General features: G+C 40.9%; 18 protein-coding genes, 10 non-coding genes and 1 pseudogene across 43 annotated transcripts in view; 24 read left to right on the plus strand and 5 right to left on the minus strand.

Moving 5' to 3' along the window:
* Nucleotides 1-1,021: 1,021 nt before the first annotated feature.
* Nucleotides 1,022-12,661, plus strand: LOC113009306 (differentially expressed in FDCP 6 homolog). Its single transcript, XM_026147526.1, has 12 exons — nt 1,022-1,580; nt 2,228-2,368; nt 4,682-4,864; nt 5,495-5,725; nt 5,816-5,962; nt 6,038-6,146; nt 7,926-8,155; nt 8,818-8,925; nt 9,145-9,311; nt 9,434-9,632; nt 9,732-9,822; nt 11,588-12,661. The coding sequence occupies exons 1-12, from the start codon at nt 1,485-1,487 to the stop codon at nt 11,788-11,790; spliced, it is 1,905 nt and encodes a 634-aa protein (XP_026003311.1). The 5' UTR covers nt 1,022-1,484; the 3' UTR covers nt 11,791-12,661.
* Nucleotides 12,662-13,465: 804 nt separating this feature from the next.
* Nucleotides 13,466-16,607, minus strand: LOC113008998 (serine/threonine-protein kinase pim-2-like). The gene is made up of 9 exons (XM_026147006.1): nt 16,137-16,607; nt 15,508-15,744; nt 15,257-15,382; nt 15,039-15,133; nt 14,853-14,900; nt 14,550-14,768; nt 14,280-14,460; nt 14,023-14,193; nt 13,466-13,933 (listed from the first exon to the last, which is right to left on the minus strand). The coding sequence occupies exons 1-9, from the start codon at nt 16,195-16,197 to the stop codon at nt 13,842-13,844; spliced, it is 1,230 nt and encodes a 409-aa protein (XP_026002791.1). The 5' UTR covers nt 16,198-16,607; the 3' UTR covers nt 13,466-13,841.
* A 2,022-nt stretch (nt 16,608-18,629) lies between these two features.
* LOC113008686 (malonyl-CoA-acyl carrier protein transacylase, mitochondrial-like) lies at nt 18,630-20,416 on the plus strand (annotated as a pseudogene).
* A 1,019-nt stretch (nt 20,417-21,435) lies between these two features.
* On the plus strand, nt 21,436-23,073 carry LOC113008999 (differentially expressed in FDCP 6 homolog). Its single transcript, XM_026147007.1, has 4 exons — nt 21,436-21,549; nt 21,684-21,821; nt 22,500-22,586; nt 22,813-23,073. Exons 2-4 carry the CDS (start codon nt 21,726-21,728, stop codon nt 22,981-22,983), a joined length of 354 nt encoding a protein of 117 aa, XP_026002792.1. The 5' UTR covers nt 21,436-21,549; nt 21,684-21,725; the 3' UTR covers nt 22,984-23,073.
* Nucleotides 23,074-27,070: 3,997 nt separating this feature from the next.
* LOC113008997 (serine/threonine-protein kinase pim-2-like) lies at nt 27,071-37,790 on the minus strand. The gene is made up of 13 exons (XM_026147005.1): nt 37,437-37,790; nt 36,942-37,100; nt 36,522-36,617; nt 30,829-30,905; nt 30,200-30,436; nt 29,949-30,074; nt 29,731-29,825; nt 29,545-29,592; nt 29,242-29,460; nt 28,972-29,152; nt 28,715-28,885; nt 27,361-28,625; nt 27,071-27,279 (listed from the first exon to the last, which is right to left on the minus strand). The coding sequence occupies exons 4-12, from the start codon at nt 30,887-30,889 to the stop codon at nt 28,534-28,536; spliced, it is 1,230 nt and encodes a 409-aa protein (XP_026002790.1). The 5' UTR covers nt 30,890-30,905; nt 36,522-36,617; nt 36,942-37,100; nt 37,437-37,790; the 3' UTR covers nt 27,071-27,279; nt 27,361-28,533.
* LOC113009000 (malonyl-CoA-acyl carrier protein transacylase, mitochondrial-like) lies at nt 33,305-36,461 on the plus strand. The gene is made up of 4 exons (XM_026147009.1): nt 33,305-34,242; nt 34,779-34,866; nt 34,968-35,085; nt 36,104-36,461. The coding sequence occupies exons 1-4, from the start codon at nt 33,688-33,690 to the stop codon at nt 36,168-36,170; spliced, it is 828 nt and encodes a 275-aa protein (XP_026002794.1). The 5' UTR covers nt 33,305-33,687; the 3' UTR covers nt 36,171-36,461.
* A 6,391-nt stretch (nt 37,791-44,181) lies between the features above and the next one.
* Nucleotides 44,182-48,404, minus strand: LOC113009678 (serine/threonine-protein kinase pim-2-like). The gene is made up of 10 exons (XM_026148140.1): nt 47,940-48,404; nt 47,311-47,547; nt 47,060-47,185; nt 46,842-46,936; nt 46,656-46,703; nt 46,353-46,571; nt 46,083-46,263; nt 45,826-45,996; nt 44,472-45,736; nt 44,182-44,390 (listed from the first exon to the last, which is right to left on the minus strand). The coding sequence occupies exons 1-9, from the start codon at nt 47,998-48,000 to the stop codon at nt 45,645-45,647; spliced, it is 1,230 nt and encodes a 409-aa protein (XP_026003925.1). The 5' UTR covers nt 48,001-48,404; the 3' UTR covers nt 44,182-44,390; nt 44,472-45,644.
* A 2,323-nt stretch (nt 48,405-50,727) lies between these two features.
* Nucleotides 50,728-52,169, plus strand: LOC113008687 (malonyl-CoA-acyl carrier protein transacylase, mitochondrial-like). Its single transcript, XM_026146305.1, has 3 exons — nt 50,728-51,321; nt 51,859-51,946; nt 52,048-52,169. Exons 1-3 carry the CDS (start codon nt 50,767-50,769, stop codon nt 52,167-52,169), a joined length of 765 nt encoding a protein of 254 aa, XP_026002090.1. The 5' UTR covers nt 50,728-50,766.
* Nucleotides 52,170-56,130: 3,961 nt separating this feature from the next.
* On the plus strand, nt 56,131-57,685 carry LOC113008688 (differentially expressed in FDCP 6 homolog). Its single transcript, XM_026146306.1, has 4 exons — nt 56,131-56,147; nt 56,197-56,482; nt 57,145-57,252; nt 57,475-57,685. Exons 1-4 carry the CDS (start codon nt 56,131-56,133, stop codon nt 57,643-57,645), a joined length of 582 nt encoding a protein of 193 aa, XP_026002091.1. The 3' UTR covers nt 57,646-57,685.
* Nucleotides 57,686-63,398: 5,713 nt separating this feature from the next.
* LOC113009246 (serine/threonine-protein kinase pim-2-like) lies at nt 63,399-67,932 on the minus strand. The gene is made up of 10 exons (XM_026147446.1): nt 67,157-67,932; nt 66,528-66,764; nt 66,277-66,402; nt 66,059-66,153; nt 65,873-65,920; nt 65,570-65,788; nt 65,300-65,480; nt 65,043-65,213; nt 63,689-64,953; nt 63,399-63,607 (listed from the first exon to the last, which is right to left on the minus strand). Exons 1-9 carry the CDS (start codon nt 67,215-67,217, stop codon nt 64,862-64,864), a joined length of 1,230 nt encoding a protein of 409 aa, XP_026003231.1. The 5' UTR covers nt 67,218-67,932; the 3' UTR covers nt 63,399-63,607; nt 63,689-64,861.
* A 1,854-nt stretch (nt 67,933-69,786) lies between these two features.
* On the plus strand, nt 69,787-72,389 carry LOC113009247 (malonyl CoA:ACP acyltransferase (mitochondrial)). The gene is made up of 5 exons (XM_026147447.1): nt 69,787-70,417; nt 70,948-71,035; nt 71,138-71,355; nt 71,492-71,629; nt 72,041-72,389. The coding sequence occupies exons 1-5, from the start codon at nt 69,863-69,865 to the stop codon at nt 72,311-72,313; spliced, it is 1,272 nt and encodes a 423-aa protein (XP_026003232.1). The 5' UTR covers nt 69,787-69,862; the 3' UTR covers nt 72,314-72,389.
* A 4,449-nt stretch (nt 72,390-76,838) lies between these two features.
* Nucleotides 76,839-103,528, plus strand: ttll1 (tubulin tyrosine ligase-like family, member 1). 5 transcript variants are annotated; one of them, XR_003270133.1, is made up of 11 exons: nt 76,839-77,735; nt 77,876-77,999; nt 79,074-79,282; nt 79,369-79,549; nt 79,814-79,951; nt 80,114-80,222; nt 81,878-82,021; nt 83,340-83,426; nt 84,249-84,412; nt 85,068-86,050; nt 86,221-86,753. XR_003270133.1 is itself a non-coding variant. In XM_026147392.1 (10 exons), the coding sequence occupies exons 2-10, from the start codon at nt 77,887-77,889 to the stop codon at nt 101,749-101,751; spliced, it is 1,275 nt and encodes a 424-aa protein (XP_026003177.1). In that variant the 5' UTR covers nt 76,839-77,735; nt 77,876-77,886; the 3' UTR covers nt 101,752-103,528. The 5 variants fall into 5 exon arrangements, 4 of the variants coding, with proteins under 4 accessions (XP_026003177.1, XP_026003179.1, XP_026003180.1 ...); XM_026147392.1 differs by lacking the exons at nt 85,068-86,050; nt 86,221-86,753 and adding an exon at nt 101,622-103,528; XM_026147394.1 differs by lacking the exon at nt 85,068-86,050 and having other exon boundaries at nt 86,704-92,795.
* Nucleotides 84,654-84,783, plus strand: trnay-aua (transfer RNA tyrosine (anticodon AUA)). Its single transcript has 2 exons — nt 84,654-84,690; nt 84,749-84,783. It is a non-coding gene; the product is annotated as a tRNA-Tyr (tRNA).
* trnay-aua (transfer RNA tyrosine (anticodon AUA)) lies at nt 85,138-85,267 on the plus strand. Its single transcript has 2 exons — nt 85,138-85,174; nt 85,233-85,267. It is a non-coding gene; the product is annotated as a tRNA-Tyr (tRNA).
* Nucleotides 87,484-87,613, plus strand: trnay-aua (transfer RNA tyrosine (anticodon AUA)). Its single transcript has 2 exons — nt 87,484-87,520; nt 87,579-87,613. It is a non-coding gene; the product is annotated as a tRNA-Tyr (tRNA).
* trnay-aua (transfer RNA tyrosine (anticodon AUA)) lies at nt 87,980-88,109 on the plus strand. The gene is made up of 2 exons: nt 87,980-88,016; nt 88,075-88,109. It is a non-coding gene; the product is annotated as a tRNA-Tyr (tRNA).
* trnay-aua (transfer RNA tyrosine (anticodon AUA)) lies at nt 93,634-93,763 on the plus strand. The gene is made up of 2 exons: nt 93,634-93,670; nt 93,729-93,763. It is a non-coding gene; the product is annotated as a tRNA-Tyr (tRNA).
* trnay-aua (transfer RNA tyrosine (anticodon AUA)) lies at nt 94,411-94,540 on the plus strand. Its single transcript has 2 exons — nt 94,411-94,447; nt 94,506-94,540. It is a non-coding gene; the product is annotated as a tRNA-Tyr (tRNA).
* On the plus strand, nt 95,994-96,123 carry trnay-aua (transfer RNA tyrosine (anticodon AUA)). The gene is made up of 2 exons: nt 95,994-96,030; nt 96,089-96,123. It is a non-coding gene; the product is annotated as a tRNA-Tyr (tRNA).
* trnay-aua (transfer RNA tyrosine (anticodon AUA)) lies at nt 97,766-97,895 on the plus strand. Its single transcript has 2 exons — nt 97,766-97,802; nt 97,861-97,895. It is a non-coding gene; the product is annotated as a tRNA-Tyr (tRNA).
* Nucleotides 98,249-98,378, plus strand: trnay-aua (transfer RNA tyrosine (anticodon AUA)). The gene is made up of 2 exons: nt 98,249-98,285; nt 98,344-98,378. It is a non-coding gene; the product is annotated as a tRNA-Tyr (tRNA).
* Nucleotides 99,025-99,154, plus strand: trnay-aua (transfer RNA tyrosine (anticodon AUA)). The gene is made up of 2 exons: nt 99,025-99,061; nt 99,120-99,154. It is a non-coding gene; the product is annotated as a tRNA-Tyr (tRNA).
* A 1,697-nt stretch (nt 103,529-105,225) lies between the features above and the next one.
* On the plus strand, nt 105,226-130,286 carry pacsin2 (protein kinase C and casein kinase substrate in neurons 2). Of its 3 annotated transcripts, none has more exons than XM_026146761.1 (11): nt 105,226-105,388; nt 118,542-118,633; nt 118,894-119,050; nt 119,322-119,557; nt 121,410-121,565; nt 121,720-121,895; nt 122,001-122,121; nt 123,771-123,901; nt 126,683-126,814; nt 127,917-128,098; nt 128,563-130,286. In XM_026146761.1, the coding sequence occupies exons 2-11, from the start codon at nt 118,577-118,579 to the stop codon at nt 128,673-128,675; spliced, it is 1,461 nt and encodes a 486-aa protein (XP_026002546.1). In that variant the 5' UTR covers nt 105,226-105,388; nt 118,542-118,576; the 3' UTR covers nt 128,676-130,286. The 3 variants fall into 3 exon arrangements, with proteins under 3 accessions (XP_026002546.1, XP_026002548.1, XP_026002547.1); XM_026146762.1 differs by lacking the exon at nt 105,226-105,388 and adding an exon at nt 114,087-114,107; XM_026146763.1 differs by lacking the exon at nt 126,683-126,814.
* Nucleotides 130,287-131,684: 1,398 nt separating this feature from the next.
* Nucleotides 131,685-143,803, plus strand: arfgap3 (ADP-ribosylation factor GTPase activating protein 3). Its single transcript, XM_026147263.1, has 16 exons — nt 131,685-131,893; nt 133,633-133,751; nt 135,423-135,495; nt 135,607-135,738; nt 135,933-136,013; nt 136,128-136,221; nt 136,318-136,377; nt 136,474-136,520; nt 137,132-137,280; nt 137,512-137,643; nt 137,768-137,893; nt 139,071-139,223; nt 139,740-139,866; nt 140,092-140,179; nt 141,870-141,994; nt 142,080-143,803. Exons 1-16 carry the CDS (start codon nt 131,825-131,827, stop codon nt 142,095-142,097), a joined length of 1,593 nt encoding a protein of 530 aa, XP_026003048.1. The 5' UTR covers nt 131,685-131,824; the 3' UTR covers nt 142,098-143,803.
* Nucleotides 143,804-144,542: 739 nt separating this feature from the next.
* ikbip (IKBKB interacting protein) lies at nt 144,543-150,474 on the plus strand. Of its 3 annotated transcripts, XM_026148104.1 has the most exons (4): nt 144,543-145,385; nt 145,462-145,579; nt 148,913-149,134; nt 149,777-150,474. In XM_026148104.1, the coding sequence occupies exons 1-4, from the start codon at nt 145,180-145,182 to the stop codon at nt 150,341-150,343; spliced, it is 1,113 nt and encodes a 370-aa protein (XP_026003889.1). In that variant the 5' UTR covers nt 144,543-145,179; the 3' UTR covers nt 150,344-150,474. The 3 variants fall into 3 exon arrangements, with proteins under 3 accessions (XP_026003889.1, XP_026003887.1, XP_026003888.1); XM_026148102.1 differs by lacking the exons at nt 148,913-149,134; nt 149,777-150,474 and adding an exon at nt 147,191-148,802 and having other exon boundaries at nt 144,559-145,385; XM_026148103.1 differs by lacking the exons at nt 148,913-149,134; nt 149,777-150,474 and adding an exon at nt 147,239-148,802 and having other exon boundaries at nt 144,562-145,385.
* Nucleotides 150,475-152,445: 1,971 nt separating this feature from the next.
* ckap4 (cytoskeleton associated protein 4) lies at nt 152,446-155,454 on the minus strand. Its single transcript, XM_026147167.1, has 2 exons — nt 154,933-155,454; nt 152,446-154,040 (listed from the first exon to the last, which is right to left on the minus strand). The coding sequence occupies exons 1-2, from the start codon at nt 155,242-155,244 to the stop codon at nt 152,823-152,825; spliced, it is 1,530 nt and encodes a 509-aa protein (XP_026002952.1). The 5' UTR covers nt 155,245-155,454; the 3' UTR covers nt 152,446-152,822.
* A 2,113-nt stretch (nt 155,455-157,567) lies between these two features.
* Nucleotides 157,568-189,016, plus strand: bltp3b (bridge-like lipid transfer protein family member 3B). 4 transcript variants are annotated; one of them, XM_026146437.1, is made up of 25 exons: nt 157,568-158,012; nt 168,129-168,291; nt 169,840-169,878; nt 170,940-171,031; nt 171,659-171,848; nt 171,932-172,072; nt 172,510-172,677; nt 173,257-173,437; nt 173,541-173,624; nt 173,724-173,885; nt 173,974-174,123; nt 174,297-174,412; nt 174,496-174,637; nt 175,122-175,315; nt 175,421-176,167; nt 176,462-177,147; nt 179,390-179,473; nt 180,163-180,311; nt 181,709-181,866; nt 181,953-182,103; nt 182,931-182,972; nt 186,010-186,269; nt 186,665-186,770; nt 186,940-187,097; nt 188,717-189,016. In XM_026146437.1, exons 1-25 carry the CDS (start codon nt 157,969-157,971, stop codon nt 188,843-188,845), a joined length of 4,536 nt encoding a protein of 1,511 aa, XP_026002222.1. In that variant the 5' UTR covers nt 157,568-157,968; the 3' UTR covers nt 188,846-189,016. The 4 variants fall into 4 exon arrangements, with proteins under 4 accessions (XP_026002222.1, XP_026002219.1, XP_026002220.1 ...); XM_026146434.1 differs by lacking the exon at nt 173,974-174,123; XM_026146435.1 differs by lacking the exons at nt 173,974-174,123; nt 182,931-182,972.
* A 5,843-nt stretch (nt 189,017-194,859) lies between these two features.
* Nucleotides 194,860-282,252, plus strand: part of anks1b (ankyrin repeat and sterile alpha motif domain containing 1B) — a 282,958-nt gene continuing 195,565 nt past the window's right edge. For 3 of the 5 annotated variants that reach the window (XM_026146084.1, XM_026146081.1, XM_026146083.1), the window contains exon 1: nt 194,860-195,506. In XM_026146084.1, coding sequence (XP_026001869.1) covers nt 195,376-195,506 — 131 coding nt within the window. In that variant the 5' untranslated portion in view covers nt 194,860-195,375. The remainder of the gene's footprint in view (nt 195,507-282,252) is intronic. The other 2 variants (XM_026146086.1, XM_026146087.1) reach the window with 1 other exon arrangement.
* On the plus strand, nt 224,545-228,078 carry LOC113008603 (uncharacterized). Its single transcript, XM_026146090.1, has 5 exons — nt 224,545-224,608; nt 225,076-226,077; nt 226,699-226,857; nt 227,181-227,276; nt 227,686-228,078. Exons 1-5 carry the CDS (start codon nt 224,606-224,608, stop codon nt 227,992-227,994), a joined length of 1,569 nt encoding a protein of 522 aa, XP_026001875.1. The 5' UTR covers nt 224,545-224,605; the 3' UTR covers nt 227,995-228,078.

A 282,252-nucleotide genomic window follows, 5' to 3' on the forward strand; every position in this document is an offset into this window, starting at 1 on the left:
GGTTCTAATGTGTTTTTCTTTCTCTTTAATGTTGATTTATAGCCTTCATCTTTAATGTGGGAACCTTTTGCATGCATTTTAAAGAGCTATAGAAGCAGCTCTATGTCTTTATTTCGTTGGGAAGGTCATGCTGGAGGTGTGCCAGAGCAGGAAATTCTCATTGCATTGAGAAGTAGATCATGGCTGGGACCTCTGGCCACGTAAATCTGAATTATTGCTAACTGAGTGACATCTCATTTCTGCTGTGCACCTGAGACGATGGTGATTAGATCTGCCCTTGAAGGGAGATAACAGAGTGCAGCATATGCAGCATATGCACAGCTGAGGGTGATGAAACAGAGCACCCTGAGCCAGCATTGATTGGTCAATGGAGCACAAAATAATAAATTATGGAAATAGAAATTGTGATCAAGTCTTTCATACTTTACCCCCACATTTACCTTAAAACCAACATCTATGACTGTTAGATGTAGAGAGACTTTAGGCTATGACCTCTGAACAATGACAACCATTTTCATGACCTAATTATGCTATTGATTAGCCTACATTGTGCTCTAATAAGGTTTCTGTCTGATTAGGCTGTGCTTGTTGTATCCTATTTTGCCCGAGGTTAGGCCATGCCTCCACCTCCAGTTTAATCAAACCAAAGAGGAGCTCTGAGAGAGATTTAGACACCTGAATTCAGACAAACGCCAAACTTTTTATGCTCTATTTCTAGTCCATTTGAATTGAATCAAAGGTCTGAACCCAGCATACACGATTTTTTAACGCCATTGCATGAAATCAAAGGCTCATCAGGTACAAAAATAAATGTCTGCAAGTTATGCACATAAACACAACATGAAAAGTGGAAAAATAATCCGTAGTCACTGAGCTAAATAATAAAACATTTACTGCTACTACTAATATTAAGCTCAAGTGCTTCAGCCTTGCCACAGGCTACATATTGTGGCACCCCCAAACCTTTAAGATTTTTAACCTACTCAAACAAATGTGGCCTTGGGCTCTTTACCAAGGTGGGTGTGTCCTTTAGCAAGTCTCCTGAATCTGATAACAGGATTCCTCCTCTTTGGTTTTGGTTTTTGGCAGTGCGTTGAGGAATTCTGGAGCCCACCCTATCAGGAGAAATACCTTAGATACAGTTCTGTGAATACATGTAGTGTGAAATCATCACGTAAATATTTTCACACTGTCGAGATCTATCCATGTCTGCTTTTTTCCCCACTATTTTAAATCGTTTTGTTGAATTATGAGAAGGGAGGAGGACCGTGTGGTGCTCCAGGTTTTGTTTCGGCTCTCCGCCTCTTTAAGTCTGCACCACATCTGATACTTTGGGCCTTTGTCGTTTGCACCGCAGTGAGTGCTCTGCTCCACATTTTGCTTGGCTGTTCTCACCACACAGGCGCTCACCCGTGGCTGCGTAAAAAGCCGCTGCGCACCGCTTCGGAAATGTAGTTTTGCGCGTCCCCGGCGGTCTCCAAAAAATGGACCTAAAATCCGAACTCCTGAAGTCCATCTGGTACGCTTTCACGTCGCTGGACGTGGAGAAGTGCGGGAAAGTTTCCAAGTCGCAGTTAAAGGTAAGGAGAATTTTAGTGCGAGACGTTTTTAAGATCAGGAAACTGAGACCGAGGGGCGTCCGCTGGAGAGAGCACAGAGACAAACACAAACGCTTTATATTCTTGCAGTTTTACTTTGGTCATCACTTCGACTCTGTCTAAAGTCAGAACTCAAACGTAGTGGTGTGTACGTGTGGTGGCATACTGTGCGTGAATTCGTGTTGTAATCAGAGGAACATGAGACACGCAGACAGATTAAAAGCTCGCACTCAAATCCAGATCTTTTCAGACATTAACAGACGTTTAGCCTGTTCAGAGTGGAGGTGAAAGTCCAACCTTATCATGGCCTTGATACCACACAAAATTGTCAGGGTTTCTAAATAAAAGACGAATATTATGTTTTGCCTTCTTTTCCCCTCGGTAGGTTTTATTTTGCCTGTTAACTTGCTTTCCCTCCACTCCCTACATGCCTAACTGACCCCCCCCTCTTGGTTAGAAGAATCCAGGGAAATAGCAGAAAGCTGCCCTGACATGCTTACTCACTGGTGACTAGCTGCCTGTGCTTGTGAGCGTTTGTTTGCTGATATGTGAAGAAACAAGGGAGTGTGCGGGAGTTGTGCTTAGTTTTATCCATCCACTTATGCTGTATGTCTGTTTGAATTCTCCAGGTGCTGTCCCACAACTTGTACACAGTGTTGAACATCCCACATGATCCCGTTGCTCTGGAGCAGCATTTCCAGGATGATGATGATGGACCAGTGTCTAATCATGGCTACATGCCCTACCTCAGCAAATACATACTGGATAAGGTAATGTAAAAAATACAATCTATGCAAAGGGTTTTCCTTCAGCTGCAGTTATACTTGTATTTATGTTGTTCAAAACTCTTACGAACACATCACTGAGCAGTACCTTTACCCTCGATCTCATGCTCCTTCATTACCACGATCATTAACTTAAGTTTATGTTTACATTGCGTGCCAGCTGGTCGTGCAGTACTGTGTGCCGATCTGCAGTTGAATGACATTCCCATTTCATGCAGTATTTACTCAGTTTCGAGTAACACTTGCAAAAACCTACAGTACCCGGCTAACTTAAAAAGAAATTCAGAACCGACTAGTTGTTGGTTTTGGACTTATTGAGATGAGGAAAATATAGCCCTTATATCTATTTTACATTTTCCCTTTAATTTAACCTAGCTGTGCCTGAATACTTCCAGCTAGTACTTTATTAACAGTTCAGTCAAACCCCCTGGGTTTTGTTTTGTCAGGTTTTTCTTTGTTTGTAACTATTGTTACATTGCTTACAACCAGAAATGAAGATTACAAAGCGAGATTAGTTAGCAGGCTATCGTGATCTTAAAGTCAGACATTCCAGCGACACAAAGGTCGACTCTCTTTTGACATTATGCTGAGACCGTAACGTGGTCGGGCAGTTTATGTTCAGAGTTTCAGTTTTGAAAGCCCAACATTCTCTGCTGAAGAAATACGTGTTAGCTAGCCTAATAGTCACACTGTGCTTCAGAGCTGCCTTAAACCTTCGGCACAGATTCAACAAGATGCTGGAAACATTCCCCAGAGATTATGGTGACATGATAGCATCACACAGTTGGTGCACATCTCCCATTCCACTACATCACAAAGGTACTTTATTGGATGGAAATCTGGTGGCTGTGGAGGCCATTTAATTCAAGTGAACTCTTTATCATGTTACAGAAACCAGTTTGAGATTATTTGAGCTTCGTGACATGGAGCATGGAAGCATCCATCAGAGGAAGTGTACACTGTGGTCATAAAGGGGTGGATATGGTCAGCAAAAACAAACAAACAAACAAAAAAAACTGTAATTTTTTTTAAGCACACGTTGAATTTGACTATTTACACTTTATGAAAACCTCTCTCAAAAAACAGAAAATGTACTGGCAGAAAATCACTGGGACTTTTTCAATTTTTATAGCGCAGCTGGGTTCTTTTTACAGTGACTCTCAGGTAGGCTGCAATCTTTCAGTGATTCTTAGTTGGTACTCAGGGGTAAAAGTGTGTCAAAAAAGTATTCCCACCACTATTACATCAACAAAAAATACTTGTCACAGCAGAGATCAAAACTCCTCAGACCAGAAAACATTTTCCCAATTATATTTTGTCCTGTTTCGGTGAGCCTGTGTGAATTACAGCCTCAGTTTCCTGTTTTAGCTGATAGAAGTGTGGCCTTCTGCTGCTGTAGCCCATCTATTTCAATGTTTGACTGTTTTGTACATCAGAGATGCTCTTCTCCATACCTTTGTTGTAATGAGTAGTTATTTCAATCACTGTTGAAGCAGTCAAGGGATTTTTTACCACTCAATGTTTTCTCTTTTTCTGACCATTCTCTGTAAACCCCAGAGAATGCTGTGTGGGGAAATCCCAGCAGATCAGCAGTTTTTTGACATAGACTATCTGGCACCAACAATCATGCCATTTAAAGTCACTAAAATCATCTTTCTTCCCCATTCTGATGCTCAGTTTGCACTTCAGTAGGTCGTCTTTACTTAATAATATCTACACGCCTAAATGCATTGATCTGCTGCCATGTGACTGGCTAATTAAATATTTGTGTTAATGAGAAGCCAAACAGGTGTATCTAACAAAATGAGTGCACCTCACTAGCAACATAGCAGTGGAAATGTGTGTCACATTGTCACAGGATTTTCCATGTACTCAGCTGGTGATATTTTTATGCTTGATGCCAATGCTGCTGAAGTCCTTTTTTTTACACTGTTAAGAGTTGTAGCTGAGTTATTGTAACTTAATGATCTTCTGAAGCAGTCAGTCTTATTTGCAGCAGCAGTGTTGTGTTTTACTCTTATATTTATATAAACTTTAGAGATCTTTGTAACCCGTTTCTTCTGACTGCAGCACGCAGTGCTCAGTCGAGTCCCATTTTATATAAGTGTGCACAGAGATTGAAGCAGAAAGCGTGAGTTAATCGAGAAAGATGATAACCAGTCTCATGATAAGAAAGCCAGGCAGTGTTGAACTTCCTTCATAACACACCCCTCAGGAAACAAATAATCTTATGTAAAACTGTTTTAAAAAGTGCAATTTTAGTTTCAGTTCAGAGCATTTCCAGTTTTGCATTTCCAGGTCAAAAAGGGGATGTTTGATAAGGAGAAATTTGATGACCTGTGCTGGACAATGACCATGAAGAAGAACTTCAGAAGGGTGCCACAGGGGACACTGCTATCGGAAAGGGACTGCTTCAAGCTCTTCTGTTTATTCAACCTTCTGTCAGAGGACCGATACCCACTGGTGATGATACCAGAGGAGGTAATAGTTATGAAGAATAAGGAGAGTGAAATGTGTTCACTGAGAATTTGTAGAAACACTTAAAGTTGGAGAGGATTTTATTTTAGGCAACTGCTTGAGGCCTGATTCATTAGGGCTTTCTTGAAAAGGCTCAAATCCACAGTGATTATATTTTAAGTCATTTGTATGCTATAAATGGAAAAATGGACACACATTGTACAAAAAGTTAAACAATTCACTTTTGATTTAAAAGAAACAATTTAAGAGAGTTAGAGGAACAAACACCAGCAACGCTTGTAGTTTTTAGACACTGCTATACCCAAATACCCAAAAAGAAATATAATTTGTGTGTGATGACAGAGTTAGGACAGTTTAAAGATTTTCTCAGTAGGAAAATACAAGTGCAAGTAAGTTAGTTAATGAGGCTCTTCCTTCCTGCACTTCCTCCATAATGCTTTTGGTTTCCTGTCGACAGAGATAAAAATAAACGGCTTCTGTAGAAGTCACTCAGTGAGCTCCTCATGAAGAGTGATATCCCAAAACCACAGAATACAATCTGTGTTGAGTCAGTATTTGCATTGTCGGTGCCGTTAATATTTGGTTTTAGCGATGTGCAAAAAGTTTCGTATACAAATATTTGAATGCTTCTAGGTGGAGTATCTCCTCAAGAAAATCTCCACTGCGATGAGCGAGGAGTGGGATGGGAAGCCCATGGAGGACTTACTATCGCAGGATGCTACAGTGTGGGAAGAGGGAATGTCCGTGTGGACCTTCCTGGAGGATATGAGTGCAGGCCGGCTGCTGAGCGTCACCAGCGCTGAGGCCTTCAGCCTGGCTTTAGATGAGGTGTTCCTGGAGATCTATCACAGCGTTCTCAAGAGAGTGAGTTGTGCTGTGTCACTGGAGCCTATTTGACTGCTCCCTTGACATTTTTGTCTTTCTTTGTTCTTCAATTGATCCCTTGTTTTGTAGGGTTACATGTGGAAAAAGGGGCATGTGCGTAGGAATTGGACTGAGCGCTGGTTTGTGCTGAAGCCCTCCTCCATGGCCTACTATGTCAGCGAGGACTTAAAAGACAAGAGAGGGGAGATCCAGCTGGATCAGAACTGTGTCATAGAGGTTAGTGAGGAAAACTCAGCATGTTTAACTCTTCACCAACCAACGCTGTGACTTACAAACATTTTTTTGTTTCAGTCTATTCCAGACAGGGAGGGGAAGCGCTGTCTGTTCTGTGTGAAAACCCATAGTAAAACCTACGAGATGAGCGCGCCTGACCAGAAACAGAAAGTGGAGTGGACTCAAGGTGTGTAACTTACAATGTGTGTGCTCATTGGTTTAGTGTGGTTGAAATGTACTGAAGCTTATCATAGTGTATATAAATAATTCCAGGATCTTTCAGATATATTGAGGCCACTTGTCAAACAATCTGTGTTTCATTGGTTGCTAATTATTTGTGTTTCTTTTGCCAATGATTAAGAAAACTTTCAGAAGTCAGCTGAAGCTTATAAAATGTTGACTAAGTCACAGTTACAGCCAGACTCGATAATGCTAAAATAGTTTTCCCTCGATGTTTTGGGTCAGTATCTCCACAATTCATCGTGCCACTTCTATAAGCAGTCACACCTTCAATAAACACTAGTGACTCAGTTCTTTGTCTCCACCATGTTTGACGGAGGACGTTGTCTACATTTCCAAGTTAAACTCAATTTCATCTTTACAATATTTTTCATAACTGTGCAGGCTCTTTTTTATTCTTAGTAATGTTTAACCTGACCTTCCAGTTCTTGAGCGTAACCAGTGCTTTGGACCTTGTTGTAAGCTCTCTGTATTTCCATTCATGAAGGCACCTCTTGATTACAGACTTTAACAGTGATATCTCTACCTATACTCTGATAGGTGTATTTTAGGTTTTCAGCCTAATGATGGCCTCCTTCATTTGCACTGATATCTCTTTGGGTCTCCTCTTTAAAATTACAGATATTATGTCTGCTTTATTTGTCATAAAATAACAAGGGGACTCACTGAAACTGCTTTTTAGCCAATTGGTGTTTTTGAGCATTTGAAAATGGAGGACTGTGTATAACAATGGCTGTAATTCCTAAAGAGTTAATGCATTATTTTTTCAAAAACCTTTGAATTAAAGGTGAAAGTCTGCACTTCAGTCACGTCTTGATTGTTTAATTTAAAATTTACTGTGGTGTTGGACAGAGATAAAGCACAAAAATGGTCTCTGGTAACTATATAAAAACTGCTTTCAACCATGACTCAGTGCCATTAACTTCCACAAGAAGCATTATAGAATGCAGCTGTCTACGAATGGAGAAAATCAAGGACTTTCTCCTTTTATCAGAAGGAGTTTTAAGAGTTGAGAAAAAAGAAGCAATGACCAAAAACACTGCACAACACTATTAAGCATGGTGCAGGTAGCATCATGATTTTAGGTTATGCAAGTCTCTTAAACAGCTGCAAGAAAAGGTGTGATGGAGGTTGTTGATACTAAATGAGATTTAACTAGTTAGTTACTGCTTCCTGTAATAACAAATTGTGTTTGCCTACGATTGTGACTGAGATAAGGAGCCACATTTCATGAATAATAGGTTCAGACAGCTTGGTAATTTGAAAAGAGGTCACTGACAGAGGGGCACAAAACACCTCTTCTACAAAAAAAGACAAAGAAGTACAAAGTTTGGGTTAAAGTGGACATAACTATTTTTTTTACAGCTCTGCCTTGTAACACTGAGACGCATCTTTTTTTTTTTTCATGAAAGAATGCTGCCATGGCTTTCTCATGTAAAAACAAAGTGTACATGTAGTTCATATCTTTGCTTTGTTCGTAGGCTGTTCATTCTATTTATAGCAGCAAATGTGGTGTCTGCAAAGATTAATGATAGTGTGGCAGCTGATCCAGGTGATAATGAAGGTGATGATGAGGGTTTGCTAAGATGCAACTCATAGCAAGAAGTCTTTTCTGAGGGAAGCTATAAAAGGAATATATTGTTTTTTTAATTGTTTTAATATATTATTTTCTATAGCAAGGCAACAAAATTGCATTACTATTTTTATGTATTCTTTCACTATTCAGCCATTCAAACTGCCCTCCGTCTTCAGAGTGAGGGAAAGTCTTCCCTTCACCATGAACTCAAACTGAAGAGACGGATCCAGCGGGAAAACAGTCAGCGGGAACGCAGCCGGAGCGCCCGCAGCAGCTGCAGCAGCAGGGGCAGCCAATCTGATGACTCGACTATCCATGAGACAGAGAAGACAGAAAAAGAGAAAGACAAACAGGACTTAGAGATTGAAAACATTATCAAGGTAAGTGAGGGCTATAAGAATCTTTTTTTGTAATATTTATTTAATTACATCATGCACCAAACTATCCATGGTAGTGATTATTTAACTAATTCATAGTGGCACTGGGCAGCTGCCAGTGCAGTTCATTTTGTCCATTTAAAAAGTACCATGTACACTCACTGGCCACATTTTTGTTAGATACACCAGTTGAGCTGCTCATTAGGTCAAATACCTAATCAGCCTATCACATGGCAGCAGCTCAGTGCATTTAGGCATGTATACATTAATAAGATGACCTGCTGAAGGTCAAATGGGATTTAAATGACTTTGAACATGCATTGTTGTTTGTGTCGGACAGGCTTGTCTGAGTATTTCAGAAACTGTACAACCATCTAACCGGTTTATAGAAAATGGTCTGAAATAGAGGAAATCTCCTGTGAGCAGCACTTCTCTGGGAAAAAAATCACTTGTTGGTGCCAAAGATCAAAAGCGGAATGAGCAGATTACTTACAGCTGTAAGGAAAGCAACATGAACTCAAATACCCACTTACTTCAACCAAGTTATCAAGAAGAGCACCGCTGAAAGCACAATACGTTGAACCTCGAAGCTGATGGCCTAGTGTCACCTGCTGGATAGAGGTGAAAACACAAACCAAACAATGGCTCTTTCATCTGTTTCACAGCATGCTCGGGAACTGGAAACTCGCCGAAGGGAGGCAGAGGAGAGAGAGCGGAGGAAGCAGAGGGAGGTGCAGATGGAACTGGAAAGACAGCTGAAAGAGGCTGAGATGGTAAAAAAAAAGTTTTCCACTTGACACCAATTATGTACAGAGTCTTTTCTCCTTGACTTTGATCTTTGAGAACTGCAGCAAAATGTTGACTGTCATTATAAAATTCACAATGATTTGGAAAAATGGTTATGACAGTCCAGGAAAAGGTGATTCAGGAATAGGTCAGTTTATACCGCTCTGTTGGTGCATCTGTTTATGTAGCTGTGTGTGTGTGCATAGATAAAAGACAGCATGCAGGCTGAGATGCAGGTGAAGGAAAAGGAGGCTGAACAACAGAAGAAGAGGATCAGGGAGCTGGAGCTGACACAGCAGCAGCTGGAAGTTGCCCTTAATATGGAGATCCAGGCTCGGCTGGAGGAGGAGAGGGCCAGACTGGAGCTTGAGCGGTAACAATGGATTTCTAACTCTTATTATGGCCCTTTATTATTTTATTTGTGATGGAGATCTGAGATATCCATGAGAAGTATTAACATTTTCAGTTGCTTCTTCCCTTTTTCCCCTCCTTCAGGTTGCTGCGGGCTGAAGATGAAAAGAGGAAACATTTCCAGCTCCTCCAGGAGCAGCAACGTACAATGCAAAACCTCAGCCCCATACAGGAGCTGTCAGATGGCAGTCCCGATGAGGACACCCCCTCAGCCCTCAACTCTGCCTCTCAGGAGCTCCAGGATCTGCAGGCATCTCGCCAAAGAAGTCACCAGCGTCTGGAGGTGAGCAAGTTTGTTTTGACTGGCTTTGTGAGCAGCATCTTATTTAGTGCTCTTCTAAAACAACACTGATGAGGATGCCTGCATGATTTTTGTTTCCAGGAGGTCCAGGAGAGGCTGAGGAATGCCAGTCAACATGTACGGCACTGGAACATCCAGCTGAACCGACTGATGACCCCCATTACTCCTGCAGGTGCGGTATTCACTTTGCCTCTTTGCGGTACAGACTTCAGGAACAGAGTGTTAGTATAGTTAATAACAGTGTAGACCATATAATCTGTCAGATAATTGCATTAAAATGCTACAAAAGGCACCTACCCCCAAACATGTCAAGAGATTAATTCAGTGACTTGAATGAAAGAATCTGACTCACCTCAAGTTAATTAAAACTAGTAAACAAGTAAAATTAAAACTAATTAAGGCTGCTTCACACCCTGGAGGACGGGGCTGTGGCCCCCCCACACTCCCTAGCAGATCGTTACATGGAGAAACCTTTGGAATACAAGCGCGCTGATCCACACAGGTATGCACACGGGTGTTCACTGCTCGTAGACCCAAATTACACCTTTCTTGGCTGCTACTTCGAAGCACATCTGTCCTGCGTGCTGCACAACAACATTGAATATTTAGTATTTACTGCTGTTTACACTTAGCTAGATTAATGCGATGGTGTTGTGTTTAGTATGTTGCTTTGTTTTTTTTTTTGTCTTTTTTTGCTTGTTTTCTATTCTTCTCTCAACAGGTGATCCAGGAGATTTTTATTTTTTTTCTCCCCCCCTTTCTCACTGTCCCTCTCCCTTTCTGTTTTTCCTTTCCTTCCTCTTTCTTTCTCCCTTTCCTATCTCTCACTCATGTCTGTCCCGTCTGTAACATCTGAAAATAAAATATAATAAATAATAAAAACAAAGATCGACCAAATGGACCAATACGGCAATGCCACGATGATCCATTTGGCAAAGTAAATCCATTGGGTATCCTTGTTGGTCTTCAGACAACAATTCTGATGGCTAAAGAACCAAATGGGACAGGCGAGAAGAAAAAAAAAAAAAAATTAAAACTAAATCTTATTATGATTTAAACACGGAAATCTTAAAACGAAAAATAACCGCATGCACAGTACAAACAGTGCAGGGGATAGTGCTATATACAAAGCGGTGACAGGGAAAAGGCTCCGGGGAAATCCAGGTAGGGAAAAGACACTTGCTCCTCTTCTGACTCTCTCTCCAAACACTCACACAAAAAGGGAATCCGCTCGGGGAATGCAGAGTCGGGTCCAGGGGATCTATGTACAGAAGGAAACACACGTTAGAGGTTTTGCACAGGGAAGCAAATGAGAACTTGCTCAGAGCCGGGCTGCACTGACGCGAGTCACACACAACGATCCAGCGATGAGTAGAAGCCACTCCCTGGCTTAAATGTTGGCTGCACTGATGAGGCCCAGGTGTTTCCTCTTAAGAGGGGCGTGGGCCGAGGGCGTGAACCCACCATGAGTTCCGCCCTGGCGAGAGAGCAAGAGAGAGAACACTACTAGTCAGCGGCCTGCTGATCCCCTGGCCGTGACAGTGGGGTTCAAATCCCTTATTCAGATTAAGATTTTATGTGACATTACATTGGCAAAAATTACATTTACTTGAATAATGTGAGTATTGGAGTAAGTACTTGAGTAATTTTTGAATAACTTTAATTTTGTAATGTGCATATTTTATGAATAATGATGTTTCAACACTTTAATCTACTGAATAAGTAAGAATTAGACTTAATAATCTTTTTACTTTAAAAAGGGAAATTGTGTACAATCTTTTATTCTCCAAAATAATAAAAATGTTTTGGGGAATGTATATGCTTTTTAAAAACCAATTGCTTCTTACCTGATGCATGCTATAACTTTCAGCAAAACTGAACTAAAATTTGTTAACAAGCTTACCAAATAAGAAATGTTTTGTGAATTTTCTTTGCAGAGCGACTGGAAAGCCGGCTGTTATCAAAGCCCACATGCCCTAAAAAGGAGGACGCGCTGGCCAGTAATGAGTTCATCACTAAGTTTAAGATAAGAGTTGATCAGAATAGAGGCGATGATGAAAGTCTGGAGCATCAGTTGGAGGCTGCCAACCTGTCTGATGAATCGTTCGAGGCCCAGACAGAAGTCAACGGACAAATATGATCACAGACATTTTAAAAACGCGAGTTGAGAGTTAAGGGGGAAAAATATTGTAATAAGTATATATTTGAATTGCACACTAAGATATAAAGTGATGGCAGCGTGGCAGCGAGCACAGTGTTGCAGGATTTAATTAAAAACACATCTGACTAAGACCAACTGAAATTTAGAGTTGTGTATAATAAAGTTTATTCATGATTAATAAAACAAATCTGTAATATTTTTCTTTCTCTTTTGTCCATTTGAATCTCGCTACAGCTTAAATAAAAGAAAAGAATGTGTTTTGAATAAATTAAACTCTATTCTCTCTTTTTTTCTTTCTTTTTTTCTTGGTGGGTTTTCTTTTGCAATCAAACGCAACATTATACAATTATATAGTATAGTAAGAAATATCCTTTAACTTAATTTAGTGTTTGTTTTTTAATTTTTGTTTTTATTGCTTCCCCTTCAGTTTTGTGCTTATAACATGTTCTAATCTGACATATTATGCAGTAAATTATTTTTGCAATAACTTAACAGGCCATTGTGGGAGCCAACATTCACTTATCAAAGACATATTTGTATATTCTGTGGGCTGCTTTATGGTTGTGTCATTTAGAAACATAAGCCACAACAGACTTCCACTGGAGAGTACTTAAAAATGTATTTTTATGTAAAGATATTTTAATAACTACTATATTAAGAGAGAACCTATTGTTACATGGATTAATTGTACAAACTGTAGAGAAATAAGTTTAAGCGTGCAACTTTTTATTCATTTTTAACTGTATTAATGTTTTTATGTTGATACAGCTGCCTCATATCTGTTTCCTCAGTGTTTTTTAAACCATGTACTCCATCCATGAGTAAGAACATGAATAAATTCCTTTCCAAATTTGTAGTTCTTTTTTCCAACTGTTTTTAGTATATATGTAACATTTCTTTACACACAAATGCAGGTATTCTTTTGCACCAAGACGTTAAAGAAATGCTAAGAAAAAATGAAAATACTACGTTGCAACCTGTGTGTGTGTGTATATATATCTGTATCTATATAGATATATATGTGTATTCGTACCCTTTTTTCATCATCTAGTTTCCTGTGCCAGATCTTCTACTGATCCACTGAGGCAGACATGTAAAAAAACAGGAACTAAAGCATATTTCTGTATATAAACACGACTTTAAATCTTTATCAACAGCTACTTTAGAGGAAATTCTTTAATAAACTGCAACCAAAGGCTCAACTCAGAGGACAAAACCCAACCTGTTATAAATAATGTGACAGCAAACTTTCTCTTGTGTAAAGTTACAAATAGGAGTAATTATCCACAGGAGCTTTTATACATAATGAAGTTATAATTCGTCCTGTAGAAATTGTACATTTAAGCTATATAGTTCCCTCTGTGATAACTCTGCCTCTTATTAACTTTTATGCTTTTACAACCCACTATGAGCAAACACTCAGTAACAGTGGGAAGGAAAAACTCCCTTCTTGAAGGAAAAAACCTCTGGTAGAACCAGGAAATCTGTCTAAACTAGTTGGGGGTTAGAGCAACACATGCAAGTCTTCAGATCATTTGCAGTGTGACTGTCTTTGTGCACACTTTAACCTGATTCAGTTTTCTTATTTGTCAAAATGCACCATGGGTAAAAAAAACAAAACAAAATAGTAATGAAGGAGAATCTTCAGCAAAGATGAATTAAACAAGTTTTATTTTGATCAAATTTTACTTTAAGTAAAACACATCTTTATTTGATGACATTGAAGTCATCAAATAAAGACAGTTTTGATGGAGCTCCTGACCCAGCCCAAGCTCTCTATGAAGACGAGGAAAAACTCCCCAGGGGGCCAGATCGATGGGAAGAAACCTCGGGAAAGCCCATTCAAAGAGAGATCCCCTTTCCTGGGATGGCTGGGGGGGTTACAGGAACTCCAAAAAAGCTAAATTTTTATTTATTTATTTTTTAAGATTGACCCACTCTATCTATTCCTGTCCAACAGAAAAAAGAAAGGAAGTTACTACAATGTATCACACTTACATGATAAGGTGTGAATTGTGTGTTTGTGTCTGTTATCTTAGCCAGGGGTGAAGCTGGAGCTCCTCCAGTGTTGGGCGCTTCTCCGGGACTATAGCTAAACATGCGTCCAAGAAATTCCGGCATTCTTGAAAGAAAGAAAAGATCAAAAAGATGAAGATGATAGTTCTAGTGATCCAAGGCATCAGTGAATCTGGAAGTGTGAAGTTTTCTTACCTGTGGACAGACGCTTTTTGATGCTCAGTTGCTTTGTGAGGAACCTCGCGGTACTAAAGTATCGTGCATGAAGCGCTTCATACAACACCACTCCCATTTGCCACACCGTGGTGGGTCCACACCTGTAGCAGCTCCTAATGTACCACTCGGGAGGGATGTGAAGAGGAGTGCCTAACAAACAGACACAATTGCAATTTCTTCTAAAACAAAAGACACAAATTGTTACATCTGTGAAAAGCAGGAGCAGAATATGTTACCATAGAAGATGCGATACAGAGATCGCTGTTTAACAAAGCAGCTCAGTCCAAAGTCAATGATGCGAACTCGAGGCACATCTGAGCCGGTCTCAATCAGAATGTTTTGTCCCTTGATGTCCCGATGAAAGATGTGTTTCTCCTCAAGTTCCTTTACAGCATCAACTAGTTGCTTCAGAATGACCTGGAAAAGATGAAAAACACAATAATGAGTTAATGCTTTTCTGCCTTGATTGAATGCTGTACAGTCTAAGGCTCTCCCAGTCAACCTACCTTGGCCTTGTCCTCTGGTAAAGCTCTTCCATTTTCTGCTTTGTATTTTTGCAGGTCCACAGCAGGGACAGGTCTCTCCAGCACCAGGATCAGCTCTTTGCCAAAGTCGAACCACTCCAGCAAGGACACAGGTGCTGATATTCCCACTGACCCTTCTGCTTCACCTGCAAGTTTAAGCATAATGGCCACTTCCACCGAGAGCATCTTCCCATTTTCATCCTGAAATATTACAACAAAGTGGATGATGAGGAACGCCGCATTCAATCCAGTAATGTGAAACTAATTCAAGTGTTGGATGCTTACCGCCACTTTGCAGTAGACTTTATTTTTGGGAATGTGTTTGATGGCAACCTAGAAGACACAGAGCATTGGTGAGCATTTCCTCAGTATGACATAATGAAAGGTGGAAACACAGCAGACGTCTCAGTTTACGATATTATCCATTATCTGCGTTACTGCCTGTCTTACTACCATCATCTGAACACTTACTGGAAAACGATCTTCTATCCGGTAGCCAGAAAACACTGCTCCGCAGCCTCCTTCTCCGAGCTGGTGCTCCTCCACATATCTGGCTTGGAATTCACCTGAACAGACAAAACAGCAAATCTTGTTTTATTACAGCTGTGACACAAATTACTCTCCTCTGTAGCCTAAATGTTCCTTCTGCCCTTCCCCTGAATATAAAACCCAAGCTGCTTGCTACTTACATTTTTGGTCTGCTACTGATTTTTTGTCCTGGTCCACATTCCTTTTTTTTTTCTTGGGTGACTCTCTGTTGTCTCCCGTGGCCTTTCTTTTGCCATTTTTTGTGCACTCCTGTTTGTTGTTCAAGTCTGGAGATGTGGAAAACACCAAAAGCACATCAGCTCACTGGATGATAGACACAAACACTAAACACCAATATCTTAAACCTAGCAACCACACTTAATCTACCCCCTTATTCAACTAATTAGCCTACCTTTACCAGAGTCCAACGAGGAGGATGCTTGCTCCTTGTCACCGCTCGTATGGTCAAGAAGTTTAGCCCTCTTTGCTCTCTTTGTTGTGTCCTCTTCATCTTGCACAACCTTGCGCTTCACTCCTTTGACCACATCTGAGCTGGTGGAAGGACCAGCCTGCTCAGCGACCCTCCTCCTTTTTATTGGGGTCTTCTTTTCAGGACTGGCCTTTCTTTTAGCAGTCCTGCTCTTACAATCTATAAACGACGACAACAACACAGTGGTGAAAAAGAGTCCCCGACATCAGGACTGGAAGCAGTTTGATGGCAAAGAATTTGAAATTGCTTTTGCTTAAATGATCACAAGTTTATTCTTGGGATTAAAAAAACTGACCAGTGCGAATTGATACTAGGTTTACTAAGTCTTAGATCTTGATGACACTTGTTGGTCTGTTTTTACTGTTGAGTCCAAGAATAAACTTATTACATTATTTTACCAAAAGACCGGTAACCTTCCTTTGATTAGACATCTTGTATTAAAGCTATTTTCAATCAAACATATGATTCAATTGCTTCAAAAATGATTCACACAGTGTCAACATTTCTAGGATTTGGATTTTACCAGGTTCTTATTTTATTATTTTACTTACCTTGATCTCCTGAATCTTTCTTATCGGCCGGAGTGGTAATTTTTCTTGTTTCCTTTTTCATTGTAATTTCGGAGACCCTTTAAAATCGAAAATGTAAACCGTAATGAGTTAATATTGAGTTAATACTTCTTCAAATGTGCACCTTTCAAATGCTTGACTTTTCTAACTGAATTCTGTAAGTGAGCTTTATAAGTAAACTCTGGAAACTACGGCAACACAACATAGAATCTTGCCTTTCAGTGACTTCACTGACTGCCAGTAGTTCAAAGTAGTTTACAGAAAAACACTCTGGCAGACAAAGCCATAATATTTCATATAATTCAATCATTTCATATCAATTAAACAGTTTCTTTCATTATCTTTCATCATTTGTATAAAGACCTCATCTATGGATGACAGTATGAAGATTTGTGGTTGACCACACACTAATAAACACAGTGTCAGCTACATTGTCATCTGATTTAAAGTATTTATTATGTACATTTAACTGTCATGGTACTGAGTCTGTGACCCAGTGTTTTGCGTTTGTTCATTTATATTCATTGATTATTCTTATGTATGTTTTTGGTTCTCTTTATTGTTTTCTTCTTGTGTTATATTCTTAGGCTTTAGGTTTCTGTTACTTTGCCTTGCCCCTGTGTCCCACGTGGCCCATTGTTTTCCTCTGTTTGCTGTTGGGTTGTCTGTGTATCATCCATGACAATTAAATTAAATAGAAAATGCAACTACAATTTCAATGAGATTCATTCCTGGCATTCTACTGCGGTGGCTGAAAGTAGACACCAAGCATTATCACTGTAACTGATGTAAATATTGGACTTGGAGGGGATTCATCTGATAGACTGATGCAAACATTACTGTAGCGACTTCCACAGTCGCTAGAGGCCAGGGATGGAGCCTGCCTATTTGCCTGACACGCTGTCAACTTTACGCAATAATGCAAGAGGTGGAATTGTTTGCTTGCTTGTTTATTAAAGTGCTTTGAGAGTTTACAGAGTAATGTCATCAGCTCCTGATTCAGACTCTTAAAACATCACAGGCTCTAATGTAACAAAGCGAAACATGTTGTGCAGCGCAGCGGTCAACAAAAACTACGGCTACCCAGCCCTCCTCTCTGTCAAAAATACGGAGTGGAAACTACAGATATTTGTTTAAAAATGTAGGGAGTAAAAATTAAGTACAGCAAGGAAGGTTTTTTTTAAACTTTTTTACTTCCTACCTGTGGAGCCAATTAAGCTAAATTTAAGAAGCGCATGTCTGTGTATACTTAAAAGCTCTTATGGTTATTTTCACTTTGTAGACAAATTAAAGCACAGAAAAGAAAAACACGATACATTAGAGCATGACATAATTTGACCTGAGGTGGCGCTGCACCGTGAGAGAGCCTGAACGTCAACCGGAAGAAGACGAGAATAAACTCCGTATAAACAACATGGCGTCTCCCTGTGAGGTTTTTTGTTTTGTTTTGTTTTTTAAATGAACTTTATTTAGAACAATAACAATGACAATCTCAAAGAGACAAGCGACATATTAAATCAATCAGAACAGAATCACATCTCCTGTACACCACAATGAAATCGACAATAACTGAAAGTAAACATACATACACACACACACACACACACACACACACACACACACATATATACACATACACATACATATATATACATATATATACATATATATACATATATATGCATATACACATGCATACATACACATCCATATTCACACATCTACATAATAATAATATAAAAAGATGAATAACCAATACAAAAATAAATAACAATAAAAAAAAAAGAATGAAAAACAAGGAACAGAAATAAAGAAGACAAGGGGGATCATAAAATCTCTAAAAGTGAGGTTCCATAAACAAGACACATAACTTAAATAAGGGGCTAAGAAAAATCAAACTCTTCTAAAAATCTATGCAATTTGATTGCTTGGGGCTTATTTATTAGCTTAAGAGATTTATGGAACAGGGAGAATTTTGTCCTACCTGGATATAAGGTGTTAACCAAATACCTCCTCAAAAATGGATTATTGCATTTTCCATTAACCAAGTCAAGACCATCTAGTTTAACTTTATGTAAATTTGTAGTCTGTATATTTGAAAAATTGTTCTTTATTGTATTTACAAGGACTGTTGGGATATTCTGTGAAACCTTTTTATAGAGCTCGAACGAGCAACTCATGTCATATTTCTCATTAAGCCTGTTTAATTCAAGTATATCTCCATTTTCATCCATTATATGTGTCACAGACCAAATTTGTTTTGTCATCCATTCGTCCACAAACATAGATTTCCCCCGATTCAATATCACCCTATTATTCCACAATGGAACATTGTGGGGACTAAAGTTATGTTTAAACATTAATTTACAATTTAACAAAACTTGTTGATGAAATTTGGAAAGTTTTATGGGTAGTTTAGAAATGTCAAAATCACATACTAAAAGGATCCCCCCAACTTTGTTGAAAATAAGAGATGGCATCAAGAACCACATCTCATTATCATTTTTCAAGAAAGATCGTAGCCAATTAATCTTTAAAATGCCATTCATTATTTCAAAATCGATTGCTTTTAAACCCCCCTCTTCATAATCTTTTATCAAGTCCCTGTTACTAATATAATGATGTTTATTTTTCCATATGAAATTAAAATTCGCCTTATTTATGTCTTTTATAATTCTTGGTGGGATGGCTAGGGAATAAGCTGGATAGATTAAACTGGACAAAGATTCAACCTTGGTCAACATTATCCTGCCGAACAACGTTAAATCTCTCTGTAGTCAATGGTTTAGAGGGTTTTTTTGCATTTGTCAATTGTATTCTGAATATTCTTTTCGTCTCCCTGTGAGGTGTCATGCCGAGCAGATGTCAGAGTTGAGTTCAAGCAAAGTTGACTCTTTCGGTGATTACAGTTTGTCCGGGCGGGCTGTGCGTCTTATTTCATCCGCAGACACGTCGTTGGATGAGGAACAGCTCATGTTGGCATCAGTGGCAGTCAGGATGGCAGCATCTTCCAGAGGGAAGGTCAGGTCGCTGGTCTCTCTGAGCAGGACGCTGTCCACCAACAAGCCCGGTTCCACGGCTGGAGATTACCTTCTCCGGCTGAAGTTCCCGCTTCTCCCCCGAACAGCGAGCCAGCCGCGGCGCCTCAGCGGAGACCCAAAAAAGACCCCAGCGGCTGCTCCGTGCTCCTCTTCCCCAGTCAGGGCAGCCAGTTTGTGGGCATGGGCAGAGGACTTTTAAAATACCCCAACGTTAAAGAAATGTTCACCGTAGCCCAGAAGATCCTGGGTTACGACCTGCTGTCTCTGTGTCTGGAGGGCCCCGAGGACGAGCTGCAGAAAACGGTTCACTGTCAGCCGGCGGTGTTTGTCACCTCCCTGGCTGCTGTGGAGAGACTCAACCAAGAAAACCCCAAAGTAAGTGCCAGATAAATGTCTGGAAAAAGGACAATAACTGCAGGTCCTGCCTTCTTAAATGTGGCCATTTTATCTTTTTTTTTTTTTTTAAATACTGCTACAGTAATATTAATTTATATTTAAAATGTGCGCACATTATGTATGAAGGTGTGGATGAATGATGCTTGTTGTAAGAAAGCATTTTGAGTGCCCAGTAGAAGAGCATCTTTCAAATGCAAAGTTTCTCATTTCAACTTTAATTACTGCACCTGATTAAGGCGGTAGAGTAAATAAGGCTTCCAACAGTGGTTATTTCTTATTATCACATCTTGTTTTTATTGTTTTTATCAGTAGATTGTTGTTTCACTCCCACCAAAAACATCACCGTAAATAATCTTCTGATTCTGAATGACCATTTAAAAAAATAAACAAATTGTTCTGAGTTAATTTCAGTTACGGATGTATCAGTGACATAAATGATATATCGGTCATAATCGGGAGGCTGTTACATTTTTATTTTTTTATTTTTTTTTGACTTGTTTCCTGCTGTACACAGGCCATTGAGATGTGTGTCGCTGCTGCAGGTTTCAGTGTCGGAGAATTTGCTGCTCTTGTCTTTTCTGGGGCGATGAACTTTGCAGAAGATAGAAAGATTTCTTTTTTGGGTTTTTTTGTGCACTTGTAAAAGGTGTTTTAATCACAACTTTGGTTAATATTCTGTATTTACTCCTTATGCATCTTCTAGCTTTGTATGCAGTGAAGGTGCGAGCGGAGACTATGCAGAAGGCCTCAGAACTGGTTCCCAGTGGGATGCTGTCAGTCACTGGTAGACCTCAGGCTCAGTATAATTATGCCTGTCTGCAGTAGGGCTGCCACGATTAGTCGACTAGTCACGATTACGTCGACTATCAAAATCGTCGACGACTGATTTAATAGTCGAGGCGGCGTTTGAAGCTTTGTAAGATCACAAAAGACGCAGGAATAAGTAGTAGGATTTAAGAGTGTAATAACGGACTGAAACAGAAGATGGCAGCACTGCATATACAAGGATGCCAGCTGCCGTTAAACCCCGAAGAAGAAGAAGAAGAAGAAGAAGAAGCGGTGTCCCAGAATTCATAGCGCGGCCTAGCTCAGTTTCCAACAATGGCGGCAGCTAGTTAGTTTTAATATTACTCTTATTATTCTTTCTGGGTCACAAAATAAACGTTTAACATATTTTCAGGCGAGAATGTAGCTGTGTAAACCTCAAATATCTGCTCAGTTTATCAAGACACCACATATTTTCAAAAGCGCTCCGATGTTTTCGGAGACGTCTGTTACCCACTAGCTCGATAGCTAGCCGGGGCAAGGCTCACTAGAGCTGTGAGAACACCGGACTCCCGGCAGATCGTTTTCAAACACACCGCTGTCTTTCGCTGCTCAGGTTAAACATGATATATAAGTCACTTAGATAACTTAAAAATGTTATTGTTTGGCTTATTTTAGTATTTTATTTGTTCCTGAGTAAATCTGTTTTGCTGAGATTAAAGTTATAGTTTTTACACAGCTGAATAAACGTCAAGCAGACAGCTGATTATCAGAAGTGTGAGATGCTCGAGAATATTCTCCGGTGTCCTGTTATATTTTAGATAGCAAGGAGTTTATTAAACTTCACCGAAACAATCTGCAAATTTCATTAAAATTTAATAAACTATCATCTTGTCTTTATTTTTAGTTAGCACATACCTTAAACACTTAAAGCTGTAAGCTAATGATAGTTATATAAGAGCAGATGCTGCTGGTGCAATAAGCTGAACGTTTTACATCCAATGGATGATGATCTGATTAGTCGACTAATCGCAAAAATAATCGGTGACTAGTCGACTATCAAAATAATCGTTTGTGGCAGCCCTAGTCTGCAGGCAAAAGAGCACTGCAAGAGTCTGGGGATGGAGAATCCTGTGTGCTCTGTGGCCAACTAGCTTTTTCCAGATGGCAGGGTTATTGCAGGGCACCAGCAGGTAATGCATTCATATATTCTTGCTGCTTTAATATACCGTGAATCTATTGTGTTCTCTTTTCTGTCTTCTCTCAACCATCAAAAAAGTTGTTAGAGCTGCTCTTGTCATTTCTGCTGTCTTCTTTGACTTCTCAGGCTCTGGATTTCCTCCAGGAAAACTCTCGGAGCCTAAAGTTCATGCGGACCAAAACTCTCCCAGTCAGTGGTGCGTTCCATACTGAGCTGATGGCATCGGCTACTGAACCTCTCAGAGAGGTGCTCCGGCAGGTGGAGGTCAGTCAGCCACTTTATCCAAAAGGGATTAACATATTTTCCGAAACATGTATTCAATTACTCTGTAAAGCTACACCAGTCCTCATTTTTAAAAGATAACCCATCCTATTCAGTCTGACTCGGAAAGTTAAATGGAAAGTATACCCAAGATTTTACATCTGGTATTCAGCCATTCAAACTGCCCTCCGTCTTCAGAGTGAGGGAAAGTCTTCCCTTCACCATGAACTCAAACTGAAGAGACGGATCCAGCGGGAAAACAGTCAGCGGGAACGCAGCCGGAGCGCCCGCAGCAGCTGCAGCAGCAGGGGCAGCCAATCTGATGACTCGACTATCCATGAGACAGAGAAGACAGAAAAAGAGAAAGACAAACAGAAACTGTACAACCATCTAACCGGTTTATAGAAAATGGTCTGAAATAGAGGAAATCTCCTGTGAGCAGCACTTCTCTGGGAAAAAAATCACTTGTTGGTGCCAAAGATCAAAAGCGGAATGAGCAGATTACTTACAGCTGTAAGGAAAGCAACATGAACTCAAATACCCACTTACTTCAACCAAGTTATCAAGAAGAGCACCGCTGAAAGCACAATACGTTGAACCTCGAAGCTGATGGCCTAGTGTCACCTGCTGGATAGAGGTGAAAACACAAACCAAACAATGGCTCTTTCATCTGTTTCACAGCATGCTCGGGAACTGGAAACTCGCCGAAGGGAGGCAGAGGAGAGAGAGCAGATGGAACTGGAAAGACAGCTGAAAGAGGCTGAGATGGTAAAAAAAAAAGTTTTCCACTTGACACCAATTATGTACAGAGTCTTTTCTCCTTGACTTTGATCTTTGAGAACTGCAGCAAAATGTTGACTGTCATTATAAAATTCACATCTTTAATGATTTGGAAAAATGGTTATGACAGTCCAGGAAAAGGTGATTCAGGAATAGGTCAGTTTATACCGCTCTGTTGGTGCATCTGTTTATGTAGCTGTGTGTGTGTGCATAGATAAAAGACAGCATGCAGGCTGAGATGCAGGTGAAGGAAAAGGAGGCTGAACAACAGAAGAAGAGGATCAGGGAGCTGGAGCTGACACAGCAGCAGCTGGAAGTTGCCCTTAATATGGAGATCCAGGCTCGGCTGGAGGAGGAGAGGGCCAGACTGGAGCTTGAGCGGTAACAATGGATTTCTAACTCTTATTATGGCCCTTTATTATTTTATTTGTGATGGAGATCTGAGATATCCATGAGAAGTATTAACTGTCATGCGGCGGCTGTGTGAAGGCAAGAGAGGACCCAATTGCACGGCTCTAGACACACGGGAATGAACTCAAAGGCAGGTCTTTATTAACAGGAACATAAGAAGTCATACAAAACTATACTGGGAGAAACTAAAGCTGAGGCGCTGGGAAGACACGGGAAATGCACACAACCTAGAAGGATGACGCAACACAGAACAAAGGGACACTCTGACATAAATACACAGAAGGTAATGAGGGAAGTGGGAACACACGGGGAACACAGCTGAAGACAATTACTCATGACCGAGCAGGGAGGACACGAAACTGAAAATACTGACACCAAGATGTGGACCTTAAACACAACACAGTACACAGAGATGAGCACAGAGAGAGAGGCAGAGAACAAGGATGAATACGAGGGGATGAGGAGAACACAGAACACAACGGACGGGAACACGGTACCAGAACAAACACCACAATAAAAGCATGGACACAGGGGGAATCCAACTACCAAACCAAACAATCCAATGGACATAAGGAACAAAATACAAAACCACAGGAAAACTGAGAACACTGGGTCAAAATGACCCAGGACCATGACAATACCCCCCCTCAAGGGCTGACTCCAGACAGCCCTTGCGGACGGCAACGGCGGCAGAACAGATCCGGAGGCCGGCCGTGTGGAAGGCGGCGGCTACAGAGCGGGACCGGAGGCCGGGCCCCTCGAACCCTCCAGCGGAGACGAGGGTTCGAGGGAGCTGGCTGGGCTCTCCAGAACCCCCAGCGGACAAGGCAGGTGGCAGCGTGGAAGCCGCAGAGTGCTGGATGGGCTCATCCGAGCTTCCAGCCGGAGCTGATGTAGCGCCAGAGGGTATCGGGACCCCTGGCTGAATGTTAAGCTGACCAGAAGACCAAACTGCTACAGGGGACCAAACTGATGGCTGTAGTAATGGTTGTGGTGACAGTGGAGTGGGCGGTGGAGTGGATGACTGAGTTAACGGTGACTGTGCTAATGGTTCAGCTAAGGAGTGCATTAATGACAGGACTACAGGTTGAATGACTGACTGAGCAGCAGCCTGAATGGCTGAGTGTCGTGATGGTTGTGGTGGAAGAGAAGCGGGTGATGGTGTGGATGATGGAGCTACGGGCGACTGAGTGGCAGACTGAACTGATGACTGAAGTGATGGTAGAGGTGAAAATTGAGCTTGTGGTGGGGTAGCTGACTGAGGTGCGGGGGACACAGGAGACAGAGCCAGCGGGGACACAGGAGGCAGAGCTACAGATTGAACTGAGGGAGACTGGGTAGCAAACTGAACTAGTGGTAGTAATGGCGGTTGGGGAGAAGGCTGGACTGTACACTGAGGAGAAGGCTGACTGACTGACTGAAGAGCATCCTGTGCAGCTGAGTGTAATGATGGTTGTGGGAGCGAATGTTGGACAGGTGGTGGTGTCGGGTCCCCTGAGCCTACAATGCGGATGAAAGGTGCAGGCACCTGCTGGACACCAGTCGCTCCCACCTGAGGAGCAGGTACAGGTGCAGAGATCGGCTGGGTCCTGGCGGGCCTCACCTCAGTGGTTGGCACAGATTTCGGCAGGGACTGGGCGGCTGCTGTCCCCACCCGAGGAGCTGATACGGGTGCAGGGACCAGCAGAGCCTCAGTCGACCCGGAAACCGGAACAGGGACCAGCTGGGCGCCAGCCCCCCTCACCTGGGGAACTGAGATAGGTGCAGGGGAGTGCTGGGCCGCAGCTATCCCTAGAACGCAAGGGGCCTGGGAGGCGGGCCTAGAAAGAACAGTCTGCAAGAGATCAATTCCCTGCCCTGAGTGAGCGGATGAGGAACAGCGCTCTGACTTCATAGCGTTAAGTGTGCTAAAGCTGTAGCTTACAGGCACTAATGCACCACCTTCAGTGTTTACAGACTCTAGAGAAATGTGATCAGCTGATGCACCAACAGTCTTAGAGCTTCTTTCTTCGGAGCTAACCATGCTTATACTGACAGAGGAGGGGTTAATAGCCGATGTAAACATAGGTCTGTGCACCGGAGAGGCAGATGAAACAAAGTCTTTTACCTCCGGCTCGCTGGAAGCAGTAAACCTAGGGAAAACAGTGGTGGGTGTAGAGCCCCCTGACTCAAGAACATTCGAATCAGTAAATACGTCAGAATGGACTTTCCCCTGGGGTGATGGCTCAGAAGTAACGAGCTGGGGTCGAGCTATCACAGGAACATTTACAGTCTTGGATTTTACTGCTTTAACACCTAAGGAGGCAGGTTTTAAAGCCCCAGTGGTGAGCTTAACTGCAAAACAATCATTCTCAGCAGACACACAGGTAAAGGGCACAGAAGCAGGTGTCTCTAACTCAGGAAATGCTGACTTCAAGTTTTCAGACCTAGGAAACACTAGCGAAGGATAATCTTTCTCAAATATGAGTCCAAACGTAGGAGAAACGGTCTCTGAGTTGACCCTCCGGGCAGTACAACGGTTCATAAGAAGTTCGGGTTCGGATTCAACATTTACAGATCGTGAGCCTTTAGAGCCTACGGCAAGAGTCACAGAGTTTGCATTCCTGCATTCAGAGTAGTGAGAACTAGCCTCAGAGTGAACAGAAAGAGTGTCTTTGTCACTCACCCCAGCCGGCTGCTCAGTAGTCCCGGAATCCGGCTGAGGAGAGGACCGGCGACGGCGTCTTCTCCTTGATGAGGGAACGGAGGTGACGGGGGAAACCGGTGATGATGCGGGGGTGACGGTCTCCTCTTCATCATCCGACCTCATCGCTGCTAGGAAAGCAGTGGGAGAGCGACGGTCAGAGCTGAGAGGGGATGGAGAAGGGCTCCGCGGCAGCAGCGCCAAAAAACCCTCTCGTTTTAGCAGCCGCTGTTGCGATACTGAGAGCCCCGTCTGCTGCTGCGATGCCGTCACGGCGAGCTTAGTTCGCTGCTGCTGCGGTGGCTGACTGGCGGAGATCTCCGTCTGCAGTCGGTGTGGTGTGGAATCCCGGGAACAGACACTGTCTGCCAGCTCACGAGCTTGTAATGCCTCCTTGGCTCGGCTCAGTTCGTCAATAAAGCCCTCATAGCAGGTGAGCTGTAGTCCCATGAAGACTCAAGATGAGTGTTTTCACGACTGCCATCTTGGTGTTTTGAAATCAGGCATGATGAATGAAGGGAAGAACTGTCTGTTAAGGTTCTCAGTCGTTCAGGTCATCGTAGTCTAAGGAGCTTGGAAAGAAAAGCATCTGGACTTCTTTAAGCTTCTTGAAGAGCGTTTCACCTCTCATTCAAGAAGCTTCTTCAGTTCTCTGAAGAAATTCTGAACTGAAGAAGCTTCTCAGATGAGAGGTGAAACATCTTCAAGAAACTTAAAGAAGTCCAGATGCTTTTCTTTCCACGCTCCTTAGACTGTAGTTAAACTTCACACACTGGACTTGTCAGTCACACATCCTTCGCCAGTAGGCATTCCCAGAATGATCTTTCCCCTTCTGACGCTTAGAATGACCAAATATGTGCAAAATGGACAATTCAACATGCCACCATGTCAGTCTTTTATTAAATATGACATGAAACAAATGACTGAGCCATTAAATTTGTCACAAAGGTGTTCACCTAATTCCAGGCAAATGGAATAGACTTCTATGGGACCATAAGTCTTTTTGCACTTTGACATTTGTTTTACTTTTCAGATCTGTAACCTATAACTTTTATACTGTATGTGTTTTGATCATAGGAGTCTACAGGGACTTACTTACTTTTAGCACGTTTAGCAGTTGATGTTGGCTTCTTTTTTCAGTACTGGAGCTTCCTGCTCATTGAAGACTTTTCTAAAAGGAAATGCTTAATCCAAAATGGCGTTTTAAGGGCTTGGATTAATGTCAATTTCAGCAAATATTCTTTCTTATGTTAAAAGAACATGGATCTCTGTCAGTGATAACTTCTGACTTTATAACTCAAATTTTAAGAGAGAGCTTCACTGCTAAGCTCTCATCTGTGTGGGTGTCACGGTTCGCTTGAGGACTCACATGCAGGACTCAGAGGCACAGTCAGTATTTATTACAGTTCCACCAGGTGTATATACAAACAGTGCAGGGGATAGTGCTATATACAAAACGGTGACAGGGAAAAGGCTCCGGGGAAATCCAGGTAGGGAAAAGACACTTGCTCCTCTTCTGACTCTCTCTCCAAACACTCACACAAAAAGGGAATCCGCTCGGGGAATGCAGAGTCGGGTCCAGGGGATCTATGTACAGAAGGAAACACACGTTAGAGGTTTTGCACAGGGAAGCAAATGAGAACTTGCTGAGAGCCGGGCTGCACTGACGCGAGTCACACACAACGATCCAGCGATGAGTAGAAGCCACTCCCTGGCTTAAATGCTGGCTGCACTGATGAGGCCCAGGTGTTTCCTCCTCAGAGGGGCGTGGGCCGAGGGCGTGAACCCACCATGAGTATATCTGTATCTATATAGATATATATGTGTATTCGTAACCTTTTTTCATCATCTAGTTTCCTGTGCCAGATCTTCTACTGATCCACTGAGGCAGACATGTAAAAAAACATGAACTAAAGCATATTTCTGTATATAAACAGGACCTTAAATCTTTATCAACAGCTACTTTAGAGGAAATTCTTCAATAAACTGCAACCAAAGGCTCAACTCAGAGGACAAAACCCAACCTGTTATAAATAGTGTGACAGCAAACTTTCTCTTGTGTAAAGTTACAAATAGGAGTAATTATCCACAGGAGCTTTTATACATAATGAAGTTATAATTCGTCCTGTAGAAATTGTACATTTAAGCTATATAGTTCCCTCTGTGATAACTCTGCTATGAATGCCTCTTATTAACTTTTATGCTTTTACAACCCACTATGAGCAAACACTCAGCAACAGTGGGAAGGAAAAACTCCCTTCTTGAAGGAAAAAACCTCTGGTAGAACCAGGAAATCTGTCTAAACTAGTTGGGGGTTAGAGCAACAGATGCAAGTCTTCAGATCATTTGCAGTGTGACTGTCTTTGTGCACACTTTAACCTGATTCAGTTTTCTTATTTGTCAAAATGCACCATGGGTAAAAAAAACAAAACAAAATAGTAATGAAGGAGAATCTTCAGCAAAGATGAATTAAACAAGTTTTATTTTGATCAAATTTTACTTTAAGTAAAACACATCTTTATTTGATGACTTTAATGTCATCAAATAAAGACAGTTTTGATGGAGCTCCTGACCCAGCCCAAGCTCTCTATGAAGACGAGGAAAAACTCCCCAGGGGGCCAGATCGATGGGAAGAAACCTCGGGAAAGCCCATTCAAAGAGAGATCCCCTTTCCTGGGATGGCTGGGGGGGTTACAGGAACTCCAAAAAAGCTAAATTTTTATTTATTTATTTTTTAAGATTGACCCACTCTATCTATTCCTGTCCAACAGAAAAAAGAAAGGAAGTTACTACAATGTATCACACTTACATGATAAGGTGTGAATTGTGTGTTTGTGTGTGTTATCTTAGCCAGGGGTGAAGCTGGAGCTCCTCCAGTGTTGGGCGCTTCTCCGGGACTATAGCTAAACATGCGTCCAAGAAATTCCGGCATTCTTGAAAGAAAGAAAAGATCAAAAAGATGAAGATGATAGTTCTAGTGATCCAAGGCATCAGTGAATCTGGAAGTGTGAAGTTTTCTTACCTGTGGACAGACGCTTTTTGATGCTCAGTTGCTTTGTGAGGAACCTCGCGGTACTAAAGTATCGTGCATGAAGCGCTTCATACAACACCACTCCCATTTGCCACACCGTGGTGGGTCCACACCTGTAGCAGCTCCTAATGTACCACTCGGGAGGGATGTGAAGAGGAGTGCCTAACAAACAGACACAATTGCAATTTCTTCTAAAACAAAAGACACAAATTGTTACATCTGTGAAAAGCAGGAGCAGAATATGTTACCATAGAAGATGCGATACAGAGATCGCTGTTTAACAAAGCAGCTCAGTCCAAAGTCAATGATGCGAACTCGAGGCACATCTGAGCCGGTCTCAATCAGAATGTTTTGTCCCTTGATGTCCCGATGAAAGATGTGTTTCTCCTCAAGTTCCTTTACAGCATCAACTAGTTGCTTCAGAATGACCTGGAAAAGATGAAAAACACAATAATGAGTTAATGCTTTTCTGCCTTGATTGAATGCTGTACAGTCTAAGGCTCTCCCAGTCAACCTACCTTGGCCTTGTCCTCTGGTAAAGCTCTTCCATTTTCTGCTTTGTATTTTTGCAGGTCCACAGCAGGGACAGGTCTCTCCAGCACCAGGATCAGCTCTTTGCCAAAGTCGAACCACTCCAGCAAGGACACAGGTGCTGATATTCCCACTGACCCTTCTGCTTCACCTGCAAGTTTAAGCATAATGGCCACTTCCACCGAGAGCATCTTCCCATTTTCATCCTGAAATATTACAACAAAGTGGATGATGAGGAACGCCGCATTCAATCCAGTAATGTAAAACTAATTCAAGTGTTGGACGCTTACCGCCACTTTGCAGTAGACTTTATTTTTGGGAATGTGTTTGATGGCAACCTAGAAGACACAGAGCATTGGTGAGCATTTCCTCAGTATGACATAATGAAAGGTGGAAACACAGCAGACGTCTCAGTTTACGATATTATCCATTATCTGCGTTACTGCCTGTCTTACTACCATCATCTGAACACTTACTGGAAAACGATCTTCTATCCGGTAGCCAGAAAACACTGCTCCGCAGCCTCCTTCTCCGAGCTGGTGCTCCTCCACATATCTGGCTTGGAATTCACCTGAACAGACAAAACAGCAAATCTTGTTTTATTACAGCTGTGACACAAATTACTCTCCTCTGTAGCCTAAATGTTCCTTCTGCCCTTCCCCTGAATATAAAACCCAAGCTGCTTGCTACTTACATTTTTGGTCTGCTACTGATTTTTTGTCCTGGTCCACATTCCTTTTTTTTTTCTTGGGTGACTCTCTGTTGTCTCCCGTGGCCTTTCTTTTGCCATTTTTTGTGCACTCCTGTTTGTTGTTCAAGTCTGGAGATGTGGAAAACACCAAAAGCACATCAGCTCACTGGATGATAGACACAAACACTAAACACCAATATCTTAAACCTAGCAACCACACTTAATCTACCCCCTTATTCAACTAATTAGCCTACCTTTACCAGAGTCCAACGAGGAGGATGCTTGCTCCTTGTCACCGCTCGTATGGTCGAGAAGTTTAGCCTTCTTTGCTTTCTTTGTTGTGCCCTCTTCATCTTGCACAACCTTGCGCTTCACTCCTTTGACCACATCTGAGCTGGTGGAAGGACCAGCCTGCTCAGCGACCCTCCTCCTTTTTATTGGGGTCTTCTTTTCAGGACTGGCCTTTCTTTTAGCAGTCCTGCTCTTACAATCTATAAACGACGACAACAACACAGTGGTGAAAAAGAGTCCCCGACATCAGGACTGGAAGCAGTTTGATGGCAAAGAATTTGAAATTGCTTTTGCTTAAATGATCACAAGTTTATTCTTGGGATTAAAAAAACTGACCAGTGCGAATTGATACTAGGTTTACTAAGTCTTAGATCTTGATGACACTTGTTGGTCTGTTTTTACTGTTGAGTCCAAGAATAAACTTATTACATTATTTTACCAAAAGACCGGTAACCTTCCTTTGATTAGACATCTTGTATTAAAGCTATTTTCAATCAAACATATGATTCAATTGCTTCAAAAATGATTCACACAGTGTCAACATTTCTAGGATTTGGATTTTACCAGGTTCTTATTTTATTATTTTACTTACCTTGATCTCCTGAATCTTTCTTATCGGCCGGAGTGGTAATTTTTCTTGTTTCCTTTTTCATTGTAATTTCGGAGACCCTTTAAAATCGAAAATGTAAACCGTAATGAGTTAATATTGAGTTAATACTTCTTCAAATGTGCACCTTTCAAATGCTTGACTTTTCTAACTGAATTCTGTAAGTGAGCTTTATAAGTAAACTCTGGAAACTACGGCAACACAACATAGAATCTTGCCTTTCAGTGACTTCACTGACTGCCAGTAGTTCAAAGTAGTTTACAGAAAAACACTGGCAGACAAAGCCATAATATTTCATATAATTCAATCATTTCATATCAATTAAACAGTTTCTTTCATTATCTTTCATCATTTGTATAAAGACCTCATCTATGGATGACAGTATGAAGATTTGTGGTTGACCACACACTAATAAACACAGTGTCAGCTACATTGTCATCTGATTTAAAGTATTTATTATGTACATTTAACTGTCATGGTACTGAGTCTGTGACCCAGTGTTTTGTGTTTGTTCATTTATATTCATTGATTATTCTTATGTATGTTTTTGGTTCTCTTTATTGTTTTCTTCTTGTGTTATATTCTTAGGCTTTAGGTTTCTGTTACTTTGCCTTGCCCCTGTGTCCCACGTGGCCCATTGTTTTCCTCTGTTTGCTGTTGGGTTGTCTGTGTATCATCCATGACAATTAAATTAAATAGCAAATGCAACTACAATTTCAATGAGATTCATTCCTGGCATTCTACTGCGGTGGCTGAAAGTAGACACCAAGCATTATCACTGTAACTGATGTAAATATTGGACTTGGAGGGGATTCATCTGATAGACTGATGCAAACATTACTGTAGCGACTTCCACAGTCGCTAGAGGCCAGGGATGGAGCCTGCCTATTTGCCTGACACGCTGTCAACTTTACGCAATAATGCAAGAGGTGGAATTGTTTGCTTGTTTATTAAAGTGCTTTAAGAGTTTACAGAGTAATGTCATCAGCTCCTGATTCAGACTCTTAAAACATCACAGGCTCTAATGTAACAAAGCGAAACATGTTGTGCAGCGCAGCGGTCAACAAAAACTACGGCTACCCAGCCCTCCTCTCTGTCAAAAATACGGAGTGGAAACTACAGATATTTGTTTAAAAATGTAGGGAGTAAAAATTAAGTACAGCAAGGAAGTTTTTTTTTTACTTTTTTACTTCCTACTTGTGGAGCCAATTAAGCTAAATTTAAGAAGCGCATGTCTGTGTATACTTAAAAGCTCTTATGGTTATTTTCACTTTGTAGACAAATTAAAGCACAGAAAAGAAAAACACGATACATTAGAGCATGACATAATTTGACCTGAGGTGGCGCTGCACCGTGAGAGAGCCTGAACGTCAACCGGAAGAAGACGAGAATAAACTCCGTATAAACAACATGGCGTCTCCCTGTGAGGTTTTTTGTTTTGTTTTGTTTTTTAAATGAACTTTATTTAGAACAATAACAATGACAATCTCAAAGAGACAAGCGACATATTAAATCAATCAGAACAGAATCACATCTCCTGTACACCACAATGAAATCGACAATAACTGAAAGTAAACATACACACACACACACACACACACACACACACACACACACATATATACACATACACATACATATATATACATATATATACATATATATGCATATACACATGCATACATACACATCCATATTCACACATCTACATAATAATAATATAAAAAGATGAATAACCAATACAAAAATAAATAACAATAAAAAAAAGAATGAAAAACAAGGAACAGAAATAAAGAAGACAAGGGGGATCATAAAATCTCTAAAAGTGAGGTTCCATAAACAAGACACATAACTTAAATAAGGGGCTAAGAAAAATCAAACTCTTCTAAAAATCTATGCAATTTGATTGCTTGGGGCTTATTTATTAGCTTAAGAGATTTATGGAACAGGGAGAATTTTGTCCTACCTGGATATAAGGTGTTAACCAAATACCTCCTCAAAAATGGATTATTGCATTTTCCATTAACCAAGTCAAGACCATCTAGTTTAACTTTATGTAAATTTGTAGTCTGTATATTTGAAAAATTGTTCTTTATTGTATTTACAAGGACTGTTGGGATATTCTGTGAAACCTTTTTATAGAGCTCGAACGAGCAACTCATGTCATATTTCTCATTAAGCCTGTTTAATTCAAGTATATCTCCATTTTCATCCATTATATGTGTCACAGACCAAATTTGTTTTGTCATCCATTCGTCCACAAACATAGATTTCCCCCGATTCAATATCACCCTATTATTCCACAATGGAACATTGTGGGGACTAAAGTTATGTTTAAACATTAATTTACAATTTAACAAAACTTGTTGATGAAATTTGGAAAGTTTTATGGGTAGTTTAGAAATGTCAAAATCACATACTAAAAGGATCCCCCCAACTTTGTTGAAAATAAGAGATGGCATCAAGAACCACATCTCATTATCATTTTTCAAGAAAGATCGTAGCCAATTAATCTTTAAAATGCCATTCATTATTTCAAAATCGATTGCTTTTAAACCCCCCTCTTCATAATCTTTTATCAAGTCCCTGTTACTAATATAATGATGTTTATTTTTCCATATGAAATTAAAATTCGCCTTATTTATGTCTTTTATAATTCTTGGTGGGATGGCTAGGGAATAAGCTGGATAGATTAAACTGGACAAAGATTCAACCTTGGTCAACATTATCCTGCCGAACAACGTTAAATCTCTCTGTAGTCAATGGTTTAGAGGGTTTTTTTGCATTTGTCAATTGTATTCTGAATATTCTTTTCGTCTCCCTGTGAGGTGTCATGCCGAGCAGATGTCAGAGTTGAGTTCAAGCAAAGTTGACTCTTTCGGTGATTACAGTTTGTCCGGGCGGGCTGTGCGTCTTATTTCATCCGCAGACACGTCGTTGGATGAGGAACAGCTCATGTTGGCATCAGTGGCAGTCAGGATGGCAGCATCTTCCAGAGGGAAGGTCAGGTCGCTGGTCTCTCTGAGCAGGACGCTGTCCACCAACAAGCCCGGTTCCACGGCTGGAGATTACCCTCCTCCGGCTGAAGTTCCCGCTTCTCCCCCGAACAGCGAGCCAGCCGCGGCGCCTCAGCGGAGACCCAAAAAAGACCCCAGCGGCTGCTCCGTGCTCCTCTTCCCCGGTCAGGGCAGCCAGTTTGTGGGCATGGGCAGAGGACTTTTAAAATACCCCAACGTTAAAGAAATGTTCACCGTAGCCCAGAAGATCCTGGGTTACGACCTGCTGTCTCTGTGTCTGGAGGGCCCCGAGGACGAGCTGCAGAAAACGGTTCACTGTCAGCCGGCGGTGTTTGTCACCTCCCTGGCTGCTGTGGAGAGACTCAACCAAGAAAACCCCAAAGTAAGTGCCAGATAAATGTCTGGAAAAAGGACAATAACTGCAGGTCCTGCCTTCTTAAATGTGGCCATTTTATCTTTTTTTTTTTTTTTTTAAATACTGCTACAGTAATATTAATTTATATTTAAAATGTGCGCACATTATGTATGAAGGTGTGGATGAATGATGCTTGTTGTAAGAAAGCATTTTGAGTGCCCAGTAGAAGAGCATCTTTCAAATGCAAAGTTTCTCATTTCAACTTTAATTACTGCACCTGATTAAGGCGGTAGAGTAAATAAGGCTTCCAACAGTGGTTATTTCTTATTATCACATCTTGTTTTTATTGTTTTTATCAGTAGATTGTTGTTTCACTCCCACCAAAAACATCACCGTAAATAATCTTCTGATTCTGAATGACCATTTAAAAAAATAAACAAATTGTTCTGAGTTAATTTCAGTTACGGATGTATCAGTGACGTAAATGATATATCGGTCATAATCGGGAGGCTGTTACATTTTTATTTTTTTATTTTTTTTGACTTGTTTCCTGCTGTACACAGGCCATTGAGATGTGTGTCGCTGCTGCAGGTTTCAGTGTCGGAGAATTTGCTGCTCTTGTCTTTTCTGGGGCGATGAACTTTGCAGAAGGTAGAAAGATTTCTTTTTTGGGTTTTTTTGTGCACTTGTAAAAGGTGTTTTAATTACAACTTTGGTTAATATTCTGTATTTACTCCTTATGCATCTTCTAGCTTTGTATGCAGTGAAGGTGCGAGCGGAGACTATGCAGAAGGCCTCAGAACTGGTTCCCAGTGGGATGCTGTCAGTCACTGGTAGACCTCAGGCTCAGTATAATTATGCCTGTCTGCAGTAGGGCTGCCACGATTAGTCGACTAGTCACGATTACGTCGACTATCAAAATCGTCGACGACTGATTTAATAGTCGAGGCGGCGTTTGAAGCTTTGTAAGATCACAAAAGACGCAGGAATGAGTAGTAGGATTTAAGAGTGTAATAACGGACTGAAACAGAAGATGGCAGCACTGCATATACAAGGATGCCAGCTGCCGTTAAACCCCGAAGAAGAAGAAGAAGCGGTGTCCCAGAATTCATAGCGCGGCCTAGCTCAGTTTCCAACAATGGCGGCAGCTAGTTAGTTTTAATATTACTCTTATTATTCTTTCTGGGTCACAAAATAAACGTTTAACATATTTTCAGGCGAGAATGTAGCTGTGTAAACCTCAAATATCTGCTCAGTTTATCAAGACACCACATATTTTCAAAAGCGCTCCGATGTTTTCGGAGACGTCTGTTACCCACTAGCTCGATAGCTAGCCGGGGCAAGGCTCACTAGAGCCGTGAGAACACCGGACTCCCGGCAGATCGTTTTCAAACACACCGCTGTCTTTCGCTGCTCAGGTTAAACATGATATATAAGTCACTTAGATAACTTAAAAATGTTATTGTTTGGCTTATTTTAGTATTTTATTTGTTCCTGAGTAAATCTGTTTTGCTGAGATTAAAGTTATAGTTTTTACACAGCTGAATAAACGTCAAGCAGACAGCTGATTATCAGAAGTGTGAGATGCTCCAGAATATACTCCAGTGTCCTGTTATATTTTAGATAGCAAGGAGTTTATTAAACTTCACCGAAACAATCTGCAAATTTCATTAAAATTTAATAAACTATCATCTTGTCTTTATTTTTAGTTAGCACATACCTTAAACACTTAAAGCTGTAAGCTAATGATAGTTATATAAGAGCAGATGCTGCTGGTGCAATAAGCTGTAGTTTTACGTCCAGTGGATGATGATCTGATTAGTCGACTAATCGCAAAAATAATCGGTGACTAGTCGACTATCAAAATAATCGTTTGTGGCAGCCCTAGTCTGCAGGCAAAAGAGCACTGCAAGAGTCTGGGGATGGAGAATCCTGTGTGCTCTGTGGCCAACTAGTACATTTCTAAAGATCTTAACTTTAACCTCTATACCATGATGCTCATTTGACTCATGGAGGTTTTAAAAAGAAAAAGCTTATTTTCCTTTAATTAACGGCACAATATCTTTCACCAACCAACCTTGTGATGAGTTTTGTACAAAAATATTTTCTGCTGTTGAACTCCCACTAAAAATGCCCAGGTGCTCCTCAGCAGAAAAAAAAGCAGCGAGAGTTATGACAACTGCAATCCTCACCATAAAATTATCTGGACTGCACTGAGGAAGTGGACATTTCCATTTTGGAATAAATCATCTTTTAAAAACATCTCATAGCAATTAGTTTTGCTTGCATTACTTTTTTGTACTTACTAAGCACTTCAGGAAAACCTGTGTTGCATCCTCTCCGAGGAAAATGGGCAGGCCTCTCAGTGCTGCTGTCTTTCGGTGGGACACAATGTCAGATGTCTAAAGAGTATTCAGTGGAAAACAAGCATTTAAATTAGTATAGTAACGTGGTGTACCTACACACAATGCAAAATCAGAACTCTTATAGTAATGAAAATAAAATACAGATCAGGCCCAGCAACATGTAAAACTTAAAAAAAAAAAAACACCATTTTAACGATTTTACTTTCTTTTTACAAATTAAATAAAATACCGCCAAATAAAAACAAAGTAATGACTGATAACATTCATTTCCATTGATGTGTTTTGGCTGAAGCCAACATTTTTTTCTGTTATGACCAAGGTATACTCTCTTCTAAAAATGTCAGGTAAAGGAGCACTTACCTGTTCATCAAGTTTATCCAAGAGGTCTTCCATGTCCTCACCAAGAGCTTCCTTCTTAGACCGGTATAGTTTCAGCAGGCCAGGCACAAATTTGTCGAGGGATGCATTGAACGTCCCCAGGAGGTCTTTGCTTGTGATCCGATGAAATTCTTCAGATATCTAAACAAGACAATAACCAAAATATTGCCATTTATTCAGCACAGAAAATTTCTGGGTAGCTGCCTTGTACAGTCTGCACCATGTTGTATGCCTGACTGTGTTATCAACCGCAAAACCTACTTCAAAAATCTCTCATGAATACACATTTTGCACAGGAATAGAAACACCCTCCACAAAAAACAGTATCAATATGCAAATACATATTATGTTCACACTGAAATGTGGAATTTTTGTGGATTTTTACTATTGAGTGTGACCTTGAGAGGTGTGATCGTAATGCTCCAGGTGTTTTAAATACACATACACAGTCTGTGTGAATGCATGGCCAATGTGCACCTTGTCCGTGATGAAGGCGGAAATGTTTCAAAAGAGTCTCTTGATTGGAGCTTGTGAATTTGCAAAATCGGCATTGCATGAAATCCACCCCTGAAACACAAGAGACATAGTCAATTTTGCCAAAAGCACTTTTGCAATGGGATAAAACATCCATATCTAACACACAGAAGGAATCCATAGATGCAGGAGCTGAATACATCAACAAGCCAAAACCAGAGACATCATGAAAAAAATATGTAAGGAATCATATTAACTTACATATAACCACTTGTCTACTATATCAAGTATATGATTGATAACATACATGACATGTAACATAAATGCAAGCTTGAATTCAAACATTTGTTTTGTTACTATGTTAAAAAAAATGCAATAACTCTAGAAAAAATAATACTATCTGTAACACAATATACATCAACAACACACAATCATTCCTTAAATATTGTCTCCTTCCCCATTATGTAAAAAGCTCTGAAAATGTAGCAATCTTATAATACAGAGCATGAAGTACAACTTTAATTTGCGTGTGACAATTAACTTACAGTACATTAGGCAATCTTACACCAGCTGACAAACTGTCAAGTCAGCTTTAAACATTACTTTAAAGTAACAGTGCTGCACCGGATAAACGGTGACTATTGAAAAAGTGAAAAAACAATATTAGACAATATGCAAATTACTTATATCACTGTCATATAATTGGCGCACATATCCTACACCGACCCATGAAAGCGTCTCCATGACAACGCGTGCTTGGCCCAGTTTGTTGTCAATGTTAACATAAGATAACATTGAAACTGGTTACAAAACGGGTAATAAGCTAATAAGTTTTACCATGGCAGAAGTGCTGTAAAAAGCCAGTGTGAGATACCGTCATTTAGTGATGTCTGTCTAAATATCAGAGTGTTTAACATTAAACATTACTTTTTGCGCTGGGCCACTACTCTGAGCTAAAACCTTCAGAGGCTGCTTGTAGCCCGATTACGACACAGCGGCGCCACGAAGGCTGCCCAAATTCATAGTGGACTCCTCTAAATGTGTCCGAGAAATACGTCCTCCTTACAATAAGCATCACTTAAAATGTTTGCAATATTGAAACATTTCAATATAATGTAGAAAAAAAACAAGAAAAAAAAGTTACGGATCGGACTCCCCGATCCTTATTGCGCATGTGCAAATTCTACCTGTGGAATTAGTTTTAATATTACTCTTTCTGGGTCACAAAATAAACTTTTAAGATATTTTCAGGCGTTAATGTAGCTGTGTAAATTGCTAATATCTGTTCAGTTTATTAAGACAACATATGCTTGCAAAAGCGCTCCGACGTTTTCGGAGACGTCTGTTACCCACCAGCTCGATAGCTAGCCGGGGGGAAATCAATTAAGTCACTTAGATAACTTAAAAATGCTATTGTTGGCCTTTTTCAGTGTTTTACTAGTTCCATCCTCCCGGGTCCTCAGGAGGATGCAGCCTAGGAGCTTGTAGAAAATCTTAATAACACATGTAGTTAGCTTACCTGCTAGGGTAAATGGTCGGAGCTCCAGCACCTGTCCAAAAGAATTATACACTCCAACTGCAGAAGTGAAAATCCTCAATGGTCGAAAAATTGCAATTTACATCCAAATCTAGCCACGATGGTTCAAATTTTCTTAGGAGGTTTTTAGTCTAGAACACATGGTAAACCACTATCACACAGCTCAGGTCTGCTCAGGCTCAGTTTGGTTTAGTTCAAACTTGTTCAGACCACATGTGCCAGTCATCTACGGGGTTTCCCACTGGTTCCCAACTTGACTCAGAAACTCTGCTCAAAAGTTGATAATCTTTGTTATGCTGTCTAGAAAATCTTAGTTAGGACAACAATGAAAGAAATTTGTTGGGTAGACAAGCTTTTTTAGGTTGTAAATGGAAAGTTTTATTTCTAACTCAGTTTAATTTAAAAACTTTAGTGAAATCAACAATTGCTAGTTATCGTTTTTACAGTGATCTTTAATGATTTGGAAAAATGGTTATGACAGTCCAGGAAAAGGTGATTCAGGAATAGGTCAGTTTATACCGCTCTGTTGGTGCATCTGTTTATGTAGCTGTGTGTGTGTGCATAGATAAAAGACAGCATGCAGGCTGAGATGCAGGTGAAGGAAAAGGAGGCTGAACAACAGAAGAAGAGGATCAGGGAGCTGGAGCTGACACAGCAGCAGCTGGAAGTTGCCCTTAATACGGAGATCCAGGCTCGGCTGGAGGAGGAGAGGGCCAGACTGGAGCTTGAGCGGTAACAATGGATTTCTAACTCTTATTATGGCCCTTTATTATTTTATTTGTGATGGAGATCTGAGATATCCATGAGAAGTATTAACTGTCATGCGGCGGCTGTGTGAAGGCAAGAGAGGACCCAATTGCACGGCTCTAGACACACGGGAATGAACTCAAAGGCAGGTCTTTATTAACAGGAACATAAGAAGTCATACAAAACTATACTGGGAGAAACTAAAGCTGAGGCGCTGGGAAGACACGGGAAATGCACACAACCTAGAAGGATGACGCAACACAGAACAAAGGGACACTCTGACATAAATACACAGAAGGTAATGAGGGAAGTGGGAACACACGGGGAACACAGCTGAAGACAATTACTCATGACCGAGCAGGGAGGACACGAAACTGAAAATACTGACACCAAGATGTGGACCTTAAACACAACACAGTACACAGAGATGAGCACAGAGAGAGAGGCAGAGAACAAGGATGAATACGAGGGGATGAGGAGAACACAGAACACAACGGACGGGAACACGGTACCAGAACAAACACCACAATAAAAGCATGGACACAGGGGGAATCCAACTACCAAACCAAACAATCCAATGGACATAAGGAACAAAATACAAAACCACAGGAAAACTGAGAACACTGGGTCAAAATGACCCAGGACCATGACAATACCCCCCCTCAAGGGCTGACTCCAGACAGCCCTTGCGGACGGCAACGGCGGCAGAACAGATCCGGAGGCCGGCCGTGTGGAAGGCGGCGGCTACAGAGCGGGACCGGAGGCCGGGCCCCTCGAACCCTCCAGCGGAGACGGGGAAGGGCTGGCTGGGCTCTCCAGAACCCCCAGCGGACAAGGCAGGTGGCAGCGTGGAAGCCGCGGAGTGCTGGATGGGCTCATCCGAGCTTCCAGCCGGAGCTGATGTAGCGCCAGAGGGTATCGGGACCCCTGGCTGAATGTTAAGCTGACCAGAAGACCAAACTGCTACAGGGGACCAAACTGATGGCTGTAGTAATGGTTGTGGTGACAGTGGAGTGGGCGGTGGAGTGGATGACTGAGTTAACGGTGACTGTGCTAATGGTTCAGCTAAGGAGTGCATTAATGACAGGACTACAGGTTGAATGACTGACTGAGCAGCAGCCTGAATGGCTGAGTGTCGTGATGGTTGTGGTGGAAGAGAAGCGGGTGATGGTGTGGATGATGGAGCTACGGGCGACTGAGTGGCAGACTGAACTGATGACTGAAGTGATGGTAGAGGTGAAAATTGAGCTTGTGGTGGGGTAGCTGACTGAGGTGCGGGGGACACAGGAGACAGAGCCAGCGGGGACACAGGAGGCAGAGCTACAGATTGAACTGAGGGAGACTGGGTAGCAAACTGAACTAGTGGTAGTAATGGCGGTTGGGGAGAAGGCTGGACTGTACACTGAGGAGAAGGCTGACTGACTGACTGAAGAGCATCCTGTGCAGCTGAGTGTAATGATGGTTGTGGGAGCGAATGTTGGACAGGTGGTGGTGTCGGGTCCCCTGAGCCTACAATGCGGATGAAAGGTGCAGGCACCTGCTGGACACCAGTCGCTCCCACCTGAGGAGCAGGTACAGGTGCAGAGATCGGCTGGGTCCTGGCGGGCCTCACCTCAGTGGTTGGCACAGATTTCGGCAGGGACTGGGCGGCTGCTGTCCCCACCCGAGGAGCTGATACGGGTGCAGGGACCAGCAGAGCCTCAGTCGACCCGGAAACCGGAACAGGGACCAGCTGGGCGCCAGCCCCCCTCACCTGGGGAACTGAGATAGGTGCAGGGGAGTGCTGGGCCGCAGCTATCCCTAGAACGCAAGGGGCCTGGGAGGCGGGCCTAGAAAGAACAGTCTGCAAGAGATCAATTCCCTGCCCTGAGTGAGCGGATGAGGAACAGCGCTCTGACTTCATAGCGTTAAGTGTGCTAAAGCTGTAGCTTACAGGCACTAATGCACCACCTTCAGTGTTTACAGACTCTAGAGAAATGTGATCAGCTGATGCACCAACAGTCTTAGAGCTTCTTTCTTCGGAGCTAACCATGCTTATACTGACAGAGGAGGGGTTAATAGCCGATGTAAACATAGGTCTGTGCACCGGAGAGGCAGATGAAACAAAGTCTTTTACCTCCGGATCGCTGGAAGCAGTAAACCTAGGGAAAACAGTGGTGGGTGTAGAGCCCCCTGACTCAAGAACATTCGAATCAGTAAATACGTCAGAATGGACTTTCCCCTGGGGTGATGGCTCAGAAGTAACGAGCTGGGGTCGAGCTATCACAGGAACATTTACAGTCTTGGATTTTACTGCTTTAACATCTAAGGAGGCAGGTTTTAAAGCCCCAGTGGTGAGCTTAACTGCAAAACAATCATTCTCAGCAGACACACAGGTAAAGGGCACAGAAGCAGGTGTCTCTAACTCAGGAAATGCTGACTTCAAGTTTTCAGACCTAGGAAACACTAGCGAAGGATAATCTTTCTCAAATATGAGTTCAAACGTAGGAGAAACGGTCTCTGAGTTGACCCTCCGGGCAGTACAACGGTTCATAAGAAGTTCGGGTTCGGATTCAACATTTACAGATCGTGAGCCTTTAGAGCCTACGGCAAGAGTCACAGAGTTTGCATTCCTGCATTCAGAGTAGTGAGAACTAGCCTCAGAGTGAACAGAAAGAGTGTCTTTGTCACTCACCCCAGCCGGCTGCTCAGTAGTCCCGGAATCCGGCTGAGGAGAGGACCGGCGACGGCGTCTCCTCCTTGATGAGGGAACGGAGGTGACGGGGGAAACCGGTGATGATGCGGGGGTGACGGTCTCCTCTTCATCATCCGACCTCATCGCTGCTAGGAAAGCAGCGGGAGAGCGACGGTCAGAGCTGAGAGGGGATGGAGAAGGGCTCCGCGGCAGCAGCGCCAAAAAACCCTCTCGTTTTAGCAGCCGCTGTTGCGATACCGAGAGCCCCGTCTGCTGCTGCGATGCCGTCGCGGCGAGCTTAGTTCGCTGCTGCTGCGGCGGCTGACTGGCGGAGATCTCCGTCTGCAGTCGCTGTGGTGTGGAATCCCGGGAACAGACACTGTCTGCCAGCTCACGAGCTTGTAATGCCTCCTTGGCTCGGCTCAGTTCGTCAATAAAGCCCTCATAGCAGGTGAGCTGGTGAAGGAAAGGGTTTCCCTCGATTATTGCCTTTATGGCGTTAAGTCCGATGGAAATTGTCCGTGAGTCCGAGGCGCGGGTTATTCGTTGCACCAGACTCTGTACACGGAGAATATCTCCCTCACGGGCGGAGCCTGCTGGGTCCATTTCGTGGTTGCGTCGTTCTGTCGTGCGGCGGCTGTGTGAAGGCAAGAGAGGACCCAAATGCACGGCTCTAGACACACGGGAATGAACTCAAAGGCAGGTCTTTATTAACAGGAACATAAGAAGTCATACAAAACTATAAATACACAGAAGGTAATGAGGGAAGTGGGAGTTGTTACAGGATGCAAACATGTTTTATACTGCTTTGAAGTCTGGGACAGCATCATAAGAGGCATAACTGATCTCACCGTAGTCCCATGAAGACTCAAGATGAGTGTTTTCACGACTGCCATCTTGGTGTTTTGAAATCAGGCATGATGAATGAAGGGAAGAACTGTCTGTTAAGGTTCTCAGTCGTTCAGGTCATCGTAGTCTAAGGAGCTTGGAAAGAAAAGCATCTGGACTTCTTTAAGCTTCTTGAAGAGCGTTTCACCTCTCATTCAAGAAGCTTCTTCAGTTCTCTGAAGAAATTCTGAACTAAAGAAGCTTCTCAGATGAGAGGTGAAACATCTTCAAGAAACTTAAAGAAGTCCAGATGCTTTTCTTTCCACGCTCCTTAGACTGTAGTTAAACTTCACACACTGGACTTGTCAGTCACACATCCTTCGCCAGTAGGCATTCCCAGAATGATCTTTCCCCTTCTGACGCTTAGAATGACCAAATATGTGCAAAATGGACAATTCAACATGCCACCATGTCAGTCTTTTATTAAATATGACATGAAACAAATGACTGAGCCATTAAATTTGTCACAAAGGTGTTCACCTAATTCCAGGCAAATGGAATAGACTTCTATGGGACCATAAGTCTTTTTGCACTTTGACATTTGTTTTACTTTTCAGATCTGTAACCTATAACTTTTATACTGTATGTGTTTTGATCATAGGAGTCTACAGGGACTTACTTACTTTTAGCACGTTTAGCAGTTGATGTTGGCTTCTTTTTTCAGTACTGGAGCTTCCTGCTCATTGAAGACTTTTCTAAAAGGAAATGCTTAATCCAAAATGGCGTTTTAAGGGCTTGGATTAATGTCAATTTCAGCAAATATTCTTTCTTATGTTAAAAGAACATGGATCTCTGTCAGTGATAACTTCTGACTTTATAACTCAAATTTTAAGAGAGAGCTTCACTGCTAAGCTCTCATCTGTGTGGGTGTCACGGTTCGCTTGAGGACTCACATGCAGGACTCAGAGGCACAGTCAGTATTTATTACAGTTCCACCAGGTGTATATACAAACAGTGCAGGGGATAGTGCTATATACAAAGCGGTGACAGGGAAAAGGCTCCGGGGAAATCCAGGTAGGGAAAAGACACTTGCTCCTCTTCTGACTCTCTCTCCAAACACTCACACAAAAAGGGAATCCGCTCGGGGAATGCAGAGTCGGGTCCAGGGGATCTATGTACAGAAGGAAACACACGTTAGAGGTTTTGCACAGGGAAGCAAATGAGAACTTGCTGAGAGCCGGGCTGCACTGACGCGAGTCACACACAACGATCCAGCGATGAGTAGAAGCCACTCCCTGGCTTAAATGCTGGCTGCACTGATGAGGCCCAGGTGTTTCCTCCTCAGAGGGGCGTGGGCCGAGGGCGTGAACCCACCATGAGTATATCTGTATCTATATAGATATATATGTGTATTCGTAACCTTTTTTCATCATCTAGTTTCCTGTGCCAGATCTTCTACTGATCCACTGAGGCAGACATGTAAAAAAACATGAACTAAAGCATATTTCTGTATATAAACAGGACCTTAAATCTTTATCAACAGCTACTTTAGAGGAAATTCTTCAATAAACTGCAACCAAAGGCTCAACTCAGAGGACAAAACCCAACCTGTTATAAATAGTGTGACAGCAAACTTTCTCTTGTGTAAAGTTACAAATAGGAGTAATTATCCACAGGAGCTTTTATACATAATGAAGTTATAATTCGTCCTGTAGAAATTGTACATTTAAGCTATATAGTTCCCTCTGTGATAACTCTGCTATGAATGCCTCTTATTAACTTTTATGCTTTTACAACCCACTATGAGCAAACACTCAGCAACAGTGGGAAGGAAAAACTCCCTTCTTGAAGGAAAAAACCTCTGGTAGAACCAGGAAATCTGTCTAAACTAGTTGGGGGTTAGAGCAACAGATGCAAGTCTTCAGATCATTTGCAGTGTGACTGTCTTTGTGCACACTTTAACCTGATTCAGTTTTCTTATTTGTCAAAATGCACCATGGGTAAAAAAAACAAAACAAAATAGTAATGAAGGAGAATCTTCAGCAAAGATGAATTAAACAAGTTTTATTTTGATCAAATTTTACTTTAAGTAAAACACATCTTTATTTGATGACTTTAATGTCATCAAATAAAGACAGTTTTGATGGAGCTCCTGACCCAGCCCAAGCTCTCTATGAAGACGAGGAAAAACTCCCCAGGGGGCCAGATCGATGGGAAGAAACCTCGGGAAAGCCCATTCAAAGAGAGATCCCCTTTCCTGGGATGGCTGGGGGGGTTACAGGAACTCCGAAAAAGCTAAATTTTTATTTATTTATTTTTTAAGATTGACCCACTCTATCTATTCCTGTCCAACAGAAAAAAGAAAGGAAGTTACTACAATGTATCACACTTACATGATAAGGTGTGAATTGTGTGTTTGTGTGTGTTATCTTAGCCAGGGGTGAAGCTGGAGCTCCTCCAGTGTTGGGCGCTTCTCCGGGACTATAGCTAAACATGCGTCCAAGAAATTCCGGCATTCTTGAAAGAAAGAAAAGATCAAAAAGATGAAGATGATAGTTCTAGTGATCCAAGGCATCAGTGAATCTGGAAGTGTGAAGTTTTCTTACCTGTGGACAGACGCTTTTTGATGCTCAGTTGCTTTGTGAGGAACCTCGCGGTACTAAAGTATCGTGCATGAAGCGCTTCATACAACACCACTCCCATTTGCCACACCGTGGTGGGTCCACACCTGTAGCAGCTCCTAATGTACCACTCGGGAGGGATGTGAAGAGGAGTGCCTAACAAACAGACACAATTGCAATTTCTTCTAAAACAAAAGACACAAATTGTTACATCTGCGAAAAGCAGGAGCAGAATATGTTACCATAGAAGATGCGATACAGAGATCGCTGTTTAACAAAGCAGCTCAGTCCAAAGTCAATGATGCGAACTCGAGGCACATCTGAGCCGGTCTCAATCAGAATGTTTTGTCCCTTGATGTCCCGATGAAAGATGTGTTTCTCCTCAAGTTCCTTTACAGCATCAACTAGTTGCTTCAGAATGACCTGGAAAAGATGAAAAACACAATAATGAGTTAATGCTTTTCTGCCTTGATTGAATGCTGTACAGTCTAAGGCTCTCCCAGTCAACCTACCTTGGCCTTGTCCTCTGGTAAAGCTCTTCCATTTTCTGCTTTGTATTTTTGCAGGTCCACAGCAGGGACAGGTCTCTCCAGCACCAGGATCAGCTCTTTGCCAAAGTCGAACCACTCCAGCAAGGACACAGGTGCTGATATTCCCACTGACCCTTCTGCTTCACCTGCAAGTTTAAGCATAATGGCCACTTCCACCGAGAGCATCTTCCCATTTTCATCCTGAAATATTACAACAAAGTGGATGATGAGGAACGCCGCATTCAATCCAGTAATGTAAAACTAATTCAAGTGTTGGACGCTTACCGCCACTTTGCAGTAGACTTTATTTTTGGGAATGTGTTTGATGGCAACCTAGAAGACACAGAGCATTGGTGAGCATTTCCTCAGTATGACATAATGAAAGGTGGAAACACAGCAGACGTCTCAGTTTACGATATTATCCATTATCTGCGTTACTGCCTGTCTTACTACCATCATCTGAACACTTACTGGAAAACGATCTTCTATCCGGTAGCCAGAAAACACTGCTCCGCAGCCTCCTTCTCCGAGCTGGTGCTCCTCCACATATCTGGCTTGGAATTCACCTGAACAGACAAAACAGCAAATCTTGTTTTATTACAGCTGTGACACAAATTACTCTCCTCTGTAGCCTAAATGTTCCTTCTGCCCTTCCCCTGAATATAAAACCCAAGCTGCTTGCTACTTACGTTTTTGGTCTGCCACTGATTTTTTGTCCTGGTCCACATTCCTTTTTTTTTTCTTGGGTGACTCTCTGTTGTCTCCCGTGGCCTTTCTTTTGCCATTTTTTGTGCACTCCTGTTTGTTGTTCAAGTCTGGAGATGTGGAAAACACCAAAAGCACATCAGCTCACTGGATGATAGACACAAACACTAAACACCAATATCTTAAACCTAGCAACCACACTTAATCTACCCCCTTATTCAACTAATTAGCCTACCTTTACCAGAGTCCAACGAGGAGGATGCTTGCTCCTTGTCACCGCTCGTATGGTCGAGAAGTTTAGCCCTCTTTGCTCTCTTTGTTGTGTCCTCTTCATCTTGCACAACCTTGCGCTTCACTCCTTTGACCACATCTGAGCTGGTGGAAGGACCAGCCTGCTCAGCGACCCTCCTCCTTTTTATTGGGGTCTTCTTTTCAGGACTGGCCTTTCTTTTAGCAGTCCTGCTCTTACAATCTATAAACGACGACAACAACACAGTGGTGAAAAAGAGTCCCCGACATCAGGACTGGAAGCAGTTTGATGGCAAAGAATTTGAAATTGCTTTTGCTTAAATGATCACAAGTTTATTCTTGGGATTAAAAAAACTGACCAGTGCGAATTGATACTAGGTTTACTAAGTCTTAGATCTTGATGACACTTGTTGGTCTGTTTTTACTGTTGAGTCCAAGAATAAACTTATTACATTATTTTACCAAAAGACCGGTAACCTTCCTTTGATTAGACATCTTGTATTAAAGCTATTTTCAATCAAACATATGATTCAATTGCTTCAAAAATGATTCACACAGTGTCAACATTTCTAGGATTTGGATTTTACCAGGTTCTTATTTTATTATTTTACTTACCTTGATCTCCTGAATCTTTCTTATCGGCCAGAGTGGTAATTTTTCTTGTTTCCTTTTTCATTGTAATTTCGGAGACCCTTTAAAATCGAAAATGTAAACCGTAATGAGTTAATATTGAGTTAATACTTCTTCAAATGTGCACCTTTCAAATGCTTGACTTTTCTAACTGAATTCTGTAAGTGAGCTTTATAAGTAAACTCTGGAAACTACGGCAACACAACATAGAATCTTGCCTTTCAGTGACTTCACTGACTGCCAGTAGTTCAAAGTAGTTTACAGAAAAACACTCTGGCAGACAAAGCCATAATATTTCATATAATTCAATCATTTCATATCAATTAAACAGTTTCTTTCATTATCTTTCATCATTTGTATAAAGACCTCATCTATGGATGACAGTATGAAGATTTGTGGTTGACCACACACTAATAAACACAGTGTCAGCTACATTGTCATCTGATTTAAAGTATTTATTATGTACATTTAACTGTCATGGTACTGAGCCTGTGACCCAGTGTTTTGTGTTTGTTCATTTATATTCATTGATTATTCTTATGTATGTTTTTGGTTCTCTTTATTGTTTTCTTCTTGTGTTATATTCTTAGGCTTTAGGTTTCTGTTACTTTGCCTTGCCCCTGTGTCCCACGTGGCCCATTGTTTTCCTCTGTTTGCTGTTGGGTTGTCTGTGTATCATCCATGACAATTAAATTAAATAGCAAATGCAACTACAATTTCAATGAGATTCATTCCTGGCATTCTACTGCGGTGGCTGAAAGTAGACACCAAGCATTATCACTGTAACTGATGTAAATATTGGACTTGGAGGGGATTCATCTGATAGACTGATGCAAACATTACTGTAGCGACTTCCACAGTCGCTAGAGGCCAGGGATGGAGCCTGCCTATTTGCCTGACACGCTGTCAACTTTACGCAATAATGCAAGAGGTGGAATTGTTTGCTTGTTTATTAAAGTGCTTTGAGAGTTTACAGAGTAATGTCATCAGCTCCTGATTCAGACTCTTAAAACATCACAGGCTCTAATGTAACAAAGCGAAACATGTTGTGCAGCGCAGCGGTCAACAAAAACTACGGCTACCCAGCCCTCCTCTCTGTCAAAAATACGGAGTGGAAACTACAGATATTTGTTTAAAAATGTAGGGAGTAAAAATTAAGTACAGCAAGGAAGTTTTTTTTTACTTTTTTACTTCCTACCTGTGGAGCCAATTAAGCTAAATTTAAGAAGCGCATGTCTGTGTATACTTAAAAGCTCTTATGGTTATTTTCACTTTGTAGACAAATTAAAGCACAGAAAAGAAAAACACGATACATTAGAGCATGACATAATTTGACCTGAGGTGGCGCTGCACCGTGAGAGAGCCTGAACGTCAACCGGAAGAAGACGAGAATAAACTCCGTATAAACAACATGGCGTCTCCCTGTGAGGTTTTTTGTTTTGTTTTGTTTTTTAAATGAACTTTATTTAGAACAATAACAATGACAATCTCAAAGAGACAAGCGACATATTAAATCAATCAGAACAGAATCACATCTCCTGTACACCACAATGAAATCGACAATAACTGAAAGTAAACATACACACACACACACACACACACACACACACACACACACACACACATATATATGCATATACACATGCATACATACACATCCATATTCACACATCTACATAATAATAATATAAAAAGATGAATAACCAATACAAAAATAAATAACAATAAAAAAAAAGAATGAAAAACAAGGAACAGAAATAAAGAAGACAAGGGGGATCATAAAATCTCTAAAAGTGAGGTTCCATAAACAAGACACATAACTTAAATAAGGGGCTAAGAAAAATCAAACTCTTCTAAAAATCTATGCAATTTGATTGCTTGGGGCTTATTTATTAGCTTAAGAGATTTATGGAACAGGGAGAATTTTGTCCTACCTGGATATAAGGTGTTAACCAAATACCTCCTCAAAAATGGATTATTGCATTTTCCATTAACCAAGTCAAGACCATCTAGTTTAACTTTATGTAAATTTGTAGTCTGTATATTTGAAAAATTGTTCTTTATTGTATTTACAAGGACTGTTGGGATATTCTGTGAAACCTTTTTATAGAGCTCGAACGAGCAACTCATGTCATATTTCTCATTAAGCCTGTTTAATTCAAGTATATCTCCATTTTCATCCATTATATGTGTCACAGACCAAATTTGTTTTGTCATCCATTCGTCCACAAACATAGATTTCCCCCGATTCAATATCACCCTATTATTCCACAATGGAACATTGTGGGGACTAAAGTTATGTTTAAACATTAATTTACAATTTAACAAAACTTGTTGATGAAATTTGGAAAGTTTTATGGGTAGTTTAGAAATGTCAAAATCACATACTAAAAGGATCCCCCCAACTTTGTTGAAAATAAGAGATGGCATCAAGAACCACATCTCATTATCATTTTTCAAGAAAGATCGTAGCCAATTAATCTTTAAAATGCCATTCATTATTTCAAAATCGATTGCTTTTAAACCCCCCTCTTCATAATCTTTTATCAAGTCCCTGTTACTAATATAATGATGTTTATTTTTCCATATGAAATTAAAATTCGCCTTATTTATGTCTTTTATAATTCTTGGTGGGATGGCTAGGGAATAAGCTGGATAGATTAAACTGGACAAAGATTCAACCTTGGTCAACATTATCCTGCCGAACAACGTTAAATCTCTCTGTAGTCAATGGTTTAGAGGGTTTTTTTGCATTTGTCAATTGTATTCTGAATATTCTTTTCGGCTCCCTGTGAGGTGTCATGCCGAGCAGATGTCAGAGTTGAGTTCAAGCAAAGTTGACTCTTTCGGTGATTACAGTTTGTCCGGGCGGGCTGTGCGTCTTATTTCATCCGCAGACACGTCGTTGGATGAGGAACAGCTCATGTTGGCATCAGTGGCAGTCAGGATGGCAGCATCTTCCAGAGGGAAGGTCAGGTCGCTGGTCTCTCTGAGCAGGACGCTGTCCACCAACAAGCCCGGTTCCACGGCTGGAGATTACCCTTCTCTGGCTGAAGCCCCCGCTTCTCCCCCGAACAGCGAGCCAGCCGCGGCGCCTCAGCGGAGACCCAAAAAAGACCCCAGCGGCTGCTCCGTGCTCCTCTTCCCCGGTCAGGGCAGCCAGTTTGTGGGCATGGGCAGAGGACTTTTAAAATACCCCAACGTTAAAGAAATGTTCACCGTAGCCCAGAAGATCCTGGGTTACGACCTGCTGTCTCTGTGTCTGGAGGGCCCCGAGGACGAGCTGCAGAAAACGGTTCACTGTCAGCCGGCGGTGTTTGTCACCTCCCTGGCTGCTGTGGAGAGACTCAACCAAGAAAACCCCAAAGTAAGTGCCAGATAAATGTCTGGAAAAAGGACAATAACTGCAGGTCCTGCCTTCTTAAATGTGGCCATTTTATCTTTTTTTTTTTTTTTTAAATACTGCTACAGTAATATTAATTTATATTTAAAATGTGCGCACATTATGTATGAAGGTGTGGATGAATGATGCTTGTTGTAAGAAAGCATTTTGAGTGCCCAGTAGAAGAGCATCTTTCAAATGCAAAGTTTCTCATTTCAACTTTAATTACTGCACCTGATTAAGGCGGTAGAGTAAATAAGGCTTCCAACAGTGGTTATTTCTTATTATCACATCTTGTTTTTATTGTTTTTATCAGTAGATTGTTGTTTCACTCCCACCAAAAACATCACCGTAAATAATCTTCTGATTCTGAATGACCATTTAAAAAAATAAACAAATTGTTCTGAGTTAATTTCAGTTACGGATGTATCAGTGACATAAATGATATATCGGTCATAATCGGGAGGCTGTTACATTTTTATTTTTTTATTTTTTTTTTGACTTGTTTCCTGCTGTACACAGGCCATTGAGATGTGTGTCGCTGCTGCAGGTTTCAGTGTCGGAGAATTTGCTGCTCTTGTCTTTTCTGGGGCGATGAACTTTGCAGAAGGTAGAAAGATTTCTTTTTTGGGTTTTTTTGTGCACTTGTAAAAGGTGTTTTAATCACAACTTTGGTTAATATTCTGTATTTACTCCTTATGCGTCTTCTAGCTTTGTATGCAGTGAAGGTGCGAGCGGAGACTATGCAGAAGGCCTCAGAACTGGTTCCCAGTGGGATGCTGTCAGTCACTGGTAGACCTCAGGCTCAGTATAATTATGCCTGTCTGCAGTAGGGCTGCCACGATTAGTCGACTAGTCACGATTACGTCGACTATCAAAATCGTCGACGACTGATTTAATAGTCGACGCGTCATTTGAAGCTTTGTAAGATCACAAAAGACGCAGGAATAAGTAGTAGGATTTAAGAGTGTAATAACGGACTGAAACAGAAGATGGCAGCACTGCATATACAAGGATGCCAGCCGTTAAACCCCGAAGAAGAAGAAGAAGAAGAAGAAGAAGAAGCGGTGTCCCAGAATTCATAGCGCGGCCTAGCTCAGTTTCCAACAATGGCGGCAGCTAGTTAGTTTTAATATTACTCTTATTATTCTTTCTGGGTCACAAAATAAACGTTTAACATATTTTCAGGCGAGAATGTAGCTGTGTAAACCTCAAATATCTGCTCAGTTTATCAAGACACCACATATTTTCAAAAGGGCTCCGATGTTTTCGGAGACGTCTGTTACCCACTAGCTCGATAGCTAGCCGGGGCAAGGCTCACTAGAGCCGTGAGAACACCGGACTCCCGGCAGATCGTTTTCAAACACACCGCTGTCTTTCGCTGCTCAGGTTAAACATGATATATAAGTCACTTAGATAACTTAAAAATGTTATTGTTTGGCTTATTTTAGTATTTTATTTGTTCCTGAGTAAATCTGTTTTGCTGAGATTAAAGTTATAGTTTTTACACAGCTGAATAAACGTCAAGCAGACAGCTGATTATCAGAAGTGTGAGATGCTCGAGAATATTCTCCGGTGTCCTGTTATATTTTAGATAGCAAGGAGTTTATTAAACTTCACCGAAACAATCTGCAAATTTCATTAAAATGTAATAAACTATCATCTTGTCTTTATTTTTAGTTAGCACATACCTTAAACACTTAAAGCTGTAAGCTAATGATAGTTATATAAGAGCAGATGCTGCTGGTGCAATAAGCTGAACGTTTTACATCCAATGGATGATGAATCAGAATCAGAATCAGAATCAGAATACTTTATTGATCCCTGGGGGAAATTATATTTTGTTACAGTGCTCCATTTTAAACCAACATTAAGACAAGACAGACAATACGCTAACTAAGAATAGTACAATATATACATATATATACATACATACATACATAAGTCACTTATAAATAAATAGTTGGAAAAGAAACATGTGTAGTTGTAGCAGCAAACAGTGTGTTAAGTGGATGCGTTGTACAGGGAGATGGCCACAGGCAGGAATGATTTCCTGTGTCGTTCAGTGGTGCTTTTCGGTAATCTCAGTCTCTCACTGAACGAGCTCCTGTGACTGACCAACATGTCATGGAGTGGGTGGGAGGTGTTATCCAACATTGTCTTTATCTTGGACAGCATCCGCCTCTCCGACACCACCTTGAGGGAGTCCAGCTCCATCCCCACAATATTGCTGGCCTTACGGATCAGTTTATTAAGTCTGTTGGCATCTGCGACCCTCAGCCTGCTCCCCCAGCATGCAACAGCATAGAGGATCGCACTGGCCACAACAGACTCATAGAAAATCCTCAGCATTTTCTGGCAGATGTTGAAGGACCTCAGTCGCCTCAAGAAATAGAGACGACTCTGGCCCTTCCTGTAAAGTGCTGTGGTGTTTTTAGCCCAGTCCAGTTTATTGTCAATGTGTACTCCAAGGTATTTATAGTCCTCCACAATGTCAACACTGACCCCCTGGATTGAAACAGGGCTCAAGTGTTTCCTGGTCTTCCTGAAGTCCACGATCAGTTCCTTGGTCTTTGCCACGTTGAGCTGCAGATGATTCTGCTCACACCACGTGACAAAGGAGTCGACCACAGCCCGGTACTCTGTCTCATCATCCCTGCTGATGCATCCAACCACCGCAGAGTCATCAGAAAACTTCTGAAGATGGCAGGTCTCTGTGCAGTGGCTGAAGTCTGTGGTGTAGAGGGTGAAGAGGAAGGGGGAGAGGACAGTCCCCTGTGGTGCCCCTGTGTTGCTAATCACCTTGTCAGACACACACTGTGGGAGACGTACATATTGTGGTCTTCCTGTCAGGTAATCAACAATCCAGGACACCAGAGAAGCATCCACCTGCATCGCTGCTAACTTATCACCCAGGAGGGTCGGCCTGATGGTGTTGAAAGCACTGGAAAAGTCAAAAAACATGACCCTCACAGTGCTCGCCGGCTGGTCCAGATGGGTGTAGACACGATTGAGCAGGTAGATGATGGCATCCTCTGTTCCGAGACGAGGCTGATAAGCGAACTGAAGGGGATCCAGATGTGGTCTTACTATGGGTCGCAGCTGGTCCAGGATGAGCCTTTCCAGGGTCTTCATGATGTGGGAGGTCAGTGCCACGGGCCTGTAATCCTGGGGGCCACTGGGACGAGGCGTCTTTGGTACAGGGACGAGGCATGATGTCTTCCACATCACCGGGACCCTCTGCAGACTCAGACTCAGCATAAACAGTTTATGAAAGACTCCACACAGCTGGGGGGCACAGGCCTTGAGGACAAGGGGACTCACTCCGTCTGGTCCAGCAGACTTGCCTGAGTGAAGTCTCCTCATTTGCATCTCAACCTGGTATTGAGTGAAGGTGATGGGTGGGGGAGGGGTGTCAGGAATCTCACAGGAGGCAACATGTGAAGAGAGAGGCTGGCACAGTGGTGTGGTTCTGGATTCCAGGCTGACTGCAGGTGAGGTTGTGGGGGTAGGAGCAGACACTGTGGTGTCGAATCTATTGAAAAACAGATTCAACTCGTCGGCTCTATTCTCACCTCCCTCAGCTCCCCTGCTGTTGGTTGGCCTGAATCCAGTGATGGTCTTCATGCCCCTCCACACCTCTCTCATGCTGTTCTGCTGGAGTTTCCACTCCAGCTTCCTCCTGTAATTGTCCTTAGCCTCTCTGATCTTGTCCTTTAGTAACACCTGGATCTTCCTCACCTCCTCTTTGTTGCCCCCTCTGAAAGCCCTCTTCTTGTTGTTGAGGAGGGCTTTGATGTCCTTAGTCACCCACGGCTTGTTATTTGGGTAACAATGAACAGTCTGAGCTGGAACAGTGGAGTCGGTGCAGAAAGTTATGTAGCCTGTGATACACTCAGTAAGCCCATTGATGTCCTCGGCGTGAGGCTCACAGAGTGTTTCCCAGTCGGTCACCTCGAAACAGCCCTGTAGTTCCGCTATTGCCTCCTCTGACCACCTCCTAACAGTCCTGGTGGTCACAGGTTCCCTCCTCACAATTGGCACATAGCGGGGGGTGAGGTGAATCAGGTTATGATCTGACCTACCAAGTGGGGGGAGGGAGGAGGAGCTGTATGCATCCTTGACGTTAGCATACAGTAAGTCTAAAGTTTTCTCTCCCCTGGTGGGACAGTCCACATATTGTTTGAATGTTGGTAGTGTATTGTCCAGTGATACATGGTTGAAGTCGCCCGAGATCACAATAAAGGCACTCGGGTGCTGAGTCTGTAGCCGAGCTATGGCAGAGTGGATAGTCTGATTAGTCGACTAATCGCAAAAATAATCGGTGACTAGTCGACTATCAAAATAATCGTTTGTGGCAGCCCTAGTCTGCAGGCAAAAGAGCACTGCAAGAGTCTGGGGATGGAGAATCCTGTGTGCTCTGTGGCCAACTAGCTTTTTCCAGATGGCAGGGTTATTGCAGGGCACCAGCAGGTAATGCATTCATATATTCTTGCTGCTTTAATATACCGTGAATCTATTGTGTTCTCTTTTCTGTCTTTTCTCTCAACCATCAAAAAAGTTGTTAGAGCTGCTCTTGTCATTTCTGCTGTCTTCTTTGACTTCTCAGGCTCTGGATTTCCTCCAGGAAAACTCTCGGCGCCTAAAGTTCATGCGGACCAAAACTCTCCCAGTCAGTGGTGCGTTCCATACTGAGCTGATGGCATCGGCTACTGAACCTCTCAGAGAGGTGCTCCGGCAGGTGGAGGTCAGTCAGCCACTTTATCCAAAAGGGATTAACATATTTTCCGAAACATGTATTCAATTACTCTGTAAAGCTACACCAGTCCTCATTTTTAAAAGATAACCCATCCTATTCAGTCTGACTCGGAAAGTTAAATGGAAAGTATACCCAAGATTTTACATCTGGTATTCAGCCATTCAAACTGCCCTCCGTCTTCAGAGTGAGGGAAAGTCTTCCCTTCACCATGAACTCAAACTGAAGAGACGGATCCAGCGGGAAAACAGTCAGCGGGAACGCAGCCGGAGCGCCCGCAGCAGCTGCAGCAGCAGGGGCAGCCAATCTGATGACTCGACTATCCATGAGACAGAGAAGACAGAAAAAGAGAAAGACAAACAGGACTTAGAGATTGAAAACATTATCAAGGTAAGTGAGGGCTATAAGAATCTTTTTTTGTAATATTTATTTAATTACATCATGCACCAAACTATCCATGGTAGTGATTATTTAACTAAGTCATAGTGGCACTGGGCAGCTGCCAGTGCAGTTCATTTTGTCCATTTAAAAAGTACCATGTACACTCACTGGCCACATTTTTGTTAGATACACCTGTTGAGCTGCTCATTAGGTCAAATACCTAATCAGCCTATCACATGGCAGCAGCTCAGTGCATTTAGGCATGTATACATTAATAAGATGACCTGCTGAAGGTCAAATGGGATTTAAATGACTTTGAACATGCATTGTTGTTTGTGTCGGACAGGCTTGTCTGAGTATTTCAGAAACTGTACAACCATCTAACCGGTTTATAGAAAATGGTCTGAAATAGAGGAAATCTCCTGTGAGCAGCACTTCTCTGGGAAAAAAATCACTTGTTGGTGCCAAAGATCAAAAGCGGAATGAGCAGATTACTTACAGCTGTAAGGAAAGCAACATGAACTCAAATACCCACTTACTTCAACCACGTTATCAAGAAGAGCACCGCTGAAAGCACAATACGTTGAACCTCGAAGCTGATGGCCTAGTGTCACCTGCTGGATAGAGGTGAAAACACAAACCAAACAATGGCTCTTTCATCTGTTTCACAGCATGCTCGGGAACTGGAAACTCGCCGAAGGGAGGCAGAGGAGAGAGAGCGGAGGAAGCAGAGGGAGGTGCAGATGGAACTGGAAAGACAGCTGAAAGAGGCTGAGATGGTAAAAAAAAAGTTTTCCACTTGACACCAATTATGTACAGAGTCTTTTCTCCTTGACTTTGATCTTTGAGAACTGCAGCAAAATGTTGACTGTCATTATAAAATTCACACCTATGATTTGGAAAAATGGTTATGACAGTCCAGGAAAAGGTGATTCAGGAATAGGTCAGTTTATACCGCTCTGTTGGTGCATCTGTTTATGTAGCTGTGTGTGTGTGCATAGATAAAAGACAGCATGCAGGCTGAGATGCAGGTGAAGGAAAAGGAGGCTGAACAACAGAAGAAGAGGATCAGGGAGCTGGAGCTGACACAGCAGCAGCTGGAAGTTGCCCTTAATATGGAGATCCAGGCTCGGCTGGAGGAGGAGAGGGCCAGACTGGAGCTTGAGCGGTAACAATGGATTTCTAACTCTTATTATGGCCCTTTATTATTTTATTTGTGATGGAGATCTGAGATATCCATGAGAAGTATTAACTGTCATGCGGCGGCTGTGTGAAGGCAAGAGAGGACCCAATTGCACGGCTCTAGACACACGGGAATGAACTCAAAGGCAGGTCTTTGAGGAACTGGTGGTAGACACAAGCATTCTCCACTGCAACCACTGAACATCCAAGGTATGGACATTGAGGCTGTGGACAGCTACAGGTACCTTGGTGTTCATCTGAACAATAGACTGGACTGGACTCATAACTCAGACGCCCTCTACAGGAAAGGGCAGAGCAGGCTGTACCTGCTGCGGAGACTCAGGTCGTTTGGAGTGGAGGGCCCACTCCTGAAGAAATTCTATGACTCTGTTGTGGCTTCTGCTATCTTTTATGGTGTGGTCTGCTGGGGCGGCAGCATCTCTGCTGGGGACAGGAAGAGACTGAACAGGGTGATCCGAAGGGCCAGCTCTGTTCTAGGATGCCCTCTGGACCCAGTGGAGGTGGTGAGTGACAGGAGAACAGCGGCTAAGCTGTCATCCCTGATGGACAACATCTCCCACCCCATGCAGCAGACTGTGACAGCACTGAGCAGCTCCTTCAGTGGGAGACTGCGGCACCCACGGTGTGGGACGGAGAGATTTCGCAGGTCTTTCCTCCCCACTGCTGTCAGACTCCATAATAAAGACTTTAACTGATCAAGCACACACATCCATACATATGCAATAATACCAAGTGCAATAATCCTTTCTGTCATCGTTGTATTTTTACTCAGTTGTATATAGTATTTGTATTTGTATTCTATTTTTATCTTATTGTATATTTATTTTATTTTATTCTACTGTATATAGTATTTTATTTTATTCTATTCTGTACAGTTGTGTACTGTATTTATTCTTATTGTATTCTAATTTTTGCCTCATAACTTTTGCACTGTCCACTTCCTGCTGTGACAAAACAAATTTCCCACGTGTGGGACTAATAAAGGTTATCTTATCTTATCTTATCTTTATTAACAGGAACATAAGAAGTAGTGATGGGACGTTCTGTATCGAGGCTTCGGAGCGTGTGTCGAGTAATGGAGGGGGCGTTTCCGCGAAGCGCGTATCGAGGCTTGCTTCATTTATGGGAGGAGCTGAAAATGATGACGTCCGAAGCCTCGCTGCCCGGCTGTACCACGTGACTGGTTCATGAAGCGGTTCGAACTTTGCCGCAAATAATCATTTTCCATACTGCCAGCATAAATATACACAGTATACTGCCATCACTACACTATAGGTGTTTTACACACTCCTTTTGTTGTTGACATTTACAGGCTGTGTGCAAAATGCCACACTCTTCAAATTCATGCCAGCTATTATTTTTACGTCCAGTAGGTGTCCTGCTAGAGCAAATGAAGCTTCATGAAGCTTCGCGTTGGGGTGAACCAATTGGATGAAAAGCTTCAGTGCTTCATGGGGCTTCATCTGCCCATCACTAATAAGAAGTCATACAAAACTATACTGGGAGAAACTAAAGCTGAGGCGCTGGGAAGACACGGGAAATGCACACAACCTAGAAGGATGACGCAACACAGAACAAAGGGACACTCTGACATAAATACACAGAAGGTAATGAGGGAAGTGGGAACACACGGGGAACACAGCTGAAGACAATTACTCATGACCGAGCAGGGAGGACACGAAACTGAAAATACTGACACCAAGATGTGGACCTTAAACACAACACAGTACACAGAGATGAGCACAGAGAGAGAGGCAGAGAACAAGGATGAATACGAGGGGATGAGGAGAACACAGAACACAACGGACGGGAACACGGTACCAGAACAAACACCACAATAAAAGCATGGACACAGGGGGAATCCAACTACCAAACCAAACAATCCAATGGACATAAGGAACAAAATACAAAACCACAGGAAAACTGAGAACACTGGGTCAAAATGACCCAGGACCATGACAATACCCCCCCTCAAGGGCTGACTCCAGACAGCCCTTGCGGACGGCAACGGCGGCAGAACAGATCCGGAGGCCGGCCGTGTGGAAGGCGGCGGCTACAGAGCGGGACCGGAGGCCGGGCCCCTCGAACCCTCCAGCGGAGACGAGGAAGGGCTGGCTGGGCTCTCCAGAACCCCCAGCGGACAAGGCAGGTGGCAGCGTGGAAGCCGCGGAGTGCTGGATGGGCTCATCCGAGCTTCCAGCCGGAGCTGATGTAGCGCCAGAGGGTATCAGGACCCCTGGCTGAATGTTAAGCTGACCAGAAGACCAAACTGCTACAGGGGACCAAACTGATGGCTGTAGTAATGGTTGTGGTGACAGTGGAGTGGGCGGTGGAGTGGATGACTGAGTTAACGGTGACTGTGCTAATGGTTCAGCTAAGGAGTGCATTAATGACAGGACTACAGGTTGAATGACTGACTGAGCAGCAGCCTGAATGGCTGAGTGTCGTGATGGTTGTGGTGGAAGAGAAGCGGGTGATGGTGTGGATGATGGAGCTACGGGCGACTGAGTGGCAGACTGAACTGATGACTGAAGTGATGGTAGAGGTGAAAATTGAGCTTGTGGTGGGGTAGCTGACTGAGGTGCGGGGGACACAGGAGACAGAGCCAGCGGGGACACAGGAGGCAGAGCTACAGATTGAACTGAGGGAGACTGGGTAGCAAACTGAACTAGTGGTAGTAATGGCGGTTGGGGAGAAGGCTGGACTGTACACTGAGGAGAAGGCTGACTGACTGACTGAGGAGCATCCTGTGCAGCTGAGTGTAATGATGGTTGTGGGAGCGAATGTTGGACAGGTGGTGGTGTCGGGTCCCCTGAGCCTACAATGCGGATGAAAGGTGCAGAGATCGGCTGGGTCCTGGCGGGCCTCACCTCAGTGGTTGGCACAGATTTCGGCAGGGACTGGGCGGCTGCTGTCCCCACCCGAGGAGCTGATACGGGTGCAGGGACCAGCAGAGCCTCAGTCGACCCGGAAACCGGAACAGGGACCAGCTGGGCGCCAGCCCCCCTCACCTGGGGAACTGAGATAGGTGCAGGGGAGTGCTGGGCCGCAGCTATCCCTAGAACGCAAGGGGCCTGGGAGGCGGGCCTAGAAAGAACAGTCTGCAAGAGATCAATTCCCTGCCCTGAGTGAGCGGATGAGGAACAGCGCTCTGACTTCATAGCGTTAAGTGTGCTAAAGCTGTAGCTTACAGGCACTAATGCACCACCTTCAGTGTTTACAGACTCTAGAGAAATGTGATCAGCTGATGCACCAACAGTCTTAGAGCTTCTTTCTTCGGAGCTAACCATGCTTATACTGACAGAGGAGGGGTTAATAGCCGATGTAAACATAGGTCTGTGCACCGGAGAGGCAGATGAAACAAAGTCTTTTACCTCCGGCTCGCTGGAAGCAGTAAACCTAGGGAAAACAGTGGTGGGTGTAGAGCCCCCTGACTCAAGAACATTCGAATCAGTAAATACGTCAGAATGGACTTTCCCCTGGGGTGATGGCTCAGAAGTAACGAGCTGGGGTCGAGCTATCACAGGAACATTTACAGTCTTGGATTTTACTGCTTTAACATCTAAGGAGGCAGGTTTTAAAGCCCCAGTGGTGAGCTTAACTGCAAAACAATCATCCTCAGCAGACACACAGGTAAAGGGCACAGAAGCAGGTGTCTCTAACTCAGGAAATGCTGACTTCAAGTTTTCAGACTTAGGAAACACAAGCGAAGGATAATGTTTCTCAAATATGAGTCCAAACGTAGGAGAAACGGTCTCTGAGTTGACCCTCTGGGCAGTAGAACAGTTCATAAGAAGTTCAGCTTCAGATTCAACATTTACAGATCGTGAGCCTTTAGAGCCTACGGCAAGAGTCACAGAGTTTGCATTCCTGCATTCAGAGTAGTGAGAACTAGCCTCAGAGTGAACAGAAAGAGTGTCTTTGTCACTCACCCCAGCCGGCTGCTCAGTAGTCCCGGAATCCGGCTGAGGAGAGGACCGGCGACGGCGTCTCCTCCTTGATGAGGGAACGGAGGTGACGGGGGAAACCGGTGATGATGCGGGGGTGACGGTCTCCTCTTCATCATCCGACCTCATCGCTGCTAGGAAAGCAGCGGGAGAGCGACGGTCAGAGCTGAGAGGGGATGGAGAAGGGCTCCGCGGCAGCAGCGCCAAAAAACCCTCTCGTTTTAGCAGCCGCTGTTGCGATACCGAGAGCCCCGTCTGCTGCTGCGATGCCGTCGCGGCGAGCTTAGTTCGCTGCTGCTGCGGCGGCTGACTGGCGGAGATCTCCGTCTGCAGTCGCTGTGGTGTGGAATCCCGGGAACAGACACTGTCTGCCAGCTCACGAGCTTGTAATGCCTCCTTGGCTCGGCTCAGTTCGTCAATAAAGCCCTCATAGCAGGTGAGCTGGTGAAGGAAAGGGTTTCCCTCGATTATTGCCTTTATGGCGTTAAGTCCGACGGAAATTGTCCGTGAGTCCGAGGCGCGGGTTATTCGTTGCACCAGACTCTGTACACGGAGAATATCTCCCTCACGGGCGGAGCCTGCTGGGTCCATTTCGTGGTTGCGTCGTTCTGTCGTGCGGCGGCTGTGTGAAGGCAAGAGAGGACCCAAATGCACGGCTCTAGACACACGGGAATGAACTCAAAGGCAGGTCTTTATTAACAGGAACATAAGAAGTCATACAAAACTATAAATACACAGAAGGTAATGAGGGAAGTGGGAGTTGTTACAGGATGCAAACATGTTTTATACTGCTTTGAAGTCTGGGACAGGATCATAAGAGGCATAACTGATCTCACCGTAGTCCCATGAAGACTCAAGATGAGTGTTTTCACGACTGCCATCTTGGTGTTTTGAAATCAGGCATGATGAATGAAGGGAAGAACTGTCTGTTAAGGTTCTCAGTCGTTCAGGTCATCGTAGTCTAAGGAGCTTGGAAAGAAAAGCATCTGGACTTCTTTAAGCTTCTTGAAGAGCGTTTCACCTCTCATTCAAGAAGCTTCTTCAGTTCTCTGAAGAAATTCTGAACTGAAGAAGCTTCTCAGATGAGAGGTGAAACATCTTCAAGAAACTTAAAGAAGTCCAGATGCTTTTCTTTCCACGCTCCTTAGACTGTAGTTAAACTTCACACACTGGACTTGTCAGTCACACATCCTTCGCCAGTAGGCATTCCCAGAATGATCTTTCCCCTTCTGACGCTTAGAATGACCAAATATGTGCAAAATGGACAATTCAACATGCCACCATGTCAGTCTTTTATTAAATATGACATGAAACAAATGACTGAGCCATTAAATTTGTCACAAAGGTGTTCACCTAATTCCAGGCAAATGGAATAGACTTCTATGGGACCATAAGTCTTTTTGCACTTTGACATTTGTTTTACTTTTCAGATCTGTAACCTATAACTTTTATACTGTATGTGTTTTGATCATAGGAGTCTACAGGGACTTACTTACTTTTAGCACGTTTAGCAGTTGATGTTGGCTTCTTTTTTCAGTACTGGAGCTTCCTGCTCATTGAAGACTTTTCTAAAAGGAAATGCTTAATCCAAAATGGCGTTTTAAGGGCTTGGATTAATGTCAATTTCAGCAAATATTCTTTCTTATGTTAAAAGAACATGGATCTCTGTCAGTGATAACTTCTGACTTTATAACTCAAATTTTAAGAGAGAGCTTCACTGCTAAGCTCTCATCTGTGTGGGTGTCACGGTTCGCTTGAGGACTCACATGCAGGACTCAGAGGCACAGTCAGTATTTATTACAGTTCCACCAGGTGTATATACAAACAGTGCAGGGGATAGTGCTATATACAAAGCGGTGACAGGGAAAAGGCTCCGGGGAAATCCAGGTAAGGAAAAGACACTTGCTCCTCTTCTGACTCTCTCTCCAAACACTCACACAAAAAGGGAATCCGCTCGGGGAATGCAGAGTCGGGTCCAGGGGATCTATGTACAGAAGGAAACACACGTTAGAGGTTTTGCACAGGGAAGCAAATGAGAACTTGCTGAGAGCCGGGCTGCACTGACGCGAGTCACACACAACGATCCAGCGATGAGTAGAAGCCACTCCCTGGCTTAAATGCTGGCTGCACTGATGAGGCCCAGGTGTTTCCTCCTCAGAGGGGCGTGGGCCGAGGGCGTGAACCCACCATGAGTATATCTGTATCTATATAGATATATATGTGTATTCGTAACCTTTTTTCATCATCTAGTTTCCTGTGCCAGATCTTCTACTGATCCACTGAGGCAGACATGTAAAAAAACATGAACTAAAGCATATTTCTGTATATAAACAGGACCTTAAATCTTTATCAACAGCTACTTTAGAGGAAATTCTTCAATAAACTGCAACCAAAGGCTCAACTCAGAGGACAAAACCCAACCTGTTATAAATAGTGTGACAGCAAACTTTCTCTTGTGTAAAGTTACAAATAGGAGTAATTATCCACAGGAGCTTTTATACATAATGAAGTTATAATTCGTCCTGTAGAAATTGTACATTTAAGCTATATAGTTCCCTCTGTGATAACTCTGCTATGAATGCCTCTTATTAACTTTTATGCTTTTACAACCCACTATGAGCAAACACTCAGCAACAGTGGGAAGGAAAAACTCCCTTCTTGAAGGAAAAAACCTCTGGTAGAACCAGGAAATCTGTCTAAACTAGTTGGGGGTTAGAGCAACAGATGCAAGTCTTCAGATCATTTGCAGTGTGACTGTCTTTGTGCACACTTTAACCTGATTCAGTTTTCTTATTTGTCAAAATGCACCATGGGTAAAAAAAACAAAACAAAATAGTAATGAAGGCGAATCCTCAGCAAAGATGAATTAAACAAGTTTTATTTTGATCAAATTTTACTTTAAGTAAAACACATCTTTATTTGATGACTTTAATGTCATCAAATAAAGACAGTTTTGATGGAGCTCCTGACCCAGCCCAAGCTCTCTATGAAGACGAGGAAAAACTCCCCAGGGGGCCAGATCGATGGGAAGAAACCTCGGGAAAGCCCATTCAAAGAGAGATCCCCTTTCCTGGGATGGCTGGGGGGGTTACAGGAACTCCGAAAAAGCTAAATTTTTATTTATTTATTTTTTAAGATTGACCCACTCTATCTATTCCTGTCCAACAGAAAAAAGAAAGGAAGTTACTACAATGTATCACACTTACATGATAAGGTGTGAATTGTGTGTTTGTGTGTGTTATCTTAGCCAGGGGTGAAGCTGGAGCTCCTCCAGTGTTGGGCGCTTCTCCGGGACTATAGCTAAACATGCGTCCAAGAAATTCCGGCATTCTTGAAAGAAAGAAAAGATCAAAAAGATGAAGATGATAGTTCTAGTGATCCAAGGCATCAGTGAATCTGGAAGTGTGAAGTTTTCTTACCTGTGGACAGACGCTTTTTGATGCTCAGTTGCTTTGTGAGGAACCTCGCGGTACTAAAGTATCGTGCATGAAGCGCTTCATACAACACCACTCCCATTTGCCACACCGTGGTGGGTCCACACTTGTAGCAGCTCCTAATGTACCACTCGGGAGGGATGTGAAGAGGAGTGCCTAACAAACAGACACAATTGCAATTTCTTCTAAAACAAAAGACACAAATTGTTACATCTGTGAAAAGCAGGAGCAGAATATGTTACCATAGAAGATGCGATACAGAGATCGCTGTTTAACAAAGCAGCTCAGTCCAAAGTCAATGATGCGAACTCGAGGCACATCTGAGCCGGTCTCAATCAGAATGTTTTGTCCCTTGATGTCCCGATGAAAGATGTGTTTCTCCTCAAGTTCCTTTACAGCATCAACTAGTTGCTTCAGAATGACCTGGAAAAGATGAAAAACACAATAATGAGTTAATGCTTTTCTGCCTTGATTGAATGCTGTACAGTCTAAGGCTCTCCCAGTCAACCTACCTTGGCCTTGTCCTCTGGTAAAGCTCTTCCATTTTCTGCTTTGTATTTTTGCAGGTCCACAGCAGGGACAGGTCTCTCCAGCACCAGGATCAGCTCTTTGCCAAAGTCGAACCACTCCAGCAAGGACACAGGTGCTGATATTCCCACTGACCCTTCTGCTTCACCTGCAAGTTTAAGCATAATGGCCACTTCCACCGAGAGCATCTTCCCATTTTCATCCTGAAATATTACAACAAAGTGGATGATGAGGAACGCCGCATTCAATCCAGTAATGTAAAACTAATTCAAGTGTTGGACGCTTACCGCCACTTTGCAGTAGACTTTATTTTTGGGAATGTGTTTGATGGCAACCTAGAAGACACAGAGCATTGGTGAGCATTTCCTCAGTATGACATAATGAAAGGTGGAAACACAGCAGACGTCTCAGTTTACGATATTATCCATTATCTGCGTTACTGCCTGTCTTACTACCATCATCTGAACACTTACTGGAAAACGATCTTCTATCCGGTAGCCAGAAAACACTGCTCCGCAGCCTCCTTCTCCGAGCTGGTGCTCCTCCACATATCTGGCTTGGAATTCACCTGAACAGACAAAACAGCAAATCTTGTTTTATTACAGCTGTGACACAAATTACTCTCCTCTGTAGCCTAAATGTTCCTTCTGCCCTTCCCCTGAATATAAAACCCAAGCTGCTTGCTACTTACGTTTTTGGTCTGCCACTGATTTTTTGCCCTGGTCCACATTCCTTTTTTTTTTCTTGGGTGACTCTCTGTTGTCTCCCGTGGCCTTTCTTTTGCCATTTTTTGTGCACTCCTGTTTGTTGTTCAAGTCTGGAGATGTGGAAAACACCAAAAGCACATCAGCTCACTGGATGATAGACACAAACACTAAACACCAATATCTTAAACCTAGCAACCACACTTAATCTACCCCCTTATTCAACTAATTAGCCTACCTTTACCAGAGTCCAACGAGGAGGATGCTTGCTCCTTGTCACCGCTCGTATGGTCGAGAAGTTTAGCCTTCTTTGCTTTCTTTGTTGTGCCCTCTTCATCTTGCACAACCTTGCGCTTCACTCCTTTGACCACATCTGAGCTGGTGGAAGGACCAGCCTGCTCAGCGACCCTCCTCCTTTTTATTGGGGTCTTCTTTTCAGGACTGGCCTTTCTTTTAGCAGTCCTGCTCTTACAATCTATAAACGACGACAACAACACAGTGGTGAAAAAGAGTCCCCGACATCAGGACTGGAAGCAGTTTGATGGCAAAGAATTTGAAATTGCTTTTGCTTAAATGATCACAAGTTTATTCTTGGGATTAAAAAAACTGACCAGTGCGAATTGATACTAGGTTTACTAAGTCTTAGATCTTGATGACACTTGTTGGTCTGTTTTTACTGTTGAGTCCAAGAATAAACTTATTACATTATTTTACCAAAAGACCGGTAACCTTCCTTTGATTAGACATCTTGTATTAAAGCTATTTTCAATCAAACATATGATTCAATTGCTTCAAAAATGATTCACACAGTGTCAACATTTCTAGGATTTGGATTTTACCAGGTTCTTATTTTATTATTTTACTTACCTTGATCTCCTGAATCTTTCTTATCGGCCGGAGTGGTAATTTTTCTTGTTTCCTTTTTCATTGTAATTTCGGAGACCCTTTAAAATCGAAAATGTAAACCGTAATGAGTTAATATTGAGTTAATACTTCTTCAAATGTGCACCTTTCAAATGCTTGACTTTTCTAACTGAATTCTGTAAGTGAGCTTTATAAGTAAACTCTGGAAACTACGGCAACACAACATAGAATCTTGCCTTTCAGTGACTTCACTGACTGCCAGTAGTTCAAAGTAGTTTACAGAAAAACACTGGCAGACAAAGCCATAATATTTCATATAATTCAATCATTTCATATCAATTAAACAGTTTCTTTCATTATCTTTCATCATTTGTATAAAGACCTCATCTATGGATGACAGTATGAAGATTTGTGGTTGACCACACACTAATAAACACAGTGTCAGCTACATTGTCATCTGATTTAAAGTATTTATTATGTACATTTAACTGTCATGGTACTGAGTCTGTGACCCAGTGTTTTGTGTTTGTTCATTTATATTCATTGATTATTCTTATGTATGTTTTTGGTTCTCTTTATTGTTTTCTTCTTGTGTTATATTCTTAGGCTTTAGGTTTCTGTTACTTTGCCTTGCCCCTGTGTCCCACGTGTCATATCTATTCATTCTTGTTTCCATGTTCCCCAATTTCTCCCCAGTCAGTCATGTCTCTGTGTCAACTCTGTGTCTTTGTAAAAGTCTCTTGTTTGCTGTTTTACTTTGATAGTCATGTGTGCTATGTTAGTGTTTTCATGTCTGTGAAGGTTCTCAGTCATCTAGGTCATCGTAGTCTAAGGAGTTTGGAAAGAAAGCGTCAGAACTTAAACTTTGCTTGAATGTCTTCAAGCAACTTAAAGAAGTCCAGACGTTTTCTTTCTAAGCTCCTTAGACTAGTGTTTTCAGTTTTCCTTCCCCATGGTCTTGCTGTTTGTGATTTCTCGCAGCTGTGCTCTCATCCTGTGTCTTATTCCCTCATTTATCCCTCTGTGTATTTAAGCCCATTGTTTTCCTCTGTTTGCTGTTGGGTTGTCTGTGTATCATCCATGACAATTAAATTAAATAGCAAATGCAACTACAATTTCAATGAGATTCATTCCTTGCATTCTACTGCAGTGGCTGAAAGTAGACACCAAGCATTATCACTGTAACTAATATAAATATTGGACTTGGAGGGTATTCATCTGATAGACTGATGCAAACATTACTGTGAGGAAAATTTTGAATCTCCCAATTTTCTTTTTTTCTGAAAGAAAGAAAGTTGGTTACTGTATCACATTTGTATGGCAAGATGTGAATTCAGTATGCGTGTGTGTTTGTGTCAGAGAGGAGTTTATCTGAGCCAGGGGTAAAGCAGGAGGTCCTCCAGCATTGGGCACTTCTCCAGGACTTTGTTAAAACTTGTTTTCAAGACGTCTGAAATGAAAGAAGGACAAGAGATATCGAGATGATAATTCCAGTGAGCCAAGCGATCACACTGATTTTCTGCAAAATTTTCTTTTTGAGAGGCATTCGGCTGGGCAGGGGGTATAACACATCTGCAATGCAGCAACATCTGCTCTCTGGGCCTGTGTGAGAGTGTTATCTCAATGGCGGGAATGAGGATGTTGGAATTTGGCATCTCAGGCACCAACTCATCTCTTTCCTTAACCGGGCTCACCAGAGATTGGTTTCAGCCTCTCTCCATGCTTTAAGGAGGTTGAGTTGATAAATCTGACTGGCCCCTCCCCTGTCTGACCGTATCTCTTCATAGTCAACACCAATGTTCTCACCGTGTGACCATGAACGGTCCTTACCACTTGGCAAGTAATTTCGAGCTAGAAGAAGGGAGTAAGACAAGAATTTTATGTCCCTGTTAAAATACAATTACATTTTATCAAATATCACTAAGCAGTCCTTACCTTTAAATACAGCCTGGTTTCTTTCTCTTTCTTTCTATACTCTGAGTGAAGTTAGCTCTCATTCTTTCTCCTCCTGTGAAATACAGCAAGTGGAGCTTTAGCTAGCAACACACTGTGACACAGTTAGTGTTTGTTGAGGTGATAGAAATGCTGCATTTCAAATTACCTGACACAACATTTTACTCCCTTTTATGTTCACTCCTTTTTTTCTGAAGTACCGCAAATTATTGGCTCGTGGGGTTGTTCTGGTGTTGTGCTAAAAATAAATGAATCAAAACTACGGTACACGGTTTGCTCTTTCATCTCTTTTTATGCGACATCCTCTACTGATTAAAACGCGACTGCCTTTCATGTGTCACTGTTTAGGCTCAAATCTCATTGTTTGAAGGCCTGCAGTGACGTGAAATATTAACTTCCCCCAATGGGTTAAACCCAAAGTAACGAGTTTGTTTTGAAAATATACGGAGTGGAAACTACAGATATTTGTTTAAAAACGTAGGGAGTAAAAATTAAGTACAGCAAGGAAGGTTTTTTTTTACTTTTTTACTTCCTACCTGTGGAGCCAATTAAGCTAAATTTAAGAAGCGCATGTCTGTGTATACTTAAAAGCTCTTATAGTTATTTTCACTTTGTAGTAAATTTTGTATGACATGACATACTTTGACCTGAGGTGGCGCTGCAGCGTGAAAGAGCCTGAACGTCAACCGGAAGAAGACGAGAATAAACTCCGTATAAACAACATGGCGTCTCCCTGTGAAGTGTCATGCCGAGCAGATGTCAGAGTTGAGTTCAAGCAAAGTTGACTCTTTCGGTGATTACAGTTTGTCCGGGCGGGCTGTGCGTCTTATTTCATCCGCAGACACGTCGTTGGATGAGGAACAGCTCATGTTGGCATCAGTGGCAGTCAGGATGGCAGCATCTTCCAGAGGGAAGGTCAGGTCGCTGGTCTCTCTGAGCAGGACGCTGTCCACCAACAAGCCCGGTTCCACGGCTGGAGATTACCCTCCTCCGGCTGAAGCCCCCGCTTCTCCCCCGAACAGCGAGCCAGCCGCGGCGCCTCAGCGGAGACCCAAAAAAGACCCCAGCGGCTGCTCCGTGCTCCTCTTCCCCGGTCAGGGCAGCCAGTTTGTGGGCATGGGCAGAGGACTTTTAAAATACCCCAACGTTAAAGAAATGTTCACCGTAGCCCAGAAGATCCTGGGTTACGACCTGCTGTCTCTGTGTCTGGAGGGCCCCGAGGACGAGCTGCAGAAAACGGTTCACTGTCAGCCGGCGGTGTTTGTCACCTCCCTGGCTGCTGTGGAGAGACTCAACCAAGAAAACCCCAAAGTAAGTGCCAGATAAATGTCTGGAAAAAGGACAATAACTGCAGGTCCTGCCTTCTTAAATGTGGCCATTTTATCTTTTTTTTTTTAATACTGCTACAGTAATATTAATTTATATTTAAAATGTGCGCACATTATGTATGAAGGTGTGGATGAATGATGCTTGTTGTAAGAAAGCATTTTGAGTGCCCAGTAGAAGAGCATCTTTCAAATGCAAAGTTTCTCATTTCAACTTTAATTACTGCACCTGATTAAGGCGGCAGAGTAAATAAGGCTTCCAACAGTGGTTATTTCTTATTATCACATCTTGTTTTTATTGTTTTTATCAGTAGATTGTTGTTTCACTCCCACCAAAAACATCACCGTAAATAATCTTCTGATTCTGAATGACCATTTAAAAAAATAAACAAATTGTTCTGAGTTAATTTCAGTTACGGATGTATCAGTGACATAAATGATATATCGGTCATAATCGGGAGGCTGTTACATTTTTATTTTTTTATTTTTTTTTGACTTGTTTCCTGCTGTACACAGGCCATTGAGATGTGTGTCGCTGCTGCAGGTTTCAGTGTCGGAGAATTTGCTGCTCTTGTCTTTTCTGGGGCGATGAACTTTGCAGAAGGTAGAAAGATTTCTTTTTTGGGGTTTTTTTGTGCACTTGTAAAAGGTGTTTTAATCACAACTTTGGTTAATATTCTGTATTTACTCCTTATGCATCTTCTAGCTTTGTATGCAGTGAAGGTGCGAGCGGAGACTATGCAGAAGGCCTCAGAACTGGTTCCCAGTGGGATGCTGTCAGTCATTGGTAGACCTCAGGCTCAGTATAATTATGCCTGTCTGCAGGCAAAAGAGCACTGCAAGAGTCTGGGGATGGAGAATCCTGTGTGCTCTGTGGCCAACTACCTGTTTCCAGATGGCAGGGTTATTGCAGGGCACCAGCAGGTAATGCATTCATATATTCTTGCTGCTTTAATATACCGTGAATCTATTGTGTTCTCTTTTCTGTCTTTTCTCTCAACCATCAAAAAAGTTGTTAGAGCTGCTCTTGTCATTTCTGCTGTCTTCTTTGACTTCTCAGGCTCTGGATTTCCTCCAGGAAAACTCTCGGCGCCTAAAGTTCATGCGGACCAAAACTCTCCCAGTCAGTGGTGCGTTCCATACTGAGCTGATGGCATCGGCTACTGAACCCCTCAGAGAGGTGCTCCGGCAGGTGGAGGTCAGTCAGCCACTTTATCCAAAAGGGATTAACATATTTTCTGAAACATGCATTCAATTACTCTGTAAAGCTACACCAGTCCTCATTTTTTTAAGATAACCCATCCTATTCAGTCTGACTCGGAAAGTTAAATGGAAAGTATACCCAAGATTTTACATCTGGTCCTTAGCAGGTCTTAAAATTAAGTAAATACAAGCACATATGAGCTGCAAAACAACATATAACACAGTGTCATTTATTTAATTAAAAAATAAGCCTAAATAAGCAACACTGTAAAGAAGATTTGGCATGTTAGGGACTGATAAAGTCAGGGTCCATGTGTTGTTCATCTGACATTGTATTTAAATCATTTTTGAGCCTCCTAACCACAAGTTCCATGTGCGATTTCCTATTCGTCCCCTTCCCGTCCAGGTACGACGTCCTGAGATCAGCGTCTACTCCAACGTAGATGGAAAACGTTACATGAACGAGAGCCACGTGCGCAGGCAGCTTGTTAAGCAGCTGGTGTCACCAGTGAAATGGGAGCAGACCCTGCACGAGATCTACGAGAGGACGCAAGGACAGCATTTCCCACACACCTACGAGGTCGGACCCGGAAGGCAGCTGGGCGCCACGCTTCAGAAGTGCAACAGGAAGGCATACCAAACGTACGCCCATGTGGAAGTCACCGCATATGAAGACTGATAAAGCTCATGTGGTTGCTTCTTGTCTTTATACAAGTGTGTAATTAAAGATTTTTGTAATTTCTTTTTTTAATTTACAATGTTGTCACATTTTTGTCATTAAGAAGTTTATTTGGCGTCACATGAAAAAGCAGTTTCAAATCTTGAACAGAAAGTCCAGCTCCCTTCATTGTACACTAAGCAATGCTACATATCATTTGAAAAAATTTTGGCCTCTTAAACCAGTAAGAAACAAATCTGGATACAAAAGACTGCAAGCCAGCAACAGTCCAGTCAACATGTTTTCTGACATGAATCAACATGTCACTGCTACAATAAACTGGCCAACTCCTTAGGCAAGGCTAGATTTCCTTTAAACAATTTACTCCCAACTAATTTTACATTATACTTTTTTTTTCTTCTCTTTTGAGAGAAGAGGTTGTCGTCCTCACTTTCAACTTCAATACCGCTCAATAAAAACAGTTATTTAAAAAAAAGGGAAAAGTCAAAGTAAACAGCAAGAGAAAACAGCAGTAATTCTCACTCGATAGCAAACATATTTTGACAAACATGGCTGAGAAGACCTGCTCGTGGCCCTCTTAAGCTTTCTGCTCCGTCCATAGTGCACTGAAAATGGTCACCATGGCCACCAGTGCCACAGTAACAAGTGCTCCTCTGTTCCACCCAGTGCAGGTTACTGGGTTAAAGTTGGATGCCTGTAAAATGAGACATAATGAGAAAAAGTGGGCTGTTTTGGATAGATGTACCAAATTATATTTAATATAACACGACCACACAACAGTCAACAATGCAACAAAGCAAGACTGCTCAAATCCACCTATTTTGACTATTTTGGCTCTATTATTTTTATTTTTTTATGTTTAAATTGAGTTTCTCCTTGTTTTATGTATAGGTTCTTATCTAAAAATCATATTTATATTGGGGTTCAAATTGAGAAAGTAGTTCACAGATGGGATCCACTTTAAAATCTTTGATTCTTTATTAAACTGTCTGCCAATTAAACGTTTTTGCAGGTTATGCATCTGTTGACTTTGCTGACACAACCTCCAAAGGAATTAAACCAGGAAGCTTTGCTTGTTTGGCACATGTGTAAACCTCTACACTTTGGAGTCATTGGATAAACCCGCTGCTGTAAATGGAAAGATATCTCTTTTCCTTGGAATACAAAGCCTTAATGCAAACACTAAGAGCAATGAACCTTTATGCATACGTATAATGCAGAGATGCGTTAAAGAGAAGAGTTACCCAAGCTGTCAAGGCCTCAACTCTGAGGATCCCCTGCCCAGGTGCAGTGCTCACTAACCAGGTCTTCATTGCAGCAGACAAACCCCGAAAAGTTCCTAACTGATTGTGAATATCCCTATGAGGAAGCAGTGAGAAGTTAGAACCAATCACACAAATGTAATAGTTTGATAAGTGAAATAAAATAAGAGGGAAAATTTTTTTTTTTTTACCTATAGATGGTCCGAGTCAGTGCCTGGGCAGGTCTCAGGAGGTTTAAGGGAGTCGGAAGCTGGTTTGGCATTCTGCTGGCATACTCTCGGTCTAGCTGGTCACCGATTAAAGCCAACTGGCGGCCACAGGCCCGTGCAACCCTGTCACTGATCCTGAGGGAGGAAAAGGCAGGTGTGTTTAGAATCCATCATAAATATGGGGAACTCAATAAAAATCTCTTTTTTATAAAGTTGTTTTTGCCCAAGGCACAAGCCCGAGCTGTGTGTTTGTTTTTGGTATTAATAGTCGAACTGGGGCAAGGGCGGGACTATACAGTACCTCAGGGTGCCAGGGTCCACCTCACTAGGTCCAGCCTGGAGGGCGATGACACGACTTGGGCGTCTTGTTTGTTCCACCATTTTGTTTTCTGAGAACATATATGCAAATTGTTCATATCGTGCAGCAGACTGCTAAGAACATCAACAGGACAGACAATGGCTCCACAGCCTGAAAGTGTCTGTGTGTTATCTTTGCTCAGGCTCCCAACGGTCAATAACAGGCTGTGTAAATACTGGCTCATGTGACCAGGATAGGTGTGGACTGGGTTACTAGGCTGAAAGAAAAAAACAGCTCCAGAGATAACATCATCTCTTGGCTCAAGTCCAACCTTTGTGCTGTACTTTCTTTTTAAACTGCAGCAAAAATGCATTGCAATGCTTTCATGTTTACGACCAACTTACGACAACTCAAGACGTAACACTTTACATTCAATTTGCCTTTTTCACTGAATTTTTTGTTTTTGTCTTAAAGTCCAGCTTAAAACAGGTTTATAATCTCCCAGGTACACCTGTCTTGAGATCAGTTCCTGTTGCACCTGCAATCCTGCCATTTAATGCAAATGCTGAATTTCCATAACTCAAATTAACCAAACTGCCATTTTACTCTCACAGAGAAGGATAGAAAAACACCACCGGGTCAGAAGAATCAGATCACAAGCTTTAAATACTATAAATCTTGACAAATCAAGAACTGGTTTTCCCTGGATTTAATTGCAACGTCTTTATTTTTACAAACCCTTTTTCTTTTGGCAAAACATCAGCAAACTGAAGCCTTAAACGTGGAAACATAAACACCACCATTAAAACGACAGGCAGCCATCAGGTAGAAGCCATATTGCCACAACAAAGTGCGGAGTCATTGCTCTCAGCAAACAAAGGTCGTTTTGAAGATCACACATATTGAATTAGATAAACAATAAACAGGTATTAAACCATTTAAAGACTTAAATTAGTGTATTGTATCATGTTTGAGCAGTATAATATTAGATATTAGTCGAGTATGAATATCCCAACCCTGAGAAGTAAACAGGTGCACACTCTCGTTCTCTCTCTCACACACACACAAAAAAGGAAATTAAAAACTACCTTTTTATGTTGATTAAGTGGACGCCGCCCTGAGATAAAAGCAAACAAATTAAAAATAAACATTGTAATGTTAAAAATTGCTGGAAAATACTGAATAAAAGCATAATTTCGAAGTGTTTTCTTCCTCTACTTACAGCAGCGCCCTTTAATCTCGACGCTCTCAGGTAACTGCTGCCGCTAATGACAGGACACACCTTTATCTATCACCGCTGGGGCTTCCGCCGACAGTGAACACCAGGGGGCCACCTGTAAGATGCATTCTGGTAATGTTTGCAGGGTTATTATTAATAACCACAGCTTAAAATTACTCTGCGAGGTGCGCGGTTGGGCTGGGGTAGGCTCCAGGCTGGGTTATTTACAGGTCCAAGAGGGTTTCTGAAGTCCGGAATGGAAACCAAGCTCACAGAGGAGCAACTTCTAGGAAAGAGGACAAGGTGACGTTAGCGAGGTAGGACAGGTGAAGTTCAAGCAGACAAACACGAAGCCTAAACTGCATGACTGCACCAAGCCTGTCGTCCAGGCATCTGGAAATCCACATTCCAGCCATAATCCATTTTCTTTCGTTTTAAAACAAATTAAATTATTTTAATTAGTTATAAATTAATTTAATGCTATTGTTACACTAATTCTATCTACATTTGTGATGTTATTAGTCATACAGTTTCATGTGTTTTCTTTTTTTTCGCAACCGTGTAGCAGGTTGCATATTACTAAACCTACACTTTCTCATACGTTAGAGTAAGAGCATGCCTGTGTTGCCTGTCTGGTGAGCCACAGGCAAACAGGCAAAAGCTGTGTATTATTGGCATAAAGTTAGGTCTGTTATATGCAACTTTATCATCTCTGAAATGGGGTGGTGATGGGTTTGTGGTGATTCGTAGAAAAAGATTTATAATCTATGAACGGAGCTACTGATTCCACTTTTTGCTGAAAACAAGTAAGCAGCTGATAGCTGAATGAATATCAGCAGTTTTGAAGTCCTGAATTTTTAAATCGGACATGTAATTGAGTCAAACACATCAAAATGGTTGTCTTTTATGCTTATATTCCATATGAGCCATTTAATGACATTACATCCTGCTGGACAAAACTCATCTCACAATCCTGTAACAGCTAGCTGCCTAGTAGGTAAGTCAAATACCAATATTACTATAATTTTTAACAGTATTACTATAACTAATGTTGTTACAAAAATATTAGTATTAGCATACCTTTTTGTCATCTTTTTGTACATAAAACCTGAAACGCATTGAACACGTAGCATTTAAAAACGGGTATTGCTAAATGAATATGTGTTAAAGTATATCATCGTTAGGAGAGTATTTATATGTGAATAAAAAATTGTTCGTATTTGATTATTACAAATGAAACCTGTGTGAATTTCATGACGCAGATCAACTTCATATGGAATTTGAATTGGGTGTAATCAGTCAATATGCTTTGTATCAAAGCTTCAGGCTGCTGTGGTGTAATGTTGTTGGGGATGTTTTCTTGGCACGCTTTGGGGCCCTAACTGATTATCATTTAAAACCACAACCTACCTGTTTACTTTTGCTGACCATGTCCATCCCTTTATGACCGAAGTGTACCCATCTTCTCATGGTTGCTTCCAGCAGGATAATGCACCATGTCACCAAAACTAATAATAATAATAATCTCAAACTGACCTCCACAGTCACATGATTTCAAGCCGGTAGTGCACCTTTGGGTTATGCAACCGACACATCGTTAGGCAATGATGCTACTATATCAGGAAAGTTTCCAATACCTTACTGAATTTATGTCATAAAGAAGCTCTGAAATTGATAAGTGGCCAACTCTGTACTAGCAAAGTGTACCTAATGAAGTGGCTTTAGGGACATTGTTTTACAATGACCACGATGCGGTGCTTGTCTGTTAACTCGGACCTTATTATCTTGAATGAAGAAACAAACTAATGCTACTATTCACGAATACATACAAGGTAGTAAATAACTGATGTTTCATTTTTCTGGAAGGACGCGATGCATTGTTGCCACCCACAGTCCAACACTGACCTCTCCTGGTGCTTTCTTGTAGCACGCCACACAATGACATCACTGCGTCCTCGGTTGCTAGGTAATTCTTCCGGAACGACCAAGCCCGTAACGACGTCCTTTAGTGGTTTTGAGACCTTTCCTTCTTTAAACGTGTCGCTAAAATTTTTTTAACGTAGTTACTAATCTGTGTACATGCAATTACATTTACATAACAAAGACTTTTATTGTGAAGAGGAGTTTGACTGTGCTGGGCGTTTTCGTCTCTGTCCAGCTTCACGTCGCCGGGATAATTAAAAAGCAGCTTGTTGGCGATTAAAACAGCTAGCATGGAGGTAGCTTTCAGTCGCTAGCTGCTTCTGCTGATGGTGTGTTTCGCTGTGAGTTTAGCTCAGGGACAGTTTGTGGGTATTGCATCACTGACCGGATGATGTCCGCCCAGCCTCTGCGGCAGCATCAGCAGCCCGGGGAGGATTCAGCAGCTTGCTAACAGAGCCAGCCCGGCTAGCTCATGCTGATGACTGGCTGTTTTCCTGGCATTGACTTTCAGGTAGTTCACTGGTGCAAAATGCTTTAGTTTCTTGTAAAAGAATGACATTTTTCAAATATATGTCTATGCATTGGTCCTGTCTGTCTGTGGTGCTTTTCTATGTGTTTACCTGTTGTTGTTTTTTTTGTACTCCACCCTAGTGGGAGGCACCATGTCCGGTAAGGTTAAGTGGGTGACAGATATTGAGAAATCAGTGCTTATCAACAACTTTGAGAAAAGGGAATGGATTCAAGTTACAGAAAACGACGACTGGAATTTCTACTGGTAGGTTTTATATCTACAGCACACCTGCACCTGTCCAGCTTGGATAAATACATTCAATTGGCACATACACAGGCACATAAGTTCTTCCCGCTTATATGATGCAATTACAAGTAAAGGTCCTGCATTAAAAATCATACTTATAAAGTATTCATATGATTAATCTTGACCTCAATAGCGTGTTTAGATTTAAGCAAGGGCGTGCTTTAACTGGTTTACAACAGATATTGTTATGTAGGGTTAGGGTAGGGTTATGTAGGGTTAATAAAAAGTATAGTTATGGTAATCTTACAAATAAAGAGAATAAAATATAAGAAATAGCAGGGGGTCAGTAAGAAAAAAATCAGGAAAGGCTCTTTGATAACTGTCTGCTCCCAGAAGACATTTAAGAGGTGAGAGATCAGTTTTCTTCAGGGAGATCGTTCCAAAGGTTGGGAGGATTATTTGACATGTAGGCTCATGGGCTACTAAGAAGTCAGACGCATAACCAGACAAGAGGTCATAGTGTCACCCTGGACCTCCTCACCTGCATCAACTATTACCATATAATAAAGTTAATGGTGAGATTTTAAAATCTGCCCTCATATCTCCAGAGAGCCAGTGTAATGAGACTGGTACATGTGTCTCTGAGGTTAAAAGAAGAATCTGAAGGACTGTGAGATGATTAAGAGGATATGTAACTGTTTTTATAAAGCTGTCACAAAGAACTGGTATAAACCTGATCCTCTGAGTCTTAAAGGAAGGGAAATCTTTATGATGGAAAGGATGACGTTCTTGCTAAGGTCTGAAGGTCTAAAAGTGGAAGAAATGGATCATCTTTATGGGTGCTGAAGAAGATGTTGCCTTCTTATAAATTAGATGGTTATGGACACTTAGGACAGTATATGATTTGTTTAATTAAATAACATGGATCCTCAGCTATACAGTTCTTTTTGTAAGACTGAAAAACTGAAATTTAGGATCTAGGTTGGCAAATCAGATGCATATTTATCGTGAAAATATCAATTAATATATTTATTAGTGTGATACTCAATGTACCAAGTGTATTTTGAGCGGGTTATTTGTACCCACATGCAGGATGAGCATCCAGACCATCAGGAATGTGTTCAGCGTGGACACTGGTTACCGCCTGTCAGATGACCAGATGGTTAACCACTTCCCCAATCATTATGAGCTGACTAGGAAGGACCTGATGATCAAGAACATCAAACGCTATCGCAAGGAGCTGGAGAAAGAAAGCAGTCCGTTAGCGGAGAAAGACGAGAATGGAAAATACATTTATCTGGGTACATGACTTGCTCCTATTTTGCCTCACAAAACTCAAAGAGGCACGCTGTTTTCTTCAATGAAACTGCTTTTTCTCTTTGTGCAGATTTCGTCCCGGTGACGTTCATGCTTCCTGCTGATTATAACCTCTTTGTGGAGGAGTTTCGTAAGAATCCATCCAGCACCTGGATAATGAAGCCCTGCGGGAAGGCCCAGGGGAAAGGCATCTTCCTCATTAACAAGCTGTCCCAGATTAAAAAGTGGTCGAGAGACAGCCGCACCTCAACGTGAGTTATCGTGTGACCAGACAGAAGCAGCAAGAAATATTGTGAGAAATTAGCATATCTCTAAATTTCCCATTACAAAAAGCCTCTATATAACTGTTCCCCTCTTGTTTTGTCAGATAGTCTCATCTAAGGAAGCTACAAAAGTTCTTTCTGGATTTGAACACATGCTAAATCTGTTTTATAGACAATTTCTTTCCTGGTAAATCTAAAATTGTTTGGTCACAGGCTGTCGTGTGCTGATGCCTGGCTGTGTCTTTGCCCCAGGTTTGTAGCAGCATCTAGTGGCAAGGAAGCTTATGTCATCTCTCTGTACATTGACAACCCTCTGCTGATAGGGGGGAAGAAGTTTGACCTGCGTCTTTATGTCCTGGTGACCACATATCGACCCCTGAAATGCTACATGTAAGCCTGTGATACTGTTGATGGGTTTTTTGATCATGTCAAAAACATCAGTATATAGGAGATGTTAAGAGGATTTTTTCCTGTTTTGTTAGTGGTTATTCTCAAACGTGCACACAAAAAACTGTTGTTTAATGCTCTCTCTCTCTGGCGTTCGACTTTCAGGTACAAGCTGGGCTTCTGCCGGTTCTGCACAGTGAAGTACACACCCAGCACCAGCGAACTGGACAACATGTTTGTGCACCTCACTAACGTGGCCATCCAAAAACATGGGGTAGGTCTGGTGGGGTTCACAGGAAGTAGTATAAAGCTTTTGTGTTAGCAACAGGGGACTTTCTGTTTCTCCATCTCTTGCTAGATCCTCATTGACTTGTAAATGTTCACATTTTATCCAAATCCACAGTCACGGTTTATAACACAGGGTTTCTGTTTGAAAATGCAATGTTTCAACACTTTCAGGAAATGTCACTACTTGGAAAATTGGTAGCTTGCCCATTGTTGAGAATAGTCTGAATTCTGCACATATAGCACATCTATGCACCTGCCTCACCACATTACAGGCAGTCCCTAACATGGCACAGAGTCAGGCCACTTTTAGCTTTCTGGGAGCTGGAGCTCAAACAGTTACTGCTGTATCACATTCTGTTGGAGGGATTCAGCACAGGCCTCTTTAAACTCAGGAAACTCTTTAAGAAAAAGATGTGCAATTTCAGCAGGACATCTCAGTTTTTCTACAAGATAAGAAATGTTGCTGTAGTAAATGTCAGCACACTTCTTAGAGCCTAAATTGTAAGATATACATGTCAAAGTTTCAGAAAAAGTTCTGGTAGCTCACTGCTCATACTATCCTGTAATTATGAAACAATGTTAATGTTAATTCACAGAATTTTCTTTTCTTACTGTGGATCTATCATAAAAAACAGGACTTTCTATAGTGAAACAAGAACTTTTCTGTCATTTAATTGTTTATCTCAATTACTTTAGTGTAGAATAATTGACCATAAAAGACCATAAAACTAGGAAAAGCAGTAAAACTCATGAAAATAAAACAACATTTATGCCCTACTTCATATTTTCCAAAGCTGTCCAGTGGGCCGAATTGGAGTTTGTGGGAGCTGGTTCAGGCCCCCGGGCCTTATGTTTGACACCTCTGCTTTAAATAAACTTCCTGTTTACACAGAATAGTTGAAACTGTTCTCTTGCCAAAACTGAGTGAGAAAACCCAATGGAATCATCTAATCGAGAATGATTTAACATAACTTTATGAAATAGTCCCTGGTTACAGATATTTGTGACTCTTGTAATGTGGTAATTTGTAACTCAAGTTACCACAATCATCAAGATCAACCTTCACTTTCTGTATTTCTGTGTCCAACCTTTATGTCATAAACAGAGTTAATAGTTGAGTGACCATTAGCACTTGCAGCATAAACAGTGTCAGTTGTACACTTGTCGTAAATACTTTGCTTTGACTGATTCTCTGATTGACCAAGAACCTTGGTTAGTCCGGGTTTGTGACAGCAGCTTCCTGTTGCTGAGCAAGTTCCTGATACTCAAGATAAGAAACATTTTGCATAACTTAACGCAAAAACATAACACCCGTGACTTTTGTGCAGCTCCAGACTTTGTCTGCCCCTAGCCCTCAGTGGCACGATGGTTGTATTCTGACTTCTAATCCTGCCTCAGAAGGGTGGCTGGATTCTGACTCATAAGAAGAAGGGAAGAGGGAATGAGGCACCTACTAATAGTCTCTGATCTGTTAACATCTTTTACTGTGCTGAATAACTATATATTTATATGTATAACTTCTTATTTATTGAGACACTCACTGAGCATTTTCAAGTCTAAAAAGTGATATGTGCGTATTTTGTAAAATAAATTGATGCAATCATGATTAATTTCTACTTAGACTCTTTACCTTTGATGCAGGATGACTACAACCATGTCCATGGAGGGAAGTGGACGGTCAGTAACCTCCGTTTGTACTTAGAGAGCACCAGAGGAAAGGAGGTGACAAACAGGTTGTTTGACCAGATCCACTGGATCGTGGTGCAGTCACTGAAGGCTGTAGCTGTAAGTTGATGTGATGTTAGTTGTTTGTTTTTTTTAATAATATATTAAGAAGGTGTGTTCCTAATCCATATGATGTTTCGCTCATAGGTGACTCTATTAGGTAAACCTTGATAAGGTCAGGTTGGGCCCCCTTTTGCCTTGAGAACTTCCTTAATTCTTTGTGGCATAGATTTGTCAAACTGTTGGAAACAGCTTGACAAATCTTGCTTCATATTGACATTCTAGCAACAAACTGTTCTTGCAGATCAAACCAACAACCATGCCATGTTCAAAGGCACTTGAACTGAGGGATGACTGTGATGACAGCGGCTATATGTGCAGGCGGGGCCGTGCGCGTGTCATCACACGTCATCTGCCTTACAGGCGTGATTAAAGGTTTCTTCAGCCAGGACACGCGAGGGCGTGATATCCCATTCTTATGTGTTGTACCGAGTGAATCGACTGAAAGGGAACTGTTCTTGCAGATCAAACCAACAACCATGCCATGTTCAAAGGCACTTCCTCATGCTAATGCTCAGTTTGGACTTCAGCAGGTCATCTTGACCCTGTGTTAATGCCTAAATGCATTGAGTTGCTGATTTGAGTTAACACAAAAATCCGAACAGCTGGACCTAATAAAATGGCCTGTGAATGTATTGTTACCTACCACCATATATTCTGCAGATCCTTTTTCAGTTTTCAGGCAACACCAGGAAGTTTAATGGGTTTTTTTTTTCTTATTACAGTTTTCACATGAAGTAACAGTTAATTGTGGAGAGTGCTGCTAAAGTAAACATATTGTCTGTGCATTTTTGCCAGTGTATATTATAAGATTATGATGCATATAAATTTAGTTCTTTAATTTCGCTCTGCAGTAACTTTTTGGCAACTTGGAGGGTTACAGTTCTCACGCAGCTTATCATCACCCTTAGATGTGGTTAGCTAACAGTTCCTAATTTAAACATCTGACAGAAGCTGTTTTCAAGCCACAGCGTTCACCCTGTGTAAAAGTTAATGTCTGATTTGTAACTGCTTAAGCTCAAACATTTTGAAACACACTGTTGCAAAGCCACCTGGTTGTGGTGATGGCTTTTTTGTTTTTAGAACAACTGCACAATCAGCCTAATGCACACTTCCTCTTTCTGCTAAGTGATTGGACTTGCTTCCTGTAAAGCCTCCATACCCGGGCCACTTTGTGTGCCTATAGTTATGACTGATTATTTTTTAACATCCTTCGTTGATGAATCGCTCAGTGCTGCATCAATAAGTTTCCACATAAAAGAATCACTCTTGAGAAGATCCCTCGTGCTAAATCACTCTCTGCTTTTCTGTCTCACAGCCTGTGATGAACAATGACAAGCACTGTTTCGAGTGTTACGGGTATGACATCATTATTGATGACAAGTTGAAGCCATGGCTTATTGAGGTAAGAAGTTTAAAAAAGGAATTAACAATTTAAAAAAGTGTTTTTCTTTACTTATTTTTCTTTCTTTTCTTTTTTTTTTTGGCATATTTGAGTCCTTGATTACTTATCGGGGTTGCACAGTAACACCATGTTCCTTTCCTTAGATTGTCGAGTAAATTTGAATGCCCTTGAGGTATGCTTAGATGTGTATTCAAATGTGTGCTGAAGGTCTGCTTTTAACTCATGCAATGCTGCTGACAAGCACTGCTCAAAGGAGAGGGAACTGAGAATTGCCATGCAATACATTCTTTTGTTGTTACGGTATGAGACTTTCATATTTTGACAGCTGTACAATGTGTTGCTAGGTTTTGAGGCTAGGTCTGAGCTATTTCTGTTCACAGACACCATTCTGCTCTATTTTGGGCAAAAACAAGTTGGTTGAAGGGCATAAAGGCTCCTCAGTGAGCAACTTGTGCCACAAACCTACTCAAGACCACGCTCTGTTGTTCATTAATCTTGCAGCTTCCTCTGTTACGCTACGAGGAGCTAAAGTAGGTCTTTGTGTTGCTGCCTTTCACATTGATGATAGAGTAACTGCTCCATCTCGTTCTCTGCACTCATGTAAATCTTCCACAGTGTATCTAATGTTCTAATGTAGCAGCTACACTTCCTGATAAAAGCTTCTCTGTAAAGACAGGAAGAGATTAAAACAATCTGCTCCTACCTGTTTGGATCCCTGGGGTATTATTAAGCACTGCCTATTTGCTGCAAAAGCAGATCCATTTGCGCATGGTGCAACCCCCCCTTTAAATATAAATGTGGTTTTCTTGGTGTGATCCTCAGGTCAACGCCTCTCCCTCGTTGACATCCAGCACAGCCAATGACCGCATCCTTAAGTACAACCTCATCAATGACACCCTCAACATCGTAACACCCAATGGGGATATTCCAGACTGCCGCTGGAATCGGAGTCCGCCTAGAGAGGCCCTGGGCAACTATCAAATCCTGTGAGTGAACATGTCAATCATATTCAGGCCTTAAAGACCAAAATTGTATGAGAACTAATTTTATTTTTAAGCTCCACATTCACAAAGTGTATAGAAATGTGTCAAAGAAAGACAGCAGGGATGTAGACTAATGGCCACTGGGTATGGTTTGTCTGTACAGAATATCTGGCCTTCAAACTACTTTTTGTTCAGGCTATACAGATACAGATATCATCAGTCATGAAAGGATTGTTGCTGTCTTCCTTCGATAGCTCAGCTGGTAGAGCAGAGGACCATAACATGGATGCAACGTCATATCCTTAGATAGTGGATTGGGTTGACAGTGTATCCGTGGCTATCCTCAGTCGCTGGTTCAAGTCCAGCTTGAAGGGAGATGTTAGTGAAATCCTCTTTTCCATAGAGGAGTGTCCATCTACATTGGATTTTACTATCTTACTTAGTTTTTAGCTCAAATCTGACTCAAACCAGAGGCTTTTAATATTGTGTGGTGCTCAGTTTAGTAATTAAAGTCAGACCACTTCTAAATATAGGAAAATACCAGTATATGTACATATATATATGTAGAGAGAGAGAGAGATAAAACTATAGTGTAAATAAATAAATAATTAAGTATAATCTTCTGAACTTGTAATAAAAGACTGACTTTTTTTCCTAGGCGACCTGTTTGATAACCAGTGCTTTGTGGATAAAATAGGTCGTCCTAATAAGAGCTGTGTGTGAGTCTTCCTTCGATAGCTCAGCTGGTAGAGCAGAGGACCATAACATGGATGCAACGTCATATCCTTAGATAGTGGATTGGGCTGACGGTGTATCTGTGGCTATCCTCAGTCGCTGGTTCAAGTCCAGCTTGAAGGGAGATGTGATTGAAATCCTCTTTTTCTCGGATGACTGATCAGTTCATTTACTGCCTAATAGAGCTCTTTTAACTGCTGCCCTTTTTTAGAGAATTGTTTTTGTCATATATTCGTGTAAAGATTTTGCTCTAGTGGAACTACTCCAGTGGGACACTGTGGGCTAGCTCCCTTTGATAGCTCAGCTGGTAGAGCAGAGGACCATAACATGGATACAATGTCATATCCTTAGATAGTGGATTGGGCTGACGTCGTATCCGTGGCTATCCTCAGTCGCTGGTTCAAGTCCAGCTTGAAGGGAGATGTTAGTGAAATCCTCTTTTCCATAGAGGAGTGTCCATCTAAATTGGATTTTACTTTCTTACTTAGTTTTTAGCTCAAATCTGACTCAAACCAGAGGCTTTTAATAGTGTGTGGTGCTCAGTTTAGTAATTAAAGTCAGACCACTTCTAAATATAGGAAAATACCAGTATATGTACATATATATATGTAGAGAGAGAGAGAGATAAAACTATAGTGTAAATAAATAAATAATTAAGTATAATCTTCTGAACTTGTAATAAAAGACTGACTTTTTTTCTAAGCCACCTGTTTGATAACCAGTGCTTTGTGGATAAAATAGGTCGTCCTAATGAACTCTGTGTGTGTGTCTTCCTTCGATAGCTCAGCTGGTAGAGCAGAGGACCATAACATGGATGCAATGTCATATCCTTAGATAGTGGATTGGGCTGACGGTGTATCTGTGGCTATCCTCAGTCGCTGGTTCAAGTCCAGCTTGAAGCGAGATGTTAGTGAAATCCTCTTTTTCTCGGATGACTGATCAGTTCATTTACTGCCTAATAGAGCTCTTTTAACTGCTGCCCTTTTAGAGAATAGTTTTTGTCATATATTCGTGTAAAGATTTTGCTCTAGTGGAACTACTCCAGTGGGACACTGTGGGCTAGCTCCCTTTGATAGCTCAGCTGGTAGAGCAGAGGACCACAACATGGATACAACGTCATATCCTTAGATAGTGGATTGGGCTGCCGTCGTATCCGTGGCTATCCTTAGTCGCTGGTTCAAGTCCAGCTTGAAGGGAGATGTTAGTGAAATCCTCTTTTCCATAGAGGAGTGTCCATCTAAATTGGATTTTACTTTCTTACTTAGTTTTTAGCTCAAATCTGACTCAAACCAGAGGCTTTTAATAGTGTGTGGTGCTCAGTTTAGTAATTAAAGTCAGACCACTTCTAAATATAGGAAAATACCAGTATATGTACATATATATATGTAGAGAGAGAGAGAGATAAAACTATAGTGTAAATAAATAAATAATTAAGTATAATCTTCTGAACTTGTAATAAAAGACTGACTTTTTTTCTAAGCCACCTGTTTGATAACCAGTGCTTTGTGGATAAAATAGGTCGTCCTAATGAACTCTGTGTGTCTGTCTCCCTTCGATAGCTCAGCTGGTAGAGCAGAGGACCATAACGTGGATGCAACGTCATATCCTTAGATAGTGGATTGGGCTGACGGTGTATCTGTGGCTATCCTCAGTCGCTGGTTCAAGTCCAGCTTGAAGGGAGATGTTAGTGAAATCCTCTTTTTCTCGGATGACTGATCAGTTCATTTACTGCCTAATAGAGCTCTTTTAACTGCTGCCCTTTTAGAGAATAGTTTTTGTCATATATTCATGTAAAGATTTTGCTCTAGTGGAACTACTCCAGTGGGACACTGTGGGCTAGCTCCCTTTGATACCTCAGCTGGTAGAGCAGAGGACCACAACACGGATACAACGTCATATCCTTAGGTAGTGAATTGGGCTGACGTCGTATCCGTGGCTATCCTTAGTCGCTGGTTCAAGTCCAGCTTGAAGGGAGATGTTAGTGAAATCCTCTTTTCCATAGAGGAGTGTCCATCTACATTGGATTTTACTTTCTAAGTAACTTTGTTACTTCAGTTTTTAGCTCAAATCTGACTCAAACCAGAGGCTTTTAATAGTGTGTGGTGCTCAGTTTAGTAATTAAAGTCAGACCACTTCTAAATATAGGAAAATACCAGTATATGTACATATATATATGTAGAGAGAGAGAGAGATAAAACTATAGTGTACAGAAATAAATAATTAAGTATAATCTTCTGAACTTGTAATAAAAGACTGACTTTTTTTCTAAGCGACCTGTTTGATAACCAGTGCTTTGTGGATAAAATAGGTCGTCCTAATAAGAGCTGTGTGTGTGTCTTCCTTCGATAGCTCAGCTGGTAGAGCAGAGGACCATAACATGGATGCAATGTCATATCCTTAGATAGTGGATTGGGCTGACGGTGTATCTGTGGCTATCCTCAGTCGCTGGTTCAAGTCCAGCTTGAAGGGAGATGTTAGTGAAATCCTCTTTTCCATAGAGGAGTGTCCATCTACATTGGATTTTACTTTCTAAGTAACTTTGTTACTTCAGTTTTCAGCTCAAATCTGACTCAAACCAGAGGCTTTTAATAGTGTGTGGTGCTCAGCTTATTAATTACAGTCTGACCACTTCTAAATATAGGAAAATACCAGTATATGTACATATATATATGTAGAGAGAGAGAGAGATAAAACTATAGTGTAAATAATTAAATAATTAAGTATAATCTTCTGAACTTGTAATAAAAGACTGACTTTTTTTCTAAGCGACCTGTTTGATAACCAGTGCTTTGTGGATAAAATAGGTCGTCCTAATAAGAGCTGTGTGTGTGTCTTCCTTCGATAGCTCAGCTGGTAGAGCAGAGGACCATAACATGGATGCAACGTCATATCCTTAGATAGTGGATTGGGTTGACGACGTATCCGTGGCTATCCTCAGTCGCTGGTTCAAGTCCAGCTTGAAGGGAGATGTGATTGAAATCCTCTTTTTCTCGGATCACTGATCAGTTCATTTACTGCCTAATAGAGCTCTTTTAACTGCTGCCCTTTTTAGAGAATAGTTTTTGTCATATATTCGTGTAAAGATTTTGCTCTAGTGGAACTACTCCAGTGGGACACTGTGGGCTAGCTCCCTTTGATAGCTCAGCTGGTAGAGCAGAGGACCACAACATGGATACAACGTCATATCCTTAGATAGTGGATTGGGCTGACGTCGTATCCGTGGCTATCCTTAGTCGCTGGTTCAAGTCCAGCTTGAAGGGAGATGTTAGTGAAATCCTCTTTTCCATAGAGGAGTGTCCATCTAAATTGGATTTTACTTTCTTACTTAGTTTTTAGCTCAAATCTGACTCAAACCAGAGGCTTTTAATAGTGTGTGGTGCTCAGTTTAGTAATTAAAGTCAGACCACTTCTAAATATAGGAAAATACCAGTATATGTACATATATATATGTAGAGAGAGAGAGAGATAAAACTATAGTGTAAATAAATAAATAATTAAGTATAATCTTCTGAACTTGTAATAAAAGACTGACTTTTTTTCTAAGCCACCTGTTTGATAACCAGTGCTTTGTGGATAAAATAGGTCGTCCTAATGAACTCTGTGTGTCTGTCTCCCTTCGATAGCTCAGCTGGTAGAGCAGAGGACCATAACGTGGATGCAACGTCATATCCTTAGATAGTGGATTGGGCTGACGGTGTATCTGTGGCTATCCTCAGTCGCTGGTTCAAGTCCAGCTTGAAGGGAGATGTGATTGAAATCCTCTTTTTCTCGGATGACTGATCAGTTCATTTACTGCCTAATAGAGCTCTTTTAACTGCTGCCCTTTTAGAGAATAGTTTTTGTCATATATTCGTGTAAAGATTTTGCTCTAGTGGAACTACTCCAGTGGGACACTGTGGACTAGCTCCCTTTGATAGCTCAGCTGGTAGAGCAGAGGACCACAACATGGATACAACGTCATATCCTTAGATAGTGGATTGGGCTGCCGTCGTGTCCGTGGCTATCCTTAGTCGCTGGTTCAAGTCCAGCTTGAAGGGAGATGTTAGTGAAATCCTCTTTTCCATAGAGGAGTGTCCATCTAAATTGGATTTTACTTTCTTACTTAGTTTTTAGCTCAAATCTGACTCAAACCAGAGGCTTTTAATAGTGTGTGGTGCTCAGTTTAGTAATTAAAGTCAGACCACTTCTAAATATAGGAAAATACCAGTATATGTACATATATATATGTAGAGAGAGAGAGAGATAAAACTATAGTGTAAATAAATAAATAATTAAGTATAATCTTCTGAACTTGTAATAAAAGACTGACTTTTTTTCTAAGCCACCTGTTTGATAACCAGTGCTTTGTGGATAAAATAGGTCGTCCTAATGAACTCTGTGTGTCTGTCTTCCTTCGATAGCTCAGCTGGTAGAGCAGAGGACCATAACATGGATGCAACGTCATATCCTTAGATAGTGGATTGGGCTGACGGTGTATCCGTGGCTATCCTCAGTCGCTGGTTCAAGTCCAGCTTGAAGCGAGATGTTAGTGAAATCCTCTTTTTCTCGGATGACTGATCAGTTCATTTACTGCCTAATAGAGCTCTTTTAACTGCTGCCCCTTTTAGAGAATAGTTTTTGTCATATATTCGTGTAAAGATTTTGCTCTAGTGGAACTACTCCAGTGGGACACTGTGGGGTAGCTCCCTTTGATAGCTCAGCTGGTAGAGCAGAGGACCATAACATGGATACAATGTCATATCCTTAGGTAGTGAATTGGGCTGACGTCGTATCCGTGGCTATCCTTAGTCGCTGGTTCAAGTCCAGCTTGAAGGGAGATGTTAGTGAAATCCTCTTTTCCATAGAGGAGTGTCCATCTACATTGGATTTTACTTTCTAAGTAACGTTGTTACTTCAGTTTTCAGCTCAAATCTGACTCAAACCAGAGGCTTTTAATAGTGTGTGGTGCTCAGTTTAGTAATTAAAGTCAGACCACTTCTAAATATAGGAAAATACCAGTATATGTACATATATATATGTAGAGAGAGAGAGAGATAAAACTATAGTGTAAATAAATAAATAATTAAGTATAATCTTCTGAACTTGTAATAAAAGACTGACTTTTTTTCTAAGCGACCTGTTTGATAGCCAGTGCTTTGTGGATAAAATAGGTCGTCCTAATAAGAGCTGCGTGTGTGTCTTCCTTCGATAGCTCAGCTGGTAGAGCAGAGGACCATAACGTGGATGCAACGTCATATCCTTAGATAGTGGATTGGGTTGACGACGTATCCGTGGCTATCCTCAGTCGCTGGTTCAAGTCCAGCTTGAAGGGAGATGTTAGTGAAATCCTCTTTTCCATAGAGGAGTGTCCATCTAAATTGGATTTTACTTTCTTACTTAGTTTTTAGCTCAAATCTGACTCAAACCAGAGGCTTTTAATAGTGTGTGGTGCTCAGTTTAGTAATTAAAGTCAGACCACTTCTAAATATAGGAAAATACCAGTATATGTACATATATATATGTAGAGAGAGAGAGAGATAAAACTATAGTGTAAATAAATAAATAATTAAGTATAATCTTCTGAACTTGTAATAAAAGACTGACTTTTTTTCTAAGCCACCTGTTTGATAACCAGTGCTTTGTGGATAAAATAGGTCGTCCTAATGAACTCTGTGTGTCTGTCTCCCTTCGATAGCTCAGCTGGTAGAGCAGAGGACCATAACGTGGATGCAACGTCATATCCTTAGATAGTGGATTGGGCTGACGGTGTATCTGTGGCTATCCTCAGTCGCTGGTTCAAGTCCAGCTTGAAGGGAGATGTGATTGAAATCCTCTTTTTCTCGGATGACTGATCAGTTCATTTACTGCCTAATAGAGCTCTTTTAACTGCTGCCCTTTTAGAGAATAGTTTTTGTCATATATTCGTGTAAAGATTTTGCTCTAGTGGAACTACTCCAGTGGGACACTGTGGACTAGCTCCCTTTGATAGCTCAGCTGGTAGAGCAGAGGACCACAACATGGATACAACGTCATATCCTTAGATAGTGGATTGGGCTGCCGTCGTATCCGTGGCTATCCTTAGTCGCTGGTTCAAGTCCAGCTTGAAGGGAGATGTTAGTGAAATCCTCTTTTCCATAGAGGAGTGTCCATCTAAATTGGATTTTACTTTCTTACTTAGTTTTTAGCTCAAATCTGACTCAAACCAGAGGCTTTTAATAGTGTGTGGTGCTCAGTTTAGTAATTAAAGTCAGACCACTTCTAAATATAGGAAAATACCAGTATATGTACATATATATATGTAGAGAGAGAGAGAGATAAAACTATAGTGTAAATAAATAAATAATTAAGTATAATCTTCTGAACTTGTAATAAAAGACTGACTTTTTTTCTAAGCCACCTGTTTGATAACCAGTGCTTTGTGGATAAAATAGGTCGTCCTAATGAACTCTGTGTGTCTGTCTCCCTTCGATAGCTCAGCTGGTAGAGCAGAGGACCATAACATGGATGCAACGTCATATCCTTAGATAGTGGATTGGGCTGACGGTGTATCCGTGGCTATCCTCAGTCGCTGGTTCAAGTCCAGCTTGAAGCGAGATGTTAGTGAAATCCTCTTTTTCTCGGATGACTGATCAGTTCATTTACTGCCTAATAGAGCTCTTTTAACTGCTGCCCCTTTTAGAGAATAGTTTTTGTCATATATTCGTGTAAAGATTTTGCTCTAGTGGAACTACTCCAGTGGGACACTGTGGGGTAGCTCCCTTTGATAGCTCAGCTGGTAGAGCAGAGGACCATAACATGGATACAATGTCATATCCTTAGGTAGTGAATTGGGCTGACGTCGTATCCGTGGCTATCCTTAGTCGCTGGTTCAAGTCCAGCTTGAAGGGAGATGTTAGTGAAATCCTCTTTTCCATAGAGGAGTGTCCATCTACATTGGATTTTACTTTCTAAGTAACTTTGTTACTTCAGTTTTCAGCTCAAATCTGACTCAAACCAGAGGCTTTTAATATTGTGTGGTGCTCAGTTTAGTAATTAAAGTCAGACCACTTCTAAATATAGGAAAATACCAGTATATGTACATATATATATGTAGAGAGAGAGAGAGATAAAACTATAGTGTAAATAAATAAATAATTAAGTATAATCTTCTGAACTTGTAATAAAAGACTGACTTTTTTTCTAAGCGACCTGTTTGATAACCAGTGCTTTGTGGATAAAATAGGTCGTCCTAATAAGAGCTGCGTGTGTGTCTTCCTTCGATAGCTCAGCTGGTAGAGCAGAGGACCATAACGTGGATGCAACGTCATATCCTTAGATAGTGGATTGGGTTGACGACGTATCCGTGGCTATCCTCAGTCGCTGGTTCAAGTCCAGCTTGAAGGGAGATGTTAGTGAAATCCTCTTTTCCATAGAGGAGTGTCCATCTAAATTGGATTTTACTTTCTTACTTAGTTTTTAGCTCAAATCTGACTCAAACCAGAGGCTTTTAATAGTGTGTGGTGCTCAGTTTAGTAATTAAAGTCAGACCACTTCTAAATATAGGAAAATACCAGTATATGTACATATATATATGTAGAGAGAGAGAGAGATAAAACTATAGTGTAAATAAATAAATAATTAAGTATAATCTTCTGAACTTGTAATAAAAGACTGACTTTTTTTCTAAGCCACCTGTTTGATAGCCAGTGCTTTGTGGATAAAATTGGTCGTCCTAATAAGAGCTGTGTGTGTGTCTTCCTTCGATAGCTCAGCTGGTAGAGCAGAGGACCATAACGTGGATGCAACGTCATATCCTTAGATAGTGGATTGGGTTGACGACGTATCCGTGGCTATCCTCAGTCGCTGGTTCAAGTCCAGCTTGAAGGGAGATGTGATTGAAATCCTCTTTTTCTCGGATGACTGATCAGTTCATTTACTGCCTAATAGAGCTCTTTTAACTGCTGCCCTTTTTAGAGAATAGTTTTTGTCATATATTCGTGTAAAGATTTTGCTCTAGTGGAACTACTCCAGTGGGACACTGTGGGCTAGCTCCCTTTCATAGCTCAGCTGGTAGAGCAGAGGACCACAACATGGATACAACGTCATATCCTTAGATAGTGGATTGGGTTGATGACGTATCCGTGGCCATCCTCAGTCGCTGGTTCAAGTCCAGCTTGAAGGGAGATGTTAGTGAAATCCTCTTTTCCATAGAGGAGTGTCCATCTAAATTGGATTTTACTTTCTTACTTAGTTTTTAGCTCAAATCTGACTCAAACCAGAGGCTTTTAATAGTGTGTGGTGCTCAGTTTAGTAATTAAAGTCAGACCACTTCTAAATATAGGAAAATACCAGTATATGTACATATATATATGTAGAGAGAGAGAGAGATAAAACTATAGTGTAAATAAATAAATAATTAAGTATAATCTTCTGAACTTGTAATAAAAGACTGACTTTTTTCCTAAGCCACCTGTTTGATAACCAGTGCTTTGTGGATAAAATAGGTCGTCCTAATGAACTCTGTGTGTCTTCCTTCGATAGCTCAGCTGGTAGAGCAGAGGACCATAACATGGATACAACGTCATATCCTTAGATAGTGGATTGGCTTGATGGCGTATCTGTGGCTATCCTCAGTCGCTGGTTCAAGTCCAGCTTGAAGGGAGATGTTAGTGAAATCCTCTTTTTCTCGGATCACTGATCAGTTCATTTACTGCCTAATAGAGCTCTTTTAACTGCTGCCCTTTTAGAGAATAGTTTTTGTCATATATTCGTGTAAAGATTTTGCTCTAGTGGAACTACTCCAGTGGGACACTGTGGACTAGCTCCCTTTGATAGCTCAGCTGGTAGAGCAGAGGACCATAACATGGATACAACGTCATATCCTTAGGTAGTGGATTGGGCTGACGTCGTATCCGTGGCTATCCTTAGTCGCTGGTTCAAGTCCAGCTTGAAGGGAGATGTTAGTGAAATCCTCTTTTCCATAGAGGAGTGTCCATCTAAGTTGGATTTTACTTTCTTACTTAGTTTTTAGCTCAAATCTGACTCAAACCAGAGGCTTTTAATATTGTGTGGTGCTCAGTTTAGTAATTAAAGTCAGACCACTTCTAAATATAGGAAAATACCAGTATATGTACATATATATATGTAGAGAGAGAGAGAGATAAAACTATAGTGTAAATAAATAAATAATTAAGTATAATCTTCTGAACTTGTAATAAAAGACTGACTTTTTTTCTAAGCCACCTGTTTGATAACCAGTGCTTTGTGGATAAAATAGGTCGTCCTAATAAGAGCTGTGTGTGTGTCTTCCTTCGATAGCTCAGCTGGTAGAGCAGAGGACCATAACATGGATGCAACGTCATATCCTTAGATAGTGGATTGGGTTGACGACGTATCCGTGGCTATCCTCAGTCGCTGGTTCAAGTCCAGCTTGAAGGGAGATGTGATTGAAATCCTCTTTTTCTCGGATGACTGATCAGTTCATTTACTGCCTAATAGAGCTCTTTTAACTGCTGCCCTTTTTAGAGAATAGTTTTTGTCATATATTCGTGTAAAGATTTTGCTCTAGTGGAACTACTCCAGTGGGACACTGTGGGCTAGCTCCCTTTGATAGCTCAGCTGGTAGAGCAGAGGACCACAACATGGATACAACGTCATATCCTTAGATAGTGGATTGGGCTTACGTCGTATCCGTGGCTATCCTTAGTCGCTGGTTCAAGTCCAGCTTGAAGGGAGATGTTAGTGAAATCCTCTTTTCCATAGAGGAGTGTCCATCTACATTGGATTTTACTTTCTAAGTAACTTTGTTACTTCAGTTTTCAGCTCAAATCTGACTCAAACCAGAGGCTTTTAATATTGTGTGGTGCTCAGTTTAGTAATTAAAGTCAGACCACTTCTAAATATAGGAAAATACCAGTATATGTACATATATATATGTAGAGAGAGAGAGAGATAAAACTATAGTGTAAATAAATAAATAATTAAGTATAATCTTCTGAACTTGTAATAAAACACTGACTTTTTTTCTAAGCGACCTGTTTGATAGCCAGTGCTTTGTGGATAAAATAGGTCGTCCTAATAAGAGCTGTGTGTGTGTCTTACTTCGATAGCTCAGCTGGTAGAGCAGAGGACCATAACATGGATACAACGTCATATCCTTAGATAGTGGATTGGGTTGACGACGTATCCGTGGCTATCCTCAGTCGCTGGTTCAAGTCCAGCTTGAAGGGAGATGTGATTGAAATCCTCTTTTTCTCGGATGACTGATCAGTTCATTTACTGCCTAATAGAGCTCTTTTAACTGCTGCCCCTTTTAGAGAATTGTTTTTGTCATATATTCGTGTAAAGATTTTGCTCTAGTGGAACTACTCCAGTGGGACACTGTGGACTAGCTCCCTTTGATAGCTCAGCTGGTAGAGCAGAGGACCATAACATGGATGCAACGTCATATCCTTAGATAGTGGATTGGCCTGACGTCGTATCCGTGGCTATCCTTAGTCGCTGGTTCAAGTCCAGCTTGAAGGGAGATGTTAGTGAAATCCTCTTTTCCATAGAGGAGTGTCCATCTAAATTGGATTTTACTTTCTAAGTAACTTTGTTACTTCGGTTTTCAGCTCAAATCTGACTCAAACCAGAGGCTTTTAATAGTGTGTGGTGCTCAGCTTATTAATTACAGTCTGACCACTTCTAAATATAGGAAAATACCAGTATATGTACATATATATATGTAGAGAGAGAGAGAGATAAAACTATAGTGTAAATAAATAAATAATTAAGTATAATCTTCTGAACTTGTAATAAAAGACTGACTTTTTTTTCTAAGCCACCTGTTTGATAACCAGTGCTTTGTGGATAAAATAGGTCGTCCTAATAAAAGCTGTGTGTGTGTCTTCCTTCGATAGCTCAGCTGGTAGAGCAGAGGACCATAACATGGATACAACGTCATATCCTTAGATAGTGGATTGGGCTGACGACGTATCTGTGGCTATCCTCAGTCGCTGGTTCAAGTCCAGCTTGAAGGGAGATGTTAGTGAAATCCTCTTTTCCATAGAGGAGTGTCCATCTAAATTGGATTTTACTTTCTAAGTAACTTTGTTACTTCAGTTTTTAGCTCAAATCTGACTCAAACCAGAGGCTTTTAATAGTGTGTGGTGCTCACTTTAGTAATTAAAGTCAGACCACTTCTAAATATAGGAAAATACCAGTATATGTACATATATATATGTAGAGAGAGAGAGAGATAAAACTATAGTGTACATAATTAAATAATTAAGTATAATCTTCTGAACTTGTAATAAAAGACTGACTTTTTTTCTAAGCCACCTGTTTGATAACCAGTGCTTTGTGGATAAAATAGGTCGTCCTAATAAGAGCTGTGTGTGTGTCTTCCTTCGATAGCTCAGCTGGTAGAGCAGAGGACCATAACATGGATACAACGTCATATCCTTAGATAGTGGATTGGGTTGACGACGTATCCGTGGCTATCCTCAGTCGCTGGTTCAAGTCCAGCTTGAAGCGAGATGTTAGTGAAATCCTCTTTTCCATAGAGGAGTGTCCATCTAAATTGGATTTTACTTTCTTACTTAGTTTTTAGCGCAAATCTGACTCAAACCAGAGGCTTTTAATAGTGTGTGGTGCTCACTTTAGTAATTAAAGTCAGACCACTTCTAAATATAGGAAAATACCAGTATATGTACATATATATATGTAGAGAGAGAGAGAGATAAAACTATAGTGTAAATAAATAAATAATTAAGTATAATCTTCTGAACTTGTAATAAAAGACTGACTTTTTTTCTAAGCGACCTGTTTGATAGCCAGTGCTTTGTGGATAAAATAGGTCGTCCTAATAAGAACTATGTGTGTGTGTCTTCCTTCGATAGCTCAGCTGGTAGAGCAGAGGACCATAACATGGATGCAACGTCATATCCTTAGATAGTGGATTGGGTTGACGACGTATCCGTGGCTATCCTCAGTCGCTGGTTCAAGTCCAGCTTGAAGCGAGATGTTAGTGAAATCCTCTTTTTCTCGGATCACTGATCAGTTCATTTACTGCCTAATAGAGCTCTTTTAACTGCTGCCCTTTTTAGAGAATAGTTTTTGTCATATATTCGTGTAAAGATTTTGCTCTAGTGGAACTACTCCAGTGGGACACTGTGGGCTAGCTCCCTTTGATAGCTCAGCTGGTAGAGCAGAGGACCACAACACGGATACAACGTCATATCCTTAGGTAGTGAATTGGGCTGACGACGTATCTGTGGCTATCCTTAGTCGCTGGTTCAAGTCCAGCTTGAAGGGAGATGTTAGTGAAATCCTCTTTTCCATAGAGGAGTGTCCATCTACATTGGATTTTACTTTCTAAGTAACTTTGTTACTTCAGTTTTCAGCTCAAATCTGACTCAAACCAGAGGCTTTTAATAGTGTGTGGTGCTCAGCTTATTAATTACAGTCTGACCACTTCTAAATATAGGAAAATACCAGTATATGTACATATATATATGTAGAGAGAGAGAGAGATAAAACTATAGTGTAAATAAATAAATAATTAAGTATAATCTTCTGAACTTGTAATAAAAGACTGACTTTTTTTCTAAGCGACCTGTTTGATAACCAGTGCTTTGTGGATAAAATAGGTCGTCCTAATGAACTCTGTGTGTGTGTCTTCCTTCGATAGCTCAGCTGGTAGAGCAGAGGACCATAACATGGATACAACGTCATATCCTTAGATAGTGGATTGGGTTGACGATGTATCCGTGGCTATCCTCAGGCGCTGGTTCAAGTCCAGCTTGAAGGGATATGTTAGTGAAATCCTCTTTTCCATAGAGGAGTGTCCATCTAAATTGGATTTTACTTTCTTACTTAGTTTTTAGCTCAAATCTGACTCAAACCAGAGGCTTTTAATAGTGTGTGGTGCTCAGTTTAGTAATTAAAGTCAGACCACTTCTAAATATAGGAAAATACCAGTATATGTACATATATATATGTAGAGAGAGAGAGAGATAAAACTATAGTGTAAATAAATAAATAATTAAGTATAATCTTCTGAACTTGTAATAAAAGACTGACTTTTTTTCTAAGCCACCTGTTTGATAACCAGTGCTTTGTGGATAAAATAGGTCGTCCTAATAAGAGCTGTGTGTGTGTCTTCCTTCGATAGCTCAGCTGGTAGAGCAGAGGACCATAACATGGATGCAACGTCATATCCTTAGATAGTGGATTGGGTTGACGACGTATCCGTGGCTATCCTCAGTCGCTGGTTCAAGTCCAGCTTGAAGGGAGATGTTAGTGAAATCCTCTTTTTCTCGGATGACTGATCAGTTCATTTACTGCCTAATAGAGCTCTTTTAACTGCTGCCCTTTTTAGAGAATTGTTTTTGTCATATATTCGTGTAAAGATTTTGCTCTAGTGGAACTACTCCAGTGGGACACTGTGGACTAGCTCCCTTTGATAGCTCAGCTGGTAGAGCAGAGGACCACAACACGGATGCAACGTCATATCCTTAGATAGTGGATTGGACTGACGTCGTATCCGTGGCTAACCTTAGTCGCTGGTTCAAGTCCAGCTTGAAGGGAGATGTTTGTGAAATCCTCTTTTCCATAGATGAGTGTCCATCTAAATTGGATTTTACTTTCTTACTTAGTTTTTAGCTCAAATCTGACTCAAACCAGAGGCTTTTAATAGTGTGTGGTGCTCAGTTTAGTAATTAAAGTCAGACCACTTCTAAATATAGGAAAATACCAGTATATGTACATATATATATGTAGAGAGAGAGAGAGATAAAACTATAGTGTAAATAAATAAATAATTAAGTATAATCTTCTGAACTTGTAATAAAAGACTGACTTTTTTCCTAAGCCACCTGTTTGATAACCAGTGCTTTGTGGATAAAATAGGTCGTCCTAATGAACTCTGTGTGTGTCTTCCTTCGATAGCTCAGCTGGTAGAGCAGAGGACCATAACATGGATGCAACGTCATATCCTTAGATAGTTAATTGGGCTGACGTCGTATCCGTGGCTATCCTCAGTCGCTGGTTCAAGTCCAGCTTGAAGGGAGATGTTAGTGAAATCCTCTTTTTCTCGGATGACTGATCAGTTCATTTACTGCCTAATAGAGCTCTTTTAACTGCTGCCCTTTTTAGAGAATTGTTTTTGTCATATATTCGTGTAAAGATTTTGCTCTAGTGGAACTACTCCAGTGGGACACTGTGGGCTAGCTCCCTTTGATAGCTCAGCTGGTAGAGCAGAGGACCATAACATGGATACAACGTCATATCCTTAGATAGTGAATTGGACTGACGGCGTATCCGTGGCTATCCTTAGTCGCTGGTTCAAGTCCAGCTTGAAGGGAGATGTTAGTGAAATCCTCTTTTCCATAGAGGAGTGTCCATCTAAATTGGATTTTACTTTCTAAGTAACTTTGTTACTTCAGTTTTTAGCTCAAATCTGACTCAAACCAGAGGCTTTTAATAGTGTGTGGTGCTCAGTTTATTAATTCATTCACTGCCATTGACGTATAAAGCCGTCAATGGCAGTGAATGAGTCAATGGGTTTAACTCATTCACTGCCAATGGCTGGCAGTGAATGAGTTAATTACAGTCTGACCACTTCTAAATATAGGAAAATACCAGTATATGTACATATATATATGTAGAGAGAGAGAGAGATAAAACTATAGTGTAAATAAATAAATAATTAAGTATAATCTTCTGAACTTGTAATAAAAGACTGACTTTTTTTCTAGGCGACCTCTTTGATAACCAGTGCTTTGTGGATAAAATAGGTCGTCCTAATGAACTCTGTGTGTGTGTCTTCCTTCGATAGCTCAACTGGTAGAGCAGAGGACCATAACATGGATACAACGTCATATCCTTAGATAGTGGATTGGGCTGACGGTGTATCCGTGGCTATCCTCAGTCGCTGGTTCAAGTCCAGCTTGAAGGGAGAAGTGATAGAAATCCTCTTTTCTTTAGAGGAGTGTCCATCTCTTTTTCTCGGATCACTGATCAGTTCATTTACTGCCTAATCGAGCCCTTTTAACTGCTGCCCTTTTTAGAGAATTGTGCTTGTCATATATTCGTGTAAAGATTTTGCTCTAGTGGAACTCCTCCAGTGGGACACTGTGGACTGGCTTCCTTCGATAGCTCTCTTGGTAGAGCGCTGGACTAACATGGGAAGCTTTAGGTCACTGGTTTAAACCTGCATCAAAGGAGGCTGTTGATTTAACTAATGGATATCTAGATAGATGTTTACATGAATGTTAACTCCATATTTCACTCTTTGGTATTAAATATTTATTTAACAGAATGTATTTGCACACCTTGAATCCCATTACATAAGCAGAACTCCACTGGAATATCTGTTTGGTACTGCTTAACTAGTCAACATACTGTATGCAGCATTGAGCCCATAGCTTATACTCATTAACTACTTGTTATGTGTAGTTAATACATATAATTAACACACATATTAACACATGATTTTGTAGTCAATCATGAATGTTGGTGACTTTTGATGGACCAGTGTTTGTGAATAAAATAGGTCGTCCTAATGAGCTATGTGTGTGTGGCTTGCTTCAATAGCTCAGTTGGTAGACCAGAGGACCATAACATGGTTATTAAGTCATAATCTTAGGTAGTAGATTATGCTGGCGTTGTATCCTTAGTTGCTGGTTCAAATCCATCTCGAAGGAAAATGTTAGCAAAGCCCTGAAATTTTCTTTTCAGTTCCACTACTGTGATTTTTAACTACTGAACTTTTTGCTGAATCGTGCTTATCATATAATCATGTTAAGATGTTGTTTTAGTGCGACTACTTCAGTGGGGCATTGCACAGGGTTTGCCTTCGTTAGCTCAGTTGGTATTATGCAGGACTGTAGTGGGTTACTTGTAAATTTTTACGCAACTGGTTAAAGTCTTGCTTGAAGGAACCCTTTTTGTTATTATTAACTAGTCAAGACACGGTTTACTGCAATAAGCCTATACTACTACTCCTGACACACCACAACATCAAGCCCACTCAAAATAATTTCTTCCCATGAATTCCTGTGAACCAGTGGAAAATACCAGCTTTATGTCTTTAAATGTCTGAATTTCTTCCATTTTTTTCATTACAAATTTCACAAGAGCATTTTAGAAGTGGAGGTTTACTCCGTATAAGGTCTTTTATTTTGAAAGCTGAGCAGCTTCTTTATTCTGTTCCTGTGTCTGACTTTCTGCCCTCTTCTTCTGCTCTGCAGTTATCTGTAAAAAACAAAACAAAACCAAAAAACAGTATCAGTGTCTGGGCTTGTCAAACATAATAAGACCAAATAAACCAAACTTAAGAAGGTAATTATGCCAGTTTTGAACCTATGGAATTTATTTAAACACTCACTACAATCCTCTGCTCTTCCAGCTGAGCCATCAGAGTGATGCTGCATAGAGTTTCAAATACAGCTGTTGTGCACAATACGGGGGTGTTGTTTCAGGAAATCCCTTTGCTTACACATTCACTGAACATCCACTGTTTCTGTGTCATCAGGTATGACGAAGAGCAGGCGCAGAGCGAGAATGCTGAGCGTGACCTGCGGAGCCGTTCCGGTCAGTCACTTGGGTCAAAGGGCACCAAGGGGAGTGCAGGCGTTCGCCCTACTGCCGCCACCTGGAAGTGAAGCGATAATTTTTCCCTAAAATTTACTTCCTGTACAACACTCCAGGGACCTTCTGTGGTGAACCACTTGGACTTCTTTTTTTTTTAGCACATTGGACAGATACTCCCTCCGTCCAGATTTCACTGACTGTGGCACAGGGAGCAATGGCACTGCTGCTCAGTGGAGAAAAATCAGCTATGTGCTCACATTGAGAAGGTTGAAAAGCTTGTGTTTGTCACTGTTTATATGAATGTAAAACAAAATAAGTGGAACTGACAGTGCTCTGACAGGTTTAAGGTCAAATCAAGTAGGTCAAATATCACATACAGCAGCGGTTTCCACAATTAAGACAAGTGCTGATGAAATCTTCGGAGATGGACATGAAGGATTACTATGCATGACATTGGATTGCTGACACTTTAACTTGACCTTCCACACCGGTGCTAATGAGAACATACACTGTATGGTAATGAAGTGGTATAAAGTTATCAAATAGAAGTGATTTAAAGATTTAATTTATTAAAAGGCAGTCGATAGGCAGAATTAGCAGTACTAAATGTTAACAGACTTTATTAATTTTTTGTACGTTCATTATCAGTATGTTTTGCGGGGTTTTGATGATTGTATTCCTCTTGCACTTTATTTCTTTACATGTGCTTTAAAAAGTATGTCTCATTTCGAGTCTGACCCGTTGTCACATCTGCTGAAAATTTAAATGCTAATTATATGTGTTGAGATGTTTTCTTATTGCCTGCTCATTTCCTTCAACTACTAAAAAACTGAAACACTGATGAAGAGTTATCGTCCATCTTTCTGATAACTGGATTTGGGGCTAAATGATATTGGCGACAAGCTGAGAAATAAATCTTGGTCTTTTAAAATAAAGTTACAAAACTCCCTCTTACCTTACTAATTCTGTTTTGGGCTGCTGCTAACATTTTTTCTGTAATTTTTTACTTTTTCCATGAATTCACTAATGACTTTGCCTGTGAAATGATATAAGATGTATTAAAATGAATTACAGAAGGTGTAACTTGAAAAGGTTTTCAAAAGTTCTGCATTTATTACTACTTCCACTTCTAATTCAAGCCAACAATCAGGAGTATTATCCATGATCATTTTCTCCAAATAGCAACGAAAAGACAGTGAAAGGGTTTAGAGAATAGTGTCTGCCATCAAATTGTGATTAAACAAGGTTGAAACAGTATGATTCAGCTCTGTCCTGACACAGTGTCCTTTGTGCTGTTTTCTGTGTAATTAAATGCTGCTTTTCTTTAGTTGCATTATTTGTGCGGAGTCATGATTTGAAATAACAAGCTGTGTAAAAAAGTACACCTTTCTTTACTTTACTAAATTCATTCTGTTTAAATAAAAAGCTGTCAGGTTACTGTTAGGGGGAGGGTTGTAGTCTTTGTTGAAAATAAATGTGTAATCTAGAGAATAATCAGAGGTCAAGCCTTCAAAAAGCCTAAGACCTATATGTTCTTGCTGTTGCCACAGCAGCAAAGCAGGTCTCTGCATGGTACTGTTTTTTGGTTATCAGCAGGTTGTCAAGTGGTGTAAGCTGTACATGCTGTGGCCTGTGATTTCTGACTGAAGTCCCCAAAGTAAACACTCTGTTTTTACGAACCAAATTTAAATTTAGAAACCAAATTTACTGGAAGGTTAGGTTCCCATGGCTGCTTGTCTTTAACCCCTTTACAAACTTTTGTGAACAATACATGAACAGAAACTCCTTTAAATGTTTTTTGCTTTTATATTTCAATAAAATATCGTACTGTTGATGCGCTGATAAACAGTTATGGTTGCAATTTGTCAATTTGTGTGTATTGACCCTTCAACAATAAGAGCAGTCAGTTTATTTGCATGTCATATGTCATCTGCTGGTGTGAAAGAAATCTATTGTTCATTGGAAAGTGACCATTGCACATCTCTGTTAATCATATCTTAGCTCAAGTTACAGAATTAGTCAATGGGCTTTACATGTGTTATTTTGGTGGAAGCACAAGGCGGTTATAACTTCCTATTTCTGAAAAGCCATCTGTGGTTGTTTATTTTTTTTAATCATCTTTCATTGATAATATTTTCTCACGGATTCATTATCTGAATAAATATTTGTAAGAGGATGAAAAAAACATGCCTCCTCCGATTCCACAGTGTACTTTCTGATTTTCAGAGGAGAATTTGTGTCATTCTGTTGCTGATTCATTTTAATAAAAAAAAAAAAACATGGATATCGTCAGCAGCGATACATAGGAACAGAGGCCAGCAGCACCCAGTTCTCATATCTGGTGAGATTTAATTAGAGTCCCCCCCCAAAATTACCCCAAACAGCAGTAGATGTGCTATATTGTTGGCTCTTTGTACCTCCGTATCTATTGTTTTCAGATGACATGGTCTGGAGCGCCACAGACCTCACAGTGGGAACTACTAACTTTTCATAAATAGTAATCTAAAAAAGTTTTCTGGGGAATGTGACGTCAGAATGCGCGTCTCGCTCGTTTGCATAAGAAAATCTATCTTGACTAGTCCAGCATCGGAAGTCATGTGATTTCAAAATAAAGTGTGTGACACCGAGAATATCGAGAAACAAATGCACCACTTAGGTTGCCTAAACAGAATTCATCTCTGCTAAACATTTTTTTCCAGATTAGTTTCTTCAGATTACAAGTGCAATATTATAATGAGGCCACAAGTAATTTTTTTCTGGTTTAAAATAAGCCTTTGAGGGTTGACTCGCCCTATTGGTCCACATACAGTTAAGGCCAAGTGTCTTTTCTTTTTTTTCTTTTTGCCATTTCATTAATTAAAATGTATTTTAAACCTGTATAAAAATATTTTTGGAGTAAATCATTTAAAAAATATATACATAAATGAAAAATCCTCCATATACATATATGAGGGAAAGAGAGAGAGAGAGAGAGAGAGAAACATAGAATACATTACCACCATGACCATGATTTACTTGCAGTGTTTCTCTTTAATCTGAAGACATACTTTATATGAAGATTTTGGAAGTGGCTGATCATTGGAACTGTGGCTGGATGACAGTCTCTTGTATAATTTTATGTAAATACCATGATAGTGTGCTGTTTAAATCTAATATTTATTATTATTTATTTGTATTGTTGTGGTGTGTTTTATGGTATAGCACCTTTGTTTTGAATATGCTATAACCATAAAATTTGTTTACATACTTATTTTATTTGCCAAAAAAAAACTTGTTTTTGTTAAAAGTTGCAAACATATGAGCACAAATATTTTCAAGCGAAAGCTGTAAATTCAAACATTATTTATGGAAAACAAAAAAAGGACTTTTTTGTTATGCATTTCATTATTTAATTGTTTTAAAGATCTCACATGAGCTGTTTGCTCAATAAAGTGTGTAATTTAATTCAAGCAGTCTCCTTCAGCTCTATGATCTCTGTGAAACTCTGCTTGGCGTTATATATACGTCATCGCCTGTCCTCGCAGTCTTATTGTGAAAATCTTGACCGGATGTGCAGGGTCGTCTGCTTATAACTGACACGGCTATTTCAGTCAGTTGATCCATGGTGCCGCTGCTGAGCAGAAAAACGGCGAAAAGATTTGTAAATTGGTACCACTGGGACCAGTAACGCTTCATTAGATCATAAATCCTCAATAGGACCAGTTTAAGGTAAGTTTACATAGATACTTTTATGTTGTGCTCTATTACTAACTTACATTTACTAACTGAAGGGGCTGTGGCTTATTCGCTAATGTTGGAGCTAACTGAGGGCTAACTTTATTAATTCGCACTTGAAGGAAGTTGGCTTTACAAACACGAGAACCGGTATTTAGTCGTGGGAAAGGTCAGATAATGGTAGCGCTAAAGTGGTTTCAGGTGTGTCATGGACTGTAAAAGTGAAGTTGAACTAGTTCACCACTGACTATTATCACGGTTGCAGTAACTTGGATATTCCGGGGACCTGTAGTAAGACTTAAGCCAGCACAGTTAAGTGGTAATGTACTAAATGTCACCGTGATTTATGTGGGATTTGATGTTATTGTTATAAAGCAGAGTCGGTCAGCTGCTTTAAGCTGTTTCACCTCAACTGTTCTCACGTTTTTGTAATGCGAGTTTGGAGCTGAAGTGGTAAAGGGCGGGGCAGGTTTCGCAAGTAAAGATAACCTCCTAGCTTGCACGCTGTGCTCGCAGCATTACATAATTTTAACATTTTCAGTGGAAACTAATAGATTGGTATGTTTGTCTGAGCTCTGACACATGCCCTCTTGATCTGCTCTGCTCAGTTTGCTGCAGTGTCATCTGGCTGCCAAGTTCTGCCCTCCTCAACTCCTGTGCTGCACATATCCCGACAGTCTGTGTCTATATTGCTCAGAGCTTTGGGGACTGACTATAACAAAACACCTAATGGTCATGACATTAACCATGAATGAGTGGAAGTTATCAGTCATCATGTAGCAGGAGAATTTAGAGATGGATACTAAGGCGGAGATTTGAGGTCCTTGTGTTTTGTATGTGTAGTTTTGTTGTCAGGGTAAAGCAGTAGTGAAAATGCACCTGGTTCCTTTTTTTATGGGGGGGGGAAGACATCCAAAATGATTGGACCTTCACATAACCAAGCTAAACTTAGAATGGGTGTTCCAATTCAGGCTGAGGACACTTCACTGCATTTTGAGGTACTGTTGTTGGTGTATTCCCACGAAGAAGTTAAATGACTATGGGCCTGCAACACTTGATGAGACTATCTTTACTAGAACTAGAATAAATAAATAATTTGCTACTGAGTTCATCTCATAACCAAACTCCCCCGTGTTTTCACAGTCTCTTACTCTTGTGCTCCTCGACATCATGATGGGTGTTTTGTGCAGCTGTTTTTCCTCTAAATAAGAAGTTTTGGTGGCCACCAAATATATTTGGGCTTTCCAGGGTTGGTTAAAGAAAAGTAACTTTATTTTTTCTCTAAGTAGCATTTGCATTTACTTGGGCATAAAATCTGTGCCCAAGAGGACTTTTACATTGGTGTTTTTTGACTGAAGGCTTTCTTTTGGTCCTCTTGACTCAAGCAGTGAATGTAAATATTGTGTTCGTAACTGGTAGATAATTGAGTTTTAAATTGAATTAATTGCCCAGACCTAATTCAGTTCAACATAATCCTTATTTATTTTAGATTAGGACTTCTTATTACAGTTTAACAAAAGAGTTCTTTCTGTCTCCCTTTATACCAGCCTTCTTCTCTTTAGCTTCCCCTTGGAAACAGAAGATTTGGGGCTTCTATGAACACCTGGATGGTGCCTGAAATTACCGTATTAGTGCTATCCACTCTCTGACGTGATGTATAGGAAGAAGCAGGAAAAACAACCCACTGCATGAGCATTTGCCATTATAACAGTTAGGGGTGTGCGATATGACCAAAATCTCATATCCCGATATAAGAATTCTATCGTCCCGATAACGATATAAATCACAAAAATGTAACACTTTCTGTAAATTCTGTGAATCTCGGGCAGCTCGACTTATGGAAGTGTTTCCAGCTGTGCGTCATGTAGCTGGAATCAAGTGTTTTAACAGATGCATGAAATTATAAATTTTTAGACATAAGTTGTAACAGCTGCCGTTTTTGTTTGTTTTTGTTTTTTGTGAGTATTTATTACACAGCGTGCTGCGGGGAAAAGCCTCTAAGGTTTGAGTCTAAGGTTTTGTTTTTTGTTTTACTTCTCATCCGTAAATCTGCTCTTTCACGTGATTCAGTTTATTTTGAAAAGTCTCAACAGGATCTTGAGCTTTATTGTGAAAGGTTTATGTGGAACATAAACAAGCGGACACGTGATGGTGTTACCTTCGTTGTTGCTAACCACAACGCATAAAAACAGACGCTTGTCCATCCATAGTGTGGTTATATAAAATATAAGAGAAAGAGAGAAGTTTAAGAAATTAATATAGCCACTAGAATGACCATCAAAACGATGAGAAAATATTGCCATAAACAGTTTATTTTCCGACACCACGAAACAAACGTAAAATGAAATGATAGCTGTTTTTATATTGTCATCCGATATATATTGTTATATCAACAACACTAATAACAGTATGTAAAGTACAAAAAATAAGTATTGCTTCTTTTATGCCAATCCACTTTTATAAACAAAAATAAGGATAAGAAATTGATTTGTAACAGTTGGTAGATTACTTGTTTGCGGTTCTTTGCTGTAGGGCTGCCACGATTAGTCGACTAGTCACGATTACGTCAACTATCAAAATCGTAGACGACTGATTTAATAGTCGACGCGTCATTTGAAGCTTTGTAAGATCACAAAAGACGCAGGAATAAGTAGTAGGATTTAAGAGTGTAATAACGGACTGAAACAGAAGATGGCAGCACTGCATATACAAGGATGCCAGCTGCCGTTAAACCCCGAAGAAGAAGAAGAAGCGGTGTCCCAGAATTCATAGCGCAGCCCAGCTCAGTTTCCAACAATGGCGGCAGCTAGTTAGTTTTAATATTACTCTTATTATTCTTTCTGGGTCACAAAATAAACGTTTAACGTATATTTAGGCGAGAATGTAGCTGTGTAAACCTCAAATATCTGCTCAGTTTACCAAGACACCACATTTTCAAAAGCGCTCCGACGTTTTCTGAGACGTCTGTTACCCACTAGCTCGATAGCTAGCCGGGGGCAAGGCTCACTAGAGCCCGTGAGAACACTGGACTCCCGGCAAATCGTTTTCAAACCCACTGCCGTCTGTCGCTACTCAGGTTAAACATATATAAGTCACTTAGATAACTTAAAAATGTTATTGTTTGGCTTTTTTTAGTATTTTATTTGTTCCTGAGTAAATCGGTTTGGCTGAGAAATCAAGTTATAGTTTTTACACAGCTGAATAAATGTCAAGCAGAAAACTGATTATCAAAAGTGTGAGATGCTGGAGAATATACTCCGGTGTCCCGTTATATTTTAGATAGCATGGAGTTTATTAAACTTCACCGAAACAATCTGTAAATTTCATTAAAATTTATTAAACTAATCTTGTCTTTATTTTTAGTTGGCACATACCTTACGCACTTAAAGCTGTAAGCTAATGATAGTTCTATAAGGGCAGATGAATGCTTGTGCAGTAAGCTGTACGTTTTACGTCCAATGATCTGATTAGTCGACTAATTGCAAAAATAATCGGTGACTAGTCGACTATCAAAATAATTGTTTGTGGCAGCCCTACTTTGCTGAAGACTTTGCATACTGCTCATAATGCAAGACTGGGGCTTCCACAGGAAAACATGCCTGGTGGTGATGTAACAATCTCCTCTTTCCCTTTCATGTAATACTGGATTTCCCTCCATTATGTTTCTCTCCATGCTGCTGGCATACAGAGTGGAAAGTGCCTGAAATTGTGGAACAAATGCCATTGTTTATCCTTGTCCACTGAGCAACAGGGGGACTGATCAGTGATGTCGAGGCTGGGTGTTGACGGACCAGCGGTTTCATTGTGTAGAGATCTGAGGCTTCTTAACTATAGTTAAGTTCTACCAGTGATGTCTGTAAGGGCCACAGATGCTGTTCTGGAAAGGCATATTCCTTTAAGAGCAGCTGTTGAGCTCATGTGAGGAAAGGAGGGCAGAGTTGACTGAGAGTGATAGATATTAAAGGTCATGGCCTGTGATTTTATTTATTTTTATTTTTTGGTGGATACTACTACTACTCCTGAGTGCACAAGTTTTTTTTTCTTTTTTTTCCCTCCTTCTTTAGCACAGTTGGTATTAAACAATGCCCTGCAGTGAAAGTGCAATATTGAAGGGATAGATCAGCTCAGCTGCACTCTCCACCACAGAGATTGCAGCTGCTTTGTACTACAATAAAGTAAAATGGAAACATGCAAAACCAAAAAAAAAATCACCCTTGCTCTGGTAAGTAACTTCCATGTGATTAGCTTTCAGCACATATTTCATTTTTTGCATTGTTTTGTGTATGTCATGTATGAAAATGGTTGAAGTTGCTCAAACATTTAGTCTACCCTCCACATAAAAAAGTATCATAGCTTCACAACTAATCAATTTCCTGGTTCTTTTACCTCTTATGGTTTGCAGTAAGGCTGCCACAAACGATTATTTTGATAGTCGACTAGTCACCGATTATTTTTTGCGACTAGTCGACTAATAAGATCATGCATCCATTGGACGTAAAACATACAGCTTATTGCACCAGCATGCGTCTGGATTTGTATAACTACCATTAGCTTACAGCTTGAAGTGTTTAATAAAGACAAGATGATAGTTTATTAAACTTTTAATAAAATTTGCAGATTGTCTCAGTGGAGTTTAATAAACTCAGCCGTCTGCTCCTTGCTATCTAAAATATAACAGGACACTGGAGTAAATTCTCGACCATCTCACAGTTCCGTTTAATCAGTTTTCTGTTTGATGTTTATTCAGCTGTGGGAAAACTATAACTTTAATCTCAGCAAGACCGATTTACTCAGGAACAAATAAAACGCTAAAAAAAAAGCCAAACAATAACAGTTTTAAGTTATCTAAGTCACTGATATATCATGTTTAACCTGAGTAGCGAAAGTCCGCGGGGGGTTTGAAAACGATTTGCCGAGAGTCCGGTGTTCTCGCTGGCTCGAGTGACCACTTAAACCCCCCAGCTAGCTAGCCAGCTGGTGGGTAAGAGATTTCTCCGAAAACGTCAGAGCACTTTTGCAAATATGTGATGTCTTGATAAACCGATCAGATATTTGCACAGCTACATTCTCGCCTGAAAATATCTTAAAAGTTTATTTTGTGACCCAGAAAAAGTAATATTAGAACTAAGTAGCTGCCGCCATTGTTGGAAACTGGAATTGGCTGGGCCGCGCTATGATTCCTGGGATGGGTTGGGGGTTGAGCTACGCTGAGGAAATGAAGAACGCAGTTGGAGGCGTCTTCGAATTTGGGAAGCCTTCGTCACGCTGCTGTAACGTAATCGGCCTCCAAAGGATGCGGCCTGAATTTGGACACAGCTACGAAAACTGAGTTGCTTCTTCTACTTCAGGGTTTAATGGCAGCTGGCATCCTTGTACATGCAATGCTGGCATCTTCTGTTTCAGTCCGTTATTACACTCTTAAATCCTACTAACTCGTGCGTCTTTTAGGATCTTACAAGGCTTTAAACGACGCGCCGACTATTACATTTGTTGTCGACAATTTTGATAGTCAACGTAACCGTGATTAGTCGACTAATCGTGGCAGCCCAGTTTGCAGGCAGTTAAATATCTATCAATCCTGGAGTCATTAGTGGCCCATTCAAAAATTCTTGCAAATCTTATCTGAGGAAAAAATATAGCAAATGTGGATGTGCCTTTTCATTTCATTTTATAAGTTGTGGGTTCTTGCTTATACTGGCAGATATCCAGACTAACATGTATTTGTCAGGCAACAAAAACTGACACAGAAGTCATCAGCATACCTCCAATTACTGAATGCATTTAGATGGAGGCAGAATGAGATTATGTCACATGAATGGAGCAATATCTGTGTTTCACTATTAAATGTTTTACTGAAAATGGCCATCGTATCACAAATCCTCATCAAACCACTTGCTTTGTATCATCTGGTGTTCTGATTATGTTTCTCAACCACTGATATAAAGACTGCTTTAGGCATGTGTGCGCCTGTCGGCTGTATATATGTGCTCATTTCTGTGGTGCGTACGTCCTGTTGTTTCCTGCTTTTCTGCTTCATTCATTATTATCTGTGACAGTCTGCAGGGCACTCTGAGGAACATAAACATGCAATGAGAAGTCTGTCTATTGATAGCTTATGGAAAGGAATATGCCCTTGGTAAAGGGTGTGTTTTGCTTAGCAGTCTTTCCCACCATTTGCAGAAGTCACTGGGAGCTCGTGTCTTTTTACAGACGTGACTCAGGCTTTCTCACTTCTTGCCAGCATACTACAGTAAGTGTTCATGTGCTTTTAATAAAATGGTCATCTTTTGCCATTCATCAGCACTGGTCGATGTCCTGTTTTTGAGGGAATGCACAGCATTTATCAGTTATCCCTGTGTCCTACATAATGACAAAATGTCACATTTTGACATTATGTTATGCCCAATGCGGAGAAATTATAAATCAGCACAGCTGGAAACTAATGAGATTATCATGGAAAGCCCCATGAAGGAAAGCAAATCCAGCTATAATAAAGACTAAAAATGTTGAACACAGTAATAGATGAGTCTTTTTTTTTTTTTCTTCCTCTTCTTCTTCCTCCTCCTAATAATTATACATATATGCCTAAAGATATGTGGTAGTCTGTGAATACATCCTTGAACCTTTACAACCTTAGAACTGTTACAACAGCAGCTAAAATAACAGTAAACTGTTTTAGAAGTTAATGTCATTCATATAAGAGTATTGAACAGACTTGAGCTCGCTTTATACTACTCATATCTATTTAAAACAATATGATTTTAAGGAAGATGATTTTATTATTATTATTTTCAATAACATCATATGCTCAACCTGTCCTGTTTTACTGTTTGTTTCAACACTTAAGCAGAGGTAAACTATACCTCATCAGGTCGTGCTCACCCTATTCGGAGTCTGCTTTTTAAACCATTCACAAAAGAAACCACTAATACTACTTTCCAAACAGACAGCCTGACAAGTGTATTACAAAGCAAGATTAATGGGTTAGCGAGTTATGTCAAGTCTTTCAGTGTAATGAAGGTGGTTCTGTTTTAACCTGGGAAGAGCGCCATAGCAACCTATGCTGACCACATAACCTTTTCCAGTGTAAAGTCTGCTGTAATTTCCACTTTATCTGACTCAGACTTCAGTAACATTCAGCTTATTATAGAATTATGATTATTAATATAAGATCTCCAGCCTGCAAAACTGTAGCACCAAAGGAATCTGTTGTAAAGTTATCATAGTGCAAACTGTGCATCACATTGGCCTGGTTTTTCTTGCATACAGAACTATTGGTACCAAACCCTCCCAATGCATCCTCAAGCAAGGTTTTGGTCTTTCCTGAAAGCAAAATTAAATCAATAGGATTATATTTTCATTATGATGGGACTTGCTTTACTCAAGCATAAAATAAATTTTCTTTAACAAATAGCCCAAAAAAGACAATGCATAGATTTCAATTAAAGTTAAAGACTTATTGCCCTAGTTATCTACTTGTGTACATAAACACGCACCAGAGAGTTCTTTGAACCTGGAAAAACGATGCTGGAATTTTTATTTTTTTTATTTATTTTTTTTCTCCATTCAAAGATTCTTGATTTTATGCAGCATCTTCTGTGTTGGTATATTTGCCCCTTTCTTTGGAAGTATGCAGTATCGTTCAGTGTAGAACTTGAGTCTTTGATGTGGCAAAAAAGGGAAATGATGTGTCAAACTCACCCTTTCATGTGGGCACTTGGAGAGCCAGGGTTGGCAAAGAAAGTTGATAACCGCTATCAAGATACTGTTATCTGTTTGGGGTTTTGTCAGTCCAGCTAACTCGAAGAAAGCCTGGCTGTGTTGAACTCAATTCGTAGAACAGCTCTTTGGTGTGTTTTTTGCAAAATGGGTTCGAGTAGTGACAGTGTGGGAATTTACTTAACATGCCATGGCTCAGTCAGGCACTGAGGAATGTATTTGTTCACTTCTATCTTAAGGCTATTGTCAGCAATTAAATTCCACTGTGGTTAGTACATACACTTATCAGACTTCAGTGATTATGCAATTTCTAAGCCTGTAATCTAAGGCAGTCTATAGTCTTGATTAAATCATACATTTAGAAAGACACTTGTCATTTTTATTCAATTCAAATTTAAACGATAAACACTCTTGACTTTAGTTTCCGCATATTTAAGTGTTGTTGTTTTTTTTTGCTTGGGCATAGCAGCATAGTGTTGAAATTTCCAGCGTTCTCCTACAGTGACAGACTGAGTGGACTTCAGACCCCAGCTTAGTCAACACCATTGTTTACAGTTCTGGCTCAAGCTGTGTTCAATTGTTTAGCACAGTCCACACAATGTCCTTCAGAGCCAAGGGTGTGCAGAGGTTTTCCTATATAGGAATTCAGTCTTTGTGGCGATTTAAGTTTCTTTTAAGTGTGTAACAGATTGTCCTATTCATCCTTGTTTATTTTGAATGTAGCTACTAGAACAATCACCTGCTCAAACTAGGGCTGCTCAATTAATCGAATTTTAATCACGATTACATCTGGGCTTTCAACGATCATTAAAAATGACTGAGCCGATTATTAGCCCCTCCCTCATGCTTTACACTCGCGCTGCTCCATGTGGCAAATCAAGCGCACTGCTCTGCATTTCGAACACGCGTCACAACAAGAGGACCCGAGGGAAACTCGGAAAGCTAAGCAGAAGTTATTTGGAGAGGAGTGGACTGCCGTTGGTTGAAAAGAGAGGTAAAAAAAAAAAAACTTAAGTGGTGTGGAAACATTATGGCTTCGCGGAGTCAGACGTGGATCAAGTAGACACAGTGTGTAAACTTTGCTATGGTGTCGTAGCTGCACCACAGAGCAACACTGCAAAGTTCACATTTTTCATTTATTTCTTATATTGCAAACATTTGCACTGTTATCAGTATTTGCACACCATTTTATATTATTTTTTTAAAGTCATTATTCAATCCGGTTGTTCAGTGATGACGCGACGAATCCTACTTCCGGGTCTAAAGTAGTCTGCGTTTAATATGGCTTTTGTGTTGTTAACATGTTTAATGTTATGTATTTTCTTCTATTTGATCTCAAAAAGCTCCTAAAACAGTCAGTGATCCCTGTTGACCTCCTCGGCTTTTATTACCGCTAATCATTTATTTAAGCTCAGTTTTTAAAACCTTAGGATGTAACTACAGTCCAGCCCATGCAGCAGTATATGAATGACTAACCTCGTATTGTGGATGGATTATCTCAGTTGTTCTCCTGGCTGAAGTTTGGTCCTTTTACAGCATCCTGCCATGCGATTACATTTGTTCCTGACCACCGAGAACACTCACGTTAACTTTTATCGAGTGGAAAAAAAGGTTAGCTTGTTTATATTATGCTAACATAGCTGTGTCGCTAGCGGTCACGTAGCACATCATTATATACCAGCTAGCCCAACTTCAGTAACCCTACAAACGTCACTGCTGTTTAGTTTTCTGTCTTCATTTATGTTGGAAGTGATAACAGAGCTGTACGTTTTAATTTGTTTCCAAAACCCCGCAGTCAGGGACATGCTATATTGTATTTAGATAGAAGCTAGCGAGTTAACATCCTGCTAACTTCTAACTCCGTTAAATGTCATAAATTCCGTTTTCTTGGATGCCTGGATGTTAAACTCAGTTGTTACACCTGGTAGAGCAGAACACTAATCATTTTATTAAAGATGAAAGACTTTAGACAGTTTTTCAACTCTCAGTAATGCCACAGTGATCGTTTGATATATGGACCCGCAGCGGAGTTTAGACCCAGACACTGCTAGTGACGTCGGACTGAACAACCGGATACATTGTTATTGTTAAACCTTTAAAGCCCGTCAGAGCAGCATGCTCGTTTTGTGTAACTATTTTTAAATCCCTGTAGAACCTGAACGCTAAGCTAGCACAATAAATTTTTTTCCATATGAAACCAGAGGAGTTGTACTTACTTCTTATGCCATCAGCTTGTCCTCGGTCACGGTTTCCTTCCACATATAGCTTTGCAAAAATTGCATAAAAAGAGCTTGCAGGAACAAAAACATAATATTCCAGAAACACGCTTCCGATCATGAACTTCCCACATTGAACAAGACGTCAACACGAACTATCGCAAGTGACGTCGTTTTTGCGGAAAATGTAGTTTTTTACTTGTAGGCCTTAGAACTCGAATTGCACTGCTGGAAATAGTTTATTTTGATGCACATGCACATTCTTTGCAAATTTGCATCATAGGATTGTTTTTTTGTTTTTCCTGCAGTATATAAAAATTGCTGTATCTCCAAAAATAAAACTATGAAGACACTCAAAATAAATTTCCTGTTGTTGTTGTAAACTATTTTTTGCAACTTTTTTGTATTTAAAGTTTTGAGGGATAAACCTCTTAAATTTCTCCAAGTAGAAATATATGTAAAAACAAAAACGATTTTCAATTTTTTTGTAGTTTATTGCACTTTTTTGCAATTAATGTAGTTACTATGGACTTAATGCATACACATTTTTAAAATATGGGCTATAACAGTTGTATTGATGTATAGCAACTTGAAATGCTCCCACAAATGGCACTACAGCATGTAAAAAAAAAATAATATAAGCTCTGGCGGACGAAATAAATATCGTCAAATAATCGTGATCTCAATTTCAGTGAAAATAATCGTGATTATCATTTTTGCCATAATCGAGCAGCCCTAGCTCAAACATATTTGTATCCTGAGAATATAAGTATGTAGTTTAAACTGAGTTTTCATATCCCCAAGCACATGAACACATCTCAAAATGTTGATGTTTATGTATCTTGTAAAGGCAAAGTCATATTCTCAGTTTCATCCCCTCCCATGAGTAGCAAAACAGAAATGTGTATGTGTATTACTACGGTTGTTATTGGTTTACTCATATTAGGTCATTATGATGTTATTAGAGGTTTCTGTTGAATTTTCTTGCTGGTTTCAAATGTCCTTGCCCCTTGACATCACCTTTGTTTTTGTTTGGGCGTTTTTGTTTTGTTTGTTTTTTTTCTCTTCCTGTCACCCACACAAGTAGCTTGTGTTGTGTAGTCCACTGTTTGAAACGGCTGGTAGGAGGGATAGGACAACAGGATTGCACATGCCCCTTAATTCTTGGAAATTGGCTCTAATTAATTTTGTTATGAAGAGGTATCTGTTTGAAGTTTAATGATCACATGCTCATCATTTACATTCTTCTGGCTTGTCTCTTTTGAGATTTTGATCATCTATACCTCTTACATGATTTCTTATGAAGGATGGTCTACAAAGAAAATTGTGAATTTTGCACTATACGGTCACGTCTAATCAGTCAAGTCAGTTATGTTAGAGCTCAAGGTTAGTTCCCCTTCTCCACCCATCATTGGTTCAAAAGTGTATGATGACTGAACAGGGTGTGTGGTGTTTGTTAACTTAAAAGGGACCCATTTTGCTCATTTTTGACTCAGTATTGTTGTTTTCTCTGATTCTCTATATAGTGTGTAGCTTACATGCACAAATAATGAAATTGAAATGGTGCTCTTATTTAGAGAAGTAACCCGTTTAACAACAATAAACTGAGTCAGGAATGGTGTTATAACTGGACTAACTTTTTGATGCAGACAAAATGCTCCACAACTACAGCTTATTAAAGCTGTCATTTATGAGAAAATTAAAGTTCACCCCTTTTTTTTTTTTTTTTTTTTCTTAAAAAGAAAAAATGTATAGAAATGGTGGCACACCATCTGTTGTTGCATAGTTTCTTCTGAGTGTGTGTATTGGCTGTTAGACCGACATAACTTCACAGTTTAAGAGAAAATTGTTCATTTGCCTCCCTGGCCTGTGGACACCACAATACTACCCTCTGTCCAAGTCCTGCCCTGGAGGCCATGGGCCACTGACCATTGATGAACAGACCCACAGAGCAGTGGGCCTCATCTTCTCACTGTCTCGCACAGCTGAAAGGGGCCCAGTGTGTTCATACTTGGCACTAAATTGAATCTTGTGTGATCCAGTCGGAAGTGGACAGCTCTCAATTGGGGGTGAGAATTGTTAGATTTATAAGTTGATTTTTTTTTTTTTTTTTTTTTTTTTTAAAGTAAAAGTGACTACTGGAGGAGTTTTACAAGACTTTGATAAAACTGCTAAACTCACTGTGGGTGTGAATGCATCTAAAAGTGTGTAGTTTTGTTTTTTAAGTTACAGATCTTAAAAAAAAATAGAGGTAGAACATGAACGCTTTAATTTGCTATGTTTTTATTGAAGCCACATTTGACTTTACTACCTCAGCATCTGAGCATTATTAAAAACTTCAAATTACTTCTGCTCTAAGTGTAGCTGAGCACAGAATTTGCTGGGTGAAAGTTCAAATACACTTTGAAGTGCCCATTTGAGAAACATTTGCATCCTGTTGATACTTGCAAACTGTCAGCTGACATCGGTTAGATTCAACTCTGATCTGAAAATGTATATGAGATACTAGAATGAAAAGGGCCTCCAAGTTGATGAGGATGAGAGGAAGGAGAGGAGTGGGAAATTTAGCAGAGAGGAGTGAAGGGAAGAATAAACTGCCTGTTTTTTGAGGCTTTTGAGTTTGAAATGCTGGATGCGAGGACTCAAGGAGTAACAGAGCAAAGACTGTCGTACTAGTCTGGAGGAAACGGAAGCTGCCCGCTGTGCGCCTCTTGATGGTTTCTTTTTCTGCGATAATAGAGACTCAGTGTTCTGTGAGTAGCCGCTGTGGTTTCAACTTGTCATATGTGCTGGTGGGGGCGTGGGGGACCCACCTGCTGGCCAAGATTATCGAACCAGATCACACACTCTGCATCTGTCTGAACTGCTCTTCTGAACCTTTTATCTTTCACATCTTATCTGCGTCTGAACACAGCTGTAGTCTCTGTGGAATTTTGTGACAGAACAGTGATGTTGACTAAATGCTGTTTTCTTGGTGGTTTTGTAATGCATGGAGGGAAGACAAATTTGAGTGTTTAAAATGTTTCCCTTCCTCCTTTTGGTTTATGAACATCAGCTTGTCTCCCCCCCACACATTTGTGAAACAGAAAGTTACTGTAATAACATGTGAACTAGACTGATTGTAAAAAGCCTTGGACCTTTTTAAATGGAGTGTGGTTTGTGCTCATAACATGGATATTCTGACTTTTAATTTTTGCATGCGTTTTCTCTAGGACCCACACACTAAGTGTAGCTTTGGGCAGCAGCCATGTCAGGCACCTATGATGACTCCATGATTGATGTCTCCAGTGACAGCTTCTGGGAGGTGAGATGCATTAAATCTTTCCTCTGTTCTACAGTTTGTAACTTGGTTATTTACACTTTTTTTTTTTTTTTTTTTTAAATGGCTCAACTCAAGCAAACGATTGAGGATCAATTATAATATAATTATGCTCTAAATCATTCTTGGGAGGGGTGTAACTGCTCTCCAAAAGAAAGCCCTTTAATAGAAAACAAGCACTGTAGTTTGTGTGGTTTTTTTCTTTCTTTCTGTATATCCATCAAGTTTTATTTTCTGGTTTGCAGGTTGGAAACTACAAGCGCACCGTGAAACGGATAGACGATGGTAGTCGGCTCTGCACAGATCTCATGAACTGCATTCATGAGCGGGCGCGTATTGAAAAGGCCTACGCACAGCAGCTCACAGAATGGGGGAAGCGCTGGCGGCAACTTGTAGAGAAAGGTAAGATTAAATTGTACATAGTTAATTTTTTTTTATATACATAAAGATTTTGCTTTGTCTTAAGTAAATTGAGTGTAGTTTGTACTGTGCCGGTTCAGTTGCCTAAAGGCTCTTTGGGTGAAAAACCTACAATAAATTATAATTATTGTAGCATCTTAATCTTTCTAATATATTTATCACCCAGAACAATGTGCTGATTCATCATCAACAATGGGAAATTTGAGCTCAAGTTGAATCGAAGCGTGAATTTTCTCAATAACTCTGCCGTCAGGACCTCAATATGGCACGCTGGAGCGAGCGTGGGCTGCTCTGTGTACTGAGGCAGAGAAGGTGAGCGAGCTTCACATGGAGGTGAAAGCAGCATTGATGGGAGAAGACTATGAGAAGCTGAAGAACTGGCAGAGAGAGTCCTTCCACAAACAGATGATCGGTGGCTTCAAAGAGACTAAAGAGACTGAAGATGGCTTCCGCAAGGCTCAAAAACCCTGGGCCAAGAAACTCAAAGAGGTGTGAATTTCAAACTTCTCATGAGCTCAGGACATTTGATGTGAGTTAGGAAAAATGTAGTTTAGCTTTAATAAATCATGAGCAGCGTCAGCTTTACTCTAGAACTAAACATTTAGGTAAGGCTTCACATTTGAGGATTGCAAATCAAAATTGGGCTTTACAAATTTTAGTCTGGCACAAACATCACTTTGTTCTCATTTTAAATTTCATCCTCTGGTTGTATGGTCTGTAGCCTGAAAAGACAGGCTAACAAGCTACCAAACAAGGAATGTCACAAAAAGGAAATTTTAAGGGTGACTATCTCAAGAGGTGGAAGTACTTAATTACTCAATTTTAAAAACTGCTATATTTATCACAAGATGATCTCAGCAGTCAGAGAACGTCATTTCTCTTGTGAAGTTCATTTTTAACTTTTTGGTTTTTATATGCAACCATGGTTGCATGTCAGATGACCAAAAACAGGGTGTTAACACACCTTTGTTGCTGAGGAAGGACAGTCTTTCTTATGACTCATATGGCATTCAGCAGTATCCCTCTGGTAGTTTATTCAATTGTGCCTCTTTGAAGTTGGATAGGGCAGAGTAAAATTTCTCAACTTAAAGTGATGGCTATTATTTTGCTCATTTTCACTTTAATTTGTTAATGTCATTCACCTTCTATGGTCTGTGGGTCAAAAATGAAATGCACTCGGTGGATTTTGTTGTCTTAAAATTCAGTTGATAAAATCGAGCGAGTCCTTTTGTCTGTTTCAGGACTTTGGCTGCACAATTCTGATACAGTTAGCACATGTTGATAAACTGTTTGGTGCTTAGCAAGCTTTCCAGTTTTGCCATCTTATCTAAAGCAAGGAAGTCATTTATCATCTTGCTGATCACAGCTATAAATTTTACCCCTCAGTTCTCATGAATACATTTTACTGACTCAGTGGTAGTCATGGAAAGAAGAGCAAACAATGTCTTAAACAACACCAGAGCACAAGCACAGTTGTATCTGGTTAGTGTTGATTTTGAAGGTTACTGCCAGGCATAGGAAAGGAAATGGTGAGGGCACAGAGGGAGACTCCTTTGGTTGAAAATGAGGTCTATGTATTTCCTACTGCTACTTTTATTTTAGCCTGTTTACTTGTTGGAACCTTACCCCCCCCCTTCTTCCTGGGCATATTTATGACCGGGCATGTTGCAACCTTCAGGCTCCCACTACTTCCTGTGAGTATGATGTCACAGGGGATGGTGACATCCTGGCCTGTCATTGAGCAAAACTGTTTTGTGATGGAGATTTATTGATTGACCAGATGGGCAAGGACAAGCGATGAATGGCAGAGAGAAAATGGGGGGTAATTAACTGGCTAGCTGACATGGGGGAAGTGAGTATTGTGTCAGTATCGGACCTGCCTTCTAAACTGACTATGAAGTATTTTATTCATAGGCCCGAGCCTTCTTGTTTTGTTTTTGTGGACATTAAATATTTTTTTTTCTATTCAGAAAAGGGAAAACACACAAATGTCTGTTATAACTTAAAAATTAGGGCTGGCTCTTGTTGTTTTGAGCCATCTAGCGTAATGATTACAAATGACATTAAAAAGTTCAGCTTTTTCGGTGAACAAGTGCGGTCATCAGTTTCACATAAATGTGAAGGCAGCCACTTGAACATTTTGGAAAGCATAACAAATGTTGTTTGCTTACATACTTCACTGAAAGTTTTCACACAAATTAAGGCTGGGTAAAGAGGTGGTTATATCTTCAGATACCAGTGTTAACAATTCTTTCCACACTTCCTCACACTGTTTCAAGTTACCTGGTTACACACGACTTGTGTCATTTCCTTAATTTTACTTTAACCATCAAACCTGCAGGTAGAGACTTTGAAGAAGGCCTACCACACTGCTTGTAAAGAAGAGAAGCTTGCAGCCAGCAGGGAGACTAACAGCAAACTCGAGAGCAACAATAACCCTGAAGCCCAAAAGAAACTCCAGGAAAAGGTGGAAAAGTGTCAGCAAGAGGTCCAGAAGGTACAGTTTCCTGTGGCAAGAGACTAAGAGGGAGGCTTGTAACTGGGAAGACATTTTGTTTTGTCCCCCCCCCCCCCTTAGCTGAATGTGGGAATCTGCGTGAGTTTTTGTTTGTTAAATGTGATTTATCATTTCTTCCCTTCTTACCTTTCAGACTAAAGAACGTTATGAGAAATCCATCGAGGAGCTGAACAAATTGACCCCTCAGTACATGGAAAACATGGAGCAAGTGTTCGAGCAGTGCCAGCAGTTTGAAGACAAGCGCATTCAATTTTTCAAAGAGGTGCTGCTGGAGGTTAAGCAGCACCTGGACCTCTCAACCAATCACAGGTCAGAAATGACATAACATCCCTTTCAGAAAGACACAGATGTGGGAGAAGTTGGAGCTTTGAATAGTTGCACTTTAAGTGTATCCCTTGCCCTTTGTCATTGTAGATATCAGGGAGTTTACCACACACTGGAAGACACAATCTCTGGCACCGATCCTGAAGAGGACCTAAAATGGTTCCGGTCCAATCATGGTCCTGGAATGCCAATGAACTGGCCCCAGTTTGAGGTAATGTACTAAAGACCACACTTATTTAATGCATGAGTGTAAATCGGCTAGGGGAAGGGTTGAGCTCTGAGAGCAATTGCTAGAGGTTTCCAAATAGTTTTTACATCTGAACCGGATGCTCTGTTTGACTCGTGTCACTCTGAAGAGTGGGTTGTTGTTCCAGACTTGATGAGATGATGATATACACTAATAGCTGTTATATATATTATTCAGTAGGGTAATTTAAGAATGAATTAAAGTACTTTAGGAAGCTTATCTTAAGAGCTGCGGGTACTCTTGAGGTGCAGCTGTAAGCACCACAGGTCAGAAATGGGGAAAACATCTGAATGAAAAAGTTTGAAGGGAAGTAAAGCATTTGGCCCAAGCAGGAGTTATAGCCTTCTGTCACTCTTGGCATTGAGACACCAGAGGTGGAAGTAGATCTGTCTGCGGGTAAAGCTGCATGCGCTTCCACTGATACAATTTAGTGTTTCTGAATACTCTTGCAGGCATAGTTGTTCCCGTGAGCCAACTTCTTCCACTTTCTGTCTGACTAGTGCTTATTTTTGGAAGTTTAGGTTGTTGGTTTTTGTTTTTTGTTTTTTGTCTTTTTTTGGGGGGGGGGTTTAAAGAGGAATATATCTCCCCTTAGATTAAATTCTACACAACTGAGAACTGCTATCCATGGCACATTTAAGTAAACTGAATAAAACATCACTGTCTTCATTTCCCTGCAAGATGGAGATTTTTTTTTTTTTTTTTTTTGGTTTATGCAACTGTTTCAGCAACATGGTTTAGGATTACATAGTGTTATCTGCATTAAACCTGTTGTACCCCTGCTTTCCTTTCTGCATATTTGACAGAATTTGGAATGGTCTCGTCATCGTCCCTCTAAGAGATGGTCCATTGTAGTGAGTTCTGCATGAGGGCTATTCTCTCACAGCAGCCACAGGGAGACTATTTATTCCCACTAACCCTCTCTCATTCTGTGTGTGCCTTTGACTCAAGTTGCCTTAGTGAAACTTAACTGAGACAAAACTTCATGTGGTATATGCAGACAATGTATGAATAATATCAGTGCCAGTCAAAGGTTCAAGCTTCCTGACATTTACTTTTCCTCGATATCAGAATTGCTGTAATTTATCTTTCGTCTTTCTAACTTTTGGACTCTGACCCGTCATTTCAGCCTCTGAGGCATTCCTGCAGTTCATGTGAACTCTGCAGTGTCACATGATACTGTGTCATGGAAGACTTTGGTTTTGAGTTATAAATCAGAGGGGTTAGAGAAACAATTGGAGCTCTGAGGTTATGCTTGCATCCATTTTAAGGAAGAATAAAATTATGTAATAACCTTCCTCTTTGGTTGAGGGGGAAAATTTGTTGGTGATGTTTCTTTCAATGGGATATGGATGCTGCATATGTCTGTATATCCTTGACACACTCAAATATAAACAGACATGTATGCACAGTTTTAAAATTGAGAATTAGTGGATCAGCTTGAGAAACGCTGAACTGATCAGGGACTCTGGGGCTGTGTGTTTAAGATGCTGTGCTTAAGTTCTCCCTGTACTAGCTGATGGGCTTGTTGATTCACGCTTTTCACTTGGCTAAGTTTGGCACAGTTGTGCGGTTAATTTTTAATACGTAATTTTTTTTTAAATGTGTAACAGGAATGGTCCATAGACCTCAACCGAACCTTGAGCAGACGAGAAAAGAAGAAGCCATCAGAGGGCATCACATTGACGGGCATTAGTCCAGCTGGGTCAGACCAGCCTGTTCAGCCTGCCAAAACCAGCAACAGGTAGATGTCTGATAACTCATTGGTTCACTGTCTTTGTCAAACATGCAGAGAATAGAACATCTGATTTAATACACACATCTATCCAAACTCACCACATCAAAGATGCTGCTGCACCCTGTGCATGGCATCCTACTCTTAAGGAATGGCTGTAAACTTTGCATGAGGGAAGCTCCAGGAATGATGTTCAGTTGTGCAGCCGTCCCCATGGCAACAGTAAACATTTTGATACAGATTGTTGGGATAAAGTTATCGTCAAGAGACTAAGTCTGCTGGTGCATACCTGAAAGCATGCCAAAAGTACTGTGAAAATACAACCCACGCACATGCTTTATAGGCATTCATATTGGTAGTGACAAGTTGAAAAAAGGGTCGATTAATCGGACATCTGTACTTAAAGCAAGTGGGCTAAGATGTTATGTCAACTAATACTGTAATTAACAGACTCATTTTAAGATTTAAGCAAAATATCGACACAAACCCTCTTTCAGTTTATAGTAAGTGAGTTAATCCTCCATTGATCTAATAAAATACATAAGGGATTTAAGGCTTCTATCAAAGTTAAATGGCTGGCGGTTTTTAATAACATGAAGGAGTCTTTCTAAAGCGATAAGATGGGAATGTAGTTGTCCCCAGACATCTGTTAACTGTGTCGTGGCAACAGTACTGTGGACTTGACAAGTCATGGAAATGATGACAAAAGACTAATTTAGATACGCTCTATAAAAACTTGGTTAAATGATTTGTGTGTGTGTGTGTGTGATTGGTTTTTATGGGCCTGTGTGTTTTGGGAGGCCTCAACTCTTCACATTCCTTTGTAGCTTTGTAATCTCTCAATTTAATGTGCAAACACCTGCTGTTTGCTCTTAACAAGCAGGAAGATGTGTGCATTTAAAACTTGTGGAGGAGTGTGTAGAGGAGCCGATTGAGGGAATGCCAAGCATGGAAAGTATTTGGCCTCTGACCACTACCATTGCACTTGCTGCCACTCCCCCGTATATGCTGCTTATTGTTGGTTCTTTTTGAACATCAGTGAGTATGGGTACTTGTTTCAAGTCTGATCCCTATCTGTAGTCACAACTTGGATAATGGTGAAACTTGTTTTTGAGTCGGTGTCAGATTTCTTTTCTTTCCCTTTGTTGTTGGGTTTTTTGTTTTTGGTTTTTTTTTTCCTCTTTGTCCTTGATTTGAAGTGTCAGACATGAATCAAACCGATTTTAAAACTGCTTAGAGCAATGTCAAGTCTTTTAATTCATGATTATGAGGTCAACTTTGGATGGTTTCAGTCAGCTAAGTTACACTGTACCAGACTCCCACTGCAGAAGTGTTTGCTGTAATAATGCCACAGGCTTAACTCGGAGAGTATAGCATGACTATGCAAACAAAGGCGTTCACATTTCTGTACTTGGGGCCAACTGATAACTGCTTCTGTAAATGTTTCTATAAACAGGGAGTAGGAGTCTTGTTTCCTCTGATACAGGCCTTCTTCTGGTTTTTTGCTCCTTGAAACACAATCACAATAATGGGAAGTAAACAACCCTCATGTGACTTCTTCACAGGGTTTTTACACCTAAACAACCCACAGCTGGCAATTAAGGGCTCAGGGAGGGGCTCACTGATGTTTTTGATAGCTTTGTGATAATTATGACATGCAGCACTTATTAGTGAAAAACAAGTCTCACTAGAATGCTCTTTCTGTCTGTTTAGTTTCATGCTTTGTTGATGTCACTCTTTCATATAAATATGAAAATTACTGGGTCTTCCAGCTGTCCTTAAACCTACAGTTATAGCCCCACCTCTCTTGCTGTTGCTAAATGTGCAACAGAGGCAGAAATCTCTAACCTTCAGCTGACTAATTCTATGACCTGATTAAATTCTAAAATAACCTTTTGAGCTTGCCTGTGTTTCATCTAGACTCATACACTCTATTATCAGGCTTTAGAAAATGTAGCCCATGACGGGAAAACCGTCAGACGGCCCTGCTGAAAAAGCAGGTGCACAAGCGTATCTTTTTTTTTTTTTAAGATGGTGGAAAACATGATTCAGTGATGGGAAGTCTTACAGAAAAAGTTGCTTCTTGAGTGCTGTCAGTATTTTCCCATCTTTTTAAAAATAGAGTAAAGCCCACATTGTTGGAGGGACTTTGCACAGTCTTCTGTACAACTCTTTGCTCAATGACTTTTGTCTAACTCAGTTTTGAATATTTACTTCATTAGACGGTCTTTGACTATGCCTGGCCTTGTTTGGGGTTGGATACTTAAACTGATGTCTAAACTCATTTCAATCCAGAGAATGGCGTAAAAGATTCGAGTCTGACTGTAAGAGCTCATTATAGTTACATGCACACTACTGGAACCTGCTGGGAAATCCATGATGTTGTGCAAGACCAGCTTTGTTTTGTTTGGATTCTCACTGTTGGGTTGAGGGGTTTAGTGAAAGGCTGATAGGACAACTTTAACTTGTGTGATGTGCTGATGAACTTCAAGTTGTTACCTCACTGGACACATGTTCATTTGCCCAACCATTTTCTTACATGCTTATGAACTTAAATCCCATCCCAGCTGTCGCTGAGCGAGAAGCTCGGTACACCATGGATAGGCTGTCAGTCCATCACAGCAATAGCCCTTTAGTTTCCTTTTGGACTAAAATATCGAATGGGTCAATGATCCAATCTTCTTCTGCTTCCTGTTATGCATAACTTGGGGTTTTTTTTTTTTTTAAATCCCAGGTGTGACTCTGTATGCATGCTTGTCAACAATCTCTCACTGTGTCCCATGTTGTCAGCCTGACTGTACCAAAAGCTGCACCTGCGGGCACGAACCCGTTTGACGAAGATGACGATGAAGTGGGGGAGACTGCCGTGGAGCAGGAGATCACAGTCAACAACACCGTTGTGAATAAAGAGGAAATAAAAACGTTGGTGAACCGGAAACGCTCACCTGCAGCATTTTCTGTTTCTACCTTTGCTATGTGGAGCGTCGTTGGTGTCGCGTCTCGTGCATTTTCCTTTTCTTGGTTTCTTCCCACTACTTTTTATTCTCTCCTTCCTCAGGTGTCATGTTGTGGCTCTGCATGGTCATTGAATGGCATTGCACACAAAGCCTGTGTCTTTTCTTCATCCCTAACAGTTTCATGTCTTGCAGAACGTTAAGTGTATGCGCATGGAGGCGCATGCTTCTGCTGTGGAAATGCATTGTTTCTCTCTTACAGTCAGATCTGGATATTTGAAATTGGTCTTTCTGTTTCCTTTTTTTTTTTTTTTTTTTTTTTTTTTTTTTTTTTTTTTTGTGCCAGCTGATAATTTAAAGGCTCTTTAAAACAAAATGAGTAAGTTTTGTGTATCAACTTTTATTCATTTGAATAACAGTTGTACCTAATGGGTGGAGGGATCCAAAAATAGCCTTGAAACCATAAACTGGTCTGACTGTAAATTATTCTTGTTGGTTTTGTTTTTTTCAGCTTTGCCTGCCAAGTTCCTTCTGATGTTTAGGTGGCTCCCTCTCCTGGTCAGAGTTAAACTCCAATCATGCGTTGACAATTGTGATTTGTCTTGCTTCATCTTGTTGTGCTTCGGTTTTTGTTTTTCTTACATGTCGCGTTGATGGTTTTTCTTTCTTTCTTTCTTTTTTTTTTTTTTTTTTTGCTTTGCCCCCTATTATTTCTCTCTCGTCTCCATAGACTTCAAGTTCTTGTTGTCAGTGGCATATAAGCAATTTTGAAATCATTTATCCTGCGTCAACCAAATGCTTGCTTTTTAGTCTTGCAGTTGTTTAGACTGACCCAAAAGGAGTTTTTTTGTTTTTTGTTTTTCCCTGCATTTGGAGAGGCCTATTTTATGCTTTTGGGTTTCCACTGTACTGTATTTGTTTTATTCCCCCCCGCCCCCCCCCCTTTTTTTTTTTTTTTTTTTTTTCTTTTTTTGCCCTAACCAAACTCTTTCCACCTGCCTTGACGGTTTTTCTTTGACTTGTGAGGCAAAATACCAGGGTTTTACTATGTGGTTGGTCTGTCTGTCCAGTGCAAGCAGTACGGAGAAGACTCCAGACTGGTCGGATGAGGACACAGGTGGTAACCCTTTCTCCACCAATGGTGAGGGTAATCCATTCGAGGAAGAGCCGGCCTCTCCTGTTGTATCTGTGCCTGTCAAAGCTCTCTACGACTATGAGGGACAGGAGCAGGATGAGCTGAGCTTCAAAGCAGGTACATGACTAAAAGGGGTCAGTTTGGCCTCAAGCAATCATTTGTGAAGGAGATTATGATTTCAGTAATGTACACCTATGACCTTAGGGTACATCTTAGAGTTGAACCTCCCTTTGTCTTCAGGGCTGCCTTAATTCTTCATGGCATTGATTCAACAAGGTGCTAGAAAGGGCCCTAAAAGATTTGAGTCCATATTGATATAGTTGCTGGAGATGCATACTTCCATGATGCAACTCTGTTTAACCACATCCTAAAGTTGCATCCCCATTATTAGATTGCGTTCTGGTGACCTTGGTTCTGCTCAAAAAAATTTAGCTGCATATTTGACGCTGATGCTGTAAACTGACTTGATTCTTTTTTTCTTTTCTTTTTTTCCCCCCTTTTTTTAACCTTTAAAATTAAAATGACTTCTGTATATGTACGTAGATTAAGATTGATTAAGATTTCTCTCTCCCCATTTCCAGGTGATGAATTTACCAAAATAGGTGAAGAAGATGATCAGGGCTGGTGCAAAGGCAGGCTCAAGGATGGACAAACGGGCCTCTATCCTGCTAACTATGTGGAAGACATCCAGTAATGAATCGCCACAGATAGAAACAAATGTGAAGAATGTGTTTTATGAAACTTGACAGGCTCTTATTTTCAGCCCTCTTTTCCTTGTTTGTGATGACTGGATTGGAGTTGGTGGAAGACAGAAGAGAAGGGTTTGTAGAGCTTAGGAGGACCACTTTAGTCATTTCTTACCCGTGGACACTGTTGGAAACTAACTGCAAGTTTCCAGAAGATTTCAGGAAGATCCAAGAAGACTTGCTGTTGGTGTAAGATGTTACTTAGAATCCCATTTATGCTGTTACAGAAATAGCTATTCAAGTACATATTGGATAAGACTGAATGAAATGTGTGAATTTGGATCATTAAAAAAAAAAAAAAAAAAAATCACTGAGATTACGATCTTACAAATAGTCTTGCATGCGAAACACAGCCTTGATATGCAAGCCCGTTTTTAATTCACCAAGGGAATTGAACCTTTTTTATAACCAGTACTTGCATTTCTCCTGAAAGAATCCAGTCCATAGATGTTTTTTATTATTTGGCCTGAATTGTGAGATTCATGAACTTCATTTTAAATTAGTGTTTATATTCTCTCATTTCTTTCAGGGTTTTGATTTTTTCCCCATTCAGTTTGTAACCGTTGTGGTTGTTGTTAGTTTTTCAAAGGAATGGTAAAGGTCCTCAGTTACCTTTATTCATGGGTAGACTTCCTTTAGTGACTGCAGCTGAATGTATTTGTTTTTACTCATGGATTGTTCACTTTTACTGCGTCCACTGACCCCACTCCCTTTCTCACATACCTTTCTGATGATTGTAGATATTTTTCATGCAACACTGAAAGTTTCTCACTTGAATCTTCTAAGTTCAGTTCTCGATTCTTGTCACATGCCAGGTTATGGGAGAATATTTTGTTTGATTTAGATTTCATGTTCTAGCAATAAAAACACAATTGAATATTGTATTGCATATACATTAATATTAGAACAAATCAAACATTCTGATTGGATGATGTGCAGGAAATTCTTAATTTATGATGCCACAAGTGCTTCTGTTGTTCTGATGCTGAAATGTTGTGATGGAGAATCAGTTTGTACATTAACTGAATGTTTATGGCAAACGTTCATCGACCGTTACTGCTATATCTGTAAATATGATTTATATTTTCCCTTCAGAGGGCCATATGAGTTGCTTTGATCACAAAATGCTTTGTGAAAAATTAATTTTCTTTGGGACCTATGCCATTGCTATCACAGCCTTAATGCACAGTTTGCAAATATGAACTGCACATCGTTCACAAAGAGCATTCATTAAATAACTATTACTTTTGATGCCTTCAGGCTACAGCAGAGGAGGAAAAAGTTTTGTTTTGTACATCAGTGAGGAAAGATGTTTGAGTGTTGCTAGCAAAATGCAGTGACAGTTATACTTGCACAGAAAGGTTTGTAATTGTTGTCCCACATCACAATAAATGAATTTACTGGGAAAATATACAGATTTTCTTCTTATATTTTCACTGAATAACTTCAATGAATTGAAAGACACTCAGAACTGAGTCTGTTTCAATAGGTAACACAAACCGTTACAGATTTGATCACTATTGTACTTTATTTATTAAAAGAAGTTTGACTGCATCTAACTCTTTTCTGTTGCTGTAATTTTTCTTTTAATATATAGTTTTTTGCTTTGAGGGGGTATATCCTTACAAGGCACCATATGACTGTAAAATAAGTTTTATGTTGTAGCCTTATGCTATTCTGCAAGACGAGGATTTAAACGATACAACAGAAAGTTGAACAAATGTCAACAAACTGGAATATGCAGTTGGATACTGTGATAAATCTGACTGTTTTGTTTTTAAGGTTTGGCATCAAATCCATCCAAGACAAACTAGACTGGATGCAGTTTTCCCACACACTGCAGGTTTCTATTTATAGTAAAGTTATATCTCTCTCTCTCTCTCTCTCTCTCTCTCTCTCTCTCTCTCTCTCTCTCTCTCTCTCCATTAAATAGTCTTGACACTGGTGTATTCCCTTGTGTTTCAGCTGGTATGATAATCATTTAGGCTTCCAATAAACATGCATCCACAAATCGCATCTCTTTTCAGAGACACATTTCATATGACACACATGTTGATATGTTATAAACTTAGAAAGTATTGGACATTGTTTTAATGGGAACTGGGTGTGTGTTTGTTTTTAAAAAGCCGTATAGCCCCGAGTCACTGCATTGCTTTGTTTGGTTTTAAAGAAAACTTAATGTGTGTACAATATATTAGATATAAAGTGAAAGGTAACTTGAGCTGCTCCCTTATTTCCCAAGTTGTCACCACAGCAGATAGATCTGCATATTTCATTTGGCACAGGATTTAGCTGGCTACCCTCCCATTTTTCTATACACTAGCTTGGGACCCCCTGGGTCTGGGTGTCTCTTCTCACACTCGGGGAAACTCAAGTAATCCGAGTTACATGTGACCTTTCACATATAACCTTTTAAGCAATACACCACAGAGCAACTCGATAACAGTTTAAAAAAAGTGTTATTGTATTCCCTCATAAGAATCAATATAAAACATCTAACACACATATATACACACATACCTTGACGTTCCCTGTAGGGGATGCCACAGCTGATAATCTGCCTCCATTTCACCTTACTCCTAGAATTCTCTCCTTATCATTAGTAATAATGATCATATTAATAATAAAAAGGTGCCACAAAAGACGGGAAATGACCTACCACATTCCAAAATAACAATAACTAGATTAGATTTGATTTGAGCTTTATTTCTTTTTCGGTTCAAATGATCCATTTTTCATGCATTTTTTTTTTATCTTATTGAACTATATCATATTTTAGTATTTTTTATTTAGTGTTATTGTATCTTATTTCAAGACACGTTATTAAAGTTATATTGTTCAGCGTTGTGTTTAATGTTTTGGCTGCGGTCACACAGAAATGCATGAAATTCGAAGATACGTAAGCTATCGCTTATATGATCTAAAACTACATTGCCGAGAAGCCTTTGCGACAATAACACGACGACGGATCATTTCCAGCCAATCAGCGTCCGCCCATGGTGTTCTCTTACTGACGTGTCGGGTTTAGTTCAGGGGAAAAACACGGGTCTGCTTTTGATGCTGTTCCTTTAACCGCCAGACACCAACAGGTAGAAAAATGGCAGAACCCAGCAAGCAGGACATTTCTGTTATTTTCAAGCGACTTCGTTCCATCCCTACGAATAAGGTGAGAGTTAAATAAATACCAGAAAGACGGGTGTATTCTGGTGCACAAGGAAGTCCGCTGAACTAAATATCTGACACGTCGCACTTTATGGGAAACGCCACAGCTGGCTTCAGTTTGCGACCAATTTAACAGCTGTCTGACGTGTGTCATCTTTAGAATAAGTCGGGTTTAAAAAAACAACAACGTGTTTTTAAAACGTGCAGAAGCAAAATATCACAAAACTTAGAAATTGTAACCTGACGTGACGTGACGTTAGCAAACGGGGTGACAGCTAGCTAGCTACATTTTGACAGTTTACATTAGCCGTGTTTGTTTAAAGCTCCGTTTCTAAGGCCTTTTCTCGACTCGGGTCATGTAAAAGACAGAACAGACATCTTCAGGGACAAAGATGTGTTTGCGACTCGCTGCTGTAACTATTATCTGTTGATCTCATTGCGAAATTAACGCCACTTCACCAACAGCTGTTTGAGTCAGTAGCACAGTCTCCTGTTTATCCTCACAGCTGTTGCTTCGTGTAGTCGGACACTCTTCACGCTCTTGGCCTCCACCCGTGGACCATTCTACAACTGCGTTAATTTGAAAAGAATCCATGCATAAAATACTACAATACCAAATATACTCCTGAGACAAAATGTAAATCCAGTTGTTGAAACAGTGGTTATGAAATATTTTATAAAACACGTCTAAATATAACAAACAAATTTCCAGCTTAGAAATCCACTTCTTCCAGATCCACATGTGTTTTTAAACATTTTGTTAACATCAGCATATTTTAAAGAACATTATGCTCTGTAAATTGTGTCCAACAGCACATGTACGACCTAATTCGCCTTAGAAAGGAAGAGATAAAACAGTAAAATGACATGTCATGTTGTTCATGTGCCAACACCATGGGTAGACCAAAGGTCTGTCCTCTGACATATTTTTTTTTAATTTTTTTTTTTCAATTTTTTCTGGCTAGTTAAGTGCATTGAGTGCATTAGTCTAACCAATACAACCCTATTACTCATATTACCAAAGGTTCAAAGTATCCTTTATTTATATGACCACATTTATCCCTAGATAGCATATTTTTCTGAGAAAACACTAATAACAGCTATGATTTGCAACCCTGTTGACATACATATAAAATAAACATTTTAAAATCATGAAATATTATTAAACAACACTGCTGTGGTCCTGAGTATTTGTCACATTTATGTCATAACTGCAAATAAAAGTACTATATTTCAGCCACGTTAACTTGTACAATCTTGTTACTCTTATTTTAACCAGGTTACCATATAATTTTTACTAAAATGATCGTAAATGCTTTGTTGTTGCTTTTTCATTCATAAGGGCTTAATCTGTTGCTTTTGTAAAAGTTTGTAGTACAGGGTCAAGTTGTTTAAAGTGATTAAACTAACTCTCATCTGAAACTGAGTATGCAATATGAGTTCATTCACTTAATAGTCAAGAATTTATTAAACACTATTTTAAAAATCTCATTTTTTTTTCTGCCATATTGGTTACCAGGTTGCATCAAGCATAGTATGCAACAAATAAAAAGTGCACCTTTGATGCCTGAACTGGCCATATCAATTTATTATTTGTTTTTATTACTTACATCAAATAAAATATCTTTAAATTATCTATATTTTAAAAAAATAGTCTTCTCCAGTTATAGAATGATCCGTCTCTTTTGTTAATATGATGAATATCTCGTGTGTTTGTATATATTCTTGCTCTCTGTCCCTCAGGTTTGCTTTGACTGCGCAGCTAAGAACCCCAGCTGGGCCAGCATCACCTATGGGGTTTTTGTCTGTATAGATTGTTCTGGGACTCACAGGTCTCTGGGAGTGCACCTTTCATTTATTAGGTAAGTCAGGAATTATATATTTTCCTTGGAGTTGGAAGTAAATGGACTGGTGCTCATGTCAATGTGTGAATGGGGCTTGTTGTAAGAAAGTTCTCAAATACAGTAGAAAATGTATAAGTGCTTTTTATCTAACATCACACACTCCAATAGAAGCATCGGGATCTTTGGGTTCAAGTTTACTTCAACATGCAGACTAGAGGAGCCAGTTTGCAGACAACCTCCTCTTCATCATGAGCCACAAGCACCTCTAACAAAATAATAAATCAAGAGTAAACAACAGTTCAGAAGTGTGTTCAATGGGAAGGTTGTGTTTGAGGATTAAACACTGAGAATTATTATTATTATTATTTTTTAATTTTCTGAGAAGATTTGCAGTGCGTTACTGACACCTGCTATGATGTATGGTTTGGAGATGTTGGGATTAACAAAAAGACAGGGGACAGAGCTTCCAGATTTTCACTGGGAGTTACCAGGACATGCAAGACTAGAAAAGAGTACATCAGAGGGATGGCTCAGGCTGAGCAGTTTGGAGACAAAGTTAGAGAGGCAAGGCTGAGCTAGTATGAAGATATGCAGCGCTGAACAAAGGATGCTGAAGATGAAGCTGCCCAATGGGAGGAAAAGAGGAAGAAAATGGAGAAGGTGTTGGTGAGCGTTGGTGTGACTTAAGAGGATCCCTGGGATAGGGTGAGATGGAGGCAGATGATTCGCTGTAGCCACCTCTTTGAAGTGAAAGTGGATGTGAATGATTATTTTTCCGTTTTTGCAAACAAAAGTGCCTTGACTCTGCTGTTGCTGTAATATTTTTTTTTAATTAAATTGAGTTTTATAAAAAGTTTTTGTTTTTTTGCAGTATAAGAAATTAGGACGTAAAAATATCAGCTCGTTAGGATAGTATTAAACCCTTTAAAAAATTCAAGACAACAGCAGTCATAGAAATGAAAAGAAGGTAAGATATGCACAGTGTTTTGATCAAATTCCCTCTACCTTTTATAACCCAAACTGCAAAGATGTAGTGCAATATGGACTCAACAGCTCAGAAGTATACTCTCAGCCAAAAACAGGCCTTTGTAGGGTAACTAAGCATGACTGGTGTTCTTATTGTTAAGGCATAGGATTGTGTTACCTGTGTAATAAAAGTAAACTTTTAAAAAGATAAGCAATTTAAAAAAAAAGAAGAAAAAAATAAACTGTCATTTCAAATGACTACATTAAAAGTGTGTAATGTAATAGTAAAGCTATTGTAGGCTGCTTCCTTATTTTGCAATCATTCACCACAACAGGTAGCTTCACATGTTTGACTTGGCAGATTTTTATGCCGGATGCCCTTCCTGACCCCACCCCAAAGGGATTTATTTCTCCTCCTGGACTTGAACCAGGGATCTTTCACTTTTTGGGCGAATGTGTAAACTACGAGCAGTAATCCTGGATACGGTATATTAATTGGACATAACAATCTCTAGAGATTTATTGTAATTTTGGATAAAAATAAATGACTTAAGCATCCAAAACAAATAAAACAGAATAAAGACGATTCAGATACAGTGAAGGATAAGTGGAACAAAGGCAGCTCAAGCAAGGAGATGGGAGTGGATAGGGTTCTGTAACCTCAGGTGTTTTTCTTTGTTCAAACACACATTCTTCAAACCCTGATCCTGTTGTGCCACACAGGTCCACCGAGCTGGATTTTAATTGGTCGTGGTTCCAGCTAAGATGTATGCAAGTTGGAGGCAACACCAGCGCAGTGAGTAAAATATCAGCACACTATCATCAGGTTAAAACTCCAGCAGTGTGTGACACAAGCGTGATTCTACCTGTTTGCTTTCCTGTTTCTTATTTGACCTCTCGGTGTCAGATTGCATTTTTCAGTCAACATGGCTGCAGAGCCAATGCCGCCAATGCCAAGTACAACAGCCGGGCTGCACAGCTGTACAGAGAGAAGATAAAGACTTTAGCCACACAAGCAACCAGACGCCATGGCACTGAGGTAACACTGACAGGCTGGGTTACAGTCTGAAAACACCTCCACGTTTCTCGTCAAGGGGGGCGGGGAGAAACCAACCTGGGGCTGAGAGATTAAATTTATTAAACACTGGCTTCCTGGGTATTACCCATATGCTTATCACACTTATAATAAACGCTCATATAATTGAATCATTTTACGGCTCTTGTTCTCCACAGCTGTGGCTGGACAGTCAGGCTCCTCTGTCTCCAACATCCCCAGGCGACAAGCAGGTGGATTTCTTCAGTCTGCATACACAGGTATAAGTGTGTGGTTTCTTCAATTGGGATTTAGTCCAGAACTTTCCACAGATATGCTGCACAGCCTGACACAGCGATTATTAATTTCACTACGTGTGTCTGTTTCCTGGCCAGGCTGTTCCTGAAAATCTGAACATGGCCAAAATGAGTCTGAGCCCCTCCGCATCAGAGAAGCTTTCAGAGCCAGAAAAAGATGAAGACCGTAATGGTATCTTTGTGTCATTGCTTAATAATCTGATTTATACTGACTCACTGCAGTTTTATATTAAAATAGTTTTGTGGCTCATCACATGTTTATCTTCAGGTAACTCAGAGGAGGGTCCCAATGTGGAAATGCTCAGTGTTTCACCAAAAGCAAACCCAGGTTTGAGTCAATACTGTGCATGTTTAGTTAACTCTACCTAAATGCCCGTAAAAGTCTGTCTAAATATTGACTTCACTCTGTCTGTTGTTTTCTCAGAGCCCTCTTCTCTTCTTAAGAAGAAGCCAGCAGGTGCCAAGAAAACAGTATGTATAAAGTTTTATATTGGTGTCATAATAAGTACAATAAAACTATTACTTAAGGGAGGAGGGTAATATTCAGACAAAAAATTCAAGTAGTGTCTGAGATAAATTTTAAGACAAATAGAAAGCCAGTCACGTTGTCTTACTTTACAAGCTCGGGTCAACCTGATCGTACTACACACCACAGCCACATAGGGGGGGCCACATTTACACCCAAGTTAGGCAGTGCAGCAGTAGTCACTGCATACACACACATCACATGATTGACCTGAGGAGACACAAGAACAGGTAAATAAGGTGAATCACAACAACAGTAGGCACCATTTACTGCCAATAAAATAAATTATCTTTACACGTTTGTTTTAAATAATGAATTGGGGTCCCATTCCACATGTCCCTGCAGTTTGCACTGCCCTGCTGCCTCATGGACCCATTTATAAGAGGTTATAGTATAGTATTATGAGAGGTTGTTTTTTGTTTTCTGAATTTTCCTCTTTTAAAATATGTTTTTAATCTTGGAGATTCTGAATGTTATCTCAGAATACAAGCTTCTACCCCAGCTCCGTTATCTGTTTTATTTGGTACATCATTGTAATGTGTATGTTTGTGTGCAGCTGGCCTCAAAGAAGGGCGGTCTGGGCGCTCAGAAGGTTAGCAGCCAGAGCTTCTCGGAGCTCGAGAAGAAGGCGCAGGCTGCTGACAAAATCAGAGAGAAAGAGAGCTTTGCTGGTGCCAAGAAGAACGTTACAACTGAGGAGTCCATGTAAGAATACCCATAGCTTTTTATTTCTTTTTCATTCCATCTTTCTTGTTGTAATCACTTAATCGGAAAGCGAATGTAACTTTGTGTCCTCTATGGCAAGATGAAATCCATGGCTCTTTCTTCTCTTTACCTCAGGAGAAAGGGGCTAAATCATGTATATTACTTAAGCTATGCACCACATTTGGCTCGTCTGTTTCCATCTCTGAGCTTACCTACTTTTTTTCTTCTCAGTGCTCCATCCATGCGGCTGGCCTACAAAGATTTTGAGCAGCAGAGGAAAATCGAAGAGCAGAAGCTGAAAGGACTAGAGGGGAAAAAGAAGGAACAGGCTGAGAGACTGGGCATGGGTCTGGGCATGAGGAGGTAAGACAAATTGGGAGTGAGGGGGGACAAACCTCTAGTAGATTTAAGATTTTTTTTTTTTCTTTTTTCTCCATTTTAATGTGTCTCACTGTCATTTTTACTCTTTCTTGGCTCTTCTCTGTAGTGGAGTTTCTCACTCTGTGATGTCAGACATGCACACCATCCAGCAGGACAATCCAATTGGAGCAAAGACCACCAAAGGACGGCGATTTATTGATGAAGATGACGATGAAGGGTCCTTCAGCTCTAGGTCAGATAAAGTTGATGTTGATAATATATAAACAAAATGAAATCTTGATACTGTGTTAATAATATTACAGGGTTTTTTTCCTTTTGAGTGAGACAGAGACGGGTATAACAGTAAAGCTGTAAAAAATATCAGTAGTGAAGGTAGATGAGTTTAATAGTTGGAGTTGACTATCCAAAGTAGCGGACAGTGGCTAAGAGAGGTGAAGAAGAGAGTGCAGGCAGGGTGGAGTGGATGGAGATATGTCTCAGTAATGATTTGTGACACCAAGTGTGAAAGGGAATGTTTACCAAATGATAGTGAGACCTACTTTGATGTGTGGTTTGGAGATGTTGGCACTGACAAAAAGCCAAGCTGAAGATGTCAAGGTCTTCATTGGGAGTGAGCAGGGTGGACACGATTAGAAATGAGTACATCACAGGGACAGTTCAGTTTGAAAAGTTTGGAGATAAAGTCAGAGAGGCAATGCTCAGATGATTTGGACATGTGGGTATATTGGACAAAGGGTGCTGACTATGGAGTTGCCAGGCAGGAAGAAAAAGAGGAAGATCAAAAAAGAGGTTTACAGATGTAGTGAAGGAGGACATGCAGAGGGTCGATGTGATAGGTCAGATAGATGTTTGTTTTTTCTTAAAAAAATTACTGATGCAGTTTGATTAAAACATATAATATTCTAAATGATCATAAATAAAACTGAGTATGGTACAAAAATATATATGGTGTGTGAAAAATGTAGTAGCTCTTAATGATTAACAGTTGGGGAAACCTGAAGTAGCATTTGTTGTGAACATCCATAGCCTTTTTAAATAGGAGTAATTCTTCTTGGTGCTCTTGCACTCAAATATATCAGTTATAGACGAATGAACAACTTGGCAAAGTTCATTCTTTCAATTCAGACTGTGTTGATATTGAACTATGTGTTGCAGAGCTCTTTGTTCTTTCTGTTTCTAATATTTCTTTATGTTCAGAGTCATTTTCAAGTTACAGGATTAATGTGGGATCTGTGAGCACTTCCCTGACACTGTAGCATGATGAATGGGAGTCTATAAATCTAACATTTGCATGCTAAACAATGTGCTGACTGTGTAAATTTGGGTATCTTAGTGTCAGCGTACTAGTAAAGTCCATTATCTCTCTTTTTGTTCCACCTTATATTGTTCTTGTTGGCTTCTTTCTTCAGGGTTCTAACTCGCTTTGAGGACCAAAGTGAAACCTCAGACAGTTTCTCTTCACGGTGGGGCGATGGAGATGATGGAAGAGGCTGGATGAAAGAGAGCAAGAAACCAGAGCCAGACTTTTTCTTGTCCTCCACTATAACTTCATTTGATGACAGGTTAGTTGTTTAAACACAAAACTGAAGCTTTCTACATGTTTTTATGGTTAGGTTTAATGATTCAAAGCAAATTTTAGTTAAATACAACAATCAAAATTAACAGCAAATTAAGATAAGGGCTTTCTAGAATAAATCTGATTATGTTATCAAATAAAATAATCAGATTTATTCTATTTTATCAAATAAAATTACTAATTTACAGAAAGAAATTTTTTACACCTCAGCCGCAAAAGGCTGATGGGTGACATGCAATAACTCGAGAAGAAGGCAAAGTAGAACTTTCAACACATGATAGCATAAGTGCGTCTGCTAGCTGGCTGAGGTGTAGTGTTGGTGGTCATCAGTGTTTTTTAATTGTAGCTTAAGATACTTTTTACACAAAGGTAAGACTCTTCAGTCTTAAATATGTTTGGTGTAATTTAATTCAGCGTGTTCTTTTAAAATACACGATTTGTGCTTAAAGTACTTCTTCCTGTTGTCATATTATTATTTTTTTCTGTTGGTAACTGTTATCAGGCCCACAACCAGAAGGAAACCAGAAACAGCAGCGCTCTCAGACACGGGAGAAGCTCGGAAAAAGTTTGGAGATGATGTAAAAGCCATCTCGTCTGATATGTACTTTGGAAAACAAGACAACTCTGAGGTATACAAGCACAACGTGGACACACATTCTAAACCGTGCTTTTCCTTTGATTTCATTTGGTGAATACTAGACTGGGAAATCACATTTAAAAACTGTCTGTATTTGTTCCTTGGAACTTGAGATAAGCCTGAACATTAGTTCCTGAAGGTCTTTAATTTAAATAGAGGTTCTTAAATGGTCAAACATAAAACTTGGTTGAAATTTTCAAAATTTTCTGTTGTTCAGTATGAAGCCAAAACCCGACTGGAGAGATTTTCTGCGAGTGCATCCATAAGTTCAGCCGATCTATTTGATGATCCAAAGAAGCAGACTGGTAAGACATGACTGTCTCTTCTTTTCTTAGCGCTTGTATGTTGAGCCGCTCGGAGGAACATCTTAGTATGATTGTTTGTTTGTTTTTAATAAGATGCCGACTTGTGTGATTCTTTAAAGTTGGATTTAACAACCTGTTAACTGTGTGCTTTTCTGATACATCTTCCAAACTCCAGGTCATTTTGTCAGTAATAAGTAGACAAACGCGCCACAAATTCAGCTGTGTTCTTAATTTTATTGGGGACTTTGGGTCACTGATTAATGCCGGTTGCTAAAACTGTATCATAAGAGAGAAACTGCACATGTTGGATGCTTGTTCCAGGCTTAGTTAGGTGGTGGTCACATTGAGAAGACAATCTTGGCCTCTCCTACTTGGTGTTACACTGTTGGGTGGAATTTTAGGTGGAATGGAGGTTTTCCACCTGTCTGATGACCCTTGAATCTCTGCTAGAATAATTACATAATAAGTATTGAACTGTGATACAGGTTGTAATATAAAATATTATGCCCCTGAAATTATGAAAAGAAGTCTGACTTTTGAGTTTATTGTGAAGCTGTGTTGAAATTGTGAGTAATTTATCTCACATACACTGAAGTTTTGCACTAGCTCCAGAGTGATTAACCATACCAACTGTGCATACTGGTCGAACTGGTCTCAACCCTTGTACCTCAGAGGAAATCTAAATACCGTAAATTCTTTCATATGATCATGTGAAAAAGCAGGTTTCACAAGACTGAAAACATTAAATACACACTTACTGCTTCCACAGGCATTAAGAAGGTAAGTAGCCTCCAGGTGCTGCTAATCAAAGGCATTTGAGTAATTGATTTTGAGCAAGTGTGAACACCTCTGTGACAGCAGACGTTTTGTTTTCCTGTTCTGGAGCATTCGGGGTGAAAGATATCAGCAATGATCTTAAAGAAGCAATTGTTGCTGCCAATCAATCTACGAAGGGTTATAAGGCCATTTTCAAACAATCTGAAGTCGCTCATTCTACAGTGAGGACAATTATTCACAAGTGGAAAACATTCAATATAATTACTGATCTTATCAGGAGTGGAAGTCACTAGAAGGTCAGACCATTTGTAGCATTTTATTTTATTTTTTTAGTTTCTCTGTTTCTGACTCTACAGGCCTCAGCATGTTGGCATGTTAAATGTTAATGGTCATGACTGAACAAGTATAGTTTGTTTGGAAGGATTGCCAGTTTAGGATTGCAAAGTTGCATCTGAACAAACCACGAGACTTCTGGAACAATGTCCTTCATACAGATAAAACCCAAAGTAGGGATGTTTGTTTGGGGGGGCTTGCAGTCACAGACCCCCATGAATTCCTCTGTATACCAAAGTATTGTAGAGTCGAATGAGAGGCCATCTGTCCAAGAGATGAATCTTAAACAAAACTGGGTCATGCAGCAGGACAATGATCATATCACAGCATTGCTTTAACGAGCAGGCCAAAATTTCTCCACAACAATGTGAGAGACTTGTAAGATCATACAGGAAATGATTGCTTCAAGTTATTGCTGCTAAATGTGCTCAGCAGGCTACTGTACTTTGTTTTACACAGGACTGCAGAGAGTCTCCTGAAAACTGTCTTTTTCACATGACTGTACATGCGAGTGGCTTCTCCACGAGTCCTCGAGCTTTTTGTCTCTCTGTCTGCTTGACTTTTTGCCTCGTGTCCACAGCGAGTTCGTACCGTCTGAGCAACGTACTCCCCAGTGCTCCCGACATGTCGCAGCTCAAACATGGAGTGCGCTCAGTTGCAGGAAAACTTTCAGTCATGGCCAGCGGCGTAGTTAGCTCAATTCAGGTCAGTCAGATATATTCCAGCGTATGATAGAAGTTCATCAATAATGACGACTTCTCATGGTGCTTTTTTAATTTCCTTTTTTCAGGATCACTACAGTTCCTAAGTGAACATGTCGGATTCACCGTCCATAGGTATCTTCTGTTTGCCAGTTAGATGACATTTCTAGTGGGTGCTCATCGTGGGAGAGTTGGGAGGAAAATATAAATCAATGCTATGAGCAAGTCTGCAGAATGTACTTGTATATTGTATATCTATATCTAGTTTTTTATTAGATGATGTATATACATAGTCGTAGTCTTTGGGATCAAATAAAGATGAGCAGAGCACAATATTTTTCGGTGGAATTATTTTCCCCCTGCAAACACCTTGAAGGAAGATATTTGTGTATATACAGCTATGAAGAATATTCAGCCTGCATTATGTTAAGTTTGCTTTGAGCTTCGGGGTTTTACATATATAGAAATGCTGTATGTAGCAGTCTGAGGAGCTAGGAGGGCTATCCGTTTGATTCCTTTACCTCCGTAAGTACTTAATTCAGTAACTCACTCATCACGTGTACTTTGTAGTGTTGTTTTTGTGCTTTTTGTTTTTTTTGTGCCCCTTCATGCAGGGTTGAAAGTGTCCTTTCTGTCCCCAAAGTGCACTTACATTTGCTCTTCCAAAGGCAGGACCAAAAGCTGATTTAAAACAGAGGCCTTGGGGCAACAGATATACTTTTAGTAAGAGTACTGTAAGTTATGTAAACTGATGCGTCACTAGCACATAAGTGTCATTATCCTGTGAGTCGCAATTTGTTGTTGTTGTTGTTGTTGTTGTTTTTTGGAAGTCATGCAGAAATGCTTATAAAAAAGGAATGTGATATGTCAAAGTTTTAAGGAGTAAAAAAAAACAATTATTATAAGATATAAATATTTCTTTAAAACAACAAATGAGCTTCGTAAAAGCTCCAGTTGCATAGAATTAGATGCTATGAAGAATTCAGTCATCATTTTAAGAAGTAATTTTTGTTAGATTATTGTTTTTTTTTTTTTAATGTTCTTGAAATAAATGCCTAATCATCTTGGTAAATCTCTAAATTGTACACTTAGTATGGCCCTTGGATCGCCTCTATAAAACTTGAAGGATTTCTTGATGTGCTGAGACCTTTTATGTAGCTTTCAGGCCTCGTTTCCACTTTAAAAGAACAATGTGAATGATCCCTTTAAAACCATCAGTTATTTTTTTCTGTTACTTTAACTGCCATCATAAAAGGTTTTAACTTTATATATGCTATTGTTTCTAAACACAGTAGAACTACAGGCAGTGCTTGAGTTAGATATGATATCTGTTCAGAGTAAAGCTTGCGCTTTTGCCTTTTTTCTGTCCTTTATCATTGTGCAAAGTTAAAGGGACTAATTAAAGCCCGGACTCCGTCATAATAGTACAGACTAATTTCTGAGAAGCTGGAACATCCCAGGAGTTTGATTTGACATGTTCAAATATGAAACACTAAAGAGGTTCTTAAATGGTCAAATATATTTTTGTTTTTTGGGTTTTGTTTTTTAATTCCCATCAGTAAATGCCTTAGTCCGGAGATCTTTGATTTACACACCTTCTTGTTGTCTCAATCTAGGTATCTTTTGCACATGTGTTGGAAATTGTGTGTAACAGCTTTTGCTTGGTTGCACTCTAGTTTTTGCCCCTAAGTCGGCATATATGTTTTGTAAGATTGTGTCTCTGCCGTTCTATATTGTTACATGTAGGAGCTTGTATAAGCTGCATGGCCCTTGTAGCCCTCAAAATAAATATGTCAACACATCCTGAATATGAGATGGATTAAGAAACTTGTTTATTAAAACTCTAGTCCGCTGTGAACTGCTACATACAATCTTGTATAGGGGTTTTTCATTAATGAAAAAACTTACAGATAGATTTTGACCATTTTTGACACTCAAAATGTAAGTACGACTTTTGGGAATATGCCAAATAAATGGTTTGTGCTTAAACTTTTACTGTCTTCATTATTTGTGTAAATGTGTCTGTGGTCCGTGTGCCTGCAAACTTTTTTTTTTTTTTTTTTTTTTTAGATTTAAGTGGGATTTGTTTTTTCTTTTTAAGACCTCTTATTCACAGTACTGTGCAAAACTCTTAAACATCCAAGAACCCAGCCTGAATCTTTGAAAATGCCAATGACAGCACAGTTTTACAGGCATAAAATATTTTTGCATTAACAAGATGATTCTCAAAGAGCTATTGGCAGAAAACCTTTATCATCAGGGTGAGTAGTGTGCCCTAAAAAAAACTGGAGGACCTGAGAGATGCATCTGGCCCTTCTGTTGTCCCACCCACTCAATTTTCCCTTACCTACTGTACTTCCGTATCTTTTGTAAATTTCAGTGTTTCATGCAATTGATGCATTCATTTCCAATTTTTCTCTATAAAAATATAAGACTAAAGGGTGGCTCAAGACCTTTGCGTGTTTTTATTGGGCAAATATCACTTCGTTAAAAGTCAATAGTATAAACCAGATAAAAGCAGCAGTTCTCGCTTTAAAAAGCTGAAACGTGATCTCGTGTTTTTGATAAATATCTTAAATAATCAGTGAAAATTTAAAATTATATCAGTAAAGTTCTCTTCCACATCGGACAGTCTATCAAATGTTGATCTACTTCTGCAGACATTAATCCACTTTGGCCAATTTCAGAGCAAATTCTGGCAACCGCTTACGTGGCCGGTTGTTGCGTTGATAGTCGTGCGGTCATTGTCGGAAATTTGATGCAAAATCAAACAACACTGCTAAACCTGGCGAAAAGTTGCTTAATTTAAAGGTTTCATCACGAACAAATAATCAGTTACTGGAGTAAAATGTTTCTCTTTAATTGTGTTTATAGCATTTAAACAACTAAAAGCGTTGGTGCTTTTAACTAGTTAAACATTACAGTATTAATATTTACGAGCTTACGAAGCACCCCTTGAAGGTCGCATTTTTCCAAGGAACAGGGGTAAAGAAAAAGTCCTTTTAAAGCGCCAACACACGCACACTCAGTCCGTTATTTTTTGCGTTTTTGAAGTTGATTTCTACATTATGAACTTCTCTCTAAAACAGGAGTCTTGTTTTTCTGTGCAAGGTAACAAACTCTGGTAAGCCCGTTTAACTCTCTAAATAGGCTATAAAAAGATAACCAGCGGTTTATTACTGCGCTAAAATGCCTACTGAACTAAAGCAGAGGAGGAAGACGCAGGCACAGAAGCAAAGCGATGAACCATCAGAAGGCTCAAACGGGAAAGAAGAAACGCAGAAAGTGAAGACTGAAGCAGGAGACGAGACAGGAGCGAACAAAACGTCCTCGGGCCTGGACATTAGAAGTGTAATGTGCTTGTTGTCGCTCGCAGCTTGCGGGGCTCTGAGCTGGTAAGTCCACATATTAGTATTAACGCTTTCTTCAGAACTACAGAGGACTTCTCTCTGAAGGTTTTCTGACTTTCAGGTTGGTGCTGCAGCAGAATGAGAAGTTTTCCCAGATTGAGGAAAAATACAGATCTCTACACGGAAAAACTTCCAGTCTGTTCGACATGGAGGAGGAGATTGTCAGAGTTTCCAAAAAGGTACGTTTGATTGACTGTGGAGCAGATCCTCAACGTGTTTGGACCATGAATCTGCAAATTTTGATGGGTGTGAATGTCAAATACTTAGCGATCTTTAAATATTTAGCCCGACGATAAAGAGTGTAATTCCCCTAGAATTAAATCGATTTTAAGTGTATTTTACATGAAATTACGATGTAATTATGTATCTATAAATATTTACTGCTAGATACAGTAGGATAAGGGTGTAATAATAATATGTTTTTAGGCAAGAAGAAATAATTATACTCTAAGTATCAGCGTAACTACTTTTAAGTAGTGCTAACTCCAGGTATTTCACAGGAAAGAAGAAATCATTCCGTTTTATGTCATTTTAAGTTGCGCCCAAGTAATTTTAAATAGCCCATAAGTAATTTTAAGTAGTTTATAGCTTGTATGTTAACATGTATTTTAGAGAAGATGTAATTAGAAGAAGTTATTATACTGTAAGTACTATGTGTAGGTACGTTTAAGTAGGACAGCACTTCAGATATTTTACAGGAAATAATAACTTAGTTTTAAGTAATTTTAAGGTTTAAGGAAGTTATGCATTTCTGAAAATTAGTTACAGTGTAATTATTTATTGGCTCCTGTAAAAACGTGAACTGTTGCCCCTTATTCTACTGTATCTAGTAGGTATTTGTAGGCAATTATTAATACTTTGGATAAAATAGATTTTATTTGAGCGGAACTGCTTTTTAACCACACACTGTATTATAAAACGCTACCTTGTTTTTAACTGGACTCTATGGCTACCAGATGTTCTTTATTTCAACATAGAATTTAGTTCTTTGGGCAAAACAAATAAACTTAACAATGATTGTGTTGTATTGGGTTGCTTAAGGAAAGCTGTGAGACAAATATTCCAAAATCTGGACACATAAAATCCAATGTGTCTGTTCACCTAAATTCCATTTGAGATTATTGCATTTCAGCCCATTTGAATTTAAGTTTAGCAAAGAAAAAGTGTCTTCTTATTATATTTTATTTATTTTATATATATTTTGTTTAACCTCAAGGGAGGGGAAAACTATGGTTACATTTTTTGCAGAATTAAACTTGCTTAGTCTTTGCATTTCTTGGGACATTCTGGGGTTTTTTACTCACCTCAAACATATGCAACTAACTTTAAGCATCAAGTCAGAAGGGATGCTTCTATACCTTTTGTAAATTCCTATGTTTTAAAAACACCTTAAAACCTTCCAATATTACCCAAAGTCAATGACAGGTAGAGCAGAAACAACTGCTTTGATTTTTCTTTGTTTAAAAGATGTCACCTGAATTTGAACCAGGACCTGTATTCTCATGTGATACTGATTTGAACCACAAGATGGTGCAGCAAGCCTTTATTTACCAAAGCAAGTCATTAGGGGTGCATTGTTATTTACAATTATGGGCACTTCTGAAAACATGGAAGTACACCCAATGTCAAATACTGCCCCCTGGTGTTGAAAGATTTAGATAACTACAGGGATAATTACAAAAAGTACCTTTAAGTTAAAGAAAGGGAGAAAAAAAACTATCTTCATGAATTTCATTCTTTTAAAGTTGAGTTATCACTGCACCACTTTGTGTATTATATGAATACTGCAGATAGAGCTCCCACAGAAACAGCACTCCTGTTTTGTGTTGCGGCTGCAGCTTGCCGCCTCTGAGGATGACCTACAGGATGCGCTCTCCACCATCTCCCTGGTGACAAAACTCCAGCAGGACATCTCCACCCTCCATGCTGCTGTCACGACAATACAGGCTGATGAAAGCTCTGCCTCCCGTGATCTGGAGAAGGTCAACGCCCACTTCCTCAACGTGACCGAGACGTGGCAAGAGAGTCTGGCAGCCGTCACCACCGATCTCACCTCACTCAAGGCCGAGTCCAGGGACACTCATGCAGGAGCCACAGAGCGGGTGAATGAAGCCGAGCGGAGAATCCGTTCACTGGCGGAGAGGCTGGAGGAGCTCAAGGACAGCACAAAGAGGAACGCCCGAGCTCTGGAGCGCACAGAGGAGGACGACGTCAAGCGAGCGCAGGATCAGCTGGATTGGAACACCAAGCAGATCCACAAGCTGGAGGAGCAGATCGGCATCCTGAACAAGAGGGAGGCCGAGCTAAGCTCTCAGCTCCAGGAGCACATTCCCCGTGCGAGGGCCTGCGAAGAGCATCTGCCGGAGGTAGAAGAGGCAGTGCGCTCCATCCTCAAACTGGGTGGAGATCTGAGCGGGATGGAGAAGAGGCTGGAGGAGGTGACCTTGCAGGTGTTCGGCACCGAGGACAGCATGCTGAAAGCAACAAATGAAATCCTCGAGATCAGACAGGAGCTGGACACCCTGCAGGCTCAAAACAGCATCATGAAGATGAAAAATGAGTTGTCTGTGGTTAAAGAGGCGGTCCGTGAACTCACCATGGTGTTGAGGGAAAGTGGGGTTGACAGCCAAATGAACTCTGACGCTCTGGAGGAAGTGGAATGGAATGAGGAGGAGGAAGAGTGGGAGAAAGATGAAGAGGATAAATTGACCGAGCCTTTTCTTGATGACCTCACAGAATGATGTCATTGTTGTTGTTTTTTTGTCCACTAGGAAAAATGAGTAGGAATGTCCTGTTTAACTGTAGGCTGTAAACCCCTTAAGTTGAGTTTAGTAGTATCTCTGTAAACTTTGTACCTCACTTTAATGTCAGAAAACTAGCCTGATGTCAACACGAGCTCATTAAAACACTGCACTGTATTACAGAAGTCGGATACATTTACCTTTGTGCACCATTTTATTAAATATGCCCGACTACTCTCAAGGTATCCATATGCACTGATACAGTTTTAAAGCATTAAATGTGCCAGTCTTTGTTCAGTCTTCTCTGTTTTTCTCTATTTTATTCAAATGTAAACTGGATATGTTTTAGGTTTTAAAGTTTTGATTGAGAACAAAGCAGTTTCATATCACCACCTTTGATGCAAGGTCGTCATTGTTGACCATTTTCTTTGCACGTTTTTGTTGTTTAAACAGCAAAAGATCCCCTGATCAGTTGGAAACAAGCAATAATGAACAGGGTCAATAAAATTTCTAAGTGTTAGATTAGATTTTAAACAGAAGAAGCTTTGCAAATATCAAGACAATCCACATATTTGAATGTCACGTTTCCATCTTGTTCTTGTGTCACCTGTTGTGTCACTAAGCTTATTTAATAAAACAATCTTTTTTTGTTTTTACAGAACAATGTCTGATTTGTTTTTTCCTCTCAGTGAATCGTCTTCTGTCCTGAGGTGTTTGTTTTGTTTTTTTTTTCCATTGGGGAAAAAACATGTCCTGTACCACCTGTTTCAGTGTGAGAGCGTCCAGCTGATGCTAGAGAGTCTCGGGGGTCAGCGTGGGGCTCTGAAGTCTCAGCTGGAGGGTTTGGAGCAGGATGTAGCTCGGCTGAAGGAGTGGGCTACTGGCTTGACTGAGAAGAGGGCTCAGCTTCAGAGCAGCTTGACTTCACTGAGAGAAGCTGTGGGTCAGATCGAAGCACGGACATCGACCATCACAAAGGACTTTACCAGCAAGGTTATTGATGATGTTATTGATGTCGCGCCTTTTCTTTTTCTAGAGTGCAAGTGTATGTGGGTAGAGACTAATCATATTGATAGCAACTCTGGTATCGGTATCTGATTAATACTAGAGCAATCGATATTGCCGTTCAGTATGTAGCCCACTGAATTCAGTTAAATACTTTTTTGGGGGTGGAGGGGTGAAAAACTATACCTCAGCTACACCACATTTACATTCAAGGTCTAAAAGTTTAAAAATAGATGAAAAGCTGATAGGGGTGCTTTATTGTACTATTTATTGTGGAAAGTAAAAATGTGATTTAGTGATCATTAAAATCTCTTCGGAAATTGCAGGTTGATGATAATTTCTCTCATAAACAATAACACACTCTGCTATATTTCGCGTCCCTTTATAGGTTAAAAGTAGCAGTATTGGTATCAGCAGTACGGCCGCGTATTTATTTGGTTCAGTTGATACCCAAATTTGCAACAAAAAAGCATGTTCACCTCTGCAAAAGATTCTTTTTGCTTTTTTACAGATAACATAAAAACGAAAGACTAAATACTTACACAGTGCTGTGCAATAATGCAAAGCCCTTACAAAAAAAGCTTTCTTAGTGCTGTTTCAAACATTTCTTTTTTCCCTATGGCCATCTAGGTGTCGTCAGTGAGGACTGATGTGCGCAGGATGGATGGCCTGCACTCTGAGGTGGAGTCTCTGCTGACTCAGGTGGGCGAGCTTGAAGACGAGGCTGCTCGGGTGGAGCACAGCATGGTGAAACGCATCGGGGATGTGCTGGCCAGCAGCATCGATCGAGTTTCCAACCTCCGATCCGCATCTGAACGCAATTCTCAGGCCATAGAGCAGCTCCGCAGACGCATCCCTGAACTCGCCAGCGCCGACGAGCAGATCTCGGAGCGCTTGGTGGAGCTAGAGAGCGGCCGGGCCCGCGTGATAAGAACGGTGACCTTTGCCAGCGACCTTAAACCAAAGGTGGCTAATATTAGGAGAGACTTTGGCGCGTTTGAGCCCCAGTTGTCAGACCTGACTCTTCGGATAGGACGATTAGCAAAAGATCTCATGGAAAGAGAGAGAGAGATCGCTGAGCTTCGACAGACATTAAGCAACCTCACTGCAGTCGAGGGAGATTTGAGCGTCACAAGTAAACAGGTCAACGAGATAGCTGATATAACAGACATTGGAGAGATACACAAGCCAACATGAAAAACAAACCGACATTGGCTTCAATTCATCGATTTAACCCGATTACCTGTCATACTGCTGTTTTAGAACAAGAACAAATACTGAAATAAATCTGTTTTTTATTACGAATAAAACAAATGTGAGCATCTGAACACCCTTGAAGCAATCACTATGATCTGAGGCTGTCAGCTTTTCTAAATGGCGTAATATGATCTGGACCTCGAGGATGAAGATTTGATCGCTTTATTGTTTTTCTTTGCCTGGCTCCATCTAAATGTGTCAGTTTCATTACTTACCAAGTCAAGAATCCCCAGTAAAACAAATACAACTGCATGAAAAGTTTGCTGGTTTTGCCCCCCAGAAGAAGTTTCACTTACACAACTCTCTTTTTTACCTGCACAATTCTCTCATACATTTCCATCGGGTTTCATGCCATGTGCGATGGCTTCTCCTCCTCCTTCTATAATCTCCCTGATATTCAGTATGGGCCACATAATACTAGCTTTAGGGGATACAGCAATACAGTAGCTTGACATTTTGAGGAATGTGCCTATTCGCGTTCCAGCAGAGCTCTGCAGAATCTCTCTCGTGTCTCCAGGGTAAATGTGAATTACTGAGTTATAGCTCCAGTTATTGGTTCTGACCAGCCCTGTCACCGATTGCAAGTAGCCACGACAATAAAACCACCTGCCACATATTGTTTGGATCCCCCTCTTCAAACCAGAAAAGCTCTGACTTGTCAAAGCTGGACAAAGGACCTCAGTGGGACCCCTGGCTCCAGTGACCTGCAGGGTGCTTGTTCGGTTTATCTCACAGATGCTCGATCGGTTAAAGTTCTGTGGAAATCGGAGGCCTTAGAAGCTGTGTCATTCTTCTCTATTCATTTATTGCGCTTCCTCTTTATAGTTTTAACTGTCAATTAACTAATAATTACTGCAGTTTTTAATCCTCTTCTTTCTACCTTTTTTATGGTGCCATTATATTTCTCCACTTGCGTTCATGTTTAAGCATGCTCTTTCATTGTTTTCCAGTGTTGAAGCTACCTTTTAAGAGTCAAAGTGCTATATTATGATTTTGGACTTGCTTCACACCCCCTCGGTTCATCCTTTGAAATAAGCCATTTTAGATCCCTTTCTTTTTCCCTTTAACCCACCAACATCGGGTTTAAGTGGATTAGCTACCCTAATTGACATGATGCAAAGCCAGTAAATAAGGAAAGGATTGAACTGTTAATCAACCACTTTCATGGCTTATTCTGTAGTAGTATAAGTGATGCAGATATCCCAATGTACAAGAATTTGGTGTGAGTACTGCACTACTAGTGTGTCTTATGAATGCCAGAAAAAAAGGTTTTCCAACTTAAACAGATTTTATAAAGCGATGATCTTTCAGTGCCAATGGTTTTAATGTTGTGTCTGATTAGTTTGGTAGTCCATGACCCTTTTTTTAATGTTTGGAACATTGAAAACGGCTGTGCTGCCTGTTTTCATGTTCCCCGTGTTTACACTGTGCTCAGAGTGATGTCAGTAATATCTTACTGACATCACTCCCCACGCATCAGTTCTTCTTACAGCTTTTACTTAACACATTTGTCCTAAATCGTCTTACCTTTACCATTAAAGTGCTACAGAGATATGCAGTACATGAGTGTTTCCTGATGTACTCTCTAGATTACTTAAATAGTTTATTGATGTCCAAATGCCTTAAACCAAAACAGATAGCTTTGAAGTATTCCAGTGAAGTGGTCACCCAACCACAGCTTTAGCTGTTGCTGAAGGAAGCGCCTTCCTATGGAACACTTGGTAAAGAGGCAAAACTATTTTTCACTTGTATAAAGAGTTCAGCATCTGGTATTTATTCATTAAGAGGTGAAAAATCGTTGCCTGGACTCCACAGCCTTGTCACATATTATTAATAACACGATGCTGACGTTATAAATAATGTAGCGAAGACGGATTACGATTTTTCCCCTCTCCCCATCAGCCACTGGGTAAATCACGTCTCTTATTTTTTCATTCCCGCCCTTCCTGTCAATACATCACCCATGATGTAATGAACCAAAGTAAGAAATCATTTTATCACGTAGTTCACACCCAGAAATAATTCTTCACAATTTTGAGTTAACAAGGTTTTTTTTTAATTCTTAAAAAACAAAAAAACAAAGTGAATAAAAACGGGGTGCTCAAAATGAGCTCATTGATCCACTAGAAAGATTAAAAAACAGCCAACTGGCACAAAAACGGTGAGTTTGAAAAAAATAATAATAGAAAAGTACAGTGCAGAATGAGTGTGGATTCACAGATCAGCAGTCCGTCTCTGCCCCTCTCACTCCTGCTCTAACTGTCCTCATGTTTGTTCTTTTCTAGTGTGCAACTTCATGGCATCAACCATCAACTCTGAAAAACCTTTCTTTTTAAAACTAGGAAAAGCTTGTCACCCATTTGGATTCATTATTGACCCTGTTGTTGCATGTTTTGACATCCCGATGGGACATTGCTAACTACTCCTCCGTGATGTCGGGCTGTTCAGACAGGCCTGCCAGTGACTCTGTGGTCTTCTGCAGGGCTTCCTGCAGGGCAGCGATAGCCTGATCGTGGCCTTCTAGCTTGGCTGCTTTGCCTTCCAAACCAGCTACCATGTCTCTTAAGTTCTCCAGCTGCTCGGGCTTCATCCTGCTGCTGTTGTCCTCCAAAGCAGCGAGCCTCCTCTCCAGGTCCTCCACCTGCTCACCCAGGCTGGAGTCTGCTGAAGGTAACTCTGTCTTGTCTCCTTCTAGAGCAGCTATACTAGACTGGAGATCCTCCAAACTGCTCTTCACTGCCTCCAGTTCTTGCTCCAAATTAGTTTTAATGTCCTCCACAGCTTTCCCCTGTGCAGCCAGACTGCTCTCATGTGCATCATGCTTGTCAAACAGTGATTGTACTTTGGAGTTGATGTCTGACACTGAGGCAGACATTGAAACTACGTTCTCCTCCGATGCTTTGACTCTGGCTGCAAGGTCATCAGTTCTCAGCAGGGCCTGAGTAGCTGCTTCATTCACTTGCTCGTCCACATTACGAACAGCATCGGCAAACTGCTCCATGCCACTCTCTAGCATCACAGCCTTGTCCTTCAGAGCCTGAAGCGAAGCCTCGGTTGAAGACAGAGACTCCCTCAGATTCGCCGTGGTGTCTTGCATTACTTTCCTCAGTGTCTCAATTTCCTGAGACACTGAGGCCACCTCTCGGTTGCGAGTCTGGAGCTCTTCCCTCACTGCACTGATCTGCTGTCTGAGGGAATCGCCTGACGAGTCAGCTGCATCTTTGGCTGTTTTAATTTCAGCTACAGCATCAACAATGGCCGACAGCTCTTGTTTGATGAGAGCGGGGTCTTCGATGTCACCCAGACGGGCTTTAAGATCAGCCAGCTGGCTCTGCGCCTCACTCTGAGCTTCAGTGAACTCTGCAACGCTGGCTTTAATGGACTGGCTGGCCTCAGCTAAGCGCTCCTCAATAGTCTTCTCCAGAGAGGAGAAGTCTTTCTCTCGAGCCTCCTTCACGTCATTGATACCCTCTGAAAGGTCCCTGAGTAGATCATTCTGGAGCCTCTGAAGGGCCTCCTCCACTCTCCTCGTCTCCACCTCGGCTCTCTTCATTCGACTGATGGCCCCCTCCATCTCCACCCGTGTGATCCCCAGAGATGACTCCAGCCCGTCCACAACACCCCTCAGAGACTCCACCTTTACAAAGAACATTGGAAACACAAAGACAAATTTTACTCATACACTCTTTTCTCGCATTTAGATGTTGTTAGATTTCACAGTCTACAGCAGTGCAAATGAAGCTCAAATTCAAAGTATAAAAATGAAATCTCTACAAGGTTGAAAAGATGGTGCAGGAATTTTTCAGTTTCTCAGTATTGTTATTCCTTGAACTGTATCAGAGCTTCACAGTGTAAGATAATCTTATACTGGGGCTCAGTGCAGTCCCTTGCTTCTAAAGGCCACACATCCTTTTTACACAGTTTGCTTCTGATTTATCAATCCTAGCAAACAGAAGGTTTGCAGTGGGCTGCTTTTATGTGCCTGAGATGAATCCTGTCTCCTCTCTCTTTTTGGTATCATTCAGATCAAGCACAAGAAGAAATGATATATGAAACAAGCCTTTAACGGAGTCTCAGTCTCCACTTTAACAGCCTAGATATGAATTTGAATTTTTTAGCAGGGCTGAGTTCGGGAAAAGATATTGCCACCTCATGTTCTTTGTGAAGCAAGAGAAAGCTGAATCTCTGCATTAATGACTGACCTTGTAAATCCATAATCTGCCCTGTCCAGCTTTGCAATCAGAAACGACTTGTTCTCATTCAAAGAAACCCGCGATAAAGAAATTCATAATACTGTAGATGACGTATTATTGAGTGGGTCTGAAATTTTATTACCCACTCACATTTTAGAGCTCACAAACACAGACTCCTAGAGTACATGAAGTAAAACCACATTATCCACGTCTATATAAGTGCATACGCGTTTATTATAAGGTGATGCTTCCTTTTAGAGTTCTGGAAAATACCTGGATAAAAGAAAAGTGACGTTTAGAAGTTCTATCCATTGATTCGTATTCTTTCCTACCTACCTGTTGAACGACACTTTCCACTTTGCCGCTCAGTTCTGCGCTTTGCCGTGCGCTCTCCTCGTGTTTTGCGCTCGTCTGGCGGATTTCATCCAGCGCTTGCTGTACGTGAAAAGCAGCGAACCCTGCAGCACCTATTAACGCCACATAAAACACCGTGGTCACAAGAAGACTCAGGCAGCTGCCTGGCCGTGGCGACCCCTGAGGTCCGGGGGCACTCGCTCCGTTGTGGCTGCTCTTTTGGGTTTTCTTCGGCGCATCTTCTTGGCTGGATGCGGCGCTCTTGTCGCTATTCTTTGGCTTTTTCGCAGTCATGGTTAGCGGGAGCTTTGAGACGTGTGTGTGAGAGAGGGCTGCTAGTTTTGCAGTCGTGGATGGAGAGGCTTTTCAGTCCAGTCCCACTGACTGGACCAGCAGCGTATCAGTGAGCGCTTCGTGTCTTTCCCCGGGGGGCTTTTGCGCTGAGGTATGCGGATGGGGGTTGTCCCATGCCCAACTCCAGGCTCTGAATGGGTCTTGTCCGGTGACATAAAACACTAGGAAGCAATGAATGATTAGTGGGCTGCTGCACTTATAGTAGATTTTTATATTAGGCATGTTTTTATCTTTGCATCACGTGTGATAATCGCATAAAGACAGATTTATATAGGTGTGTCATACTCTCATCATTTGCAGAAAAACTGTGACTTTTTAATAACGTGAAGGTGTGCCATCCACACACTTTTGTCTCTATTATTCTTACAAATTTCCCTTAATGCTGTTTTTTTTTTCTTCTTTCTTTCTGCTGATGCAAACTTTCTGCACACAGCTCAGTGAAGCAGCGCAGCGCAGGGAGGGGCACTTTCTTCCCTTCCAGTTTGCTCCTCCTTTCATACGTGGCAGCTGAAGTTTTGGCACGGCAGCAAATCACGTACTGTACACGTTCGCGCAGAGAAGAGACATCAGAAAAGTCACAGTGTCCGTGTGCAAATGTCAAAGTCAGTAAACGCATTATAAAGGTGAATAAATCACCAACAGTTCAGTGGTCTTAGTGATCTTTGTGGCATCGTTAAGTACTCATTCATGGTATATATTTTAATAATGTTGTCATTTTATTCTTTAGGGCTTTCTAATCTGCATCTTTACTGATAGACTTTTATTTTATTTCTGGATTTTGTTCTTTAAACCACATAACGAAAACGTTCTGAGACAGAATATTAGTAATTTTCTGCCCCCTTTCTTAAAAAAAGACGTAAAAAACGACGAAATGGTCACATTCTCGGTTTGAACACTAGATGTCGCTAAGAGAGCGTTTAAAGTCAAAACCAGAACAAGCATTGTTCTATACATGAGAGCATTGCATGTGCAGAACACTGATGAAATTATTGACGTTCGTATTAAATTAAATTAAATTAAATTAAATTAAATTAAATTAAATGCAACTGTCTATGTTTCCCTAAATGTTTTATTCAGCAGAGATGTGCAACATAACAATTTTGCATATAGAAAAGTACAACAGAATTGCCAATAAAAGGAAGGAAAATGGAAATACTAAGTCAGAAGATGATAAAAATGTTAGCATGTATATGTGGAAAAAAACTATAAACTTAAAAAGTGGAATGAGTTACTGCCCTGTTTTATTCCAGAGAGAGAGCTTATAAGTGATCCAATTCACACCTTGATTTGTTCCTTCAAAATGTACTGAATAATAATTGTGTATTAAACTCAAATGTGCAACAAGTTTAGACTATTAAGAGAGTTAAAATAAGTCACAGTGTTACCTTTTGCATTGGCATTGTCTTCTTTTTGCATTTTATGTTTTGTTTCGTGATGCTTAAATGTTTTCAGTTATTTAAAGCTGTGGACTGCAGCCAGGCCAGTTCGGCACTTTCAATCCTCTACTTCTACTACAAAGCAATGCTGTTTAATGGTCTGACGTTTTTAATTATGAAGTTAAAAAAGAAAGAAAGTTAATAATAGTGACAATGATATTTCGTCATCCAGAGGACCCAATAGTGCCTGTATAGCTGGTTGAAAAGTTTTGTAGCTGTCTTTTAAATATGAATATAAATAGCTAAATTCAATCAGTTGACAGATGTTACGTGGTATAAATTATGCAAAATGAGGAAAAGATTAATTTATCACGAAAATCTTCATTTCATTTAAAAAGTTTTTAAACTTTTTTTTTAAAGTAATTTGATAAATGTCTTCATTTATATCTTCGACGTTAATTGAAAAAAAAAAGAAGGAAATTGAATAAATAAATAAATGGATAAATCACTTTCATTAAAATTAATTTTTAATTTTAAAGACATGAATTGAAATTACATCTTCCTTAAAATAGATCATGCCTTTAAAAATCCTGAAAGAAAAAAACAGAATAAAAACGAAATTAAAAGATGAGACTTGTTTGTTTTATAAAAACCATCGTAAAATAGATTTTCAGAATAAAGTAAGTTACATTTTTAGAACATGTAGATATGACAATGAAAGTACGTCCAAAACGTTTATTAATCGAGACTGAAGTGTTGGCTTGATCAGCATATACTTTTAATATAGTTTAGCAAGCCCCATTTTAGATGAAATGATAAAATCATAAAGAAGACATTTTTATATACTGTAAAACGTTACCACTTGTAACACTGGCACTTACCCGGCTGTGGGTAATGGGAATTTCCTAGCAGACTATGAACCCCGCATTAGTCCCCGCCCAGACGCCGTGACAGCAGACGCCTCTCCGTCCAGGTGTACGGTGTGAGGTATTGCAGTGATCCGGACCGTTTCAGACCTCTGTCGGTATATTTGCGTGAAATGGCCTAACGCGATATGCTTTGTCTCCGAGCTTGTCTGTCACTCGGACGTCCGAAATGCCGTCTCTCCGCCCATCTCGCCCCTCGTCTCCCAGAGAATAAAGCGGGAACACCGCTAACATGAACGCGGGCGAAGGGATCAGGCTGTGAGCCGTGAGTTTAAACCTCGAGTGGGAAAAGCTAGCGGTTTGGCTAGCCAGCTAGCTGTGACACCCGGCGGCGGAGGCTCGGATATCGGATTTGCGCAACCATGGCGGGGCTCATCAAGAAGCAGATCCTGAAGCATCTCTCCAGGTCAGTGATGAGTTAAGGTTAACGCTAGCAGACAGGGAGTGGAAATAAAGCGACGACGAATGGATCAAGCTGTCACAGGCGTTAGCTAGCACCCACAAAAACCTCACTTTAATGAGTTTATGCTTGCCGCACATAGATGAAGGGTGTCCTGTAATTTAACACGTCCCTCCGTTGACTGTCACTGTGCGTTTTTGAGTTGGTAACCCTCACAGGACCTGAGACGTGGCTACCCAGCTAAGTGTGCTAGCACCACGCGAGCTGCTAATCCTCCAGACACTTGCTAAGTCGGGTTGAACCAGTTGTGTAGTTGAGTCACATTGTTAAAATCAACAATCTCAGCGTTCACCTCAAGGTAGCTTAACCTTCAGCAACTGCCTAGCAGGTAGCTAGTGGGCATACAGTCAATATAGTAATGGGAAGACATGTGCAAGGTACAGGTTTGTTTACATGGGTTTAAACCCCTTTTATCTGGCACTTTTCGCCTTTGTGTTCCCCTATCAGGCATCATACTTGGTGTACATGGAGCCTCAACGTCCTATTATTCAAGATAAGGTCATTTAGAAAGTGAAATATATTGTCCTGCCCCCTAACTCAATATATTTAACAGCATTTTGCGTCACTGTTAAACACCCCACCATATTATATCTATGTTGCCCTTTAATGCCTCTCCAAACGTCATGGAATAGTAATGATGTAGTAGCGTTCAGCTGTCATATTTCTAATCCAGATCACTGATGAGTAAGTCATGAAAAGCCTACAAGCATGCAGGTGGACTGGTGCTTGGAAAGAAAGAAAAAAGCAGTGAGGTGATTGTCCTCACTGATAAAAACCTTTGTTGAAACTGTGAGGAATTTGTCACCCTGTGGATTATATCAGCATTTGTTATTGCTGTGCCCTTGATGTTCTTGCACACTGCTGCAGTTAAAAATTAAAATGATCTGCTACACACCACTTATTAGTGGCACGTCCTTCAGCATCCTCATACGTGGTGTTGTGTTGAGATAAGAGCATGTACATATGACTGTGCATGCTGTCAGCAAAAAAAATAGCATCTACTTTGACAGGAAATGACTGGAGGAGGCGTGATGTCATCTGTCTTTTTGCTTGCTGTCCCTTTTTTTTTTTTTTTTTTTTTTTTTTTTTTGTCCTGGCCTGATTGGTCTGTTTCTGAGCGGAAGAAGACAGTCAACCAGTCCTGCATCTTTCAATTAGGTGATGTCATGATCGAGGTGCTGGTGTCAGAATACCAGAGCAGGGTGGCCCTAAATGCTCTACCGCACGAGTTTGGCCACAGCAGGCTGTGATTCTGCATAGATTCTCTCTGCTTTATCACCATCATTATCTGTGTGCTTACAGCTGCAGTTTATGTTGTGGGTGTCAACAGCTTAACTGTTGCAGAGGACATTCCTCTCTCAAATACTGTCTGTGACTAGGACTGTCACAGTGAGCCAGCATCACATCTTCACAGTTCACTGATCAAGACGTCTGCAATGACCGTTTCCCCCTCTGGGCAGGACAAGTGCACTGAGGCATGCACGACATATTAAACTAGTTGAAAGAGCCCCGTTTCCACGATGTGATCTGTTAGAAGAAGCTTTGTGTTTTACTTTTCATGCCCAAGAATGAGTTTGTGAATGCTGAGAGAGCACTGGCTGAGCTGCTGGCCTCAATGTTTTGCCCTAATGTGAAAGTGTTTAGTCGATAAAGTGTTTCGCAGAAGGTCGAACTCAGGTAACCCCCGGGGGTGAGTTAACAACAAGGTGTTTGCTTGTCTGCGTTACGGACCGCTTTGGATATCGACACGACACTGGCTCAGAGCCTGACGCGGCGAGATCCAGTTACACACACAAAAACAGATGTAGCGACGCTATGTTTCTCCTGAAAGAGGCTGTCTCAATGAAAGGTCACACTCTCATATAAAGGAATATTACGGAGCTGGGAAAGGAGCTTAATTACAGGTGTTCCAGTTAACGAATGAGCACTCATTTCCTTATTTCTTGTCTTCCTCCTTTTGTTGCTTCTTCATCTCTTAGCACATGTGATTCTTTTAACCCTTTTGTGGCCCTTTTAAAATGTCCTCACTTTCTTCACTTTTCTACCTTTAGTCTCTTAATCTGATTCTGACTTTTGTCCAGCTTCTACCAACTACGCCAAATTTCGAAGGCAATGCCTTACCTACGACACAAGGACCTTGAAAGGCTCATTCATGCTTTCATAACCTCTAGACTGGACTATTGTAATTCTCTTTACTTAGGCCTCCAACTCTCCCTCATCCAACGCCTACAATTAGTCCAGAATGCCGCAGCACGCCTTTTAAGCGGCACTAGAAGACAGGATCATATCACTCCTATTCTAGCTAACCTCCATTGGCTTCCTGTCAAGTACCGTATTGTTTTTAAAATTCTTCTATACACTTTTAAAATCTTAAATAACTTGGCACCCAGTTATTTGATTGACCTTCTTAATTTATATATCCCTACAAGGGCACTCAGATCCTCTAATCAGGGGCTCCTAATGCAACCAATGTCTCGACTAAAGACGAAGGGGGATCGTGCCTTTGCTTTTGCTGCACCAAAACTGTGGAACAGCCTGCCGGTTGATGTCCGTGCGTCGGAAACTATTCAATCTTTCAAATCACAGTTAAAAACCCATTTGTTTAAGCTTGCCTTTCAAACTACTTAGCTTAATTTCTTCCCGGTTCATGCTTGTTGCAATAGTACCATCCTATAACTGTATTTTTGTTGTTGATTGTTTTCTTTTGCTGTAAACCTGCAAGTATGGCTCGTCTGTGAAGCACTTTGTTGTACCTGTGACTTTTAAATGTGCTATAGAAATAAAATTGAAATTGAAATTATTAGTTTATTGTCCTCAGTATACAAATAAATATCCAAGAATAGCAAAAAACAGGCAAGAGAATATACCAGAACTCAAGGTTTTGTTTTTGTCTGTCCAGCTATCAAAAAATGTCAGTGATTTCTTTGTTTCCATGTCTTGAATTCAGTCCTCCTCAAAGAAGCATACGATTTGACACGTTAAACAACTTTTTATATATTTTTTTGCTGTGTTTTGACCTCTTCCTTTCATAACGTCATTATGACTGAGTTAAATGGATGCTTATGAATTTCATAGGGCCGTCATATAGCACTACCACTAATTGTAAGTAGAGATGGAACGATACCACTTTTTTATGCCCGATACCGATATTATAAATTTGGATATCTGCCGATACCGATATGAATCCGATATAGTGTTTTGAGGTTGAGTTGAGTCTGTGCTTTCTCATCATTGGAGTTTTAGTGGCCATTGCAGTGGGAGAAATGGATTCATTTCTTCTCCTGTGTTTATCACCACGAGTATCTTCCCATCCTCTGCTGTAGCTGTGTAATAATGCACCATAGTGATGCACTCCACTATTCCCTCTGCTGGTGGGAAGGCTATTATGGCCTGAGTCATGACTAAGTGCCTCGCTTTGGGTGTCTCATCAGTGTGTAGCTGTGAAGTGCTTAGTGTGTAGGTTGTGTTTGTGCAGCGAGTGCAATAGAGCGACATTTGGCCAGGGTCCCTCCAGGCCTTGGCATCCTCTGCTGCCCGTGACTGGGCTGGTGGATTGTTTTCTCCTTCACGCTAACCTTTTCGCTGCCTCCACGGGGCTGTAAATATTCCACAAAGACGTGCTGTGCCAACACATACTCGCCTAACTTTTTCAGGTTGCCTTCATTGTGTTGTGTTTGCGTGGAGGCGTTTAGTAGGAGTTTGTGTATGTGGGATTAAAGGGTCTACCTCCTGATGTCAAATTCAAAAAGAAAGAGCAGGCAAAAATTTCAGGCGTGCAATAAAAGTCCAACTGGTAGCATGCTTGAAGCTTTACTGGCAATATATACTCATCACCCACTTTATTAGGCACACTTGCTAGTAAGGGGTGAGGCCCAAGGTGTTGCCATCAGAACTGCCTTAATTCTTTGTGGCATAGAGTCAACAAGGTGCTGGAAACATTCCTCAGAGATTTCGGTCCATGTTGTCATTAACGCGTCACACAGCTGCTGCTGATTTTTTTTGACTGTACATCCAAAGGTGCTGTTTTGGTTTGAGATCTGGGGACTGTGGAGCTCATTTGTGTACAGTGAAACTCATTGTCATTTTCATGAAACCAGTTTGAGATGAGCTGTGCTTTGTGATGTAGTCATAAAGGGAATAATACTCAGGTTGACTTTGCAGTTTGATTTGCACCAAGACCAGCCTGTCTGACGCAAACAAACACACCGCGTTCAAAGTCACTGACATCACCTTTATTCCCCATTCTGAAGCTCCCGTTTGAATTTCAGGAGGCCATCATGATCTTTTGCATGCCAAAGTGCAGTGAGTTGCTACCATGCGATTAGTTGATGTTAATGATGAGTTGAATTATAAAGTTTTTGATAAGTGTAAATATTAATCAAATATTGCAAATGAGTCCAAAATCGCTCAAGATTTATATAATGGGAGTGAAAACAAATGCAAATGCTTTTTTTGTTTTAGCCTTTTTTTTTTCTTGCCAAGTCGTTTACTTTCACTAAGCCAAAATCCACCCATCCATTTTCTTTCACTGAGGTCAAGTTGCGGTTTCAATTGGGAATCGAGAAACATGCCGAACGCTTCCTTCTCTGAGTACTTGCATGTCTTTTTGACAGTTGATCATTGCAAAACACTGACGTCAAACTCAAAGCAGTGCAGTTTTACTGTCTACATCATGTTTGCACACTGCAAATAATGAGACACGTGCTAAAACCTCGCCGTCTAGCTGCCTTTGAACACAGAATTGGTAAAGATTTGATAAAGATTTTCCCCTTTAGTTAATAATATCATTTTCCCTCTGTGGTTGCAGTGTAGCTGATTGAGCAGGGTATTTCACACAAAAATCACTCCAGCGATGTTTTCCAGTTCCTGTTGGGGAATCCCGAGACACTTGGAAAGCCAGTCTTTCCAGTAAGCTTTGAGTCTCCTCCCTCCCTGCTGGAAAACCTACAAAGGAATGCACCAAGGAATCATTGTGATTAGATGCTTAAACCGCCTCATCTGTCTCCTTTTGACGCTCCCATCAGATCCATCATGATGTAGAAGCTCCTCATCCAATCCCTAATACTTAGTCAGGCCACCCCAAAACAACAAATATAACCAAATGCAGGACTGTAACGAAAGATTTTGATTATCAGATCATTAATTATTTATATTCTAGTAAATCAAATAGTAAATTTGGGCCATTTGTTTTTTTTTAAAAATGATGATACTGTAAATTGCAGGTTATCATATCATATAGGTTGTCATCCAGCTAGCTAAGGATAAGTGACTGATGCCTAATGCTTAATCATTTTTCTTAACCTTTGCTATCAGAATTTTGTGACCCAGAACAGATCAAAGAAGACGATGAGATGCGACAGACCGTGGCTTGCAGCCTTCAGATACTGTTAATGAGTCCAAGCTTTAATCAAGCTCGAATTATTAAAGCCAGGCAGTAAGAGGCAATATCCTCAGGAAGGCTCTATATAATGTGAATATTGGGTAAAGACTGGAGACCACAGCGACTGGTAACTAAGAAGAGGATCCTGTGTGTGCTGCACAAACCCACACTGCACTCCTCTGACCTGGAAGCGTATCTTAGGCATGGCTTTAAAAATATAATTGGCTTTGAGAAACACTTTAGTGTGATTTAATGTGTGACTTGTCAAATTATCCCAGCAAGTCACATTCACCAGAAGCATCTTATTGTCCTAATTGGCCTCTAATTACATCCAGCACCTGGTGATCTGTTGAGGAATACTGACCCTAATGAAAGGCGTTATCAGTTCAGGAGGCTCAACCCGCTCTCCTGTTTACACTGAATGGGCCAGTGAAGGATTTAGAGGGCTATTTAAAGCTCACGTTCACCATTTTTCTTGTTGAGCCAAGTAAAAATGTTGGAACTCCCCTTTCTCTTCCGGTAAACTGCAATTCTAGGTTGCACAGGAATGCCCTGAAGATGCCGCCTGTGTTTCCTGTTTTATCCTCTTTCTGTTTGTCTCTTTGTTTCTCACTTTATGTCGCCGCAGTCTTTGTTGCTAAAAAAAACAAAAACAAAAATAGAGTTGGTAGTCCTCTGAGTCATTCTGGCTGTTTTGCCTCCTCTCTTTCTGGCACTGATGTCATCAGGGTGCGCCTCAAATGCATCGTCGGAGAGTAGGAAAAACCTGTATCCATCAACCAGATCCGCAGACATAAGCATACAGTGTGGCGGGCCAAATCTCTGCTCTTGGTTTGTGGTTGTGTGGGAAGTTGCAGGATCAGCGTACTGTTGGAGACGTCCCTAGCTGAGTTTGAGCAAAATGACTCACAAATGTTTATTAGCAGCAGGTGTTTACTGAACAGCCAAGTCATGCAGATGGAAAAAGAAGGATGAAAAATTGGTGATGCGTGTTGCATAAACGTGAACCTTGAAGCAGAAGGTTAGATTAGCTTTGGGTAAGATTCCTGAACGGCAGGAGAGAAGGAGACAGCAGCTCTCTCCAAACACGACTACAGAGCAGAAACTACAAATGGAGCCGAGGGGTAGATGGTACAACTGTCACTGTAGTGCAGCCACTTTCATTTGATCACATTTTAATATAAAAAAAATATTCATTTTAAACGCTTTAAGGTATTTAAAAGTGGCGTCCTACTTTGTGTATCTTTTGGCATGATGGTTACTAATCGTTTCAAATGGGTCATGTGAAACTGGTTAAGTTTTGCAGGAATTAGCTCTGTGCTGAGTGGTTAATTTTGTCCTTTGGAGAGGCAGACACCCCCGCCTGCAGCCATTAGCCTGCTCTAATCTCTTTATGGGCCTGGATCTGGTCCGGTGAGCTGGAACCTGCTGACTGGAATAATGGCTGAGGTCTAGTGTGGAGAGATGAAAGAGAAAGATGACAGTGTGTGTGAACATAATACCCTCTACCTCTTGCTGTTGACTGGGATCTACCTGCTTAATTTAGCTTTAGTAGCCTTGATATTAGACAGCTGATTAACAGCATTTTATTTGCTCACAGTAGTGATTTATTTATGGAGTTGAAGGAAGGCAAGAGGAAGCCCCGACTGAGGATGATATACCAGATAAGGTGCAAAGGAGGGAGGGGAAACTAGCTGGCTAGTTGGCTGATACTTGATCAGCAGCAGAAATGAATATTTCACTGGTCACAAGGCTAAGACTCTCCATCTCTCAGACACAAACTGTTTCTATGTGCATGCCCATGTGTGCATTGAATTGTTTGTGTTTTGCTTGTAAGAGTTTTAATTAATTAATTTTTTGGACTCATTCTGCTGTGCCGAGGCTCAGTTTATGCTTCCACAGCTGAATAATTTACACGGATGGCGAATACGAGAAGAATCCAGTGCTGCCAGGAGAAGGTGTTGGGTGTAAAGGAACTGGATTTGACTGATTGAATCATTACAGACATGAGCTGCCAAATCACAAAGCAGTGACAGAGTGTCCTGATAGTCTGGGTCCAGACAGACCATCTGAACAAAAAGAAAAACCTTTTGTCTTCTTATGACTATCCAGTTTCTTAATGGCTGCGTAATCATACAGCACCATTTCGGGAATGCTGAGAGTGCAAGTTTTTGAGCTCTTCGTGACTCTCATGAGCTCTCCGTGACTTTCTCTACCAATGTGACTTTAAGAAGTTGCTCTCAGGTTTTTAATTGACTCTTATACTTCTTATTAGGCTAACCTGATTTTGGTCTCTTGTTATATTTTTCAGCTTTTACTATTGTTTTGAAAAATTGATTCAAATTCACCAATCAGTTACCTGCTGATGCCGAACTCGCACAATGGAAAACAGTAGTTTTAGAATGCACGCGACCAAAATGATTACAGCTTTGTGCAATCGAGCGAGCTTTGAAATCGCTGCTACAAAGATGGCAACATGGTCTGCGAACAAACGCAGCCAGTTGCCGTCTTTGAATGTACTTTGGTGTGTGAAGATGCCGAAAAAGCGGCAATAACATGGAGCAACTCTGCCATCAGTCTTTTAACAGTTTGAAACTGAATGAGGCTAAGTTGGCAATTACACGCAATCTATTTGCAATAAAACGAAGATAAACTAATGAAATGGTGAAAATGGCAAGTCTGTTGGCATCTACTTACACAGAAAGTTTCACGTTAACTACTTGCATTCAAAGCAAGAACCTCCTAGATTTGAAATGGCCATTTGTTCGCCAAACTGACTTGCTCAGATTGAGTCCAGCATTGTGCAAATCTGTATTTATAATTGAGATGGTGCAAGTTGGACCGTGGTCGTTTGGAGACAGGATCGCCTCTCACTAGGCGACCTGTGCAGTGGCCTCATGATTGAAAGCGGTTGCCCAGAGGTTAAGTTATAGTCACATATGAATCTACAACTCACAAGTTAGTCCACCCCTTCCTGCTATAATCAACCTTTCCTCAGGTTTTGCTGTGCTTCTTCGTAGAGTCACATATGGTGTCACATATCTGTGTCTTGAGCATAGACATATGGATTGTGTTATTTTTATTAGCTTGCTCTAAATTAGGAGGTGGGTATATCAAGATAAGTGTGTCCAGTGTTGGTTGGGTTTAGTGTTGACCTGATTTAATGGTAGCTTTGGCGTCCACGCCTAATGTTATTTCAGGATGGTCACCTCTGCTGACCTCACTAGAAAAGTACAAGTAAGTAAGCACTATGGTGGGTTGAAAAAGCAATAGATGTATTATTCTAGTGCTAAAGAGTTTCAATAATAAATAATTATTTTTTAACCTGATCCCAACCTGTAATATTATTTATATAAAATAACTATTAATAGGAGTCTGAGTTACAGTAATTCAAAGCAAAAATGTATCAATATTTGTTTGTGAAATAGACAATAAATACAAAGATCAATCACACGATTTAGATCATGCTACAATAAAACTGCATGCCTGCATGTATCTTGACTTAACAGTGTTGATATACAAATGTTAGGATAATATGGTACTATTGAGTGGATCATGGCATTCTGGTAGAATCTATGCTCAGTTGGTTTACACTCAGTTAAATGTTTTTTGTTTTTTTTTTAAATTTATTTATTTTCTGGTGTAACTCAGAAAGAAAATCTCTTTCTGGTGTCAGTTTGCTATTATTAAAGATGTTCCACATAGTAGTAACAATGATACCCCAAACTGTGGCGGACACTTCTATGGTCAGGTTTCATTTATTTATTGTTTTTTAACATTTCAAATGAATATCAGGCTAGGATCTAATGCTTTTGTGGGGCTTTATCATGGTTTCACTGCATTCTTCAAATGTGATGCGGACCAAAATTGGGAATGTACAGGGAAGGCCGTGAAGCTCCCGACGGCAAAAGAAAGAATGTGAAATCAATAAAATCACAGTAGTGTTTAGAGGAGATTGTGCTGAATTGGTCTACGGAGATTTCTGCGTCAATGATCAACTCAGTGTGCGGCTACTCTGCTAACTATTAACCAATACTCAAACTGTGAATGGAGGCAGAAAACACTTAGGTCATGGACAATCAAGTTTGTGTGATTAAGTGTCTTTACTTTGTGTAAAAGCAAACGGGGACTCACTGATTCAGCATATAGCATGGGACACTGGCAAATACTTATAAATGTGCACCTTATTTTATGAGACTGTGAGGCCTGGGTACACTTTGTCCAGTGTTAGTTACACATGTTACTGTGCTAGACTTACCCCTGTTCTTTTTCAGCATCTGTTTATGAGCTCATCATCAGTAGATTGAGCAGTGTATAAGCAATACAAATACAAATACAGCTTCAATTAAGTAGAAAACACCTTTTCCAAACACTAGCTGTGGTTTTATGACGTATGTCTTTCCATTCCTGTTGCTGGAATGTTAAATTCAACAGCAGTCATAACCTTAAATTATGGGCTTTTAAACATTTTTTTTTTAGTGTTTCTCAATATAATTTATTCTGTATTTAATATAAATGTTTTTTAAAACCACAAGCGTGTGTGTGTGTGTGTGTGTGTGTGTTGCAATCGACATCCAATACACCGTAAGCGCTACTCTTGGGATTTGCTTGGCTGGCCTGTCGGTTTGTTTACAGCCTGTTTCTATAAATATATCTGGACTCTTCTCGTCTGTGTCCCGTAGGTTTGCTAAGAACCTGTCGCCCGACAAAATCAACCTGAGCACGCTGAAAGGGGAGGGCCAGCTCACCAACCTGGAGCTCGATGAGGAGGTGCTCCAGAGCCTGCTGGACCTGCCCACCTGGCTGGCCATCAATCGTGTGGAATGCAACAAGGCTGCCATCAGGGTGAGACTCGGGGTTGTTCAATTTGTCACCTATTTACTGGAAATGACGACTTTTAGGGAAGAGCTTTGGCTTCAGATGGAAACAACCCTTATGCTTTTATAGAGAACATTAGGACTGGAAACACTGGGTTTAGGAAAATAGATTTGATTTGAAAAATGAGACATGGGTTATGATGCTGGTTCCAGTGGTGCTTTTTTTAAGGAGGCATATTTAAATAGATGTGCAAAGCAGATTTTGCACTCAAGTCAAGGATACCTAGAATACTCCATAAACACACAATGTGTATATACAAACAGTGTGCCTTAAAAACATATCATACAAGTGTTGAAGGCACACTGGTAACCTCTAATGACTCTTTGCACTACATAAGCACTCTCTGCTGGAGCTGTCTGACACTCCGATGCGGTCATGGTGATCAGCCAAGTATCATGACTGAGAGCAGCCTCTGACACACCCTGGAAACGGTGAATGCAGCTGTATAATTTTCTTCATGACTGGACTTTTATTCAGGCCAAGGTCCATTTTCCACCTCTGCCCTCCCTCCCCCACCCGACTACCTTCCCCTCTTATCCTCAAAAAGCCGAACCGTCAGCTCATAGCATAATTTTTCAAGCCTTTTCTTCTTGTTTCGATTTGCTTTAAGGTTGCCACTTCGATGTCTGATCAGCTGTAAATGCAATGTACCATTGTTCCCTTGTCTTTACTTGTAAAAGTCCCGTCAGCTGGGGTCAGTGTAAGGGGAATATGATTTCTGAGTGAACAATGGAGCTGGTGAATTGAAACCTTCACTACAGCCTTAACGTAGCTCGCTGGGTATTTTTGTGTTTGCTATTAAACCGGCTTTTAAAATAAAACAGAAAGCAGAATCATATCTCACTTCCTCACTTGTTAGATCCCCATCTGTTCTTTGCATCTTCCTGTTACGGAGACAGTAAGCCTCACACATTCACCTCTTCCCTTTAAAAGGCCGCAATACACAAATTAGAGTAAAAATAGGTTGCTTCATTGAATGTTGAGTAAAGTTACACAATCGATATCTAGACGGGCAAAGACTCATTTGTAACTTCACATACTGTAGTAGATGTTTCTGCCTCAGTAGTTTAAAAGATGAGCTAGAACCCCCTGATGTCTTTGAAAACCAGAAGGAAGGCAAATGAAATGGATTTAATTGAATTAGACGCACAAATCCCGAGTATTTCCCATTACTTGATTTATGACAAAAAGGAGTCGCTCTGTGACAAAAAAAAAAAACCCTGAAACCGAACATAAGCATTTAATCTGTTTTGCTATATAATTTGACTTGAATCAGGAGGCTGCATGTCGAGGATTAATGACGCTCTGGAGATGAATGAATGAGCTGCCAGTCAGTCTATACTACTCATCGATTACGTTTTTGTTCTTTCTACTCTGCTGGATTTGTACATCCTGTTAATTGAAATTGCATTTTTCATTTCAGTGAACCAAAAATCTGAATGGGTGAGGTAAAGATTAGTTCTGTGTAGCATGCAATGCTGCAAAGCTGACACGCTGCTCTGCTTTCACCCACAGATACCATGGACCAAGTTGAAGACTCACCCGATCTCTTTGGTAAGTTGATGTGCCACTTTCAATCAATAAGTGAATGTCCAGGATATATGATACACTTTATTAGAAGGTTAAGAGCAGGAAATGGCAAACAAAATGTGTCAGTAAGCTTCCTAAAGCACTGCTGAAGCTTTCCTTTGACGCACTTGCACATATGACGTACGAGAGCCTTTAGTTTCCCGTCTTGAGCCCGTTTTATCTTCAGTATGCTGTCAATTGGCCTTCGTGTTGGTGCTGAACTTTTCCAAAAGCTCGTTTATGTCTGTTCCACTGGCTGCCAGTGTTTCTCTGACCTCCGCCTGAATGAGCAGGCCACAGGTGTCAGGTTGATAGACTCCCAGTCTCCAGGTAGCTTCAATTCCCAGAACACGGGCCAGTGAAAGCCAGCAACAAGAACACACAGTACACCTGCCTACACAAAACCTTTAGACGCCTTCAGCTCTGAGCGTTGTGAACTTTCTGGGCTCAAGGAAACATTTTTGTGTTTTCTAATGTGCATTTCCTCTTCGGGGTTCATTAGTTTTAGTGTTAATTTGAGCTTTTTCATATCATACTGTGTTTGGTATTTATCAGGGGCAAGATTTAACACATTCAGGTCTAGCATCAAAGTATGAAAAGATAAAATACACACCAGCGCTTCCTGACGATTGTTGGATTGGCAAATTTTAATACGTTGACAAAGACTATATAAAAGTAAGGCTGTTTGCTTATTTTGCATATTTTAGCTCATGCAGCCAGAGGATTGTTGAGCTCATGACATACTAAGGCACCCGTCCCTTCGCCAACTGGTTACCAAACCTTTATCGCAGAATCACTCAGCCTGTAATGCTGCTCCGAGTTTAACTAAACTGAAATAACCACCTAATGGCCTTCACTCAAAACATGCTCAAGTTTGTCAAATGTCTTTCTCAATGAATTTTTATTCTCATTAGATTGTGCAGTACAACCAATCAGTGATAAGACCTGACAGGACAATCAATATACTTCTGAACTGTGATCGATAATGAGTCAGATGAGCTACTATGTCTATGACATTCTAGTCTTTGACTTGCTTGTTCTTTCAGACTTTGGATAAAGTGGTGATGGAGATGAGTACCTGCGATGAGCCTCGTCCACCCAATGGCCCATCTCCCATTGCAACAGCATCAGGACAGAGGTGGGCTTTTCTTTCTGTTATACTCATTGGGATGAGTCGGATGAGCAGTGTAGGCAGCAATGAAGTGCTTTCAAACTTTTCAACAGTCCAGTTTTTGCTTGTTTTATTTTTGCCTTTTGAATGTGAATTAATGCTATATATATATATATATATATATATATATATATATATAGTGCTGACCAGTAATGGCAAAAAAAAATCAAAACTAATTAAAAACAGACATTTTTAAAACAGTTCTGTTGTGTCACCATACACCACTATAAATCAAATGACTCTGAGGGGCAGCTAAAACAGTGTCAGAGTACTAGCACTGAAACCGGAACCCTCCCACTCTAAAAAATATTAATTACTCAACCACTAGTATTAAAAAAGGGTCATTTTTATGAGTTAACAATGGGATGGGAGTTTATTTCTGATCATAAAGGTCACAAATCAAAGTTCAGAGATAAGACTAATATTTACTTTGCTTGTTATACAGCTATCGATAAAGCTTATCTTCAAAAATTAATGAATACAAAACATGGCGGTTATTTAGATAATGTGTGAGGTTTTTGTTTGTTGAAAGACGCAGATGACTGACAGGCTACTAATGATCTATTGCCCCCCCCCTCTCTGTGCATCTTACAGTGAATATGGTTTTGCTGAGAAGGTGGTAGAGGGCATATCCTTATCAATCAACTCCATTATCATCCGGATCAGTGCCAAGGCCTTTAACGCGTCTTTTGAGCTCTCCCAGCTGCAGGTCTACAGCGTCAACACCAGCTGGAGCATCGGTGACCTACGCTTTACTCGCATTCAGGACCCCCAGAAAGGAGAGGTCGGTGTTTGTTAGTTTTAAACAAAATAAGGGTATTTTGACACACAACGTTCTCATTTACTGCCCTTTTTTCTTTCGCTCAGATTCTGACATTTAAAGAGATCAGCTGGCAGATGATCCGGATCGAGGCCGACGCTATCCAGAGCGCCGAGCACGAGATGTTGAGCGCCCCCATCCGCCTCATCACCAACCAGTCCAAGATCCGAGTCACTCTCAAGAGACGGGTTAGATACCACGCATGTGCCCTTTCAGATATTCATGCTATGACATTTGACGGAGCAGGCTTGAAACCCAGACTCTAGGCAACATCGGCTTGTCCACTGTGAACAATGACCCCTCTGTGTGGCCTCACAGGCTGCAGGGCCAATAGCAGTGCTTCATTAAACAGCTGGTGTTTATTTCAGCCAAAATGGCAACCAGTATGCAGTTTCTTCAACACAAAGGGGATTTTAGTGTGCTGAGCAAAAGTAATTGGCCTGCTGAGTTCCTATTGGACAAAGATACAGATGCTCCTTAAACTGCAAAAACCTGTATTCGGTTTGTTTGTTTTAAATCTGATAAATGTTCTTGTGAATTCGGTGTCATGTTACATTCCTGGAAACTCTTGGCGAACCTCCACCTGCATATTGCTTGTTTATAGCAACTCTTCTGTGTGATTCAGATCAAAGACTGTAACGTGGTGGCCTCCAAGCTGATTCTGATCTTGGATGACCTCCTGTGGGTGCTGACAGACACTCAGCTCAAAGCTATGGTGCAGTATGCCAAATCTCTCAGTGAAGCAATGGAGAAATCTACACAGCAGAGGAAAAGCATGGCCACAGAAGACCAGGTACCAGTCAGTGACGTTTTCCACGCATAGAGAACGCTTATCATATTTTCTTACCTTTTTTTCCCCTCTTTCTGTCACCCTCCCCATTTTTCCATTTTTCCCATTTCCTCCTCCTCTTCCTGTTCATGCTCTAATTGTGTGTGAATGAGCCATGGTGTAATATTTAGTCCTCATGCTTGTCAAAATCCCGTCTGATGCCCTATTTGTGCCCACAGTAAGTCTTTCACTGTTGCTTTTTAGCATCTTTCAGTCAGTGTCCTACTTTCCTGCTCTCTACACACACACAGAGACACAAAATGTACAGACAGCCATCGCCCACTCATATTCACACCTTCCTATATCTCAGCAGCTTTACTTTACAGTAATGAATCAGTTTCCTGTAAATTGGCCTTATATGCCACCTGGTGGAAACACCGAGTACTTCACCGCTCATCTTTTTTATTGGACTCATCAATCTTCATGAGTCACTCTTGTAGGAAATGAACTGAAAACCTCATCAGTGACAAGAATAGGATGATCTATCAGAGCGTTTATAACACGGGCAAAGCGTCAACACTTAAAACGTTCTGTGTTCTCCAGGTGTCATCGCCGCCCCCTTCAGCCCAACAGGTTCGCACCCAACAGGCGTCCTCAGCTGCTGACCAGAGTGCAACCATGGCCAAGCTGTTCAGCGCCTATGATGTGTGCGAGACATCGCACCATCTCCAGATCACACACCTAGACCTGCACATCTGCGATGATATCCATGCTAAGGACAAAGGTAACGCATGTGCAGCTTTACGTGTTTACTTTATTAAGCACACAAATGACAAGCATGATTGTTTTCAACTTGAGGTCTCTTGTTTTTTGCCTCTGGTGTATAGTCGTCAATAAAAGGATAACCGGTGGAGCCATGCAGCTTTCCTTTAGCTCCATTACTTTGGACTACTACCCTTTCCACAGAGCAGGTATGAATTCAGCTGTTGAGATCGGTAATCTGCCAAACAAAATAAACGCTGTTTACTTTAAACAAACAGAATTTATTAATTGTATTTCAATCTTCATAGGTGACAGCTGCGCTCACTGGATGCACTACAGCGACGCCACTAAGACAAGAGAGAGCTGGGCACGGAGCCTCCTGGATGAATTCAGGACCAACGTGGAGATGTTAAAGAGCACAGTTCGAGACCAGCAAGGCCCGAGCCACACCCACAGTTCCCCAAAGCATGGTAAAAGCACACACGCTCACACACAGGTGTTAGGTGCATTTTTGTTGTACCCACAGCACATCACCCCTGTGGGTTTTCTGTCCTCCAGTGTCCCTTAGGGACGATGTGTATGGCTCTCTAGGAAGTCAGGAAGGAGCGGGAGGAGGAGCAGTAGGGCTTAGTGAGACACACTCCTCACTACTAGATTGGAGCCCACACGCACAGCCTCCAGCGCAGTGCTGCTGGTGCCTGGAGCCAGGTATCGCGGTGTGTTTGCGCACAGTTTGGTGCGGTGATACACACCTTTGTCTAGGCACAGAAGTTTCTCATTGGAGAACTGAGTTGTGACACTGTTTGCCGCCCTCTCTGCTGTTGTGTTTTTAGTCATTTCCTCTTGTTTTACCTACACATACCTTCTTCTTTTCCCTCCAGGTAAGATAAACACGTCTTCCAGCGCTTCCTTCAGTCCTCCTCCGCCTCAGACTCCCAAGGCTCAGCTCATGTCCAGCTCAATTGTTCTCAGGGTGGCTGACTTCAGCATCTATCAGGTTCAGTAATGTTGCAGACTTTTTCTGCAGGAAATCACTGAGGCTGTATACATTTTCTCAACTACCTTTAATTCATTTTTCAGGTCTCAACAGCAGACCAGCGCCGCTCCAGCCCCAAGACCATGATCTCCTGTAATAAGAAGTCATTGTACCTTCCGTCAGAGATGCCGGCCATCCATGTAGAGTTCACAGAATACTATTTCCCTGATGGAAAAGACTACCCTAGTAAGACTTTTGTGCCTTGATACTCAGGATACATTTATTTTCTCACCTCACAAATAAATGAGTTGATCGTGCGCTGTGTAAATAACAATTTTTCTAAACCCGGGCTCTGCTTCATGGTAGGTTTTCTATCTCCCATCACACTTTCGAGTCCATTTAGTCCAATCGGTGAGCTGTGGGGTTAGTCATTGACTCCTGTGTGGCTGAGAGAACATTGATTTTTCTGAATTACACTCAGTGCTCTGGATGAGGGATCACCCAATTAATTCATTTATGGATTTCTCACAAGCTCTATTAGCACACATTATGAGAGCCACTAAAGGTTTTTTACTTTTCTGACTTCGAGTGTGCAGCCAAGAAAATAACATTTAGCAAATTAAGTACCATTCCTTCCTTCTTCTTTTTTAATGCGTATAGTGTCTTATTACTTTCTGCTACGTGTTTCTAAATATCATGTAACCTTTCCATCATGTTTCTGCTCCTCCAGTTCCGTGTCCAAACCTTTATGCTCAGCTCAATGCCCTTCAGCTGGTCCTGGATCCTCGCAGCCTGGTGTGGCTCAACCTCTTTGCCCTCGACCTGAGGCAGAGTCTGGAGCAGTTCATGGAGATCTACAAGCTCAATGACTCTCAAAAACCAGACGAGCATGTTGACATCAGGGTTGACGGCCTCATGCTGAAGGTAAGAAGGATTGCAGAGGGATAGGCCGTTTCCTGGTTTGAAGCTTGGACTGTATTTTCTCGGATTCATGCCTTTTTAAAAAAATTATTATTATTTCTCCACTAGCTCGTAATTCCCACTGATCAGGACTCTTCTTCGCCTGCTGACCTGCCTCGCTCCATCTCAATTCAGACTTCAGAAATGGCAGCCACTAACACCCGACACCCGGCCAACTGTACACGATCCCACCTTGAAGCCCTTCTGCAGGCCTTTGAAGAGGAACCCTTCTTCTGTTCATCTTTTTCCTCTTTCCCTCGCTCCTCATCCTCTTTACCAATCCTCCATCCCGTCTTCCAGCGCCACGCTCACGAACAGGACACCAAGTTGCACGACATTTATCGGGGCCTGGTGGTGCCCACGATGGGCACGGACGCCCTCAAGATGCCTGCAGCCACTGACTTTTGGGCGTTGCACTTTGCCCAGTTTTGGGTGGACTATGAAGGAACCCGCGGAGGTAAAGGGCGGCCCCAGCCCTTTGTGGACTCCTTCCCTCTAACTGTGTGGGCGTGTCAGCCAGCAAAGCTCGTCCAGCATCAGGAGAAGCTGAGGAGTGCTGCTGGACCAGGACTGTCCAGAAGCTCGTCAGCGGAGGCTGTCGCACGTTTACAGAGGAAGCGATTATTAAAGGAGTATTACAGCACTGATGCAACGACTTCATCACCTCACAATAGCAATTCAGCACTGCCAGCCAGTAATGGTCTCCATAAACCCCTCTCACTAGACAGTCTGCCCTCCTCATCCTCCTCTTTGTCATCAGATAAAGATGCAGATGTGCATGTGTTGGTGCATGTGCAGAAGCATCTGAGCGCTCAGGTATTTTTTCATAAAGGCTTTTGTATCTAATTTGCTTTTTTTTTTATTCCATATCTTTTGGTTGGTTTGAAACCTAAATAGGAAGGAAAATCTACTTAATTGGTAATGGTAACAGTTCTGACCTGTTACCTTTACAGGGATAAAAAGAATAAACATCACAGATTGAAAAGAGACAGGAAAGTTAAGAAGTTAAACAATAAACCTTTGATAGTTAACAACCCCCTGAAAAAAGCTTCACAGCATTAACACATTTATACATCTTTAATAACGCCTTTATTCTGTGCGTGTGTTTAGGTAAGCCATCGGCAGTATGTGTTTCTGATGCAGCTTCAGCGCACCATCAAATCCCTGCAGCAGACACTACAGCAGGATATGGAGAAGATGAGCTCCAAGAGAGACCGCAAGGATCCTTCCCACCATCCGGCAGATCGCCAGCCGTTCACCGTCTGCTTGGGCCTCCTGCTCAAAAGCGCAGAGGTGTCCCTGCTCCTGAAGCCCATTCCGCAGCCTGAGGGTTCAGGATCTCCTCCAGGCTCGGAGCTGTCGCCCTCAGAGAGCCGAGGAACTCTGGAGCCTGCGAGTGATGCGAGAGACGGGGGAGAGAAAGGCAATGAAGGATCTGGCTCAGAAGGTGGAAGAGCCAAGCAGTCTTGCACTGTAGACCAGCTGCTATGTAGCCATGGCTTAGAGGGAGGACCCATGCAGGTTCCTGCACCTCTCGTTCCCGCTTCCACTTCAACTACACATCCCGACTTGAACCACAAAACGTCAGTGGAGGAGAGGACTCCAGCTAAAAGGACTGGGCGGGGGAGTTCAGATGAAGGTGGCGAGGTGCTGATGGATGGGTTGTCTGGAGGTGATGATATGGGATCTAGGTTAGACTCCAAAAGCCAACCATGTGACCATCTGCCTGATCCACTCAGCAGCAAAGACTGGAGCGACAAAGACAAGGCTGCAAAGATGCCTCAGTCAATATCCAGGTATTCAGTTTGTCTCACGAATGCTATTAGTTTCCACAACAGAGTCATTACTAATACGTTAAGGCAGAACTGTGCTGCTTCAACATTTAGACTCCGCTGAGATAAGCCAGTAATTAGTTTTGTTTATACAGTTCAGTTTCACACATTTGCAGAAGAGGAATCGCTCTACCAGGAATCAGATGCTTGCAGTACAGGCTGTGTAAGTGCATTATTAAGTTAGTGCTGAACACCAAGAGAGAAACAAAAAAAATATTAAGGATTCAACAAAGCATAATTTTAATAAGGTTAGTCTGCTGATGATTTTGTTGATTAACAAGTTAATCTTTGTAGAATCTTTTCCAGTCGGGAAAGCATGTTAAAGAGGCCATCACAATGTCAACATCCTAACTAATGTTGTACAGATGCTTGTTTTATCCAACCAAGGTCTAAAGCCCAAATTTGCTACCATACAAGGACTAGAATCACACCCATAAAAAAACAAAAACAAACATATCCCCTGAAAGGCCGTCTCCTTGTGTCATCACTTTCATCACTCCTGCTGCGTTTGGATCACTCTCTGGTTGATCTGACTACTCGTTCATGTGCATTTGAGATTTGCCCTGGTTTTCATTTATTAAAAGTGACCCTACAACCTAAATGTAACTTTGCAGGGAGCCAAATGTTACGAACAGGGCTGAGGGGGGATTGTGTTGGTGTGGCTGCACCACAGCTCAGGACGTTCTCTCTCAGGCGTTAAGATGTTACAGCAGGACTCTTTATTAAGAAAAGGATGCCCCCGGTTGTGTTAGTCTTGAAGTGTTTCCTTCAATTTGGATACTCTGTTCTCTTCTGTGCTGAAGAGTGCGCTTGTAGCTGGAAACGGAGCTCTCGTCACCAGGGAGGAAACTGCGAAATTGCAAATATGCATTTGCAGATCAGATCATGGCTTCCATGGAGTAATCCAAATATAACTGAGAAACACAAAAATAGGCCCTTGAAAGTGACAACAGGCAACTTTAAATTGGGATATGTTTCTTTTTTATTTGTGGAGTTCGAAAAAGTTTTGATTCAATTTTATTTATACGACGCCCAAATAACAGCAGCAGTTGCCTCAAGGCGCTTTATATTGTGGGGTCGATTGTACAATAATACAACAGAGAAAACCCCAACAGTCATATGAACACCCTATGTGCAAGCACTTTGGTGACAGTGGGAGGGAAAAACTCCCTTTTAACAGGAAGAAACATTCAGCAGAACCAGGCTCAGGGATGAGCAGACATCTACACTGACCAGTTTGGGTGAGACGAGGAAGAGTAATCAAATGTGTAATTGAGGGGGGGGGGGATAAACAAACTCAAACAATCTTAATGTTTGAAGCTGAAATCTTAATTTCCATATGATCTTTAAAGCTTGAAACATACCACTTAAACCACTTCCAGACTAGTTCAGCCTTCAATAAGTAGTCCAGAAATGTTCAGCTGATGACTTGATTTAGCTGACAGAAAATTAATTGACAGCAGGTTTGTTAGTTAATGAATTGATAAAGTTATTTATGTAGGAAAAAGGCTAAACAATCCCTTTTTTTTGCCCAACTATTTTAGTTGCATGTAAAAGGTTAAAGTGGTTCCGTAGGTGACCGTCATATGAAACTAGTTGTGCCTTTTATAAGAGAGAAAAGCAATGGAGTAAAATATGGGGAGCAGGAGTGTGTAGGCACAGGATAAGACAACGGTACTAAGTGCTGAGTACACCCTTAGCTGCAAACATAATGTCAAAAAAATCAAATATCTATTAGATTTTATAAGTAAACCAGCAAACATATTTTCTACTAGATGATTTGCACCCAGTTTAAATAGCGTTGCGGTGCTGAATCCAGAGAAGTGATCGTATGTCACAGTTGTCAGACTTTTGTTAAATGATCCAGACAGCTTTTTCAGAAAGACCTCTGTGCCTCGCTGTCATTGACCTACATGAGTCTTTCTCTCACTAATTTCATGTCTATTCCTGAACACAAGAGCTGTGTGTCGAATTCCCACATGAGTGCTCGTCAGTCTGAATGTTCAGTCTTCTCACATCACCTGTCTCACTTTCTGAATGTTGGCCAGCCACAAGCTGCTGTCTTTTCTTACATGTGTTTTCTCATCTGCCGTCTGTCGACATTTGGATGTTCTGTGTTTTAACTCATTCATTTCCTTTTCTGCCTCTTGACCTTTGCTTTGACCCATGCGAGGTGTGCGTGTGTGTGTGTTTTCTCTCTATCAAGGAAAGGAAGTTTGTCTGTGGTATCTGATCTCCTCAGCTCCTCAAACTCCAGCAGATCCACCTCCCTTTATTCCATGTCCAACATGTAAGCCACTGGATCTGTGACTAGCTGTGCTAATGAGGGTGTACATGTACCCTGTGTGTGTGTCCTCCTGCTTGCAGTCTGTGGATGAGTACAAATGCAAATGTGTATATGTGCATCCTCTGTGGGCATGCATTTGCATGAGTGCATGTCTGTATGTGTTATTTTTCTCCCCTCTGTTTGCTGTCTATTTGTTAACCCTTCATGGTCGAGATGAAATGGGAAGCTCTTCCTTTGTGACAGTCCCCCCCCCCCCCCCCCCCCCGCCTTGTGTTCTCAGTCTGTCGGGAGCAGCTTTTATTTTTTTGTCTGATCTGAATTTTTCTTGAGATTATTTCTGGCGCTCTGGTGAGGCTAGCACACTTGGTTCTTACGTGACCTTAAACAACACTACACAAAGGAATGAAGCGATATTTAATTCATGACTTGTCGAGTAGGCTCTGTCAGCTCAGAGAGAGCACTGTGGTGTCGGCTAGTGTCGGCATAACACAAACTCCTATCAGATGTGATGAAATAGTTTCACTGGACTCCTTTTTTATGTCACTGTTACTCAGTCTGTCATAAATTTGTCATAACTTAGAATTAATTGCATGCATGAAAATTGTACCTCAAGCAGAAACCGAGTGATCGGGGTGATTATGGTCACTACTGTCACACCTCCTCATGCGCCCGTGTATGTGTGTGTGTTGTAGTGGTCGTTTGATGCGGGATCGCTCCCAGTCCAGTTTCTCTGTGTCCTATAAAAATATGAAGAAGAGCCCCTCTCTGCAGTCCCTGGACAACATCTCCATAGATAGCTACCTGATGGAGGATGGAGACACTTACAGCCTGCTGGAAAGAGGTAAAAATATCGTGTAGTTGCACTAAGCGCCACCATTTTATCCTGACCTTTGGACTTCTTATGTGTTTCATGGAGTAGAGCATATCTCCGCAGGGATTAAGATTTAATGATTTGTGTAGGTGTAGTTGCAGCTTGCTGTTTGGCCTTAAGGTGGCAGCATTGTGCTGGTTGTGCATTGGTGAACTGGATTACATGAGAAAGGAAAAAGTTACACTAATGAATACAAAACATGATATACTATACTGGATCAACAAAATTTAGGCCAACAATGCAGAAGCTGCGTGTGGAAAAAATAACTACAGCCTTAAGGCTTCCACAGGGATTAAGAGGGTAAATAGTAGGCAGGTGCTGTTAATCAGATCCACTTGTAAAAGCTGAGGTTTTGGTAAACTGGGAAGGGTTTTGGGCATTTTTTTCAAACAGTCTGAAGTCCATCATCATACACTGAGTGACTATTTAGAAGTGGGAAACATTCAACACAGTTGCCAATCTTCCCAGGAGTGGATGATGTAACAAATTCACCAGAAGTTCAGACCCCTGCAATGCTCAGATGAACTGTAAAAGCCCAAGAACTGCACTTCAGACACTACAGGCCTGTCACAAGACAGGTTCATGTCTTAAAATTTCAAGTTCATGACAGCATAGCTAGAAAAAAAGACTGAACAAGTACGGCGCGTTTGGAAAGGTTGTCAGGACAAAGCCTCTTCTCTCTAAAAAGAACATGGCAGCACAGCTTACACAAACCACAAGACTTCTGCAACAGTGTCCTTTAGACAGATGAGACCAGAGTGGAGGTGTTTGGACATGATTCACAGCCCTATATTTGGAGAAAGCCTGACACAGCATATCAGCACAACTGCTGGGCGATGATTTGGGCATGTTTTGCAACCATAGGACATGGGCACGTTTTGCAGTCATTGAGTCCAGCTAAAGCTTGGCCCAAATTGGATCATGCTACAAGACGATGATTCCAGGCAAAGTAGCTAATTTACAACAGAATTGCTGCAAAAGAAAAGAATAAAGGTGCTGCAGTGGCCTCAACCTGATTGAGCTGCTGTGGTGGGACCTTAAGAGAGCTGTGCATTAACGAATGCCTGCAAACTTCAATGAACTAAAGTAGCAGTGTTGTTAAAAAGGAGTTGCCAAAATTCCTTCTTAAGGACTTTGAGACACTGATTAAGTTGGACAGAAAAAGGTGAGCTCAGTTATTGCTCTTGTAGGTGGTTCTGCAAACTATTGAATCACGACATGCACTTAGTTTATAACAGATCCTTTTTATTATGTGTTATGTAAAACGTTAGAGTTCATCAGAGGGTGTATGGTTCTCTTTATCATGATCATACATGTGTTTATTTGTCTGTGTGTGTCACATTTGTATTCCTTTATGTACTTTGCAGACGACGTGTCCATCTCAGGCTTCAAGGACGTCATCAGTGAACAAAGCACCGCAGAGAGCGCCATCGAGGCAGCGACTGGTCAGGAGCACGAGGGGGGAGAGTCCCCCGACTCTGCCAGCGCAGCATCACAGAGCATTGATGAGCCCACCAAAGATACAGTAAGAAACAGTGGTTTTGGGATGAACAATAAAAAGCCAGCATGCGCAGCTTATTCGATTTTTAAATATGTATTCCTCACCTCCAGGTGTCAGTGCTGGTGTTGAAGGTGCAGTCGGTGTGTGTGGGCATGGAGGCCATGGGCGAGAGCACAGCCGTGGCTCTGGAGGTGGGCCGGGTCACACCCAGCCAGCTGGGAAATGTCAGCCTCAGACAGTACCTCAGCAACCGCAGCCTGGGTAAGAAATGCAAGTCGGCTACGCGCATGTTTTAAAGTTTTGTCTGAGAATGAGCATGAGACAAACAGCTTTTCATGTGAGCTCTAATTATTTTTGAGTGTTTTTTTTATTTAAATGTTACAAATGCCAAACTATCACATGAATATTGCCACATTGTCAATTGATAATTAGCAAAACCAGTGCTAATACGTAAAATTGTGTGCACCTGTGTTTGTTAATGGATTTAGACTCAATCCAGCTACAGCTTTTTTTTGTGGCTTTTTATCCTTTTTTTTTTTTTTTTTTTTGAGGAGGTGGAGGGTGGAGTGTTTCAGAGAGTAAGAGGGATCATTAGGACAGGGAGAGGAAGGAACATGTGATAAAGGTCCTGGAAAAGACCATCAGGATACTGAGGCGACACCTGACATTAAAAAAAAATGTTGTTCACATTTGAAATGATGGGGTGAACAGCAGCTTACATCAGGACATCCACGTTTCTCTCTCAGCAGATGCCAGTGAAAGCAGGAAGGTGATATATAGAGAGTGTTGGGGGAAAAAAGACGTTTGTTCTCAGTTACAGCAGTGATTTATTGATCATTTAAGGCTTTGAGTGCTTCTCAGATTTGAGAATGAATTGCCATCCTTGGTGGAGTTTCTGGGACAAAGCCAGACATTTCATGGCACATCCCTGTGTGATGATTGGTAGATGAATGCAGCCTGAGTCTGAATCCACTTATCTTCTCAAGTGCACACACACACACACACACACACACACTCGCACACTAACAGCCCACCACTACCAACCACCCCCTTCACCTTTTTTATTTACCCTCCATAACTCCCCACAGGTATGGTGTGTTCAGTACCAATACCTGCACAAAGCAGCCAAGGTAACTGCTGCGTGTTAATGCGCCATCTGTAGCCTAGCGTGCATGCTTGCATTCGTGCCTCTTTTTCCATCTGTGTACGTGTTTCTTTGTTTGTTTGTGTGTGTGTGTGTTACGGTTTGCAGGACTTGCTCAGTGGCATGCGCTGCAGATGCAGACGGCGTGTGTTGCAACGCATGAGGAGTGTGTGGTGCTCCTTTTTTTTTTTTTTTTTTTTTTTTTTTTTTTAGCAGCAGCAGCAGCAGCACGGGGTGCTGATGTGGTATTGTGTGTGTGTGCGTGTGTGTGTGTGTGTGGCACTTAACAGAGGATAAATGTGACCGTAATGGAGTGAGTGGTCCCATTATTTGCAACATTAGGCCTGCAACCTTCAAATCTACGCACATTCGTGCCATATTTAGGGTAACAGCTACTTTTTGTGCTGACAGCTTTAACCCCAAATCCTCCCATCCTTCCTCTTTCACCCTCTCTCTCCATCCTCCCCTGTTTTTTTTTCTTTTTCCCTCCTACTACCTCATCTCTCCACTGCAGCAGACTTTGCAGTTTCAGTCCAGTGATTCAGGCAATGAGAGAAATGCCAGCTTTACCCCTCGCCTCCTCTCACAAAAGCTATCCTACCTCCCCCCCTCTTCCTTCTTTGTTTCCCTCCACCTTCCTTTTCACTCTTCCCTCCAGGTCCTACTCCATCTTCCTACTAATCCTCTGTCATTCACCCCTCCCTTTCCTTCACCTTTCCTTTCCTTCATCTCTCCCCCTCTGTAGGCCATTTCCCCTCCCCTCCCTGTCTTATCACAGTCATTCAGTTCTTGGCTGCCGGCTTCCTCGCTCTCTCTCCTCACCCACTCCCATCTTCCCTCTCTTCGCCTCAACCCTGGCTGCTCAGGATTGAGAGAATATGCAATTTTATCTGAGGAAAAGCTGACAGAATTCGGTATGTGTGTGTGTGTGTGTGTGTCTTTGAGTGTTTTTGCTAGGCGTGCAGTTGCCCTACAGTATTAACCTTCTCCTGACTGTCCTTTAGAGGGAAGCGACGCGCTTCTCGCTGTCATAATAAAAAGAGTGATTTCTTTAAGTGGCCATTTTCATGCCTTGCTAAGTGTTCCTATTGCGACTCTCTCACCTGTTCAAAAGCTTGTCTGTATTTGTGCGCTTGCCCAGTGAACGTCCCCCTTTTGTGTGCTGACGTTGACGACTCCTTGAGACTTTTCTCACTTCACGTCTTCTTTCTCTCTGTACTCATTTTTTTGTCTTCTTTACTTCTGTTTCTCAAAAAAAAAAACAGCAAAAAAATAGGATTCTTACAGTCACATTTTGTAGTTCCTGTAGTCATATTCAAGTCTTTCAGGGGTGAAACTCTTTTTTTCATTAGTACACCAGCAAACCTTTTTCTTTTCAGCTCCTTGGAGCTTAGATGTGCTAGGTGTTTTATTCATATAATAAATAAAAAAGTATTAAATGAAAACTTTTGCTTGTATTTTCCACCAAACCCTCAAGTCCCCAGGCTTTGGAAATAATTAAACATTACAGCTGGAAAGAGCCGATGGGACTGTAAAAGATCTCCTTCAGCCCACCTTCTTAAATCCTTCCGGCTTCTTTTCTTTCGTTCTTTCTTTCTTTTTAACTTTCTGTTCAAGTCCGTCTCCCACTCGTCTTTCTGATGTTATTCTTCCTCTGTCTTTTCATTCATCCCACCTCTTACTTTGAGCTTGTGTAAACCTGATATTAAAATTCACCCTTTATTTAGAAGAAGTAACCGTGATGACCTCGAGATGTTTTTGACACATTTTAAGAAGTAAGGAACGTCCTTAAACTTCACCGTGACAACAATGTGAGCATATTAAACTTTATTAATGTCTTAAATGCCCTGCTCAATAGTGCCTAATAGTGTATAGTCCCACCTGGTGGGTGTTAGCAGTGGATCCTTTTCATGATGTAGTTTGCGGGGTGACACCTCTGTGGAAATCACCGATGCTCAGATTTGGTTGAAGATAATTCGAGGTTCAGTGCCCAAAGCTCTTTGTGACATTCTTTTAGTGGTTCCTGAGCAGTTTTTGGTAGTGTGACATGGTGTGCTTGGTCTGCTGCAGTGTTTTGATGGGTGGTAAGTGACATCCACGTGAATGGTAGCACCCAAAGAGTCTGATGCTTCTTGATTTTTCAGCCCCAGCATTCGGATGGCAGGATGAGAATTAGCTTAAACAGCAAGAAAGCATGGATCCATCCTGCCTTGTATCAACAGCTGCGGGTAGAGTAATTGTTTGGGATAATAGTGAGTTTTTCTGGTGCACTTTGGACCCCATAGTATCAACCGAGCATCATTTAAACACCACAGCCTTCCTGAGTATTGTTGCCGACTATGTCTGCCCATATTGTACCGACTGTTTGATGACTGCTTGCAGCAGGATAACATGCAATGTCACAAAACTCATTTTAAACTGGTTTCTTGAGCATGAAAATGAGTGTCCTTTACTCAGATATCTCCTACTTCCATCCACTGGATAAATCTGCAGCAGCTGTTTGATGCTGTCATGTCAGTATGAACCAAAATCTCAGAGGAATGTTTCCTGCACCTCGTTGAATCTGTGCCATGAAGAGTTAAGTTGTTTCTGAAGCCAAAAGCGGATCAAACCAAGTACTAGCAAGGTGTACCTAATAAAGTGACTCTACACTGATGTTGAGAAAAGGGAATGAAAAAGGAAAAAAAGAGAGATTTTGGCACCATCTTTTTTTCTCTGACATAAATTTGAGACCAGTGTTCATAGTAGGTTCAAAAACATCTCGAGATAAAAGTTTGCAGTCAGCTAATATCAGCTGATGGTTTGACCTGATTACACAGAGAGATTAAAACGGTCCAAATCTTGAATTAGACAAGAAGTGAAATGTTCTTCTTGTCAGATTCCTGGGCACTTTCAAAAGACACACCAGCCTTATTTCATGTTGGGTGGATTTTAATGTCGGGTGTGTTTAAGCTGACTTGTCTTATCTCCAAGCTTCACAAATGTAGCGTTGATGTTAACAGCTTACATGTCTTCCTTCCCAGCTGGCGGCGAGACCAGCTCTGCATCCATCCAGGGCCTTCACGGTCCGGCGGTCCGGGCTCGGCTGGAAAGCGGGCCCTGGGCCGCCGCCCACTCCCCGTTGGCTGAACGTAACGGTTTCCTCCAGCTGCAGCTTCACGATTACACGGCGAGCTTCATGATGTCCTCGCTCCGCAACCTTTCCCTTTTCCTGGAGGACGACTCGGCCTCCCAGGTGCTGCCCATGGAGATCAGCATCAGGGACACACACATTGATTTAAAGGTGAAAAGACTTATTTCAGTTTCGTACTTTGCAAAGTTTGTGTTTTACCCCGAGGTTACTGTTGCAGAACACCAACAGAACTGTTTCAGTGGGAAATTTGTCTCATTGCTTCAAATCCAGTTTTACTAATGGAGCCCATAACTCACTGCCTCAGACTAAAGCACTCTCTTGTTATCAAGTTAAATATTTTGAACAGTGGCCTAATTGGCATTTGGATTTGAACTAAAGGTTTAATGACACAGAAAGAAAAGGCCTTTCTACTCTCTGTTTGGTTCTTTCATGGTCAAGCAGCTTTGCTGTGAAACTGATTTGAGAAAATGGATTTGGACTAAACGTCTCCCTCATTCTGTCTCTGGTACACTCAGTCCCAACAACATGTGCTGTGTCTCCTGCAGGATGATGACCCTCGTGATAATCCCAACTCGGAGCCCTCGCCGGTCATGCTGCACATCGACAGCCTCATCGTACACAGAAGAGACGACGGGTCTTTCTCTATAGGAGGTGACAAACGTGCACGCATTTTCATCTGCCAGATATTTCCACCTCCACTCCAGCGCTGATTCACTGCAGTTATATAAGATGACCTATTAAGTGGCTTTTTAAAGTCCACGCTCGCTGCATCCACACATCCGAACTCCCTCCTCTTCTCCCTCTCTCTTTTTCCTCGCAGTGGATAGAGCAGGAGAGGCCAAACCCAAGCAAGCGGCCTCAGTGATTGACAGCTCTCTGAGTCCAGTCCCTGAGACTGTGGGCGGCATCTGTGGTGTTTCAAAGGCGACGCAGACTCAGGCTCCGCCTACAAGCCCCCCTCCATCTGACAAGGAGAAGGTGAGAAATACGGCAAAACACAGTGGAAAGAGAGCATAGAGGCAAAAATAAACAAACACCACATGTGCAAACAGTGTTGATGTTCATGTTTTTGTTCTTCTTCTTTGTCATTTTCTCCTACAAACAGCTCCAAATGAGAATGTTGTTTCTTTCTGATCATTCTGGAGGCTGAAGCATGGTGTGCCAGGTTTTGCTTTGGTAAAGCTATTCCAGTTCTGTGTTTGGCTTCAGCTTGTTTCACAGTGGGAGTGATATTTAGAAACTTAGGAAAAGCATTGCATTTTCAGCCAGATCTACAATCTACTCGATGCTTATTCATTGCCACCAAAATAGCTAAATTACCTTTTAAACTTTATCCCACGGCGAGGGTCTGTTTGGAATTACAATACTGTTTAAAGTCTTGAGTCTCTCTGCATTTATTTTTGCTGGAAAAATGGAAATTAGGTGCAGCAATTTATTGACCACCTTTATTCTTCAGCACAGCCTGAACTCTCTTAAGCAAACTTTCTTGTAATTTCTTTAAGTAGTCTTCACAAATAGTTCTCCAGGCTTCTTGAAGGACATTCAAAGTTCTTGCTTGGATATTAGCTGCCTTTTGTTTTGTTCTTTGTCAAAATGATCCCATGTTGCGTCAGTAATGGTAAGGTCCAGGCTCTGAGGAGGCCAGTCTGAACCCACTGCCAATCAGGTGCTTTCCAGATACAGATATTGGATGGTGAGACCATTTCTGATGAAGCGTCAGTGAACAGTAGATGGATCAGCTGAAGGGTCAGATGCATCTCTCAGGTCCTGTTTCAGGTTTTGACTGGATATTTTCCTATTTCTTAAGGAGATGATGACTTTCATATATAGATAGCTTTTTTTTTTCTCTTCCCCTTTTGTCCTCCACTTTTTCAAGTTCCTCCAATTTTTTTAAAGACACACTGCACACTGTGCTGAGATACACTGAGCTTTTAGCTAATAGCTCTCTGGGGATCACCCTGTAGGTGCAAAGCTACTGTTGATGAACAAATTGTGTTTTTGAAACTGGATGTTAGTAACAAAGAGTCTAAATGGTCTCTGTCCATTTCTTCTATTGATTAAGACTGCTTTGAAATATTACCACAAAATCTGTCTCTTTGCAAGCACAATAAAAAGAAATGAGAAATGACTCAAGAATTTTACATCATACTGTAGGCAGCTAAGACCTATTGTCTCATCTGGCTTTTTGGTCACGGCTAAAAGACAGAAGTCATTATGTGCAAAAGCCACACTATAGTTCAGTGGAATCAGACACGAAAAGCCCCTGAAACTGTTCACTGTAGCCGTTGCTTGTTCTTCTTCCTCTTTGTGGTAAAACTTGCTGCAGTCGTTATGTTTTCTGTTCAGCCCAACTTTCCAAAGAAGCAGTATTTCTCTTAAGTTTTTGTATAAGCAGCGATCCCTGGGAGGGTATAATAAGCCTACCGATGAGACACCTGAACGACTCCATACCTGTAGGGAAACTGAGACTGGAATGGTTGGAGCTGGCTGATTAACAGCAACTGAACTGCTGAGAATGTCAGCGGTCAATGAAGGATGAAATGTTCCATATTCTGTATGTGGGGCAGATTGTGATGTTTATTTATTTCTTCTTTCAGATGCTGATCGAAGAGAATGAGTGTTTAAAGGTGGAGCTTTCCCGGGCAAAGATGGCGCTGGCTGAGGCTCAGATGGAGAAGGACTCGCTGCTTCACCGACTGAAGAACCTCAAAGTCAGCACCAGCTAGACCGCCACTCTCGAAGACCCTACAAGTCTCGCAAAATGAGAAGGAAAAGAACATGATTTTTTTTTTTAAACTACAATGGGGGCTCCCTTTTCACGAGCCACCGCGTGACTTCAGACTTATACAAATAAAACAATCCCGAGTCTTTGACGACTCTGAGAAAACGCATTTTTACACACTCGTCATCTGTTTTGTTTTCCACTTTTAATTGCGGACAATTCACACGTTTGCAGCGCTAAGAAGGATAAAATGCGCACCTTTGTGTGTTTGTGTGAGACAGCAAGAGGATGAGATTTCTAACTTTGGTCGTGCCTACAGAAAACCATTCCCAGAAACCTGCTTCTGTTGTTCAAGTTTCAATTAAAAAAAGCATCCCAGCTTTTCGTCAGTGAGCGTCACTCAGACCTGTAGGCATGGGGAAACGCTGAATGTCGTATCTTCAGAGGAATGTCTTACTTTGCACTGCGCTGAAATTCGATTTGTAATCCAGCGCTTTCATATTCAGAGGGGAGCGACGAATCATGTTCCTGCTCGTCCTCGCAGCGTGTACAGTGTATATTGTGCAAGAATGGGAACACATAACTATTTTCTACAGAACTTTGAATGATTTTGCAGTGATTCAGTTGAATGAGTGTATGTCTCAGTCAGAACAAGCATTTCTTTACAAGTAAAGTGTGAATTTCCATGGCTTTGACACCAGTCTGTTCCTCCCCGCCCGCACCCATTCCCATTTATTTTATTTTTTTTAATTATGTGTAAATAGCTCCTTAACATGTGCTGCACTTTTAAAACTGAGGCAATGTAAATACAACAATCAGAACTGTGAGAGAAAAGTTGAGCCGACGAGTAGAGACAGTGGAAATAAACATCCACTCTGAGAAAAGAGGAAAATTAGGGCACCGTAAAGCTGCCTGATTACTTAAGTGTAAGTGTGTGTGTGTGTGTGTGTCTGTCTTTATGTGAATTTTCTAATCTGCCATCTAATGTAATTTTATTTTATTTTATTTTCCGTGGACGCACAAAGACTATCTGTTCATGTGCCCATGCCTCACGCTTGTGCGGCTACTTTAGGGGGAGTGACTTTTCTAACAGCACATGCTTCGGCACAGCACAAAAGGATAGTTTTTGGTGTCTGTGGATTCGGAACATTAAATCGGTCTGAAGGTGCATTTATTCATTTCAGGATGTTTGTTTTTTTTCTTTTTAATTTAAAACAATGTTTTGATTTGTTTGGTTTCCTGAAACACAGCTAGTTGCCTCCACGAATGAGCGATTCAGACTTGAAATTAGATTTTTAACAGAGCTGTCTTCTTAAAGAGGAATGTTTTACTTTACGTCTGCGTTATTTTGGCCCATTTTTCCTAGACTTTTTTTTTCCCCCCGTGGGGGGAAAAACTATCTTAAAAAAAGAAAAAATACACACGTAATAATAAGTTGTATTTTTGTCTGTCAAAGCTGCTGAAATACTCACAATAATAAAAGGTATCCGACTGAAAAGGTTTCACTTTTTCTAAGTGTCGGGTGTGAAGTTCTTTGCAGACATCTTTCTCGGCTCATTATGAGACTTCCCGTGCCTACGTCTAAAGCTCATTACTTAAAAATGTGAAACACAAACTGCCATGAACAAACAAAACACACTGACGTTGTTCTTCGGTCTGTGAGCATTTGTTTTGGAAAAAGACAAAAACGCTGAGCTATGTTTTAAAATGTTTTTATAATGGTGAATATGTTGATCTAAAATATTAAGATCAACATATTCACCATTACCTCATTGCTTATTAGTTGCCTATTCATTCTTTATTAAACTCACTATCAATCCCATATTAATTGCTTTCTCTATTTGGCCATTAAATAAGAGTTTTCCTTCATAGAATACAATGTTACCATGCTTTGCTCCGTCTGGGCCTTTTAAGGTGGAGGAACTGTGAGAGTAGATATTTCCTTTAATAGCGCTTAAAAAAAAAACGCAGCCTATTTTTATGCAACTAAACTACAAGCATTAAGAGCTCCAATTTCAGTCTCTATGACTGTTTCTGGCTCGATGGTGAAGTTTCTATTTAGTTAATGGCCCAGAGGGTGTGCATAGAACATGATTATGCTTAGTAGGGCATTATAATTGTATGACAACTATGTAATAAACAAATAGAAAATGAGCGCCATAGCACAAAGTTTTACCAAACGTTAACTCCGACTCTTTAACACTGCATTAACCTAGCACTGTTACAGTATGATAGTTTGAATCCAGCAGGGGCAGAAAGATGTTTATATGTACGCGTCTTTGTCTTATCCCTTGTCAAATAGTTGTCGTCTTCAGCTTCAGACTATTGAGGCTCCCTCTTTAGCTACCAAACTTTAAAAGCTGGACTTTAATCACTGTTGGCTAATAAGAGAAAAACCACATTGGCTGATTTAATACTGGAGCTTTATAGTTTCTTTGCTTTCCTGTGAAAACCTAAGAAACTGTCTTTCTAAAATGGGCAGTTTCTCCTGGTCTTTTAGTGCTTCAGCGATTTCTGCTATTTCTACACTTTATCTCAGCCTATACAGGAGCACTACATATTTCATTTTTTTGTATGTGAAAATGTGTTGTTTTTGAAGCACAGCCGTATAGCTCATACATCTACAATTTACACAGCAGCATTGTTGGCCTCCTAAAAATCACCAAGACACCGGTGACCCTTCAAGGGTCAAAGTTAGGTTAACGACTGCCCCTTTTTGATTGATTCTCACACAAATTGAAAAGGCTTTTAACAAAATGTATGTGACTTGATTTGAGAGGTAAATTTATGTAGGTGCTAAAAAAATTGGCTGGATGAATACAACAGGCACGCTGGTGTCAAACGTATCTAACACATGTTTATATGCAGTTTAAGTGAAAAATAACAAATTAAAAACACATAAAAATTCATTCTGACAGCACAACCGCAACATAACTTACCCTAACTGCTCATTCATTTGTGTGTGTGTGTGTGAGTGTGAGTGTGTGTGTGTGTGTGTGAGTAAGTGTAAGAAATACTGCTAAATATTGAAGCTTGGAGGGTGAAGCTCTTTAAATAAGAGTGCAGCCACTTTGTCGGCTCAAACGTGCTGCACTGAAGCGCTGCAGCAGAGCGTTTGGTCTTTGTGAACATAAATGGTCATGACATTTTATGGCTGGAGAAGTGCAGTGAGTCATAGAAGGACATTAAGTGTTCAAGTGTGTGTGTCTAAGAGACAGAAAAGTTCTGCTCTCCTCTGCTGTTTACATACTGCAGCTTAATGTGTCTGTGATGACAGCTACGTCACAGTGCAGACCCATTTATGTAAGCAAAGTTTACACGTTCACTTATATAGTGCGTGCGTGCGTGCGTGTGTGTGTGTGTGTGTTGAGCAGAGTGCAAGGATTGCCAGCTCCATGTGCGGCAGGATTGTGGGAAATAGGATGAACAAGAGGGGCATCAGGTTGAGTCTCGGCTGAGTGCGAAGTGCAAAATCTGTGTCCAACACCCAGTGTGGCTGCAGCTGCCTCTTCACTGTTTCATCCTCTGGTTTTAGTTCAGCGTTGGAGCGATCCTGTGATATTTTATACAATGATAGTGTGCAGGTTTAATAAAAAAACTGAATTATTATAGAAGCATTATAGTATTGCAGAAGAAATGGGTTTTTTTTGGTCTTTTTTTAAGAGGAGCATTTCAATTTCAGCTTGTGCCACGCAGTCTATTGTTTTCAGTCATACTAGTGGCACCTCTTATGAGGAAGGAAATGACAGTCTGCTGGTAGGTTCACTACTTTGAACAAGATTAATATAGACTCTTCGGCCACTTAGGTACATCAGCTAATTACAGAAAACTGAGGTTGTATTTCATACAGGCTCGCTAAAAGCAGACAATAATAGACTGAAAAACATTCTAAGATCAGAAAGCTAAAGTATTGCCATCGTGTCTTGAATCAACGGTTCAGACTGGTGGTAATTTAATGGTGTGAGGGATACTTTCTCAGCATACTGTGGGCTCCTTAGTACCAACTGTGCATCATTTAAACACCAAAACATACCTGAGTATCTCTTTATGATCAGTGTACCCATCTTCTGAAGGCTGCTTCCAACAGGATGGCACCATGCATGTCACAAAGCTCAGATCATCTCAAACTGGTTTCTTAAACATAACAATGAGTTCACTGTGCTCAAATGGCCTTGACAATCACCAGCTCTCAGTCCAACAGAGCATCTCTGGAAATTCACATCATGCATGTGCAGCAGACAAGTCTGCATCAACTATGGGATCCTATTGTGTTAGTACGGACCAAAATCTCTGAGGAGTGTCTCCAGCAACTTGTTGGGTGGGTGTACCACAAACAATTAAGGCAGCTACAAAGATAAAAAGGGACCCAATCCAATAAGGTGTACCTAATGAAGTGACCAGTGAGAATATCTCATGAAGTAGCACCTGTATTTTCATGAGTTTTTGTTTTGTTTTTTGTAAAAAGCAATTTATGTATGCATTTGGCACCTCAGGGCCACCATACATTTCCACCAGCCTAAGCTTCTACATGTTCACAAAGTAAACAACATGTGATCATGATGACATGTGTTTTTAAATGATTATTTCACATCTGCAGACCTACACATTACTGGGATATGTATGTCACATAAATACTGTATAATCAATAATAGTAGTAACCTGTGCAAGCAGAGGCTTGATCCAGCTCTCTCACTGAGCAGCATCATGTAATCACTAACATGTGGGTGCAAGGATGACAGTAATATCATAAGTCTGTGCGAACAAAGAGCTTGTTTTCCCCCATCGCTGCCGAAATCTGCTATTGCTGACCTGATTTCAGATCAACAGGTGACACTGCAGCTGCAGGTGGAGTGCTTAAAGGCAACATTTGCTTCTAAATTCCAATTTAGCAGGTCCAAGCTTGCACCGACCTGCAGAGTGGGGGCGCAGTGGAGAGGGTGGAGGGAGTCTCAGTTTCCCAGGCTGTCACATCAGCAAACATAAGAGAAAAAAACGACAAATCCCTCCTCTGCATTCACACAAACTCTGCTCTAGCATGACTGCGGGATATTTTAGGAGCTCACCTGCTTCTAAATCTATTCAGCAGTGACGAGAATACACTGTCCGCACAGAGGAGGAGTGCGCATGTGCAAGTGTGCCAGAATAAGTTTGAGGTGTGAGAGCGGCAGCGGCTGCTACTGCCGGTGGCTGCTGCGAGTGTGAACCTAACAAAGGCATAGCCTCCCGTTGGTGCTGTAGCATCGTCATCCACGCCCAGACTGTACAGTAAGTCTGCCAGTCAGGTAACCCGTGGTAACAGAGGAAGCACAGCAGGAGTGCTTTCAAAATAAAGGCTTAGCATCGCATAAGTGATAAGGGACAAAATCTAATTAGATTCTCTTCCGTACAGGAATAGCATAATGATTTTAGCTTATTTTATCTCCAGAGTGTTTATTAGTAAGCACCAGAAGCAAAAAGGATTTGAAAGAAGGCTTCTAATTAACAGCCGATTACCCCAGGGGGACCCAGTACTCCAGGGGGCCATTAAAAAAGTACTAATTTAGCAGTAAATGTGTTTGGGAATAAGTGCAGCAGAAGTAAACATGGCTCAGAAATAATAGTGATTATTTGTATAAATGATTAGCCCCAAATGAGTTCTGCTGCTTTGTTTAGGGTGTATAATCATATTGTGCTTTGCTTATATTGAAAGCTAAAGAGCAATTTGCTCTCCTAAATACTGTCATAAAGTATCTACCGGGCCTCAAAATAGATCTAAACAAGTCGGTATTTATTCAACCTAAATTCTGTCTCCATAATGTAGCTATTGTACCCCATAACAGCAGTTAATCTTCTCGATTTGGAGAAGTTTTTTTGCTGGCTTCCAGCTTTATCTGGATCCAAAACCACTCAAGTGTGAGATGTAGAAGGATTTAGGATGAGAATAAAATAAGTTGTTTTATTTTGTAAGCAGGAAAAGGAAGCCCAGTGTTTGACGACAGGTGAGTTGACGTTGAGGTTCAGGCGACACAGAAAAGCACCGGGCAGTGCGCTTGGTTCGCAGGAGAGGAGTGCAGCTGGGGGAAGGACAGCTTGTTGTGGCGGCGGATGGAGTTTCACCTCCCGGCTGTTACCGGCAGGAGCGTCAGAGACGAGAAGCGGAGGGGAGTGAGAGTTGGGAGTGAGAAGGAGTTTGTTTTTCCTTTTTGTCCCCCCTCTCTCTTTTAAACCCTGGTTACTCTTCACTTCACACTTCAGGGATTCGCTTCGGTTCTCCCCGCTGCTCCTGATTGCACTGCACCGGGGAGAAGTGCAGTGAAGCGGACCCGTGCATGCCCGTGAACTTAGGAGAGCAGTGCGCGCCAGAGCTGATCTGCAGCATCAGTAACACCTATTTCCACCGTGCAGCAGCAGCAGCAGCATGCAGTGATAGGAATCCTTTCTGATGCTTTCCCACACCAGACAGTGAAGAAAGGTGTCGGGGGTGGGAGGAAAGGAGGCGTATATGGGAGATTTGTTGGATTTCTATTTCCTTGTCGTTGCAAACTTGTGTCCGGGATGGGGAAGGAGCAGGAGCTGCTGGAAGCCGCCCGGACTGGGAATGTCGCCTTGGTGGAGAAATTGTTGAGCGGAAAGAAGGGAATACTGGGGTCAGGCTCCGGCTCCATCCCTCTGCCCAACCTACTAAGGTAAGCAGCCTGCTTGAATTTGCTTCCCATGACCGCAACAATGTCCGGAGGGGCGGGGAACCCCGGAGGGGGGAGTGCTGGAGGGGATTCCACAGGGTGGAGGGGTCCACTCTGTAAAAATTAGGCACATTTTAGCTTCATCTCAGGTCAGTGCACGAGAAATGAGCCAAGAAACCGCAGCTCCAGTCAGCCAGCCCTCCTCTGAGCTGCAGAAAAAGACCTCCGCACTGAACACTGTGTCAGCTGCTCGGTACCACCACAGGGCTTCTCGGAGACAATAGGGGTGTTTAGGGGGCTCTTCGTGTTCGGTTGCAAAACCCTGCTTGACACAGGAGGGGAAGAGGAATGTTATGCAAAGTCCAGAGACCAGCATGTGAAGCAAAGTGCACTTTTAAAGCCACACAAACGAGCATCAGGCCAAATCATAACTAGACACAGCACCCTATTATCCCAGGCAGAATTTGTCAATATGTGACAGTTTAATGGGGAGTCAGCTCCTGTCCTCTGCTGATCCCACGACTGGGTCGAGTGTTTAGAGAGGGCGAGAGAGTTCCACACACTAACAGAATGCAAGTGTTTGTAATTTTCAGTTCAGTCTGTTTTATATATGTTTTTGTGCAGCTATGAGGTATTTCCGGGAAAATATTATTATTGCTAAACTGATGCCGGTGTGGTATTTATATCGCACCATGGCCTTTTATTTTATTTTTTTACATGATGCTGGGAAGGCCTGACAGGCACAGCGTCCAAGTTGGCTTTGAAGCTGCTCTGCAGCATTCATGTGCTTCTTTGTGAGAAGACAAATGGTAAACAAACACTGGATCCTGTAACAAAAGGGGATGTGGATTTCACTCGAACTGGCTGCTTCTTCAAACACGAAGAGGTACGTGAGCGGTGTCAGGAAATGCTGTTTGTTGTCAGGTTAACAGGTGGCACTGTGTTCAGAGGCTCCAGATTTCACCTTGTAACCTTGAATGATGCATAACAGGTAAATTCATTAGTTTCGGTATGCTGGGGCGTGATCACATTGTAGCGTGAAACTACAACCTTTAAATGACCCCCCCCCCCCCCCCCCAAAAAAAAGGTTTAAATCTCCCTTCCAGAGCAACTGCTGTGGTTATTATTGTCCTCCTCCTGCCCCTGCAGCCGCTCCCTGCTCGCTTTTCGGGCCCAGGCTGAGCCAGGTGATTAGGAGATCAAAGAAGGGGGGCGTTTGGGAAGAGTACAGCCTCAGGCTTCCCGAGCAGAACGTCTCATGACTGGGATAAGGTCGCATGCTTGCAGGGGGAAGACAAACCAGTCCACTACAGGTGTCAGCACCTCTGTCAGGGTCTTAAAGAGTCCTTATTCAAATAGAGACATCGTGATTCAAGTTCTGTTTAATTAGTCAGACGTTAGCTACATTCGAAGACAGCCAGATCTGAAGATTAGTGTCTTCACAACCCAAAGAAATGGGAGAGACAGCCGTGCTTTGAGACATTCAGCCCAAGTGTAAAAGCACAGAGAGGAATCACAGCACATGGTGTCTGTTATGTGCAGTTGGTGATAATTTCTGCAGCCCTTGTTGTGTGAATAATACATGTAATAGAAAAAGAGAGAGAAGCTCCCCGCTGGCTGCAACAAGTTGTGATCAAGACAGGACAGATTTTTGCTTCACTCCTCATTATGATACCTGTGGTCATGTTCTGCATTTAGTTGATCCCATGTATTTGTGTTCTTCTGTTTTTGGATGCTAATTTCCTCTCTGAGATAATAAAGTAACTGACTTTTTGTTTAGGTAGAGGAAGGAGTTGGTGAACCTGTTTGCTCGCTCTTGTTCTTCTTTTTGGTTCATTGGTGGCAAAAGTCTTCTGTAGTAGAGAGCCGGCAAGTGAAACACGAGTGTGTGAGGACAGGAGCCGGCTGACTGAACGTTCACAATTGGAGAGGATGTTGTCTCGTTAGAGTAATCCATCCACACAACCATACATTTATTATCTTCTGCTTATGCAAAGTTGGTTGTAGTAGCTACATGCTATTCCAGTTCATCCTCGGGGATCCCAAAGTGCTCCCATGAAGTGTTAGATGAATTATATAATCTCTTCAGTGAGTTCTGAGGGTGTCTCTCTAGATAGGTGAGGAAAATCTCCAAAGGAAGGCATCAGGGAGGCAACCAGATCAGATGCCCAAACCCTCTCACTGTGATTCTATTCTGAGCTCCCTGCGGATGTCTGCGCTCATCATCTCATCTCTAATGCTGAGCCAAGCAACCAACACAGGAAACTCGTTTCAGCTGATCGTATCTGCAAAAGAGATGTCGCGATACCAGAAATGTAGTCATTATGGATGCCAGTAGAATTACATGATTCTCGATAGCCAATCGGATACTTCAACAAAATGATTACTCAGTGTACTTAAACATAACCTCCATCCATCCTCCTCCTGTCACTTATCCAAGTCTTCTAAACCAGCCATGAGATATAATCTCACCAGCGTGTCCTGGGTCTGCTCCAAGGCCTCCTCTAGGTGAGACATGCCCAGAACACCTCACCTGTGAGGCACCTGCCACCATTCTGGTCAGATGCCCGAATTACCTCAACTGGCTCCTTTCAATGTTGGGGAACGGCAGCTGTACTCTGAGCTCCTTCCGAATGGCCAAGCTCCTCACCTTATCCCTAATGTTGAGCTCTGCCATCCATCAGAAGAAGCTCATTGATCATGTTGAATTAAAACTCCCCTTGAATTCTCAGAAGAGGTCTGGATATTGGGCTTTAAGTTGCTTTGCCAAATTAGGAGTTTTTCCTGCTTTTCACTACCCAGAACTTGTGACCATAGGTGAGAGTTGGGATGTTGTACATTGGTAAATTTAAGACGTTTAACTTGGGATATACCCAATTCACATTACTAATATTTATTTTGGTTGTCGCCACTACACGTCACTGAATTTCATTGACTGATTGATTTGATTTCCATGCTTTCTGGTTAGTGCATCTCTGCTACTCTGTTTCTGTGTGGACTTTCCCTTCGTATGCCCGAAACCCTGTTCATGGTGCTGTGTTATGGATTCTTCGTTTTGTCATATTTAAAAGTAAATTAACATTAGTTTGGACGATGGCGTTTCTTTATCCTGTCTACAAAAATGTGTGTTGATAAAAGGGATTTAACTAAACAACGACACCCAGTTTATTACTGTCTGTATCTCATCTCTGATGTCCTAGAACTGTACACATTGTTCCGTATCGTGTTTACTTTATGAATTAGGTTTGGGAGTTTAATTTATCGAAGAGTGAAAAGCCAGATTTTCCACTGAGGGGGTGGGGGTGGTAAGAGGTGGAGTGTTTAGGTCATTACAGCATGAGAAACAAAGCGCAGTAGCTAGAATGAAACATGATTAATTTGAAGGGTGAAGTCGAGGTCAGTCAGATGCATTATGGGTGGAAATACTGTATGTCTACAGGTCATTTTCAGTGAGTTATGTCTGCTGTTACACATACTTGACTTTTATTCAATCAAGACACAGGCCCCTGAGGAGATGCCTGAAAACTCCCATAGGCTACACACACACAAACACGCAGACACGCACAGATGTGGCAGTCTTGTTAGAGTCATGTGTGTGTGACCAGATGTGTGACACACCTCCTAATAGAGAGCTTTTTGTGCTTTAGCAGATGAATGAGTCAACAGAGAGGTCATAGTGATCGGAGGAGCGAGTGCAGGCTAATGTTGTGGGAATGATCTCCAAAATCGATGCATACTTTCCCATCTTAAGGCCTCTGAGCCATTCACGGCATTCCTAAGTCATGAGGTTCCTCTGAAAGAATCGCACTAAACCGCCAAGTGGGACACGAACATTAGGCGCACACGTACTGTATAAACACACTAGAGGAGGATGTAGAGAAGGCGATCCTTTGCTGCAGTTTTGTGGCGTGGAGTGCTCCACATGAACACACGTGCACGGTGGAAAATCAATAGTGGATGATCTCATCACTCTTTAATGGGCCACATTCTCATCTAGATGACCCGTACTGTACACGGTGGCTGGTTTGTCTGTGCTGGGAGGGAACAATAAATAATAAAAACCATCCCCGAAACACTTACAGCTGCACGTCCTTGTAATATTTACGTTACATAATGTTGCATAATTTACAGAGAGCCTGTATTAGTGGCACATCAGAGTTTTGTGAATATGAAAAACAGACCTCGGGGATTGGTCATGTCTGGTTGAAAGCTGAGCTGCTTAATCAAATCAGTCCTGGCACTGACACCAAGCCAGTGACTCAGAGTGGCCAATGTCTAATTTTAACAAATGTGCCTCCTCTTTGTGGCAGTTGTTCAGAGAAGACAAAACCTTTTATCATATCCTTTTTTTATATGAAATGCCATGTCCTGGTTTCTGGCTTTTAAACCTATTCTTTGGTGTTTTTTTTTACCTTACTCATTGTGCATTTTTTTGTTGGACTTGTGACACGCCAGCTTCACTTGTCAGAGTTTGCGCTGGTCCTCATTTCATATATTTCGCTGAAGCTGTGCATTTTTGTCCTGTTGGAGCATTAGCATCTAATCTGATCACGCCACGTATGTAGTTAACGTGTTATTCAATAGTGGTAGACAAACAGCTTCTGTGCGTATCAAATGCCCCAAAGCAGAACTATCTCTAGATAATGGCAATGCTAAGTTCTGAAGGTGGCTTCTTCTTTTTTTGTGGATAGTTCCTTTTTATTCAGTTCAATTTAATAAAACTTTATTGATCCCGAATGTTGGCCCCGAAGGAAATTGGAACTTAAAAAGGAAGAGAAAGCAAAAAATAACTGGTTTAAATACATTTGGCCAATATTTCTAAACAGCAAAACTCCAACTTTTTCCATAAAGTTGATTTTTGGGGGTGAGCAACATAAATTAAAGAGCCGTTTGGAGTATTTTTGAATACAAAAACAAGGCTTCATTATATTATATTATATTATATTGGACTGTCTTCTTTGAAGTAGTAAGATGCTGCATTGTAAATGTTTTATTTAAGCAGGTTGACAGTCTTTATTTTTTAATGAAGAAAAAAAAAAAATCAAAATGATAGTGTGTGAGTCTCTGATACTGCTGTGAGGGGATAAAGTATCAGAATGTGTACTTTTACTTCAAGCAGTGTTGCACATGGGCTGATATTAGCACTGAAGATGAATTTGTGATGACATGCTGTTATTGTACACATCATTTTCTTTGTGCGGTGCCTCATAAAGAGAAATGAGGATAAATGCATGCGAGACAGAGTATTGACTCTGATGGGGTGATGGTGATTGAAAGCTGATACGCACAAAGAGAGTGACTCATGATTCGGCAGATGGCGGATGATCCCTCTTCACTCTCGCTCGCTCTAACTCAATAACATTAGGGGAAAGCCCTTCGTGTGTGTGTGTGTGTGAGGGGGGTGGGGGGATAGGTGTGTTTACTTTCCTTCTCCTTAGCAAACAGACACCCCATAAGAGGAGAGAAGTGACTCCCAGAGGGCACACATGCACACACTCCTCCTGTATGGGCTGTCTGTTTTAATTGGCATCCTCACAGGCGGTCTCCCTGGCTTTTATTTTCTGATTCTTTCCCGTGCTTGTGTTGGAGTTTTTAGGCGGATCACTCTTTTTAGCACACAGCATGGGGCTCTGTGTGTGTGTGTGTGTCTGTAGCTGTATGACATGTTGTCCAATGAGGATGAAGAGTGAGAAAGAAACCCACAAATCTGTTTATTTTTCTCAAGTTGCTTCACAGCCGCAGCACTTCGGCTCTCTGTTTCAGGAAACGGAAATCACACAACCAAAACCCAAGTGTGGATAGCAGCCCCTTTGTGCTTGGATGTGGCTTTTTGTGAGACTTAAGTGTGTGACATAACCATTATCCTTGCATAATCACTGCTAGCATTCACAGATGTGTGTTTGTGTGCGCAGAGCAGTAAGGGTGAGAGCTGATGGAGGAATTGATGAGCTGCATGTGGTGCAGGCGACATGGACTGGTCAAAGGTTAATTCTGGAGAATGCAAGTCATTTAAGGACATAGACACACATGCGCACACACACACAAACATACAGACTCACAACTTAAGAGTATTTGTGTGTCGTTAGTTGTTGTGCATATGGTTTAAGCAGTTGGTTAACATGTCCTAAATATTCATCCAGCCACAGTGAGGCCAACGATTACCAATATATTCACCGGGAGAAACTCCCATCACATGAATGTGTGTGTTGTCATGGAGACCTCAACACCAGGGCTTTGTTCTACATAACATTGACCATGCAACTGCAGGTCTTCAGGGACCTGTAGGTAAATTAAAAAAATGATTTAACAAGTTGAATTTTTAAAGAGGCAAGCCGCTAAATTAGAAAAATAAAATGAGGAGACTCGCTGGACTCTGCCAGTTGCAGATATGATATTGATATATTTGTCCAGATGCTGTATGGAACTTGGCTTAAGCAGTGCTTGTGCTGATTGGTCTGCTCAGTTTTTTAAATTATTCATAGGTCATATATTGAAAAGCTTGCTGGAAGTCTCTGGACTGTGGAGAGAAGGAGGAATATCCAGAGAGAAATCATTGGTGGATTTGAACCCAAGACCTTCTTGCTTTGAGGCAATAGTGCTGATGGCATCAATAATATAAAAAAGTTAAAGATTATCTTTCATTTACATAGCTATTTTCTGACCCTGCACTTGTTTTAAACTGCATCAATGCAGGAAAATGGGAGACTCAGCAAGCAATGAATCAGTGAAAACACAAAGAAGGAAATACTCTTGTAATGATCACAGTTGGTATTATAGAATTGCATGAGCAAGATATTTTAGAAGATTTGGGTAAAATTTTAAATCCCACAATAGTTACAGTGGGGCAAAAAAGTATTTAGTCAGCCACCGATTGTGCAAGTTCCCCCACCTAAAATGATGACAGAGGTCAGTAATTTGCACCAGAGGTACACTTCAACTGTGAGAAACAGAATGTGAAGAGAAAATCCATGAATCCACATGGTAGGATTTGTAAAGAATTTATTCATAAATTAGGGTGGAAAATAAGTATTTGGTCAATAACAAAAATACAACTCAATACTTTGTAACATAACCTTTGTTGGCAATAACAGAGGTCAAACGTTTACTATAGGTCTTTACCAGGTTTGCACACACAGTAGCTGGTATTTTGGCCCATTCCTCCATGCAGATCTTCTCGAGAGCAGTGATGTTTTGGGGCTGGCGCCGAGCAACACGGACTTTCAACTCCCGCCACAGATTTTCTATGGAGTTGAGGTCTGGAGACTGGCTAGGCCACTCCAGGACTTTCAAATGCTTCTTACGGAGCCACTCCTTTGTTGCCCGGGCGGTGTGTTTTGGATCATTGTCATGTTGGAAGACCCAGCCTCGTTTCATCTTCAAAGTTCTCACTGATGGAAGGAGGTTTTGGCTCAAAATCTCACGATACATGGCCCCATTCATTCTGTCCTTAACACGGATCAGTCGTCCTGTCCCCTTGGCAGAAAAACAGCCCCATAGCATGATGTTTCCACCCCCATGCTTCACATTAGGTATGGTGTTCTTGGGATGCAACTCAGTATTCTTCATCCTCCAAACACGACGAGTTGAGTTTATACCAAAAAGTTCTACTTTGGTTTCATCTGACCACATGACATTCTCCCAATCCTCTGCTGTATCATCCATGTGCTCTCTGGCAAACTTCAGACGGGCCTGGACATGCACTGGCTTCAGCAGCGGAACACGTCTGGCACTGCGGGATTTGATTCCCTGCCGTTGTAGTGTGTTACTGATGGTGACCTTTGTTACTTTGGTCCCAGCTCTCTGCAGGTCATTCACCAGGTCCCCCCGTGTGGTTCTGGGATCTTTGCTCACCGTTCTCATGATCATTTTGACCCCACGGGATGAGATCTTGCGTGGAGCCCCAGATCGAGGGAGATTATCAGTGGTCTTGTATGTCTTCCATTTTCTGATGATTGCTCCCACAGTTGATTTTTTCACACCAAGCTGCTTGCCTATTGTAGATTCACTCTTCCCAGTCTGGTGCAGGTCTACAATACTTTTCCTGGTGTCCTTCGAAAGCTCTTTGGTCTTGGCCATGGCAGAGTTTGGAGTCTGACTGTTTGAGGCTGTGGACAGGTGTCTTTTATACAGATGATGAGTTCAAACAGGTGCCATTCATACAGGTAACGAGTGGGGGACAGAAAAGCTTCTTACAGAAGACGTTACAGGTCTGTGAGAGCCAGAGATTTTCCTTGTTTGAGGTGACCAAATACTTATTTTCCACCCTGATTTATGAATAAATTCTTTACAAATCCTACCATGTGAATTCATGGATTTTTTTTTCACATTCTGTCTCTCACAGTTGAAGTGTACCTCTGGTGCAAATTACTGACCTCTGTCATCATTTTAAGTGGGGGAACTTGCACAATCGGTGGCTGACTAAATACTTTTTTGCCCCACTGTATATAACCATATAAAGCTAGAACATATAGTTATGCTATTGAGAACAGTTGATCTTATTGACTTTATATTGGATTTGTGTCTTTTTGCAAACAATAGCTGTGCTTACGTGACTAAATATGATGGTAAACTGAATATATTAGCACTTGTGACTGGATGATAAACAAAAAACAATCTGAGTTGATTTGTAATTGTGTTGAAAACATATGAAATTAGATTTCAAATTTAAGCAACATGTCAATAATTTAATTTTAGCTGGCCAGGATTATTATTATTTTATTATCTAGATTTCTATTGATGAAAAATTGCTGATGTCTCGAATGATCGCATGAGTAGGAATTTAATTGCTGAAATAAAAAACTGACATTCTAACAAACACATCTGAAAGGAGCATTTCTTGCTGTTAGAAATGAATTGTTAATTTTGTGCAAACTGAATTATACATTTTTGTAATTAAAAATTTTACCAGTCAAAATTATGGTTTGAATATGTTTGCTTCGAATGCTAATTAGACCAAGAACAATTTTTGATGTGTGCAATTGCTGCTACTGATCAAATATTAAAGGGATTTACATGCAAATGGCAGGAATCCTGTTGGTGGTATGAAGGCTATTCTTCCAAAAGATACCAGGTATTATATTAGTGTAACTATCATAATACATTACAATTAGAGCAGGGCGATATGACCAAAAATATTTATTATGATATACATTTGAAAATTTGCGATAACGATATAACTGGAGATATAATTGACACTAGACAAAATACTTTACAACTCCACAACTTTATTAGTGCAAAAAACCAAAAAAACCCATCAATGTATTTTCACTTAAACAAGCAGCTGTTTTTTTTTTTTAATGTGCATTAAAGTTATATAAAAATTTAACAGTGCAAATTCCTTGCTGACAGTTTAACCAAAACGCATTTCCAGTGGAAATTGGCCGACATATCCTCAGCATAACCATGTATAACATCCACAAAACCTAAGAGGTTATACACACATAACACGGTAATACTATGTTGAAGCACAGTACATATCACTCCGCGAGGCAATGACCGGTGGTGCGTTTAGAAAGCACTTTTATTTATTTTTTAATGTATTCATTTTTTAAATTTAATTATGGAAAAATGTATGAAAACCACACATTTGCCTTCATATTTCTATAATTACTGTTACGCTTTACTGTGGCAAAGCAAGAGAAACAAATGAATGCAGCTATGAACATGGTTAGAGAGTAATTAGCACCAGACTGTTTGTGGTTCATAGATTCAACCTGCTTCACCTCTGACCACACCCAGCACCACTAATGGGTGAGACTGGCTGCGGTCAAATGGGTCTCTGGTCGCTCTTGTAATTGCATCCAACAGTGATGTCATAGTTTGCTAGTGGGAGAAAAACATAAATTAGGGGGTTCCCTTTAATAAACACTGTTTCTTGATATTTTGGCAACCAAATCAGATATTTATACCTTTACTGGGATTTTATTTTCCCACATGTTCCCACATGAAGCTTATATGTGCTACAAATAGTATTTATTCATTACTTTAATTAGTCAGTATTTACTTTTGAAAAAAGTTCAGTTGCCACACGACCTTGAAAAGCTGCTACGTTTGTGTTACGCACTATACTTATATAGTGAAGTTTTGCTTAAGTTTGGTTTAACTGTGGTGTCAGTGCATTGAGGTTGTCCGGAGCCAGACTGATTGAGATGGTGTGTGTGTGCGTGTGTGAGAGAGAGATCAAACTCAGAGACTTCTTACATCTCCATTAGGGTCCGGGCCAAGTTCTGCTGCAGCGCTCTGCCAAGAAACTGAGACCTCCATATTCACTAAGTCAGACAGACACACACTGGATTTTTCTCTGCTGCACTCTAAGCCTCTGTCTGCCTTTGTTCTTCTCTCTATCTAAATCTTTGGTTTTTGTCTCAGTCTCCGAGCTCTTTTTTCCCCTTTGTCTCGCTCACTCCATCTGGTGCCCTGGATTCTCTGTCAATATCTTCCTGGCTTCCTCTCCATCACTCACTCCACTCCACAATCTCTCTCCTCCCTCTATCCCTCTCCAGAGACAGACGATCAAGCCTCCCTACTGTTGTCCTTTATCGTTTTCTCCTCCCTCTGCTCCCTACCTTCTCCTATCTTATCAAAAACCACCTCCCCCTCTCTACGTCTCTTTCGCTTTTTCTCTGACTCGCATCTCATGCCGCTCTACATCTGTTATCAGTATGTAGGAGCATCTTTTACCCATCATTCGTCGGTGCAACATCGTGTTGGTTGACGGTGGCAAATGGGGAATTCGGGGAATCCGCTGCGCCGCCTGCCACTACAAGTACAAACTGGGATTTATTAGTGTTGTCCTGGTTGAGTCCTCTATTCGAAGAGGAAATGTAGCATTGTGTCGTCCCCGGTGAAACGGTGATAAAGTGGTGTAGGGAAATGTGTCAAAGCTGTGTTCTCCAGATGATGATTGCTACATGCTAAACCGCAAATAGAAACAAAAATTGAGCATTAAGAATTAGCAGCTTTGCACCAGCACTATGAATAAGTAAATTAGCACTGCAGTGTGCCGTTGATTTAGATCTGTTAAGATGTGTTCAGACTACAGCTGTTCCCACTTGAACTTAAGCACTTATCCTGACACTTACTGACTCCAATTTGATGGTGAAGTGTGTAACAACATAATGAAAATGAGATTAGAGAAATGGGGAAATATAAAAGAAAAAAATGTGCTTCATACGCACATTCCAAACTGGCCTAATGACAATTTGCTGCACTGGATTTTTGTAACTACACGATGGCAAAAAAGTTCAGAAAGTGAAATGGACATAAATAAAGTTAATATTGTGCAGAAACGAATCAAGATTATGTGCACAGTAATTAAGCTATGATAGGCTCACCTTGTCTCATCTCAGCAGAGAGATAAGTACTGAATCGGACCTAAAATAGTGCAGTGTTTTGGCAGTAGATGGCAAATATACAGTAGTATCACTGCCAGATTTGATTTGAGTTTGGCTGTGCAGGATAGGACTAATACTGGCTGAGATCTAGCTTTGGTTAGCGGGACTCGGGCCAACTTTGGGCCCGAGTACACTCTTGGGGATTTGGTGAGTTATTAATTACAAATTTGGCAACAAGATGTGCTAGATTTAGATTTAGTCTGGGACACTTGGGCTCTTTCCATATTAAATACATAAACATAATGTAGCCTGAGATGAAAGAAAAATTCATCCATCGACTGGAGCCTATCCCAGTGCCCACTTTTGACAGTTCGCCCATCACATGGCTAATGCTTAGAGACTGACAGTTCATGCCTACTCTCAATTAAGACTCAAATGTTAACCTAACATGCTTCCTTTCACTGCCCTTGACTGCCAGTGAACCCACACTTGCACAGAGAGAATATGCAAACGCCACACAGAAAGGCTCGGCCAGCGGATTCGAACCCAGGACCTTTTTTCTGGGAAGCGACACTGCTAACCACCGCCAGCTGGAAGATTAGTTATTTGTTCAAGTAAACTTTCTATAAAAATATGTCATGAAAAAAATGTAACGCATGCTAAATCCATTACCAGGAGTTAATTTAATTGTTTCACGACTTCCCCTTTACATAAGTAGATTTTGCACACTTGCCCCTCTGGTCATGTTGAGTCTCGTCTTGAAGGGCAAAACGCGGTGATACTGAGTGAAGAAGACACACAGGCAGCAGCCAGAGGAGAGGCGAGTGGGGGGAGAGGTGTGACGTCCAGGCTGTCACACTAATCTACAAGTGTGCGTGACCCCACATAACACTGCATGTGTTGTGGAGACACACGCATTCCACTCGGCTCCCCGCTCTCTGATAGATGGCAGTATTTAATGAAGCGCTGCTTTTGAAGTAGATAAGATGTGGAGAGAAGAGGGCTAGAAATGCTAATGTTGTTATGTGGTTAGGGCAAGGGCTACGCTGGAGGGCACTGCAGGGAAATTATGCATGTAAGCGTGTGTCTTGTTGGTTTGAACTACTTTGGACATAGATTTTTTTTAATGGAGCTTTTAAATTAAATGTTTGTGCATATATTCAGTATCTTTGGTGCTTTTGGTGTTAAAAGCGTGAACATTTAGTTTTTTCAAACTAGGCGTCAGACAGTGAGACATATGATCGAAACCACTGCTCTGGAAGTAAATCCTCAGTTCTTTTGTAAACATCCATTAAAATTGGCAGTGCTGCTTTTAGGTATTTTTGGCCTGCTGTACTTACTGTATATGTCTCCTGTCTCCTCCTGTCCAAATAGACCTGCAAACTTTAGACCTTTGACAGTAGCACTCAGGAACCGAAAACCTCTTTACACATTCCAGTTGGCATTTTCATTGCAACTGTGAAAATTAGGTAAACTAGGCACCAGCTTTGCTTGAGAGCCAGATTTACATGTGGTTAGATAACAACACAGAATGAGGCTGTTTGAAGCTTTGGTTCAAATGTCGTCGCACAATTATTTTTATTTTTTTTTTTTTTAGTTTTTAGAATTACAATATTCTTTACAGACCTGAAGTTGTAAAACTAACTCTTCTTCATTTTGTGTCTTAGCCTAGTATTGCACTTCCTAATTTAACACCACAGTTTGGGGAAGGACTTCTGCTATTGTAGTATACTCAACAGATACTTTTGTTTTGTTTTTTCAGTACCATATGCTGTGTGTGTTTGTGTACAAAATGAAAAATGTAGTATTTACATTTAAATGTATTTAGTAATGTGTCTAGATTTTTGTTTTATAATCCTATATATCCCTCAGAACTGGTGCAGATCGATACCGTGTCTCAACTGCAGTATAAATAAGAATAGACATTAAAGAAACATGAATGTTCACCACTAATGTACACATTATCTGTGTGCACACACATGCACTAAGCGCACATGTGAAAAATACATATGAAATGACACGGAGAAGGCGAGCAGCAGAGTGTGATTTCAAGCATATTGCACCGCTCTTTAGCACGTTTATTGATGAAAAAACTCCAGAAACTCTTTCATCTCCAGTCTATGCAAATATGGAGTTTTCCCAATTATGCTGCGCTCCCTCGGTTTCTCTTTCTCACCCCCGCACACACACGTACCCACAGCTAATCACCTCAGATTAGTGTGTGACTGAACACCTCCCCAGCCTGTCACAAAAAGACCCCGTATGAATATTAAATATGAATTCAGATTGTGTGCTCTCCTGGCATATTGCTTCTCACAGGTGTCTTATGTAATTTGTCACCATATGTGTGGATAACACTGGCCTTTACCTGTATGTGTGATGAGTTTACGGTTCGCGCACGCGTGTGTGTGTGTGTGTCAGAAATACCTATCTTGGCTGTGATGGTGTGTAATTGCTTCCCCACTCATCTTCCTCTCCTTGGTGCTAACTGTGAGGGAATGCAACCAGGAAGTGAACTACCTTGAGCTGATAGCCTCCCATGGGATACACACATTTCCCAGAAGGATGCCAACAGTTGCCTTTTTATTGTCTTTTTCTCTCATGGTCTCTGTGTCACATAGGAACACACACTCAGTGTGTGATGTGCTACTGGCTGGTAGATGCATCATCATTGTACATACAGATATAATGTATTCAGGCACTTGTATACTTTCCATATCCACCCACACATAACCGACACACACGTTGGATTTTGTGGGCCAGAAGCGACTCGGGTGTCCTTGTGTACAATAGTCTTTCATATGTTGTAGTTGTGATAATATAGAACCTGTAATCAGATGTGGTTTATTAATAGTTAAACTTTAGACAGGCAGAATAATGGAGCTTTACCTAGTTAAATGTATTAATTTTTTTGTGTCAGAGGGTTATTTTAGTACACTGTTGGTGCCTTTGCTGCTTTCACACTTGAAATAGAAGTGAAGAATGATAGGGTGTGCCTTGCATTGTAACCATAAAGACCCTGAGTGGATGCAAGAAATGATATACAGCGCAATGCAAATTCTTGGTAATTTGCGCAAACTAGCTGTCAGTGAAATGCATGACCCCAAATGATATTTTAAGACCATGTTGATGTTTGCTTATTTAAAAATGTTCAGTTATTAGTTATCATTAATCTCTGGCTCCCTTCCACAATGCGTTTTTCATCCGGTCTTCCTCCCCTCACCCTAACCGGTCACAACAGACAGCTGCCACACCCTAAGCCTGGTTCTGCCGTCGGGTTCTTCCTGTGAGAAGGGAGTTTTTCCTTACCGCTCTCTCCAAGTGCTTGCTAGGGGGGTCAGTTTGGATGGTTTCTCAGAATTATTGTAGGGTCTTTACTTTGCATTATGCAGCTCCTTTATGTAAATAAAATGAATTTAATTAAAAATCTGATATTCTGAAATATTGGCTGATTTATATTATATTTTTCTGTCAGACGCAATGTCAAAACCCAGCTCATAAGCTGCAACAAAAGAGGGAGAGTGGATGAGGTAGTTGCAAGTAATGGATAAATTATTTTATGTAGCATAATTAAAGAGAAATATTTGTCAGTAAGTCAGCAGTGTAAGGCATGCATGGGTGTGTGGCCTGTAGAAAGCAAAACAACTCAAAAACACACGCTGTAGCTAAGTTGATCTAATTAAGGAAGCTGGTATTCAAATCAGGGCAGTGAGCAAAAGGGAGGTAGAAAGTAGAAAGGAGGGCGCTTTTAAAACCAAGGTAACTGGGTCCAGGTGTAGCTTATGTAGCCAATTACTTCTCCAATCAGCTCATACAGAGCAAAACGCAGCACAAACTACGAAACAAAAACCTAAACCTAATACCAATTTCCCTGACGTTTGTTAGTTAAAGGTATATTTTTGTACTTGTTTATACTCAATCCGACTCTGCTTGGCTAGTTAATGTTTGTGATGCTCCAGAGCTCCAGAGCTAAGGTTGCAGAGTGCCCTCTGGTGGGCACAAGCTATGCAACATCAACACGCATAACATGGTTGAAGGGTGTCTCTCTATCTCTGTAAATGCTGATACCAATAGATTGGCAAATATCTAATACAGGCAGATAATATCGGCTTGCTGATTAATCCACCAATAAACTGGTCGTGCTCTATTCTTCACCCTCTGCATAAAGAATAGAGCTCTTACTCCCCCCCCCTCCAATTGGTAAAGGAAAAGCTTTTAAGCTTTTATCACTTTTTGGGTAACAAGGAGACCCTTCACATGCTACCAAATCGGTCATCTTCTGGAGACTAGAGATATATGTGCAAAATCTAATTACAACATCAGCAGTAACCACTCTACAGTCTCAAAACAAAGAGCATGTAGGTGTCACCCACCCCAGGGTCAAGCCTGGATGATATAAGATAATAACTTAGTTCTGTAACGTAGTTTTACTTCCATCCATAAGAGGTGACTGGACTTTCAAAGTTTTTAAAAGTTTATTGAAGAAGTTGACCAGCAAATTCAAAAAGTGCATGGTGACAACTTCTCCTACTTAACCCCACTCTGAATGCAGATGGAGCCTCATCTGGTGCCTGCAATTCAACTCTCTTCTCCCATACATTTCTAACTCCATCACCAGCGTTCTCCATCTTCTTGATAATGAGCCCCGATATCTGGACTCCTTCCATAACTCTCTCTCGCCACAGAATCGTCCCTCATATTCCAACAGTCCCCTGGCCAATGTGAACTACGTGATGAATGAGTCTTCTAAAAAAAAATTATAAAATATTTAGCTGGCCTTAAACCCTTAAAAGAAAATGGAGAATATATCATTCACCTAGTCCTCATTTTGCTTTCCACTACCACTAAATTCTGAATTCACTTATCTCCTACAAGCACCGAGGCTCAGAAAGCAGCCGGGTGTGAATTATCCTGCAGATTGTTTTATGCATGATGGTTAAGTGCAAGATTCTTTTGACTGATGGAAAGACAAATCAGTATCCCAAAAAGCTTTCTTTGCCATGATTAGGTTTGCCTGTGGTGCATTATTTTGGGGAAAAGGCAGAGACCCGGGGGATGGGGAAGGGAAGGATTTTGTGTTTTGCTTTTTCCTTGCGTCCTTGGAGGAAGTAGTCAGCCCCCTCCCTGGAAAAAAAGAAGAATGGGAAGGAAACAGAGAAATATGTATGGAAAAAAATATCTGGAGGGGTAAAAGGCTTTTGTGTGTGGGAGGAAGGAGAAGGAATGATAGAAAGGTCTGGAGCTGGGTATGAAGGTGATATGTCTATGGGTTCAGGCAGTGCATGTTATGCATTCACACACCTGGCAACCCTGAGGGACAGGTCTGCAAATTAGAACTGTAACCTGCACACATCCTTTGACTCATTCCCTTCTTTTCCCCCAACTTTTCCTTTCCATCCACTTCTCTGCTTCTTACTTTTTTGTCAATTGTTTTTTTTTCTCATAAGTATATACATATATATCTGTGAGAAGATCCCCCTTGCATCATGACACCCTGTCTTGTCTTTGTCTTTCCTTTAAATGTTTTTTCCTGGCGACCACAATTTCATTGTACATGTAGCATGAGAATAAAGGCCTTTCTATGCTATTCTAAAACATGGCTAATATGTTTATAGCTATGTTAATGATAAAACACTTCAAAGTTTACGGTCTCAGATCAGATTCTAACTATATATGAGAGCAAAAAGTGCCCAAGGGAGTTGCATAATGTCTGTGAAGTTTGAAAAAGAAAAATATCTGGGCTCTGGACACTGCTTTAGCTTTCTCTTATCATCAGCTTGAAGCTAGCAGTCTGAGGCTATGTTAGTTACAGCTAGCATCATGGGTAATGCAGGTGTGCGGTTTTAAAAGAAGAATGTATAGAATTACAGAAGGAATATATCTGTCGGTTTACAGCACTGAATTTGAGCCTCTTTTGAACTGTCCAACATTTTTACAGTACTGCTTTGGTAAACTGGAAGAGGACTCTTGAAATTTTGAGCTTTTCAACCCACTGCCTTTATTTCTTATAGCAGTCTAAACTACAGATGTAGCTAGCAATCCGTTTAGACCGTTGTAGCTGTATACTCAGATCTGCGTGCAATCTTCTTTTTAAGTGACGACTTCAGTGAGGTCTAATGTTACAGTCACGGAGACTGCGGCAAAACCAACATTTTTGCAACCATTATCACACTGATTATCTTTGAAATGGCTCCTTCAAAGATTGAAACCGGGTTTAACATCAGTCTGCCATCAGTTTATAATGGAATGGGGTAAAGTCGGCCATTGTGTCCAATCTGTTTGTGGTGATAAGACAATTAACCATGATAAATCAGGGAAAATCACAAATCTGTTGCCTGTTTTTCCAATCTTTTTACATCTACAGAAATAATTCACTTTTACTTGCATCCAGCTCTAACAGAACCTCACAGATTTCTAACAGAAATTCACAAATTCCTCTACAAATAGTGACAGAGTTGCAGTAAGATGGCATTTTAAATGCAAAATGACATAGGCTCAACCACATCTCTGTGCAGTAGAAGACTCAACTCATCTGTTTGTATTCTAGTTGCATTGCTGTTTAAAAGCACCTTTGTCATTTTGCAGTTAAATTGCCATCCCACGATTTTTGCTCATTGGTGCAGATCTGTTTGGGAGTGTACGCAGTCAGTCCGAGCCGGATTGTGACTGTTAGAAGACTGCTTGCCTCTTGTGCAGTCGTCTTGCAATCGAAATTTTTCGCTGAGCAGTTGAGGGTGTTGCCTTCAAAGACTCGAGCCTGTCTGTAGTCTGTATTTGAACATTTTGTTCATAGTTAAAAAGTTGGAATGATAAGATTTTGATGCACACTTCCATCTAAAAACATGCCTGGTTTTTTACCATATCAGCAGCGATGGGTATAAAAACCATGTCCTATTAAACGGGTAGTGCATTTGTAACCACTGGCTTTAAAAGAGTCACGTGGATATCTGAATTAACACTGAGTTTCCTCACAGATTGTGTTTCTGTTTTATGATGATGCAAAACTGCTGGTTTTATGTGTAACTATTCCTTACTTTGCTTTGATGGTGTTGGTAATTTTTGTGTGAATTCCTGCTTTTACCTCATTAGTAACAGAAAATGGAAGCAGAGCCACCAGAGAGACATCTGCGCTAACTTTTGTGAAGGTAGAGTGGATTGTATTGAACTGTGCTTCCACATCGAGCAGATGGTTGTTCAGATTTCATACACTTCCTGCTTGGGTGCTTTTTCTGGTTAATAAAGACGAAAAAAAAAAAAGTTGGACTTGATGCTCCAGTGACTCACTCTTTCCTCTTCAGCTACTAAATGGTATTATGTTTTGAACTAAAATACTTACTTTCAGCCCCTTTAAAAGCGTAAAAGTTAAAAAAAAAAAAAAAGTATTCCCAGCATGTACGCTTGTTCACTCATGTCTCTTGGCATTCTCCCCAGAAGTTCAAAAGCAGCATTAGTACAAATCCGACCCTCTTAAGGACTTCCCTTTTCCTTTCCACCCCTCGTCCCTGCTCGTCTCTGACTCATTCCCAATAAAACAGGGAGACACTGTAAATCTGCTGAGTAAGCACTCCTGAATCTTCAACTTGTGAATACAGCAGAGCCACCCCCCACCGCCCCCCGTAGAGTTCAATCTACGCGCCAACCCTTTGTGTGTATGATTATGTGTGTGGCTGTCTAAACGCCTGCCTGTCTTTGCTTGTGTCCTCTGGTGTCTTTCCTTCTTACTTTCTCCTCTCTTCCCTCCATCGCCACCGTGCTGCCTTGTACTCCTTTATTGTCGGTCAATGCATTCTTCTTCTTTGCCTCTTTGTCTGCGTCTGGCAGCCTTGCATGTGTGTCTGTCTGCTCCCTGTCTGTCTTTCTGGCTCCTCCACAAAATGATTTTTATAGCTTCTCCCCTGTGTCTCCACCCTCACACCCCCTCATTTTTCTGTCTCTATCTCTGGCTCGCACCGTAGTGTAACCGACTAATCAGGCCATTCACTGATTACACGCTTAACGCTAATCATGTATGCGTGTGTCTGACTGTGTGTGTGCATGTGCGGTGCCTTTTTGATGCTCAACATGTTTGCGAGTGTGTCATTGTGTCTTTTAAAAACGGCGAGGGGCATTTTGTTGACACTAAGCCTTCTCCACGGTGTCGTCGGCTCATTGTTCGACATTCAAGTGCAAAAATGCAACAAAGCGGATGTGGGAAATGATGTGTTTATGGCGAGCTCCTGCCACGCTCTTTGTTACCTGCCTGACTGTGTGTGTGTGTGTGTGTGTGTGTGTGTGTGTGGTGTGCAGGTAGACAACGATGGGGTAGGAGGGATGATGATGAGGAGGAGAAGGAAGCATGTGAGAGGAGTGGGTGGGGGGGATGCAGAGGGGGAAAACCAATTATTGTCCAGATAACAGGCAGGCTATGGATTTTCTACCGGGCCTCTTCTGCAGCTCTTTCATTTAGTCTCTTTCTCTCTGTCTATTTCTGTCTCTCTGCCCTTGTACTAAATTTAAATTTCACATCAACCGAGCTTTATTGAGATGATTAAAAACTAAACAATAAAAGGACATTGTATAGATTCTGTAATATCTGGCCTTGTTATCAGAGTGTGTGTGGTCTGATTAACAACAGAAAACGGGCTATTGAAATGTGTCAGACAACAGAGACTGACATTTTGTCAATATGCCCCCTGCCCCTGTGTGTGTCTGCGTCTGTGCGTCACTGTAACCGGCAGGCAGGCAGATTATCTAATATGCATTGCCATGTTGCCCTTCTGCATTAGAGGCTTTGTGTCCTTGACAGTTGACAACATCACACACTTGACAAAGGGTTTGAGGTTTTAGAACAATATCCAGTATTTTAGCTTATGTCAGTCATAATTAACATTACTGATTTTGAAGAATAATACACAATGTCAAAATATCGCTTCAAATGTGTGAATTTACATAGCGGGCCACACAGGCACTTCATTTATTTATTTTCAAAGTTGCAACTAACCAGCTGGCCCTTACCCCTTCCTATATCTGGTGACCCTTTAGGCAGGGGGGAGCACTGGCCTGGGGCTCCAAGCAGATGTGTGCCTTGCCTAGTGGCAAGAGGTGCTTCTGTTATGTTTGTATGTTAATCATACTAAAAAGCTATTTGGTGGTTAGCAAGGTAACAACTTGTTAAGGGTAGGTGCTTTGAGGATTTATATCACCAACAGTCTTCACATGACATGTGATCTTCTGGTGAATCTTATAGATTTTTAAATATTATTAAATAAATAACAGTGTTAACCAAATTGGTTAATAGCTGGTTGCGTTTTTGGAGGGAACATCAGTGAAGCATGATAGACAAAGAAGAGTCGTTGCCAAAAAAGTGTGCAGGGGAACTCCCGGTATGACTCAAAGAAATACCACGAATATGCTCAACCGAGAAACACAACCGCAAACAACCTCAAAGTTTATCCCACAGCTCATCAGTGAGCAGACATAAAGAGGTGTTAATAGAGAAGGAGAGAAGCCAAGTAGCTATGAGGAAATGAGCTGGAAATAAGATGTCTTAATAGTTTGTAATACAGTGGTGCTAGTATTTTGAAATGCATTCATAGTTTGGCTTTAACATTTTAAAAGATGTCAGAAAAAAATCAGTTCATATGCAGATTTGAAAACATGGCCAGCAGATGGATTGTTTGGCAAAAACAACCACCCCTACAGCTCATAATGGAAGATGCCAAATTTACGCTCAAGATTAGATTTGCATTTATTAATTTACAGCGTGGATGAATCGATAGCATAAATCTTCTGGTGTTCGTGAACATAGTAGCATGTAGTCTGAGTCATTTTGCTTTGTTAGCTGGGTATAAGTCTTCATGGGTTACGATGCCAATTAAACAAAGCCACAGCCTCTGACTACAGTAAAAGAGCTCAGCTGTTAATTGGGACTTTTATGAAAAAATTAGGAGTAATTATCATTTTGGCTGAGCACGAATGTGTGTGATGAATGACATCTCATCATTGTTACTGTCGCTAATGTTGACATTTTCACTCAAATTAAGCAAAGTGACATGCTTTGCTAATTTTATTTGAAAGCATCACAACAGTCGCACAACATCTGGATCAAGCGGGAGTCATTTACGCACGCTGAACTCGGTGGAAACAGCAGAAGGAAGCAGCAAAGGGAAACCAGGCGTGCAAAGACATGAATAAAATGAATACTGGTTTAGAAATAAACATCAAGCGATGTTCACAGCTGGACCAGTTTGTTTTTTTTAAACATTGATCTCAAAGATTTCTTGCAGAAAGTTCCATCGATGTCCAAATAAGCCGTTTTGCTGGAACGACGTTCTACAGAGCAAACAGCCCTTCTGAAAGCTGCTTTGTAATCATCTTTTACTCCTAAGTCTGTTATGCTGAAAAATAAAACTAGCTTTTTAAATATATACATGTATATTATCATTTTTGTTGCTTGAAACAGCAAAAATTCATTTTTATTTAACTCTCGGTGTCATTGAAATCCAGTCTACCCCCATTCCTCACCTCTCAGCACAGCACCGCATGCTTCAGCCTCATTTTAAGCGTTGTGGCTGTTTGTGACAAAAATCTGTCCGTAATGACAAGTGTCTTCAGTGTTTACAAAGATTGCATGTTTCACAGCTGTGATGTGAGCTCCTTTATATTTTAGGCAGGGAGGTGTGCTAATTTACCGTTTGGATGGATTCTTGTGTTTGACAACAAACCTGCAGTGACGAGTCCCTCTCCTATTGAAGTGGAAGTGAAGTAGCGAATGGGTTTACATAAAGATGCGCAGTGACTCATCATCCTCAGTGCTGCCCTTTTCATTAGCGTTAATCTTTCCTCTTCCATTATTCCCTTCTTTCTCCTTCCTTTCTCTGTCCTGCTCTTTGGCGCGTCTCCCGTGATTCCTCTATCGGCCCATCTGCACAGCTGAGTCACTGTCCTCTCTCTTTTTCTTGCTGGACGGCTGACGCTCCATCTGTCCTCTTGGGTTCACTGCTTTTAAACTCTTAAAAAGGCTCTTGCTCAAACCCACACTTGACCTCACTACCATCTTTATGATGTATCACTGTTTTGGGTTTCATTTCACTCGTCAGTGTTTACACACACTTCATCTGAAGCAGCTAATAATGCTGACATTTCAGTCTGTTCATCTCACAAAGAGGCTTAGAGACACAGAGGCAGACAGATGTGTCAGCCCTCTGGTCTGTTTAAAAAATATTATCGCAATGCCCTTCATACCTTCAGCTAGCTTTGTGTCTGTCAGCTTGCACTCCAGTAATAGCATTTTTAGTACTGCTAAATCTCAACATTATGCAAGCAGAGTTTAGGTTGTCAGTCTACTGAAATGAAGCATTGTTTTTATGAGTGACAGATAAAAGGTAGACGATAGAGTGACTTCATACAGTTTAGTCCATAATTTGTTAGATATAGATAATTTGTGTAGTTTGCCTCTGTACATCACTACTGTAGATGTTTGCATTTACTGTTTAGGAATTTCAGACACAGTCTCTCATTTTCAGAGGCTCAAAGTTAATTGGACCACTAGCTGAAAAGCAGTTTCATTGAGGTGAGGTCCATTACTTAGTTTTTTTTTTATGACAGATGAAGTAGAGATGCTAGCATGAGCCAATTCAAAGCTTTTCACTGGACTTTTTGATATAAAGCCCAAAGAGATGTCTGTACAAGTGAAGAAGGCCATCAGTGCATGGAAAAAACAAGTGGATATGAATGTAAATTGCAGAGAAAAGCAACTTCTTCTGCATTCATGAATGTAAATCTGGAGGGTTTGCACGAGCTGCAAACTGGTTACACTCCACATAAAGAAGGCAAGGTTTGACTTTCCCAGAAAACATCTATAAGTTCTTAAAAATCTGCACAGCTCTGAAGAAGGCTCTTTGGATACATAAAATCAAGTTTAACCGGCACCTTAACATTGGGAAGAGTGAAGTATGGAGAAGAATTGTGCTAATGGACGTTGGTGTCAGGAATTCACAATGGTGAAAGTTTATGGCGATAGCTGAGTCAAGGTGATCTAATTTTCCCATTGATGCACTGTTGATGTTGTTATTGTTATTATTATCATTGAAGCAGTTATCCCAGCCACCAGATCTGAAGCATATCGCACTATCTGTCAAACACGGCCGAGGCAATGGCCATGTGTGGCTGCCAGTGAACCTGTGCCACTACTGTGTCCATGACATGAGTCCTGATAGAGGTATCAGGGTGAATTGTGACAGTAACAGAGCTATAGTCCTTGCTCTGATTTAGCAAACTGCTGCAAAACTGATGGGGCAGCACTTCACAGCGCAAATGGATAATGACCCAATGCATAATGCAAAAGCAACCCATGAGCATCTCAGGGCAAAGACATGGGATATTCCAGCAGCAAATTCATTGAAGGGATGACAGAACATATTAAGGAAGGAAATGCTAAATTTTGGTGACGTCCATGGGTTCAAAACTGCAGTTGGTGACTGCAAAGGATTTTTATCCAGGCATTAACAGCAGTTCATGTCTTTAAAATTGTACTAATTAGTTTGTCAAATTATTTTTTATAGTTAAAATATTAATTTTTAACCTCTCTAATTAAAGTCAGAAGCCTGCACTTCATTCACATATTGATTGATTGATTGATTTAAACTCCACTGTGGTGGTGTACAGAGGCAAAATACAAAACTCCTAACAAACGATGGACCTGACTGTATAACCTGTGTGCCACTGTGGCAGCATAGACTAATGTGGGTGGAATCGGTTGTGGCATGTTACTTGAAAATCCATAGTCTTTGAAATGTCATTGATATTATAATCTAAAATATTTTATATAATATTTTCTTTCTAAAAATATTTTTCATGTAGTCGCCTTTGTTAAAGGGGGGAAAAAAAGAATCCTTAAGGAATAAATTTATATTTTAAATGTTTAAGAATATAACTGTATCCTGTCCAATTAATGGAAAAACTAGAGGGCACCGTCACTTTATTAAACTCATAGACGGACACTTTATTCAACCCGTTCTCCGTTCACTGGGGGAAAGTGCACTGCTGATTCAGTTTTGCAGGCTAGAAAGCTAATTAGCTGCTCTGCTGCAGCACATTAAACAGCATATAAATGTACCTGCAAATGTCAGTTTGCTCCGGTAGGTGCTGACGACATCCTTCCTCTTCAGCAACACTAACACACTGTCTGTTCATGACATTTAGCTACACTGTAAAAACGATAACTAGCAATTGTTGATTTCACTAAAGTTTTTAAATTAAACTGACTTAGAAATAAAACTTTCTATTTACAACCTAAAAAAGCTTGTCTACCCAACAAATTTCTTTCATTGTTGTCCTAACTAAGATTTTCTAGACAGCATAACAAAGATTATCAACTTTTGAGCAGAGTTTCTGAGTCAAGTTGGGAACCAGTGGGAAACCCCGTAGATGACTGGCACATGTGGTCTGAACAAGTTTGAACTAAACCAAACGGACTTTCAACTGAGCCTGAGCAGACCTGAGCTGTGTGATAGTGGTTTACCATGTGTTCTAGACTAAAAACCTCCTAAGAAAATTTGAACCATCGTGGCTGGATTTGGATGCAAATTGCAATTTTTCGACCATTGAGGATTTTCACTTCTGCAGTTGGAGTGTATAATTCTTTTGGACAGGTGCTGGAGCTGCCGACCATTTACCCTAGCAGGTAAGCTAACTACATGTGTTATTAAGATTTTCTACAAGCGCCTAGGCTGCATCCTCCTGAGGACCCGGGAGAATGGAACTAGTAAAACACTGAAAAAGGCCAACAATAGCATTTTTAAGTTATCTAAGTGACTTAATTGACACCCCCCCCTTGGCTAGCTATCGAGCTGGTGGGTAACAGACGTCTCCGAAAGCGTCGGCGCACTCTTGCAAGTATATGTTGTCTTAATAAACTGAACAGATATTAGCAATTTACATAGCTACATTAACGCCTGAAAATATCTTAAAAGTTTATTTTGTGACCCAGAAAGAGTAATATTAAAACTAATTCCACAGGTAGAATTTGCACATGCGCAATAAGGATCGGGGAGTCCGATCCGTAACTTTTTTTCTCTCGTTTTTTTTCTACATTATATTGAAATGTTTCAATATTGCAAACATTTTAAGAGATGCTTATTATAAGGAGGACGTATTTCTCGGACAAATTTAGAGGAGTCCACTATGAATTTGGGCAGCCTTCGTCGCGCCACTGTGTCGTAATCGGGCTACAAGCAGCCTCTGAAGGCTTTAGCTCAGAGTAGTGGCCAGCGCAAAAAGTAATGTTTAATGTTAAACACTCTGATATTTAGACAGACATCACTAAATGACGGTATCTCACACTGGCTTTTTACAGCACTTCTGCCATGGTAAAACTTATTAGCTTATTACCCGTTTTGTAACCAGTTTCAATGTTATCTTTGCATGAAAACGTTATGTTAACATTGACAACAAACTGGGCCAAGCACGCGTTGTCATGGAGACGCTTTCATGGGTCGGTGTAGGATATGTGCGCCAATTATATGACAGTGATATAAGTAACTTGCATATTGTCTAATATTGTTTTTTTCACTTTTTCAATAGTCACCGTTTATCCGGTGCAGCACTGTTACTTTAAAGTAATGTTTAAAGCTGACTTGACAGTTTGTCAGCTGGTGTAAGATTGCCTAATGTACTGTAAGTTAATGTCACACGCAAATTAAAGTTGTACTTCATGCTCTGTATTATAAGATTGCTACATTTTCAGAGCTTTTTACATAATGGGGAAGGAGACAATATTTAAGGAATGATTGTGTGTTGCTGATGTATATTGTGTTACAGATAGTATTATTTTTTTCTATAGTTATTGCATTTTTTTTATCATAGTAACAAAAAAATGTTTGAATTCAAGCTTGCATTTATGTTACATGTCATGTATGTTATCAATCATATACTTGATATAGTAGACAAGTGGTCATATGTAAGTTAATATGATTCCTTACATATTTTTTTCATGATGTCTCTGGTTTTGGCTTGTTGATGTATTCAGCTCCTGCATCTATGGATTCCTTCTGTGTGTTAGATATGGATGTTTTATCCCATTGCAAAAGTGCTTTTGGCAAAATTGACTATGTCTCTTGTGTTTCAGGGGTGGATTTCATGCAGTGCCGATTTTGCAAATTCACAAGCTCCAGTCAAGAGACTCTTTTGAAACATTTCCGCCTTCATCACGGACAAGGTGCACATTGGCCATGCATTCACACAGACTGTGTATGTGTATTTAAAACACCTGGAGCATTACGATCACACCTCTCAAGGTCACACTCAATAGTAAAAATCCACAAAAATTCCACATTTCAGTGTGAATTGTGTGACTTTAAGGAGATTTGCAGTGAGAAAACCTTTTGGAACCATCTTGGACATCATTTAAAGAACCGAGAAACCGTACAATGTCCCTTTTTAAGGTGTAATTTTAAAACAAACATTCGCCCAACCTTCAGTTCTCACAGAAGTCGAAACCATAAAAATTGTACACTTGAGGATTTTCGAACAATTGCAAGAACTGTTTCTGAAGATGAGATAATTGAAAGTGAGCAATCTGATTGTGAAGCAGGAACATCAGCTTATAATTTTGTGAGACCAGATGAGCTTGACAAGATTGTAAAGGATGTGGATAGTGAGACACTTGAACACAAACTGGCATCTCTCTTTCTGTGTATGCAAACAGTGTTGCATGTTTCTCGAGCTGCAACACAAAAGATTGTAGAGGATTTCCATAACCTGCTCTCTTTCTCTAACATTCATACTCTCACCAGTGTAAAAGAGATCCTTTCAAAGCATGAAATAGAAGTAAATGATTGTGTTTTGCAAGACATTTCTAATGCCCTAGTTCAAACTAATCCACTGCTTTTAACAACATCGGAGAAAGGTTCCCTATCTACAGATCACAGAAGGAATATATATTTCAAAGAGCAGTTTTCTGTTGTAGAACCCACAGAGTATCTGTACAACACAGCTCATAAAAACTCTTTTGTTTATATATCTGTCACTAAGATACTTGAGACTTTACTGGGACGGGCAGATTTTTTGGACCAAATTGTATTTAATCAAGAAGCTTTATCTGGACACTTTAAGTCATTTCAAGACGGCAAGTACTACAAGGGCAATAAGTTACTGGGACAACAAAACTTATGTATCAGTTTGGGGTTGTATATTGATGATTTTGAAGTTTGTAACCCACTGGGCACCTCTAGAAAACGTCACAAGATTACTGCAGTATATTGGGTAGTTCTTAATTTACCACCCAGATTTCGATCTAATCTTTGTTCAATTCAGCTTGCTCTCTTAGGTAAAAGTGTGGATGTCAAACAATATGGTTATGAAAAGTTTTTTGAGCCACTGATTAAAGATATAAGGTGTCTAGAAGAAGAGGGAATTTTTGTGGAAGTTGTAAGCCAGTTTATTAAGGGCACTGTATATTGTGTGAGCGCAGATAACCTTGGTGCACATGGTCTGGCAGGCTTTTATGAAAGTTTTACTGTTGACAAGTTCTGTCGCTTTTGTTTGATAAGTCGGGACAAAATTGCAACGACTGAAGTTAATGACTTCCAATTGAGGGGTGTTGATCAACACAATTCATTTCTGGAAGAGCTTAGGCAAACTGACAACCTCCAAAGTGTTAATGGGGTAAAAAGGGAATGTGTACTGAGCAAACATTTACTATTCTTTCACCCAATAACCGGATTTCCTCCAGATATTTTGCATGACCTTTTTGAAGGCGTCATTCCTTTGGAGTTGTCCTTATGTTTAAAAAAGCTGATCTCAAAAGGGTTCATTACATTTGATACATTAAACAACTTCATAAAATCATTTCCCTACAAATATTCGGACAAAGTAAACAAGCCTCAAAAATTCCAAAAACAAGCTTTGAGAAAGGAACAGTTTTTGGTAATGGACATGAAAATTGGACACTGCTGCGCTTACTTCCTTTTATAATTGGATGTAAGATACCAGAACAGGAGCCAGCTTGGGAGATTTTAATGGACCTCAAGGAAATTGTTGACATTGTTGTCTCAAACAGACTCACTGAGGAAGCATTGTGTTATTTATCTTGCAAACTACTGGATCATCGCTTGTTGCTTACCAGTACCTTTCCGGACTTCAGACTAAGGCCAAAACACCACTTCATTGACCACTACCCACATCTTATACGCTGCTATGGGGCCGTTAGTGGAATTGTGGACGATGAGATTTGAAGCAAAACATAGCTTCTTTAAAAAGGTGATCCATGACACTCACAACTGGAAAAATGTGCTGCTAACTCTTTCCTTGAAACACCAGCAAATGATGGCATACCATCTGGATAGTGGGAACCTTTTAAAACCAAAGCTCTATGTTGACAATGTGAAAGTGGTCAGGGTTTCAGAATTGGATCCATCAATCAAGTGTGAAATACAAAAGAAGTACCCTCATCTAGACAGTGTGTCTCTGTCTAAAACCGTTCATTTTTTTGGGACACAGTATGTGGCGGGCATGATTTTATCTGCTGGGCAATGCAGTGGCCTCCCAGAATTCCACAAGATTGTGACCATTCTTGTCAATGCAGAGGAGGTGACATTCATTTGTAAAAGACTGAGTTCCTGGTACATTGAACATTTCAGGTCCTATGAGCTTGTTGAACACACCTGTGCAGACCTTCTTGTGCTGGATCCAGATGTGCTGACGGATTATCACCCTCTAACAGCATACACAGTTGGTGGAAAGCTGATGGTGACCCCAAGGACGTACCTTCTCTATTAAAGCAACTTTATAATGGTATGTTCTCTCCCCTCCACCCTGTCTCCTATTCTGATCTCCCCTCTCACCCACCCTTTTTCTCTATTGTACTCTACTTCAAAACTCATTTCCCCTTGCTTTTTCTTTTCTTCTCCACACACTTCTTTCTTCTATCACTCTGCTATCCTCACCAAATTATCTCGCTCTCCTTTGTTTTCTCCTCATTAAGCATTAGTTTTGTGCTGAATGAATTGAAGGTTTTCCCAAGTGTAGGCCAGTTGAGTACAGTGGCTGAAGAAAATGAAAACTTGGATATAGACTTGAGCTTTATTTAAAAAAATTTTGTGTGTGTGTGTTTTTTACATTTGTAGACTAAATCATTTGCAAATCAAATGTAGTCAGCAGATTCATCTGGAAAAAGGCAGCTGTATGGTATAGGTGTCAACTGTCTTCTAATTGTGTTTGGCTATTGATTTTCTGCCAACTTTTTTTTCTCCTCTTTTCAGACTTTGTTACTTCGGGTAGTTCTTTCCTCCAGAGAAGCCCGGCGAGTCCAGCTTCCTGAAGTACCAGCATCTGTGGGACAATTGATTGATATACTTAAAGAAAGACTTGAACTTGCAGGTGACTTCTCACTACAGTTTGAGGATCCAGATTTCGGAAATGCAATATGCAATCTTACAGCAATATCTGAATTACCAGCTGAGCGTGCAGTCCTGCATATAATGTGGAACTGTGATTCATCTACACTTAACCAATCCATTGCTTCAGTGTCCTCTGCTTCAGTCTCTTCCCAGGACACAATAAGTGTGCACTCTGATGATTTCAGGCCTAGCTGGACCGATACTATCCAGATGAACTTAAGACATGTGTCAGAGTGGCCCTCTCCATTTTCTATTCCCAAGTTTTCACATGATGTTGAACTGAAATTGTGTAAGGCTAATGTGACATATGAAAAATCTAAGAAGGGCCTTGCAGTAACAAGAGACATGAAGATGGAGATTTTGGATAAAATTGCAGAGGCAGTGTTTGAAATTAAAGCCTACCCTGAGAAAGATGAGGTTGAGTCAGTGGCTTCTGCACTGGTTCTCAAATATCCATGCCTGAAGGAGCCAGGTAGCATCACAGGCTACGAGGGATGGAAAGCAAGTATCAAGCACAAACTTGGAAACTACAGATCAAAGCTTCGTCGGGCAGGCTGCAATGAAGTAAATGTAAACAGGAAAAGGAAAGGAGAAGATGAAGCCAGCAGTCCTTTCACCCTTAAAAAGCCCAAACGTGGAGAGGTCAATCATGTCCCAGATTATCCACAGCACCATGATGATTCTACTCTTGAAGAGGAAAGAGTTGCTCTGGTCAGTGAAATGAAGAAGAAACAAAAGAACTTGAAAGTCATACAGCAGAAGATGGCGCTGACATTTTCTCTCAGGCGGAGAGAGGTTGTGGAGTGTCAACCTATGGTATCTGAGGTCCAGGAGAGATGGCCTGGGCTGTTTTCCTCTGAGGAGGTAAGAGTGTCCAAATTTATTTATAATTTAATTATTATTCAAATTGGGCATGACTTATACTAGATGGACTATTATTGAAGTAGTACAGTATTTGCTGGTGTAATGCATTGGCCAACTTTATTATACCTTGTGCAACCAGTCCACATTGAAATCTGTGACCCATTAGATTATTTGACCTGTCATAATATTCTTACCCTGAACATTTCTGCCAGTACAAGAAAAGAGTCCCCATGCTAAATCAAAATTGTTCTTCCTGTGAAACAGAAAGTCAATCACATAATTTTTGACTTAGCATGTATGTTTTTTTATTTTAGTGCTGGAAATAGGACTTCTATAGACTGAGATTTTTAGGGAAAGAATACTAAGGCAGGTCACATAATCTGATTCGTCACAGATTTTGGTGCAACGTAGAACATAATATGTATTTGCATATTGATACTGTTTTTTGTGGAGGGTGTTTCTATTCCTGTGCAAAATGTGTATTCATGAGAGATTTTTGAAGTAGGTTTTGCGGTTGATAACACAGTCAGGCATATAACATGGTGCAGACTGTACAAGGCAGCTACCCAGAAATTTTCTGTGCTGAATAAATGGCAATATTTTGGTTATTGTCTTGTTTAGATATCTGAAGAATTTCATCGGATCACAAGCAAAGACCTCCTAGGGACGTTCAATGCATCCCTCAACAAATTTGTGCCTGGCCTGCTGAAACTATACCGGTCTAAGAAGGGAGCTCTTGGTGAGGACATGGAAGACCTCTTGGATAAACTTGATGAACAGGTAAGTGCTCCTTTACCTGACATTTTTAGAAGAGAGTATACCTTTGTCATAACAGAAAAAAATGTTGGCTTCAGCCAAAACACATCAATGGAAATGAATGTAATCAGTCATTACTTTGTTTTTATTTGGCGGTATTTTATTTAATTTGTAAAAAGAAAGTAAAATCGTTAAAATGGTGTTTTGTTTTTTTAAGTTTTACATGTTGCTGGGCCTGATCTGTATTTTATTTTCATTACTATAAGAGTTCTGATTTTGCATTGTGTGTAGGTACACCACGTTACTATACTAATTTAAATGCTTGTTTTCCACTGAATGCTCTTTAGACATCTGACATTGTGTCCCACCGAAAGACAGCAGCACTGAGAGGCCTGCCCATTTTCCTCAGAGAGGATGCAACACAGGTTTTCCTGAAGTGCTTAGTAAGTACAAAAAAGTAATGCAAGCAAAACTAATTGCTATGAGATGTTTTTAAAAGATGATTTAATCCAAAATGGAAATGTCCACTTCCTCAGTGCAGTCCAGATAATTTTATGGTGAGGATTGCAGTTGTCATAACTCTCGCTGCTTTTTTTCTGCTGAGGAGCACCTGGGCATTGTTAGTGGGTGTTCAACAGCAGAAAATATTTTTGTACAAAACTCATCACAAGGTTGGTTGGTGAAAGATATTGTGCTGTTAATTAAAGGAAAATAAGCTTTTTCTTTTTAAAACCTCCATGAGTCAAATGAGCATCATGGTATAGAGGTTAAAGTTAAGATCTTTAGAAATGTATTTTGTCTTTAATTTTTCTTAGCTTTCAATAATTCATATTTTACTTTTCTTCTCTTCAGGACACTGACATTTTGGAACCAGTGTTGAACGGTGCATCAGTTGCCATCCTCACCATCCTGCAAGATGACGATGCCGATACGTCTGTGCGAGAACATGCTGTTGTGTTGGAAGGGGACATCGTGCTACATAACATTCCAGACCTCTCTACTGCCTTGGCATACCTCTTTGGCCTTCTGTATGCCCTCAACATTGATTATCCAAAGCAGATGAGTTATACCTTTGAAGCAATTCAGGGCATCTTTTTTGAACTCGGTGGCTCTCGATGCTCACAGCGCATAAGGTCTCTAAAAACAAAGCTTTTGCTGTGACTGTTAATGGGGAAGCCAGACATGAGTTTAACTTGTTCTTAAACATGTTCAAGTGCATTGTAGAGTCATGTAAAAAAAAAAAAACCCAGTAGTTCAACCCCTTTCCCTCTATATAATCGTTCACCTGTTACAAAGAGTTGCATATTTAGTGTTTGAACTGTTAAAATTAATTAGGAATAAGTGAAGGAAAGAGGGAGGAAAGGAAGAAGGGAGAAAAGAAGGAACAGTCAAAACAGAATGGTTCATTTTGACCTGGTCGGTCAATATGAAGTTGAAGTGGATAAGGGATTATTTGAAATGTAAATATTAGTCAGATGAATCTGTATTATTGAGAATCTATGGTGAAATTTTGTCTTGTAGGATTTTATAAGATTTGTTATAGTGTTTTTCACTCCACCTGAAGTATGGAACTGGTATTTTACCTGATAGTTCGCTGTTCATTGATGGTAACATTTCTAATAACTTTTGACTTCTGTAGTTCATCATAGTAAGCCCATGTAAAATGTCGATGTCTGGGTACATAGGCAATTGTTTGTTGCACTACCCTATTTAGTGTGCAATAGTTAAGTTAAGCTTTTACAGGACAGTCAGGGTGTGAACGTGAATGACTAAGCTGCTGGACACTTTTCTTTTTTTCTGGACTCTGGAATTTTAATGTCTCTGCTGGGGTGCTCAAAGCACCCTAAAGAAACTGGCAACACGTTTTTTTCTGTTTGTTTGCTTTTTTACAGAAATTCACCCCACTGCCCATGACCTTCTGAAATATACTGAAAGCACTGTTGAAAAAAATAAATACGTTTTTACATAACATTCAGTTGTGCTTTGTTTTATTCTATATCTGTTTGAGTGTTTTTTCAAGTACGATAACAGCATACATTTTTCTTTATTTATATTGGTAAATTTTCAACTCACTGGAGTAAGAATTGTATGATTATTCAACAAGAATATCTGCGTTTGGTGAATTTAGGAATACATGGCCTTGGAGGGAATAATTGTATGTTAATTCAACAGGAATATCTTTGTTTGGTGAAGGCAGAAATACATGGCATTGAAACCAGAATTTCTTTGTTAGACTTACAGGATTATCCTAATTAGGTGAACAAGTAGATCCAAGTTGGCAGAACATGAAAATATTAGTTAAGTCAACTACAGTTGGCAGAAGTTGAGAAAACTCAAAAATCTCTTGCATCATGTTGCCTTGAAATTTTAAGTTTTCTCAACTTTTTCTTTTTTACAGTGTACAGCACAAGTTTGTTTACTCTTCCTGTCGTTCTCCACTGCTGTCAAACACAGGCATGGCATGCTGTTTGCCATCTTGCTGACACAAAAAGAAGCTTTGCCAATATTGTCCTTTATTTTCATAAAACAAGGCTAGACTAGAATTTAATTTGGTATAACTCAGTGTGATTAGCTGGACTTTATTTTCGTTACAGTAGGCTAAACAGTGCTCGAAGTTGGTTAGATTAGTTTAGGATTAAACGAATTTAAAAATGTGGTGCATTTATAAATCACATGAGATTTATATTGCATGCAACTTCTTGACTGGATGCAGACACATTTTTGTTTTCCTTGGAAAAAGTAGGATTATTATTTTTTTTTAGAAGCTAGCCTCTACTACAGTTTTTTTTAAAGTAATTATTTTATTGCTATCAGTAAATAAGAATTTTAATTTAATGAAGCAAAATTCCAAGTTTCTCAAAATGTGCATTTGCTAAATTTTGAATTAACTCAAAATTTTGAGACAACTAACTTCAGATTTTGAGATACTGTCAGTAACAGTATCATAAAAAGCTAACATGCTAAAGTGCTAACTAAGCTAATCAAACTGACTGCTACTTGTTACTTTATACTACAGAAGTAAGATATTTATATTCTTATCTAATCCATCCCAAGAAAGAGAATACAATTGCAAGCTATTTGGCTGCAAGAAGTCATGACTAAAAGTGATTCCGGCTGAATTTTACTCATTAGTTGCAATAACCTGCTGCTAGCTGTTCGTTAGCTTAACTTTGAAAAAAGACTTAAAATAGTTTTATTAAAGTTAGAAAGCATTTATAACCAGCATTAAACTCTGTTAATTAACATCTTATATTTGTATAAAAAGAGCACATTTTAATTGATCTGATAGACTTTAGGCTACATTTTGGCAGGAAGTGATCGTATTTTGTTTTCTTTGGAAAAAGTAATTATACTGTAATAACGATATAAATATATTTATTTTTAACCTCACTCAAGATGAACTATTTCCTTAATACACTGATACAGACGAGTACCCTCAGACTAGTTTTGAGACCAAATAACTTAATTTCATTTTTCAGAGCGATTTGTTGACTGAGCATCCAAAAGCCGCGATATTATTAACATCAGTTTTACTCTGTAACCAGAGCTATGGCGGCGCTAGAGAGCACAATATATAAATCAGATAGTGATCAGATAAATCTCACTCTCAAATCTCACTTTCATGGTAACTGTATTAGAATTCGATTATGAGGTAATTTAGAACATAGTAAAAAAAGCAGCTCTATGGCACTGCTGTTTGCAGAAATAAAACCAAATGACACAACCTTGTTGCAGTTTTTCTGTTAGTCTAAGTTTTACTTTCTAGAGATGCGGGTTACTTACTTACTTACTTTAAGTTACAAATTCTTTCTTCAGTTTCTAATTCTGCAGTGTGAAACTTAAATTACACTGTTAGAGCTGAATGATGATACAAACTAACGACCTGTTGATAGTTGAAATGCCACCAGTTCCTCAAACCTGCCATGGGAAAAAAGGTTTTAAGGGTTTAATTTTAGCGAGCCACATTTCTCTGCTTTAAAGTAGAGTTATTTACTTCTATGTAGTTTACTTTGGTTTCTCTGAGACACAAAATCTTCAGCCAATTTGATACACTGTGTGTAGTTTTACTTAATAAGTGAAAGAGAGATAATATTTTCATATGAATGAGTGTGTTTGTATCTATGACTGCCTGAGGATGAGATGGCTCTGAGACTGTGTGTATTGCTTGTGTGTGTGTGTGTGTGTGTGTGTGTGTGTGTGTGTGTGTGTTCTTTCTTTCTATCTTTTTTTTTTTTTTTTTTTTAATCCTGTGTGTGAACTCCAGACAGTCCCCAGTGTCTGACTGGGCTGTAAGTAGCCATGGGAAAGACAGACACACACACACACACACACACACACGCACACACACGCGCGCACACGCACGCAGGACCGAACAAGGACACAAATAAATGCTTTTTTGGATGTTTTCTTCTCAGCATCCAGAGATTTTGGCTTGTGAGTAAAGCTCTCCTTCTCCTCATCCCTTTATCCTCTCACATAGCACGCCTCCCCCTCCCCCCACCCCCCTCCCCTTTTCTCTTTGTGGTAATTAAGTGGCTCCACCTTCACTGTGTCTGATGGGGTTTTGATGCGAATCCAAAAATCACACCGTGGTTTGGGTTCTAACCGTTTTGTGATTTCTTATGTGATGTTTTCTCTAAGAGTGTGTGTGTGTGTGTGTGTGTGTGTGTGTGTGTGTGTGTGATAGACCATTTTGTGGGATTGATATAATTGTTTGACTTTCACATTTTATGTGTTCACGTCTTGGTACTGACCGTGATATTCCTTTGTTATTAAACCTTTTTATTGATTGTGGGTGCAATTATTTGTGTGTCCTTGGTCAGCTTTTTTTTTTGGCCCTCATGCTCGTGCTTTAAAAAAGTGGCCACACCTTTAATTTTAGATTTGTCATTAAACGGTTTAGTGAGCATTGCATTAGTTCTCACAGACCATGGAGGCAGAATTGTGCAGGAAATGTTGTTTTTTTTATGAGTGGATTTTACATGTAATGTTTTGGATGGTATTTATTATTATGATTTTATGTGTTCTAATATATAATAATGGTATTATTAGTATTAAATCACATATTCTCTGTGCTTGCCCATTTAGACTTATGTACACTAACCTTCCACTTTATTAGGTAACTGCTCATTAATGCAAATATCTAATTAGCCCAGTTACATGGTTGTAACACATGGCATTTAGACATAACTGTGGCATGGTTGCTGGTGTTAGACAGGTGGACCTGGGTGTTTCAGACAGTGCTGATTTTTTGCCAAGGTTTACAGAGAAAGGCCCAAAAAACTAAAAAAATCCTTACTGAAGCCACAATGCCTCAGCAATAGTAACTCAAATAACCACTCGTTTCAAGGGAGGCATGCAGAAGAGCATCTCTGAACGCACAACACATTGACTCTTGAACCAGACGGGCTACTGCAGCAGAAGAGCTCACCAGGTGCCATTCCTGTAAGAACAGCAAACTGAAGCTACAATTCTCACCAAAATTGGACAATAGAAGGAAAAACATTGGCCCAAAATGGTTTAGATATAATAAAATAACAATCCTATTTAGGTTAAGAGGTCTTGACTGAAATATAGTTTCATAAAAGAGATGAGCGAAATAAGTAAAATCTAAAAATTGCAATCACCTGTTTTTTCATTGGGAGGCTGAGACGTGTCCTGATTGCTTCACTTAAGTCCTTGAACTGTTTTTATTCTTCGTTTAACAGCAAGATAATCCCAAATCAGTTTGTGGAAAAAGTAGAATATGAAATCACATGTGTATCAATATTTGAGTTTGAAATTACGCAGCTATGGCACATATATTCAGTCCTTTTCCTTTCTTGTTTTAATTGCCAAAGCTAAGTATTGTAACACAGAAAAATGGTTTAAAAATCACAGGGGAGCACCTTGTGTTTAGAGATACAAAGTGGACCTGTCAGCTACATCTAATGATGCAGGAGTGTTGACAGTGGAGAGGAGGAGAATTAAAAGCTCCCTAATGAGATCAGACAAGCTCACTTTCTTCTTCATGTACACACCTGCCAATTACAGCATTGTTTAACCCAGTGGAAAGCCAAACAGCTTGTCTGCTTTATCTCTAAATACTCGTCTGTCATACACTTAATTTCAGGAAGCAAGAAAGAAAAATGGAAAATGGAGAAGCCGTGCTTTAAAGAAACTTTTAGGAGAAAGTTGTTTGACATTTTGCCTGGAGGTAAATGACAAGTTTTCCATTAGTTACTACATGAAGAAAATTAACTTGGCTGCAGATACATAAGTCAGGTGCAGATCGTACCTGATTCAATATCATAATATTAGCCCTGAGATCAGAAAGAAACATCAAGTTATACCTGATGAATTAAATGTTTCTATCAAAGAAAGAATCAAACATCAACCATAAAACTGCAAGTCCTTTAAAAAAATGAGTTAACGAAATGTAACATGCCCAAAACATCAGTGATGTAGTAGCTCATCCAACTCATAATCCATCACATTTTACAGTTACCTGTAAAAATGGCACATGTAACCTTTACCTTGAGAACATTTAGGTTGAAGACACATTAGGTGATCATTGTATGCTATTTTGATTAAATTATGCACCAAGTCTTTTAGAGTTCGTAGTATCAAACCCAGTCTAAGAAGTAAAGTCTTGAATTATCATGACCAGCCAGACCCTGTTGTTTGAAAAACCAGCAAGTGCAACTTTGCTTATTGCTCAAATTTTTAGGGAACGTAGTCAATGTAATTAAAATTCACTGAATAAGCTCTGTGAATATCACCAAATCATAAACATAAAAGCAAATTCTTTAAATAGGTTGATATTAAATAGAAAAAACCCTGAACTTATCAGTTCCACTGGAGGCTAAATATGCAACGTGGTTTGAAAATACTTCTTAGGATGAATATGTTAGACACTATATAAACGGCTGATATTCATAGACGGGTTTAGGCTGACAGTGTGGAGAGATTGCAGCTGATAGAGGAGAAGCGAGAGAGAATCATTTATAGTAATGCTCTCACAGTTGCTGTCTTTTCTTTCTCTCATTCCTAAACTAAAATGTGAACCACAGATTGCTGTTTCCCTGGCAGCTGAGACAGCCATCGCAGGCATGCTGATAGTAACTGGCATCTCAGCCATTTTTACCAATGAATGGAGCTTTCACAAATGATCTATCACTCCTTCTCTCTATCTCCCCTAGAGCTCTTCTTTGCACGATAGCGTGTCTCTCCACCAGGCTCGGACACACATATTTAGTAACACACACCGCCAACTGCGCGCATCCCACATGTCATGTGCCACCTCCTCTCGGCAGGAGCAGTCAGCCTGGATCTCTGCGCTCTGCTTCCCGAGGTGTGTTGTCTGGATCAGGGGGTGTCTGACCGTCTGTTGATGTCACGGAAGCCACTGGCAGGGGCAGAACCGGGTGCCAGCAAGTCCCAGCAGGCGTCACGCTGCCTGCTTTTTACCATAGTATCTCTACAGGGTGGCTCACGTGTCAAGTATGCTTCGGACGTTGTTACTGTTGGTCACGGGCCTGAGTCTAAACACGAAATCTTTACATTCAGTTAATAAAGGACTCGAGAGGATTTAGTTTTTATTACAGGCAGAAAGGAGGACATCAGTTAAAAGTAAAACAAAACATGTGTGAGGTGTTTGGCTTTTTTTTTTTTTTTTTACTTTTACCACTCAATCAATACAACATTTTGTGCTTGTAACCAGAATGCATTTTGTTAGATCATGTGCTTCAGTGGAGCTACCATACTGTTATGGAGCATGTTTATGAAGGCACGATGTCTGTCCACACTCAAAAGAATGAGGACTTGCTGAATTTTAAATCATGTTTTAAGCAGTTTTATGGGGTATTTGGTACCAAATGTAGTGCCGTAGAGACCTGAGTGGTCACAGAGGGCGCTATCCCAGAGCCCACGTTAGGTAAGGTATTTTCTTGCTCTAAGCAGACAGGTTGTGCCCATTTAATAATTATCATCACATTATCCCCACCTGTTTGTTTATTCAGGCTGCAGGTAAAAATGCACAGTTTTGACTTCTTCCATTTCCGATTCAATACTGATATCGGGAATTTAGGTTTTTTTAGGTTTTGATCAGGAATGACCGGGAGAGAAGGGGGAGTGGATATGTTGGACAAAGGATGTTGAATATGGAGCTGGCAGGCTGGAGGAAAAGACGACGACCACATTCATGGGTCTAGTGAAGGAGGACATGCAGAGTGTGGGTGTGCTGGAATAGGATGCTAGGGAAAGGGTGAGATGGAGGCAGATGACTCTCTGTGACGGCCAAAATAAGAGGAAGGCCTTGATTTTAGGCATCTGCTCATAGTTGTGCCAGCTTGGCTGTAGTTTTTGCTTAGGTAAAAAACTTTTGGAAACACAAAAAAAAGCTGCTGGTGTAACAGGCGTGAAATGCCTCCAAACTGTTGCTGCAGTCATGCCACATTAGCTCTACCCCTAGCTGTTTATTGTGGCATACCAAAGTAAACACAGAAAAGAACTGAGCTGAGTAGTTCACCCATAGTTCGGCACATTTCCACGATAGCCAGTCCAAATAGTGGACTGGTGATCTGTGGCTGCAGTTGTATCTTTCATAGCTTCATTTACAGCTCCTTAGTTTGCTGGCTTTGTTCACTTTAAAACCAAAATGATCCCAAATGATGAGTTTGCAGAAATAAAATCTCAGGTCACATGTTTCAATGTTTCACATGAAACTAAATACATAGTCATAAAGAATTCAGACAATTTTTCCTTCCATTGTGTATAGATGAGCTGCGCCGGTAAGCTGATGTATTCTCCATTCATTTTAGTAGCCTCAGAATGAAGACTGAGACATTTCAGAAAACCGTAAAAGAAGTATCACATGAAGTCTTGCTCTAGAAAAAACCAAAACTTTTAAGAACACTTCAGTTCTACTTTGGTACTCCTACTTATTTTAAAGGTTACCTGAAGCAGACAGAGCTGTTAATGTAATGTCAGATTTTAAATGTCTTCCTGCAGTTCAATTTTATTGACTCTTATTTAGCAATGTCTGAACTGACTGCAACCCGTTTTTAAGAATGTGCTTTTCTTAAATTTTGACTGTAAGCACCATGTAAATGTAAAAAAAATCACTTGTGCTTAGTTATATAAACTTATACTGTATCTGTTCTGTGAATGCAGTCAGCCTGCATCTGTCTGTCTCTCTTGGGGCTCATTCTGCAGCGCTATGGCCTGCCTAGATCGATGCTTGTCTCCTCGAATGCCCTCCCAGCTTAGCAGAGCATAATAGTTAAATTTACCCTTTTTAATTTTTCATATTTATTTCCTATCTTATTCATAGCCTTTTCCTTTTTTTGTTTTCTTTAGGTCACGAGCAGTTGTCCAAGCATTTCACTACATATCGTACTGTGTATGACTGTGTACGTGACAAATAAAAATTTGAATTTGAATTTGAATTTAATAGCTCCTGAAAGGTCGTGACCTCTCTAATGAGCAGTTCATATGTTGACCCACCTCCTCAGACTGTGAATTCATGACAGCAGACATCCAGTTGTTTCCCCGAGGAAGTGAGTTCGCTTATTTCGCTGTATGACTGAGCGTTTTTGCCCTGCAGCTGTTTTTGTCAGCAGTTAGCTGTTAGCATGTGACAGTTTAGTGGTCAACAGTGATCCTCCTATAGGGAGTGTATTATACAGAACACAGATGCTGTGTACACCACGCTAAAGGTTAAAAATATCTAAACATAGTTTAGATTTTTTTTAACTGTTTAGTGCTTGTAGCTGTTGTGTATGTAGAATTAGCAGGGACATTAAAAATGATGCAGGTCTGCCGGTTATTGTTTTGCAGACTCATTAATTTACTTACCTTTTGATGAATTAATGCCAATGAGAGTTTACTTTAGACTAGTTAGTAGGGTTAAACTTAAAGTAAGACTTAGTAGCATTCATAGTTGAGACCCCCCATGAGGTTTGATATAGGTCATGTTATGATTTAGATTCACAAGAAGCAATTAATGTGATGGAATTGGAAGGACCATCTACACTAACTGGCTCAACGATGTAAAAATATCTCATGCAAATGTAGAAGTTGATTTGTTGAACACACCTCTTTTCAAAACCTTATTTTGGAGATTCTGTGTGCAGATTTACTTTGATTTTGATAAAGAAATGTCAGGTGGAATTTTATTTTTAAGGTCACAATATTCTGACTGCTGCAAGATGCTTAAACTGAAGATCAGACAGTGTGACAGTCTTAAAATTTTGATTATGTAGAAATGCAAAACCCCAGAACTGTTGTGACTTCTAACAAGTGTCAGTTCATGTCCTCCCCTTATATCGAAATGCTTTAATAAGTCAGAGATCTACATTATTCCTGGTGTGTTTGTTGTTTGGCACTTGGCGCCAGCCTGTTGGCGTGAGGAGTTGGTTCTTCCAGTTATAATTTAAGATCGCATTACACCCCCCCCCCCCCCCCCCCCCCCCCCCAAAAAAAACAAAAAACAAAAACAAAAACTGTCCGCTTCAGGTAGGATGATACAGCAGAAACAGAATGCCTACAGTCCTGTGATGTTCTCCCACAATCCAAAGGGCTCTCCCTCCTCTCCTCCTACTGTGGTGATGGCCATGTGGGAGTTAAATCGCTGCTCAGCTCAGGATTTTATCGATCTGCTATGGAGGAGTCCTCCCTGGCAGCGTTCCTTGCTGCCTATGAATCATGTGGATAACTGTGTGGTGCATCGGCTTGCCAGCGCACTGTAAAACCGAAAAACTGGATCTGAAAGAAGGTGTGTTGATGGTACACGGAGTTTTCCTCCACATAACCTCCCACCCTCTTCTTTTTTGAGCTCCTGTTGGTATGCTGAGCGTGAATAATTGCTCTGCTCTGCTGGCTGGCATGATAGCAACTTTACTCTCTCATTAATGTGAGTGACAAAAGAATTGATTACAGCTATAATTTCCCTGTTCACACTAGCAATATTTAACTTTGAGGGAGAGTTGAGCAGGCAATTGAGGCACTGGATATGAAATGAATAGGGCCGTGAATGAATTAGTATTTGACTAATTGCACAAAAGAGGATGTTGCATGGGAGAGCAATGACTGCAAAAGATGCACCAGCCAGCCAGAAAGCGTTGTCATGATGAATTTTATGTCTACACTGATGCAAAAAGTTAAAAATATTAATAATAAAAAAAGATCACTCTTATTCTTTAGCTTGTCACACTTTTCCTCAGTGATTGCTGTTGGTTGCTGATACTCTGTTCTAACCATCAAATCATCTGCAGCAGTGCTCATCAAAGTTTGATTTTATTTTATTTTATTTTTTTATTTTATTTTATTTTTTTTTACTTTACCAAATTGACCATCCCAGCTTTGCCATAATGGTCCATTTGATTCACCTTTTATTGTTTGTTTTATTTTCACTTGCTGAATATGGGACAGACTTGACTGGGGGAAAGAAGGGGAGAAAGAAAGAGGGAAAGAGAAACAGCTGAGAAGAGGGACGGGGGAGAAGGGCAAAAGACAAAAACCAACAGAACGGGCAGAGAAAAAAAAATGCATATATCGATCACCTGGATCACCTGCTGAGAAAGAAAAAAGAAAGCAAGCAGAAGAGAACAAGAGTAATAGAATAAACAACATCACAATGATATATGGGAATATGACAGTAAATACTAAATATTAAACATTATTGTGCAGCACATAAGATCAACAGAACACAGTGTGCTTTGAGGTAGGAGCCAAAAAGGGTGTAGTTTGTGGTTGTGATCACCCGTGTGTACACCTGTGAGCATGGACGCACTTGTTTGTTGTTGTTTTTTTAAAAGGTTCCTTCATGTAATGATCTGCTAGAGGGTGTGGGGGGGCCACCGCCCCGTCCTCCAGGGTATGAAGCAGGTATGGAGGAGATCAAAACTCCAGACATCCAGAGGCCCCCAGAACACAAGAGACCAAGGAAGACCAACAGAGGGGAAGCCGTTTGATTTTATGGTGCGAAGCACAACACGGGAACTACCAGCATCATCTGAAAGCAAACCTGCAGCTTGGTGTGTTGCATGTTGTCTATGAATGAGAAATGTGTACATGTGAGTGAATGAAAAGTAGTTTAGCTGTGTTTTTATTTACATATTGGTTGAGAAAGTGTGTTTTACAGTATTCTTTTAGCGTCTTTCAGCCCCACACAGTGATTCTTACCATTTTCATAATGTTTGAGATTGAGAGTAGGGCTGCCACGATTAGTCGACTAGTCACGATTATGTCGACTATTAAAATCGTCGACGACTAATTTAATAGTCGACGCATCGTTTAAAGCTTTGTAAGATCACAAAGGACGCAGGAATGAGTAGTAGGATTTAAGAGTGTAGTAACGGACTGAAACAGAAGATGGCAGCACTGCATGTACAAGGATGCCAGCTGCCGTTAAACCCCGAAGAAGAAGAAGCTGTGTCCCAGAATTCATAGCGCAGCCCAGCGCAGTTGTCGACAATGGCGGCAGCTAGTTAGTTTTAACTTTACTCTTATTATTCTTTCTGGGTCACAAAATAAACGTTTAACATATTTTCAGGCGAGAATGTAGCTGTGTAAACCGCAAATATCTGCTCAGTTTATCAAGACACCACATATTTTCAAAAGCGCTCCGATGTTTTCGGAGACGTCTGTTACCCACTAGCTCGTTAGCTAGGCGGGGGCAAGGCTAACTAGAGCCGTGAGAACACCGGACTCCCGGCAAATCGTTTTCAAACCCACCGCCGTCTTTCGCTAGTCAGGTTAAACATATATATAAGTCACTTAGATAAATTAAAAATGTTATTGTTTGGCTTTCTTTAGTATTTTATTTGTTCCTGAGTAAATCGGTTTGGCTGAGATTAAAGTTATAGTTTTTGCACAGCTAAAACTGTCAAGCAGACAGCTGATTATCAGAAGTGTGAGACGCTGGAGAATATACTCCGGTGTCCTGTTATATTTTAGAAAGCAAGGAGTTTATTAAACTTCACCGAAACAATCTGCAAATTTCATTAAAAATTAATAAACTACCATCTTGTCTTTATTTTTAGTTAGCACAAACACTTCAAGCTGTAAGCTAATGATAGTTATATAAGACCAGATGCTGCTGGTGCAATAAGCTGTACGCTGTACGTCCAATGGATGATGATCTGATTAGTCGACTAATCGCAAAAATAATCGGTGACTAGTCGACTATCAAAATAATCGTTTGTGGCAGCCCTAATTGAGAGTGATCTCTGCAGTCCTGCACTAATTAAATGCCGCTTCAGTGTATTTGTATTTCGCTTAAGACACAATTAGCTGGTCTAAAGGGAAAAGTAACTGCGTCTCCATGTTCCAGTGCTTAATTTTCATGCCACTGAGCAAAGAATATAGATTATTTTCACTAATGACTAATCAAGGGATTATTTTGGCATTAGTCCATTAAATCTGATAACGTGACCATCACAGCCTCCTTAGAGACTAAAGGGATGCCTCAGGACCATGCAACGAGTAATGAAACTTGATCTAGTGAATATTTTTTGCTTGATAAAATGTTTTTATAAATTCAAGTTAATGCATTTTTAAAAATTTGCTTCGCTGCGAAGCGGCTCCTTGTGACGAGGACAAATTTAAATTCTAAATCCAAGTAAATAATAAATTATTGTGACGTACATTACTCCTTGTGAGTAACAGTCATTGATCCTGCTCAAAGAAATTAAAATCCGTTGCTCTCTCTTTCAGCTTGACGCTATACTCGGTGTCCTGCCTCTTCTGCCCCCCTCTCTCTCATCTGTGGCCCTCATACATCTGCCTGCTTGTGATAATAGCTACCCCAGTCAACAAGAAGCACGGAGGGCAGCAGAAGGGGGGGAGGACTGCTTCCACCGCTCACACACGCTCAAATGCGCTACACCAGCTACACAAGCTCAATTAAATCACAAAACATGTAGCTCGGCTTGACGATTGCAGGATTGGTAAATGCTTCCCTTCTCAGTGAATGCTTGGTTGCAGCCCAGAGCCAGTTAGTTTGTTAGTATTCAAGACATCCATGCAAGGCTGAGCAGGCAAGTGGGAGAAAGAAGGGAAGATGGGGATGAGATGAGAAAGGAGAAAGAAAATGCAAAGAGTTACCAGTTTGAATTTGTAGCATCCTGGTCAACAACCGCCCACCGCTTGTGTACATTCTTCTTCTTCTTTTTTCTAGACAGAATAAAAGTCACAGAGCTAGAAATCTATTTTCTGCATCTATTGTTGAACATCCCACACAGGTCATACCCACACGAAAGCAGGTGAAAATGCTAATTTTCCATTAAATTGGTCTCTAGCCTGCCAGCTCCCTGTTCTGTGTGGTTTTCGATTGTGCTCGAGTGAGAACGTTGCATCTAAGTGCCTACTGGATTTGGAGCAAGCTCATGGGCGTCATGTCTGATAGTCCCGCACACTCTCCCTTACATTAGAGTCACACCAGGGAAATCGGGGGTTGGAGGCGGAGGCACGATCAAAATTACTGCGAACATGTGAAACGAACTTGTGATCTTGTGGCCTTTGAAATGGACTTTGGTGCATCCAGAGCACGATAAAACTGCAGCGAGATGGAGTCGTCACATTACGACTGAGGCAGGTCAAGTTGGCATGCAGTCTGCTTGTGAAAATATGGCAATGATAAATTGTTGAAAATGACAAATCTGTGGCCATTGCCAAAGAAATAGAATATTTACAATTGTGGCAATGCATCTGAATCAAACAATCCCTTGTTCTGTGTTAAATGTCCCAATAGGTTTAAGAGCATTTCCTGGAGATCATGTGTGAAAATTGCTCAGAAGTGTTTTATTTCAGGGATTTCTAACAGATGCTTGATCAGTCCCAGTGGTCAGCGCTTTAATCACCATTTTGAGAGACATTTATGTTCTTTAGGAGATGGCACCTCTTGACTTTGGGTGATCCCCTGGCTTTTTACTAACAATATGTTGAAAAATCTTGAATCAATTACCGTGAAAGCGTGCGCACAGATTCACTCTGCCCTCATAAACTCTAATGACTTTGGAAGGTGCTTAATTTTGTGCCTAAAAAATCAAAACTCATTACTTAAAAGGTTAGTAACGAGGGCCGTATTTGCTATGTTGTATGTTTGTTCATGAAGGGCTTTAGACAGATGGAATGATTTTTAGTGGTCAACACCTTTCTAATCTACACATGGCATGTAATAGGTTTCCTTTAAGAAAACTTAGGAAAAGGGGTAAGACTGTTACTTCAGACGTTTTTTGCAGTGTGTAGAGTTGTTAAGTGATACCATCCGTCTTTGCTGTTTTGCGCCCCTGTGGGTCTTGCTGAGTCACATATTCCAGAACATCCAAGCGTGTGTGTGTGTGAGAGAGAAAGAGAGAGTGCATTTTAATGTGTGTATTCATACCTTTGTGACGTTACTTTGTGCGTGTGTCATTCTTTTTGCTAAAGAGGTCTTTGGCGACATCCTGTCTCGTTCTAAGCCCCACAAACTAGACAGGCTGTACAGTCTGATCTGTCTCCCGGACAACCACTGGGGGTGAAACTGAGGGGTCAGGGGGATAGGGCAAGGGAGAGTGAGAGGGGTGTATGTGTTTGTGTGTTGCTGTCCCAAGGATGTTTTGGTGCTGATTCAGAGGCCCAATTTAGAACAGTATACCCATGCTTTTTCTATTCATTTGTGGTGTGCATGTGCTCATATTTCACATGCTGGTTAGTTTGTTGGTAAAATGCTTAAAACAGAGAGTGACATCTTAACTGTTAATATATGTGGTACCAAGTTTGGTGAAGATGTTCACACCCTTTAATGGCTCCCTTTTGTTGCCAGCTAGTGCTGGAAGACGTCACTTGGCTTTATTGTTTGTCTCGTGATACCTGTTAAAAGTCTTAGATGAACTGGCAGGTGATATTTTGGTGAATAACAAGAAATTCCATATGAACGCCAAAAATGTGCTAGACTATCATTCTACTTTCCGACTTTAATGGCTTCTCTGAAGTAAGGTTGGGCGATATTTTCCAGCTGGCCACCGTTAAACTAATATAGTATGACTATATTGTTTTTTTCTTTAGTAATGAAATCTATCTATGTCATTCCAACACTGACTGGTCACTGATGTTTGTAGCAAATGGTAGTTTTGTTAGAACTAATAGGCATCTGGTTTTCTAGTAAGTTGCTTTGCTATTTGGGAGGTAGTTTATATATGGCCTTGTAATAGTTGTGTCCTGCAGTGATTAAGTTCGTTAATGTTTTTACTCTTTAGCTGTAAAATCCTGATGGGGTATTGTTTGAACAATGATGGCGTCCACTTGAATACTAGGGTCATACATCTCAGGCTTTGATTACACAGGTGATACATGTTAGTAGCTTCACACTACGGGTTGTGGCTGCTTAGTGAGATTTACAAAAAATTATGACAAGTAAATTACATTATCAGATTGCCATGATATCTGGCCGATGGATTGTAAAAATCCAAAGTAATAGGACTTTAACTGTGTTATTATGGTATAAAAGGCCAGCTGGAGCTAATAAACCACAGTGAGAAAACCTTATAGTCTGTCAAGCCCAGCTTGACAAGCTTAGTATGACCTCCAGAATGGGTCACAGAAAGGAGTAGGGGTTTCACGAAGGCATCTGTTTTCCTGAATGTAGATCTGATACTGAATGCATCAAGATACAGGATAATAATAGCAACATGCAGCAAAGCTTCAGGCACGGGTCTGCTGACTTGTGGAATTTTACAACCTTGGTGCCCCTGCCTGAAAACCTCAGTCTCCATGTTTTATGAACCTAGTACGTGTGGCCAACAGCAACCTCTGACCTGAAGACTGAAGTGTTTAGGAAGAAGCACGAGCTTTCAACAGGTCAGCGATATACTGGAAACCAAAACTGAAGTAAAATGCGATCTTTTGTTAGTGCCAGTTAAAGTCTTGCCTTAGCATTCGGTACAGTCTGAAGGTGATCCAAAGCTGATTTGCTGGAACAAGTAAAAAGGCAGTTACAGTAATCCAAATAACTGGCAGATGGCCACACCTCCCTGAGCCTGGTTCTGCTGGAGATTTCTTCCTGTTGAAAGGGAGTTTCTCCTTTCCACTGTTGCCAAAACACTTGCCCATAGGGAGTCATGATTGTTTGGGTTTTCTCTGTATTATTGTAGGATACCTTACAATATAAAGTGCCTTGAGGCTTGTTATGATTTGTCACTATAGAAATAAAATTGAATTGAATTAAACTGAATAAACACAATAAATCATCTCAAGTTCGACCTTTGACACTAGTAGTCTGAATATAGAAATATTTCTTAGATCATAACAATTCTGAACCAGCTGTTTGGAGTGATTCTCAAGTGACAATGAACTGTCAAATATCATTCCCAAAGAAGCCTAAGAAGTTGATATAGTTGAAGTTGATATAGTGCTTATTTTCTGAGACCATATGGTCAGCAGCAACGTTTCTGTTTTACCTGTATTTAACTGGAGGAAGTTGTCATATAACCATTGCTTGATTTCTGCAATGGTTATATGGTAAATGGTAAATGGCCTGTATTTATATAGCGCTTTACTAGTCCCTAAGGACCCCAAAGCGCTTTACATATCCAGTCATCCACCCATTCACACACACATTCACACACTGGTGATGGCAAGCTACATTGTAGCCACAGCCACCCTGGGGCGCACTGACAGAGGCGAGGCTGCCGGACACTGGCGCCACCGGGCCCTCTGACCACCACCAGTAGGCAACGGGTGAAGTGTCTTGCCCAAGGACACAACGACCGAGACTGTCCAAGCCGGGGCTCGAACCGGCAACCTTCCAATTACAAGGCGAACTCCCAACTCTTGAGCCACGATCGCCCCTTATACTGAATATCATCAGCATAAAGGTGATAAGAAATATTATTGTAATGTCTGATAATTTGGCCTAGAGACAGTAAAGCAAAAGCTTGTAACTTTAGCAAGTGTTGCTCATAACATTAGTGCACTACCATCATTACTTTAAGTCTGTATAATGTTTCATGTGCTCTTACACTGTATGTTCAGCAATTTTTAAAAATCTGGTAAAAATTTTCAAAGCCACTGAGTTTTATTTTGTTTTTTGCTTTTAAAATTTTGGTGTAATATTTAGTCTTAAGAATTGTGAAAAGTCATATCTACGATTTGTTGTTGACATCCCTAATAAGGATAAGATATTTGTTTAAATGGTCCAGTGGCATCCTAGAAAGGGCAAAAGTCAAGCAATAGCTATGTTGCAGCTTCATTTTTGTTTTTGCTCATCCCAAATTTTGTATTCCTCTAGTCCAAATAGCCTTATAGAAAAGAAAAGGACAAAACATGTACAGTAGTGTGCAAAAGTCTTGGCCTAGCCCTGTTTAAAGTGGTGTTGAACACTCAAGGTTTTCTAGGCGGTCTTTCATAGGTTTTCATAGGATATTGGCTGTTTTTTAACTTATTTTCAGTGTAGGTCTTGTAATGTTTGTTAAAAGAATCTTAACACTGACCTATGATTTGTTCAAACATTTAAAAAATGCACCTAAAGCAGAATTTATGGTTCACTGGGGATAGCGCTGTCCATCTGGGCATGGCCCGTCTGCCTGCAGTCGGCTTTGTTGTCAGCTAGAGGCAATATACAAACTATGGTGTAAAAACTAGTCAGTAAGCTACTCTTGCTTGTGCTATTGTTGGTCTGTCAGCCAGAAAGTTCAGGCTGTATTGTAGAATAAAAGTGGTCAGACCAAATATTATCTTATACTAAAATTATACAAACTCAATTTTTTTCCTTATATATTCTATTTCCTTTTATGCTTTCACACATTTCAACAAACAGCTGCACCTGTTTTCTGTGAGAAATAAAAAGAAGTGAGTGGCTGGCTACTTTTGCTCTGTACTGTATATACCAGGAATTTTGATGAATCCTCTGCATTGGGATATACGGTCGAGTTCATGTATATGCAATTTTTACTGACGCCAGGTGTTGAATTACCTAAGGCTGTTTGCATGGGAGGGTGACACAGCAGTATTTTGTGTATCACTGTGTATTTTTTTTTCCACAGGTCACATTTTGTAGCCTGAATGTTGAAAGCTTAACATTTCTACACCTACTCATGTTCTAACTCACTTTCAGGGCAGCACATTCCACATTTCCATCCCCTTTCTACTGTAAATCCACAGGAACCTAAGACATGCTGCAGAGTTATGCCAGCAAGGCCACGTGTGGCAAATGGAAGTATATCAAATGATATTGAGAATGCTTTCAGTACCACACAGACCTCCCTTCAGCATGGCGCACTGGTGTGGTTTTCGTCTGGGTCAGTGCTGGACTATACCAAGCTGTTAATGCACTCAGAGCAGTGTGTCTGAAAGTTTTGACTCAGCATGTGTCTCAAATCCCAGCACGGTCATGTTCATGTCATCAAAAGTGAATGTAAAAGCTTTGTGCTCCACAGTCTCTCCAATCTCAAAACAATTACATGCTGAATAAACATCTGATCTATTGGCCCGCCAGTCTAAATGCTTAAAAACTTTGGCTTACCGCCTGTACTGTTTACCATAAATGAGATTTAAGAGGCTATAAAATCTGATTATTTTTGCCTGTTTGCTGACTCTCAAACACAAACAGCCAGAAGGCAAACTGTTGGAAATTGGATCTGAAAAATCAATAGAAATCCAGGTGCAAATTAGATTATGAAAGTACCACTTGCTGCACAAATGTACTGCGGTATCAGTGTGTGTCTTTTTGAACTAACAGGCAATCACCTTATTATTTTGTTTCCCATTTTATTAGTTAAACCTAAATGTTAAATCTAAAGTAAAACATGCTCAGAACAACACAGTAAAGAACACATCTCGATACCTGAGATGATCCCATTCCCAAACAAGAGAGCTGATATTAGGGCTGGGCCATATCATACAGGTATAAATAATGTTGGGCAACGATAGAAAAATTAAATATCGCGATAGAATATGGGTAAAACGTGCATACACAGTGCCTTTGTTTTCATACGCACACGGCGGAAAAAGCATGGCGACGAAAGCAGATCGTTGAATGAAACTGATGAACCAGAATTGGTTTGTAAAAATGCTGCAACTTCAGTGGTGTGGAACTGGTTTAGCTTTCGTCCGTCAGATACACAACAAAGCACTATTTTTGGTAGAGCATGCTAGCGGGCCGTCGTTGTTACCGTGTTTTTTGGAACATACGGCACACTTAAAATCAATCCTTTGATTTTTCTGAAAATCGACAGTGCCCTTTATAATCCAGTGGGCCTTATGTATGAATTCTGGTTGTGTTTACTGACCTCGAAACGATTTTATGTGGTACACGGCGCTCGAAAATCTGTCAAATGTTTTAGTACGACTTTGCTAAGCTACAAAGCTGCACCGCTTGATGGATTGTCGGAGCATTACGGCTATCATAGGCAGGAGCCTCGCAGAGTGATACGTACTGTGCTTCAACATAATATTACCGTATTGTGTGTGTATAACCTCTTAGGTTTTGTGGATATTATACTTTGTTATGCTGAGGATATGTCAGCCAGTTTCCACTGGAAATGCCTTTTGGTTAAACTGTCAGCAAGGAATTTGCATTTGCACTGTTAAATTTTTATACAACTTTAATGCAAATAAAAAACAGCTGCTTGTTTAAGTGAAAATACATTGATGGTTTTTGTTTTTTTTGCACTAATAAAGTTGTGGAGTTGTGTAGTATTTTGTCTAGTGTCAATTATATCGTCAGTTATATCGTTATTGCAAACTTTCAAATGTATATCGTGATAAATATTTTTGGTCATATCGCCCTGCTCTAGTTGATTTTATATAATTTTTTGTCCACTGGCATTTGTGGCAGATGTTTTCTGCTGGCAAATGACAAATGACAACAGTGGGAAGGCCAAGCATGTAATCATCCAGTGAACCTGGGTGTTTTCCCAAAAACCAAAGTTTTTCCCAACTTTTCAAAAGTCTTCTGGAGTAGTCAGGCCAAATAGAATAAACACAGCAAAAGTTAACATGGCCACAGCATTAATGCAAATCTGAGGCTTCAGTCGAACAGGCTTTGAGACTCGTGCCCTGGCAACCTGTCTGGAAAAACCTGACAACTGCTCGCAAAGCAGTATGTAGTTAAACCAGAAATGGAAACCAAAGTTGTGCTTTACTGCTTCAAAAGGCCCACCTGATGGTGATAAAGGTCGTAATATTACTATCACTCCAAGAATAGTTGGTAAGTGTCTGCAGATAAGTCTGGGTCTTCCATTCAGCTGTGGCAATCTGCTAATGACCAAAGCAACCACAAGGAGGTTTTCGGTACACCACCTTGGACTTCTTTATGACCAGTGTCACCTAGTTATAACCTTCTGTCAAACAGCTGTGGGATACACATTTTCTCAAGTGGCCTGTGGTTGACAAGGTGTCACTGACTGGTCTCTAGACCTGTGTGATTGAGGCCAAAGTCGACTACCTCCTGTATCTTCATATTTAATGAACAGACATGAGAATGGTAAAAGTCTTTTGCATTTTATATTTGTGATTGTTAAATTTCAGCTTTCAAACTGCTGGGGCAGAAGCAAGCATGTGGTTTGCTCCCTTTCAGTCAAGCCATTATCAGTTTTACACTACTGCCACCACAAGTCTGACCCATGCTGTTAACCTGATCGTGACCCGAGTTGGTCAACTGAGACAGAAAACCTTAGTTATCTACTTTGCACTCTCAGCAGACTTCACAGACTATCAGTGTTATAGTGAGGAGTGAGACTGCAGCTTGCAGAGGATCTGTAGCCAAGGCTGTGATTGATTATGTTTGCTTCTTATATGTATTTAGCATAGCTGTCCCACATCAATCACAAGTACGGATTTGTGGACTTCAACTCTGCAATCAGTTGCTCTGAAACCACAGAGAACTCTCACATCCTCTACACGACTGTGCTTTTTACTAACATTGACAGTTCAAGAGTTCCCCTTTAGAATAAAGCTACGACCACCTCAAATGTATATCATTTCTCCTTCCTGGGATTCTTCAGTGCTGCATATAAAGTAGGTCATACAGTATGTGCTTTGGAAGTACAGTACAGACCTATCTATCCATATGTGTATGCATTTTTCATGAGTCTCAGTGTGTATGTGTTGAGAGGTTTGTGTGCTTTTGTGTGTGTGTGTGCTGCCTCTGTCTTTAAGCAGGGATGTCTCCTCTGGAAGTTTCTCTCTGTGCTTCTGCTCCTGTGTTGTTAATTAGAAAGGACTGAATGGAGGAGCCTTGGAGAGCCTGCAGCGTGGCACAGAAAACCCAGAGATGGGATGGTGGTGGGAGTTAAATGAGAGGGGATGAGAGAAGAAGGCAGGGAGAAGCTGGAGGTAGAAAGAGAAAACTGCTGTGTGTGTGTGTGTGTGTGTGTGTGTGTGTGTGTGTGTGTGTGTTTAAGCAGAGGGATTTCCTTTCATCAGCCTCTCACTTGCAGCTGAAGTTAGCCATCTTGATGACGAGAATCTCAATGCAGTTTAATTCTTTGAGCAATAACATTGTTTTTTGCACTTTAACCTCCAGCTCAGCTCATACCTCTGCTGCTGACCTGCAGCTTATCTTCTTGACGTATGAAGGATGCTGAAGAAATCTAAATGTTGACCAATTCCATTGACTCATGTAGACACTTACGTAAAAGGCTTTAAAGCCTTTTGCAAATTAGAACCTGGAATAACACTTGATTGATCCCTGTGGCGAAATTGGGGCATTGCGCAAGGGATTATTTAGTATGAGCGAGTATTAAGGATCTTATTTGTACGCTTCGAGTGAAAATACAAAATTTGTTACTCGTTTATAGTAAAGTCAGGAGCCCTACAAGATTATTTTCATCTGGTCCAAATTGTACATGGTGGTGTGACTCTGTTATGGGATCGTTCTGGCCCTCTGCTTGCATAAATAGGAACCCTGAGGAGGACAGAGTTGCACAGAATAGCACAATGGGTTGCAAAGCAGCTTGCATATGCACAGTAACTTTAATTAGCCTAAATAATGTATCCTGTATGATAATTTGCTGTTGTGGACTGGCATTGACATCAGCTGTTCCCTGTTATAATTGTGGGCTAAGTTTTCCTCTTTGACCTCCCCGAATTAAGACTACACAAAGACTTTCTGTATGAAAAGTATTTTTTTGCACTCATACCCATAAAACTTGCAGTGCATTCAGTGGGAAGCAGAGGGAGAGTGAGGATAAAGGGATGAAAAAGGGAGTAAATCAAATGGACCTTTGTCTGTTGACATATTTAACCTAAAATTAGTCTGTTTATGTGATTTGCAGCAATCCTGCGGGCGTAAACACAACCACATGACGGGGCGAAAAATCTCAGTGTTCTGAGGCAAAACTTATTAGGGCCAACTGCAAACAATTTTCTGCAGATTAATGGTTCATTATGGTTCATTCAATATCTGGCTTTCTTAAGGGCCTTGCCAACTAGTGTTGTAAAACAGATCAAAATGACTCATAATGTGCTTGTAGTTTTATTTGACATGTTTCATTTTGATCTCCAAAGCCATTGTAGTGTGAATTGTTTCTCATCGGGACTTGGGGATTTGAGTGTGGATTAATACGCAACACAGATGTTCCTGTATGCTATCACAACCGTTTAGTTATGCGTCTCAGAGCATGCATGTAGACCTTGCTACTGTGTCTTTCTCAGAGAAACTTTGTGCATCTTAGGTCTTGTAAGCTATGGGTACTCTTTACTTTATAGATCTGGTGCTTTGGGTCTTGACTTTGCTGTAAGTCAAATTGGTTGTTTTTAGGAACTGATAGGATTTTTTTGATGTCAACCACTTCCTTTATCTGCTAACGGTACATCCCATGGAGGGCTTGGTATTTTACAGTATTTCCTCTTCTGTCATTGTCTGGCTTCTACTGCCTGATGCACTCTTGTGGCAAGTTAGATACTTCCTGGTGCATTCATGGATGCTCATTGTTTCATTCTGGGTTATGGCTCTGCCACTCACCAATTCTCCTTTCCTCTTGTCAGTGCCCAAAGAGTTTCAGGATGCTGGACTATCTCTTTACATATCCAGCGTACTATTGCAACTGGGTATCTGATGACTGGTAGGGCTTGGATGTTGTTTCTGGAGCACCTGTTTTACCCTCTGAAGGTGTTTGGCTGTAGCTGACCATCTTGCATTTTCATCATGGTTTCTTTTAGCCTGTGTGATACCCAGATAGTTAGAGCTGTCCACCACCTCTTCACCGCCACATGACTGAGTCTCAATGTCCTTTCTCAAAATCCTAAACAACGGTTAAGTGGATCAGCGATTCAGTTTCTTATTCACTCTTAGTGTAGAGCTTGGAGTGTATGGTTGCTTAATGTCTGTATTTGTGTCCATTCCCACTCTTTTAATAAGTTGGATGTAAAGGTTCAGCGAGAACAGTGCTTACTGAAGGTTATTAATGCACATGTCTGTCAACTTATAACAGATGCTGCCTTTCTGACCTTATTTCCATTGCTCTTCTATTTGTCCCTTCTTGGCTTCTTTGAGAAGATCTTTGATGTTTTGGAGATGTTTTTTATGTCGATCCAGTTAGTAGGAGGATTCCCTTGTGCTGCAAGCATCTCTTTCAGTCCAACTTGTCAGTAAGCCAGTGCAGACTGTGAATTTAGTCTGGCTACAGTTTATAGTGGATGCATAAACTATCTTTCCATCCAGCCATCATCCGTATTCTGCCACAACTGTTTAGCTCTATTATGTGTGGAATCAACCTTCTGTTATGGCACAGAACACATGTTTTACATATATAAAAAAAAAATGCCTGAAAGAGTACAACAAAAAGAAATTTACAAACTGTATAACAAAAAAAAACAAAAAAACAAGCAAACTGTTCACCTTCAGTTGCTCAGCTGACATCCATCCGCTTAAATTCCCTAATTACAGCAGACTGAATCATTCCCTCTTCCTGTCTCTCCTCACCCCAACAGACATGTGTCTGCAGTCTGAAGCAGCAAGAGCTGAACCTAAGCCTGCACTAACCAGATGTTCCAACTTTGAAACATAGTATGTGGTGTCGTTGTAGAATAGTGCTCACTTATCCCTCCGGAGCTGCTTTGTCTAATAGCTGGTTAAACCTTCTAAACGGTTACTAAGTTTCACAATCAGATGTCTAATTTTTATGTGACAGTGTGTGGTTGTCTGTCTCTGTGTAAGCCCTTTGATGGATGTATGACCTTTCCACATCCACGTTTTCCCTAAAACTGCTGAAATAGTTTCTGATATGCTGCAATCCAGAGTTGGATTGATGGATGAATATATTATATAGGAAATTTCAAAATATTTCTTGATGGCACTTGATGAGCTTATGTGCTGTTGATATCTTCAATTTGAGTCTCTATTTAAATTTTGTCAGCACATCTTCTGTTCAGCAGTGTTGCCACATTTTACATTAAAAAAATAAAAATGCAAAGAAATGCTCACATTTCAAAGAGGTGGAAGGAAGTTGGTATAGTGATAAAGAAATAAGCAGCAGGATGTTCGATAAGGGGAGTCAGACAAGAAGTAGAAAATCGCAACCATCAGAAGAGGAAATGACATGGGGTGAAGTCAGACTAGGTGGAGACTCCAGTTATCCTGTTCCTGTATGTTGAGAATTATGTAGCATAACCAGTGTTAAAGTATACAGCTTGTTAGTGAAAGCACATCATTTCAGATGAGTGTATGTGTGGGAATTTCCCACAGTAATTTTTACCCTCTTGACTTGCACCAAGAGGGCATTTTGGTGCAAGCCACGATGTTGCTGAGTCAGTTCATGCATTTGCATAAAAGAGTTAAAAAAAAAAGAAAAAAGATGAGACGGAGAGTGTCCCATGCAAATATTTGAAAAAAAAAAAATAAATTCCTCAAACTGAGATTTCTTGACGTGTTTTTTTCTCAACACGTACTCTTTGAGAGTGTGTTTGTGGCTTCTTTGCAATCTCCTTTAGTGAGTTTAAAAGTCTCTACCACCAAGGAGCACATTAAACATGGTTACAGTCAGCTCTCTTTGATTCTGAGTGCTTCATAAATACCTTTTAGGCCTTGTGCACCTCTCCTCTTACCAAGATTTATTGAAGCATGGGGACTGATAATGACTTAATTCATGGAGAAACATGACCCTCCTTGCTTTCTCTCTTTGTCTCCACTTCTTTATTACATAACTGTCTACTGAATGTACAGAGACAAGCAGTCTTAAAGCAGAGTTTTTGTGGGAGGCTTGAAGTTAAGCAGTGCTTTGCTTATTATGCTGTGCGGTCACAGTCCTGAGACCTTAGTAATCTTAATAACTGGACCAATTTACATTGTGGAATTTGTTGTTTATGAGCTTTAGAGGATGTGTTTTTTTACAGGACGCATTTTCCTGCACAAGCATTGGCCTTTATAGTCTTGCTTTGTCATGTATTTATAGAATTTGTAAAAGCTGTTGGGCTGTTTGCATATATAATAACACAGTGTACTCATACTGCATGCGCTTTGCATGGCTGTCTCCAATCTACCTCAATATGGCTGCTGGCCATAGATTTATATGCTGGTCTGTAATTGCCCCTTGTTTGTCTGCACCTTTTTTCAGAGGCATCTTTCACACTGTAAGTGGAGGGATTTGTAATGATGGAGGAGGCAGGCTGTGTGTCGCATGTGTGCACACGCTCATTGCCTTGTGCGTGGTTGTGTGAATCTGAGAAGTGATCATTATGACTGGGCTGTGTCCTTGTTTTTCTCTTTAAACAACCCTGTGCACTCTAAATTGCACTGCACGCTGTTCCACCATTGTGCCTGAGAGAGCTACTGCGGGATTACAAGTGACTCGGCGTAAACTGGGGCAGAGGCATTTGTTGTCTCTGTACTCGCCCCGTCGGGCTTGCGCATTGGCAGGTGTGTTCAGTAAAGTAGAAAACTGTGAAATAAGAGTTATTCTGACAGAAAATAATTAAGTCTGTCTCATCTGTTTTCTGCATCTTGTGAGCTTGGTGCTGAAAAGCATCCGTTGCTCTCGCTTCTTACAAGTAGCTCTGCAGACATCATATGGGTTTAGGGCAGCTGTGGTTCAGGAAATGGACAAGTTGTCCACTTATCCTAAGGTCAGTGAATTGACTGCCAGAGCTTTCAGTCTACATTGCATAGTTGCTGAAAGGCTGTGAATATAAAAGCGCTGCACAAGCACGCTTTCTGTCACTTACAGACAAGGAAAGTACCATCGGTGTTGTTCATTAATCATTTATAACTGATAAATATGCTAATGTCCTAGATGTTCTAATATGAATGTAACATGACCACAATGTTACTGGTTTGAGTGCGGTTTGGTTTCATGTGATTTCCCTATCTCTCTCTATTTCCTTGTAATAATGCTGGGTTATATTTAACAGAGACGCATTTGCACCAGCACGTTCTAACCAAACAAATCAAGTGGTTATGGTTAGGATGCCATAAGTTACAAACAGATGACATTAATTGATATGCAAACTGAAAAAAGTTGTGCTTTGATAGCATCTGAAACAACTGAAGGAAACTGGCTAGTTCCCATGCAGTTTAATGATATCAGGCTGAATGTGAAAGTAGATATGAAAGCGTTAAAGACCTTAATGTGAGCATGTCTTTTTCTTAAAATGTGTTATGTTATTTAGTCAGTTATTTTGGCCTCTTATGCATGTATTCATTGTTCTTTTTTTACTTTTACAAGCTATGATCACGATTACGTCATTACATCTGTCAAAGTCATCTACAGTGGTTGCTATCTCATCAATTGTTGGATTGGTGCACAACACTACACAATACCCTGAGTACCTCTTCATTTTGTGTGTTGAGTGTCCTTCATCTTTTGGCTTGTAGTTTAAAACACTTTTAAACTACTTAATATAATCCTTCACAACGAACTCTTCCGTGATCTATTAGCTGCCCTGAGCGACCGACCTATAAAGCATCTACATACATTATCAGCATTTGCCAGTTGTTGGGATGACAGTGGGCAAATGGACGTTTTTTAAATATTGCCCTTCAAAGGTTACACAAAAGCAAGTCTTTGGAAAAGAGTGTTCAGTGACTCAAAAGTGACTCGCATTTAAAAAAATTGGTGTGTGTGTGTGGAGGACAGACGTACATGCATCTAAAGTAGCAAAGAAGTCAAGCTGCGAACAGACTCGAGCGTCGGTGCAGTAGATGGTTTCTTTCAGCTGTCCTCGCTGTTCCATTCCAACTGAACTGCAGGCTTTTTCACAATTGGCATGCGGACTTCATATTTGGACTATAATGACACTCCCGAAACATCAGCTTCTGTTCTATGGGAAGCAGGGAAAGCTGTGATGAGAGGTAAAATAATTTCTTTCTCATCACATAAAAAGAAAAAAGAAAACAAAAATATTCAGGAATTAGAAAAAAACATCAAATCACTAGAAGAAGCCTACGCGTCCCACCAAGATCAGGAAACATTGAACAAAATACGCAAAACAAAACTAGAATTAAATGAGATAATTGATAAAAAAACAAAATTCTTAGTACAAAGACTACGCCTACAAAATTATGAACATGGTAATAAATCCGGTCAATTTCTAGCAAACCAGCTAAAAATAAATAAATAAAAAACAACTATATGTGCTGTTCAAGATTCATCTGGGAACACATTATATGAACCGATACAAATAAAAAACATTTTCAGGGATTTCTATAAAACGTTGTATTCACCACAAATAAACCCATCTAAAAAAGAAATTGATCAGTTTTTGGACAACATAACTCTTCCAAAATTATTGGACACTCAAGCAATGGCACTGGATTCACCACTGACACCAGGTGAACTCCAGGAAGCCCTGATAAGTATGCACAATAATAAGGCTCCAGGTCCAGATGGCTTTCCTGCAGAATTCTACAAAGAATTCTGGTCGATTCTAGCACCAGTTTTCTACAGAACGTTGTTGGAAATTAAAGAAAAGGGCAGACTTCCATCAAATATGAATTCTGCAAACATTAATCTCCTGCTAAAACCAGGCAAAGACCCTGTATATCCCTCAAGCTATCGTCCAATATCCCTTATAAATGTAGACCTTAAAATAATCTGCAAAGCTCTCTCAAAGAGACTGGAGAAAATAACCCCCCTCTTAATTCATCCTGACCAAACTGGTTTCATAAAAGGTAGGCACTCATCAACAAATACACGTAGATTACTTAATTTGATAGACTACTCATACAGTAAAAACCTAGAAACTACAATATTCTCTTTAGACGCAGAAAAAGCATTTGACAGAGTTAACTGGAAATTTCTATTTGCAACTTTACACAAATTTGGTTTTGGATCCTCTTTCATAAACTGGTTAAAAATATTATATAATTCCCCAACAGCTTGTGTTAGAACAAATGACCAGACATCCTCCAGCTTCTGTCTCTTGAGGGGCACCAGTCAGGGATGCCCACTCTCCCCTTCACTATTTGCAATTTTTATTGAACCACTAGCAGCAGCAATTAGACAGAATTCAGTAATTAAGGGCATAAAATGCAAGAACGTGGAACATAAAATCAGCCTTTATGCGGATGATGTGTTACTCTTTCTCCAAAATTCACAAACCAATATCTCTGGGGTGATTGAATTGATAAACTCTTTTGCAAGAATATCAGATTACTCAATTAACTGGTCAAAATCTACAGTCCTACCGATTAATTGCTCCTTCCATAATTCCTCTTCTACACCACTGCAATCGGGAAATATAAAATATTTAGGTATTAATGTTTCTCCCAAGCTTGCAGATCTAACTAAATTAAACCATATCCCACTTTTAAAGAAGGTAGAAGATGATCTGGCTAGATGGAAATGTCTACCCATATCACTCATGGGAAGGGTTGCCGCTATAAAAATGATGGTCTTACCAAAAATAAATTATTTATTCTCAATGATCCCAACTAAACCGCCACAAGATTGGTTCAGATCTCTAGATTCATGTATGTCCAAATTCCTTTGGAAAAATAAACCCCCACGTATAAGCTTAAAAACACTACAAAAGACCAAGGATAAAGGAGGACTAGAACTGCCTAACTTTCAGCACTACTTCTTAGCCAACAGGCTTCAGTTTATCTCAGGATGGCTAAAACACACCCTCTTAGATGAACCTTGGCTAGATGTAGAACAAGCACTCTGCAATAATCTAGAGATCTCAGACCTACCATTTATCAGCTCAAACATCCAACGACATGAATGCTTTAAAAGCATCAACATCAGCTCTTCTCTGACAGCATGGTGGGAGTTTCTAAAATTGACGGCGTCTTCATTAATCCCATGCAAACGTACACCTATCTGGAACAACCCTGACATATTACAAAACAATAATATGATAAACTTTTCAGATTGGAGTGATAAAGGAATCAAATATTTAGAACATATACTAGAAGGAACAGAATTTATTTCATTTGACGGACTAGTTACACAATATGGGATCAACAAGAAAAGATTTTTAGAATATCAACAAATTAAATCCATAGTAAAAAAAGAAATTTAAACCGGGTCAAGTTGAACTACAAACACCACCAAGTGTGGTTCAATTTCTTACTCTTAAACCCCCCAAATTACTATCCAAAATATACAGAATGCTTTCTAAAACAGATGAATCAATATCACTTCCTATTGCAAAATGGGAAGCGGATTTATCAGTTAACTTAGACCTAAACTTCTGGTCTCAGATTTGCTTAAAAACCTTTCATCTAATTAGAAATCCCAGTCTTCAATTAATTCAATACAAAATATTACATAGAGTGCACTATACAGGTCATCGGATGTTCAAGATGGGCTTTACGTCTACCAACAACTGCTCACACTGCCAAACCAATTCACCGGACAATTATATCCACGCTCTTTGGTTCTGTCCACCAGTTCAGAAGTTTTGGTGCGAGATATGTGAAGACTTATCAAAGTGCCTGAAATGTAACATTCCAACTTCCCCCTTAGTGTGTTTGTTGGGCAGCTTAGATAATGTCACTTCAGAAAAGAATATCGCCCATATGGTTTTCACTGCCCTATGCATAGCCAAGAAAACAGTCCTCATGAACTGGAAAAATAAAAATAATCTTAATTCTAACCAATATAGAAATTATCTATTAGATTACATTAGTCTTGATACAGCCTCTGCCACCACATCAGATCAATTGCTCTGGGCTCCTTTGATCAGCTCCATCACCTAGTGGGGGTGGGGGGTCACAGTTTGGGGTCGACTTCACTGTTGTGATTGGTGTGGGGGTAGGGACAGGCTTAGGGCGTCGGGGGGTTCCCCGGAGGCATCTTCCTTGGGGGGCTCAACCCGGGGTAGCGGTCATGTCCGGTTAGGGGCTCTGTTGGCTCTCAGGTGACTGTTTCCTCGCGGCTGTGTGCAGCGGGGCTAGGGGAGGGTCTGTGCTGACGGACGTGGGTTACTGACCTGGTAGCCTGGCTGCCCCTGGGTGGGTCCGGGATGGGCATGAGGTTCTGGGGGCGCTCCGTCTCTCGGCTGGGACCCGGACCGGGCCTCGGGGGCTTGGGTCCTGGTTGGTGTGTTGCCGGGGTTGTGGGCGGGTGGGTGCATGGGGGCCCAGCCCTGGAGCAGGGTGCCGCCGGTGCGTCGAGCCACCTGGGGGGCTCTTCAACTGGTGGGGGAGATTGTCACATCTTGCAGGAGCTTTCCTCTCCTCAGGAGCTCCCTCTGCAGGAGGGGGAGATACAGGAGAGGTGGAGGAAGATCTCAGCCTGGGTGTTTATTGTCTTATGTAGTCTGGAAGATGAGTGAATGGTGGGGTGGGTGCAGTTTTCTCTGTGGTGGGGTTGGGTGGACTGTCCCGGGCTCTGTGGGGCCGGGCGGCGCTGCTGCACTGGGCCCGGTCTGGATGGGCCTGGGCCCCCTTTCCCTGGCAGGTCGCGGAGTATGGGGGTGCCTACTGGGGTCAGCGGGGGAGCTGGCCCCAGGGAGGGGTCACTTGCCCCTCCCTTCCTTCCCTCCCCATCTCCAGCTGCCTCCCTCTTCCCGCTCCACCACAACCACCCACACATGCAGGGCCTTGGAGTAGGGGTATGTCACCAGTGTGCAGAGGAGGCTACCCCCCCCCCCCCCCCCTGTCCCCTTCTGGCTGCCTCTGCCTCAATTTTATCCCACAACTTAGACATTCACATTACTCACACTCTCATTACACATACATATAGGATCTTGGGGGTGGGCACGATACACGGAGTCCAAAGTACCATCAGGGTGTACACCCCACCCCTGGCATCGTTGCCCACCTCTCAATTTTAAATACACGTAGACATTGAGGGCTAGCAGGAGGGACCATGCGCTTACCTGCTGCTCTCTGGCAGGTAGCTCCAAGCCCTCCTGGGTTTTAAATGCACCTTAGAACACACATGCATCAACATTACAATGAGCGGGTGGAGGGAGGTTTGGAGTCTTCTCTCACCCCCGTTCTCTGCGACCTGCTGGAGCAGGGGGGCTAGGACTAGGAGGAGGAGTTGGCCGTCCGACTGCGGTCTGGAGTGTGGAGCCTTCCTGCTGCTGCGGAGTCGGGGCGGTCTGCCTCCCCCCACCGCAGGGAAAAGGGAAACACCACCTGGGTCTGGGTGCAGTTCCCCCCTCCAGGGGCGGGGGCACCTAGACCCGGTTTGTAGAGTACGCTTGGGGAGTGTGATCGTGTGTACAACGTCTCTTTATGTCTGTCTCCACGTTGGTTGAGTGTGGAGTAAGTGCATATGAGAGCATGAGGGTGGGAATGGATGTTTGTATCTGTGTGTGCCTGTATGTCTGTGTCTATATGTCAGGTTGGGTGTCAGGCGCCACCTCTCTGGGGACATCTCAGGCCCTCCAAGGTTTGGAGGCCTATCTCCCCCTACCACCACTTCCGCCAGTGGCGGACCCCCTCAGACATCGGTGCGTTGGTGGTTCTTTGTGTCCGGGGATGGGCGTCCAGGTACACACTGGCTCACTCCTTGGCGGCCGCTTATCGGGGCCTGGAGCCTGGGGCTCGCTCGGGCCACTTCGGAGGTGGGGTGCCCCCGGCCTCTCGGCCTGGGGCTCGGTCACTCAGGCGCAGCTGGCTGCTGGCGGAGCTCACGGGCGCGTCACTGCAACTCCCCCTGGCTTCTGCTCCGCGGCTGCTGAGTGAGCCCTCATCTGGGACTCTCCTCAGCTCTTTCCGGGACAGTGGCGCAGCTGCCCCTCTGTTGGTCTTCCTTGGTCTCTTGTGTTCTGGGGGCCTCTGGATGTCTGGAGTTTTGATCTCCTCCACACCTGCTTCACGCCCTGGAGGACGGGGCTGTGGCCCCCCCACACCCTCTAGCAGATTATTACATGAAGGAACCTTTTAAAAAACAAAAAACAAGCGCGACCATGCTCACAGGTGTACACACGGGTGATCACACCCACAAACTACACCCTTTTTGGCTCCTACCTCAAAGCACACTGTGTTCTGTTGATCTTATGTGCTGCACAATAATGTTTAACATTTAGTATTTACTGTCATATTCCCATATATCATTGTGATGTTGTTTATTCTATTACTCTTGTTCTCTTCTGCTTGCTTTCTTTTTTCTTTCTCAGCAGGTGATCCAGGTGATTGATATATGCATTTTTTTTCTCTGCCCGTTCTGTTGGTTTTTGTTTTTTGCCCCTCTCCCCCGTCCCTCTTCTCAGCTGTTTCTCTTTCCCTCTTTCTTTCTCCCCTTCTTTCCCCCAGTCAAGTCTGTCCCGTATTCAGTAAGTGAAAATAAAATAAACAATAAAAGGGGAATCAAATGGACCATTACGGCAAGGCTGGGATGGTCAGTTTGGTAAAGTAAATCCGTTGGGCATCTTTCTTTGCCTTTAGACAACAATTCTGATGGCAAAAGAGCCAAACGGGACAGGCCAAAAAAAAACAAAAACAAAAACAATTGGCATGCGGGTACAGCAGATTACAATAGTCTGTGCAGGATGTGGCAAATGCATAAATAAACAGTTACCAGGCTGTAGTACTAAAATGTTGAAATTTTTGAAATGAGCCTTAAAAGAAGCGTGCTGGTGGACATGGTTTGTGTTGAGCTGTTACCTGTGGTGCAGACAACATTTTTCAAGGACAAAGTGGAGAGAGCAGAACTTAGCTGCAAGAAATTACAGAGACCACCTCACAACTCCATCATGCACATGTACAGTATGCTGCAGCAGCGAAGATGCGCTTTTCAGGCTGATGTGTTTTGGAGAATGCGCTCTAGCCTCGGAGCAGCAGAGGATGAAAGCACAGGGCGAGTATTCACTGTGGACATAATTGGGTGTAAATTAATTGCCTCTCATGCAATAACCTTCTGGATTGAATGAGTGTCTCCCTTTATAATTCTGTTTTGGGAGTTCTGACTTTGAAGCACCTATGTCAGTGATTGAATCCTTCTTAATGGGATTTGAAACAATTGCTTATTTCTTCACATTTGAAAGTCTTAAAGCAATTTCAAAGCAATTGTATATGTATATGTTTGGCCTCTTGTGCATGCAGGCAGGAAGATTAGAAAGTGGTCCTAGATGATATCAAATATGTGCAGATTAAAGATTCACATTATGGATTTGAAAATGAAGCTAAAATCTTGGGAGAGCCAAGACAGACAGTTTGATTTTTAGTAAAGTATCCTTTCTGGCTGATGCCACTTGCCGTACGCCATGTATGTGTATACACACACACACACACACACACACACACACACACACACACACACACACACACACACACACACACTTGGCAGATTTATAGACATTCATGGAAGAGCTATTTTGATCGATCTGATAAATAACACAGGCCAGAGAACCTCATGGTTTAAATACCTTCTTGTGGCGGGTAATTGCATGCAGCTGTGTGCGAACGCAATTTGGCAGCGCACGTCTGCATGTATGCGTATGTGTCAGCCCTCTTTGGCTTTTTGTGTGTGTTTGTGTGCGCGCGCGTGATTGGCAAGCGAGGAGAGAATAGCTGCTAAGATGGGAAAACTTGTGAAAGTATAATTTTGTTTACGAAAAGAAAGAAAAGGAGAAAACGAGTGCGATAGAAGCAGACAGCGAACGTTGCGCTTACACTCAGCGTCTGCAGGAGCAAATAAGGTTCAGCTGATGAGCTGCTGCAGTCAGTGGAGTGATGGATGTGTTGGCTTTGACCTTATGGGACAATTTGCCTAAAATAATCAAACCTGTGCTGTGAAAAAGTTTTTGCCTCCCTTCCTAATTTCTTATATCTTTGTGTATTTGTCACACTTACATGTTTCAGATCATTAAATTGTAACATTAAGTAAATGCAAACTGCAGTTTTTAAATGATCATTTTATTTATTAAGGGGGAAAAAGCCACTAGTACACCCAGGCCTGATTACTACCAGACCTGTTGAATCAAGAAATCAGGTGAATATAACCACAATGTAAAGAAACAGCTGAGAAACAAAGTAATTGAAATCAGTCTGGAAAGGGTTACAGATTCATTTCCTAGGCTTTAGGACTCCAGTGAACCCTGGTGAGAGCCATTATCCACAAATGGAGAGAACTTGGAATAGCGGAGAACCTTCTCAGGAGTGGCCGGACTTCCAAAGTTAGTCCAAAAGTGCATCAACAAGTCAAATAGGAGGTCATCAAAGTATCCACAACAACATCTAATTTCAGGCCTCACTTGCCCCAGTCAAGGTCAGAGTTCGTGATTCAATAATAAAGAAGAGACGGGCAAAAATGGCATCCATGGGAGAGTTCCGAGGAGAAAACCACCGCTGTCAAAAAACAACACAAAGGCTCGTCTCATATTTGCCAAAAAACATCTTGATGAGCCCCGAGACTTTGGGAAAATATTTTCTGTGGACTGATAAGACAAAAGATAAACTTTTTCAAAGGTTTGAGTCCCGTTACATTTGGCAACTAACACAGAATTTCATTAAAGAGCATCATATCAACAGTCAGACATGGTGGTGGTAATGGTCTGGTCCTGGAGGTGCAAATTCCTCGACTGTAATGTCAAAGACTCATTTCCAGTTCTCACAAATGCTTGATTGCAGTTCTTGCTGCCAAGGGTGGCACAGCCAGCTATTAGGTTTATGTGGTAGATATTTTATCACACTGGGCCAGGTAGGTTTGGATAACTGCTCTCCTCAATACTCAGGTTATTTTTCACTAATATAACAAATTGTTTGTTGGTCTGAAACACGTAAGTGTGAGATTTTATTAAAGCCCTTTTTAGGAAAAAATGCATAATTTATTTAAACACAGAGAGTGAATCCCTGCTTTGTGTCTAAACCCAAAAATGTCCATATGTTTCTTTTCTGTATTTATTTTCATGGTTTAAAGGATTATTGTGTTTTTTCAATCAAAGCATTGTTTGAGTTTAAGCCACTTCTTCTCTAAATTTCCCAATGTGAGTTAAATTGAAATATACTTAACAGATTTTTTCTGCATTTAAATGAGAAAATATTACACTGCTCTCCTACTGCTTGTTCAGTATTCGGCTGGAGTCAGGGGACGATTAGTCTGCCTTAAGAACAGCAGCACACAGCTGCCCCTGCTCTGTCAAAGCATCACTTATTTTATACATATGCTGTTTGACAGAATTAAAACTGTATGAAAGCTGACAGCAGTTAGTGAGATTTAGAGGCTCAGGTGTGCTGACCTCTAAATATGCTTTCAGTCTTTTTGTTGAGCTAAAGTAACTGCCTCCAGCTTCATGTTTACCCTACAGACTAGAGATGGACCAATCCGATATCAGGTATCGGTATCGGTCCGATACTGACCTAAATTACTGGATCGGATATCGGAGAAAAATAAAAAATGTAATCCGATCCATTAAATATCACGAAAGCACCTCACAAAACTTGCAACACGCCGTAACTCACCTCAGAACGTTAGCACGTCGGAGCAGTATGCATCACGTGATAGAGCGGCTGTGGCATGCGGGACCTGTCGGTGGTCTGGATAGCATTTGGAGCTTCGCTAGCAACCTGGCATTTCATCTCCGACAAAGTTATCCCCGAGAGAAGTAAAGCAAGTGTGTAAGTCCATCTCTGAATGTTTGTAAAGCATTCCTGCGTTAAGCTTAACAAGCGACTGCCTCTCGCTCTCCTGCTGCTACTTCAATCATGAAACTGCTTAATGATCAGCTGATCGGCTTTTCTATCGCGAGTCCGTCTCTCTGGTTTGTTTTTGGCCCACTTTGCACCAGAAAGAGGAAACCAGCGGCTGAACAACAGCAGAACGTTTAAGCTTGATCAGCTGTTGTTAGAATTTATTTAATATTACTTTCTACTCGAAGATATTTTTCTACGTAGCTGACGCTGGTAACTGTGCAGGGGCGGATCTAGCAAAGTTTAGCCAGGGGGGCCGATAGGGCATTAACAGGGAAAAGGGGGCACAAAGACATAGTTTTCTTTCTTATTCTCATTTAAAATGTCTAGCTTTTAATAAATAATTATCTTACACCCAAAGTTTTAATTTGATGTAAAATGAATAGAAGTCAATTACTGTATATAGTGACTATTAAGTCTAATATATATACCCTAGTAAGCTATAGCACTTTTTCCTTTGGGAAGGTACCATCTGTGCAGTCTGCAATTTTGTTGAAGAAAGATGTTGAATCTATTTAATATTTCTTGAAAAATAATTGATTTCTGTGCATTTTTTTTCACACTGCATCAAATTAAGGTTGATTACGTCGATTAAGCATTATGAGGCGGAGCGTGAGGGGTGGTTCCCTATTTTTTATTTATTTATTTTTGTTGCTGGGAGTTGGAACCCTATTAGTTAGGTTGCTCAATATTTACGCTAAGTACTCTTTAAAATACCAGAATAGGGAGGATGGTGTAGGCTTAAGTTTATTAGATTGATCAGTATTGCTGAACTATGAAACATTTTTTTTTGCATACAGGTATAACAGAATAGCTTTAGTGTAGTTGTTGTTTTAAACTTGAGTATGAACTTATACAAAATGCAGCAAGATATTTAAAAAAACAGTTTTGTTGATTAAAAAACACTATATCGGATTCATATCGGTATCGGCAGATATCCAAATTTATGATATCGGTATCGGTATCGGACATAAAAAAGTGGTATCGTGCCATCTCTACTACAGACATGAGATGAGCATCAATCTTTCCAACAACTAACTCCTGGGCATTTGCAAAGAAACGTATTACTTTCAAACATCACATGCTACTTCTGAACTCTTTGTCTATCGATCTATCGATCGATAACCAAAAACAAATCATATGCAAAGGAGTCGTCTGCAATCTCATTAAACTGCCTGAAAACAAACACCAGGGCCAAGAAAACCAATGCAGCTGTTGCTGACATGAATCAACTTGGACGTCCAAAAGAATGAGCCTGTACAGGATGTTGCTGTATCTGTCAGCTCATAAAGACGCATGCAAATCAGTAACACAGTGTGCACCGAGGGCTTGAGGAGAGTGGTTGGCACACTGGAGAAAAGATGTTATATCTCCCTGCGTAGTTATTTTTCCAAAGTGGCAAATGTTGCACTCAATGCAAAATGTCACAGTCGAGTACTTTTGCTTCGAGTTTTACCCACGTCCAGCATGCAGGTACAATGAAAGGACTGAAAGACCTTCTATTTTGCTTGTTTTAGAGCCACTTATGTGAGTAAATAAGCACTTTATTTGTCTGAAAAGATGTTTTAATTAACAGGAATATGACACAATATAGAAGCGAAAGCAGTGTTGATTTAATTTAATGTAAATCTTTGGTACAACATGGATGTAAAGGCAGTAAACCCAGCTTTCTCACTAAAGCCAGTTAATATCCATGATAAGTAATCACAATCTGAATGTGCAGCTGTAGACATAACATCACAATATGAGATACAAGGTGCTGCCTTGTAGATACCGATCCAGGAGTGCCATTGCAGCTGACCAGTCATAATGTTGTGGTATCCTAGCTTTGTCAAAAAGGCTACATAAAGATGAGCTTATGGTAGATGAAATGATAAAACAAGACTTCCACTCACGAGGTAAATATCCCACTTTCACTGCGTTTTGAAACAGTCTTTCTGACTCCTTACTCTGGCAGAAAGCCCTGAAGGCAAACCCCTCCCATGTGTGGTCTTTGCCTCACGTTGCAAAGCCACAGCATCGCAAAAACCTGACTGGTCAGTTCCACTGATGGTCCCAGAGCAACAGCAATGTATCTGTATTAGATGGTGCTCTTTTGGCTTTGTGCCTCCCCAACAGACTGCTGGCCTTTGTGTTTATTGGAAGGAACAGGAAGGCTATATTTGTTTGCTATAGCATATCATTTTTTACCTGACATTTCTATTGCGTACCTTAATGCTTGCTTACTCAGCCTTTTATACAGTTGAGAATGCACACAATATAATTTTCAGCTGTAGATAGGAAATGATGAGCAACAAACAAACAAATCCATCCTGGAAAATGAGCCCAACAGTTTTGTTTTTTTTGTTTCATTTTTTTGTTTTCAGCCTCTTTTGTTGTTGTTTTTTTGTTTAACCCAGAGTAATCTGATCAGCTGCTGAGTTAGAGACTTCTATCAGGAAACTGTATAAAGGGACTAAAGCAGCCCAGATTAACAGTTCGAATTAACAAAATCAGATAGCGAGTGCCTTTTCTATTGTATTTTTCTTCATGTATTTTTTTTAAAGGCCCACATTTCTTTTCTTTGACTGTATTTCTGATTAATTTATTTAATTCTCTCAGTCTTGTATGAATGCTTTTGCCGTATTGCCAACCTCTTGTGTTTTTCCTCAGCTCACTAAGTCATATTTAAACCTGCAATTTATGTGGATAATTCCAAATTTGGAGCATGCTTTTTACAACAATAAGTGTCGGTGCACAACTATCTAAAATTTCCCAAAAATAACCCCCTAATACTTTAATACCACAAGCTGCGGAGGACAAATGCGCTCTGACCCCAGCGCAGTTGGTATTCGTTTCAGTGTCGATTTGAGCCTTGTTTACCTGTGCTTGCTGCAGCAGCAGATGTGTGAGCCTGTGGTCTGAGCAGTTTAAATGGAATGCGGCAGTCCTGCTGACAGGCCTATTACACACTCAGAGGAGAAAAAAGGGGGGAAGCCATAAGGAGACACAGCTGTCCAACATAGGAGCACGCAGCATTTGTCATTAAAAGAAAAAGAAGCTCGTTATGGCAAAAATATGAAAAAAAAATTATTTAAAGTGAACAATATATAAACTGGTCAGCTGTTTACATACCAAGCATGCACGGATATCACAGTAGCAGTTGCTCTTATTTCATCCCTGGGGAGTTGTGTACTGTGTTGGCTACCATGGTAAAACACATAGTGGACAGATTGTTAGAGCAGAAGGACGTTTACTCTTTGTATTTGCCTGGATTCCAGTGTATAAATAAACATAATATATACATATTATATCTATATATCTATGATAAGAGACAAACCTCTGTGTATGTTTATGTATTTTTATTTTGTGTGCAAACATCAGGATTTGAGCAGCCACATTTTGGCATGCAGGTACATCATGTAACTCTGAGGGTCCTTATCTATATAAAATAATGTGATGTCATCATATTGCCTAGCGACCACCCAGGAACAGGCTAAAATGACCCAGTTTTGGCATTTATGAAGTTAGAATTAACTAAAAAAGGACAAGAAACATTTTTTAAATTCAGTGTTTAGAAGTTTAGAAATGTTTCGAAGTCCTTATATAGCCATGGCTCCCTGCTACTGCCCTGATGTTGCCCCCCCCCTCCCTTTCACAGGATATATTGCATGCTTTGTCACACAGCAGAGCTGTAATCAGTACAGGCACGGTCTGAAAATGTTTGTGAGTGTAACACAGACACAGAGCAGGAGTGTAAATGTTTAGTTTGGGACTAAACAGAAGTGTTACTTTGTTTCTTCAGTGAGCGCGTGAGAGTGGACCCTGCTTTTCTTCATAATGACTCCCACTGATATAGTTTTATCACCATTTTCATTGAGCCTGCATGGCTAATTTCCTCGTGGCAGAGTAGATAATGAAGATGGACTTGGCGTGGCTGTAACTAACCTGATGAGTTGCCAGATGATATTTAGCCTGAACTGACTTGCAGAATCACTCAGGTTTCATGTTCTGTATACCAGGAAATGGCAACGGATTAAAATGCATTTGTAAAGTTGAACTCCCTTTAAAGGTAATGGTTTAGTTTGTGGAGGCAGGCGTCTGGGGTCACACATTTCATAAACTTTTTTTTGTGTGTCTTGTATTTTCAGTGCAAGATTTTGGCAGGGAAATGAAAACAAAGCAGGCGGCTTATGGCAAAGGTCCCTTCTTTTGAATATTCAGACTGCCCAGGGAAATATAGCAATAGCAAAAAATGTGTTTGGTGGGTTTTTGTTTTGCTTTGTTTAAATGTTATGGCAGTCATCAGATATGAAATGGCTTCCCTTTGCATTAAAAACACTCAAAGGCTTCAGTCACACAGTCCACGAGACCAGTTGTTAACCTGCTGGCGTTTGCCGGGAAAAACGTGCACACTCTGATCAGTGTGTGAGAGGTTTCTGGATGTTGATGGCTGTCACTCAGCAAAGAAAAACAAAGCAGAGAAGTTCTGCACCAAAAACCTTGTGATTATCATGGTTGCTGACAGATTTTCATGGTCACTGTAATTTGCATGAATGCCAGGAACTTATATGCAAACACTCGCTTAGCTGTAGTAAAATTTGAAAAAGTGTGTTGCAAACTCGAACCGGAGACTGTTCGCCTTCAAGTAAAAGTTAAAAAGTTAAAAAGTGAAAGTTTTGCCTTACTGCTGAAATCAAATTTGCAGTTTTTATTTAAGGGCAGACAGTTTAATTTTCAAGCGACCGCACGAACCAGAAGACATTTCTGGTGCAGCCCTGTATGCCTCTTTGCAACTAATTTCACTTTGCAACTGCCAAACAACCACTTGCCAAACAGTCAGAGAATAGTCTGTTTTCCCTAGTGACTGGTGGTTGCCAGGCCAACTGGTCTCTAGGCTTGCCTCACTAGTGCCTTAGTCATCACCTGATAAGTATTTTGATTACTGATTAATCCATCCGTCCATTCTCTTCAGCTTATCCAAATCAGGGCCACGGATGGGTTGGAGCCTATTCCTGCTGTCATGGCGAGAAGCAGGGTACACACTGGATAGGTTGCCAGTCTGTGCTTCCCATTTCAGTATTAATTGATGCATAAATGCAAAATATAATCTGTTTCCAAATTTGTGATCGCAGGATGAGGGAAAATCACAAGGAGCATTTTTCACGTTCATTTAACATGTGATAGTTTTTCGTGGCAGACACTTGATCACTGAGTAAATGATCCCTAGCTCATTTGATGGGCTAACTGACAGCTCCTTAGTGTTTCATTAAGTAAATTATTAGACAGATGTGCTGGAGACACCCATTTGTTTTTTTGTGTGGAGTCATAATTAGGAGTGTAACAATTCTGAAACTAATCCAAACATGGTCTCTTTTTTCATTTTTCCATGTGAGATATTTCTCCTCCATCTGCCCGCCCCCCGCATTTCCACCAATGTTGAGCTGTCATTAAGTTTCTTATAGATGTGTTAATAGGACATAGAGACATTGTACCACAATAGTTAAGGGCGGCAACCTGGTCCCTGAATGTAAACGCATAAGAACTTCTGGAGGGTTGTGTGCTTAAAGAGATTTATTTATTTTTTATTAAGATAAATGGAAGCTTAATAAGGGCGGTTTGGAAATGGCTTCAGTAATTTGCATTATGGTAATAATTTCCATGCATGACAAATGAGTGATGCTGTGCCAAAAAGCATGCGCTAACTGTGTTTTTGCTAGTTGGGCATGGGAAGCTGTTAATGTCTGGTTAAAGTGCGCTACTCTGGTAGAAGCCGCATTTCAAAATAAAAAAGCAAGACCTGAAAATACAGAATAATGGAGTCTTTTTTTAGTTCATGATCAAGTAATGATTAAGCAACCATGCCTGTGGTAAAAAGACTTCCTGTTTTTCTTACTTACCCCCTCTTTTAAAAAAAAAAAAAGATGAAAAAGCATGACGGCAGATGAAATGATTCCCGTCACAGTCGCTCTGAAGAGCTTCAGTGTGAGTTCTCTACAGTATCAATACATTGACTGATTCAATCCACTGCATAGATTGGTTATCTCATTTAGACGGACTTCTGGACCTCATGTTTCCCATCCCTAATGCTACCGATCTGCTATATTGATGGTCGGCCAGATGGAATTGTGGCTGGCTGTGGTCAAGTAGAAATCTAAAGCTTTCTGTCACTTACTTACTGTGAGGAGAAGTGCCCGAGGAAGACACACATACGGTCCAATACACACACTTACAGATTGTTTGCAGCGCTCCAGATTGTGATTGATTGGAAAGGCAGCTGTGTAATCAATAGCAGCAGCGGCGAAGCAGATTGTGGTAATTTCTTTTACCTCCGCTTAGGTTGAAGAGAAAAGAGAATGTCATCAGCTGCTTGTTGTCTTTCTGTCTTTGTGTCAGAGGATTTTTGTTGTTGCTGACATTTATGTTTATCATTTTTTCTTCTTGTTGATGGAATCTCATCACTTGTTTCATTCACATTTAGAATAATATTGCATGTATTTCACATATAGCACAAGTGATATTGAGGGTGATAATATTTGGGAATTAAAAGCCTTCAACAACAGCAGAGATGAATCTGGGCCCTGTTTCAGGAAGCCGGTTTAGAAAACTCAGAGTGAAAAACGATACGCAGGGTTGAGTAACCCCGAACTGTCCAACTCGGAATATTCGGTTTCAGAAAGGCTGATAACAATTAGTTCAGTCAACGCGGAGTTGCTTTAACCCCAAGTGAAGCGCGCGGACGAGGATACATAAAGCCCTGATAAGCGGAGCACAGATTAAGCGAGTCACCATGGAGACGGAGGGAAAGAAGGCGCGGTCAATGTATTTCACAGCGCTTGAGGCCGAAATTCTGATGGCAGCATATGCCGATAACATGCAAATTCCGCGGAAAAAAGTAACACAGCCACAGCTGCAAAAGCATGCATGGCAAAACATAGCCGACAGAGTCAATGCGTGAGTGTTAATTTAAACATTGATCGAGGGATTTCCACCCATTTAACACGTTATTTTATCATATGTTATTTTATTTGTTATTTTATACATTTTATTTTGTGACGTGATGTGAGCGCAGGTGCAACCCAACAGGCCCCAAACGTTCCTGGCAGCAAGTAAAAATGAAATATAAAAATATAGTCCAAACAGGTAAGGTGTAATTGTATTATGAGCCATAGTGCTTGGTCTGTTTGTCCCATGTAAATCAATTGCAGTTAGAGGCTACATTAATTTTCTGTCTGTAAGCACTTATTGAAATTATCTGAGCACATTACAAGTACATATTTGCTTACTCTGTATGCTCAAATGTGACCCGTTATAGCCAACAGAAAAAAAGCGGAGGCCCGAAAAACAGGTGGGGGTCCTCCACCACCACCACTCACAGAGGCTGAGCAGTTGGCCCTCAGCCAAAACAGTGGGCGCCCTGTGGCCGAAGGCATCTCTGCGGGGACATCCTCTGAGTCAATAACCCCGCAAGACACAAGTGCCTACATAGGGGGTAAATTCAAAATAATACATGATGTGCATACATCCTTTCTTCACAGTCACCTTTGCAGTGCTACTCATTCATTTGATAAACTCTTTACCATAATGGATTATTTTGTAGTGAAGTTATTTTCCTACTGATTTTGCCTTCCCTCAGTCTTGGTTGTCTTTGAGAGCATAATGACAATGAAGTGTAAGGTGATTGGTATGTTTGTTAATTGCCATTTGGTCCCTTGTAAGTTATAAGTGACCTGTATAAACCTCATATTCTATCAGTTGATGGTGATGGTGTACTGCATCTGGTGCAGCCTCCTGTTGAGCCAGACCAACATGCAGTTGTGAGTAATACTCCACAGATTATATGAGTTTACAGTAGAACAGCAATGTTGTTTATTTCTTTACTGCAGGAAAATAATGAAGAAACATTGACAGCTGTTACAGAGGAGGAAGCAACAGAGACACTTTATGAGGTTTACATCTTTTAATACTTTGTGTACAGGAAATACAGGCGACCAATAAAGCCAGTTGAACAAAAAATCTGTTTATTCTTCTTTCAACATGTTGAGGTGATGGGTCAAAAGAAATGATTGTGACATATGGTGTCTCTGACTGCTCTTCCATCTTGTATGTCCGTGGGAGGGTCAGGATGTTCATGGTTTGGATCACTGCTGATGTTTGGTTCAGAAGGACAGTGTTCTCCTCTAATTGTGGCAATGTTGTGAAGAATCACACATGCCACAATAATGTCACATGCCCTTTCTGGGGTGACCCTGAGTCTTTGCAGGCACTGGAACCAGGCCTTAAGCATTCCGATAGTCATTTCAATTCTGGCTCTTGTCCTGCAATGAGCCAGATTATATCGCTGCTGTGGGCCCGGTTCAGGGTCAGAGTAAGGGGTAAGCAAATAGGGTAAACATGGATACCCCCTATCACCAAGCAAGTAGCCAGTGAACTCTCCTAAGACAGAAGGATACACTTCAGTTCAAATGTCCCTGAAGCAATTGGTCTTTATATATTTTAAAGTATTCTCAACTCACCATGTCCAAATTTTGTGCTCAGTGTACATTCACGGAATATTTGTGAGTCATGGACAGAGCCTGGCCACTTGGCTTCCACATTTGTGATAATGTTGGCAGCATCATATATGATCTTCACAGTGCAGAGAACACAAATTAGCATCCATTACTATAATGAAATAATTTGTTAGTTTGAAATGCTACAGGGAACTATGTACCTGTACATTAATGCTGTGGAAAGACTTCCTGTTCACATAGTCTCCTTCATTTACTGAAGGAGCAATGATTGGAATGTGAGTGCCATTTGTACAGCCAATCACGCCTGGGAACCCTGAAAATAAATGTAATATTTAAGTAGTAGTTCAAGTATCACCACATCATAAATTAAGTTTTGGTCATCCTGATACCTGCAATTTTGTGGAATCCCTCTTTGATGAATCTTGTGGGTCTGTGACCGGGGAACACCACAAACGTGTACAGGAGACGTTTCAGTGCAACTGTAACATTCCTGACTGCCCGACAGACGGTAGCCTTGGAAACGTGCTCAGCGTCACCAATATTGTACAGAAAGCTCCCGTTTGCAAAAAACCGAAGTGCAATACAAATAATATGTACAGAACTGAGAGAATGTCCGCGATGTGTCACATGCGTAATATATGGCCTGAGGATGTTATCCAAATAACTTATAGATTGTGCTGAAAAACGGTAACGTTTGCACAGACAATCATCAGGAAATGATAAAATGTCCAAACGCGCTCTGATCACTCTCTCCCGGCGGAGAGCTCTGCGGAGAATTTGGGCTTCACGATCTACTGGCTCTTCAAGGAAGGGACACGCCATGTCTGACACTTCCTACTGTCAGGTTTCCGACAAAGGGGCGGAGACAGTCAGGGTTAGTTGTAGTAAACCTGCTAGGGGGCAGGTTAGCTTCACGGCGTGTGTCGTCATAGTGACTCACTCAGGCTGCAGCTGAACTCGCTTTGTGAAACCGAAAACCCAGAGTTTTCGTTAACTCAGGGTATACTTACTCAGTTTTTCCACTAAACCGGCTTCCTGAAACAGGGCCCTGGTGATAGATTTGTGTGTTTGGCAGCGTGGTCTTTATTGTGATTAGCAGTGACGGCAGCATAGGTATTTGGATTGTTAGGGACTGCAGGGCCTGCGCGGCTGACTTGTGACCCCGTGTGAATTTACACTGTGCTTTATTAAGTGGTTTCTCTGCTGCCCTGCAGTTTTTGTCACAGTGGAAATGAGGAATTTCAGCTTTGTTTTCAGTTATTCTCAGGAGGCTGTAACAGGAATGCTTGCCGATTTTTAATCAGACAGCTTTGGTAAAAGGTTGGAAATTACAGGACTAAAAAAATCTGAATCTACAGAGGCTACTTTTTACTTGAAACCTTTATGCTGCTTGTTTCAAAGAGCTGCCAGTTTGATGTGTATTCTGTATTCAGATTGTGCAGTTTTGGAAGTCAGCTGAGGACAGAAGAGGGATGTTGCCATCATATTTAAGGAGATGGGTGAGAGATAAACTGCCAGATTGTTTAAGACTGAGTAGTACATGTATCTTTCTGATGAAGCTGTGTGTGTTTAAGTGGAAAATGTATACAGCTTTTACCGTTTCCTTTCCTTCTTTGATGTCCTGTGTCATAAGAATTACAATAGGTGCTAAGACTTTTATGTGCGCCTTATAGTCGTGAAAATACAGTATGTGTTTGTTTTTGTTTTTTTATTCTGCTGCTGTAGCCCATCTGCTTCAAGGTTTGATGTCTCATATGTTCAGTGATGTAAAGAGTAGTTATTTGAGTTACTGCTGCCTCCTATTCTCCTCTAATCTCTGTCATTAACAAGGTGTTTACAACCAGACAACTACTCTGTAAAACCTGGAGATCATAGTGTGGGAAAATCCTAAGAATTAGCAGTTTTCTGAAATACTCCGTTGAACATTCATATAATAATAATTATAAAGTAAGTCTACATTAATTTAGTGTATTTTTAAAATATATTGTATTTCCTTAAGCCAAAATCTTTGTAATGGCCTCATTTAAAGTAGTGTTGTTGTATTATGTGTAATACACAGTGAGTTTTAAGACTGTGTGTTTAACATCCACTCAATGCAAAGGTAAAGTATGTGTGAAACAGCATAAAACAAGCTCAAAACAGCTGCAGGGATTTGCCTTGTGCACTGTATTTAAAGATAACCAGTCCATGAGTTATTGCAGCCCTTCGAGGCTCATTGCACTGACCTGGACTCAAATCCAACACAGTCCTTAAACTTATTTTTACAACAATGTAGACTACTGTTTTGTTTTATGCCCAATATTGATGGCACTTTTCCTTTGTGAATTTTATGTGACTTCCTCCCTCCAGACTCTCTGAGTAACTCCCCACAGGACCAGCAAATTATCAACGATCAAACTTCATCAATAGACTTCCTAAATCCCCGCGGGGAAGTTGTGCAACTATCGATTTCTTGTGTCTTGTTTTAATTACTGGTGAGAAATGAGGGGGTCGGATGCAATTTCAGTCATGCGTGCGTGCGTGTGTTTGACCCACTGCCTCCGATAGCAAACCTCAAAGTTCTTTTGTGCACCAGAGATCAGTTTGACCCAAAGATAAATTACTTCCTGCGTTGGGAAGTGGTGACCGCTTGACCTATTGAACATGTAATTTAATTTTTGTGCCTTTTTAGGGCATCTGTCAGTAACTCACTGCATATTCATTCACGAATCATCTGCAAAATTATCTGCATGTATTTATTCAGTAAGATACCACTCTGCATATTTATGCTTATATTTGCATGCCAGTGGGGCGTTGGATGATTCATGGCATTCTTCTGTCCAGCAACCAGTTAGCGTAGCTTAGTATAAAGACTGGGAACAGGAGGAAACGGGAAGCCTGGCTCTGCTTAAAGCTTTGTGTGTTTGTGTCCAACTGACAGTTTGCTGTTTTCTGACTACTTCTTGACTCTAAACAGTGGCAACGCCAGTAACGACAAAATTCCAAAAAGCACCCGACACAAAGCAAAAACTAAACTGGAATAAATCTACGTGTTTATCGACACCATTGTTTAAGTAAAGACCGAGTATTTGTTTCCCCATTTAGTGCTAAGCTAAGTGAACTGGCTGCTGGTATCATTTAGTCATTGCTGGAAAAATATGGCTTTTTCCAACCACCTCTTGCAGATCTTCCAGGGAGACTGTGAGGCATTCCCAAGGCAGCTGAGAAATGTAATCTCTCCAGTGTCTCTTGGGTCTGCTTTGGGGTCTCCTCCCAGTTGAACATGCCTGAAAGTAGGTGTTCTAGTGAGATGCCTGACCCAAGACTGACTGGCTCCTTTCAATTTGAAGGAGTAATGGTTCTTTCGAGTCCCTTCAGAATGATCTAGGCTGATCCCAGACACCCTGCAGATGAAACTCATTGTCATTACTTGCATCTGGAGTCTCATTCTTTTGATCACCAAACACAGCTTGTGAACACAGGTGAGGGTATGAACGTAGATCAACAAGTAAATTTTCCCACTCAGCTCTCTCTTCACCACAGCAGATCGGTACAGCATCCATTTTGCTGCAGATGCTACACCAGTATTAATCTGTCTAGTCTGTTAATCTCCAGCTCCACTCTCCCCTCACTTCACCAACCAAAAATTGGACACTCTGCCTATTTCCAGCTGTTTGACACTGGCTTGCAAAACACTCCAGTGCGAGCAGGAAGTCTTGGCTGGATGAAGCCCAAAGAACCACATCATCTGCAAAAAGCAGAAATGAGATCCTTAGACCACTAAACCCGACACCCTCCTCCACTTGGATGCTCCTAGAAATTCGGTCCAAAAAAATTATGAAAGGGCATTTGTAATTTATCAGGATCAAAACAAGAGCAAGATGTTTTAATTGTGTTCAGTCTGTATTTTGTGTCTTTGTTATTAGCTCTCATTCTGGTTCCATTCATTTCCAGCTTCTAACCTCAGAATTGGCATTGATTCTATTGTATATATTGATTCTACATACTTAAAATGGTTTCAGTACACATTTTCTGCTATATCGACCAGCTTACCAGCTGTGCTTTCCCCTTTCTCTCCTCGCTGTCATGTAAAATTCAGTCTTCTCCTTTAAAAACTGAATTAATTTTTTTAGAGTTGTTAAAAGTGGATGAACAGCTACATAAAGGAGACAAATATAGTCCAGTGCTGGGGGGGATGCTGTTCAAATTAGCAAAATTACTAAAAAGGAGTTTTGTAGGAAGCTGCTGTTTTGCTAAATACGCTAAAAACTGAAGGCTGTTTTACAAGAACTTAATCAGCAAATTAGGCCAGTAGCTGGTGAGGAAAATAACTTCATGTACAGAATAGATGACACTTATAGGTTAAATAGTTTAAATCTGTGCTGCAAAACCGAAAAATGATGCCCTTTGCAAACTTTCAAGTATTGCTGAATAGCTGCTGTATCCACACGCTGAGTGAGTGGCTGAAGTTTGACATACAAGGACTTCAGATATTATTTATTTTTTTGACCCTGTGTCACCCACAGTGTGGATTTAGTGGTGCAGAAATGGAGCAGTAGACAGTGACAGATTGGTGATGAAGAGAGAAGAGAGAGACAGGGGGAACACCTCTCCTTGAAAAAGCTGAGCAGGACTACCTTTTAGAGTTGTGTAGGTGTGAATGGGATTTTCTTCCTGACACTGTGGGAATATGAGGTGAAACTGAAATTCCTGTTATAAAAAGACTCCACACTGTATATGTCGCTAATGTGTTATTGCCTGTTGCATTAGCTAATTGCCTTTTCTGTTCAGGGAGAAACATCGAGATTTTCAGTGTTACTGTACACGGAGAGAAAAAAGGAATTTCTAGATTAAAGACAGAAGTATGCACCTTAGCAGTCTTTAAAAGGGTCTCTACTGATTTTATATATTTATATATATATTTATGAATCAGTTATCAGTTATTAATCAGTTATTTGTTGATCACCCAAGTACTTTCATAGTGGACCTTTCAATGAGTAAGACCAGAGCTATCACGTCAGCTGCCATCTTCCACGTGTATGTTTCGCTGTACCATGGTACAGTATTGTGTTATTGACTTCTTCTTCAGCATCTAAATATAGAACACTTGTAGCTGTATGCTCCCCACTTCAGTTCCAGAGGAACTGCCTTCTTGGCACACACTTGGTACGCTGTAGTCCCTACTGTGCCGAAGAAAAACAAGTACCATCGTGTTTTTAGAATTTTGGTACTTGATGGCACCATAAGTATCGGTTCTGATGACATGTCTAACCAGGTTTGTGAACATTTGCAGTCAGCTGCAATGAGCTCTGAGTCTGAGTTTATTAATTAGACAGTTAGCCATTGTTTCCAAACCTTTGCCAGTTGGTCTGAGAGTGATTGCAGTCAGTGGAGGCCAGATTGCAATTGGCTGGTTGCCTTAGATTGCCTTAGATGCCCAAGACAACCAACTTGTTACTGTAACTACTTGAAATTGCTACTTAAATAAAAAGAAATTAATAAATTCAATTAGTTGGTTACCACCGATTTATCTGATTTGATTTATCTGATTTAAAGAATGGTAGAATGCTTCTCCGCCATCACTGCCTGCTTCTTTTATGAGCATGGAGTAATGTGAAGGAAACAGGGCTCACTGTGTGTCAAAACAGCCTTCCTTCAAAACATTTAAGTGATCTTTACTTACTTTTTCCTATAGTATGCACAATTGCAGTCACTGACTGGTCATACATGAGCGTGAAAAATCATTTGTTTCTGCTTTTTTCTTTAAAGTAGCACCTCTCCCTGTATTTGCAGGGCATACATGTACTATACAGCTGCAAATGCATGCACACATTTTGTGCAGCTTACATAAACCCACTAAAGAAGTAAACCGGGGCCTCAGAAATTAAGCTGTATTAAAGATCGTGGAGCAAGATTTCTTCTCTGTTCTCTCTCCAGAAATACAATTTGCCTTTTGAGAATTTTCACACACTTTGCACTTTGATTCTCTCTCTGTGGTTAAGCTAATTTCAACTATGACACCACGCAAACTCAGTTATGTAAACGGGCGCATCTGCTACATTAGACATGCGTGAAAAGTAGCATATTCATACCCTAAAGCATCATGGGGGCTGGACTCTCTCTGTGCGAGTCGGTTTCAAACATCAAAGGCCAGTTCCAAAGAGAAGTTAATGCTCACATGTAAGAGTCTGTCTACGTGTGTGTATTTTTTATCATCCTACAGGTCATATCAGTTAGTGAGCTTCTGCAGCACTGCTATTAATCAGCTGGTATCTCTTCTGCTTCTTCTTCAAAACAGGATATGAAGCAAGCCCACTTCCTGTCTGACTTTATCTGTTGTGATGGCAAGTGCACCTCAGCGCATATTGGTTCCTTTTTTTTTATTTCCCCTGAAGTTATTGCTGTTGTTGAGTCCTCTCTTTCTGTTGAAACGCCCTTTGATTTTTCACTATATCAGGCGGCGTGAATTTCAACAGGCAGTTGGATTCAGTTAACTTAAATTCCCTCCCCACAAAGAAGAGGTTCCTTTTTAAAAAGAATCCAGAACTACAAAGGTTTTCCCAGTTCCTTCGTTCCTTTTCCTTTGATGACAGTTTGCCGCTTTGATGTAGCCTGAACTTTGCTGCAGCGTGATGCCAGCTTCAGTATCAATACTGAGTGAGAACCAGCAAATGAAGGCTTTCGCTTCCGAGTTTGCATCCAGAATGGGAAATGTCTTCCCACTTGAAAGACATTACATATTCTGTTTTTTAATGACTGATAAGAAATTACATTTATAAAGAAGTGGAGACCAAATTTAGCTCTCACTTGTTGAGCAGCAGCTTTTTTTTAAATTGCTCGAGGTATGTGTTGCTTTTCACCACATCCCCAATTAGCATCCAGTACATCAAGGTGAGCTTAAAAGAAAAGAAAATCATTTTGTAATGCCTAAACAGGCTTGGTGAAATGAAACTGCTTACTGTACTGTACTCTCACCTTTTTGGCTATATCATGTCTGCTTAGTTCTCTGCAAAAGTGATGAACAGGGAGGGAGAAACTGTCAGGGTGTAACTAAAGAAGAGTTCAAACAGAGGGCAGCATTGCTCTGCCTGCGGGGAGGCCCGTCATGACGTTTGACCTCTTTACCTTTTACTGCTTTGATCAAAAAGAGGGTTTGGACCTTAAGGAGAACCTGATACAAAGGAGAAAAGAGATCTGTCAGAAACCGGAAAACACACTATTAAATTTTAATGTAAATGTGCAGCACAGGAGCAGCAGTTGCATGCAAACATGAATGCAGAGACACAGCATTTCAACCCAGAGCTCCCCTTCACATTGCTGAGGTTAATTAGGTAGGACGTCGTCTGCATATTTGACTAATCCGCCAAGAGTCTGCATTCCTGCAGCAGCACCTCTCCTCCATTATCTAATCGCAAGTTGTCTTCTAAATCTATTTAAGCTCTGCTGGCTCGGTTTATGCTTCTGGTGAAAGAACAGAAAACAATGGAGGAGTGACAGGGCAACAGACTGAGTTCGGGAATTTAGGTTGAACGTGGAAGAGCGGAACAGAACAGCTGTGATAAGAGACCTGGCCTCATTACAAAGTGATTTACAAAGTTCAAGTTGTTATCCAGTGTGTGTGGCATTCATTTTCAAAAGGCGCATCGCCTGCGTCTTGTACTTTTTGGCAGGGTTTACACATTGAATACAACGTTCACAGGTTCTCTCACTGGGCAGCAGTGAATATAAATACATATCTATCAATGGGGTTGAGACTCCTTCTCAGAGTTGAGGCCCTCGTAGAGCTTATGAAACAGATCAAATATGCATGAGTTTTAAAAGAAGTAATAGGACAACAAAGAATAATATTGTAATCTGTCAGGCCTCTAACAGTTAGCTGTGGTCGTAGAGGTTGAGGGAATTCCCTTGATGGTCAAACTGCACATTATAATGCTTTTTTCTAAGAGAATGCCAGACAACAATATTATTACCTGCTCACCTACACATACGCTGAACCAATATCATGTGTATTTAAATGAGTAGAAAGAAATTTCCATTTGCATGAAATGACTAATTATGTAACGTGTATGAAAAATTTGTACACGTGGCATGGTTTTTATTATAGGTTGGACACTAATTACATCACAATGTGCTGGCTGCTATTTGAGCCAACTTTTTTTAACATGCGGGTTAGTCCAGTACAATCAATGGAGGTCCTGCATTGTTTGATTATACGAAATGAGACAGTAAACAGCTGGTGTCATCACCAATACTAATGTGGACAATAACTGTGAGTAAAATGTTCCAGACAGGACTCCAGCTTGTGTTGATTGTGCCGTCAACCAACACCCTATGTATTTGTTCTTCTCCACACTATCAAATGAGACTAAAGGGATATCTAAGTATATCAGAAGAGGAGCCTAAGGCGGTACTTGTATCTTTAAAATATGATGAGAAGGGGGTCCTGACCAAGTGTTGGTATGTATCAAGTTGGGAGCAAGAGTGTTAGGCTAAATTTCTTATGCAAGTTCTCGTTGACGTCCTTAGAAGAGCAATAAAAAGCATTCTAACAGGAAACATTACCAACTATTAAAAGATGTGCACAGACCAACACCGCAAGGCTTTGCAGCATCTGATTATATCTGCCCAGAACACCACTGGCACCCTGCTATGTGTCTGCTCAGAGCCTAAAGCATACTAAAGTACACTTCGACGGACACAGGCCACAGCCTGTTCACCCTGCTGCCACCCAGCAACCCGCTGAACCACCAGACTTCAGAAGTTTCTTTCCTCGGGCCGTGAGGTTATTGAATTGATCTGCCACGCTCCATCATAAATATAGCTTCAAAAATATATTTTTCTAATTTTATTTTGCTTTTGTTTTTTTTGTCAGTGATATAAATAAGACGTCATTTGCAAGCTTCCTCGACCTTCTGTGGCATAATAATAAATACAAATAGTGATTCTAAAACTTTGAAATGTAAAATTGATGAAATGTAAGTGACTGAAGGGGAAAAAAGCTCTAGAAGAGGCCAGAAAAACTATGCAGAGCTCTCTGTCGGCTTTAGGCCAACCCCCAAATGCAAAAGAAACTCAGTAGTGTTACACATCGGCCATTGCTCCACAACCTAGAAGTGTGCCATAAACAGAACACTTTGTTCAGCTCTGGCCTTTACAATGAGACTCACGCATGCTGCAAACAAGATTTCCTCATTTCCTCACAAAGTAGCTACACAAATTTGTTTGTCCAGGTTTTTATGATGGTAATATGCCTCGGTGTATGACTGCTGTGTTTTAGCGTTAATACGGCGATTTTGGGAGTTTGTCACTTCCAGAGATTCTTTGTACTGCAGGGCTTAATGACTCAGTGTACATGTTTGTTTTGGGGTAACACCAGTGGTAAATATCTGTTTCTGTGCTTTCAAGGTCTGTTCAAACCCAGTGAACCCACATTGGCAGCTTAGTGCTTGTATTACTGGGATTAGAGTTAAATAAAGGAAATATGTGATAAAATATTATAAAAATGCTTCTTTTAATAAACAATGTACCTTTAACAAAAAAAAATGGCATGTAGCTACTAATTACACTCATTGGCCACGTTGTTAGACACACCCTGCTTTAAAGATTTTGGGCCATAGTGACATGATAGCATCACACAGTTGCTGCATATTTGTTTTTTGTTTTTTTGCCTGTCCCATTTGGTTCTTTAGCCGTCAGAATTGTTGTCTGAAGACCAACAAGGATACCCAATGGATTTATTTTGCCAAATGGATCATTGTGGCATTGCCGTAATTGGTCCATTTGATCGACCTTTGTTTTTATTATTTATTTTATTCTATTTTCAATTGTTACAGACAGGACAGACATGAGTGAGGGATAGGAAAGGGAGAAAGAAAGAGGAAGGAAAAGAAAAACAGAAGGGGAGAGGGACAGTGAGAAAGGGAAAAAAAAATCTCCTGGATCACCTGTTGAGAGAAAAAG

This window comes from Astatotilapia calliptera, chromosome 17, assembly GCF_900246225.1.
Source record: "Astatotilapia calliptera chromosome 17, fAstCal1.2, whole genome shotgun sequence".
In the NCBI taxonomy this organism is placed as follows: domain Eukaryota; kingdom Metazoa; phylum Chordata; class Actinopteri; order Cichliformes; family Cichlidae; genus Astatotilapia; species Astatotilapia calliptera.

Coding starts and splice junctions, on each gene's coding strand:
- LOC113009306 (XM_026147526.1), top strand. CDS start 1,485: ATGGACCTAAAATCCGAACTCCTGAAGTCCATCTGGTACGCTTTCACG. Junction 6,147..7,925: donor GAAAGTGGAGTGGACTCAAG/GTGTGTAACTTA, acceptor TTCACTATTCAG/CCATTCAAACTGCCCTCCGT. Junction 8,156..8,817: donor AGATTGAAAACATTATCAAG/GTAAGTGAGGGC, acceptor TCTGTTTCACAG/CATGCTCGGGAACTGGAAAC.
- LOC113008998 (XM_026147006.1), bottom strand. CDS start 16,197: ATGAAAAAGGAAACAAGAAAAATTACCACTCCGGCCGATAAGAAAGAT. Junction 15,134..15,256: donor ATCAGTAGCAGACCAAAAAT/GTAAGTAGCAAG, acceptor TTGTCTGTTCAG/GTGAATTCCAAGCCAGATAT. Junction 14,769..14,852: donor AAGTCTACTGCAAAGTGGCG/GTAAGCATCCAA, acceptor GTAATATTTCAG/GATGAAAATGGGAAGATGCT.
- LOC113008999 (XM_026147007.1), top strand. CDS start 21,726: ATGCGGACCAAAACTCTCCCAGTCAGTGGTGCGTTCCATACTGAGCTG. Junction 21,822..22,499: donor AGGTGCTCCGGCAGGTGGAG/GTCAGTCAGCCA, acceptor TCTGTTTCACAG/CATGCTCGGGAACTGGAAAC. Junction 22,587..22,812: donor AGCTGAAAGAGGCTGAGATG/GTAAAAAAAAAA, acceptor GTGTGTGCATAG/ATAAAAGACAGCATGCAGGC.
- LOC113008997 (XM_026147005.1), bottom strand. CDS start 30,889: ATGAAAAAGGAAACAAGAAAAATTACCACTCCGGCCGATAAGAAAGAT. Junction 30,437..30,828: donor GAAAGATTCAGGAGATCAAG/GTAAGTAAAATA, acceptor CGTCGTTTATAG/ATTGTAAGAGCAGGACTGCT. Junction 29,593..29,730: donor GGATAGAAGATCGTTTTCCA/GTAAGTGTTCAG, acceptor TGTGTCTTCTAG/GTTGCCATCAAACACATTCC.
- LOC113009000 (XM_026147009.1), top strand. CDS start 33,688: ATGTCAGAGTTGAGTTCAAGCAAAGTTGACTCTTTCGGTGATTACAGT. Junction 34,243..34,778: donor TCAACCAAGAAAACCCCAAA/GTAAGTGCCAGA, acceptor TGCTGTACACAG/GCCATTGAGATGTGTGTCGC. Junction 34,867..34,967: donor GGCGATGAACTTTGCAGAAG/GTAGAAAGATTT, acceptor TGCATCTTCTAG/CTTTGTATGCAGTGAAGGTG.
- LOC113009678 (XM_026148140.1), bottom strand. CDS start 48,000: ATGAAAAAGGAAACAAGAAAAATTACCACTCTGGCCGATAAGAAAGAT. Junction 47,186..47,310: donor CTCGTTGGACTCTGGTAAAG/GTAGGCTAATTA, acceptor CCACATCTCCAG/ACTTGAACAACAAACAGGAG. Junction 46,264..46,352: donor TACCAGAGGACAAGGCCAAG/GTAGGTTGACTG, acceptor CATCTTTTCCAG/GTCATTCTGAAGCAACTAGT.
- LOC113008687 (XM_026146305.1), top strand. CDS start 50,767: ATGTCAGAGTTGAGTTCAAGCAAAGTTGACTCTTTCGGTGATTACAGT. Junction 51,322..51,858: donor TCAACCAAGAAAACCCCAAA/GTAAGTGCCAGA, acceptor TGCTGTACACAG/GCCATTGAGATGTGTGTCGC. Junction 51,947..52,047: donor GGCGATGAACTTTGCAGAAG/GTAGAAAGATTT, acceptor TGCGTCTTCTAG/CTTTGTATGCAGTGAAGGTG.
- LOC113008688 (XM_026146306.1), top strand. Junction 56,483..57,144: donor AGATTGAAAACATTATCAAG/GTAAGTGAGGGC, acceptor TCTGTTTCACAG/CATGCTCGGGAACTGGAAAC. Junction 57,253..57,474: donor AGCTGAAAGAGGCTGAGATG/GTAAAAAAAAAG, acceptor GTGTGTGCATAG/ATAAAAGACAGCATGCAGGC.
- LOC113009246 (XM_026147446.1), bottom strand. CDS start 67,217: ATGAAAAAGGAAACAAGAAAAATTACCACTCCGGCCGATAAGAAAGAT. Junction 66,765..67,156: donor GAAAGATTCAGGAGATCAAG/GTAAGTAAAATA, acceptor CGTCGTTTATAG/ATTGTAAGAGCAGGACTGCT. Junction 65,481..65,569: donor TACCAGAGGACAAGGCCAAG/GTAGGTTGACTG, acceptor CATCTTTTCCAG/GTCATTCTGAAGCAACTAGT.
- LOC113009247 (XM_026147447.1), top strand. CDS start 69,863: ATGTCAGAGTTGAGTTCAAGCAAAGTTGACTCTTTCGGTGATTACAGT. Junction 71,036..71,137: donor GGCGATGAACTTTGCAGAAG/GTAGAAAGATTT, acceptor TGCATCTTCTAG/CTTTGTATGCAGTGAAGGTG. Junction 71,630..72,040: donor AGGTGCTCCGGCAGGTGGAG/GTCAGTCAGCCA, acceptor CTTCCCGTCCAG/GTACGACGTCCTGAGATCAG.
- ttll1 (XM_026147392.1), top strand. CDS start 77,887: ATGTCCGGTAAGGTTAAGTGGGTGACAGATATTGAGAAATCAGTGCTT. Junction 78,000..79,073: donor GACGACTGGAATTTCTACTG/GTAGGTTTTATA, acceptor ACCCACATGCAG/GATGAGCATCCAGACCATCA. Junction 79,952..80,113: donor CGACCCCTGAAATGCTACAT/GTAAGCCTGTGA, acceptor TTCGACTTTCAG/GTACAAGCTGGGCTTCTGCC.
- pacsin2 (XM_026146761.1), top strand. CDS start 118,577: ATGTCAGGCACCTATGATGACTCCATGATTGATGTCTCCAGTGACAGC. Junction 121,896..122,000: donor GACCTCTCAACCAATCACAG/GTCAGAAATGAC, acceptor TTGTCATTGTAG/ATATCAGGGAGTTTACCACA. Junction 126,815..127,916: donor AATAAAGAGGAAATAAAAAC/GTTGGTGAACCG, acceptor CTGTCTGTCCAG/TGCAAGCAGTACGGAGAAGA.
- arfgap3 (XM_026147263.1), top strand. CDS start 131,825: ATGGCAGAACCCAGCAAGCAGGACATTTCTGTTATTTTCAAGCGACTT. Junction 136,222..136,317: donor AAAAGATGAAGACCGTAATG/GTATCTTTGTGT, acceptor GTTTATCTTCAG/GTAACTCAGAGGAGGGTCCC. Junction 139,224..139,739: donor ATAACTTCATTTGATGACAG/GTTAGTTGTTTA, acceptor AACTGTTATCAG/GCCCACAACCAGAAGGAAAC.
- ikbip (XM_026148102.1), top strand. CDS start 145,180: ATGCCTACTGAACTAAAGCAGAGGAGGAAGACGCAGGCACAGAAGCAA. Junction 145,386..145,461: donor GCTTGCGGGGCTCTGAGCTG/GTAAGTCCACAT, acceptor TCTGACTTTCAG/GTTGGTGCTGCAGCAGAATG. Junction 145,580..147,190: donor TTGTCAGAGTTTCCAAAAAG/GTACGTTTGATT, acceptor TGAATACTGCAG/ATAGAGCTCCCACAGAAACA.
- ckap4 (XM_026147167.1), bottom strand. CDS start 155,244: ATGACTGCGAAAAAGCCAAAGAATAGCGACAAGAGCGCCGCATCCAGC. Junction 154,041..154,932: donor TGGAAAGTGTCGTTCAACAG/GTAGGTAGGAAA, acceptor TTCTTTGTAAAG/GTGGAGTCTCTGAGGGGTGT.
- bltp3b (XM_026146437.1), top strand. CDS start 157,969: ATGGCGGGGCTCATCAAGAAGCAGATCCTGAAGCATCTCTCCAG. Junction 173,438..173,540: donor TATCCATGCTAAGGACAAAG/GTAACGCATGTG, acceptor TCTGGTGTATAG/TCGTCAATAAAAGGATAACC. Junction 186,270..186,664: donor ACACACACATTGATTTAAAG/GTGAAAAGACTT, acceptor TGTCTCCTGCAG/GATGATGACCCTCGTGATAA.
- LOC113008603 (XM_026146090.1), top strand. Junction 226,078..226,698: donor GGCTGTTTTCCTCTGAGGAG/GTAAGAGTGTCC, acceptor TGTCTTGTTTAG/ATATCTGAAGAATTTCATCG. Junction 227,277..227,685: donor AGGTTTTCCTGAAGTGCTTA/GTAAGTACAAAA, acceptor TCTTCTCTTCAG/GACACTGACATTTTGGAACC.